At 40.1% G+C, this 206,786-nt stretch overlaps 1 protein-coding gene across 2 annotated transcripts; it reads left to right on the top strand.

Moving 5' to 3' along the window:
* Positions 1-409: 409 nt before the first annotated feature.
* Positions 410-162,100, top strand: LOC126184225 (dehydrogenase/reductase SDR family member 7). Of its 2 annotated transcripts, none has more exons than XM_049926594.1 (8): positions 410-644; positions 22,592-22,777; positions 57,235-57,384; positions 106,136-106,242; positions 117,538-117,777; positions 152,735-152,854; positions 161,178-161,345; positions 161,422-162,100. In XM_049926594.1, exons 2-7 carry the CDS (start codon positions 22,654-22,656, stop codon positions 161,343-161,345), a joined length of 909 nt encoding a protein of 302 aa, XP_049782551.1. In that variant the 5' UTR covers positions 410-644; positions 22,592-22,653; the 3' UTR covers positions 161,422-162,100. The 2 variants fall into 2 exon arrangements, with proteins under 2 accessions (XP_049782551.1, XP_049782550.1); XM_049926593.1 differs by having other exon boundaries at positions 414-644; positions 161,178-161,341.
* The last annotated feature ends 44,686 nt before the right edge of the window (positions 162,101-206,786 follow it).

Below are 206,786 nucleotides of genomic sequence, written 5' to 3'. Positions count from 1 at the left end.
TACATTGTAATACATGTAAAGTGGAATGTTGATATATTGTTTTTGTAATACTGTATATACAAATTGTAATTGTAATGTAAATGTAATGATGACGAGTCCCCAGTACATCAGATCTGTGGTTTGACTTTGTATGTTATGGGATAATAAAAATTCTGATTCTGATGTAAGGTGCATGGATCAAGCGTTTTTAAAAAATAATTTTACTCTAAAGCTACCCAAATAATTTTAAAATCCACCATAATTCCCACTACCCACTAGATGCAAAATTTTCACACCAGAGAGGTGCTCAAAACCACCAGCTTTAGTGGAAAAACCAGTGATTGCCACGTCTTGCCCACATACGTGAGATCTGCGCGGAATGCGGACCCACCGCACTACGTGACGGACGAATGCGGCGGTGCGCTTGTTGGAGCATCGTTGTCAATTCACCAGTCGTTGCAACTCGTAGTGTAAACACTCAGTAGCGTAAACAGTGGCTCCTCTCCAAACCTCAACTGATAAACTGTAATCTCGTATCACGTGTTCTCTGAGGAAATATATTTTCAATATATAACCCGTATTTTAGGGAATGTCATTAATAACTTATTTTAACGTAAGAAACAAGTGCAAAAAGGTTATACATTATCTGCCAAGAAAACGTTAAGGTATATACCACAACCAATTTTATACCAATCATTTAACAAAATGTTACATTTGGCCGCGTATTTGCTATTTGCACTCATTCTCTACAAGACTTTTAAGTTATTGTACGGAAGGTTGTTAGACAAAATATACGTGAGTAGTGTAGTCGAGGAAATATCTTGGGTCCGACGATTACTATGGTTGACAACAGCATTGTAGTAATACCATTAACGATTTGATGGCGTCAACACATTTTGTCGAAGAGTATTAGATAGCCTACGTAACAGTTAATCAGTGTGAGATTCCCAGAGCATAAAAACTTTATTCGTCTGTGATCATACGCCATGTAGGTTTAGTGGAGTGTAATATATGTTTCCTGTACTAATGACATACCCCTGACATTTTAGATGAGCAAGTGACTTCTAGACCTGTGCCCATCATATCGTAATTTTTACAATTCAGTTATGAATTGCTTATTTAGCTGTATATTTGTGCACAGTCCACCATGATATATACTCGCATATATCCAAGGGAAAAAGAAAAGTTGTATTAAGTAAAATTTCATTCAGTTTTTGGCGTTTCGGTATTGGAAATTAAAGTACTACAATGCTTAGTTGACGGTCTGCTGCCATATATTGGATTTCATTTTATCTCATAACTTGTACAGTGTGTCATTGTAGAGCTCCCTAGTTTTTCGACATGCTTTTTGGACCGTTGTTACACATATGATCCCATCAGTTTTTACATTTGGAATGTATGTTCTATGGTAGTTGATCTTAATTCAATGTGGACTCTGAACCATGTTGCAACCTGAAAATATGTATTTGTATGGTCTGTGTTCCTGACAGTAAAGTAGAATTATTCTGCTTGAACAAAATGTGACATCAGTTCCCTTTTGGGTTGATTACATCATATTTTGTAAGATTGTTCACTATCTAGTGTCAAAATTTAGTTGTGTGGTTTTGAGCCCTGCATAATTACTTATCTGCTAAAACGAAAGCCATGTTATGCAATCCAAAATAAGTAACTGTCCCCAGGAATTGAAACATAAATTACAATGATTCTGCAGAACATTAGGAAGTGTTTCTTGGTTAATATCATCATTAAAGTAATAATATTCACTGCTTTGAGAAAAGTAACTGAATACCTGGTTTCTGCTATGATACTACAAATTGCTGTTAGTATTTCAAATAGTGTTGTGAATAGAACCACTCGTACATTCTTACAGTATGTTGAGAATTGTTTCCCTTCATGACAAATACTTTGTCAGTTGCAAAGACTGCCGATGTGGGTCCCCTGTGGCTCTGTATTGACAGTGTCCTGCAAAGTTACTAGATGTATGTGGAACAAGATGTCTGCACAAGCCACACAATTCCTGTAAATTAAGGGCTGGTGGTCTGTGGGTGCACAGCTGATGCCCAAGTGTTTCCCAGATGTATTCAGTTGATTCACATAGCATGAATGTGATGGCCATGTCAACATGAGTTCGCTATCATGTCACTCAAACCATTGTAGCAGTATTCTGGCCGTGTGACTTGCATGTTACCCTGCTGGAAGTTGCCACTGCCGTTGGGGAAGATGTCAAACATGAAGAAGTGTAGGTGGCTGGCAGTAATGTTCTCATAGGCCATAGCTATTATGGTACCTTGATCATTGACCTAGTATAACAATTAATAGGATTGTTCTGACCTTGCAACATATTTCCATTTTGTATCAACATGGGCTCACACATGGATTGTCTGCTGTAAGGTCCCATGTGCAGCAATGTGTGCTGAACGGTGTGCTCCAAAACAATTTTGCCTGCACCAGCATGGTATTGTCATCAGATCTACCACATATCACATGTACTACTTTACAAAGTTGGCAAGCCTCTGACCTTCATGTTCTTTGATGAGCATAAACCTCCAACACCTTGTTGCCTCCGCATGGTTTCATTGTCCTTCAACCACCTTCCATAGATGTTTGCAACAGTAGCACTAAAACAATCAACCAGCTTGTCATTTTTCAAATGGCCATTCACAGGCTCCAGGCCATAACAATCTCCCTTTGTCAAAGTCAATAATGTCAGCATATTTCCCCATTTGCAGCCCGTATCTTTGCTAGAATGATTCCACATTCGTCTCTGCTCTTCTTATATACTTTTTTTTTTGGAAATACGGAAGCGTCCGATCCCGCCCGTCTGCTTTGACCCATGACGTCACAAATATGGCGGAAACAAAAACAAACACACACACTTTCCACAAGAAGCCTAATGACACTAACGGGACAAGCGAGGGAAATGGGGTGTTTTGGGTGGGGGGCAAACTAATTATAAACAAATTTAGAAGCCTTGTGTAGCTACAACGTGTAAGTGAAGACAGCCATGCATGAATACCCGCCCACCTCCCCAGGGGTCGAACCCCTGCAACCCATAGAAGATAAAGATGCTTCAGTAGCTGATTAGTGTTTTTTGTCTTTTAAAAAAAAATCTCACGGGATAGAACGAACAGATCAGAAAGATAAATATAATAAACTAAAACAGAAATTGGAGGAAACAGATAATTAAAATAAGTAATAAGTGTTTTTAAATTAAAAAAAAAAATCTCGCGAGATAGAACGAACAGATCAGAAAAGTAAATAAAATAAGATAAAACAGAACTGGAGACAGCCACACTCAAACCAAACTCCGCGCCGTCATGACGTCACACACGACAACACCCTTACGTCACGGGTCAAAGCCGACGCGTGGGATCGGACGCTTCTGTCAACCCTTTTTTTTTTTTTACAGCATCATGTACCTGCAACACTGCTGGGCAGCATTCAACCTCGTGGTGGGCAGTGATCATAATGTTCTAGCTCATCATTGTATATGTAAATATTCTGGCACATTTTCTTTTTTCTGTGCTATTCAAGTTATGGAAAAGGGGGTGCCAGAAGATAAGTGTTTCTATTGAAATGATTCAAACTGTAGGAACATTAATACAAAATGAACTTTCTAATTTATTTACAGAACAGATGCAGAATTTAAAAAAAAATACCCAAAAATGGAACAATCCTGCAGTTGTTCTACTTTACAAGTTCACATAATAATCACCAAAATAATTTACGATAACATAAAGAAAAAATTTAATTTTAATCCAATAAAGGAACAAGTTTTGTTGGAATTTGATGTCGTACAGTAGACCATTTGCAAAGTGGTAACAAAATTATAGAATGAATTAGAGTATGACTCACCACTTTGCCTGGGATTCACAAGTTTTGAGGTAGCTTTTGACTTGATTTTGACAAAATGGGTAATGATGAAAATCAATTAAATAACACATTGATTTTACTGTATTATTATACACAAGTAATAACATTGGTGTAGGATGCCTTCTGTGCAGAGACTGAGTATAGAACGGCACCAGTGTGCCCAATTGTCCCACACCACACGTTCATGCTGTTGCCTATCCTGGTAACTGCACTGGAGCAAGCGTCACATTGAGCCACTGTTTCTGTTTCTGACCTTCCTTAGAAAAATTTATTTGCTAAGAACTAGCACTGTCATATGTAAACATAACATTTGACATGCTTGCTTTATGCTACCATAATGAATGATACAGCGACCAAGTACATTAACTGTAACTTAAAACCCATGGAAAATGTTGTAAGCACATCTTGAAGTCCATGCTACTGGCAGTGATGGCAGAATGATGCTCGTGGCAGATGTATCATGCAGAACCTTGCCTTTTGCTACTGTACAGTGACAACCAACCTTGTTACATGCTCACCACGTTGGTACCTTACTGCAAGAACTTTCTAGATGTCACCAGATAGTGAAAAATCTTTAACTGAAATGGGAGTCAGGTGAGGAGAGACCATATCATCAAAACAGTTCTTAGCTGTTGTAAAGGAAATTCCAAGACCCATAAACTAAGAAAATAGACATTGTAATGGAATATACCTGAAGCAACACCATTTTGCTCACATTGCATGTACACTTCTTTTTATTTTAGACGCAATCACATCATATGATAACAACCACATCCTGTTTCGGCCACACATTGATTCACGTTCTGTATTAATCTTATTTTTATTATTGGTGCCACAGGAGGCCTGATATTTATGTAGCCAGATTATGATCATTTGAGTTGAAACTGGTTTGTTTTATCACAGCACTTTGTGTTATGACTTTCTCCAAATGTAGAAGTGGAAAAAAACCTGAAATAGTGTGTAAAAACAAAAATAGTTACACATGAGCAATGACATGAAATTAAAAATGAATTGTGACTGATTTCCAGTAAACTTTAGTTGTGTACAAGGGTTGTCCAGAAAGTAATGCACCACATTTTTGTTTAACAATTCTTTACTGAACATAATGAGAATAACACACACAAAAGAATGGTGTTCTATCTATACATCCTATTTTCCCACATAATCTCCATCCAGTTCTAAGGCCTTCCTCCAGCACAAAACAAGGGTGTGTATGCCCTTTCGGTACCAAACCTTGTACTGGTGGCAGAGCCAGTGTTACACTGTGTGAATCACCTTCTCATCGTCCTTAAACTGTCTTCCATGAATGGCATCCTTTAATGACTGAAACAAGTGGAAGTCTGAGGGGGCTAGATCAGGTACGACAACTGTGGATGGTCTCCCCGACCACTGCAAATCGTGGAGCTCCACCAAATCGCCTTCTGATGACCTCACCCTCCTTGCCTAGCAACTAACTGTACTTCTGTCAACAGCAGATGCTCCATAGACTTTGCACGTGTGTTTGTGAATATTCCCCACAATTTCTTTCTATGCAGTGAGACATTCAATGACGGCACGGTGCTTGTAACGTAGATCACCTACAGATGCCATTTTGAAACTGTCCTGCAACTACGCTAACTGTCGGAAGTGACAGAAACTTGGTGCGTTGACTCGTGAGACTTCAAATAATACACATGTAATGTTTCACATTTGTAGCATTGTTTTTGGCTGAGAAAAATATGGGGTGCATTACTTTCTGGGCATCCCTCATGTATTATATGGATGTTCACTTCTAAGACATTTTGTGTTATACTGTGAATTTTATATTAATTCTGGGACACTGATGAATAAATAATTCAGTTTATTGTCATCTTGTGTTACTGATAATATATATGGTATCCTCCATGTACCTGTGGTTATAAAGAATTTCATTTAGGTTTGGATGTTTGAACTTGGGAGCACATATTCTAGATTCCTAATAAATGTTTGAACTAGCGAGGTATGTTGGGATTGGACATCTGTGTTAGGCTCTCTCTTCATAAAATTTTGCTTTCAATTGAAGCAAGTCTATGAGAATGTAGATTCCACTAGTGCCATGATTCTGTAAGTCATATTGATAGGATATTTTTATGCTATGTAATTTGGCATTTTTCCATTGGCTCTGAAAAGTTGGTTTTTAATGCCAAATGATAGATTTTTAGTGCCAAATGAGAGAGGTGTAGCACCATCTGAGGGCAACTCACTGTGCGATTCATTACTGTAATGTTCCTGGTTTTCTGTGTAGTAACTAAGAAGTTTGTTGTTCAAAATTACTTTTACCTCTAGTTTTTTCAGTGCAGTGCTGTTGCTCTCGTCAGCTATAACAACACAAGTAACCTAAATGTCAGAACAAAAGAAGGGTAGAATGCTGGATATAGTTACTGAAATCTGTATTTCCCACATAGTTTTTCCCTTTCTTCATGTTTAACAATTAATTATTTTCTATTATTTTCTATAACTGAAAACTCCCTCCCTCCCTCCCTCCCTGCTGCCACCCCTACTTACTACTCACATACCACTACTAATGAATAACCAGCATAAAATACTCATTGTTGTCAGTATTAGTTTAATATTGGACATCCATACAGACTACTGTTAACAGTTACCATTATGATTGAAATAAAGGGTGTGAATGATAACTGTTTACAACATGCCAAGGTAGTGTAGGGGTAGTCATGACGAAAAATTTGATCTAGGACACTTACAGTGTGTCAAGCTGTAAACAACCTCAAATTAGCCAAAAAAGGAGCTACCTAAACTGCAGAGCATGTGTACCATACTAGATTTTCTATATCCTTATGCTCCCTTGTGTCACCATTGTAGTCTTATATTTCATGAATATTAATTTTTACATGCACAATAGCTTTGCAGTGAGAAGGCCAGACAAACAAAACTATTTGTTACTTTTATACTGTTAAAATTCAGAAAATTTGAGGTAAAATTTACACAAAACATCATTTTTACGTTTTGTAAGGGCAAGAAAAAGGGATTCTTAATATTCAAGGATTATTTTGATTTGATTTTTTGTTGGTCCAGTTTTATCATATAGCACAAATTGTACAATTGATATTGGACAGGTCAAAGATAAGTTACAATAATACATAGTATTAGCAACATAGTATGCAAATTAAAATTAGGTACCTATTACAATTAATTTTGTTACTTATTCAGAAATTCTCTGACAGAATTGAAAAAGTGCTTTATTAGAAATGCCTTTAGTTTAGCTTTAAATATTGGATGAGTAGTATTTTTTATTTCCTCTGGTATCTTATTGTGCAGTATTACACCAATGTTAATTATGCTCCTCTGATAGGTGGTGGTTCTGTGATATTTTTGATGTATATTTCATTCCCTTCTGCTACTAAGTTGTGTACATTTTTTTTTCTGTATCAGTTTGCCAGTTTTCAGGAGGTGGTCCCTAGTGAACATAATAGTTTCATAAATGAATAAACTTGGAACATTTAGAACACCAAGCCCAGTAAAATGGGATTTACAGGACTCCATCTTTTTAAGGCCACAAATTATTCATAAAGCTCTTTTTTGCATTCTAAAAACCTTTACACTCTGAGTTGAGTATCCCCAGAAAAGATCCCATATCGGATTAGTGAGTGGAACTGTGCATAGTATGCCTGCAGTACTGTTGTTTTGCTTGTTGTAGCCTTTAAAATTCTTAGGCCATAGCACACAGATGATAGTTTTCTACACAAGTTATTTATATGTGTGTCCCACTTTAAGTCTTGCTGAACCCAAAGACCCAAGAATTTTGTGACACATTTTCTAGGGGATCATTTTTTAATTGGGCTTGAATAGACATTTGATTAGTTGGAGGAATTAAATGAAAATCGACACACACGGTTTTTTCGGTATTTATAAAGAGTTTGTTTTTTGCGAACCACTCAGAAAGTCTTTTCATAGAACTTTCTGCTGTGGACCGCAAAGTTTCTGGACTGGATCCAGTGAGCAATATGCTGGTGTCATCGGCAAACAGGATAGTTTTTGTGGGACTCATATATTCAACTAAGTCGTCCACAGAAATCAAGAAGAGTAGTGGACCTAAGATTGAGCCCTGTGGTACCATATTTTATTGGTAATTCCCTAGAAAGAAAGGAGTTGTTTCTTATTTTATTTATTTTGTTGAATTCATACTGAAGTGATACTTTCTGCCTGTGGTTTTTTAGGTATGAACACAACCATCTATGTGCTACACCTCTTACTCCTCATCTTTCTAATTTTTCGAGCAGAATGTTATGGTCCAGGATGTCGAAGGCTTTTGATAGATCTAGAAAAATACCTGCAGCTAATCTATGTTGATCAAGGGATATTAAAATGCAGTCTAAGAATTCGAAAATTGCAGTGTGTGTAGATTTAGACTTTCTAGAACCATGTTGTTGTACTGTAAGAGGTGCATATTTATTTGTGAAAGTTAAAAGACTGTCATAGAAGAGTTTTTCTAGAATTTTTGAGAAATTGTTGCTCTTGCCTTCATCTTTACTATGTTGTCAGTGGTAATAGATTACACCCTGTATATGTTGCAACAGCAGGCTCATCTGAATAAAGAAAATAATGTGATTTTTTTTTTACATGTTTGTTCTGTTTAAAATATTGAATAAATAGTGGCACTAATAATTTTGTAATTTTTACTACCCGCTGTTGTGTAAACGCCCTTATCAGATTGTATAACATTGATCTTTGAGGGCCGGAGGGGTGGTGGTGATGTTTATAGTGTTATAATTTGTACATTGGATAAAATTAGATTGAAAATGAGCAGGTGGACAACTCTGTACATAATGTAGAACAATAATTCATGTATTACTACATTCACAAAGAAATTGTACTATAAAATTGGAGTATCTTACTGATGGTAAAACAGTACTGTTCACATTGTAGACAACAGGTATATAATCACAACCTAGGTACAACTTACTCAATGTGACCCCCCTGCCCCCTTCTTTTCCAATTACAGAGCACCATATATCATTTGTTTTGATGTAAGCTATCGCTTTGCCACTACTAATATGTGCAGTACTACAGCAGAAATTCCTTTTGTACATTTCAGGTAGTACTTTCAATTCCAGCTGTATCTTGTTTCTGGTTTGAAACGAGATCATTACTGACTCGAACACGAATTTCAATATGTGCAATTGCTATGCAAGAACAATACCCCCAAGAAAATAGGTGTAAACTGAAAACTAGTAATGCATAACCAGACTATTCATCTCTTGTTGGATTCTCATTGTTATTGGCAATAAGTCATCATAGTCAGTAAGAACTGTACAAATATATAGGGACTACCACACACAGAGAAACTTATAAGTGAATGTCTACATAACTTAAGTTTCAGACTAAGCGCTCGAATTTGGGGGTATAATACATCTATGAAATTGTTCACTTATGGAACTCTCTTCTGACTCAATGTCTGAAATACTTTATCACACAGAATCAGCAGAGGAGTGCAACCAAAAGCATTGTGCATTGTGGTTAGATTTACATACAAAATATGAAGAACCACCTTCAGGAGTTAAGAACAGTATTATTAACTACCATTTAATTTAAAAAAAAAAAATTCTTTCTTAGTGTTACTACAATTTTGATTTTTGAACCATCCTCTTGGTATCTGTGTATATTAAAGCAAAGCACGAAACACTTAGAAGTGCATAAAGCCCAATCAATTGTACACAGGTGGTGTATATTAATACTTGCAAAAGATGAAATAATATTCAAATGTCATGTCATATATCAATATGCTAATCCTATAATTATTACTGCCCCATCTGAACTGCTGAACATATTGTATACGGATACCTGTATGATCCTGTAGATGTTCCATGGTTCAGATGGGCAATAACTATATGGAATGCCATATTGAATGATATGCGAAGACAGTCTGTGAGTCCTTAAAATAGAGAGAAATGCTTTCCTGAAGTGCTGGGTTGCCCGTCTGTTTTTACAGTAGCCTCGTTTTATTTGTCAAGTAATTACTGTTAGAACTTTCTAGGTTTCTCATGGAGATTTAAAAATTCCCTTCAGTTATGATGATATTGATAGATGTTACCTCTGTCAGATGGCACTACCACAAATTATCACCACCATTAATGAAAGATTGGTCACTTTATGTCAGATGCCAGAAAGTGACAGCATTTTGGTGTATAATTATGCTGGTTCTTTCTTTCTTGTATGTTTTTTTTTTGTTTCCCTATGAAATATGCTACCAGAAATAAGTGGAAAGCATGACTTTTTTTTTTGCTGAACTTAAGAATTTAACAGTATACTTGCTTAGGAAGTGGTAATTTTATGTATGTTGTTAGTGACAATTCATAAGGAAATGGTAACCCAAGTTTTCTAAATTTAAACAGCTGGTGATAGTCAGTCACGCAAAATTATCAACAGCTGCCAGCAGGAAGCATTTCAACTCCATTAGTCAGGAAGACAGGAACTTCTACACTCTCTAGCAAGACCGCAAAAAAGCTCAGCGGAAAATTGTTAGCAGAGTTCTGACCGAACTCCATTCGTAACATTATGTTAGAGACATTAGGCAGGATGTAACATTGCTTAGGAGTGGTTTGACTAAGTAGTAAAGCCACTGTAACAGATTCGTTAAGCAAATGTTGTGTAACTGAAGACTGCTGATGGTTCATGAAGAACAGAACCAATTCAGTCATTTCGTATGACAACATGGAGCAGAGTGTCTCCTTATGACATAAATATCCCACCCCCACTAGCCTAGACCACTTGTCAGTAGGATTAATTCTCTGGTTTTGGTATGGTTACATCTTGTGTGTGGGATTGTGTGTGTTTGTATTACACTTGCTGCCTAACAAGATGATCAGCAACCTGTAGCCACAGATAATGAATTCCAGCATTCAGTACTGAAGTCTGCACAGCAGCCAGCATCGATGGGTAGTCCAAAGACGTATCAACACAACTCTGCTCCAGGGCAGAAGCTGCACTAAAACTCAAGTAACACATAAGTCTGAGAGCCCACCCTACTGGTGGGCCAGTTTCAGAATGACGTCAGACATTGCGGTCCACCTGGTAGAACAATGTGAGCAGTGATCTGGAAGGGACTGAGTACTATTGAAAACGGCATGTGAATCAAATCCCCTTGTTGCGGTCCCACCATCTGCAAGCAAGGTTACCAACAGGGTGTGCCTACCTCGCTGTTAGGTGGCAGACCTCTGCACCAGGGTGTCATAGACTTACTCTCTGAGCTGATGGAGTGCCTTTGGCAGCCATGATTCCACTGTTGGATTCAGTGGATTCCTCTCCAGATTACGTAGCCACTAGCCATCCCAGAAGACACGGCAGCGTGTTGTATTCTGAGTAATAAATGTAATAATCTTGAAAACAGTTTTATTGTGTCTAATGATGCCACACGGGCCCTCGGTCTGCAGCTTAACAAAATAGGACGGGTTTCCAGCTCCAGTGGATGACCCCTACAATGCCATGAATTTGTGAAAAATAAAGAAATACTGCAATTAGAATTATAATAGAATGTTGATGGGCCTACTAAACTGTGGGATATTTTGTATCATGTGTAAATGCATAGGTATCATATTTCTAAATTGTAATCTTTTAAATTAGAGTATTTGTCATTAAACTTATGAGCAATCTGTTTCCAAAATGAGCGAGAAAACTTAAATAATTTGTTTTTACAACATATTTTGCATAATAATTGTATATGCACTAGTTGGGTGCATATGCCAAATCCCTAACATCTGCCTTGCCTCAAAGTAATCTGTCTGAAACAAACATACATATGAAACTTGAGTAGATAAACAAAGGAATATTACTTTTAGTTGGTTGGTATGGTATGGTATCTGTTGACTGATGATGCAAATAAAAAGTAGCACAAGTGTGCTTGAGGTAGCCTTAAAGCTTTTACTAGTTGTGAAAAAAATATTTTGCTGTAAAAATGTAATGCTGACAAAAGTTACTTGGAGAAAATTGTTGAGGAAAATTATGTGATGGCTGTCAGTTTTGCAGAAAATTAATTATTTTCTTTAAAATAAGAACTCCTTTTTACTAAGGTAGTGACATAAGAATGGTGTTTTCAGTAGTTTTGTGCTACAACAGTTCTGAGGATGTATACTTTAAAGATATTTTATGTTTATAAACATCTTCAACATGACTCACTTGTAGTTCATATATTCCAAAAGAAACAAGTCTTGTGTTTCTGAATGACACAAATTTGGAATTTTTTTCTGAAATACGTCCATAGCACTCTTTAAATTCCTCCGAATTACAAGCGTTTCACTCTGAATTGTATATTAGTTTTTGTATTTATGTCCTGTTCAGGTCTTGAATAGTTTCATTTGCCTACCTGTCCACCCTTACACTCAGTACCTTATATTAAAAAATTGTATCCAATGCTAGTTTGAATCTGAGTCTCTTGTTTGAACACGAACAAATAGAATATGGTGTGACACAAAATTTGTAAAGGTTGGCAATTAAAGCAAGTTTCTAATGACCACCTTAAAAACAAATTCTGATTCCATTTCAGCTCCTTAAATTACACCCACTACTAAATGCATGGTGTCACTTTTGTTCACAGCTCTAAAATGTCTATCCACATTTTATACAGATACCTGGTATCTGTGAGTTTGACAGTTTTGTTCCTGTCAGTATTCATCTAAATAATAATAATAATAATAGACAATCCACCAAACATAACAGACACGGGACACTTCTGGAGCAACATATGGTCAAACCCGGTACAACATAACAGACATGCACGGTGGATACAAGCAGAAACAGACACATACAAGATGATACCACAAATGCCGGAAGTGATAATTTTGCAACATGAAGTCACCCGAGCAATTAATTCTACGCACAATTGGAAAGCCCCTGGAAAAGATAAAATAGCAAATTTCTAGCTAAAGTAGTTCACCTCAACACATTTACATCTACCTAAATTATTTAACAGTTACATTGCAGACCCATACACAGTCCGTGATACACTTACACAAGGAATAACATATCTGAAACCTAAAGATCAAGCAGACACATCAAACCCAGTAAAATATTGTCCCATAACATGCCTACCAACAATATACAAAATATTAACTTCAGTCATTACACAGAAATTAATGACATACAACACAGAACAAAATTATAAATGAAGAACAAAAAGGCTGCTGCAAAGGAGCACGAGGATGTAAAGAGCAACTGATAATAGATGCAGAGGTAACATATCAAGCTAAAACTAAACAAAGGTCACTACACTGTGCATACATTGATTACCAAAAAGTTTTTGATAGTGTACCCCACTCATGGTTACTACAAATATTGGAAATATACAAAGTAGATCCTAAATTGATACAGTTCCTAAACATAGTAATGAAAAATTGGAAAACCACACTTAATATCCAAACAAATTCAAATAATATCACATCACAACCAATACAGGTTAAGTGTGGAATATACCAAGGAGACTCATTAAGTCCTTTCTGCATCTGCCTTGCTCTGAACCCACTATCCAACATGCTAAATAATGCAACTTATGGATATAATATTACTGGAACATACCAACACAAAATCACACATTTGCTATACATGGATGATCTAAAACTACTGGTAGCAACAAATCAACTACTCAACCTATTACTAAAGATAACAGAAGTATTCAGCAATGATATAAATATGGCTTTTGGAACAGACAAATGTAAGAAAAATAGCATAGTCAAGGGAAAACACACTAAACAGGAAGATTAAATATTGGATAACCACAGCGACAGCATAGAAGCGATGGAAAAAACAGATGCCTATAAATATCTAGGATACAGACAAAAAATAGGAATAGATAATACAAATATTAAAGAAGAACTAAAAGAAAAATATAGACAAAGACTAACAAAAATACTGAAAACAGAATTGACAGCAAGAAACAAGACAATAGCTATAAATACTTATGCTATACCTATATTGACCTACTCATTTGGAGTAGTGAAATGGAGTAACACAGACCTAGAAGCACTCAATACACTTACACGATCACAATGCCACAAATATAGAATACGTCACATACATTCAGCAACAGAAAGATTCACATTAAGCAGAAAGGAAGGAGGAAAGGGATTTATCGACATAAAAAACCTACATTATGGACAGGTAGACAATTTAAGAAAAGTCTTTATAGAATGAGCAGAAACTAGCAAAATACACAAAGCAATCATTCATATAAATACATTGGCTACACCATTGCAATTTCATAACCACTTCTACAACCCTTTAGATCACATAACATCAACAGATATGAAGAAAGTAAATTGGAAAAAGAAAACACTACATGGCAAGCACCCATATCATCTAACACAGCCACACATCGATCAAGACGCATCCAACACATGGCTAAGAAAAGGCGATATACACAGTGCAGTGAGACGGAAGGATTCATGATTGCAATACAGAATCAAACTATAAACAGCAGATATTACAGCAAGCATATTATTAAAGATCCCAATACCACAACAGATAAATGCAGACTTTGCAAACAACAAATAAAAATAGTAGATCACATTACAAGTGGATGTACAATACTTGCAAATACAGAATACACCAGAAGACATGACACTGTAGCAAAAATAATACATCAACAACTTGCCATACAACATAAACTAATAACATGACACGTTCCCACATAAAAGTATGCACCACAAAATGTACTGGAGAATGATGAATACAAATTATACTGAAACAGAACCATTATAACATATAAAACACCACCACATAACAAACCTGACATCATACTCACCAATAAAAAGAAGAAATTAACACAACTAATCGAAATATCCATACCCAATACAACAAATATACAGAAGAAAATGGAGAAAAAATTGAAAAATACATCCACCTGGCTGAGGAAGTCAAGGACATGTGGCATCAGGATAAAGTTGACATTATACCAATTATACTGTCAACTACAGGAGTCATACCATACAATATCCACCAGTACATCAACACAATACAGCTACATCCAAACATATATATACAACTACAGAAATCTGTAATTATTGATACATGTTCAGTTACCCGAAAGTTCCTAAATGCAATGTAACATATACCGTACAGTTAAAAGGGAGTCACGCTTGATCAAGGTCCACTTCACTTTCCATTTTTAACCGGACATAACGTCTGAGAAAGGAAAGAAAATAATAATAATAATGATGATGATGATGATGATGATGATGATGATGATGATGAGCAGCTGTAAAGCTGAAAGTTAACTTGAAATTCACCGCACTTTAATAGGTTTGATCCTCTGAGAGGTGGTATGCCATTGCTTTGACCTTTCAAGTAATTTACCCCCTTTGTCGTACCAGACACAATTTCTTTTTACAAAAAGCTTTGAAACCACCTCATTAGCATTAGAACTAAATGGAAATGCAAATGGGGGACACTAACAGTCTGAGGCCTTATGTGAAACTAGTTAACAAAAAGATGAATAGAATATGCAAGTGAAACTTCTGAAACTTACCCCTCCCCCCTCCTCACCAAAGGTCATTCTCATGCAATTATTTGCTCAGTGGATCTGGTGCAGATACTCAAATTTTATTGCCCAGAATCGTATCCTAATGAGCAACACGTGCCCATCTGGCTGCAGGTTATGCATACGTAACTAGATGAGACATTTATCAATCACAGGCTATGTAATGTCAATTCAAAAGAAGTATTTATAATATTGTTTGCTTGGTGCTCTCTAGCATATAAATGTTTGTTAAAAGAAACCTTGCTATACAACTTGAACTCCATGTAAAATATTTTGCATGCAGCTTATGGTCTACAGTAAGATGTCTCTTAACATTTTTAATATTATGTGTGATGCATAAAGTTAGGTTGGTAGAATAGTTATGACTTTAACAGCACATGACAATATTTTTCTCTTCTTTAGCACACTAATGCCACCCCCCCCCCCTTTTTTTTTAAAAGTATTTTTGACACTAAATTACAATTTCAGTGTGACTGTTTGTCATTATGAGTGTTGTTAAAAAGTAACTTAAATATGATGTGTGTAAAAAATCATTCACTTTTTTTTAAAGTTTACAGAAACAGACAGGTGGATTGATCAAAACATACTTCAGGAGGCAAATATCCCAGTAGAGGCTGTAGAAACCCATGTATAATACACCAACTGCTACTGCTACCTTACATTCCTTGTTAAACAGAGAAATTAGGAAAGAATTAAAGAAAGTTGTAAACAGGCTCGAATTACTCAAACCCTGTATTAAGAGAGAATTTAAAGATATGTTGGAGAAGGAGGGTAATGTTTTATTTATAGTTGGTTCCTGTTTACCTGAGTTCTGAGTGATTTCTATGAATTATATTGACAGTATTTATTTACACAATATATAATCTTGCACAGTGATTATGACCTTTCATATGAGAAGAGTTGGTTTCAGAGCCCCACCAGCCATTCAAATCTAGGTTTTTGTATGAGTTCTCGAAATCAGCTGTACACCTACATACATACGCTGTAAACCACTGTTCGGTGTAGGGCAGAGGGTACCTTGTATCACCACTATTTGTTTAGTTTCATTTCCTGGTCTGCTCGCAAACGAAGCGAGAGAAAAGTGATCGTTTATGTGCCTCTCTATGAGCCCTAATTTTCCTTCACAGCCCTTATGTGAAATGTGCATTGGTGGCAGTAGAATTGTTCTGCAGTCGGTCACAAATGCCAGTTCTCTAAATTTTGTCAATAGTGTTTTGTAAAAAGTTATCTTCCCTCTAGGAATTCCCATTTGGATTCAAATCTCATCTCCATAGAACCCACATGTCGACTGAACCTGCTGGTAACAAATCTAACAGCATGTCTCTGAATTATTTGATTGTCTTCCTTTCATCTAACTTGGTGGGAATCCCAAACACGTGAGCAATACTCAAGAATTGGTCACATACGTGTTCTGTATGCAACCTGCCCCTACTACTGATCTTAGTCCGCCCCCGGTAGCTGAGTGGTCAGCGCAACAGACTGTCAATCCTAAGGGCCAGGGTTCGATTCCCGGCTGGGTCGGAGATTTTCTCCGCTCAGGGACTGGGTGTTGTGTTGTCCTAATCATCATCATTTCAACCCCATCGACGCGCAAGTCGCCGAAGTGGCGTCAAATCGAAAGACTTGCACCAGGCGAGCGGTCTACCCGACGGGAGACCCTCGTCGCACGACATTTCAGTTTTTTACTGATCTTACATACTCATTCCATTTCATATTGCTTTGTAACGTTACATGTAAGTATGCAATAGCTGTGACTGTGTCAAACAGTATGCCACCAGTGTGGTATTAGAACATTACAAGGCTGTTTCTTTTTGTACTCGTCTACATTAATTTACATTTTTCTATGTTTAGAATAAGCTACCATTCATAACACCAAATAGAAATTCTTTGTTCAGTCATCCGATATCCTCCCACAGTCACACAACAGTGACACTTTGTCATACACTACAGCATTCTCAACAGACAGTCGCAGATTGCTGCCCGTTCCATCTGTCTTAACATTTACGAATATAGGGAACAAGAGCAGTCCTATTGCACTACCTTGGGGCACTCCTGATGATGAAGGTGATTGTTGGCATGATTTATTTGAATATGACACAACCAGTTACTTTCCCCAACCTTTTCCTACCGGAACTCATGCTTTGTCGGTAATAGTTTTGTTGACTGAAACTTTCCACATGTAATGCCACGATAAAAGTTATGAATTCTGACATTGGAAAAGATTTTTTTCTCTTAATAAATGGTTATTGTTAAAGTAAAGATGAAAAATTGAAACAGTTTCTCAAAATTTAAAAATATGGAACAGTAGCTACTTTACACATTGTATTAAAGGATTAAAATAACACTTAGTTTTCTGTTTCACCTACCTTTTTGTAGTATCTGAAGACCAGCTATAATTTGTCATTAGTCATTTAAATCAGTTTTTTCATTATATGTTGCTATATGTATTTTATAAGTGTAAGGCACTGTGTAACCATTACATTGAAAAGAAGATAATGGAAAGTAACAATGAAATCATAAAACCAGTTGATGATTTTTTGTATTGAAAGTAGTTTAAGATGATCACCAAATAGACAGCAGAAGAAATAACTGAAAGATTAAACATCACCAGAAGTACTTTTGACAAAGGAAAAAGAATTTTCAGAGCTAAGTTTCTAATGTGTATGGAACAATAACTTTGCAATCAGTGTGTGTTATTAGTTCCCACTTACAGCAGTGAGACATGAAATATTTTGTGTGACATGTTTCAAACCTGAGTCCTGCTTAGTAGACCATGGAGAGATGTGTAATGGAGATTACTGGTGGAGATGCAAAACAGACAAATGGACCAGGGAGAAGGCTGGAGTGAAAATATAATTGTGGAAATGAAATGGAAGTGGGCTGTATATATGTTGAGATGAAATAGTGAAGTCATAGTTGCAACAATTGTTAACTGATGTATTTCAAATATTTCTATGCAATAATTTACAATATGGACATCATTTCCACTGATACATTAAAGATGGTGATTCGATCTGACTGAAGCTTTCACAGCAGCATTTTACAATAGACATAGCTTCAGAGATCTCCTAGTGCAAATCTCTCATCTATTTTTCCTCTTTGAACCCTTTAATGAACATTATAAAGTTCTGTGTACATATACTCCATGGGATGAATCTTAAATATACTTATTTTCACAAAGAACATCTGTCTCCTTTAATAGAGCACAAGTAACTGATTGCAGTACAGTAATGCCATGGACTTGCCCACTGTTGTGGAAATTGCTCTGGTAAAGGATGGTAATGATTAACATGATAATGGTAGTTTCCCATTACTGATTCTCTCACTAGAATAAGCAGCACCTGAAATAAGGTTCTATTCATGTTCAGCAGGGTGACCTAGACAGTATTATAGCCAGCTCTTCATTTTTGAAAATGGCAGCAGTGTTCATCATGTCATGGATTACATTATCAGTTTAATGAACCAGACTACTGTACTGAATGGTCAGTCCCAAAATCACCTGATCAGATGAGAAAGCAACCTTTGTTATATTGAAATGAAGAATGTTGCTGTAAAATTAGGAACAGACAGGCCCACACTGGGTTGCAAGAACAAAAGCCCAAAGAGTAAGTCAAGATAGTAGTGGTGGTAAGTAGTCACAGCCAGAGTTCCTAAATTTGTTCAATGTATCCACATCAAGTACAGCAGTATGGGTATCCAATAGAAGGATCAATGGCATTTTAACATTTCCTGATGAAATGACCTGGTATATGACACTGTCCACCTGCTTGAGTGTATCAGTACAAACAATGGGAAAATCATAGTGATAACATGAAACAGAGAAAAAGGCTGGCCTAAAAATCAAAATTCAGAATACAAGTCTAATTTTTCTCAGATTTAAAAGAAATTTGAGACTCTTTGACAACCAGTATATTGTTTTTCTCCAAATATGTAATGCAGTGGAAATGTGTTAACTAATGAAAATTTGAACCAGACTGGTTTCTGAAACTGAATTTCATGCTTTTTGTGAGCAGTCACTTTTACCATCAGGCTATTTCAGCTAATCTTGAGCTATGACTCAGTTTCATTGCCACTGATATTTGCACTTACTATCTGCATTCAAGCCTGAAACTTAAAAAAAAGGCTCAAATTATTGCCAAATACAGTGTTTCATAAAGACGTATTTCAGCTTTGCACATTAAAAGTTAATCCAAATTGAGTTACTCTGTAACATTAAATACTGTTGGATTTTTCTTCTGCTTCTCACTTGCAGTTGCCACCATGTATTATGCATTGAAGAATAAATATTCAGGAATAATCATATAAATGTAGAACATTTTATTTACTCCAGCAAACCTAATTCAGTTTGCAACGACTTGCTTTCTCAACTGAGAGAGACCTGCATCCAGTCATCCTGATTTAGGTTTTCTGTGGTTTCCCTAAATTGCTTAAAGCCAAAGGGCATGGCAGCTTCCCTTCTCCATTCTTCCCTAATCTGAGCTTGTGCTCCATCTGTAATGACCTCATTGTCCACGGGGCATTAAATACTAATCATCTCCTCCTCCTCCTCCTCCTCAACCGTGAGAGAGTGACACATGTTCAACTGACAGCCAAATATTGGTCTGCAAAGTGGTATGTGAAATCCACAATGGGAGTGGAAGCAAACTGATATATTATCAAGTTCAGTGGCTTTTTTCTCCATGCATGGAGAGTGTTTGAAGATAGTCAGAATCATCAAAAAAGACAACAGATGAAAGTGATCTACTAGCTGGCTTCAGTAGCAGCTGTTCCAGGTACCGTATGCAAATGTGGTAAATGCTGTATAGTACAAATATGTGCTGATATGGGAAAAGTGCCATGAGTATCAGCAGTACAGCCCTTTTTCAGTTTTAATGCTTCCTGGCAGAACATTGTATTTCTTGTGGCCTTCTGATAAATTATATCATCATTCATATACTGGTGACAGCCACATCATCTTGAGATTTGGTGCTCAAGGACTTGTGTGATACTTCAGGTCATGAAATCTTTCACTAAACTCTTCGGTACTCTTGATTATGGGAAATGTTAGTTGCATTTCCTTGTATTTTGTGATCACAAAAAAGAATAATGTTCATGTGTTCTTGTGATATTACACAGACAAGTCACATTAATGTAACCACCGCATATGTTCAATGTCAATGTGCACTAACCACTCAAAGACAGCAAGTGGCAGCATTAGCAGTGTAGGTTATATAAAGCATGTCAGGGGATGCGGAAAACAGTGCAGCCATTGTCCTAATGCAAAAATGGACTGATTTATCTGCTGTCCAAGATGACATGAACATTGGCTTTAGGGTCAAGGGTGGAAGTATTTCCGAAACGACTAATTTTGTAAAATGTTTCCATGCCACCGTGGTTAAAGTATGCTGTGCATGGCAAAGTGCCACTATCCAAAATCGGCACCAAGGCTAGTTTGGTGCACAGAGGGCCATAGATGACAGGTGAATGATGGCTACTACTTTTAGGTTTCCTTCCCTCTACTGAAAAATGCTGATTGCTTGTCTATTCTGCAATCACTTTTCTTTACTGTCATTTTTGAGCTGCTGAGAATTCTTCCAGGTTGTATGGCCATGGTCCATGGAACTCTTCTATCCCTGACATTTCGTCCAAGGCTGTGTTGGACATCTTCAGAGGTAATCCTGGTTGTGCTGAGTCTTGCTGACTGACGGAGTCGGACATCAAAGAGCGGCCTAAATGCCGTGGAAATTGGGAGTGGTATAGATTTCACATGATAGCCTTGGGCGAAACTTCAGGGATAGAAGAGTTCCACGGACCACGGCCATACAACCCGGAAGAATTCTCAGCAGCTGAAACATCCAGTCGTGAAAGCCTTCATTGTATGAATGTCATTTTTGCCCCTCTACATCTTTTGATATGAGGATCTTCATTACAACCTCCTTCAGTGAAACATCATCACAATGTAGAATTTAATGCTTTCACTACTGAGTGTACTATAACAGTTTGCATATCCATGCATGGTCTGGATGCTTCACACGGCAGTGCCTACCATGATGGGCACTATATGGTGCTGAGTGCTGCAGCACCTGCTTCGCTGAATCGCTATCTTCATAAGCTCCTCTGTATTTGAATGCATGGTGTCTGTTCCTTTGAAAGAACAGACACGACACAGATCCCCCAGCTGTGAAACAGAAAATGTAAATTGAAGGGAGATAACTGCCATCAGCTGCAGCAGTAAATTAAGCGGAATCAACGGCGACTTGCGAAAATATGTACCGAACCAGGATTCGAACCCAGGATCTCATGCTTAGTAGGCAGGTGCAGTAGCCACTGTGCCATCTGGGGGACTGTTATCGCAACTGCATGGACTGTTCATGGTACCGAGACCACCACCACCGTCGTCATCCTACTCACTAACATGTAACTGTCTACTATGTGTAAAGATGCTAAAGGCTAGTGAGTACTTTCTTAGGTTACTTCAGTTTCTGTAATTATCACAGAATCGAGGAATCTAGAATGAAAATTGTAATGAAACATATGTATGTGTCATATTTATCCACAGCCTTGATCTGTGAAAAATCAAACTCATTAACATAAAGTGACATAGCTGTTTGAATTTCACATATATAGTGACTACCATGATTTTAGTTCATGTTGCAGATATTTAAAGAGCTGTTGTCATCAATTTTTGTGCAGGGATTACTTTTGTGTATGGATCCAACAGGACAAAACAGCAATTAAAGAGATCAAATCACATTGTTGATTAAGGATGTGCAATGTATTTGGTTTTGGAACAAGATCTGATCTACATTTCTTGCAACAAGATTTTATCACTTAACACTGTTAAATCTGATTATTTATAAACTGTTAAGGAACTTATTAATGTTTGATCAAAAGTTGTCACACTAATGAATGAATTAGTGTTTCACTGTAGTGCTACATAAGCTTGCACACTGCTCATGATATTCATGCATTTTTTGGCAAAACTAAATATCACAATTATGAAAAAACATGTTCTTCTTCTTCATTACTAGGTTGTTCATTTATATACGTTGAGCAATTATTGTATTCATTATTTGGAGTAAAGAACTGCTATAACTCAGTGCATTATCTTCCCAATTGTGTCAAAATGTTGTCGCTTTGTTCATTTTGCCTGCTTACTATTAATTAAAATTATAATTGGATTTGATTGTATTCCATTGCTGTTTTTATTGCCCTAGTTTTAAATACTATGTTTTTGTTTGCATTATCTTCCAGGAGCTGAATAACATAATTGAAAATTAATTACAAGTTCTTCCACATTTCTTCAAGAAATTGTGATGGATTTCCTTATGTTTGTGGGACTGGTGACAGTAGTATATTTTATAGTTTATGTAGCTGCAATTTGCCTTTCAGACTGTGATTTGGAGTTGAAGTGGAATGAAATTTTTGGAAAACCTGTTGGTGAGCTCATAACACCATTATAACTTTTTGATGAAAGAATTTGGTATAATAACAATGTTTATGTATTGAAATAATGCAAGGCAATTTTTGCATTGCTTACAAAGCAACCATCCCAAATATGAATAAATTTTGAAGGTATGTGATTCCAGGCATTAAAGTTGCAGCACAAGGAACACAATGTGCAACAAACACTAAACTGACATGCAATGGATTGCATGATAGGATATGCAAATGATTACTGTTTCAGACCAAGGACAATAAGTAGAAAGGAGTAGCAACACCTGCATTCTGTGCATAAGGAAAAATTGCACTGTAGGTTTCTCATTCAGAAGCCGAGTGTGTATGGTCATAATTTGTGAGAAGACTGCATTATGCCTCGTGTAAGGGGATGAGACTTGTACAAGCACATTTTGGAATTCGACAGCAACAGGCTCATGGCTTATTGAGACTATTGTCTATTGTTCTGCTATATTATTGCAAGTATTTGTTGAGATCCCACAACTGTCATGCAAATTTGGAATTGATGAGTTCAGGTTGGCCTGACTTAATGTTACATAGGATGCCAACAGCCCCATGCAAGTAGTGCCTGAGCAGACAGATATATTGTTTGCTTTGCAGTGCAGGCTCGTGGAGAACAGACATAGTCAGATTGCATTTGTCATTGTCATACAGGTCCAACACGAGGCCTGATGGTATGAGGTGTCATAGGGCAGACATTATGACCACCAGTTTGCATAGCCCCTAGTTTTGACAATGGATATAAAATTTAGTACATGTTAAGACAAATGACTGTGCCCATTGTTACAATCTGCTACAAAATTGGTGTAATAATTTGAGAGTTACATTTAAATTTTGTATTGGCTTCAAAATAGTTACAGAAGCATTTTACAAGTACCAGTGTAATAGTAGCAAATGGTTGCTTGGCTTTTGTCTCTCAGTTCATAGTCAGAGCGCTTGTTAAAACTCATTTGTGTGCAGTTTAGGTAAAATTGGTTCTTCGTGGACGTAAGATGTTAGATACACTCTCTAGTTAAAAAGTGTACACTGATTTTTGATCGATTTTCACTATATCATAACTTTTTACAAAATAATAATTATTTTGCAAATGAACTTGTTCTTCACGTTGCTCTGTTAACTCAGCTGAACTGAATGAACTAACTCCAGTACTAACACACTTGTACTAACTTGGTTGGCTCAGGTGCTGTGATATTATAACAGGTAACAATGACAATTTTCACATGTCTTTATTAATGCAATGGATAAATAAATTTACAGTTAACATTTACAACTCTTTAAGAATACAATTATGCAATTTTGTTCTTAAAAATATAGTGACATGTTTTGTGAAAACAAAAATTTGACACACTCATTTTTCCTATGAAATTTAGCAAAATATCTATTTGAAACAGTCAAGGGGGGGGGGGGGGGGGAGTGTCATGGAAATGGTACACAAGTTGGGGATGCAGTTATTTACAAAAGTCATTTTTCATTGCAGGGAGATCTTCTCATTAAATTTTAATCATCAACTTTCTCCTTTGAATGTGGCAATATTTTTTCCGCACTCATCTATATGAGGAGAAATGATCAGATATCAGTGCTTGCATGGAAAGACTTACATGTTTATTTTTTCTGCATGTTGTGCGAGATTGAAACTGTTGATAAACAGTCTGAAGGTAGTTCAGTGAACTCCCTGCTAAGTTCTTAAGACTGGAGTGCAGAGTAGTCATGTAGATGTAGATGCATTTAGTAGGGGTTGAAATAAGGGCAGCTACAGGGAGACAGTAAAAAAAAAAAGCGTGCTTTTGTCATTTGAAGTTGTGATGTACAATTTACACAAAGTCATCTTGGAATACAGAATTTTAGAGAAAATGGCTTTCAAATTATGAACTAGATTGTAAATGCTAGAATGGGATTCGACTGGTCAATTAAAAAAATTAGTATTTAGTAACCAAAAGAGTGAAATTTATTCAAAGACCAAGTTAATTATGCTGAATAACACAAACAACAGTAACCAAATCGGGGGGTGGGGGGGGGGGTTATTTATGCAAATGAGAGAGGATATTTTGAGGAAGATAATGATTGTATTTAAAATAGTTTAGGTGATGTCAATTATCATAATGTGCAGAAGCAAAATTGGAGGAGGCAGAAAAGTTGAATCCTTAACAGAAAGAAAAATTTGGGGAACAGTTGACTTTTTGATGAAAGCCCAGGAAAAGTAAAGGACTGAGTACAAATTACATTTACAAGTATGCAAAACATTTTTTAAATTAGCCATGTGGTGTACCATTAGCAAAAAGGCTGTAGAAAAGGGATTACAGGAAAAGAGAAGTTGGGGTAAAGCCGAGAGGACCTGTAGTCAGTACAACCCCCCCCCCCCCCCCCCAAATTGTTGTTTACAAAGGGAGGGGAGGATTATCAGTAGTCCTTGGTTCTAGACATATATTTAGAGCTTTTAGAAAGAGAAATAGATCATTTGGAAAATATACAAGGGCACACTGAAATGTAATGCCCCCAAATTTTTTATTCTGTTCTCAATTTCTATTGAGGTATTACATGTCACTTAAATTACTTGGTCAGCTTACCTACTTTGCTGACACAACTTGTAACCCTCTGCTGATAGGAGGCTCCAAATTGTAGTGTGTAAGATAAATATGTATGTGTGTGTGAGAGAGACCCTCAGAAAACTGAAAGCATAAATTTGAAGAGTTCATCCACACATGGAGCACCCTCTCTTTTAGCATGGCAATTCCAGACCACATGAGAGTGCTGTGACATTTGAAACAATCCATGCCTTGGATTCCATGTCATCATTCATACTACATTCAGTTCATCTGATTTTCATCTGTTTCCAAAACCTGAAAGAACACCTTCAAGGACTTCACTTTGATAGTGATGAAGTGGTGCAAGCAGATGTGAGGTTGTGGCTCCGTCAACAATGCCAAACATTCTACAGTGATGGTATCAATAAACTGGTCTGTCATAGTGAGAAGTGTGTTGGTCACCAGGATGAATATGTTGAGGAATAAATACACTGAAGTGCCAAAGAAACTGGTATAGGCACACGTATTCAAATACGGAGATATGTACATAGGCAGAATATGGCACTGTGGTCAGCAACGCCTATATAAGACAAGTGTCTGGCACAGTTGTTAGGTCAGTTACTGCTGCTACAATGGTATGTTATCAAGATTTAAGTGAGTTTGAATGTGGTGTCATAGTCAGTGCACGAGCAAGGGGCACAGCATCTTTGAGGTAGTAATGAAGTGGGGATTTTCCCATACGACTATTTCACTAGTGTACCGTGAATATCAGGAATCTGGTAAAACATCAAATCGCTGACATCGCTATGCCCAGAAAAAGATCCTGCAAGAATGGGACCAACGACGACTCAAGAGAACCATTCAGTGTGACAGAAGAGCAACTCTTTCACAAATTGCTGCAAATTTCAGCGCTGGGCCATCAACAAGTGTCAACGTGCGAACCATTCAATGAAATACCATCGATTTGGCTTTTCAGAGCTGAAGGTCCACTCATGTACCCTTGATGACTGCACAAATCAAAGCTTTATGCCTCGCCTGGGCCCTTCAACACCGACATTGGACTGTTGATGACTGGAAACATGTTGCCCGGTCGGATGAGTCCTATTTCAAATTGTATCAAGTGGATGGATGTGCATGGGTATATAGACAACTTCATGAAACCATGGACCCTGCGTGTCAGCAGGAAACTACTGAAGCTGGTGGAGGCTCTGTAACTGTGTGGGGTATGTGAAGTTGAAATGATATGGGACTCCTGATACATCTAGATATGACTCTGACAGGCCTGTATCCTGGAAGTGGCATTCTAACACTCGGGGATATCAGCTGGATGATGCGATTTTGTTGAAATTTAAATTGATTTGTTAGCTTGTAAACAACTTCGGTGTTTTGTAAGACACTGGCAGTACATACATAATTATTCAAATTGTTCATGTGTATATCATTGCATAGATATTGCATGTCTTGTACCCATCACATAATTAGTTTTCTTACACAGGTTACAGGTACTACAAATCAGGTTGAATGCTGTAAGTTACAATTTTGTTTGTTCACAATCACATTTAAAGTAAAAGGCTGTCAATTTTTTCATTATATAGAATTTTTTTATGTTGTAGAATGCTTTTTCTGTCAACCATGTCTCTGCCACCATTTTAAATTTATTTTCGTTCAATGCCCTTGGATGAAAGAATATTTTTGTCTTTACTTAGGTGAGTCCAAGGAATGTCCAGTAAGTTCCTGTTTCTAGTTTTGTATGAGTGCACATCTGATCTTCTTTCATACATGTGGACATTCTGTTTGGCACTTATAAGTACTGTGAACATGTATAGTCTGAGGACTGTAAGTATTTTGGCTCAACAATGTATTGTCTACAGGAAGTTATGTCGCTTAAACCAAAAATACATCTATTGGCTTTCTTCTGCCAGAGGAAAACTTATTTTGCTCTAGCATTTTCCTCCAAAGTCATATTCCTTTATGCATGTGTGTATGAAAAAATGCATAGTATGCAATGAACACAAGGTCTTTGGTCATGCAATCCTTCAGTTTCCTTAGGACTCTTGCCAACTTACTGCAGAGCTTTTCTGTACGGGCATTCCAGCATAATTTAGTATTGAGGTAAATGCCTAAACAATTTTACAGAATGATTGATCCCATTTTGTCCATTTTTAACAGTTCTTAGGGAAAAGAGGATTTGTTCAGTTTTGTCGTTATTTAATGCCAGCTTGTTTTCTTGGAATCACTGAGCTGCCTCTTCCGTCATGGAGTTGTTAATTTGTTTGACAACATTCACACATTATATGATGTGATAAAAGGTGTGTCATTGGTGTACCTCACAGATTTGTATGGCATTAAGTTTGGTAGGTCATTCACATACAAAATAAATGAGAAAGGTCCCAGCACAGATCCTTGTGGCGCTACGTATTTTACTGAGTAGGTCAGATTTTTTTATTTGAATTTACAGCTACTGTTTGGTTTCTATTTGTCAAATAAACTTTCAGTAGTGCTAGTTCTGTTGTTCTGTATCTTTTAAGTTTCTAAATTAAAATGCTATGTAACCCAGTGTCAAATGCCTTGATTAAATCTACTATAGTAGCTAGGTGTGCTGCCGATTTCAATACCATGTAGTGCTGAGAGAAAAACACCTTGAAGCCGAGTACTGTTAAACACAGGGAGGAGATGTTGTCACTGTGGAGTATTGAGGTGTTGAAGCTGTTGGTTATGGTGGAATCAGGGCCATGGTCTGAATCATGTGAAGAGGAGAGGGCCAGAAGTAGTTCCCATTCACTAAAAGGTTCATTGTATAATTCTGCATGACAAGGTGTAAAACATAAGTGGAGAGCTTCAGCCCGCTGTTTTGAGAGTAGGAAGACTGCTGGATAGGTCATCCACTCTCTCTCAGTTCCACATCTCACTGAAACCTGCTATCTTTCTGGGCCCTTGCCTCCTCTACCTATAAAAGAGAAGAAGAAGAAGAAGAAGAAGAAGAAACATAAGTTCTGGGATAAGGCCCTTCTACCACGTTGGAAGCAGTTGCCATCTGGGCCCACTTGGACTCTGCAGTCACGGTCTGCAATCTCCATATCTCTCCTGACAGAACACCTATATCTGGTGCCCTAACTGTCTTCCTCCTCGTTGGTGATTTTAATGCCCATCAGCACTTGTGAGGCAGTGCTTTTTTTCTAGTCGGGATCTCCTCATAGACCAGTTTTATGTGGACCACAACCTTCCTAATGATGGTTTCCCTACCCATTTTAATGCTGCTGCTGACAGTTTGTCTGCCCTTAATCTTTCACTCACTTCCCATCCCCTTCTTCATTCATTACACTGGTTGCTGTGTGATGACCTCTGTGATAGCGACCACTTCCTGTTGGTTCTCTTGTCCCCTTCCCACCTCCTGATGGTCAGGTTACCCCATACAGTTTTCCATCACACTCATTACTCTCTATATACCTCCTAGGTTGTCAGTTGTATTGATGAACTCATCCATGACATGTCCAATACAATTATTCATGCTGCCAGCATTGCCATCCGCCACTCAACGGACCCATTTCACCGCCGGCCGGTCTTGTGGTGGAGCACGGCCATTGCCATCGCCATGTGTGATCACTTTTGAGCATTGCAACATGTTAAGCAGCACCTGCCCTCTGCCAGTCTTATTACTTTTAAATACCTTCACGCCAAATCTAGTTTCTTAATTGAACAGAGCAAGTGGGTCTGTTGGGAATGTTTTGCCTCCTCCCCAGGTTCTTCTGTCCTTTTGTCATAAGTGTGGGCTGCACACTACACACTCCAAGGTGTCTTCCATCCCAGGCCTTGCCATCCCGGGTGGGTTTTGCATGCATTCGTCGGTTCTTGTGGAACATTTTGCGGCACATTTTGCAATGGCTTCGGTGCCAGCTTCCTATCTGGCAACCTTCCTCCTCCGGAAACAGTGGGCCACAGCTTCCCACTTATGTTTAACCCCTAGCTTCCTATCTGGCTACCTTCCTTCTCCAGAAACAGTGGGCCACAGCTTCCCACTTATGTTTTACCCCTTGTCAGGTAGAAACCTACAATGAACCTTTTAGTGAATAGGAACTTCTTTCTGGTCCTATCCTCTTCCCACAATTCAGCCCCTGGCCCCAAATTTCATACACAACCAATTGCTTCAACACCTCATTCCTCCATGGCGACAACATTTCTTCTGGGTGTTTAACATAATTTGACTCCAAGGTGTTTTCCCCTCTCAATGCAGGGATAGTATTGTGTTTCTTGTCCTTAAGCCCAGTAAGGATTCATCATCCCTCGATACTTACCAGCCAATCAGTGTGACCAATGCCCCTGCAAGTTATTTTAATGGATGGTGTTGGGTCCTCCAATCTCGGGACCTTTTGTTACCTCACAATTGTGGCTTTCAGGAGGGATGATCTCCGATCAGCTGCTTCAGTGGGAAATTGCAGTTTCACAGGCCTCTCCCAGTGCTGCCATCTTGCCACAGTTTTCTTTGGTCTTCAAAGAAGCCTATGACATGGCTTCGCCAGCGACCGATGACCTCAGCAGTTTGGTCCCATAGGAACATACCATCACCACATGGGTTGCCACCATCATGGCTTACTTACACTTCGTGAATGGGGTTTTTGGGGCCCTGTCCCAATTTTTATTTCCATTTCCTGTTCCTGTTATTTGGAGTTTGGGTTGGCACCATTCTCAGCTCTCTGCAGACCCAGGAGAATAGTGTTGCACAGGGTTACATATTAAGTGTCCTTCTTTTCCTCATTGCTATTAAATGACTTGGGGCCACCGTTGGTCACCCCTGCTCTGTATGTTGATGATTTCTGTATCTGGTCTAGTTCACACTCGGTGGCTTGTGTGGAGTGACAGCTTCAGGGTGCCATCTGGTGCACATCCATGTAGACTCTTTCACATGGTTTTCAATTCTCCACCCTTAAATCATGGATGGTCCATTTCTGTTGCCATACTTCCATCCATCCAGATCTGGAACTCTATCTGGACACTAAACACCTGACCATGGTCCACCAGTTCCATTTCTGGGGTCTTCTTTTTGACAACAAGCTTACTTGGTTACCCGATATCCACCTTCTGAAGATTGGCTGTTTCTCTAAACTCAGTGTCCTTTGCTTCCTTGCCTACACCTCCTGGGGTGTAGATTGTTCGAATCTTCTCTGACTTTATTGGGCCTTGTTCTGTCCCATCTGGACTACAGTTACTAAGTTTACGGCTCAGCTGCCCCTTCTACACCACTCGTCTTGGACCCAGTCAACTATTGTGGTATCCATTTGGCCACCAGTGTCTTTAACACTAGTCCTGTCAATAGTCTAATCACTGTCTCCTCTTTCCCTACTCACTCCTCCTGTTGTATTCTTTTCACAGCTCTGTAACGTCTGCTGCATGCCCTTGGGTGAGTTACCAGTTGGACTCAGCCTCGCTTCTCTTCACCATGATTTCCACCTTCCCTCTTTGTCTGTTCTACACATTCTCTCCCGATAACACCCTTTGGTTAGTTCCTTGGACCCAAATTAGGATGGATCTCTCCTGGCGTCTGAAAGCCTCTGTCGCTCTGATGCTGTTCCTTTGTTTGTTCTGCTGATGTTTTGGGGGTTTTGGGATGCTATTGTTTCCTACACTGATGGCTCTAAATCAGGATCATGTGGGATAACTATGGAACTGATGGCCATTTAGCAGGCCCTTTGCTTTATTAAACAGTCCTCCCTCACCCAAGTTTTGTTATGTACGAACTCGATGAGTGACCTTCAGGCTATCGTCTGGTGTTTTTCTCAACACCCTTTGGTCTTTACTGTCCACAGCCTTCTTGCTGATCTTGACCACGCTGCTTGTTCAGTTGATTTCCTTTATGTTACCGGTCATATGGGTATCCTGGATAATGAGCTTGCTGATCATATGGCTGGTGTGACACTTTGGGGCCCACACCCCTGTCTAATAACCTTTTTGCAATTAAGGGGACTCCTTCCATGTGGTGTTCCTTTTTCTTCACTCTCAGCAGGAATCTACCACCCTCTGCTGTCTTCATATCGGCCATACCAGGTTGACCCGTGGCTTTTTACTCTCCCTTTGTAGTTGCAGGGTCTACATCACTGTGTTAGATATTTTGCTGGATTGCGCCCAACTTTTGGCCCTTCACACTAAATATACCCTCCCACACTCTTATTCATTGATTTTAATGAATGACCCTTGCATGGTTACATCTGTTCTTGGTTAACCCCCCCCCCCCCCCCTCCAGTTCAAGTATCTGAATTTCCTTCCAGAACTGGAGTCCTTAGTTCTTTATGTTTTGTCTAGTCTTTTGTACAGTTTTGTTCTCCTTTGTCTTGTGTCTTCTTTCTCTGGTGTCTTCCTTGTTGTGCCACGATCATGGTGTGGTGTGTGGTTTGGACACATTGGTGCCGCCTCCTGTTCTTGCCTCTCTTCCCCCCTTTCTGTTCTTTACTCTTCCTGCTGTCCTGGCAATCTTTCTGCCTCTTTGTTTGTCCTTTTTCCTTTCCCATTGACTGAACTGTGTCGTTGGTGTTGTTCCTCCCTTAGCCACCTTGGATCATGGGACCAATGACCAATGACCAACGACCGATGACCTCGCTGTTTACCAACCATCCATTCTTCCTTAGTTAGCCCAATTTGAATGATTATTCTGTGGGTCATGTGACTACAGTTAATTTGCTCTCACATGAGTGAAAATATTTTTCAAAACATTGTGTTACATACTGTTGCTTCTGATGCCATATCTGATATTGTTTATGAGATATTAAATTGCTTGATACCTGTGTAGATATTATTCCTGATCTTTGACTACTGCAGTCTGCAGACTAAGAAGTTGTCTAGTGAGAAACACCATTTGCAATTGAGAAAAGTCCTGTTAGTGCCTTGCAGTTTAACTTTTACATTGTTCTGCTATAGACATTAATCACTTATTACTCTGTTATTACTTAATTAATTAACAGATTTAATTATTTTGTGGTATAACTAACACTGAACTATGAATACTATTAGCTTTTGCTTCACTTGTGGTTATGTAGGATTTTGTGTTACAGAGGACTTGATATTATGATTTTGGAGAATGTTAATGGGCTTATTGATAGCTAGAGCAAGGAGCACTTCAATTTACACAATGATGACTTCATTTGTATGATTAATATGTAATGATGTTAGCTGCTATTCACTTTCAATGTCTTGATTATTCAGCCTGCCACTAAAACAAATCAAAGTAAAACTTATGGAAAAGATGCAAATGCTACACTAATTAATGATAATTAACTTGAGTATGACTATGGAAGGGAAGCTAAGGTAACCTCCTGGAAATTTGGAAATGTGAAATCAATTTGAGACCCCCTGTTGTTAGCACTCATTACCTGGTGTGAATAAAGAGTTAGTTGTGTTTCATAAGACCTATATTTCGAAATCTGTGCTGAGTATGTCAATAGATCGTTTCCTTCAAAATACTGCATAATGTTTGAACACAGTATGTGTCACAAAATCCTACTGTAAATTGACATCAGTGCATGGGGTCTGTAATTCAACAGACTACTTTTATTTGATTTCTTGTTTATTTGTGTGACATGCAACTTTCCAGTTCTTATATACGGATCTTTTGTTGAGCAAGTTGTATATGATTGCTAAGTATGGAGCTATTATATCAGCAGACTCTGAAAGGAACCTAATTGGTATACAATCTGGACTGAAAGACTTGCCTTTATTAAGTGCTTTAAGCTGCTTTGCTACACCAAGGATATCTACTTCTAAGTTATCCATGTTAGCAGCTGGTCTTGATTCAAATTCTGGAATATTTACTTCAACTTCTTTGATGAGGAAATTTGAGAAAACCATGTTAATTAATTCTGCTTTAGTGGTAGTGTCATTGGTGTAGCTGTCACTGCCAAATGTAGATGTTGGCATGCTGTGGTGAAATGTTGGACGGGGATGGAAACTGTCAGGATGCGCCGTATTAAAACTTGGCCATGATCTTCAAGTGTTTTATTATTCCCAGCTTCAGTGCCACGTTCCTCTCTGTCCCGCGATGCCAAGGATGTCACTTCGCTGTCTGCAAAACAGCTTGGCGTGGAAGAGCTACCTCAGTGACCTCTGCAACATACTGCGGTGTGCTGGCTGTGTACAGTCGCGGTATTTTGAAACCATCAGGATGCTCAGGCAGCCAACTCAACGGCCTTCGTCCTCGAGTGCCGCTCACTGGAATCTGCAGGGCGGCCCACTGCGTGCTTCTTTGCCGTCATGCTTAAGATCAAGGGCGACAACAAGCACCTATGATCCGACAGACAAATCTGCGGCCCTCACCTCGGTATGCATACGGCGTGTGTTGGGAGCCAACAAGACTGCTCGTGGTAGTGAGCAATTGAGTGGCACATCACTGGCTGGCTACGGACCCCGTGTTGGCCTCAGGGGGTCAAACCAGCAACCCGCCGTGGACTGGAATGCTGGTGCCCCATCTGCTGCTTCGTGTAGCTGGTGGTGTGCCATGCCCCACCATCCAGGAGAGCTGCCACACTTGAATCCCCCTCGTTAGAAAAACCGGCACCTATTTATATGTGGCTGTGCACCCCTATTTTGTTAATGCGCTGCCCCAAGTCATGTACTCATAACACCTAAGTTGGGCCAGTGGGCCCATTCTGCCTGTAACTTGCACCATGCAAACCACTGTGTTTACTCTTTTCAGCAGTTCTACGACCCTGTGGCCCCCTTTCTACTTCGCAACTGCTGGTAAGCGTAACTTACTGTCAACAGGCCCGTGCCTGGCTGTAACTTGTGCACCCAGTAATATTGCACCAAATCTAACTTTTTCCTATCTTAAACGGTGGTGCCGCTACGTTGGTATCACTGCCATTGCCATCCTGCAGTGAGAAGTTGATTGTTTTCCGCCGCTGGTGTACTTCACATATGACCAGATTGTCTTTTGTTGTGGAAGCTATTAAAAGCATATTACATTGTAGTCTGAGTTAAATTTCGAGCTTCTCAGTGAAATGTGCACTGTGTTCAATTTTATCTCATAACTTTTCAGAAATGCCACAGATAGGACTGCCAGTATCAACCAAACATTTACCCTCCCACTTTTCCATTTGAATGTAAACTTAGATACTTCTCTTTATCTTGCATTCATTTTTATTACCTCCTTCACACAATAAGTCATCCTCAGTTTCTCTGAAACCCATATTTTGTCCCAGATCTTTCTCTGTGAGTGCATACTTTGCTGTTTGCAATGCACTCACAGACATAACAGATTCCTGCTCACTGTCCTTAGTATTATTCATTTCTTCCCACCAACCTGGATGCATTTTCTCATTGTCATCACATCCATTACTCTATTCTATTAGACATAAATCCTGGGTGCTGGCCAGATGTAGCAGAGACTAGGTCTGAGTCATTCACTTTAGGGGACCAATAAAACTGGCCACCCTTCAGAATTTTAAGTATGGTCATATGCACCATTTGGCAACACGGCAGAATGTGAAATTGTCTGGAGGAAGTGTTTTCACCTTCTCAAGCTATTACAGCACTGTCTGAGCTAGTGGTCTAGAGGTAAACATCATGAAATATAACACAAAGTCGTGAGTTTGAGTCCAAATAATTCTCTTATGTTTTAAACCACATTTCGGCTGTCTGCTGAAGTTATCAGTCTCATGAAACCTCAAAAATAGTTCACTTCACTTTCCAACTCGCCAGTAACAGCATAAAATTGTGGGAACAATTCCACAAAAGAGCTCATGGCTGCATCAAGATCATAACAGTATGTGGTTCTTACCATACCGCACCACCGTCTAGTGTCAACTGCTCACAACCTCACCTCACCCACCGCCTCACGTCAAGAGCTGTCTTAACAGATGACCACATCATTGCACTATGACTGTATTTATCAGCTGACATTTTCTTGTTTTAAGTCATAGTATTTATCTTGCACTTACATATTGGATTTTGCATGCTTGAAAATTACGATCTCTTTCTCAGGGGGGTGTCCATTGCAGCTGGCATTTGTTGCCAACAACTGAGGTACCTTTCAGTCACAGTATGAGAAAAATGACTGACAAGACTGCACCTCATATTGCTACTACTTGATAACACACTCCACTAATGTCACAAAGAAAGCTATGAGTTTGTTTGGGAAGTCATCCCTCACACACTTATTCTTGTGATCTTATGCCCTCAAACATTTACCTTTCCCACTCCTTATTGAGCAACTGTCAAGAATATTCTCATTTGGATGAAAATGCAGTTCCAACATGGTTTGACAACATCTTTAACTCAGAAACAGTAAGTTTTTACTGACATGGAATCAGTGAACTACCTCAGATTTGTCAAATGGTTTAAATAATGTGAAAGAATATACAGGGTGTCCCAGGTCAGGGAGGGATATGATAGGAATGATTATTCAAAGCAAAAGAGTCTAGTAAATATGGGCTCTAAGATGCATACCTTAAGAGCTGTGAGCACCTGCCCAGTGAAAGAGGTTTTCGACAGTAGCGAAGATAAACAAATGCTCATATCTTTTAAGGTTTGTACTTTAGAGCACATGTTTACTGGACATTTTTTTCTACTTTTGGTGCATACTATCACCCCACAAAATAAGGACAGCAAAGAGCTTGCAGTACAAGAGATATGTTCTGCAGTATCGAAGATGAAAGAGTGCTCACAGCTCTTAAGGTGTGCATTATAGAGCCCATGGTTCCTTGACTCCTTTGCTTTGAATGATCATTCCTGTCATATCCCTGAATATTGACCATTCCTCATCAGAGAAGCTGTATTGTTGATAATTTCTGTCTGATGTTTACTTTTGTGTTCAATATAGTAAGGGAAAATGCTGTTAAAATAAATAACACACATGAAATAAAACTTACCACAAGAACCTATATAGGCAAGAATTAGTATGATATTTCGCACTTTGGACTTTGAAGTCATCTATGGTCAATTACTGCCATGTGCCATATTCAAGTAGAATGAAAGTGATGCATTTCATAAATAAAGTTATGTGTTCACAGGTACCAAAAGGTATGTACACTGAAGAGTCAAAGAAACTTGTACACCTGCTTAATATCGTGTAGGACTGCCATGAGCATGCAGAAGCTCCACAACATGACATGGCATGAACTTGACTAATGTCTGAAGTAGTGCTGGAGGGAATTCATACCATGAATCCTGCAGGCCTGTCCTTAAATCCATAAGAGTACGAGGGGATGGAGATCTCTTCTGAACAGCATGTTGCAAGGCATCCCAGATATGCTCAATAATGTTCATGTCTGGGGAGTTTGGTGCCCAACAGAAGTGTTTAAAACTCAGAAGAGTGTTCCTGGAGCCACTCTGTAGCAATTCTGGATGTGTGGGGTATTGCATTGTCCTGCTGGAACTGCCCAAGTCAGGCGGAATGCACAATGGACATGAATGGATACAGGTGATCAGACAGGTTGCCTGCACATGTGTCACCTGTCAGAGTTGTATCTATACATATCAGGTGACCCATATCACTCCAACTGCACATGCCTCACACCATTACAGGGCCTCCACCTGCTTCAACAGTCCCTAGCTGACATGCAGGGTCCATGGATTCATGAGGTTGTCTCCATACCTGTACACAGCCATCCACTCAATACAATTTGAAACGAGACTTGTCTGACCAGGCAACATGTTTACAGTCATCAACAGTCCAACGCCGGTGTTGACCAGCCCAGGTGAGGCGTAAAACTTTGTGTCATGCAGCCATCAAGGGTACACAAGTGGGCCTTCATCTCTCTTAACTCCTATACAACACTCCACCTCTTCCCAACCCTTCACTGGACCAACAAGAGAAGATACGATCCAAACCTTGCCTGAAAGAAAAAGGAACACATTAAAACAAGCATGCCCTAAGCAAGTAGATTTGGAGGCTTGGAATCTCACTCTGAAATGTCGATCTGCCATGTGGATTCTGGAGGATGAGGAGGAGGAGGAGGAGGGGGGGGAGGCAGCAAAAATTTGACTAATCAGTTTATAAAACAAAACAAACACCAAGGAAATAAATTCAATGCGAACAAAACTCTCTGTACTGCCATTATGGAGTAGTAGTAGTAGTAGTAGTAGTATGAAACTTACAAACAATTGGCTCTTTGGAACATGAATTGCAAAACATAAAATGGAGTCAGTGAAACAATGCCCAAAAGTGAAGCAACTACTGTCCTCAAGTGTGGGATCCTCCTATTTCAGAATAACCTAGGCATAAATTCACTTATTGTCAGAGTAGCTCTGCTAATTCACAGCAGGAGGGAACACCTCATCATCAAGACCGTATCCATTTCAGAGCGATCTACGTGATCCTTTGCTAAGGTTAGCCTTCTAATCATTTGTGCCTGTGCACCAGCTTGCACTTCAACGGATGAAGGACCAGCACATTCCTATGAAAGTCTGACAACAGCAAAACATTCAGAAACCATCACATTTTCTTTAATATTTGGTGAAATTAAGATTAAGATAGGAGTGAAGGCCACAGAAAACCATGCCTGTACTGCAAGCTTTGGACTTTTGATGCAAAACCAGAGATGACAAATGATAATGAATTTTATTAGCAACCAACACAGAGGCTAAGAGAAATGGAAATGAACAAACTCATGACCAAAATTATCAGCAATATTTGAACTGCAGTAAAGAAAGTGACTACATCCTAAAAACAGAAAAATCCGAAATTCAGCTGCAAAACCCAACAGCTTATAGAACGAAGGCAAAACACTGATAAAGACACACCCAAATGCAGAGATCTCAACAAAAATGTAAAGAAGGCGATCAGAAGAGATCAGTGAATGCAAAATATTAGACTTACTGAGGAGACCATCAAAATCAATGTGAACATGAGAGTCCCTCACTCCAGTCAGTGAAAAGGCAAGGTTATCATCCACAACCTTTGGAACAGCCAAGGAGAAGTTGATACTGAAAGAGCGAAAATTATATAAGTTGCTGAGGACTTTCATCAGAAGATCTGTAGTCAGGTACTGTCAAACCAAAGCCTACATGATGAATCATGAAGATTTGTCATGAATGTTTGATCAGAAGAACTGGAACCTATCAATAAAAATGAAATAAAAACAGCTCTGAAACAACTCAAGGATTGTAAGGCATCAGGAGAAGATTGGATCACATGTGGGATGCTTGAAAGTGGGGAGAGGCAATGAAAGTTTCCTAATTCTATTACATAAATATCTTGAGGAAGATAAGATTGCTGAGACATTGTTAAATGCAGACGTCATTCTCCTCTTCAAAAAAAGGTGACAACATGAGCACCAAGGATGACAGACCTATAAGTCGTTTATTTATATTTTACATGTTGCTAACAAAAATCCTGATGAATTGCCTGAGTTGAAAATTTGATTTTTACCAGTCAGTCAAACAGGTGGGATTCAGAAAAGAATCAGGACTGTTTACCATATCCAAGCAGTACACACACACTGAGAGAGAAATGTATGTCCCATGTCACATGGCCTTCATACACACCTAAAGGTGTTTGACATGATCAGAACCTGGCAGTTATTGAGGACAATGAACAGAACCTACATTGGCTATAAATATACCAAATTAACGCTCCACATTTACAAGAACGCCACTCTACGTATGAAAATATACTGGATCACTGGAAAAGTTCCTGTGAGAAGCGGCCTCAGTTGAGGAGACACAATCTCACCTAAGTTATTCACCTTTGCTCTGGAGTATGTGTTAAAGTGTCCATGCTGTGGACATAAAGGTATCAACATGGAAAACATGTCAACCAACTCTGTTTTACAGGTGATAACATCCTCTTCAATGATGGCACAAGCAAACTGTCAAAAATCATCTGAGGACACGAAGATGCTTCCTAAGCTGTAGGCTTCAAAACCAAGCTTCAAAAGATCATAATCATGTCCTACCAGAGTTGGCAGTCAGTGTGCATGAGGTGTGCTTGCTTGTGTGAATGAATGGTGTGTGTTTCTCTTTTTCTGAGAAAGATTGTGCCCAAAATCATATATGTAAGTGTCTTTTTAATTGTACCTGTTTGCAACTTAGGGTGTTATCTTTACATTTTGTAGAAATCTGTCTTTTCATACATTGTTACTACATTACTAATTCATGCTCATATAGGCACACTCATGTTACAGATACGTTATGTTTTGTTAAATTAGATTTTTGTCTTAAGGTTGTCATGGTAGGTTGTATTTCATGTATAATAGTACAGTGCATAATGTAATACCGTTTTCCATTCATTAATTGACATGACAGTAAACATCAGAGGGAAATTATTAGCTATACGGGCTGTTCCATGAGGAATAGTCAATATTCAGGTATATGACAGAAACAATCATTCAAAGCAAAAAGCCTAGTAATCCTGGGATCTAAAATGCATATCTTAAGAACTAAGAGCATTACTTCATTTTCAATACAGTAAAATGAATCTTTTCGATTGCAACCTCTTTGCTTTCAATATTTTGGGAGGTGATAGTATGCACCGAAACAAGAAAAAGATGCCCAGTAAACATGGGCATTGAAGTGCAAACCGTTAAGAGATATGAGCAGTTGTTCATTTCCACTACTGTGGACCACATCTCTTCTACCGAACAAGTGCTCATAGCTCTTAAGGTATGCATTTTATAAGCTATATTTACTAGATTATTGTTTCTGTTTTTCATCCTACTGTCTCCTCCCAAAATATGGAAAGCAAAGAGATTACAGCAGAAGAGATTTCTTTCACAGTATCAGACATAAAGGAGAGCTCATAGTTATTGAGGTATGCACATTACACCCCATGAATATTAGACTCTGTGGCAAGCAGATTTATCTCTAAGATTATACATTACTTTACAGAATTCTCTGTCAATATTTAATTTATTTGTGGGGTATGCTTCCAAGCTATTTTTCCCATAGGATCCTGAATTTCTTTTCCACTGTAACCTTTTTCTGTCATTGTTAGCCCGATTTTAGTTCTGTTTCACACCTCAAATTGACAGGTCCTCAATGGGGCAAACTTCAGTTCTCCTGACCATTTCCCCTGTTACCCAGGTTTCTGTTTTCTTGTGGTCTATTATTTCTGCCCCTTGGCCTACCTCTTTTTTTTTTTTCTTCAAATTCTCTGTTTCCATTCTCATTACAATGAAAAATCCTCCTGTTTCCACCTCCCTGATATTTGTTTCTTTAATGTCCTACACCTCTTCTCCTATGATTTTCCCCATTGTAATTGTGGTTCTGCCTTCATGGTGATAAGCACCAAAACCACTCTGATTAAAATTCTCTCTCTCATTTTACTGTGAAGTAACTGCACTGCCAAATTAGTCAATCTGTGAGGAATGCAAAGCTCAGGTATGCCCACTAACAGGACTTTCACAGACCTGCTGTCCTGTGTAAAAATCTACAATTTCTGGAAATTAGTGAACCCAAATCTGCAACCGAACCTCTACTTCTCATTGAGGATCCACACCAATATCTTTCTGTGATGAATACACTAGGATGCAGACCATTGATCTACATCTACGTATATAATCCTCAAGCCACTGTATGGTGCATGGATGAGGGTACCCTGTACCACTACTAGTCACCTCCTTTCCTGTTCCACTCACAAATTGAGCAAGGGAAAAATGACTGTCGATATGCCTGTGTATGAGCCATGATTTCTCATATCTTATCTTCATGGTTCTTACGTGAAATGTATGTTGGCAACAGTAGAATTGTTCTGCTGTCAGTTTCAAATTCTGGATATCTAAATTTTCTCAGTAGTGTTCCTCGAAAAGAACACACCTTCCCTCGAGGGATTTCCATTTGATTTCCCAAAACATCTCCATAATACTTGCATGTTGTTCAAACCTACCAGTAACAAATCTAGCAGCCTGCTTCTGAATTGCTTCGATGCCTTCCTTTAATCTGACAGGGTGCAGATCCCTAACACTTGAGCAGTACTTAAGAATAGGTCACACTAACATCCTATATGTGGTTTTGTTTACAAATGAACCACACTTTCCCAAATTTCTCCCAGTAAACTGGAGTCAACTATTCGCCTTCCCTATCACAGTCCTCACATGCTCATTCCATTTCGTATCACTGTGTAATGTTATGCTCACATATTTAAACAATGTGACCCTGTCAAGAAGAACACTACTAATACCATATTTGAAAACTGTGGGGTTGCCACTCCTCCTCATTTGCATTAACTTACATTCTTTTACATTTAGAGCTAGCTGCCATTCATCAGAGCAACTAGAAATTATGTTCAGTTCATCTTGTATCCTCCTGCAGTCATTAAACTTTGACACATTCCCGTACCACACATCATCAGCAAACAACCACAGATTGCTGCCCACTCTACCCACCAGATCATTTATATGAAATGGAATACAAACAGTTGTAAAAATTTGGTAATGTTTCTTTCTTCTTCATATACCCCTAAGAGAACATTTAAGGTTGCTCAACTTTGTACTCCTCAATGAAGTTTTATTACCACAAGGATAAAACGTCAGTCATCAGCTGCACAAGACAACCTTTATTTGGTTCACCAAAAGGTTCAGTTCATCAAACTAAGGTTTTCTTGTACAGCTGATCACTGACCTTCTATCCTTGCGGAAATATTCTGCAGCTGCTGAACAGCAGCTATGAACAAAACCATGAAGTTTTATTAATTACATGTTAATTACACCTGGAACACTTAAGTGTACAGAGACCTATTTATCAGTTTTAAATGGTTGAAATAAGAATTAGTAGTTCAGTTCATAATTAAATGAATATGTATATTGCTTATTTTAACTTTGGTGTACCCACTGAGATGTTTTTGCATACACGTGGGGGTGGGGGTTACCATCTGGGGGTATGTGTACTCTGGTTTGTATTGTATACGACTGCTTTACTTCACCTAATGAAAGTACTACAGACTGATTTCACTCAGAAGAGTAACTGGATAATTCAGTGAACTAAAACACTGAACAGTGCTTTCTGCGGAATGAACGAATGAATACTTCCTTCAACTGACAAAAAACTAAAGACTAGTTTCACTCAAGAAGAAAGAATGAATAAGTCGGTCAGTAAGCAAAAAACCACTGGATTGTGTCATCTGTTTTCATTCGTTTCCTCCCAGAGACTGGTTTCACACAAAAGAAATGAATGAATAATAATCCAACTGATACATAAAACTACAGCCAAATGATACAAGTGTTTCCATTTGGTTGCTCCCATACATTGATTTCACTCAAAAGAATGAATGAATAATTCAACCAACATGTGAAGCTGCAACCGAATGAGTCGATTGTTTTCCAAAAACTGACTGAATCAATTGTTTGCATTCGGACATTCCCATCCCTAGTGTGTAGTCCCAAATGCCAATGATTATGAACACGGTGCCCAGCAATTGCTGACAAAGTTGCAGTTCAGAATGAGATTTTCACTCTGCAACGGAATGTGTGCTGATATGAAACTTCATGGCAGATTAAAACTGTGTGCTGGACCGAGACTCGAACTCAGGACTTTAGAGTCTCGATCCGGCACTCAGTTTTAATTTGCCAGGAAGTTGCAGTTGGTGTTAGGTTTGTGGGGTGCTCAACTGCGCAGTCATCAGCACCCATACAAAGTCCTAATTTTTACACGGTCCACTGTCATGGATGATGATGATGACGACGACGACGACGACGACGACGACGACGACGACGACGACACCCAGTCCCCAGGCAGAGAAAATCTCCAACACGGCCGTGAATCGAGCCCGGGACCTTGTGATCCAGAGGGCAATGCTGACCACTAGACCACGAGCTGTGGACATTGCAGTAGGTGCCTATCGTTTCTGCTATATCAATTTTGGCTGGGAGATCTGGTACTCACAGTAATAACAGCAAAAAGATCCCAAGTCATAGATGGAAATATCAAAGACTAGTGCAAATATGCACCACTCTCCCCCTATATTCTCTGGCTAATGCCAATACCTAATGGAACTCCTTATATAATTGTGGCCACCAGGTCTGTCTGACTAACACTGTACCAGACCATCTCCACAGGTGTGGTAGAAATATTTGCACAATGTGTAATCACCTCCAACCTAGTAGCTGACACAAATGTCACTTGCCCAAGAAAGGGCATTCTACCACAGCAAAACCTGTCGGAAATTGTCAGCGCTTTTACAGATAAACACTGCTAACGCCTTTCCATAATTTCTCTATGTAACAGCTGGACAAAGCAGTCGTAACTCACAGACACCTACATGCTCACCAGAGGAAACATGTGGCCTCCGTTGTAGATAAATGTTGCTAACAGTTTAAGCACCAAACACACCCCTGCCCATCACCCTTTCCCTGGAGCAATCTGAAACGTGCACACCTCCTCCTCCCACCCAACTATTATGCTTTTATAATTAGTGTGGGTGAATCAATTTTCGGCTAGGTGGCTTCAAACACGGAATGAAGACTCATAACAAAATAAATCCTACAAGTATAAGAGACATTACTATAAGCCTCGTACATTACAGGGCAGTACAGTACATAAGTTTGACTGATCCACGAATTCCAAAGACACATGCTGGACAGCTAGCACACTGACTGATTTGCCACAAAAATTGGTCTGTGCATTAATAATGAGAATCCCTCGAATGTGAGCAGGATTGGTGCAACAGACATCCCCCCCCTCTACACATGACCATGCCTTCTATATCAGTGAAAAAATTTAGCGACTAAATATAATCCTAGGACCACATTGATGGTAGGCAAGCTCTGCCAGATATGTAACTCTTGCAATATTACAGTGTGGCATCACTAGAAGACTCATAAATAGATGCGGGAATAATCATATACAACATTGCCACATGCAAATGAGACTGGGAAATAGACACAGTCTAGAAAAAATAAATAAACTCTTCGTACATACAAAGTCATTGACTTGCAGAGGTCATGATACTATAAAATGCAACTTAAGAGACTGAGCGCTGTATACCAATTAACCAATTCTCCAAAAACAAATTACCAACGTGATTAAAAAATGTGAACAACAAACACACAATGACTGTTGGAAAAGCAAGTTGCACATGCCTGATAACTATGCAGTCAGCACAATATTTATGACGAGATGCTGCTCGTATCTGTCAGCCCTACAGATGTACGAAGCATGAGATCCAACATTGCCATTGTGAGCCTGCAGAAAGTACTGAGAGTACTGAACAAACCACAACTGTGCAACACATCCCTGTATATACGCCTGCCAATTATAGGGAAAGACCATCTCTTTGGCTCCAAGCAACCACAGGAAAAATTGTAGGCAAATTGAGAGAAGGGGGGAATCACCAAGCCATGTGTGGCTATGAGTAATGGTCTTTTCCAACTGTTTTCGTTTGATAACTAGCACCACTTCAGTCTCAATGCAGTAGTGGAAACCGTAGCCAAGGATCATGCATGTGCCGGCGGTAATCTCCAGAGCTTTGCTTGATTAAGCTACCAGCATATCTCCTGTCAAACGAAGCAGACAGCATAGACTGTTAGACTGTCAGAATAAAAAGTTCTAAAATTAATTTATGTTACACATCTGTGATCTGCTGCATACAGTCTTATGAACAAAAGAAAGAAAAAGAAAAACATGATTGTGGTGTGCGTACTGTAAGACCTTCGGTACACACACCATCAGATTATTTGACTTGTCGCTTTAACGAAGTAGGCGAGTGTCAGCAATATGTCTCGTGGTCTTATCGTGGCGTGTTTATCTTCTGCCATTAGGTCAGACGATAGAAATGCCACTTGCACGCTTAGAGTAACAGATTGACAGTGACCAACTTTAAACAGAACTTGATTAATTGTCACACACATTTATTAAAATAATAACAATCATAAACCTTACTTTACTTGATTCTGGATGCTATTTACAATTGACAATCTGAAGTTCCTTTGGTCTTGGTGTGTTAATCTTATTCTCACACATCTGTGATATTTGACAAAGTGTCTATTCATTTATCTTCATGGCTATGTACAGGAATATGATAATCTTATTAGGCACAGACTAAGACTTGACTATAGACTAATGCAGACTGCCTAATTGGAGGTCTGTACACTCGTTATAATACCTCACGCATTCAGGTATCACTGCGCGAGTGTGATCCGCGCGGAGAAAAGGTTCTACGTTAGCAGCAATCTCATTGGCTGCGTTACATATTAATACGCAGATCGGCGGAAGCAGAATTTGGTGTGTCTGTAAGACAGCGCCATTTCGTAGTGCGGATACGGACGAGCGCTGGTGGCTCGTGTTGAACATTATTATTCTATCAGTAATCCATCTCTCAAACATTGGTAGACCCCCAACACCAACCTACCCTGTATACGACAATGCTGTCATTGACAAAATGGAAATCAGGAGCCTAAAGCCCCTACTACATGATGCAAGTAAACTGTACGCCTATGCACCAGCGCCCCAAACATGCATATCTATAACTATAGACTGGTTCACATAGACCTATTACACTATCCACGTGGGGTATACCTGGCCCACATGCACAGTAGACAGTGATAACATGCAAAACGCAAATAGAACTATCTGATCTCTTGTAAATTCATTCATTCAACCATGCGAAACATAAGGGGGACTGTGTGATATATATTGGAACATCATTCATTCAAATTATTTCTGTGACTCAAGGTTCCTATTTAACAAGAAATTGTTTTTTTATCATTATTTATTAAGTAACTGTTATTATCGTATGTAGGTTACTACTGTTCTGAATTAGAGACTTAACAGTTATTTTTATATTATGACACTTGGTTAGACAGGTATATGTATTTATACAGCATTTTGCACATGGAGGACCCACTTGTTTCTGGAGCTATTGCCCTGGCAGTGACAGTAAATCTTTGGGTTAGGGCATAACGATGACAAAAACAAAAAGTCAGATGATGTTGAATTTGACCCTGGCTGAAAAGAAGGTACAAACCCAGGGGATTATATTCACTGCTTATGAAAGAACTGAGGCTCGAAGATCCACGTGAATTTTGGAGCTTCGTGAGGGTGGTCATGGCCTGTTTCGAGCAGTTGCTGTCTATGACAGAAGATGGAATTAGCAAGTGTGACACAGTCATGAGGGAGGCTGTCTCACATTCTCGAAAGTAAGAATTAAATCATATGTTTATACGTTTTCTGATCATACCAGCCTAGATCACGAATAAAATACTTATAAATGCCCTGTTACATTACAGGCTGGTTGTAACATTATGTTTTCTGGCTACTGGGAAATATTTTAAGTGTCTGGCTTTTAGCCACAGAATAGCACAGCCCACCATTTCAAAAGTTGTTGTGGATATATGTACTGCAATTTGCAACACTTTATAGGACAAATACTTAAAGGTGAACTTGTGTTATTTTTCCAAGTTTGGAGTCCATCTGCTTATCTGGGTGGTTATGTGCTTGCCTCCCATGCAGCGGGCCCGGGTTCAATTCCCAGCCGGGTTGGGGATTTTCTTTGCTCGTGGTCTGGGTGTTGTGTTGTCATCATCATCATTTCATCCTCATCACCGGTACGCAAGTCACCCAATGTGGCGTCGATTGAAATAAGACTTGCACTTGGCAGCTGAACTTCCTTGGATGGTGCCTCCCAACCAACAATACCATACACTCATTTCCATTTTTTCCAAGTTTGGAATGCTATATGTGCTACTCAGAGTTGCGCAGCCCTTGTCTGTTGCACAGAGCCTAGCTACATGGACTTTCTCCCCTCTCACTGCCAGTTTCTCTTTTCTGGCTTGTTGAAATAAAGCAAGATATGCAATCAAACCAAACATGAACTTTTGCAAACTAAGGCATTATGATACAAATTGAAAATCACTGTATAAAGTTATATGCATATTACTCAGAAAGAAACTATTACCAACATACCTTATTATGATGCATTGGGTCATACATACACCTTTCCTCGCTGTGTGCCTGAATTAAGATGCTTAACACCTCTTTGCTCAATTTCATTTCTAGAATATGAAGCAATCAATAGAAAAATTGCTTTCACAAACAGCTAGTGTAAAAGAGAGTCGACTGAAAAAAAAAGTTTTTTTTTCTGCATTTATGAAACCTCTTACTGCAGGGGGGGGGGGGGGGGGGAGTGGAAAATCACCAACACGAAAATCTGAAATTAGCCACTAGCTGCCTAAAAATAAGCAAATAACAAGTAGAAAGCACTGTGGTACCCCCTTTTGTGCATGCACGAGTTATCGCTGCCTACTGCACATGCATAGATTGACAGAAATGCAGAACTGCTCTCTATTCTTGCGCGCAGATAATGTGTCTGCTAACTTTTGTAGTTTCACCCATTGTACTGCTAGATGGCTGTCATGCTAGACCAGTACCATTCACGGCAAATCGTCATGTAATACCCACTGAATACTTGTGAGGGCAATGGTGGCTGTATACATACACAGTGAGATTTCATTAAGTTAGTTGTACATGGAGAAAAACATTGAGACAAATATGCAGCAACTTGCATCATGTTTGCCATTGTGGTGAGATTCATTAAAAAAAAGCATTCTAACAACACATGTAGTGTTACATTATGATAAATGTATCACTAGACAGACAGACACACTGTTCTGTGTGAAGAAGAAAAAAAAACTACAATCAACCAATGTGTTATATGAGGTTGCTGACCAGCTTCGTGGGAATGATTCTTTTGTCACTGTAACACTCTCTTTACTGAGCAGGTGACTTCTCCAAAAAACCAATAGCAGAATGCTGAATTGTGACTGGTAGGATGAATCAACATTCTCAAAAACACTATTGAGAACCAACATTTGCAGCCAATAAAATATAAGGGAAAATGGACTTTGTACAGATAAGACATTCCTCTCTCCAGCTCTGGATTCTGTGAGTGGCACATGGTACCATAAGAGATATGTCTTGGCGTGTGTCCTAAAAAAAATTAGGATGATGCATCATTATCAAATGGTCCTCTTTATAAGTGACATGGAGTTTGGACACCCATTAAAAAACACACACAACCGCAACACAGCTGGAGAGATAATGATTTTACCATCCGTAGCTGCAAGGACATAAAAAGCATGTTTCCCAGTCTTGCATCTATAGGAAGTAACAGAATAGGTGAAATGATTTTCAATAATCCGACAGAGTAAATTTGTTTGTACTGTTCTTGAATCTCCATCTGGGTGCATTCGTTTTCAAACCACAATATTTCGACAGCTTTCCTTGCCATCATCTTCAGGTGATACCTGCAGACTGAGCGTCTCCGCTGAATCTCCTCCCCTTTATACTCTGATCGCTCCCCACCCCTTCTCTCGCGTCTTGCTCCCCACCCCTTCCCCCGCGTCTTGCCGCATGTGGCGCTGTGTGGAGGGGTGGTGGGGAGGGGCGGGCTGCTGGATGCGAACTGTGGACCATCAGATGTACTGTGGCCTTCGTCAGGCAAGGAAATCACTTTGGGTAGGCACTGTGCTTTTAGTTGGCTGAATGCTGGGTCCGAGGTTGAACCCAGCATCTGTGTTGATCAGCCCATCAGCTAAACGTATTTCAATCGCCTCCTTCAGAACACAGTCCCAAAAAGATGAGGCCTGCCATAAAACTTCCATTTTCGCGTACTTCATAGTATCTCCAGTATCTGTGTAATGTTCCGCAACCACACATTTTGTAGGCTGCTTCAGTTCAGTGCTGAACTAGCTGCTTGATTCCCTTATGTATCACCGGTTGGTACAAATGAGAAAATTTTTTCTGCAGCCAGTAAGCCACAAGATGGTCAAGAAGTCGATTGTGCAAATTCATTCAGTAGCTGCAGGACATGCTAATATTACATTGCAAATGATCAGTTTTCTCGTCAAACCACACTGCCCACAATATCGGACATTTTTAACCATTTTATGTCCTCTGGCATCATCCCAGTAGCCTGCAAACAGGGATTAATAAAACCATTACCAAAGAAGGAATCTGTCAAACAGCCTTCCAACAGCAGGCCCATTTGCTTTCTACCAGCCTTATCCAAGGCTTTAGAATATATAGTTCACTAACAGCTTGTTACTTATTTCACATCAGATAAACTTTTGGATGAATACCTGTCTGGTTTGCAGCAAAACTACAGCACGATGGCTGGTCTTATAAAAGTTACTGACAAACTGAAACAAGCTATGAACAAACAACAGTTGACTGTTATATGCTTTTTGGATTACACCAAAGTTTTTAAATACTGTTGACTCTGACATTCTATTTGCTAAACTCACAAGTCAAAATCTTTTTTCAAGTGCTATACAGTAGTTATAATAATACCTAACATCTTGCCAACAATGTGTAATGATTGGAAAAAAAATATCACATTGGAAGGATGAAATAGCAGGGTTCCTGCAAGGATCGGTATTGGGCCCATTATTCTTCACATTTCATGTTGATGATTTGTCAACTATTCTCTCCCATTGTGATATCACCTATACACTGATGGCCTTCAGTTATATCTAAGTGCAAGTCCAACAAACCTGTGAACAGCCATCGAGCATATACAGTGTGATTCACTAACTGCAAGTAAAACTAAAGAAACAAGTTCATATAAACATAGGACCACAAATGTTTAGGCATGGAGTTATGGCTAATAAAAGATTTTGCCTGCAATTTAGCAACTTCGCTAATATGAAGCCATAGCAAAACTGTAGAGACAGTTTTGAACATTTATTGTGAATGTATTGCGAAATTGTATGTACACTGTACAACTACCCTAACACTGAGCTTTTTTTCTGATTTAACATGAATTCTTGTGTGCTATGGTATTAATAAAAGCAGATTATCTGACACATTCATACAGTTTCAGTCAATGGTATTATCATCATTTTTACAAAATGAAATTCTCTACAACTTCTGTTGAAAACTTTGTCTGGAATTTAATAAACAAATTGGGCCAAGTAGTTAATAAATTAAAATTTTTACGCAATTACTTCTTTGCTTCTCTGAATGTTCTGGAAAACTACTGCAGATACACGTCTGGGACATGTTTTATTAGATTCAGCAGATCAATAACAACAAAATGAATGGAAATTGTGCTTTACTTTAACCTCGTACAGTTTTGCAATGGCTTCATATTAGCGAAGTTGCTAAATTTCAGGCAAAAACTTTTATTAGCCATAACTCCATAACTAAACATATTTGGGCCTATGTTTATATGAACTTTTTTATTTAGTTTTACTTGTAAAATAACATATTAAAGTGTTTGCATATCTTCGTGAACCACCCTGTATATGCCGATTTACATGCATTATCTGAGTGGGTGCAGAACCTAAGTTTGAACTTAACCTGGCTAAAATGCAAGCAATCTTAGTCATTCACAGAAAACATTTTACCTCTCAGTTCAGAAAATCTCCTTCACCATTAATCCCAAATGGCACAGAAATAGCTTTTTCTTCTTCTACAAAGAATTTGAAAATAATTCTGGACAATCGCTTAGATTGGACTGAACACCCAACTACAGTCTGTAGAAGTAGTAGTAGAAGTTTCAGTGTTACTTCACTCATTACAAAGATATAAAAAAGTAATTCCTGTTGAGCTTAAAAAGAATCTTATAAAGATGGTAAAATTCCCCATACTTGACTATGATGACACTATTCTCCAAGGCTTTCATATGAAAGATCACACCTGGTGAAAGTGGTGATGAATGCTTGTGAATGGTACATTGTGATGTATGCTTTTATATCATTCCAATCTATGAACAATTATCATGGTTAAGTGCTGATAAATATAGAGGCTATCATACTCCATGTTTGCTCTATTGTATTTGCAAACACTGCCCTCCCCCTTACCTGTCTACAACTCTTACACTACTATCTGAACAGCACAGAAGAAATATTCATTCTCAACAAAGTAAAATTATCTCTGTACCATCAAATAACACTGCTGTCATCTCTAAATCATTTTGTGTATCAGAGAAATCAAATTCCTTCCAACCTTCAAAAGACAGCTAATGGCCCACCATCTATCACAATAACCATCTCTCTCATATTTGTGCAGCTCACTCTCATCAGCCCCATCCCCACAGCTTTTCTTTCACCCTTGTTGGAAGAGTTCTGTGTTTATTTTCTATTTTTTCCTAACACCCGTTGTCACTGTCATTTCAAACTTGTCCTCTTTCTTTATTCCTTCCCCTTGTTATAATACTAAACATGAGCTCAAATGTGCTGAACTAATTGGCATCATTCTAAATGCTCTTTACTACTACTACTGGGAATGTTTTGTAATATCTTTGGTATTTGTCATTCCTGGTCGGATGTAAGAGCTGACCTTAAAGCCCTAATCTGCGCAGGCTAAATAAGCAATAAATGTATAATTAAATTCAACTCAGTCTAACTTGCCTATATATTTTATCAGTTTCTTAGCAGAGTTATCAGATCCATAAACTAAGCACTGCTGTATTGTCTCTGTTTATCTCCTTTTTAGTGCCTCAGTTTGTGTGAATGTGTCTGTGTAAATGAATTAAGCTGTTTCTCAGAAAAGTACTTTTTACTCCCTTTTCCCTCTCTAGAGTTTATTCTATTCAAAAATTTTCTTTTGATCCTATCTTGTTCTGATTATGCTTAAAATGAGATTAGAAAACTTCTTTTTTTTTTTTTTTAATTGCTATAAGACAAATTTCAACTAGTATTTTGGTTTATCTGCACTGTTTCATGGTAGTTTATGAATTGTTTCAAAATTCTGTGCATTTTTTATTTAGTTTACAAAATTTGATTAGACATTTGCAGTCACAGATTCAACTACATCCACCAGAGCATTAAGCTGTTTCAGCCCAGATTCAACAGTTTATTTTACTTTGTTATTTACTTTATTAGTTTTGCAACCTGAATACTGTTATTTAGTTGTTCAGAATTTAACTCACTTGCAAGTGGTGAAAGCTTCTTGTCAATTTTGACATTGTTTTCATCAATTTTACTATCTGGTTCATTTTTAAGTCTTCAATTTTGTTATTTTCTACTACCTGATAGCCTAATTTACTCAGTTCATTGTTCACTTTGACTGCCTAATTCAGTGTATAGTTTATTTATCATTTTCATAATCTGTTCAAGCATCAAATTTCCCTCTTCAGACAAACCACTGAAGCATTGTTCATAATGTGAATCCTGCCTCATCCTATACCCTTAAATTGGTTCCTCTTTTCACACTTGTAAGACTTTTCAAGTTAAGAGGTTATTTTCTTCTACCTGATAGCCTAATTTACTCAGTTCATTGTTCACTTTGACTGCCTAATTCAGTGTATAGTTTATTTATCATTTTCATAATCTGTTCAAGCATCAAATTTCCCTCTTCAGATGAACCACTGAAGCATTGTTCATAATGTGAATCCTGCCTCATCCTGTACCCTTAAATTGGTTCCTCTTTTCACACTTGTAAGACTTTTCCAGTTAAGAGTAAAAAAAAAAAAAAAAAAAAAAAAAAAAAATAAAAAATCACACAGAAATTTCTACAGTCAAAAACAACTATGCAATAATAAAAACAATGGGTAGATGGGGGTAAAAGTGTGCATTTTTAATTTTACTAAATATTTAAAGAATTTTCTAGCAATGTTATATCAATTATACACGCAACATCTAGTTTGCAATCTTGGTAACATTGTGTAATATTTTCACTGTTATCCAGTTATTTTTAGAGGAGTACTGAAAGTTCTCCTAAAAATATTTTTGGGTACTTTTACCCCCTGCTGTAGGGTAAGAGTATGCACACCTGAGGGAGAGTACACAGTGCATACTCTTACCCCCAAATGGAGAAAATAAAAAGGATTACAAACAAATGAATGGGAAAATACATTAGGAACTCTTTATTTTTCAACAAATTCATAAATGAAATATCATAATTACCTAAGAGTAAGGTCGAAAAGTCATTTATCGAGGGAAATGCAGTGCTGCAGTATTGGTTATTCTTCCACCAATCAAAAAGTTTTTGTGAAGTGGCCAACGTTTCTTGAGGCAGCCTCTGAAATCCAGTAACTTTGGGTGGTTGCTGTTTTGAGCTCCCAATTTCAGTAAGGCTAAGAGTTTGATGGTAGGGCAGCTCTGTTAATGGCTGTGGAGTTGATGTTCTGGTCAGTTTCTGAGGGGGGAGGGGGGGGGGGGGGGAAGCCGAAATGCCACTATGGAAGACATGATTATGTTAGAAGTGTGTTTGAAAAATCCACTACCCAGTAAAAGAAAACCCACAGGAAAGAAAAATTAATTTAAGTTCTCTAAGATTAATGAGGCATCTAAGGTAAATAAACACTAACAAAAAATTTGCTTGAATATCCTAGAAGAAACTACACAAGTCAAAGTACAGGTTATGGGGTAAAAGTTCACAAACTGTTTCTTAATGGGGTAAAAATATGCCACGCAAGCTTCTACCCCATTAGATCAGTGTACTTTTTCCACATTCCACTATTTTGTTTTCTGGCAATCTACAGGTAGCACACACAACTAAAGTTGTGGAGATCATGGAGGATATTGGAAGCTTATAGCTGCCAGTTCTGGTAACAAGTTTATTTTATTCTTGAATAGATTTAAGTTGACTTAACACTTAATGAAAACTATACAAATTTTACATCACAAATGTTCAACAGTGACTTACTGCATGTTCTTAGGCTGTAAGCATGCTACTGCCATAAGGTCCAGAATAGAACTGAGGATATGATCATGTATCCACTGTCTGGTAGGGGAATGGTGAACATCTGCTTTAGGAACCGGAAAACTTGATGCATACTCTTGCCCCATGTGTACTTTTACCTCCACCCATCGTACTTATCTTTCTGCATTGTGTGTGTTGTTGAAGTCCCAGTCTGATCTGCAATAAATCACTTTGTTCCGGTTTGGTTCCTTAGCCTTATGACTGGCAGCTGGTACCTTTCAGACTAGCCCTGTGATCAGCCTCCTAGCAGAGGCATGGGTTCCACTGTTGTGGGTTCTGTGTCAACAACAGTTGATCGCTTATGCATTATGCATCTGCTGTGCCCCAGAGCACCCAAACTATCATCTCCTCTTTCCAGAGACAGAGATCCACCTCCTGCAATGGTGGCCCAGGTCTGAGGCTATGATTACCATCTGCATCTGGCCCCTTTCTTTCTGAACTCCAGTTTTGCCCTCTACCACCTCATCTCTGGGCCCATGTACAACTCCATGGTGCATCCCCTGCTTACAGCTCTGTCTTGACCAGTCATAAGATCTGAAAGACTTGGCTCATCTTGAAGCCCTCTACTGCCAATTCTTCTCCATTCTTGGCACATTTCAGGGTTCAGGAGTAGTCTATACTGATGGCTCGATAGTTGCTGGTCGCACTGGCTTTGCTTATGTTCATGTGGGATGTCATGAACTCTGCTCCTTGTTGGACTCGTGCTCATGAGCATATCCATTCCTGCACCAGTGAGTCCTTTCTCATCTGTAGTGACTCTTCGAGCAGTTTACAAGCTCTTGACCAATGTTACCCTCACCGTCCCTTGGTCCTGACTATCCAGGATTCCATTTTTGTCCTCGAACAATGTGAACGCTTGGTGTTCTTTGCCTGGACTCCAGGTCACATAGGGATCATGCGGAATGAATTCACTGACAGGCTGGTCAAATTGGCTACTGGGAAGTTACCTCTTGAGATCAGTATTCCACAATTGAACTGTCAATCAGTATTACACTGTCAAGTTCTATGGATTCGTAAAAAGGAAAGGCATACTCTGGCTTTGCCAAACAAACTAAGGGCGATAAAAGAGAGGTCGTCCATGTGGGCCTCTCGCAAGGACTCCATCGTCCTTTGCTGGCTCTGCATCTGCATACTTGACTGACTCAGGGTCATCTCCTCCATTGTGAGGATCTTTTGCACTGTTGCTGTGGTGCCCATTTGACAATGATCCGCATTTTGCTGCCTTACGGTGGACTCTTTAAACTCCCTGACTCACTATGCCTGGTGTTAGCAGATGATCCCTTAGCGGCTGACCCGGTTTTATGGTTTATTCGTGAAAGGAGTCTCTCCTACTTTCTCTAAGGGAGGACACCTAAGTCTTGTCAGCCCATTGAAGGGTTGAAAGGATGCCCTGTTGCCCCCTCTGCCCCAAATAGGCAGCAGGTGTCTGGGCTTGGTGGCCTGCCCCAGCCATCACCTTACCCACTATTTTACTCTTCTTCTCACTTCTCATGTGGTCTGTTTGACTTGATGTTCTTCCTCTGTTTTTCTGTGCTTCTCTCGCTCTGTCTGTGTCGTTAGTCTTTTCTGGATATTGTTGGATGGGGTGCCTCTGCTAAGTGGTGAAGGGTGGCGGGGGGAGGGGCATGGTATGTCCTCCCTCGCACTTTCTGTTTTTGGGGGCCTCTGGCTGCTCTCATGACGGGATTCCTCACCTGCCTTTCTCCCTTTTCTTCTTACTTGTTCCAATCTGTAGCCTTGTTGACCTTTGGTAGACTGTGAACTTTTCTTTCCTTAGGTTTTGTGCACTAGGCCCTTCTTTGGCATGTAATTTTGTTGACTTGCCTGTCCCAGGTTGGAAGACTGGTGACTAGACCTTCAGGTTTTCTTTCCTTGGATTTCACACATTAAGCCCTTCTTTGGCCTGTAGTTTTGCTGAATTGCCTGTTCAGGCAGGAGGTACTGGCAGTCTTGTCATTTTGTCCCTTTTTATCATTTAACCTACCTACCTTACCTACCTACCTTTGTCATCTTGTCTTTTCATTATGCAGGCAGTGTTACTTTTGTTTTTACAGATAAATCTCACTCGTCATTGCAAAGTGACTAACAAAACTATTTTCAAGACACCCTGCTAAGCAGTTCCTACATTTCACCACTGTAGACATTTTCTATGGGACTGAGACTGGGTAATTTAGCGGACGAGTCACAGTGCAGTAGGATACCTGAGTATTCATCGAACTAGGAATGTATAAGGGCAGTCCTGTGAAAATGTCTGTTGTCATATTGGAAGAAGGGATTTTCAACAGTGTACTCATCATGAAGATGCAGAAGAAAGGACAATGTTTGATCACTGACAATGTTGAATTAAATGCCTTGGTTCATGTTTACTTTAACGTGGATGAGTTTGCTCAAGACATGGTACAAAATACACCCCATGGCCTTACCAACTTTACAGACTCAGTCCCAGCCTGGACTACATCATCCACACCCTGTGGGTTAAATGTCTCTTAGGGCCATTGGTTCATTCAGTACCTTGTATCATATCATTAGGGGAAAATTGTGGCTCATTGATTTCCAGTGAGACAATCCATTGAGATGCTATACTTATGGTGTACAGGTATTGATATGTTGCATTTCAGCTGATATTATTTTTAATTCAGATGGCGACAGTGTCACTTCAGCCGTCAGTGTGAAAAAAGAACCTTTGGTATGAATGTTAAGTCACTATGAAATATTTAATCTTGTTTCAGAATTAATAGATTTAGTATTTTATCTGGGTGACCACCTATTACATATTTCTATGTACATAATCACCATACTTTTAATTTTACATCTTGTGTAATGAGATTGAATTTGGACAATATAATGAGCAAAGGTAACCATTACCTACAGTGAATTAATTGAGCTGAGTGTAGTCATATAATCTAAACTATTTTTACTGCATTTGGCTTTTAATGGCATGAGACAACCAATTCAGCACTGTTATTGGGATGTATGTGATGTTACTGTAAATTGACACTTGCCTTGCAAGGCACCCAATAAGATATTCTTTAATACATCATATGTTTGATCTCTTGTGAAGTTCCATGTAAGTGCATTCGGTATTTTTCCATGATCATTACAAAAACCAGAATAGAACCATTCCACTTTGTGTTGCAATGGTCAAACTGTTGGCCTCTTATTTTTAGGAGCCATTTAGCAGAAGGCCTCATCCACTCATTCCAGTTTAGGTTACCATGATCTTTCTTCATCCAAATGTAAAGATGATTACTTTGAAATAGCATGGCTCTTTTGTGCCTTCTGCATTTCTTGAGCTAGTGTTTTATATCATATATTATGAACTAGATTCTAACCTTTGTTGAATTCTTTAATTTACAGGATCTTTAGTTGGGAAAGTCATCTGGGTCACAGGTGCTTCAAGTGGCATTGGGGAATCCCTAGCTGTCATCTTGGCAAAACATAATGTGAAACTTATACTGTCAGCACGAAGAGAGAAGGAACTGGAACGAGTGAAACAGAAGTGCCTTGGTAAGTTACATTGAAAATTAAAAAAAAGGTGACATCAACTCTCAGTAGAAATTGGTAGTCTTATTTACTTCATTCAGTTGGATCTGTGAATCAAGAGTTGAACTTTTTTTTTTATCAGCCTTGTATCTTACTGACAATCATGTAGACTTCTTTCTCAGTTTACAATCAACTGAGGTGCAGGAGGTGACGAGCATATTTGATATCTGCAGCTAAAAGATTAATGTTGTTAGCTGTGAAAGTGTATGAATTCAGTAATGGTGGTGCAAATGGGATTTTCTAGTCGTCACATTAATTTCGTCATCTACATCTACATGGTTACTCTGCAATCCACACGTAAGTGCCTGGCAGAGGGCTCATTGAACCATTTTCATACTGCTTCTCTACCATTCCACTATCGAATGGTGCATGGGGAAAAGGAACACCTAAATCTTTCCGTTTGAGCTCTGATTTCTTGTAATATATTATGATGATCATTTCTCCCTACGTAGGTGGGTGTCAACAAAATATTTTCTCATTCGGAAGAGAAAGTTGGTGACTGAAATTCTGTAAATAGATCTCACCACAAAGAAAACCGCCTTTGTTTCAGTGACTGCCACCCCAACTCGTGTATCATATCAGTGACACTCTCACCCCTATTGTGCGGTAACACGTAACGAGATGCCCTTCTTTGCACTTTTTCGATGTCCTCTGTCAATCCTACCTGGTAAGGATCCAATACCACGCAGCAATATTCCAGCAGAGGACAATAAGTGTAATGTAGGCGGTCTCTTTAGTGGGTTTGTCGCATCTTCTAAGTGTTCTGCCAACAAAGCGCAGTCTTTGTTTCGCCTTCCCCACAATATTATCTATGTGGCCTTTCCAGTTTAAGTTGCACGTAATTGTAATTCCTAGGTATTTAGTCGAATTGACAGCCCTTAGATTTGAGCAATTTATTGTATACCCAAAATTTATCGGATTTCTTTTACTGCCCATGTGCATGACCTCGCACTTTTCTTAGTTTAGTGCCAATTGCCACTTTTTGCACCATACAGGAATTCTCTCTAGATCATTTTGTAATTGGAATTGATCGTCTGATGATTTTCCTAGACAGTAAATTGCAATGTCATCTGCAAACAATCTAAGGGGGCTGCTCAGATTATTGCCTAGATCATTTATATAAATCAGGAACAGCAGAGGGCCTATGACACTACCTGGCGGAATGCCAAATATCACTTCTATTCTACTCGATGATTTACCGTCTAGCACTACGAACAGTGACCCCTCTGAGAGGAAATCACGAATCCAGTCACACAGCTGAGATGATACTCCATATGCACACAATTTAATAGTTGCTTGTGGGGAACAATATCAAAAGCCTTCTGGAAATCTAGGAATATGGAATTGATCTGAGATCCCTTGTCAACAGCACTCATTACTTCATGGGAATAAAGAGTTAACTGTGTTGCACAAGAACGATATTTTCTGTATCCGTGTTGGTTATGTATCAGTAAGTCATTTTCTTCAAGGTGATTCATAATGTTTGAGTAGATTATATGCTCCAAAGTCCTACTGCAAATTGAGGTCAGTGATATGGGTCTGTAATTCAGTGGGTTACTCCTATTTCCTTTCTTGAATATTGGTGTGACCTGTGCTACTTTCCAGTCTTTAGGAACAGACCTTTTGTCAAGTGAACAGTTGTACAGGGTGTTACAAAAAGGTACGGCCAAACTTTCGGGAAACATTCCTCACACACAAAGAAAGAAAATATGTTATGTGGACATGTGTCCGGAAACGCTTACTTTCCATGTTAGAGCTCATTTTATTACTTCACTTCCAATCACATTAATCATGGAATTGAAACACACAGCAACAGAATGTACCAGCGTGACTTCAAACACTTTGTTACAGGAAATGTTCAAAATGTCCTCCGTTAGCGAGGATACATGCATCCACCCTCCGTGGCATGGAATCCCTGATGCGCTGATGCATCCCTGGAGAATGGCGTATTGTATCACAGCCGTCCACAATACGAGCACGAAAAGTCTCTACATTTGGTACCAGGGTTGCGTAGACAAGAGCTTTCAAATGCCCCCGTAAATGAAAGTCAAGAGGGTTGAGGTCAGGAGAGCGTGGAGGCCATGGAATTGGTCCGCCTCTACCAATCCATCGGTCACCGAATCTGTTGTTGAGAAGCGTACGAACACTTCGACTGAAATGTGCAGGAGTTCCATTGTGCATGAACCACATGTTGTGTCGCACTTGTAAAGGCACATGTTCTAGCAGCACAGGTAGAGTATCCCGTATGAAATCATGATAACGTGCTCCATTGAGCATAGGTGGAAGAACATGGGGCCCAATCAAGACATCACCAACAATGCCTGCCCAAACGTTCACAGAAAATCTGTGTTGATGACGTGATTGCACAATTGCATGTGGATTCTCGTCAGCCCACACATGTTGATTGTGAAAATTTACAATTTGATCACGTTGGAATGAAGCCTCATCCATAAAGAGAACATTTGCACTGAAATGAGGATTGACACATTGTTGGATGAACCATTCACAGAGGTGTACCCGTGGAGGCCAATCAGCTGCTGATAGTGCCTGCACACGCTGTACATGGTGCGGAAACAACTGGTTCTCCCGTAGCACTCTCCATACAGTGACATGGTCAACGTTACTTTGTACAGCAGCAACTTCTCTGATGCTGACATTAGGGTTATCATCAACTGCACGAAGAATTGCCTCGTCCATTGCAGGTGTCCTCGTTGTTCTAGGTCTTCCCCAGTCACGAGTCATAGGCTGGAATGTTCCGTGCTTCATAAGACGCCGATCAATTGCTTCGAACGTCTTCCTGTCGGGACACCTTCGTTCTGGAAATCTGTCTCGATACAAACGTACCACGCCATGGCTATTGCCCCGTGCTAATCCATACATCAAATGGGCATCTGCCAACTCTGCATTTGTAAACATTGCACTGACTGCAAAACCACGTTCGTGATGAACACTAACCTGTTGGTGCTACGTACTGATGTGCTTGATGCTAGTACTGTAGAGCAATGAGTCGCATGTCGCCACAAGCACCGAAGTCAACATTACCTTCCTTCAATTGGGCCAACTGTCGGTGAATCGAGGAAGTACAGTACATACTGACGAAACTAAAATGAGCTCTAACATTGAAATTAAGCGTTTCCGGACACATGTCCACATCTTTTCTTTATTTGTGTCTGAGGAATGTTTCCTGAAAGTTTGGCCGTACCTTTTAGTAACACCCTGTATATGATTTCTAAGAAGGCGATATTGTGTCTGCATACTCTGAGAGGAACCTGATTGGTATACCATCTGGACTGGAAAACTTGCCTTTCTTAAGCGATTTGAGTTGTTTCGCAACACCTAAGATATCTACTTTTATGTCACTTATGCTAACAGCTGTTCTGGTTTTGAATTCTTGAATATTTACTTCATCTTCTTTCGTGAAGGAATTACAGAAAACTATATTTAGTAACTTCTGCTATAGTGGCACCATCATCGATAACATTTCCATCGCTATTGCGCAGTGACATTATTGACTGTTTTTTGCCACTGGTGTACTTTACATACGACCAGAATCTCTTTGGGTTTTCTACCATATTTTGAGACAATATTTCATTGTGGAAACTATTAAAAGCACCTCGCATTGACGTCTGCACTAAATTTCGAGTTTCTGTGAAACTTAGCCAGTCTTGGGGATTTTGCGTTCTTCTGAATTTGGCATGCTTTTTTAGTTGCTTCGGCAACAGTGTTCTGACGTGTTTTGCATACCATGGTGGATCAGTCCTGTCTCTTATTAACTTATGCGGTATGTATCTATCTACTGCTGTCGATACTGTATCTTTGAATTTGAGCCATATATGGTCTACACTTACATAATTAGCTTGGAAGGAATGGAGACTCCCTCATAGGAAGGCATCAAGCGAATTTTTATCTGCTGTTTTAAATAGATGTATTTTGCGTTTATTTTTAGGGGTTTTGGATGATATGGTTTTGGGCCTCGCTAGAATGACCTTGTGTTCACTAATCCCTGTATCAGTCATGACGCTCTCTATTAGATCAGGAGTATTTGTGGCCAAGAGGTCAAGTGTGTTTTCGCAGCCATTTGCAATTTGTGTGGGGTCATGAACTAATTGTTCAAAGTAATTTTCAGAGAAAGCATTTATTACAATTTCAGAAGATATTTTCTGTCTACCACCAGCTTTGAACATGTATTTTTGCCAACAAATTAAGGGTAGATTGAAGTCTCCATCAATTATGACTGTATGAATGGGGTACTTATTTGTAATGAGATTCAAGTTTTCTTTGAAGCATTCAGCTATTATATCATCTGAGTAGGGGGGTAATTAGAAGGAGCCAATTATTATTTTGGTGCGGCTGTTGAGTATAACCCTGTACCCATAGTAATTCGCAGGAACTATCTATTTCAACTTCGCTACAAGATAAACTACTACCAACAGACACAAACACACCACCACCTACTTTATTTAATCTATCCTTTCTGAACATGGTTTGCGCCTGTTTAAAAATTTTGGCAGAATTTATCTCCGGCTTTAGCCAGCTTTCTGTTCCTATAATGATTTCAGCTTCAGTGCTTTTCTATCAGCACTTGAAGCTCTGGTACTTTTCCAACACAGCTATGACAATTTACAACTACAGTACCGAGTGTCGTCGTAACTGCCATCTGCGTCACGTCTGCTGTGCAGCGAGCTACGTTAATTTAAGTATTAACTGTATTTTTCTTACTTGTCACTTCTTCTTCCATGTGTTTTTGCTTTTAGGAAGCTTTAATTGTCGAGTGCTAGTAATAGTGTTCCATAGATTTTGTGTTTGTTTTGAATACAGTCAGAGAGAGTCCCTTTAGTCAGCGATAGTGCCAGTAGTGCTTGTGTTTGTTTTTAATACAGTCCAGAGACAGGTAGTGCTATTTTCATTGTTTTCTACAAGAACTGTCTAGTAACCACACTTTAGTCAACTATCAGCCACCTTTAGTGAATTAGCAGTCTAGTTAAAAGTTGATTAACTCTCTACAGTAAATTGATTTCTTAGGATGGATAGGATGTGTGACTGCTGTGTACGGATGCGGGAGGAGCTGGCCACTGTTCACGAATAGCTGAACGTGTTGATGGCCGCTTTCAGCCGTCTTTAGGCTGCTGCCTCGGAATACAGCGGCAATGGGGAGTCTGGTGCATCGCACGGTACACCCCAGGTGTTACATGCTTCACCCACTGTCCATGCTGTCGAGACATCTTCGTGGGTACCGGGTGCGGTTGGGCCACCCTGTCCCCAAGGGGAGTGGTGGGTTCAGCAGCGTTCGCAGCGCACGAGCGGAGGGTCAATGTGGAGGCTGGCCGTGTGGCATCGCCCACTCTGCCTGTGGGTGGACATGTGACCGCTCCTTCAGCAAGGTCCGAGCAGGCACGGGGGAGGGGGGGGGGGGGGGGGGGGTTATTAGTTATTGAGAGCTCCAGCGTTAGGCGGATGATGGAGCCCCTTAGGGAAATAGCGGAAAGGTCCGTGAAGAAGGCCAGTGTTCACTCTGTCTGCTTGCCGGGGGGGTCTCATCCGAGATGTGGAGGAGGCCCTGCCGGCGGCGATAGAGAGCACTGGGTGCACCCAACTGCAAATTGTTGCTCATGTTGGCACCAATGACTCGTGCCATCTGGGTTCAGAGGTCATCCTCGGTTTGTACAGGCAGTTGGTGGAGTTGGTAAAGGCGGAAAGCCTCGCTTGCGGGGTGGAATCTGAGCTAACTATTTGTAGTATCGTTCCCAGAACCGATCGCGGTCCTCTGGTTTGGAGCTGAGTAGAAGGCTTAAACCAGAGGCTCAGACGATTCTGTGGAGATCTGGGGTGCAAATTTCTCGACCTCCACTATCGGATGGAGAAATGTGGGGTCCCCCTGAATAGGTCAGGGGTGCACTACACACAGGAAGCATCTACAAGGGTAGCGGAGTACGTGTGGAGTACACATGTGGGTTCTTTAGGTTAGAGAATTCCCTCCCTAGACCCGACAAGATGCCTCCTGAGACGTGGCAAGGTAGGAGTAGGCAAAATGCAACAGGCAATAACAACATTAATGTGCTAATAGTAAACTGCAGGAGAATCTATAGGAAGGTCCCAGGACTGCTCTCATTAATAAACGGTCACAATGCCCATATAGTACTAGGGACAGAAAGTTGGCTGAAACCAGATGTAAACAGTAATGAAATTCTAAACTCAGATTGGAATGTATACCACAGAGACAGGCTGGACAGTGAAGGGGGAAGCATGTTTATAGCGATAAGAAGTGCAATAGTATTGAAGGAAATTGACGGAGATCTGAAATGTGAAATAATTTGAGTGAAGGTCATGGTTAAAGCAGGCTCAGACATGGTAATTGGATGTCTCTATAGGCCCCCTGGCTCAGCAGCTGTTGTGGCTGAGCACCTGAAGGATAATTTGGAAAATATTTCGAGTAGATTTCCCCACCATGTTATAGTTCTTGGTGGAGATTTTAATTTGCAGGATATAGACTGGGAGACTCAAACGTTCATAACAGGCGGCAGGGACAAAGAATCCAGGGAAATTTTTTTAAGTACTTTATCTGAAAACGACCTTGAGCAGTTAAACAGAGAACCGACTCGTGGCGATAACATATTAGACCTTCTGGTGACAAACAGACCCGAACTATTTGAAAAAGTTAACGCAGAACAGGGAATCAGCGATCATAAAGCGGTTACGGCATCGATGATTTCAGCTGTAAATAGAGATATTAAGAAATGTAGGAAGATTTTTCTGTTTAGCAAAAATGACAAAAAGCAGATTACAGAGTACCTGATGGCTCAACACAAAAGTTTTGTCTCAAGTACAGATAGTGTTGAGGATCAGTGGACAAAGTTCAAAACCATCGACAAGATGTGTTAGATGAGTATGTGCCAAGCAAGATCGTAAGAGATGCAAAAAGCCACCGTGGTACAACCACCGAGTTAGAAAACTGCTACGGACACAAAGGGAACTTCACAGCAAACATAAACATAGCCAACGCCTTGCAGACAAACAAAAATTACGCAAAGCGAAATGTAATGTGAGGAGGGCCGTGCGAGAGGTGTTCAATGAATTAGAAAGTAAAGTTCTATGTACTGACTTGGCAGAAAATCCTAAGAAATTTTGGTCTTATGTCAAAGCGGTAGGTGGATCAAAACAAAATGTCCAGACACTCTGTGACCAAAATGGTACTGAAACAGAGGATAACAGACTAAAGGCCGAAATACTAAATGTCTTTTTCCAAAGCTGTTTCACAGAGGAAGACTGCACTGTAGTTCCTGCTCTAGATTGTCACACAGATGACAAAATGGTAGATATCAAAATAGACGACAGAGGGATAGAGAAACAATTAAAATCGCTCAAAAGAGGAATGGCTGCTGAACCTGATGGGATACCAATTTGTACACAGAGTACGTGAAGGATCTTGCACCCCTTCTTCCAGTGGTGTACCGTAGGTCTCTAGAAGAGCGTAGTGTTCCAAAGGATTGGAAAAGGGCAAAGGGGTTCCCCATTTTCAAGAAGGGACGTCGAACAGATGTGCAGAACTATAGACCTATATCTCTAACGTCGATCAGTTGTAGAATTTTGGAACACGTATTATGTTCGATTATAATGACTTTTCTGGAAACTAGAAATCTACTCTGTAGGAATCAGCATGGGTTTCGAAAAAGACGATTGTGTGAAACCCAACCCGCGCTATTCGTCCACAAGACTCAGAGGGCTGTAGACACGGGTTCCCAGGTAGATGCCGTGTTTCTTGACTTCTCCAAGGCGTTCAATACAGTTCCCCACAGTCGTTTAATGAACAAAGTAAGAGCATATGGACTATCAGACCAATTGTGTGATTGGATTGAAGAGTTCCTAGATAACAGAGCACAGCATGTAATTCTCAATGGAGAGAAGTCTTCCGAAGGAAGAGTGATTTCAGGTGTGCCACAGGGGAGTGCCATAGGACCGTTACTATTCACAATATACATAAATGACCTTGTGGATGACATCGGAAGTTCACTGAGGCTTTTTGCGGATGATGCTATGGTATATCGAGAGGTTTTAACAATGGAAAATTGTACTGAAATGCAGGAGGATCTGCAGCGAATTGACGCATGGTGCAGGGAATGGCAATTGAATCTCAATGTAGACAAGTGTAATGTGCTACGAATACATAGAAAGAAAGATCCCATATCATTTAGCTACAATATAGCAGGTCAGCAACTGGAAGCAGTTAATTCCATAAATTATCTGGGAGTAGGCATTAGGAGTGATTTAAAATGGAATGATCATATAAAGTTGATCGTCGGTAAAGCAGATGCCAGACTGAGTTTCATTGGAAGAATCCTAAGGAAATGCAATCCGAAAACAAAGGAAGTAGGTAACATTATGCTTGTTTGCCCACTGCTTGAATAGTGCTCAGCAGTGTGGGATCCGTACCAGATAGGGTTGATAGAAGAGATAGAGAAGATCCAACGGAGAACTTCGTTACAGTATCATTTAGTAATCGCGAAAGCGTTACGGAGATGATAGAGAAACTCCAGTGGAAGACTCTGCAGGAGAGACGCTCAGTAGCTCGGTACAGGCTTTTGTTGAAGTTTCGAGAACATAACTTCACCGCGGAGTAAAGCAGTATATTGCTCCCTCCTACGTATATCTCGCGAAGAGACCATGAGGATAAAATCAGAGAGATTAGAGCCTACACAGAGGCATACCGACAATCTTTCTTTCCACGAACAATATGAGACTGGAATAGAAGGGAGAACCGATAGAGGTACTCAAGGCACCCTCCGCCACACACCGTCAGGTGGCTTGCGGAGTATGGATGTAGATGTAGACTGTTGCTTGGTTGATTCTCGTCTTTTCTTTGCCCTGTACCCTTTGAGACTGGAGTCCTTTTTGGTCTTTCCCAAGACTGTCTAACCTAAAAAACCGCCCAGTCCACGCCACACAGCTCCTACTACCCATGTAGCCACCTCCTGCGTCTAGTGGACACCTGACCTATTTAGTGGAACCCAAAACCCCACCACCCTATGTGTTATCTTTGTAGTTGCGTTAACCAATTAACTAAATCCTGAACATACAAGTCATGTACATTGAGGTCACTGATTCTTAATATTTGACTAATTGCTTGTGGGTAGCTTTAAGATTGTATCTTTATTTAAATCTTAAAATTGTGTACATGCTGTGAACCCATTATAAGCCATTTCCATTATCCTCCTGGCTATGCCATCAGCAAACAACCAAGTTTTTCTGAGAGTCCCCCAATGTTCCTGGTAAATCTTTTGTATAGGTCAAGGACAGAGGCCAAGCACCAAATCAGGTAAGACACCATATTTATTGTTTCCCTCTTCCATAATTAGTTTTATTCCTGTAATAAAATTTCTTAATCTAGTCCTTTATATTGTGTTGTTATGACATGACTCTTTCGATTCTATAAAATTTTACTTTCCACAGTAAGTTTTATGAACATCACAATCAAAAGCCTTAGCCAAACTGAGTAGTTGTTAAATATTATCATAAGGTAGATGGTTCAATATTCTGTTATAAGTTGTTTTCTAAAAAAAACTTCTCAGAACACCGAAAAGAGGGAGATGGGTCTATAACTAGAGATCACTTGCTCATTTTCACTTTTAAACATTTTTGTTATTACTACATGTATCAGTCTTTCAGGTAATATGTCTTGATTACATTTTACTGGATTAACTCAAGGAGGGTGCTATCAAGTCAGCACAAGATTTTAGTATTTCAGTTGAAATGCTATAATAACCAGTAAATATTAAGTGACCTCGATTAGAGCTGATCAAGATAAAATCAGTATTGAAATCACCACACCTAATTACTTGCAATTCAAAAGATAATATTTTGTTACTCAAAGAATGGTAATGTCACAAATTTTTATATTTATAACTTCCTTTTAAGTACCTCCAAACATATTAATAAATGAGTAGTGGTTACTTTACAATATTTTATCCTAAAATTGCTAATGGATTTATTGACTCAAATGTAGTAACTTGTGTGTCTCTAAAAATATGCACAAAACACTGAGTGTGCAATCCACAGAAGTGCAGCAAAGCTGCCATGAAGTTCACAGTCTCGTACTAAACTCAAGTGAAATTAACAGATTAATAGATAGCAGTGAAATAGATTGACTGTGGCAATTGCCTTGCTTAAACAGCGAGAGGTACTGCCCATATCACACTATGTGGCTTCAGCATTCAGTGAACTCGGCAGACAGCAGAAACCATTGTCAGCCCAAATCAACCCTGGTTCAGTTACTCTAGCAGTCATGTGTTCACTTCCTCCTCACTGGCCACAGAGATACTTTGTGTGTGTGTGTGTGTGTGTGTGTGTGTGTGTGTGTGTGTGTGTGTTAAGAAAAGTGTTCGATTAAGAGTAAAAATTTGAAGTTGATGATTGACAGTATTAAAATCCCATCATTATTATTACTGTGTCATTTCCAAAACTGATTCCGTCACCATTACCTGATTTAATCTGAAGATGTATTATGACCATTCTTTTATGTTTGTGTGTGTGTGTGTGTGTGTGTGTGTGTGTGTGTGTGTGTGTTTTAAGAAAAGTGTTCGATTAAGAGTAAAAATTTGAAGTTGATGATTGACAGTATTAAAATCCCATCATTATTATTACTGTGTCATTTCCAAAACTGATTCCGTCACCATTACCTGATTGAATCTGAAGATGTATTATGACCATTCTTTTATGTTTGTTGTTATTTATCCTGTAAGTTTATTTCAAGACACTCTCCATTCTGTTCAATTGATCTTACAAGTCTTTTGCCATCTCTGTCAGATTTACAATGTCATTTGCAATCATAAGAGATTTTATTTATTCTCACTGAAGTTTAATAACCTTTCCAAATTTGCGCATGACTTCTCTTACTGCTTGCAAAATGTAGAGATTAAATAACTTTGGGGATAGTCTACAACCCTGTCTCACCCCCTTCTCAATTACTGATTTTCTTTCATGTCCTTTGACTGTTATAACTGCCATCTGCCTTTTACTGAAGTTGTAGATAACTTTTCCCTCTCTGTTTTGAATCCTTCCTGCTTTCAAATTGTCTAACAGTATGTTCCAGTCAACACTGTCAAAGGCCATGTCTAAACCTACAAATACTGTAAATGTAGGTTTGCCTTTCTTCAGTCTTCTTTTAAGATAAGTCACACAGTCAGTACTGCCTTGCATGTTCCTGCATTTCTCTGGAACCCAAACTCAATATCCGTGAGACTGGTATCCAGTAGTTTCCCATACTTCTGTAACATATTCATGTCAGTGTTTCACAAGCTTGATTTATTAAATTCATAATTTCTTTGAGACAGGAATTAACTGAAGAGCCAAAAAAACTGGTACACCTGCCTAATATCATGTAGGGCCCCCATGGGCATGGAGAAGTGCTGCAACATGACATGGCATGGACATGACTAATGTATGATTTAGCGCTGGAGGGAATTGACACTATGAATCCTGCAGGGCTGTCCATAAATCCGTAAGAGTATGAGGGGAGAGAGATCTCTTCTGAACAGCATGTTGCAAGGCATCCCAGATATGCTCTATAATGTTCATGTCTGGGGAGTTTGGTGCCCAGCAGAAGTGTTTACAACTAAGAAGAGTAATCCTGGAGCCACTCTGTAGCAATTCTGGACATGTGGAGTATCACATTGTCCTGCTGGAATTGCCCAAGTCAGGTGGAAAGTGCAATGGACATGAATGGATGCAGATGATCAAGCAGGTTGTCTACATATGTGTCACCTGTCAGAGTTGTATCTAGACATATCAGGTGTCCCATATCACTCCAGCTGCACACTTCCCACACCATTGCATAGCTTCCACCTGCTTCAACAGACCCCTGCTGAAATGCAGGGTCAATGGATTCATGAGGTTGTCTCCATATCTGTACATGTCTATCTGCTTGATATAATTTAAAATGAGATTTGTCTGATCAGGCAACATGTTTCCAGTCATCAGCAGTCCAATGTCGGTGTTGACGGGCCAAGATGAGGCATAGAGCTTTGTGTCATGCAGTCATCAAGGGTACACAAGTGGGCCTTCGGCTCTGAAAGCCCATATCGATGATGTTTCTTTGAACGGTTGGCATGCTGCACTTGTTGCTGGCCCAGCATTAAAATCTTCAGCAATTTTCGGAAGATTTGCTCTTCTGTCACGTTAAATGATTCTCTTCATTCATCATTGGTCCCGTGTTTGCAGGATCATTTTCCGATGTCAGAGATTTGATGTTTTACTGGGTTCCTGATATTCATGACTCCAGAAATGGTTGTACAGGAAAATCCCCACTTGATCACTACCACAGAGATGCTGTGGCCCATTGCTGCTGCGCCTGCTATAACACCATGTTCAAACTCACTTAAATCTTGATAACCTGCCATTGTACCAGCAGTAACCGATCTAACAACTACGCCAGACACTTGGTGTCTTATATAGGCATTGCCGACCGCAGTGCCGTATTCTGCCTGTTTACATATCTCTGTATTTGAATATGCATTCCTACACCAGTTTCTTCGGCACTTCAGTGTATTACATTCTTCTTGAGGTCAGAGGTTAATTTACCTCTCTCATATATCCAAGAGATATATCCAAGAGATGAATCACTAAACAGATTCAGAAGGATGTAGGATGCAGTAAGTTCTGGGAGATGAAGAAGCTTGCACAGGATAGGGTAGCAGGGAGAGCTGCATCAAACCAGTCTCAGGACTGAAGACCACAACAACAATAACAACAACATATATCTTACATATCAGATGGAATAATTTAGTCAAAGTACATTTTTCTAAGGATACAAGGGCATCATATGATGGTTTGTAGGGGGGAGGGGGAGCTAGACATGGGAGTATTGAGTATTTTTAATGTTGTGGAAGATGATGGTGACTTGTAAGCAGCCATAACAAAGTTCCAGTTACAACTCTGTTAAAAACTTATGTAATGCTGATGCTTAAATCATTTTCTTGAAAGAAAAACACCTTACTACATTATATTTTTTTCTTTGCCTGAGACCGTGGAGGGGGGGGGGGTGTCTCACCCCACTGCCCTGTTCCCTCCCCCTCTTGGTGGGGGTGGGAGGGGTAAGGAGTATTGGAACATTTTATATCTTGATGTAGAATTCACTGAAAGGTCAGCTCTTTTCTCATGTAATATTGTTACAATTAATGACAATAATGGGCATTGCTGTGACGTGTGTGTGTGTGTGTGTGTGTGTGTGTGTGTGTGTGTGTGTGTGTGTGTGTGTGTGTGTGTGTGTGTGTGGGTGGGTGGGTGGGTGGGTGGGTGGGTGGGTGGGTGGGTGGGTGGGTGGGTGGGTGTGGGAGGGGGGGGTGGATTGTTACTCAGTTCAGCTGTTATTAGTGACTTCACATAAAAATACAAGATGAATGCACTTAACATAGAATGCACAGTACATTAGAAAATGATTGCAAAACAGACACACACATGCTGATGTATGATTTCACATCATACATGGAATCATTTCAAAAAGAGAGCTCAAAAAACATTGTTGAATGGACACTTAAAATTGAACTGTATATTTGTGTGCGTCATTGCTCAGAAATAAACCAGCCAGTGTACATGCAAATATCTTAAGCCAACTGTATTCACACCCATACGGGAAGACAGCTTTGAGAGCCACTAAAAGACATGTGTGTTTTTCATGGTGAATAATGTCATGTGTTCCTCCTGGTGAATAATAATTCCTAACCACTCTGGGCTGCCCAGGTGGACCAGTACCAGCAACACCATTTGTTCTCGGGGTGTAAATCAAATTGATCTTGCACTAAGCGCTCTAGCTAAAGGAGTGCATCCCAAAAAGCCACCAAAGAATATTTATGATGTTGTCTAGCAGTAAGAGATGTTGCTGCAAGTTTTGTGGACAGCTTGGTCCACAGTACAGGGAGACAGTGTGAATGCCGTAGTGTTGTATGGAGGACATCACTCATTGTATTGGCATTCTGATGTGCCTAGCTGAATGACAGTGCACACCTATGGGCCACGAATGTTTTTCTGATTTACAGTGAAACCTCTATATAATGATTTTCAAGGGACCACAAATTCTGAACACTGTATAGAGGAAAACACTATAAAGAGTAAGGCTTCCAGATAATAATTATAGGGCATTACTGAAGATCGAGATACCACTAATCAGCTTTGACAAATGGTGCCATAGATGACATTTTAAATTTTCACAACACTATAATGTGATATTCATTGCAAATGATCAATGTATCAAATGATTAGTGTTTTGTAATTAAAACATAGGGCCCGATAGGTGAATGGGTGAAAGTAAATGGATCAGTTTGTACTGTAAAAAGTTATAACAGACTCTTAAGATATGCCATCATTGACCAAAGCTGACAGGTGGTATCCCCTTCTTCAGTTGACCCAGTTATAGAATATGAGCCAAATTTTGTTTATGATATACTGAACATATTACATAAAAACACAGTAAATGGTACAGATTAAAAAATAATTAATTACAAAAAATTACTTTAATAATTAAATTATAAAACGGAACTTAAATTTGCACAATACTCTAGGAACCTATGCAATCTGAAAATCACATACCTATGATTTTTTAAAATATTCAAGCAAGCATGTTTGTTTTCTATTTCTCCTAGACTCTATGGCAATGATTTCTTGCTCCAAATGAGCAAGTTGAACAACTGTTCTGTCCTCAAGTCTATGGGCCATCATATATCTCCCGAATGTTTCAAAGGCTTCAGCTGCCTTAGTATATGAGGGCACAGGTTCATGATGAAAGCTTTTGTTTGGAAAAAAAAAAAAAACCATTATATCAAAGACACACTCTCACTAGACACACGAACTGTTTGCTGCTCAGCTCACACAACACGCTACGAATCCAAAGCATCGACTGAAATGGCGCCAAAAAGATCGCAAGCAGAATGTGTGTTACATGTCACGTGACCGGCTTCTGCCACTGACATATGAAACACGCTGAGTGCGGGCTTTCCGAGCCGGTGCAAACTGTGAATCCACAGAATGGAAAACGATGCATCTACATCCAGTCACTTAAATGTTATAAAGAGGTAAATAATTGACCAGGGTTCCAAATATATGAGTGTTACATGGAGGAAATTGTAATATAGAGGCAATGCAGTAAAGAGGAAAATTCAACATTGTTTATATGGGCTTTTAGTCGGGGCCGAAAAAAACGGACGTAACATAGAGGAAAACATTATATGGAGGAACGTTATAAAGAGGTTTCACTGTACCTCATATATGTATCAGTCATGTGCAACAGTGTCACAAGGGCACCTTTTAGTACCTATATTCTTGTAATGTCTCGTATTGACCTTATGCTTTCATGTTTCTTGCCAAGTTGGAAATTTCATTTTGCGTACAGTATTTAGCTGACTGACCTAATACTTCTTTAGGTGTTTTCAGTGCTGCTCCCATGTGCTTGCTTCCTGTTCTCCATTCGTAGTGTGAGATATTGTTGGTATTATTCTCCTGTGTAAGCCAAGATTGACTGCCCTTTCATGTGTGTTTGATTTCCTTCACTTGTGCCATTGTTCTGTGAAATGCACATATCCTCCTTGCTCTCCAGAACTGATGGATACCACCACCAGGGAGATCTCAGTAAGATACCTTGTTTAAATTGATACCTAAATCTCAGTTTATGATGTTTTTCAACATTCATATTTAAACATAGACAGAGTCCTTAATTACAGTCTCAAAAACTTTGACCCTGTGGCACAGTACTGGTCTTGTTGTACCATATCTCACGATAACACACTAGGCAGGACTTGGGGACAGCTGACTTACTTGACTGTTTGAACTGAGTGTGATGCTGATATACCTTACATAACTCCTCGACTGTCGGACAGAACAAACACCACTCAGATGTATACAATTCTGAAATAGACTGTACCTCAATGTTCATTTCAGTGTGAATGCACAGATATTGGTTGGGTGGTTGGTTGGTTTGGGGAAGGAGACCAGACAGCGTGGTCATCGGTCTCATCGGATTAGGGAAGGATGGGGAAGGAAGTCGGCCGTGCCCTTTCAGAGGAACCATTCCGGCATTTGCCTGGAGTGATTTAGGGAAATCACGGAACCTAAATCAGGATGGCCGGACGCGGGATTGAACTGTCATCCTTCCGAATGCGAGTCCAGTGTCTAACCACTGCGCCACCTCGCTCAGTCACAGATATTGTTCGAACTCCTACAGGAATGAGGATTTGCAAGTAGAGAGTTCAATGGACGAGGGACACTGCATGCAGTGTGCAATAAGTTGAAAATTTGCAGGTAACATGTAGGGATGGCCAAAGGGGTTAAGGCAACCATTCATGAGAAGCGGTAAACCTACACTCGAGGCCTGGTCTGGCATCAGCTTTTGCTATTGCATTACCACAGTGTCCTGTGCAACTAGCCATCACTATTTCCCACTGATCCTTTCCCTTTCCTTTCATTTAACTAACCTCATTGAGAAATTGTTAGATGAAGTTACTGTGAAGGTATGGGGCATTTTACATGTAGTTCAGCTACTGTGTCCAGCATTGTGCAGGCACCAGTACCCCCTTAGGAAGCCTCAAATCACTGTACACTCTGAACGTTGCTTTGACACTGTGGCAGGTAGTTTATCGGTTTTAGCCAAGAACAAACTAAAGTAAAAGAATTAACAGCAACTTGGAAAGAAGTTTAAGAAAATCGCTGAGCCCTTCAGTGCCTCATTGTGTATCAGGAGCATCAACTCACAAAGCTCTGCAGATACTCAAACAGAAAACCTTACAAAGTAAAAATAGTACACTGATGAGGATTTCAGATTTTCTGGACATCAGCCACTAGTTATAACAGTCTGCACATGAGGGACAGGTTGACTATGTGCTGCTCTCTTTTTTTCCCTGAATGAATCATGACTATATTTACCAAGGTACATTAACTCACTGAACAATTGTCATCAAGAGCATCCACACAGTATGAAAACAGGAGGATGGTGTGGAAGTAATGCAATACACAGTTTTGGTCTGATATTTTTCCACCATACCATAAATTTGATAGGTGTGTGAACAATGTACTGCAATCTTTTTTTAGGGAACTAACAATGAATAAAAAGACCCAAGATTATTTCATACAAGAAAATGCAAGTGCACACACTGCCAATGTGTCAATGACAGTATTAGAGGTTTCCAATGATTGGATATTTCACAAGGATGTGGATTGTTCTGTGGGTTCATGATGTTGGTCACACTCCTCGTTGCATCAGGATTGCCATGAATATTTTTGGGATCCGAGAATGTGAACAGCTGTACTAGACCAATTGTTGACCACATTGGTGATTCTGCACAACAAGTGGCAAAATACAGTGTGTTCCATTTAGCTGATGACCACATGCACAACACAGTAGCTGGTGGGCAGCGAGTGTGCCGTTGCTCGGCATATCAGATGTCACATTGCCTATCTACTACTGCATTTCCAAATTTAAAATATGCGCAAATAAATTTTGTACTCACACATGTCATGCGAGGAGATGCTGGAACTGCCTGCGTGCCATTGTTTTTCGTGCATTTGTGACATCTACTCAAGAAATTATTCATCACATGATGTAATTCTCATTGAGAAATTGAATTAACAAACTTGTGGATATTGTCCTTGAGTTCTTTTAACATGTTCAGATTTGTCATATACACTTTATATCCTTTAGTGCTCCCCACAAATAGAAATCACACAGGGTTAAAACAGGACTTTTAGTGGGCAGACCATTAGGAACCTTTGCTGAATGCTGTTAAAAAAAATGAAGCTTCTTTCTCTTTCACTCAGTTCATTAAAAAATGGTTGCAAAATGTTTTGCACATATCTTTCTGTGTTAAGTGTATCATTAAAAACAATTAGACCTATTTTTCTGTCCCCATTAACTGCGCACCACATTCCTCTTTTATGATCATAAAGGGGTTCCTCATGAAGCAGAGTGGGTCTGTCAGCACTCCAGTGTTGACAGTTTTGGGAATTTGCATACCCATGTAAATAGAACCAAGCCTTGTCTGGAAATAGATCGAGGTAGGGATCCATTTCACTGTCATCCACTTGTTTCAAAATCCATTCGCGAAACCTAACTCTGTGTGTAGGATCACAAGGTTTAACTTCTTGCACTTCTGTTACTTTATAGGGCCTTAGCCCAAATAACTTAACAGATTTTTGTTCAGAGCTGCAAGAAATTTGCATTTGCTGTAAAAGACATCGAAGAGACTATTTAGGGGCATTTTCCAGGTCTCTGTGAGCACTGTACATCATCATTTATGCTTCTTGTCATAAAAACTTCCCATTACACTAAATTTATACACTACTTTGTGAATTGCATCATGACACAGAATTCAAACACCTGGAAACTTCTGCTCAAACAATATCCAAACAATACAAGTGGACTCTGTACACACATACAAATTGTAAACAAACACTTGCTGTGGAATGGAATAATTTGGTCTTGCCATTGTTGTCTTTGCAGACTTTCACTGTTACACTTGAGATTTCACTGTTCGAATGACAGTGGTCGAAAAGGTGTATAGTGCAGCATTAACAGGGAGAGCAGGACCCCTTTGATCAGCCTGTGCAGTCGCAAACACAACCCTGTGCATGGAATCATCAGATAAATGAAATACCCTGTATTAAGTACTTTCTCAGCCACTTTATGATGCAGTAAGAACACCACATTCATAGCTATGTCGAATTTGTATACCATCTCAGTCAGTTGTGGCTCTGGAATACACATATTGTTCTCAATTTAAATCTAATTTTCTCTTTTTAAAAGTCACACCTTGAAAATCTTGCATGCTGTGTCAACTTCTTTCCTATTTGAGGGAAAAAATTTTGAATGCACTAATGGGGTGACAATGTGTCACATGTAGTCTCATATAGTGGTGAAACTATAAATGGAATTATTTTAGACAAAAACACTAAAATTTTTAAGTTCAGGTCAATTGCATGCTCTACAAGTTTATTGTATCGCCACATGGGAAGGAAAAAGCTCTCAATGTACTGAAACACAAAAACTCGCATCAATCTTATTGTAATATTCATAATAGATCTTGAAAAATATGGCCAGCCACCTGCCTGATGGTTGGTCCTTATGTGCGCTCAACGATGAGGTTATCAGCAGCCACCTTCCTCATTGTATTAGTAGAGAAAAGAGTACAGAGTGAAAAGAACTGCACTGCAAGAAATACCAGGGAAATGACAAGGAATGATGGGGGAAACCTATACTGATGTGTAGCAGAGGGGATATAGGTCATCATGCTACCAGTTTTCTGATACATAGATCAGTGAAGGCAAGTGTAATTAGTTTCACAGCAATTACTCATAGGATGTGTTCTTTGAGATTCAGGGCAAAATATTTTAATTTTACGATAATGTGTACCTGTGTCACTAGAGAGAATGCAGATGAAGATGAAAAGGTTGCATTTTATTCCAACCTGGAGAAGGGAATCAGCAAAGTTCAAAGACATGAGGTGAAAATGATACTTAGGCATCTGAATGCAAAACTTTGGGAAGGAAAAGTGTATACAAATGTAGTGGGAAAAGGAAGACTGCATTAAGTCAGTAAAGATAATGGACTTAGGCTGACAAACTTCGCCAATGGGAAAAAGATGATGATAAAAAACATATGGCATCCAAGGAAAGATATTAAGAAGGGCACTTGGGCAATAGTAGATGGAGTTACGTGAAACCAACTAGACCATGTAATTACGAAGGTGGTTTGATAAGTCTGGCAAATTTCCATGAAAGAATGTAACAATTTTGTTGTGTCTTGTTAGTAAGCTTGATTATTCCAAGGATTGTACAAAGGATTTCAATAATGTACATTGTACAGTTCATTGCGAACAGCTCTTTAAATTGGTCAGTGCGTTTACTGTGATCAAAAATGAAGAAAATCAAGTTTCGTGCTGTTATTAAATATTTTCATTTGGTGGGTTGGACACCCAGCACAAATCAAAACTGGATTGTGTGAAGTTCATACAGACTCTGCAACATCATTGAAGACTATTTACTTTTGGATTAACAAATTTAAATGTAGTCAGACTAGCACCGAAGATGGAGCATGCTCTGGCCATCCAGTTGAGATCACCACAAAGGAAAACATATACAGAATCCATGATGTGGCAATGCAAGACTGCCAAATAAAAATTTTTGTATTTGCTGAGACTGTAGGCATCTCAACTGAGTGAGTGCATAATATCCTGCATGGAAAATTTGGTGTGAATAAACTGTGTGTGAGATGCGTGGTGCGATTGCTCAAAGTCTACTGAAAGTGCATGCGGCACACCATTTCAGCATAATGTCTGGTGGTGTGTAATCGCAATCTGCAAGACTTCTTGCATTGATTTGTGAGTGTTGGTGAAACCTGGATCCATAGTTACACACCAGAGACAAAATAGCAGTCAAAACAATGGACAAAGGTTGGTGAAAGTGCACCAAAGAAGGTAAAGACGACTTTGTCACCTGGTAAGATGATGGCCGAGGAATAATCCTCATAGATTACTTGGAAAAAGGCAGAACCATGGCGGGAGCATCTAAACTTGTGTTGGCTCATCGAAGGCAAGTGTTCATCGAAGGCAAGAGTATCATCAGGAGTGCTCCGGGGAAATGTGATATGACCCTTATTATTCTTTGTGTACACTGATAAGCCAAAATATCATGATCACTGCCCACCGCAACATTGGATGCTATCTGTTGCCTTTGCGGGCATGTGACGCAGTAACGAAAGTATGTAAACATAACAGGCACACATGGGGAATCACCCTAGAGATGATATGGACTGCAAATGGGAAAATTCATAGAGATAAACAACTTTGACAAAGGGCAGATTATTACTACTCAGGGCCTATGAACGAGTATCTCAAAGACAATGAAGTTGGTCGAATGTTCACATGCTACTGTTCTGAGCATTTAGAGAAAGAGGTAGAAGGACAGTGAAACTACCACTAGGCACTAAATGGTTGAATGTCCACAACTCTTCACAAAACGTGGGGTTTGGAGGCTTGTCTGCTCTGCAAAGTAGGATAGTGTGAGATCTGTGGCATCTACTGAAAGATTACAATGCTAATGCATGCACAAGTGTTTTGGATCACATCATTCATCGTAAATTGTTGAACATGGAGCTGCACAGTAGATAACCCCTTATATGTTCATATGTTGACCCAATGACATCATCAGTCATGATTGCAGTGGGTATGGGACCATCGGGATTTGACCATCGATCAATGGAAACGAGTCGGCTCTTTGGGTGAACCACACTTGCTACACTAGGTCAATGGTCGTCTCCACAAATGCCATCATCGAGGTGAACAGCAGCCCAAAAAATACAGTGTGCCATAGTTGCAGGGTGGTGGGAGCAGTATTATGCTATGGAAGACATTTTCTTGTGCACTTGCATGGGACCTGCAGTAGTAATCAAAGACACATGACAGCTGTGAACAGCGTGCATCCCTTCATGCTTGATGTCTTCCCCGATGGTGAGGTTGTCTTTCAGCAGTATAATTGTCCATGTCTTGGACCCAGAACTGTGCTATAGTGGTTTGAGGAGCATTATAGTTAACTTGCCGTGATGTCTTGGCAACCAAATTCATCTGTTGTAAAACCTATGGAACCCTTCTAGGTGCCATCATCACCTATGCAAATCAGCAGCCTATTATATATGCGAATTAAGTGACCTGTGCATGGACATCTAATGCCACATATCTCCATAAACCTACCAACAAACTGTCAACCCCCCCGAAGCGCAGAATCAATTACGCATTTTGTCCCAGAGATGTACAAACAAGCTATTAAGCAGGTGGTCATAACATTTTGGCTCGTCAGTGTAATAAATGATTTGGCAGACAGGGTGGGCAGCAGTCTGTGGTTATTTGCTGATAACGCTGTGGTGTACTGTAAGGTGTCAAAGTTGCGTGACTGGAACAGAGTACAAGATGACATAGACAAAATTTGTAGTTGTTATGATGAATGAAAGCTAGCTCTAAATCTAGAAAAATGTAAGTTAATGCAGATGAGTGGGAAAAACAATCCCATAATGTTCAGATACAGCATTAGTAGTGTCTTGCTTGACTCAGCCATGTCATTTAAATATCGGGATGTAACATTGAAAAGTGATATGAAATGTAACGAGCATGTGAGGATTGTCATAGGGAAAAGTGAATGGTCACCTTCAGTTTATTGGGAGAATTGTAAGAAAATGTAGTTCATCTGTAAAGTAGAATGCTAGGAGGATGCTAGTGCAATCTATTCTTGAGCACTTCTTGAGTGTTTGGGTTCTATACCAGGTCAAATTAGAGGAAGATATCAAAGTAATTCAGAGGCAGGCTGCTAGATTTGTTACTGCGAGGGTCGAACAACGCACAAGAGAACCGGCATTTGAAGCTGACTGCAAAATGATTCTATTGTCTGCAACATACATTGTGTGTAAGGACCATGAAGATAAGTTACAATAAATTAGGGTTTGTATGGAAGCATATAGACAGTTGTTTTTTCCCTCATTCTTTTTAAGAATGGAACAGGAAAGGAAATGACTAGTGGTGGTAAAGAGTATCCTGTGGCACACACCGTATGGTAGACTGCGAAGTATCAATGTAGATGTACATGCAGAACCCATACATCAGTGATAACAAAGGCGAAAGTGGGTGAATTGGGTTTTGAATTGTTTCCTCGTCCACCCTATTCTCCAGACTTAGCCCCAAGTGACTTCTTACTGTTCCTTAACTTGAAGCTTTGGGTTGCTGGGAAGAAATTTTCATCAAATGAATAGCTGCAGTCAGTGAGTGTTCTGCAGAGTTCAATAGAATCTATTTTTTCAATGGAATGAAAAAGCTGGAGGATGACTGGACCAAGTTTATAACCCTCGAAGGAGACTATTTTGGGAAGTAAAGTGAGTTGTTTATAAAACAAACTTTTTTCCTTTACCAGACTTATAAAACCACCCTTGTATAGATAAATGACATGCACCAGGAATTGTGAAAGTTAGTAGCTGTAGAGCAGTAGATGGCAATACATATCATTAATTAGTGTGGCTCAGACATAGACAAAAAAAAGACCTTACAAGAAATGAAAACAGTAGGAAAAAGTGAAACACAATATAGAAATAAAATGGAAAAACAGCCAAAGTTGCAAATTTAACTTTTATTTGCTTGGTGACTAGTTTCAGGTCACAACCCATTTTCAGATCATCCTATAGGACAGAAAACCAAAGTTACAATCATGTACAATACAGCTGTTACCAAATTATTAAATATAGCTGTTACCTAATTATTAACTGCACATCAAAAATACAGAATGTATTCTTTCAAGATATATGTACCAGGTAGTCAAAATGGTATTTCTCAAAATATAAGAACCATATCAAGGTAACAACATATATGGATAACAAAGTGCAGATAAACAGTTACACAACATACTCATAACTGGCAGTCTACTGCTCCCACTGCCATAGGGAAACCTCGCAAGGGGGGAAAGATATAGGAAATATCATTTTTATTTATTACAGTGTTCTCCAAGCATCAAAAATACAACAATTAATACAATAACAGGACAAGTAACAATAAAATTAATACTTTAAAAAAATTCTGACATACTAGAAATTTGACAATATAGTGTCTCCTGATTGAAGGAAAGTGGGAAGAATACAAGAAGAAATTAGAAGAGAGTCTTGAGAGATGAAAGAATGAAGAGAAGGGAGGGGACATGGAAACTAAATGGTAGATACTGAAAACAGCCATGAGTGTAGCTGCAGAGGATGCAATGGGGAGAGTAGAATACAAAAGAACATTTAAATGGTTTGATGATAAGTATTCACTAGTAATACAAGAGAGAAATGAAACGAGGCAAAAATGCTCCACAGGAAAACAAGTCTGTGGGTGAAAGAGTATAGAGAGAAGATGAAAAGAGCTGATAAGTTATGTAGGCTGGAAAGAGGGCATTATGAAAGGAGGAAGATAGATAAGTTGGGTGAAATGAGGGATAATGATGAGGTACCCTAGTTCTATGGAGAACTGAAGAGAGCAGGCTCCTGCAAGGGTAAAGAGGAAAACATAATTGGAGATAAAAACAAAGTGTTGGGAAGTGGGAAGAGTAATTTACTGAGTTATTCAATGGAAAGTGGAGGGGGGGAGTGACAAGGAGGAAGCCTTGAATGAGGAAGAGAAGGAACCAGACTTGGAGATAGAAGCTGAGGAGCAACAACTTGAACCACCAGACTTAGAGGAAGTGAAGAATGTAATTAAAATTTAAAGAATAATAAGACGGTAGGAGAAGATAGCATAGAGATCAAATTATTCAAATTTGGGGAAACAGGATGGAGTCAGCTGTTAATGGACTGATAAAGGAAAGATTAACAAAGAAAATATGGATAAAGGAAGAAATGCCTAAGGATTGTAGTATGAGAAAGGCAGAAAGTCAGAGTGCACAATTATTGTGGGATTAATTGCCTGGTTACAATGTAGCACCACATGTGAAGAAAAAATTTGCAGTTTATTTGAACACCAAAACTCTATCTATCTTATTACAATCTTCAAGATGGAACTTGGAAAAGATTGCCAGCCATCTTCCTCATTGTATTAGTTAAGAAAACTGTGGTCAATCCATTGGCCATGGTGCATGAAGAAAATCCACACTCACTGACCTTTATCTCCATGCCTCAAGCTGCTACGATCTATCACAAAGTAATGCTGTGCTTAGGACTGGTCTTTCTGGCTTGTACATTGTCACAGGAGGAGAGCTTCACTGAATAACTAAGATGTCTGAAAATAGTGGTGAAAAGAATGGGTACCCATATCAATAAACTAAGAGTGCAATGGAGTCAAAATCAATCATGCGTGTAGAAGAGGTAGTGACAGAGAAAGGTAAAGAAACATCAGGGGTCTCTTACTGCATTATACTGACCCAATCACCACAAAAATCAACAAACACATATGGAACAAAAGGCAAGAAATGCATTTCAGTGCCACGTAACAAAGATCATCAGTTTGGTTTCTAATGTTACATATGATTTAGAAGTCCATCACCAAGCGTAAACCGTATTATGTGCCAACTTGGAGTGTCGTATAGAGGACAGTCCATTCGAACAGTTGAAAGTTCTGGGAGCACCAGTGATACAGCCAAGCAAATCAGCAGTCACTGAAATTTGTCTGGAATGTAATCAGAAAATGAGATACATCATCACAAGTTTTCAGTGCAATAGGATGTGCAGCTGCGATGAATTTTTTGAAAGATTTGATGATGCCTTCAGTTGCCATTCTCTTTATTTCATGTATGGTTGTACAATTTCGGCCGTAGGCTGTTTTCAAGTATCTAAGATGGAAGCTTTATACATTGGTTACATTAGTGACACTTGTGATTTTGATGTAGGAACAAGTCACACTATAACTTAAATAATTAAATATAATTAAGAACAAAAGCATATTCATGTTAATTAACAAATATCTGTAAAATAATTATAATTTTCCTAGTGTTAAGTACGTTGAAACATGGGCCTTATATATATGAACTTTGCAACAACTGCTCGAAAGTAATGTGCTCCTAAAATAGCATAAAACATCTTGGATATATTTTATGAGCATAAAATGGAGTCAAAGGAGCAACAACATGCATGGCATAATTACTACTAAAAATCATCCGTAAAGTAAGTTTTTATGCGCCTAGTATATCGACAGATATGACTTGTTTCTACATCAAAATCAAAAGTGTCACTAAGTATCCAATGTATACTGCTTCTATTTTAGATACTTGAAAACACCCTAAGGCTGAAATTGTACAATCACACATGAAATAAAGAGAATGGCAGCTGAAGGCATTATGAAATCTTTCAAAAAACATCATCACAAGTGTTGTGGTGAAGGATCCAAGATTCTGGAACAGCATAATTAAGGACTCTGTTAAAAGGAAGGTGACGAGAAACCTTATAAACAAGGCCAGAGGTATCAATTTGAGCAAGACATGGAATACAGCAGCTAATTTATTAAGTGCTCACCTTTCACCTCAAATGCCAGATCTAGAAAACATGAAGATTACTGTTTTACTGAATAAGGACATTGGCATCAAAAGAGATAGCAAATGCCACATGTTGAACTCTGGTATAAGTAAGTGTGTAACACCAACAGTACCTGAAAAACTGGTTCAGATCCAATCAATGAGCATGCATAAGTAATTAAAATTAAGACTGAACATTCACTGACAAGTAGGTCATTAGAAAAATGTAGCATAAAGGAAGGAGATCAGCTGTCCCCATTTTCAGAGATACTATCATGACACTCATCTTAAGTGATTAACAGAAAGCATAGAAACCCTGAATCTGGGTTGGCAGATCGGGATTTGAATTCAGTACTGAGGGTTATGACTACAAGTAATGTGAGCTCAGGTTAGTACTAATGAATAATCAGAGTTGCTTTAATGAGACCATGCAGAACCAGCCAAGTTCAGGTCCAGAAAGTGAGGTAACAGAAGAACTATGATATCAGGATACCACAGGTTCTGGAGTTGGAAATGTCTACTGCACAGGTACTATTGCCATCACTATGTAAGTCAGTTCCTATAAGATGGGAATGGTAGTATATTTGACCACCTCGTCAGTGAGCACACATTTAAATTTGTGCATATTCTTAAGTTTTCCAATAGTTCCATGCTCGCTGGAGAAAGCTTGTATTGTTATTCATCATTATCCATGAATTATTAGCATATTCGTAGTGCAGAGCATAAAAACTGCTTTCATCAGAAACATCTCAGACTATTTAGCCATTACGAGTTACTGCACTGCATGTCAGAGCAAAGTTTCTACAACTGTAGGCAGAGGAATAACATGGGCACATGATCAAGTGATAACAGAGACCTACCTTTTTGATTCTCTGTACTGATAGTCCATCCACACATGTTGTACCTGTTAAATCTTACCTGCTCTTACGTGGTACACAGTTGGGTCTGGCATAACTAATTTTTTCAATAACACAACTCTGGAAGAGGTTCATTCATTGAGAAATAAGTAACATGCTACTCTGATAAAAACATGCTATATTGCTGAGGTCATATGTCCTCCAGTTGGTTTGGTGTACATTAGTACCACGAAAAATGCAGAGATCCGATTTCCACACACCACACCACATTCACAGAGCCTATATGATAGAAGCTAATTCTGTGATTGACAAGAAACACTTTTACATTTAATTCAGTAGTGACTCCCATTTAAGATCACAATAATACTGCTGCTGCTGCCGCCACCACCACCACCACCACCACCACCACCACAAGGGAATTGGAAAATGAAACTCTAGGACAATTCTGAAACTGCTTGATGACAAGATGCACAGTATTTACTGAGATGATAAAAATACTGACCCTCACAGTCACTACCAGAAAATCATCAGTGAAGATATAATACAACACAGAGAAAGTACAGGGTGATTGTAATTAAAGTTATACTTTCAAATCGCTGTAGAAGTATCACCACTGGTTAGAATGACGTCAAATTGCAATGGAATGTTATCGGAGAAGGGGGAAAATGTATGGCAGAAGAAAAATAAATAGTTACAAAATGCAGCAATAGATGGCACTGTAAACATCATAGTTTAATAGTGGTCAACTACAAATGGCAAATGAATCCTACAACAATGCCTAAGGTGTACGTTTGACATTAAACAAACTGTACTACTCAGTGTGCATGGGTGTACAGGTGTGACATTGTTAGTTTCGTAATCCTATCCACCATGGCAAGGTTATATCACATCGGATGGGAAAAATCAGTTTTTAAATGTTCTGAGGCCAAAAACTCCATAAAAAGCAACAATTAAAATAAAATTGAATCATTAATTTCTGTGTGACTGGCACAAAACATGTTCAGTATGCTGTCCATGGTTTTCTGCAACAAGTTGAAATTGAGAAGCAGCATGTTCCCCAACTGATCAAAGTATTTCCAGGGTCACATTCAGAATGTGTTGCACAATGCGTGCTTTCAATGCAGCTAAGTTTGCAATCGGAACACTGAACACAACATAAAGCTAAGTATTGCTAAGTACTGACAAAGCTATTTGTGCATTGTTACACAGTTATTAAATTTAATAGTTTTCAGCGGTGTTTCCTGCTTTTTGTGGTGAAATAACAATTTAATAAACTTTTGGAAAGGTTTACTCACTGTGTGGTGTTTTTTTAAATAGAGTTTTTCTGTGTGTTGAAGTCATTTAGGGAATTTTGTGCTTAAGTTTTCAGCCAACATTTCTTATTGCTTCTAGTGAAATATTTCAGTAAAATTTTCATTCAGTGGTTTAGCTTCGTTGAGTGTTCCAGTGGCTGCTTGAATTTCTGGTTTTAGCTAATAATTTTGTGTAGTTCTGTTGGTACTAGTACTAGTTGTGGTTTAGTAGTATTAATACAAGTAGTTGCTTTCTTAATAGAGAGAGAATTTTGATACCACTATTGTTAGTTCTGTAAATAGTTCTACTGGTGTAACTGAACTTAGGTAACATAGATGTATAGTTTTTTTCAGTAACTGTAAAATTTTACCATGAGTGAGAAGTGTGGGCTCTCTCGTAGGTTTGCGAGTAGTGGGTTATGGTGTGGGATTTGTTCAAAGTATTTTGATTGGGGGGAATGCAGTGCGGAAGCCAGTGGGCATTCTAGCGAGATCCTCTCCTGGGAATGCAGAATTTTGATAGAGGAGCAGGAGCATAAGATTTGTGCCCTTCAGGTTCAGTTACAACACAAAGGAGGAACTAGATAGGTTGAAGAGGGTGAAGGGTGCTGGTGAATGGGAACTGGCAGTTGGTAAGAAGGCAGCTAGAAGGAGGAGGTATTCAGACAGTTAGACTTTGTATATATGCAATAGATTTGACCAACTGTTAGAGATGAGTGGAGAGGAGTCTCTTGTAGCTGTAGATGTAGGGAACATGCAGCATTCCTGAGCAGTTAGGAGGCCTTGGTCAATTGCAAAGTCTAACAGAAAGAAGAAGGTTCTGCTGCTAGGTAGTTTGCACAGTAGAGGTGTGGGCCAGCAGTTGCAGGAAGTGTTGGGGAGTGAGCACCAGGTCACCAGCATTGTGAAGCCTAGTGCAGAGTTGGCCCAGGTGACTGACAGCATAGGGGAGTTATGTAGGAATTTTACGAAAGAGGATCAGGTAGTGATAGTGGGTGGAGCAGGGAACAGTCTTGATAGGAACAGGGAATATTATGTAGGTGGTGACCTGGTAAAGATAGCTATTCAAACCAGTGGCACTAATGTGCATTTCATGCAACTGTTTCAGCATCATGATTGGCCTCATCTTAATGTGGCTATTAGGTGCGTTAATGTGGGGCTGGAGAGGACACTGATGGGAAACGGCATGGGCCCATATTTCAGTGGTGCCAGTTGAGTCTATCAGTAGATCGGATGTCACTAGGCATTGCCTGCACCTCCATAGGCATGGGAAGGGGAGGCTGGCAAAGCTTATAGGTGACTGTGTAGTGGGTGGTGGTGGGATCACTCATGGAAAAATTCCTGTAGTAGTTGGTGTAAGAGCTGCACCATTTTTAGATTGAAGTCACCTGATAGGTATACCTGCTTAAAGGAAATCCCTCTAACTAAAGGCTCACCTTCAGAGGATGTCATGTTTCCAAGTAGGGAAGGAATTAGCATATTTCATCAAAATATATGAGGTATTAAAGATAAAGTTAGTGAATTGCTTACAGATGTTGACTCTGAAATTATTAGTATATTGGAGCACCACTTAAATAATTTGACAATTCAGAGGCTTCCTTTACCAGGTCGGGCAGTGGCCATGTATGTAAAAAACAGTGTTCCATTTGAATCCATAGACATATCGTGGCACTGCACTGAACAGATATTTGAATGTTGTGCAGGTGCAGTTGAATTTAGTCAAACTAAACTTCTAATTGTTGTTGTTATTAATAGGTCCCCTAACTGTGACTTCAGAGCATTTCTGTTCAAGCTAGAGAGGTTTCTTGATTCATTTTATAGGAAGTACAAGAAATTTCTCATGCTCTTTGAGAGTTGCTTTCTATTAGAATGTTCTAAATGGGGTGCTATCAGTAAAAGTCAGCCTGTGTGGCTGACTAGTAGGATAAGGATATCATATAGAACAAAGTGGGAATTATATCAAAATGTTAGAAGTAGTCACAATCAAGCTACAACAGCCCACTACAGACAGTACTGTAAGCTACTTAAAAAGTTATTCGGAAGGAAAAGAGTATGTGGTATGCAAATAGAATAGCTAATTCACATGATAAAATTAAAACCATGTGGTCAGTTGTGAAGGAAGTGTCTGGTGAGCAGCACAAGGTCAATGATATAGAGTCAGTTTGTAATAAAAATATTTCTGTTACTGATAAATCGGATATATGTGCAGTATTCAACAATCATTTTCTGAGCATTGCTAGTGAATTAAATAAAAATTTAGTTTCTACAGGGAATATTATAACTCTCTTGGCAAATTCAGTTCCGAGATTAGTGTCTGAAATACTCCTCTGTGATACAGACAAGGGGGAGATTGAGTCAATAATTAAATCACTGAGGACTAAGAACTCTCAGGAATATGGTGGAGCACCTAGCAGAATATTAAAGTAATGTGCTGCACACGTTAGCCCTGATTTAGCCATTATTGTAATTTTTCCTTTAGGAATGGTCAGTTTCCTGAATGATTAAAGTACTCAGTAGTAAAGCCGCTTTATGAAAAGGGAGAAAGGTGTAATGCAAAAATTTTAGACCTATTTCTATGTCATCAGTGTTAGCTAGTTATTGAAAAGGCTATGTATGTAAGGATAATTGATCGTTTTATGTCACACAATTTGCTATCAAATGTACAGTTCAGCTTTAGAAGTCGTTTAACAACTGAAAATGCTATATTCTCTTTTCTCTTTTGAGTTATTGGATGGGTTAAACAAAAGGTTTCAAATGCTAGGCATATTTTTTGATTTAACTAAGGCATTTGATTGTGTTGATCACAAAATATTGCTCCAGAAGTTGGACTATTACAGAATATGGGGAGTAGCTCACAACTGGTTCACCTCTTACTTTAGCAACAGACAGCAAAAGATCATTATTCACAGTGTTGAGAATGGCTGTGATGTGGGGTGTGAGTGGAGTACAGTCAAGTGGGGGGAGGGGGGGGGGTACGTCAGGGATCAGTGTTGGGCCTACTCCTGTTCCTTATTTATATAAATGATATGCCCTCTACTATTACAGGTAACTCTAAAATATTTCTGTTCACTGATGACACTAGCTTGGTAGTTAAGGATGGTGTGTGCGACATGGGCTCGGTTTCAAATAGTGCAGTTCATGACATAAGTTCATGGCTTGTAGATAATAAACTAATGCTAAATCACAGTAAGACTCAGTTTTTACAGTTTATAACACACAATTCAACAAATTCTTACATTTTAATTTCACAGAAAGGGCATATCATTAGTGAAACTGAATGGTTCAAATTTCTAGGTGTTCAGATAGATAGTAAACTGTCATGTAAAGCCCACATTCAGGATCTCGTTCAAAGACTTAATGCTGCCATTTTTACTATTCAAACGGTACCTGAATTGAGTGATCATTCGACATGAAAATTAGTTTACTTTGCTTATTTTCATTCGCTTATGTCGTGTGGTATTATATTTTGGGGTAACTCTTCCCATTCTAAAAGGATATTTTTGGCTCAGAAACGGTCGGTTCGGTCAATAAGTGGTGTAAGTTGCAAACCTCTTGTCGACCCCTGTTCACAAGTCTGGGTAATTGACATTGGCTTCTCAATATATATTCCTTGTTGTCATTTCTTGTTAACAATATTAGCTTAGTCCCAAGAATATGCAGCTTTCACTCATTTAATACTCAGCAGAAATCAAACCTGCATTTGGATCCACTTCCCTAACTCTTGTGCGGGAAGATGTGCAGTATACTGCTGCCTCCATTTTCAAGAAGCTACCACTAGAATTCAAAAATCTTTGCAGTAATCCATGCGGTTTCAAATCAAAACAGAAGAGTTACCTCATGGGTCACTCCTTGTATTATGTCAAGGAGTTCCTTAAAAAATTAACCTGATTCTTGTTCTATTGTTGATTGCGTTTACTTAAATTTATGGCTTTACTTTTTTCGGTTTCATAAACATTTTATTTTTATCTGTTATTACTTTTATGTTGCAATTTCATGTAATGACACGTTCCATGACCTTGGAGATTTGCTCCACAATTTGGTCCTATGAAACTTTATGCGTAGATACAAAATAAATTAAAAAATAACATTTTTCAGATAACCCAATAGCCAGAAGTCACACAGATTAAGATCAGGGGGTTGGGATGGCCAGGCTGTAGGGAAATGGTGGCTGATAATTCTAGCATTTCCAAAATGGCGCTTCAGCAACTGATTAATTGGATTTGCAGTATGCAGAGGGGCACCATCTTGCATAAAAATGATCCCATCCACACTGTTGGAGAGCTAGTATGACATGATTCTGCAATAGACACTCATAGTGCTTACAAGTGGTGGTACAGGTAACAGGACCAGAAGCACATCTCTCATCAAAAAAATATGACCCTGTGATAAATGATGCCATAAATCCACACCGTAGTGACCTTTTCAGGATGAGTGGTACTGGTAGATTTGCTTGTGGATTTTCCTTTACCTATATTCAACAATTCTGTGTATTGACATATCCTGTCAGATGGAAGTGGGCCTTGTTTGTCCACAAAATCTTCCATGGCTAATCATTGTCCACTTCCATGCGAGCAAGAAATTCTAAAGCAAAGGTCTCTCTTGCTGGCAGGTCAACAGGAAGCAACTCTTGCACATGGGTAATTATGAATGGATAGCAAAGAAGGATGTTTCGTAGGATTTTACGCACTGTGCTCACGTGTATGTCCAATGTTCGGGCAATTCTCCATGCACTACACGTTTACACACCACCACTGATCTCCTCCTGCATTGCTGTGGCCACTGCTTCTATTGACATCAAATCAGTTTGTTTCCTCCTTCTTCCAGGTTGCACAGCAAAAGAACTTGTCTTTTTGAATTTCCGAATCATTTTCACCAGACCCACGGCAGTCATCGGAACAATTTTTCAAACCCTTCAGTGTCCAGAACTTCCACAGAGCACCATGTGCACAGCCATCGTTTTTGTAATACAGGTTTACAAACAGAGTGCGAACCTGCATTGAGACAGTAATGGCGAATATCGCAGACACAAAAGGAGGAAAAGTCGTGTACCTGGTGTGTTTATACCAACTTCAATGGGTCATGCACACAACAGGTGTTTTCATTTACATATTCTGACACATACAGTGCCATCTATTGATCAATTTTCACACTATTTCACTATATTTTTTTCTTCTGCCATATGTTTTCCCCCTTCCCCGATAACATTCCGTTGCAATTTGATGACATTCTGACTAGTGGTGTTATTTCTACTGCATTTTGAAAGTTTAACTTTAATTATAATCACTCTGTACATAGCTAGATAGTAAGCAATCATCTGACTTACTGACAGCAAAGTGAGTAGTGATGTAACAATGTGACATAAGCATTGTTCATTTACACTACCACCATCTAAGTCTGTAAGTATTGTCACAATCAAAATTATAATGTCTCAACACCAAATAAAGTCACTGCCAATGTAACTATTCATATTCTGACATTGTCATCATAAAGTGAACAGTTACAAAGCTTATTGCACCACTGAGGAGGAACTGCCACCCGTTACAGATCCTGCTTTGGCCACCATCTGACACTTTCTGCCTCAAACAATGGTCTGGTGCCCCTGTTTATAACTTTTATGGTGACTGTCATGTCAAACGCCTCACTTCTCTCAATATTTACACATTTTATGTTATTATTTGCTACACTGGTTTCTCCAGTGGCAAATCTGTTGTAACATTGTTTGAAATAATTTTATGATCATGCGAACGCCTTAAAAATATATTTTTCTAGGTGGGACTACTTTTTCTTCTTGGACTTGGCCATTTCACACTCTGGCCAATTCTGATGCTAGTGCTCAGTTAAAACTGAAATAGCTACCAACCCAAATGTCAGATCATGATATGGTTTCCATCTATTAATCTCAAATTAAAGAGACCATACCTTAATGATATGTTCCACTGTCATTCCTTCTCTTAGTATACTGACTTGGCTTTGTAATTTTGGTAGTGAGAAATTAGTTTTGGCAGTGAGATAGCAGATTGCTGCCACATCTCAAGCTGTCTGTCTCTATTGTCCACTTATTCAGAAACCTCACCTTTTTTCATATTGCTCTGTGGAAAACAGGGATTTCAATCAATCCTGTAAAGTCAATACAAGAGCCACATGCTTTGAGATATGTGGTGCTGAGGGAGCTACCTAGGTAAGACCCCATATCACAGAGAAGAATTATAGTATATCAAAATACGGATGGCACTATTCTTCCTATTTGCATTCGTGGGTGAAGTGTGGGAAGAATGATTGTTGGTAAACCTGCATGTGACCTCGGATTTCTTTGAGTTGATCAGTGTTACCATTATGTGAGGCATATGTGGAAACAAGTACTATGTTTCCCAATTCTTTTCAGAATGAACTCTCTTGGAATTTGGCTGTAAAACTCTTCTTGAAGCACAAGTGTCTCTTGCAGTGTCTGCCACTTGAGTTTGTTCACCGTCTCTGTGATGTTCTTGAGCTTCCTAAACCATCCCTTGATGGAACACTTTGCTCTTCTTTGGATCTTCTCTCCCTCTCTTCAGTTAATGCAAGTTTGGTGAGGGTCTCAAGCTGATAAGCAATACTCAGGACCACCCTGTGGCTGTGGGGGTTAGAATAGGCCCGAGGTGTTCCTGCCTGTCGTAAGAGGTGACTAAAAGGAGTCTCCCACTTTTTGACCTATAAGTTCTGGTTCTCTTTAAGGGTTTGACCTCACACTTTCAAAATTCTACAGAAGTGTAGGCCATTTGGGGAAGGATGCCTTATGTGGTGCATCAGATATCCCTCGCGCTGTTAGATTCTCTGCACCTCTTATTGTCATGGCTCTGCGACTCCACTCGCAGTTCAGCTATTTGGGTGAGGACACCTACCAGGCTATGTCCCCTTCTTCCATTCTCTACTGTCCTCTTTTGCCCCCATGACAATATTGGATTTCTCTGCACCCAATATCAAGCACAGTAGCCAGTATGTTGTGGTGGGGCCATCATGTACTCATTTGGTGGTAGCCCCCCGACAACATAGGGATTGCAATGCTGATGCGTGAGCGGCAAACCCTCCACATATGCCAAGGAGAATATGCCTATCATCTTGAGACAACAGGACTCCTGGCAACAGCCATTGTGCCAGGTGGCCTTTGCCATGGCTGTGTGGTGCCTGGGGGAGAGCCCCTGATTGGAGTGGGTGGAATCAGAATGGATGACCCGCAATGAAGCAGAACAAGTCATCTCTTGCTGGTGACCATATGGTGCCAGCAGTCTCTAAGAAGGGAAAGATAGAATGGAATGCTGACAGGTATGGCCCTAAATCATTCCCCTCCCTTGCTACATCATGGGAGGAACGTAGGGATACAGAAAGAAGAGAGCCATATTCACCTCGGTATTTAGTCTGCAGCAGAACAGGTGGGGACTCCTTTCTAGCTACTCTATTTTTTGTTGAACATCTGGAGGATAAGTTTTGGTAAGTGACAGCTGAGTCCAAAATGAAAAATGGGGCAGTCTTGATTCAGACAGCAGCCCTGGCCCTGTCCCGGATGTTGCTTGCCTGTGACCAGCTGAATGATATTCTCGTTTGTGTCACTCCCCATAAAAGCATCAACATGATCCACGGGATTTTTTTCCATTGTGACCTTCTTTTGCAGTCTGATGCTGAGCTCTGCACCAATTTAGAATGATGGGGTGTTCACTTCATCCTGTGCGTCTATAGGGGACCCAAATACAATAGGGTTGCAACCAGTGCCTTCATCTTGGTCTCTGAGGGAGATTCATTGCCCGAAAAGGTCAAGGTGATGGTTTACTGATGTGACGTAAAACCACACATCCCTCCCCCTATGCAGTGTTTTAAGTGCTCGAGATTGAGGCACATGTCTTCCCGCTCCAATTCCAGCATCACATGTTGAGACTTCGGACGTCCACTGCATCCCAGTACTCCATGTGTGCCTCCTCCCACTTGTGTCAACTGTGGAGAGCACCACTCCCCCAGCTCACCAGACTGCACAGTACTCCAAAAGGGGCAGAAAATTGTAGGCTACAAGACCCTGGACCAGCTGACTTATGAAGAGGCTAAACGTAAATTTGAATGGTTGCACTCCACTCACATGACATATACATATGCTGCAGCTATGTCGACATCACCCTCACTTGTCACAGTAGTTCCGCAGACTCAGCCGCATACAGTGGGCTCTCTGGGCCGCCCGCATACTTCTGCCTCCTTGGTGGTTGGGGGCACCTCTTCTTCCGTTGCTCCCAAATCACCTACTTCAGGAGCAACACCTTCCAAACACCTGGGACATTGGTCCCTTCCTCAAAGCCAGAGAGGCCACAGCCTCCTCTGGCTCCTCTCGCATGGAAGAGGTCCCTTGGGACTCCCCCTTCCAACCAAGGTCTCCAATAATGCCACACACACTCGCATTCGGGAGGACGACAGTTCAATCCCGTGTCCGGCCATCCTGATTTAGGTTTTCCTTGATTTCCCTAAATTGCTCCAGGCAAATGCTTGGATGGTTCCTTTGAAAGGGCACGGCTGACTTCCTTCCCCATCCTTCCCTAATCCGATGAGACCGATGATCTCGCTGTTTGGTCTCTTCCCCCAAACGACGGCGACTAATGCCACAGTGGACACTCGCGAGTGGCTGAAGGAGCCATAGGCTGTTTGATGAAGGGCTTCACGGTCTTCCTCCATGCCTGAAGCTACTTTGGAGTAGTTCTCCCGGCGAGCCCCTAAAGAGAAGCAAGAGAGCAAGCAAGCGAAGTAGTCTGCTAAGAAACAGGACCCTTCGGTGGTCCCAACACCACCACTTGCTGCCAGTTCTGCATCCGAGGACAAGTTGAAGATTTTATTGTCCTTTGAAGACCTGGATCTTGTTGGCACCTCACCCAGAATGGCAATTGATACAAATAATCAACTGGTGGCAGTAGGTGATGCTGAGGCATAACCTGCCTCCTTGGTCACGACATGCATTCCACAACTCCAGAGAGCATCAACCTCCAGTGGAACTGTGGCGGCTTTTCCTCCCACCTGGCTGAGGTACGACAACTCTTAAGCGTTACAAAAACTGTATTGAGTGTGACAGGCTGTCAGGTGGAGTTTGTATCATGTCCTTACTGCTGTCTGTAGCGAACCTGTGCCCCTTCAAACACCTTTTGAAGCTGTGGCTGTCAGGGTGAGGTCAACACTGGGAATTACCATCTGTAACATCTACCTCCCTCCAGATGGTGAAGTGCCACCCCATGCACAGGCTGCACTAATTTCCCAACTCCCCCCCCCCCCTCCCCTCCCCTCCCCACCCACTTTTCTACTTCTGGGTGATTTTAATGCCCGTAACCACTTGTGTGGTTGAACTAAGGTTACTGACCGTGGTAAAGACGTCAAGGACCTACTAACTCTACTCGACCAATGCCTCTTAAATACAGGTGCCCACACACATTTCAGTGTGGCGCATGGCACGTATTCGGCCATTGATGTCTCGGTTTGCAGTCCTGGCCTTCTCCCCCCTCCCTCCCCCAACTTCGTCAGCTTAAGGATAAGTGCTGATGGCACCTTAATATTATTCAATGCCTGAGCCACACTGACTGGGGTGCGGATTGTCTTACACTGCTGCAGCTGTACAAAGCTCTCGTACAATCCTGTATTGGTTATGGGAGCCTGGTGTGTGGTTCAGCACTGCCCTCCACACTGCGTCTGCTGGATCCTATCCACAACTGTGGAGTTCGGCACACAACGGGAGCTTTCTGAATGAGGCCAGCAAACATCCTCCTCTTGGAAGCTGGTGTTCCTCCATTGTGGCTCTGGTGGCAACTACTGCTTGGAAATTATGCCACTCACATTCATAGTTCACCTTGTCATCCAAATTATCATCTCCGTTTCCTATCACAGCGATCCATCTCCCACAACGGCAGCCCAGAACTCGGAATCTCCTTGCTGTCTGTGTCTGGTCGCTTCTTACTGAACTTGATGCTTTTCCTCTACCACCTTTCCTGTGGGTTCACTTATGTACACATCCATGGTCCATGCCTGAGCCACAGCCGGACCTATCGCAAGGGTCAAAAGTCTCAGTTCCTCCTGATGCTCTCTGCCGGCAATTTTTCTGTCTTCTCAATGAGTTCCAGGGCTCAGAAATACTCTACTCCAATGGATCAATGGTCGACAGTCTTCTTGGCTACATTTATGCTCACTGTGGACATACTGAACAGCACTCCTTGCCGGATGGCTGCTGTTTTTTCACTGCAGAGTTGGTAGCCATATATTGCGCTCTTGAGCATATGCTCTCCTGTTTCAGTGAGTCCTTCATCATGTGTAGTGACTCCTTAAGCAGCCTACAAGGTCTGAACCAGTGCTTCCCTCAACATCCTTTGGTAATGACTATCCAGGAGTCTGTTTATGCCCTGGGCAACAATGGAAGTTCATGACCTTCATTTGGATCCCAGGACATGTTGGGATACTGGGCAATGAACTTGCTGACAGCCTGGCCAAACATCCTACCAGTAAACCAACTCTGGAGATCGGCCTGCTGGAGACTGATCTCCGATCGGCCTTCCACCATAAAGTGTTCATGATCTGGGGTACCGAATGGCGCATCCTCAGTCCATCTAATAAACTCCGTGTTATCGAGGAGACAACATATGTGTGGCAGTTATCCATGCAAGCCACTCGCAGGGACTCTGTTGTCCTTTGCTGGCTCTGCATTGACCATACTTGGCTAACACGTGGTCACATCCTCTGGCACGAGGAGCCACCTTGGTGTCGCTGTGACTTCCATATGACTGTCATCCACATCTTGTGGACTGCCCAATTTTAGCCACTCTGAAGTGGACTTTTAAACTTCCCAGCACCCTGCCTATGGTGTTGGGGTGACAATACCTCAATGACTGATTTAATTTTATGTTTTATTCAAGAGGAGTTTTTTTCTCATACAGTCTAAGGTTTTATCATACAACCTTAGGGTGGGCGTCTGGCCTTCTCTCCCAGGCCTCCACCCTCTCTCCATTTTACCTCTTTCCCACTCTTTCTTTGCATATTTTTTTTTTTTTTTTTTTTTTTTTTTTTTTTTTTTTTTTTTTTGCCATGGTGTTCATCTTTTCCTTGTGTGTGTTCATCTTGGCTTGTCTTTTAGGCAGGAGATTTTAGTGTGTTGCAGAGTGGCTGGCTCATCCTTTTTTATTCTTGTTATCAGCCAGCCTAGGCCATCTGCTATATGGTTTTAATACCTTCCTCTTCTTTTCCTTTTAGTGTATGTTTTCCCCCTTTTGGCTCGCTTCTTTCATTTTCTCTTTTAGTGTGGTTCCCTGTTAGTTTTGTGCCCTTTTACTTTCCCCACTCCTTTTGGGAAGTGTTTTACCTTGAGACTTGTTTGCATGAGGAAAAAGGTACTGATGACCCTGTAGTTTGGTTCCTTCATACACCCAACCAACCAACCAACCAACCAATGCTCAGGAATCAGTTAAACAAGTGGTCTGTAAGCTACTTATTCCATTAAGATTCTCTCAGTGAATATCAGCGTGGAATCAGCTTTCCATACAATTTATTGTTTGTGGTCACTCAGCTTTAGGTCTCTCCATATGGTTACTCGTCGATATTTTATGGCAGTTAATGTTCCACCAATAGTTTACTTGACCAGTAGTGGATCTCTTTGCCTCTCTATGCACAATATTTTACACTTACTTATGTCCTGGATCAACTGCCAGTCCCTGCACCAATTGTCAACTCTCAGCAGGCCCTTGATTAAATGCTGTGTTGCAAACCACTTTTATGCCTCCAACATTGCCATAATTAAACACTGATACAGCTTCAAAAGCTGCAGTATCTATAATTTTTTTCCACACAAATATGGTATTGGAACACTTTTTTTCAAATCAGGCTGTTTTAAACATGGATTAGGATTTTGTGTCCTACCATATACACATCTCTTCAATAGATGTGTATGTGCTAAGGCACTATATTGTGTTCATAAATTTCTGAAAGAATATTCTTATGCTTGTACTGCTCTCAGTGTAGCCCACTAACAAATAAAATGTTTCCATCCAGCATAACAATGAAACACATGTCAGTATGTACTGTTTAGGAATAGTAATCAGTAAAATGCAGTAAAGTGCAGTAAAATGCGAACTTTTTAGGTTAGGCTTTAGCGTGACTGTTACTGACATTAACTGAAACAACAAGTTCACTGTTACCAGTCACCGTTGTTTCATTTAATGTCAGTAACAGTCACGGTAAAGCCTAACATAAAAACGTTTGCATTTAAAGTTAATCTGCCCAGTCAGGCAATCAAGGCTATTTTCGAGTACAAAAACAGTGCAGAAAAGGTCGCAATGAATGTAAATCCACCTGATGATGGAGGTTTAAACCTTCGAAATGCGTCGTGGAAATAAATAAAACGGTGACTGGTAACAGTGAACTTGTTGTTTCATTTTATGTCAGTAACAGTAACAGTAAAGCCTAGCCAAAAATGTTCGCATTTAAAACAAAAATGATTAAATGATATACCTGTTACATTTATATTATCTCACTGGCTAAAATTTTTAACATAATTTGTGAAAAAATATAATCTGCAATGTTCATTTTTCATTAGAAGAAGCATTTCACTGCATATAATTAGTAAATGGGATGTAACTAGGAACTGAATTCATGACAGTCAATTTGTTTACATGTGCACCGTGGAAGAAAAGAAGCTGTAAATATTCTTGCAGATGTGCCTGTATTTATTTTGCACTTTATTGTAAAGGAAATGTTACTATTAATTGATATCAGAAAAGTAAATTTGCAAGTGACACATGCTGATTGAACGCAAATCCAATTCTGAAGATTAGTGCCTCAAAGACCGTTCATAAATATTCTTACCATTAATCACTTGTTTACTGATATCTAAAACTTAACAACATAGAAAGATAAAAATGCTATTTGTACTTCTCAGAGAAACTTGTGAATATATTAATACCAATAAAATCAACTATTTTTACTAAATAAAATAATAAACAGCATTTAAGACCAGTGGTATATATATTTACCAATGTCAATTAAAGAGTTAAAAGTGCTTTTTTATATTTGCCCCATGATTTAGAACATAAACCATGTAATGGATGTTCAGTTATCAACAGTAAGTGGAAATGGTTTGGCACATTGAACCTCACATGGTTTTGCATGTTTTGAATGTTGTTTCTAATAGCATTCTATAAGGGTGTTAGAAACAAAGCAATTGAAAGTCCATGATGAAATAACATCATCATTATCAAAATGATAGGTTGCTAGTCACCATACAGACGAGATGTTAAGTTGCAGATAGGCACAATTAAAAAGACTACTACACATTTTAGCTTTTGGCTAAAAGGCCTTCTTCTGAAGTAGAAAACACATACACATTCGCACAAGCACAATTCACACACCTGTCCACTATTTCTGCCTGCTGTGGCCAGACTGAGTCCTAAGTGCACCTGATGAGAGAAGCAGTCTGGTGGCGAGGGTAAAGAGATGGTTTGGGGTGGGGAGGGAGGATATAGCAGGGTGGGGTGGTGGAAGGTGTAGTGCTGTTTGTGGGAGCATGCAGCGATGTTGTGGGGACAGGATAGGGCTACTTGGTGCAATTGGGTGGTTGAAAGGGGCCAGGAGCTGAATAGGAGAATAGTAGGAAAGGGGAAGAAGACTGATGAGTGCGCTAGTGGAATAGAAGGCTGTGTTGTGCTGGAGTGGGAGCAGGAAAGGGGATAGGTAAATGGAGGACAGGGACTAGTGAAGGTTGAGGCCAGAACAGTTATGGGTACATGGGATAACATATTGCGGGGAGAGTTACCATCTGCACAGCTAAGAGAAGCTGGTGTCTGTAGGAAGGATCCAGATGACACAGGTTGTGAAGCAGTCATTGAAGTGAAGCACACCAAGTTACGCAATATGTTCAGCAACTCCAGCACAACACAGCCTTCTATTCCACTAGCGCACTCATCAGTCTTCTTCCCCTTTCCTACTATTCTCCTATTCAGCTCCTGGCCCCTTTCAACCACCCAATTGCACCAAGTAGCCCTATCCTGTCCCCACAACATCGCTGCATGCTCCCACAAACAGCACTACACCTTCCACCAGTTTGTCACTGGTCATTCATGCACATAGACAGTGTTTTAGTTGTTGTGCCCACTTAGAAAGTTTTTCAATGGTTGCAGATTAGTTTGTAAATCACATGACTGCTTTTACAGGTAGCCATGCCTTTGATGGGCCAGCAGGAGTTGCCTGTTACTGGACTGGAGTAGGTGGTGGTGGGAAGAGATATGGGACAGGTCTTGCATCTAAGTCTATTACAGATATGTGAGCCATGAGGCAAGGGGTTGGAGACAGGGGTGGAGTAGGGATGGACAAGTATATTGCATAGGTTTTATGGGCTGTTGAGTGCCACTGTGGGAGGGGTGGGAAGGATAGTGGGTAGGATATTCTTCATTTCAGGTCATTACAACAGGTAGCTGAAACTTTGGTGGAGAATGTGATTCATTTGCTCTCTAGTCCTGGGTGGTATGAGCATGCTACTTTGTGGCCAGATTTTGGGTATAGGGGAGGTGCTAGGCAACCAGAGAGACAAGACACAGGAGATCTGTTTCATTAAAAAATTGGGTTGATAATTTTGGTCTTTGAAGACCTCAGTGAAACCCTTGTTATATTTGGAAAGGGAGTGCTCATCACTGTGTACGTAATGATCATGGGTGTCTAGACTGTACGGAAGGGACTCCTTGGCATGGAATAAGTGGCAGATGTCAAAGTGGACGTATTGCTGGTTGTTGGCGGGTTTGATATCTTTAAGCTGGAGGTCATTGAGGAAGGTAGCTTGTTGGGTTGAGATGGACTGGGTGAAACAAATGAGGGAGAAGGTGTTGAGGTTCTGGTGGAATGAGGATAGGGTGTCCTCACTCTGTCCAGGTCACAAAGATGTCATCAATGAATTTGAACCAAGTGAAGTTTTCGGGATTCTGGGTGCTTAGGAAGGACTCCTCTAGATGGCCCATGAATAGGTTGACATAGGAAGGGGCCATGTGAGTGCCCATCAATGTATCGTGGATTTGTTTGTGGGAGATGCCATCAAAGGAGAAGTAATTGTGGCTGAGGATATAGTTGGTAACTGTGAGCAGGAAAGAGATTGTAGGTCTATAGTCAGTCAGACATTGGGAAATGTGTTCAATAGTAGAAAGCCATGGGCATTAAGAATGTTAGTGTACAGGGAGGTGCTATCAATAGAGATGAGTGTGACACCATGTGGTAAAGGAACAGAACTGTGGAGAGTTGATGGAGGAAGTGACTGGTGTCGTTCATATAGGAGGGTAGGTCACAGGTAATAGGCCCAAGGTGTTGCTCCATGAGAGCATAGATTCTCTCAGTAGGGGCACAGCAACCAGCCACAATGCAGTATCCTGGGTGGTTGATTTTATGGACTTTAGGAAGTGCATAGAAGGTAGGAGTGCAGTGAGTGATAGGGGTGAGGAGAGAGATAGAAAATGGGGAGAGATGATGGGATGGGCCCAAGGATTTGAGGGGGTAGTGAAGATCCTGTTGGATTTCTGGAATTGGTTATCTGTGGTAGGATTTGTAGGTTGATGAATCTGACAGCTGGTGGAGTTGCTCCACTAGGTAATCCCTGCAGTTCAAAATGAAAGTGGTGGAGCCTTTGTCAGCAGGTAGGGTTATAAGGTCGGGATCAGTTCTTAAGTGGTGAATTACAGTTCTTTCTGCGAATGTAATGGTGGTGTCCATGTTGAGTGATTTGGGGGATGATAATGAGCCAAGTTTTGAGGTTAAGAAATTCTGAAATGTTAACTGGGGGGATTAGGAGCAGTGGTGGTGGAGGATCATGGATCATTGTTAGATGGAGGAATGAACGGGGTCAGGCAGGGTTCAGTATTAGTTTTGAGTTGAGTCTGATTGGTAGGTTTGGTGGCAAAATGTGTTTCCACTGTAGGGGCCAGGAGAAGGAAAGAAGTTCTTTAACAAGTCCAGCATGACTGACATACAGACTGGAACAAAAGGTAAGGCCTTTGGGAAGGAGTCATACTTCTGTGTGACTAAGGATTTTGGAGAAAATGTTCATGACTGTGTTTTGAGTCATTTTAGATTCTAGGTTCTGTGTATGGTTGAGGGACAAGGTTTCTGGTGGTTTGGTAAATGTAGCAGGTCTGTGAGGCAGCATTTATTGGCTATGAGGGGAAGTGGGGGAGGTTTGGAGCCTCTTTTAGAGGTGCTGGATAATGGCAGTCCAAGGTGGGGGGAGGAGGTGAACAGGTTGGAGAGTTCCATTAAGTTTCAGGTGTGCAGCCACAAGAAATCTCCTTCTTCTTCTAATATTTCGGGTGTAAAACATTCAGCCAAGTTCAGAGTGAGCCGCAAGACTGCCGCTCCAGGTTGGAGAGTTTTTTGAGGTAGCGTTGTGCATGCCACTGTAGTTCCTTAAGAACAAGAGCTTCAATGTGAAAGATGGGACTGCAGAGTAGGGGAATTTTAAAGATGGAGAGGAGATATTGCAGTGAGGTTTGGGCCTGGTTTACATGGTTTTTTAGGACTAAGTTGGTGAGGGCTATGGACTGACAGAGTTAGAATGCTCCACTTTGACAGCTGCCATCTGTTCCATACCAAGAAGTCCCTTCCATACAGCCTAGCCACCTTTGGTCATCACATATGCAGTGACTAGCAGTTCCTCTCCAAATATACCAAGGGTCTCACCGAGACCTTCACAGACTGAAATTACCCACCCGACCTTGTACAGAAACAGATCTCCCTTGCCTTGTCCCTCTATTGACCTACAATCTCCCATTGTCTGGCCATAAAGGAGCACTCCTCTCATAACTCAGTTCCACACAGGACTGGAGCAACTGAATCACATCTTCTGCCATGGTTTTGAATGCCTGTTGTCATGCCCTGAAATGAGGAATATCCTACAAACTGTCCTTCCCACTCCTCCCACATCAGTATTCTCAAGTTCAAAAAACCTATATATTATCCTTGACCATCCCTACCACAACCCCTGCCCCCCCCCCCCCAACTCTTTGCCTCATGGCTCATATCCCTACAATGGAGCTGAATACAAGACATGGCCCATGCTTCCTCCTCCTCCTCCATCACCACATAACCCTTTTATACGTTTACATTTGTCCATTGACCATACTATTTATTTCACTTCTGTTGCATATTATACCCCCAGAAGACATGCTTCATAACAGTACTACATTTGTTAGGTGGCTGCAGAGCATTATGTAATAGGAGTTCACCAATAACTTGGCAGAATGTTTTTTCCCCATTATTTCTGAAATTATTCATTTTATAAATTGAAATACAAACAAACTTGCTACTTCTGCAATTATACAACACAGAATACACCCATCACAGTAAATGACTACCTTTGTCTCTATGGATTAATTTTGCTGGCTACTGGCACTGATTGCAATGCTAATGGCCACACTAGATATTTCTGGTATGGGATGGTCTCTAACTGCACCTACTCAGCGTTTTGAGTCTAACAGAGCTGCTGTTAATATTAATAAGTAGCTTAACCTGTAACTTTGCCATGCAGGCTCAGGAAGTATAAGGGGTGTTCAATAAGTGATACAACACATATTTTTCCCAGCCAGTTTTGGGACATCATGGAATGTTCCCACTTCAGCTCCTATAGTTTCATGAAGTTCCTATAGGTGGTGGCACTATACGTAGCCTTCAAAATGGCGCTTGTAATGGAGAAGCTTCCAAGGAGAGAGCTTTCACTGAGTTTCTTTTGGCAGATAACCAGAGCATCACAGTTATTCGTAAACCCGTATAGAATATCTACAGAGACTTTGCAGTGAATAAAAGTATGGTGAGTCATTGGGCGAGGCATTTGTGATCATCACAACAAGGTCATGCAAACCTGTCTGATGATGTCCTCGATGGTGAGTGTTCATCGGAGGTGAGGGTATCATCTGGAGTGCCCCGGGGAAGTGTGGTAGGTCCGCTGTTGTTTTCTATCTACATAAATGATCTTTTGGATAGGGTGGATAGCAATGTGCGGCTGTTTGCTGATGATGCTGCGGTGTACGGGAAGGTGTCGTTGTTGAGTGACTGTAGGAGGATACAAGACGACGTGGACAGGATTTGTGATTGGTGTAAAGATTGTCAGCTAACTCTAAATATAGATAAATTTAAATTAATGCAGATGAATAGGAAAAAGAATCCTGTAATGTTTGAACACTCTTGCATCAAATGGAGATTATGCTGAAAAATAGGATTTTGTAACTGAAAGAGTGGGGAATAATAAGGTGTATTGGAATCCTGAATAAAACCAACCTGCTTTCAGAAAAAAATGCATTGCATTACTTATTGAATGCCTCTCATAGCACTGTATTGCAGGTTGTGAGCTACATGACTTCATGGTAAATGGCGAAGTTGTCTTCCAGATAACAGTTCCATAAATGCCTACACATGAGGGAAAGTCTGAAAAAATAATGTTACATAATTCATACTTGACTTGCAGATAAAGATCTGCAGTCCTGGTAAACACCGAAATCCCTTCATCGCATTACCACTGCATGCCAGTACAGCAATGAAAACAAAATGGTGAAACTTATTGATAAAATAGAGTATGATGCAGTAATTCATTTTCTGCATTTGAAGTGGAATAACTCTGCAGAAATTCATGCTGAGTTGGTGGAAATGCAGAGCAACAATTCACTTTCATTTGACACAGTGGTTAAGTGGTGCAGACACTTCCAGTCTGTTCAAACAAATCTGAATGATGAGATACAAAGTGACAGACCATTTGTCTGCTATGAGCCAGTAATTGCAAGCAAAGAGAAGTAGAGGCCCTGATGCTCAAAGACTGGCATATCACATTTGAGGTAATAGTGGAAAAAGTGAAAGTCAGTCATGGATCAGTTTTCAGTACCTTGCATGAACATGATGGAGGTTCTTGTTTGGTTCTGCAACTGCTTGTACCCATTCAAAAATTCCATTGAACTAAGTCAGCAGCAAAAATGGTAAAGCTGTGTCAGTCCAATCTAGATAACTTTTTAGTCACCTAATCACCATGGGTCCACAGCTCGTGATCTCGCAGTAGCGTTCTCGCTTCTTCAGCACGGGGTCCCGGGTTCGATTCCCAGCGGGGTCAGGGATTTTCACCTGCCTGAAGATGACTGGGTGTTGTATCATCTTCATCATCATCAACATCATCCATGTGCATTACGGTCAGAGGAAGGCAACGGAAAACCACCTCCTTCAGGACCGTACCTAGTATGGCAGTGCAGACCTCCCGCATCGTTCCTCTGCGCTCTGTCAAGAAGTGTGGGACTTCATTTCCATTTCCAATCACCATGGATAAATGCTGGGTGTTTCACTATGACCCCAAAACAAAGAATCAGTATAAGCACTTGAAACATGTGGATTCACCCCTGCCAAAGAAGGTAGAAGATTCAGCCATAATCGGACAAGGATATGTTGAGTGTTTTTTGGAACTGTCATGGCATGATGCTAACAGATTATGCTTTAAAGGGGCAAACTATCTCAGGAGCATACTACCAAAATCTCTTGACCAGGTTACAAGAGGCAATCAAGACAAAGTGTTGCTACAGGCAGCTCAGGAGAGTGCTTTTACTCCATGAGAATACATCATCTCATTCTGTGCAGGACAGTCTGCTTTCTTGAGCTTCCATGTTTTACCTCACCCCCTATATTCTACTGACATGGTACCCAGAGACTTCTTCCACTTTCTTCTAATGAAGAAACCATTGTGTGGTCGGCTTTTCTAGAATTATGTTAAGGTGATTTTTGAGATGCAGATTTGATCGATTGAGCTCCCCACTAAGCCATCCATCATGGGGAAAAAATGTTGAATGATATATATGTACAGGAGGACTAAATCCATCAACAAGAGGCAATTATTTAAACTTTAATTCTATCCTTCATAGCAGAGACATCACTGGTTCAATTAAGGTAACTTTGATGTACAAACCTGTGATCCAGAGCCTAGAGCAATCATTCTCTCTGCTATTTGTATCCTCTTCTCTGTATGATCTCATAGTGAATATTTGTTTTAAAACCTAGTTTTGTTGCATTAATTTTGTTCTCTTCAGCTACTGCTAGTTTTGGTTAATGGTAAGCAGTTGACCTTATCATGTCCTGTTTCCAGTTCTTTATTTTATGTATTAATTTGCTATTTTTTATTAGTCTATTATCTAGATACAAGAACAGACTAAATGTTGCAGATGAATTGGCTGAATACAGCGTACAATATTTTAAAGTAATTTCAGATGTGTTAGTATAACTAAACATTATCATGTCCTACATACAGTATTTACCAATTTCTGATGAAATCCCACTTCAGAATGTTATGTCCATAATTTAGTATCTGTATTTTGTTCAGTCTATATTGGCCAATGTGAACTGGCTGCTATTGTTGTATTTTTCACATGTATTGATTTTGAGGATTTCTTACTCTGTCCTTGCAAAAACTAATTTTATTGTCTTTGCAATGGAACATAACTGAAATCTAAAAATTATCAGGTAGTGTAGAGGCTTTGTAACGTACTTTAAATAAGTGGTTTACAGAAAGCTAGAAAAGCGTTGTGCAAAATGCCAATATAGATGCACATGTTACAGAGTGGGGAAATCTTAATCCACATGATGTACTGGTTCTCCCTTTTGATGTCACTGCAGTGAACACACATGATGATACTTTCAGTAAGGTTATCCATCACTTTGGTAAGGTATGTAATCTTCCGCTACAGCTAAAATAGTATTCCTTTTTAAACAAACAATGAAATTATACAGTTTTCTCTTCTAATAGAAGACAAAAAATCTTCATCTTTTACTTGGAATTTTTTAATTGTGTTCTGGTGGCAGTCATAGAATCGTGTCTATGGTTTTCAATTACTCATTTATCTCCTTTGTTCTGTGACTTCCGTAAATCACTTCAGGCAAATGCCAGGATGGTTCCTTTGGAAGGGCACGGCTGACTTCCTTCCCCATTCTTCCCTGATCCAATGGGACTGTTGATCTTGCTGTTTGGTCCCATCCACCCTCTCCCCCATCCCCCACAAAAATCAACCAACCAACCAACCTACCTATCTACTCTGTACTGAACTTTGTTTTTAAGAATGAAGTGATTATATTGGAGGTCAATCAATGTGTTCTTTTGGGACAATAGACACAAATATTTTTAAAAAATGATGTGATTTACAAAATGTTAGAACATATGTGCTACATCACGATTCCAGTTCAATTTTGGCCCCATTAACGAAATGTCACACATACATTTATCAAGTGACAACTGAAATACATAATTGTACTTATGCAAGCACTATAAAATGTTGTTATATTATTACATGTACAGATACAGCCAGAATTATGACTTTATTCATAGCTGTTATTTTCTCAGCAGCTGCAATATGGCTAATATTTCAGAATAAAATTCAGTTGTCAGTTGCACAGTTATTTTTACTTTGCTGCACTGGTTTTGACAGATTAATCTGTTATCTTCAGAAGCCTACAAAATTTGGGGTAATATAAATCGCAAGTAAATTGCCATGTGTATTTATGTAAAGTATAAGGAGTGTATTACAGAAATTTAATAATCATGTGTTCCATGGATCAGTTTGCATGATAGACCATAATGATGTGAAATAAGTCATTTTACATTCATATCGCAAATTAATTTGTACATAAGGTTACATTCTGAACATTTGTAAGTTGTTGTTGTTGAGGTTACATTCTAAGGTTAATTATAACCACAGATTAATAATTTACAGTAAATGTATCACATTTATGTGAATATGCTTCTTTCACACTTGATCAACCATCTGTGCTTGAGGTCCTAATACCTTCTGCTGTTGCTACTCAACTTAAAGTATATGTTGTTGTTGTTGTTGTTGTTGTTGTTGTTGTTGTTGTGGTCTTCAGTCCTGAGACTGGTTTGATGCAGCTCTCCATGCTACTCTATCTGTGCAAGCTTCTTCATCTCCCAGTACCTACTGCAACCTACATCCTTCTGAATCTGCTTAGTGTATTCATCTCTTGGTCTCCCTCTACGATTTTTACCCTTCATGCTGCCCTCCAATGCTAAATTTGTGATCCCTTGATGCCTCAGAACATGCCGTACCAACCGGTCCCTTCTTCTTGTCAAGTTGTGCCACAAACTCCTCTTCTCCCCAATTCTATTCAATACCTCCTCATTAGTTATGTGATCTACCCATCTAATCTTCAGCATTCTTCTGTAGCACCACATTTCGAAAGCTTCTATTCTCTTCTTGTCCAAACTATTTATCATCCATGTTTCACTTCCATACATGGCTACACTCCATACAAATACTTTCAGAAACGACTTCCTGACACTTAAATCTATACTCAATGTTAACAAATTTCTCTTCTTCAGAAACAATTTCCTTGCCATAACCAATCTAGATTTTATATCCTCTCTACTTCGACCATCATCAGTTATTTTGCTCCCCAAATAGCAAAACTCCTTTACTACTTAAAGTGTCTCATTTCCTAATCTAATTCCCTCAGCATCACCCGACTTAATTCAACTACATTCCATTATCCTCGTTTTGCTTTTGTTGATGTTCATCTTATATCCTCCTTTCAAGACCCTGTCCATTCCGTTCAACTGCTCTTCCAAGTCCTTTGCTGTCTCTGACAGAATTACAATGTCATCAGCAAACCTCAAAGTTTTTATTTCTTCTCCATGGATTTTAATATCTACTCCAAATTTTTCTTTTGTTTCCTTTACTGCTTGATCAATATACAGATTGAATAACATCGGCGATACGCTACAACACTGTCTCACTCCCTTCCCAACCACTGCTTCCCTTTCCTGCCCCTCAACTCATATAACTGCCATCTGGTTTCTGTACAATTGTGAATAGCCTTTCGCTCCCCGTATTTTACCCCTGCAACCTTCAGAATTTGAAAAAGAGTATTCCAGTCAACATTGTCAAAAGTTTTCTCTAAGTCTACAAATGTTAGAAACATAGGTTTGCCTATCCTTAAGCTATTTTCTTAGATAAGTCATAGGGTCAGTATTGCCTCACATGTTCCAACATTTCTATGGAATCCAAACTGATCTTCCCAGAGGTCGGCTTCTACCAGTTTCTTTCTCTCTGTAAAGAATTCGTGTTAGTATTCAGCAGCAATGGCTTATTAAACTGATAATTCGGTAATTTTCACATCTGTCAACACCTGCTGTCTTTGGGATTGGAATTATTATATTTTTCTTGAAGTCTGAGGGTATTTCGCCTGTCTCATACGTTTTGCTCACCAGATGTTAGAGTTTTGTCGGGACTGGCTCTCCCAAGGCTGTCAGTAGTTCTAATGGAATGTTGTCTACTCCCACGGCCATGTTTCAACTTAGGTCTTTCAGTGCTCTGTCAAACTCTTCACGCAGTATCATATCTCCCATTTCATCTTCATCTACATCCTCTTCCATTTCCATAATATTGTCCTCAAGTACATCGCCCCTGTATACACCTTCTATATACTCTTTCCACCTTTCTGCTTTCCCTTCTTTGCTTAGAACTAGGTTTCCATCTGAGCTCTTGATATTCATGCTAGTGGTTCTCTTTTCTCCAAAGGTCTCTTTAATTTTCCTGGAGGCAGTATCTATCTTACCCCTAGTGAGATACGCCTCTACATCCTTAAATTTGTCCTCTAGCCATCCTTGCTTAGCCTTTTTGCACTTCCTGTCGATCTCATTTTTTAGACGTTTGTATTCCTTTTTGCCTGCTTCATTTACTGCATTTTTATATTTTCTCCTTTCATAAATTAAATTCAATATTTCTTCTGTCACCCAAGGGTTTCTACTAGCCCTTGTTTTTTTACCTACTTGATCCTCTGCTACCTTCACTACTTCGTCCCTCAAAGCTATCCATTGTTCTTCTACTGTATTTCCTTCCCCCATTCCTGTCAGTTGTTCCCTTATGCTCTCCCTGAAACTCTGTACAACCTCTGGTTTAGTCAGTTTATCCAGGTCCCATCTCCTTAAATTCCCACCTTTTTGCAGTTTCTTCAGTTTTAATCTACAGTTCATAACCAATAGATTGTGTTCATAGTCCACATCTGCACCTGAAAATGTCTTGCAATTTAAAACCTGGTTCCTAAATCTCTGTCTTACCATTAAATAATCTATCTGAGACCTTCCAGTATCTCCAGGCTTCTTCCATGTATACAACCTTCTTTTATGATTCTTGAACCAAGTGTTAGCTATGATTAAGTTGTGCTCTGTGCAAAATTCTACCAGTTGGCTTCCTCTTTCATTTCATACTCTCAATCCATATTCACCTACTACGTTTCCTTCTCTTCCTTTTCCTACTGCCGAATTCCAGTCACCCATGACTTAAATTTTCGTCTCCCTTCACTATCCGAATAATTTCTTTTTTTCATCATACATTTCTTCAATTTCTTCGTCATCTGCAGAGCTAGTTGACATTTAAACTTGTACTACTGTGGTAGGCGTGGGCTCCGTATCTATCTTGGCCACAATAATGTGTTCACTATGCTGTTTGTAGTAGTTTACCCGCACTCCTATTTTTTTTTTATCCATTATTAAACCTACTCCTGCATAACCCTATTTGATTTTGTATTTTTAACCCTATATTCACCTGACCAAAAGTCTTGTTCCTCCTGCCACTGAACTTCACTAATTCCCACTATATCTAACTTTAACCTATCCATTTCCCTTTTTAAATTTCCTAACCTACCTGCCCAATCGAGAGATCTGACATTCCACGCTCCGATCCGTAGAACGCCAGTTTTCTTTCTCCTGATAACGACGTCCTCCTGAGTAGTCCCTTCCCAGAGATCTGAATGGGGGACTATTTTACCTCCGGAATATTTTACCCAAGAGGACACCATCATCATTTAACCATACAGTAAAGCTGCATGCCCTCGGGAAAAATTACGGCTGTAGTTTCCCCTTGCTTTCAGCCGTTCATGGTACCAGCACAGCAAGGCCGTTTTGGTTAGTGTTACAAGGCCAGATCAGTCAATCATCCAGACTGTTGCCCATGCAACTACTGAAAAGGCTGCTGCCCCTCTTCAGGAACCACACGTTTGTCTGGCCTCTCAACAGATACCCCTCTGTTGTGGTTGCACCTACGGTACGGCTATCTGTATCACTGAGGCACGCAAGCCTCCCCACCAACGGCAAGGTCCATGGTTCATGGGGGGGGTTAAAGTATATAGCTTTCAAAAATGGGCATCAAGCAAGCCTTGTACAAAGACTTTATAAAAATAAAACCAATAAAAATATTAATCCCTGACACTCTACAAAAATAGCTTTACTGTTAAAAAATACTGTTAAGAAGTACTCTACAGTCTAGGTGACTTTGTATATCATATAGCTAATTTGTTAAAAAAATATGACTTCTCTGCGCCCTTCACCACCAATAATGTAACCAAATACATAATGATAAGCCACCAACAGATGAATTTCTCAAATCTGGTGTATATAAAATTCATTGTAATATATGGCTGAGTTTTTATGTATGACAGACTGGGAGGGCATTGAAGATATGTTTATGTGACCTTCTGCTCAACAAATACAGTGAAAATTTATTTAAGTCGACTTTTGCACAATATCTCAAAATCAAGAAATGCACTCTTCCTTCTCCATCTTTCTTTAACATGGAAACTTTGCTTATAGTTGACAGGACTACAAAATGAACCTTTTGCAAGAGTTTCAAACATATAAATATTCCTTCCGAAAATCAAAATATTTATTTAATGATCAGGTTGCATTGAAAAATGCACTATTTCAACTGTATAGCATCTCTTACAAAATAGTGAAAATTAGCCCATTCTTTGAGGATATTAATGTTAGCAATAATAGCTTATGTGGAACTATATGAAATATCTTTCTAGTTGTACTTTTTGTATGCTTTTTTATGTGTTCCTTGCTGCTAGTACAGCAACTTGACTATGTCTGCTGGCGTAAGCTGTTGCCACATGCCGGTCAGCAAAGAGGTTGCGAGAAGATCGACCATAGGCACGGGAGCAAGCGCATCTATCAGGAGAGAGGCCAAAGACAGACTCGCAGGCAACGCGCCGCCAATGCCCTCTGGACCGCAAGTATTTAGATCGCTGCCGTGGACCGGAGGGTCCAGTCAGTGCCAGTCCGTCACAGACAGTCAGCCCATTCGCAGTCAGTGAGAGTCACAGTTTCTAGCTGAGAGTCAGTCAGTACCTAGTGACCATAGTAGAGTACATAGTGGGACTTGTCCTTCACAAGCAGTGATGCTAATGTGGACTATTATGGAAGAGCTTGTACTATGAAACATGGACTAGCTTGAGATAAGTAGCTTTCTGTCCTAGTAATAAATAAAGAACACTAATAATACATGTGTGCAGTTTGTGTGGTAGAACGAGGATACTGGCCACCAAACAACATCCTCTTCTTGCTTCCTCTGGTACAAGACTCTACAGTGACAATGAGATGACACTAAACTGTTTACGTAAATGTGATACAGTTACAGTACGTTATCCATCTTTGGTTATAATTGTCAAATACAATATGTGGGGACTTTGTAAATTGAAATATCGTCAGTGTCATATAGGTTCACTAGCTCTGCACAGCAGTTGTCAAAATCACATTCATCATTAAAAACAGTCAGAATCATTTATTAATTTTCAGTTTATGCTACAATGAACAAGTTTGTAACAGCTTTCACATGATTTATTTTTCCTACAATAGTCAGCAACTTCATATAATTTTTCAGTGTTAATTAGACAGTGGAAACCCCATGTTGCAATATCAACAAAAGGAGAAGGGTGACACGTTGAACTGCGCATAGGACACACACACACACACACACACACACACACACACAAATGACCGCTATCTCAGGCTGCTCAGGCCAGACTGAAACTGAAAAAATGCCTTGAACTGGAACAATAATTCATTGTGGAGTGGGGAAGGGGGAGGTATAGTAGGGTACGGGTGGGGGAAAAGGAAACAGTGCTGCCTGGCAGAGAGTGCAGGTGCTTGAGGTGGCAGACAAGGCTACCACATGCAGTGTCAGGAGGCTGTGGGGAAGGGAGGGAAGGGAAAAAAGGGAGCAGAATGGAAAGGAGAAGAGAAGGGGAAACAATGAGTGGGTTTATTGGCAGAGGGCTGTGGGGCTGTGCACAATGATTGTGGGGACATGAGTTGTGAGGAGTTGATAGGACAGAGGGGCCAGAAATTGTTGGGAGGAGGGTGTGGGGATAGTAGGTTACCGTAGGTTGAGGCCTGCATGCCCCACCAGGCAGTACTGTTTCCTCTTCCCCCACCCACACCCTGCTAGCCCTCCCCCTTCCTCACTCCACTATGTATTGCTTTTGTAAATTGGATCACTGGTAGAATACCTGTTTGAAAGATATGGGAAGGATTTAGGAAGAATGTTCCTTACTTTTGGGCATGATGTTTGGTAGTTAAAGCTGGTTAAGTCTGGAGTGATAAAGCAAATATAACAATGAAAATAATAAATTATTGATAATATAATATAAATGGATAGATAAAAAAAATTTACTCACCAAGTATGGCAGGGAGAACATACACACAAAAGGATTTAACGTTTACAAGCTTTCGGGTCCAGTGGCTCCACCTCCTGGCCGAAGAGTTGAAGAGGAAGGAAGAGGAGTGAAGGAAAAGGACTGGAAAGGTGTAGGGAAAGTGGTACAATTCAGAAAAGTCACCTAGAGCCCCAGGTCATGGGAGACTTACTGGACAGACTTTCCTTCTCATTCCATGCAGTGTCTCCCCAGACCCAGGGTTCTAGGTGACTTTTCTGAATTGTACCCCTTTCCCTACACCTCTCCAGTCCTTTTCCTTCACCCCTCTTCCTTCCCCTTCAACCCTTCTGCCAGAAGATGGAGCCACTGGCACCAAAAGCTTGTAAAAGTTAAATCCTTTTGTGTGTATATTCCCTTGCCGCCACTCGGTGAGTAGATTTTTTATCTATCCATTTATATTATGTGACCAAGTAAATAATATGGAGTGATGAAAGTATGGCACCTTTTGGAAAGTTTCCTACTGTGCACTGCTTGTAAAATTGAATCCATGTTGTGTGGATGTTACAATTAAACAGCAACCTGTAAATTGCTTTTTTTTTTTTTTTTTTCCCAACTGTTTAGATAGTGAGAGTAGTCAGTAAGTACTCAAAACTGCAAGGGCAGGTTGTGAGTCATGTATGGATAACTCAGTTGATAGAGAACCTTCCTGCAAATGCAAAGACCCTGATCCAAGTCTTGGTCCATCACACAGATCTATACAGTCAGAAAGTTGCAAACCATGAGAAATATCATCCACTAAGTGAACATTTTGTGTGTTTTTTTATGTCAGAGAGATATTAAAAATAAGATACATTCAACAACACTGATTACCATTGATAATACAACAAGTGGACTTGTACAGCTGTATCACAGTCTGATTTTATTATCTACGTAATGGGCCACCTATCAGTATACGCTCTACATGTATTCCATATCTTTAAACTAAATTAAATTTGTTCACTCAGTAAATGTCAGTAAAGCATACTACTCATGACTGAGTTCTTTACCTTTTAAATATCCTTCATGTCTACCTGACATATTTTCTTTCTCTGATGTTGTTTCTCAAAAAAGAAATTTAACTTTTGTTACCCCTTGCCATTGGTGGGGAGTCTTGTGTGCCTCAGCGATACAGATAGCCGTACCGTAGGTGCAACCACAACAGAGGGGTATCTGTTGAGAGGCCAGACAAATGTGTGATTCCTGAAGAGGGGCAGCAGCCTTTTCAGTAGTTGCACGGGCAACAGTCTGGATTATTGACTGATCTGGCCTTGTAACAATAACGAAAACGGCCTTGCTGTGCCGGTACTGCAAACAGCTGAAAGCAAGGAAAACTACAGCCATAATTTTCCCTGAGGGCATGCAACTTTACTGTATGGTTAAATGATGATGGCATCTTCTTCGGTAAAATATTCCGGAGGTAAAATAGTCCCCCATTCGGATCTCCAGGTGGGGACTACTTAGGAGGATGTTGTTATGAGGAGAAAGAAAACTGGTGTTCTACGGTGGAATGTCAGATCCCTTAATTGGGCAGGTAGGTTAGAAAATTTAAAAAGGGAAATGGATGGGTTAAAGTTAGATATAGTGGGAAGTTCGGTGGCAGGAGGAACAAGACTTTTGGTCAGGTGAATACAGGGTTATAAATACAAAATCAAATACGGGTAATGCAGGAGTAGGTTTAATAATGAATAAAAAATAGGAGTGCGGGTAAACTACTACAAACAGCATAGTGAACGCATTATTGTATCCAAGATAGATACAGAGCCCACGCCTACCACAGTAGTACAAATTTATATGACAACTAGCTCCACAGATGACGAAGAGATTCATGAAATGTATGATGAGATAAAAGAAATTATTCAGGTAGTGAAGGGAGACGAAAATTTAATAGTCATGGGTGACTGGAACTCGCTAGTAGGAAAAGGAAGAGAAGGAAACATAGTAGGTGAATATGGAATGGGAGTAAGGAATGGAAGAGGAAGCCGCTTGGTAGAATTTTGCACAGAGCATAACTTAATCATAGCTAACACTCGGTTCAAGAATCATAAAAGAAGGTTGTATACATGGAAGAAGCCTGGAGATACTGGAAGGTCTCAGATAGATTATTTAATGGTAAGACAGAGATTTAGGAACCAGGTTTTAAATTGCAAGACATTTTCAGGTGCAGATGTGGACTATGAACACAATCTATTGGTTATGAACTGTAGATTAAAACTGAAGAAACTGCAAAAAGTTGGGAATTTAAGGAGATGGGACTTGGATAAACTGACTAAACCAGAGGTTGTACAGAGTTTTGGGGAGAGCATAAGGGAACAATTGGCAGGAATGGGGGAAGGAAATACAGTAGAAGAACAATGGATAGCTTTGAGAGATGAAATAGTGAAGGTAGCAGAGGATCAAGTAGGTAAAAAGACGAGGGCTATTAGAAATCCTTGGATAACAGAAGAAATATTGAATTTAATTTATGAAAGGAGAAAATATAAAAATGCAGTAAATGAAGCAGGCAAAAAGGAATACAAACGTCTAAAAAATGAGATCGACAGGAAGTGCAAAAAGGCTAAGCAGGGATGGCTAGAGGACAAATTTAAGGATGTAGAGGCGTATCTCACTAGGGGTAAGATAGATACTGCCTCCAGGAAAATTAAAGAGACCTTTGGAGAAAAGAGAACCACTAGCATGAATATCAAGAGCTCAGATGGAAACCCAGTTCTAAGCAAAGAAGGGAATGCAGAAAGGTGGAAAGAGTATATAGAAGGTGTATACAAGGGCGATGTACTTGAGGACAATATTATAGAAATGGAAGAGGATGTAGATGAAGATGAAATAGGAGAGATGATATTGCGTGAAGAGTTTGACAGAGCACTGAAAGACCTAAGTTGAAACATGGCCGTGGGAGTAGACAACATTCCATTAGAACTACTGACAGCCTTGGGAGAGCCAGTCCCAACAAAACTCTAACATCTGGTGAGCAAGATGTACGAGACAGGCAAAATACCCTCAGACTTCAAGAAAAATATAATAATTCCAATCCCAAAGACAGCAGGTGTTGACAGATGTGAAAATTACCGAACTATCCGTTTAATAATCCATTGCTGCTGAATACTAACACAGATTCTTTACAGACTAATGGAAAAACTGGTAGAAGCCGACCTCTGGGAAGATCAGTTTGGATTCCATAGAAATGTTGGAACATGTGAGGCAATACTGACCCTATGACTTATCTTAGAAAATAGATTAAGGATAGGCAAACCTATGTTTCTAGCATTTGTAGACATAGAGAAAACTTTTGACAATGTTGACTGGAATACTCTTTTTCAAATTCTGAAGGTTGGAGGGGTAAAATACAGGGAGCAAAAGGCTATTTACAATTGTACAGAAACCAGTTGGCAGTTATATGAGTTGAGGGGCAGGAAAGGGAAGCAGTGGTTGGGAAGGGAGTGAGACAGTGTTGTAGCCTATCCCCGATGTTATTCAGTCTGTATATTGATCAAGCAGTAAAGGAAACAAAAGAAAAATTTGGAGTAGATATTAAAATCCATGGAGAAGACATAAAAACTTTGAGGTATGCTGATGACATTGTAATTCTGTCAGAGACAGCAAAGGACTTGGAAGAGCAGTTGAACGGAATGGACAGTGTCTTGAAAGGAGGATATAAGATGAACATCAACAAAAGCAAAACGAGGATAATGGAATGTAGTTGAATTATGTCGGGTGATGCTGAGGGAATTAGATTAGGAAATGAGACACTTTAAGTAGTAAAGGAGTTTTGCTATTTGGGGAGCAAAATAACTGATGATGGTCGAAGTAGAGAGGATATAAAATCTAGATTGGCTATGGCAAGGAAATTGTTTCTGAAGAAGAGAAATTTGTTAACATTGAGTATAGATTTAAGTGTCAGGAAGTCGTTTCTGAAAGTATTTGTATGGAGTGTAGCCATGTATGGAAGTGAAACATGGACGATAAATAGTTTGGACAAGAAGAGAATAGTAGCTTTCGAAATGTGGTGCTACAGAAGAATGCTGAAGATTAGAGGGGTAGATCACATAACTAATGAGGAGGTATTGAATAGAATTGGGGAGAAGAGGAGTTTGTGGCTCAACTTGATAAGAAGAAGGGACCAGTTGGTATGGCATGTTCTGAGGCAACAAGGGATCACAAATTTAGCATTGGAGGGCAGCATGAAGAGTAAAAATCGTAGAGGGAGACCAAGAGATGAATACACTAAGCAGATTCAGAAGGATGTAGGTTGCAGTAGGTACTGGGAGATGAAGAAGCTTGCACAGATAGAGTAGCATGGAGAGCTGCATCAAACCAGTCTCAGGACTGAAGACCACCACAACAACAACAACAACAACAACAACAACAACAACAACCCCTCTTTGCCCTTGTTTTGCTTTTCTAACACTTAATGTACTACTTTGGTTCATTTATTGTTGTAATGCATTGCAGAAAATTTTCACATATTCTTCCATCTTTTTCAGCTGGATATTCTTGTGAACAATGCTGGTAGATCACAGAGAGCAATTTGGGAAGACATTGATTTGGAAGTGGATAAAGCTGTATTTGACATTAATGTATTTTCAATAATCTCCCTGTCACGTATTGCAGTGAAATATTTTCTGAAGAGAGGGGAAGGACACATAGCTGTAACTTCAAGTTCTGCTGGAGTGTTTGGTGTACCATTTTCAGGCTCATACACTGCATCAAAGCATGCTTTACATGTAAGTATTATTGGCCAGTCAGTGTGCTCACATTGTAGCTGGAGTTTTGGGAAATGGCTCTCCATAAAGTAACTGCATAGCATATTGTCAGGCCGCGACTTTAATTTGGTAAGCTATTGTCTTATTATTTTAATTCTGCTTTCACTTTAAGTATATGTTTCTGGAGTGTGCTGGTATAAATTGTTTGGATTTGCATTATGACGTTTGTGTGTTTTAACACTAAAAGAAGTTCACAGCACAAAAATGATGCAGGAGGTTCTTTGAACAGTTCTTTTAATTCTCATAATGTATGCCAATCTTAACCTTAAGCTGCCCAGTATAGTCTCTCATCTGTTCAGTTAACAAAGTTTGGAACAGAACTGTTCCATCTCTCTGTTTCCATCCCTTGTTATGAATGAGCAAGATGGGGCAGTGGTAAGATATTAGTCTTGCATTTGCCAGGACGATGGCCAAGTTACCATCTAAGCACCCATATTTACGTTTTATGTGGTTTCCATAATTTTCTCAAGGCAGATGGCAGGGTAATTCCTTTGAAAAGGTCATGGCTGATAATTTTCACAATTGGGGCCTGGACCCTGTCTGTAAAGGTTGCATTGTCAACAGGATATTAAATCATCATCTTGCTTTCCTCCTTTTCTCAGGCAGTTGCCTATGCAGCAATATTTGTTATACCCGTGCTCTGTCTATGCTGAAGTCGCTATAAATTTGTACAGTGTCTCAGTGTTAACTGAGTCAGTATGGTTTTCTTAATTCATTGAACAGTTGTATCCCATAGTACACTTTGTAAATCAAAGGTTTTGTTAGAATCTTAAATTTACAATGTAATAAATGATCAACGGTAGTTGCAATCTGCACATAATTAAGTACCATAGTGAAACGTCCTGGCATACTTGGTCTGTAGAATACTTGTTTAAATTATGTGAATTATAACACTTTCCCATTTTGACTGCCATTGGATGAGTTGAAATATCTATTTATTTGCCTACATTTTTGTGCAGTTTAGGCCATGTAGTCATTGGCATATAACTGTCTGAAATATGTATCAGGAGAGACCTAGTTAACAACAATTGATTATTTAGTTGAAAGGGTACAAAGAGGTCTTACATAATATAACGTCTGAAATCATCATATAGGAGTTACAGTAAAGCATTCATCAAGTCACATAATGGTAAAAATGTAGGGATCTGGCCTAGTGTGTAATAAAATGAAGCACAAGAAAAAAAGAAATTGTAGTGTTAGGAGTCTTGTAGACTCACATTACGTGTTCTAGGGTTAAAGAGCTGGTATTGGGGGAGTGGGGGGGGTGGAGTGTATCCAGATGCACAGGTTTTGAAGAAGTGATTGAATTCATCATGTTGTACTCATGCCAGTGTGTGGCAAACTCTCCTGGTGGCTACGGTAGACATGTTTGGTGGTCATGCTCACTTACAAGGCTTTGCCAAGTATACAGCAGATCTGGTATATAAAATGACTTCTTTGACAAGTGGGCCTGCCCCTTATAATGCAGGACATGGCTATGGCCATGTAATAATCACTTCTGTGGCGTGGTTTTAATGACTTATAAGTGCTGTGACTTTTCTGGTACAAGTCCTGTTACACAAAACACCACAAGTAATATTCCCTCACTTATACTTTCACTACAAGGCAAACACTTGTAATACTAATCATGTCTTGAGCAAAAGTTTCCCTGTACATATCAGTGTTATTTATGTTTTTTTTTCGAATTTTGACCATAATCATATTACCTAAGCTGTAAATAAAGTGTCAGCTTTCCTTCCAATAAAGAATTACATTATGAACATGATTCCCTGATAAATCCGCAAAATAATTTCAAGGTGAAATACTGTTCACAGCAGAGGATAACGAGGGAAATATGTTTAAAATTAGGAAGACAATTTTCATGGCATTAATTATAAACAACCACCAGTCCAAACCAGACATACTCTTACTGTAACCAGTGGGTTACACAATTCTTCTTTACATAGGTACAAAGTTTTATACAAGGGTCAAAAATATGCTTTCTATGTGCTAAATAATGTAAACAGTCAGAACAAAACAAATTCCTGTTGTGCAGAAATACTTTTACCTATAAATTTTGAACAGCTACGGAAACCATAAATATGACTATGTCCTCATAGTTATGTTGTACTTTTCATCCACATACATTTTCAGATAACACTTTGCCTGACTTTAATCTGACTGTGAAATAGCAACAGAACAACAGAATCTCATATACTATGCAAGTGAAATCATTTATCAATTACAACATCAAATACTAAACATACGTAAATAATTTAGTCAAGAAACAGTTTCAAAACTTACACTGCATTAGTACATGAACTTTCGAGAAGTTTTAAAACTCTACTTGGTAGGGTAGCTTCTTTTCAGCATAAATAATTAGTATAAAATTCCACAATATTACTCAGATTAACTGTGAATAAAACATGCATTAAACATCTTGAGCATTCTGAACAGATATTAATGTAGAACTCCAACTTCATACAGCACAACTCTAAAATAAGAAGTTATGATATGAATAAGGAATTGGACCTGATTGCATGTAATTGAGTAATCTTAATATTCACACACACATGAAAATTCACATGCAGTATTTACAGTCAATAACATGAAAAGGTGATCTATGCATTTACATAACTGGAATGTATTATACTTGAAGGTGGTAAGCTGCAGTGTCAACCTAAAAAATGTCCTTTGTTCCACCATACAGCTGCTTTCCCACAACAGCTCACACTTGGCACATTAGATCAATTTACAACTCTTCTTTCTGGTACTACCCGTATAATCTTGCCATAGAGTTAGCTGTGTCAGTCTTCCATACTTTCAAAAATGATATCATCGAATGCTAATATATGAAACAACTTTTACCAATCTGAGTAGTTCATATGCATACACTAGCCTCCATCCAAATGTGTTTCCTGCATGGTAGCTTTTCTTTGTACATAGAATGCCATTTGATAGGAGATTAGAATATGATGTTATGGGTGGGTCATCAACCATGTCTTGCTCTTGTATCTGATTGAGAGATATTGCAAAAGTGGTAAGGAACTTGAAGAAAGTTTGACATAAGGATGGACCAAGATATTTTGTAGATTGTATGGTTTGTGGAATATCACTTTGGGAGTATTGGGGAGGACTGAGAGTGAGATGTACCTTCAAGCCCTGATGAAGAACATGCTTAAGTTGTTCCAAACTAGGGTGGTATTGGATAGTGAGTCTGGTGCTACTCTGCAGACAGTTCAAGTGGGTAGCCAGAATATAAGGAACGTATGGATATTGCATGGAAGGCCTGTATAGAAACCAGGTTTGGAAGGTAATGCCTCTCTATAAAGGCTTTAATAAGACCTTCAGCATACTGTACAATATTGGAACGATAAAATTTTAGTGATTGGGGAGAAACCACAAAAGGTGTCCCACAGGGTTCAGTTGTGTGGCCACTCCTACTCCTTCAATATGTGAATGGCCTTCCACTTAACATTCAACCAGCAGAATTGGTGCTTTTTGCAAATGATACTTGTGTTATAATAAATATCATTAGACAGAAAGCAAAAGAAGAGCTGGTAGATGGTATTTCGCAATGCATTATAAAGTGGTTCTTAGAAAATGGACTCTCCCGTTTTTTTGGTTTTTTTTTTTTTGGGGGGGGGGGGGGGGGGAGAAAAACACACACCATATTCAGTTCTGTACAACAAATAAGAGTCATACCAGCAACTGATGTAGCACATGAGCAGGAGTCAGTAAATAGGGTAGAATGCTCAATATTTTTGGGTGTTCATATTAATGAAGACTTGAACTGGAAGAAGCATATTACTGAGCTTCTCATAGAGTTAAATTCAGCAACTTTTGCTCTTCATATATTTGCTAGTCTTGCAAACAAACAAATCAACCTCCTGATATATTTTACATATTTTCACTCAATAATAACTTGTGGGATAATTTCTTGGGCTAACTCATCACTTATAAAGAAAATATTGATTGCACAAAAGCAAACAGTAAGAATAATGTGTTGTGTTCACTTACAGGTGTTATGTAGATACCATTTGAAGGAGCTAGACACTTTAATTGCGCCGTCACAGTACACATCTTTGTTAATGAAATTCATCATAAATAAGCCATCACAATTCCAGAAGAACAGTGATGTCTATACCTACAATGCTACAGGGAAAAATGATCTTCATTACCCATTGTTAAAGCTGTCAGAAGCTCAGAAAGGAGTTCAACATGCAACAACAAAAAGTTTTCATTATTTGTCCAGTAACATTAGCAAAGAAATCTAACTTTAATTCATTTCTCCTGGACAACTTCTTCTATTCCACTGACAGGTTTCTGTTTAAAAGCTGATAGCCATGGGGAAAAGCCTAGTTTTTAACTGTTGTTGCAGGAGTAGGACTAAGATGATGATATGTTAATTAATGTTAACACTAATCATTTATACATATCCTGTAAATTGACTCTTTCCACATCATGTCCATAAAAGAATCATTCAAATGATCTATGGAACATGTAACTAACTAAAATAATATAAGGAAAAGATAGAGTGCAGCTTACCATAAAGATGACATGTTAAGGTGCAGACAGGCCCAACTAAAAGACACTTTTACTTTAGCTTTCAGCCACAGCCTTTGTCAGAAAAAGAAACAAACACACACACACACACACACACACACACACACACACACACACACACACACACACAGTCATTGACACAAGCAAGCACACCTCATGTATATGCATGCACATAACTGCCATCTCCTGCAGCTTGGACTGGAGAGCCATCTGTGCGTGAAAAGGGGGGGGGGGGACGCACACACACGTGCACGCACATTGACAAAGGCTGTGACTGAAAGCTAATGTGTAAGTGTCTTTTAGATGTGCATCTCTGCAAAATAACATGTCATCTAAATGGTAAGTAGCAACCTATCTTTTCCTTATGTTGTTGATACTCCAACCTGGAGTTTCCATTGTTTGACTGACTAAAATGTATTACTCGTCATTGCAGATGTGCTGTCCATGTCTAATCGAACTGTATGGGAGAGATTTTTTGGTGTATTAGAGATGTTCACTATCAAAATGTGGGTAATGTTAGAGAGGTTAATGGGCTTTAAGTTTTTGGCTGTATATATTGCATGTGAATTTTCATATGTACACAAAAATTATGAATACCCAATTACATGCAACTTTGGATAGGTTCCTTTTTCACATTCTGATTTCTTTCTTTAATGTTGTAATGTTTGGAGCCATCAGAAATGTGCACGTCAATGTGCAGGAGGGTGCAACACTGGATTGGGAGGAATAGGTGAAGACGATAGGAAAAAAGGTGTTGTGGCTGTGTGAGAATGATGATTGTTTCTCTCTGGGTGCAGTTTATGGAGATCTCATCAATTCACCCGAGCTAGACAGGGTGTTTAGGAACTTCAGTGACTAAGAAGGTTTTGTGTAGGTAGGTATATGAGTATCATGTGGGTGCCCATGACTATGTTGCAGATTTGGTAAAACACCTTACCCTGGAAGGAGAAGTAATTATGGGTAAGAATATATGGTCAAGTGTACAGGGAATGAGGTGGCAAGATTGGAGTCTGCAATACATTGGAAGAGATAGTGTTCAACAGTGGTAAGACCACGAACAAGGGGAATATATGTATGTAGGGTAGTGGCACTAACAGATTGCAAATGATTGTACTTTCTCTGTGGTATAAATTTTAACCATTGTTATTTTGGAAAACAGGTTCTTTTGTAAGAACTTCCCCTTTGGTATATGAAAGCCATAAATCTTAGGAAGCAGACAGAATGTGTTGATCATGGTTTACGGAGATTTTTCACATATCTTGCTCTGTTGTTGTCCTCATCATCTTCAGTCCAAAGACCAGTTTAATGCAACTCTCTGGACTAGTCTCTCCAGTGCAAGCCTCTTCATTTCTGCATAACTACTGCAGTCTATGTACACTTGAAACTGTTTATTGAGTCGGGTCTAGGTTTCCCTCTATAGTTTTTACTCCCACACTTCCCTCCATTATCATCTTGACAAGTCTTTGATGCTTCAGGATATGTTGTATAAATTGAGCCCTTAAGTTGTACCAAAATTCTCTTTTCTCACTAATTTGATTGACTACATTTTCATCAGTTACCCACTTTATACATTTTCATCAGTTACCCACTTTATCCATCAGAACTTCAGCATTCTTCTGTAGCACCACATTTCAAACGCTGCTATTCTCTTCTCATTTGCAATGTTTAGCATTCATGTTTCACTTCTGTTTAAGAGTACACACCAGGCAAATAACTTCAGAAAATATTTTCCAACACTTAAATTTATATTTGATGTAAACTAATTTTTCTTTCTTACAAGTGTTTTTCTTGCTACTGGCAGTCTGAAATTAATATCCTCTCTACTCCATTGTATCTCTCTTTGCTGATAAAATAACTAAAATTATGTATTGCTTTTAGTGTCTCATTTACTAAACCAATTACCTAAGCATTACCTGATTTAATTTGACTGCATTCTATAATGATTGTTTTCCTTTTGTTGATAATCATATTATAAACTCTTTTCAAGACACTACCCTTCCAAGGCCTTTGTTGTCTCTAATAGAATGACAGTGTCACTCACAAAGCTGAAAGTTTTTTATTTCCTCTCCTTGAAATGTAATTCCTTTTTCAAATTTCTCCTCAGTTTTCTTTACTGCATGTGCATTGTGCAGATTGAATAACATCAAGGGCAGATCACAGCCGTGACTCAATACCTTCTAAACTGCTGCTTGCTATTCAGGTCCTTTGATTTTTATAACTTCAGCTTGTTTTCTGAACAGGTAGTAGATAATATTTTACTCCCTTTATATCATGTCTGCTCTGCAGTTGGCACTTGAGTGCTTGGCAGAGGGCTCATCAAACTCCTTTCAGACTGTTACTCTACTGGCCCACACTCAAACAGCATGTGGTGAAAAAGAACACACAAATCTCTGTGTGCGAGCTCTGATTTTTCTTATTTTATTATAATGGTCATTTCTCGTATTTTCATATTCAGACGAGTAATGCGGCGACTGAAATTTCATGAAAAGACCCCACCACAGTGAAACATGTCTTTGTATTAATGATTGCCACCCCAAAAGTTTCGAGAACATACCTTCACCGAAGAGTCAAGCAGTATATTGCTCCCTCCTACGTATATCTCGCGAAGAGACCATGAGGATAAAATCAGAGAGATTAGAGCCCACACAGAGGCATACCGACAATCCTTCTTTCCACGAACAATATGAGACTGGAATAGAAGGGAGAACCGATAGAGGTACTCAAGGTACCCTCCGCCCCACACCATCAGGTGGCTTGCGGAGTATGGATGTAGATGTAGATGTAGAATACGCATATCATATCTGTGACGCTCTCTCTCCTCTAGTTTGTTATAATACAAAACCAGCTGCCCTTCTCTGAACTTTCTTGATTTCCTCCATCACTCGTATCTAGAAAGGATCCGATAGCACACAGCAATACTCCAGAAGAGTACAGGCAAGTGTAGTGCAGGAAGTCCCTTCAGTAAATTTGTTGCATCTTCTAAGTGGAGAACCTTTGCAGAATCTTGTCACAGTCATTTTTCAATTTGTTTTGGCTTTACTAGATGCTAAACAACAGCATCATTTGCAGCAATCTAAGAGAGCTGCTCAGATTATCTTCTAAATTGCTTATATAGATTAGGAATCGTAGAGGGCCTGTAACACTACTTTGGGGAATTCCAGCTGTCACTTCTGTTTCAGTCAATGACTTACCATCAGTTGCTATGAACAGTGAACTTCCAGACAGGAAATCATGGATCAAGTCACACAGTCCATAGTCATGCAGTTTCATTAGAACCTGCTTCTGAGGGATTGTGTCAGAAGCCCTCTGGAAATCTAGAAATATGGACTCAACTTGAGAGCCCCTATTGATAGCACTAATTGCCTTGTGTGAATAAAGAACCAGTTGTGTTTCACAAGAACAATATTTTCTGAACCCATGGTTATTGTGTGTCAATATAGCATTTTCTTTGAGGTATTTGCTAATATTCATACACAGTATATGTTTCAAAATCCTATTGCAAATTGATTTCAGTAATATAGATCTATAATTAAGACAGAACACTTCTATTTTCTATGAGTTATGATCTTTGAACCACTAGTTTTAACTTCATATCAGTTACTACCTGCCTTCCGCATGGAAAACACCTGTCTCACCACTGACTACTAGTTGAGACACATATGGTTACTGTCAACAAGTATGGGCCTGAAGATGATGATGTAACAACATCGAAACTAGTTGCCAATAAAACCAACACCTTAATACAGCTGGAGGAATTACGTCACTTTTTAACATGTTCCAAGTCCTCCGTTTTAATTATGGGTATACAAAGACTTCTATTTCCGTTCTCGTGTATTTGTGTGACCTGTGCAACTTTCCACTTGTTAGGTATGGATCCTTCATTGAGCAAGCCATTGTATACAAGTGCCAAATACAGAGCTGTTTCATGAGCATACTCTTAAAGGAACCTAATTGGTATATAATCTGAGCAGGAAAATATTTCTTTATTATGTGATTTAAGTTGCTTCGCTTACCCTAGCGTATCTACAGTGGTTATTCATTCGTGATTTGAAAATTGGAATATTTAGTGCATCTTCTTTGGTTAAGGAATTTTGGAAAGCTGAGTTTAGTAACTAGTGGTGCTATAACATAATGAAAATATTGATTGTGGCTTGCCGCTAGCTTACTTTAAATATGAACAGAATCTCTTGTGATTTTTTGGCAGATTTAGTCTTACAGTAAACTTGGTGGTACACAGTCCCTGTATCTATTATTATGCTCCCTATTTTCTCAGGATTATTCACTGCTAAGATGCCTAGTATGTTATTGAGACCAGTTACATTTTAAGTAGGCTTCTGTTCTAGCTGCTCTAAATAATTTTTAGAGAAAGCATTTAGTACAATTTCAGATGATGTTTTATGCGTTACATTGACTTTAAACATATATTTTCATCAAAATATTGATGTTAGATTGAAGTCACCAACAACTCCTACTGTATAAGTTGGACACCTATTCTAAATGACACTCTAGTTTTCTTTGAACCTTTTAGCAACTATATCATCTGATGTTCTGTATATTTGGTGCTCTGCAGCTTGTAGAAATTGTAGATAAGTTGGTATTAGTTTATTTTACTGGACGAGTTTTGGGTGCTGCTCATCATCAGCAGTATCTGCAGTAACATACTTCTTATAATACTCTACTTATGGTATACATAGTAGTGTTATATGTGTATGTGATTTTTCATCTCATTATAATGTGACTAGCTATATGCAGAATGCTTTTTTAGCAAATGCCAGTGATAATACCCTACTGCCCATTAAAATTGGTACACCACGAAGATGACATGTTACAGATGAGAAATTTAACCGACAGGAAGAAGATGCTGTGATATGCAAGTGATTAGCTTTTCAGAGCATTCACACAAGGTTGGCGCCGGTGGCGACACCTACAATGTGCTGACACGAGGAAAGTTTCCAACCGATTTCTCATACACAAACAGCAGTTGACCACTGTTGCCTGGTGAAACGTTGTTGTGATGCCTTGTGTAAGGAGGAGAAATGCGTACCATCACGTTTCCAACTTTGATAAAGGTCGGATTATAGCCTACCTTGATTGTGGTTTATCGTATCACGACATTGCTGCTCGCGTTGGTCGAGATCCAATGACTGTTAGCAGGATATGGAATTGGTGGGTTGAGAAGGGTAATACGCAATGCCGTGCTGGATCCCAACGGCCCCGTATCACTAGCAGTCGAGATGACAGGCATCTTATCCGCATGGCTGTAATGGATCGTGCAGCCACGTCTTGATCCCTGGGTGAACAGATGGAAAGTTTTCAAGACAACAACCACCTGCATGAATAGTTCGACGACGTTTGCAGCAGCATGGACCATCAGCTCGGAGACCACGGCTGCGGTTACCCTTGACGCTGCATCACAGACGGGAGCACCTGTGATGGTGTACTCAACGACGAACCTGGGTGCATGAATGGCAAAACATCATTTTTTTGGATGAATCTAGGTTCTGTTTACAGCATCATGATGGACGCATCCGTGTTTGGTGACATCGCGGTGAACACACATTTGAAGCGTATATTCATCATCCCCATACTGGCGTATCACCCGGCGTGATGGTATGGGGTGCCATTGGTTACATGTCTCGGTCACCTCTTGCTCGCATTGACGGCACTTTGAACAGTGGACGTTACATTTCAGATGTGTTACGACCCATGGCTCTACCCTTCATTCAGTCCCTCCGAAACCCTACATTTCAGCAGGATAATGCACGACTGCATTTTGCAGGTCCTGTACAGGCCATTCTGGGTACATACTCCAGATCTCTCACCAACTGAAAACGTCTGGTCAATGGTGGCCGAGCAACTGGCTCATCACAATATGCCAGTCCCTACTGTTGATGAACTGTGGTATCGTGTTGAAGCTGCATGGGCAGCTGTACCTGTACACACCATCCAAGCTCTGTTTGACTCAATGCCCAGGCGTATCAAGGCCGTTATTACGGCCAGAGGTGGTTGTTCTGGGGACTGATTTCTCAGCATCTGTGCACCCAAATTGCGTAAAAATGTAATCACATGTCAGTTCTAGTATAATATATTTGCCCAATGAATACCCGTTTATCATCTGCATTTCTTCTTGGTGTAGCAATTTTAATGGCCAGTAGTGTACTTATAATAATCCGGTAATAGCACAGTTATATAATTTATAAATATACACATATGTAATCAGCATAAGGCATATTTTACAAAATTTACTTTATTATAATTGACTCTCTCCTGTACTTATTTGAAGTTCAACACTGTGAACTATACAGCGTGGTCCATTGATAGTGACCAGGCCAAATATCTCACGAAATAAGCATCAAATGAAAAAACTAAAAAGAACGAAGCTCATCTAGCTTGAAGGGGGACACCAGATGGCGCTATGGTTGGCCCACTAGATGGGGCTGCCATAGGTCAAATAGATATTGATTGTGTTTTTTAAAATAGGAACCCTCATTTTTTATTACATATTCGTATAGTACGTAAAGAAATATGACTGTTTTAATTGGACCACTTTTTTTGCTTTGTGATAGATGGCGCTGTAATAGTCACAAACATATAAGTACATGGTGTCACGTAACATTCCGCCAGTGCGGATGGTATTTGCTTGGTAATACATTACCCATGTTAGAATGGACCGTTTACCAATTGTGGAAAAGGTCGATATCGTGTTGATGTATGGCTATTGTGAGCAAAATGCCCAACGGGCATATGATATGTATGCTGCTCGGTATCCTGGACAACATCATCCAAGTGTCCCAACCATTTGTCAGATAGTTACATTATTTAAGGAAACAGGAAGTGTTCAGCCACATGTGAAACGTCAACCATGACCTGCAACAAATGATGATGCCCAAGTAGGTGTTTTAGCTGCTGTTACAGCCAATCCGCACATCAGTAACAGACAAATTGCGTGAGAATCGGGAATCTCAAAAATGTTAGTGTTGAGAATGCTACATCAACATCGATTGCACCCATACCATATTTCTGTGCACCAGGAATTGCATGGCGATGACTTTGAACGTCGTGTACAGTTCTGCCACTGGGCACGAGATAAATTACGGGATGATGACAGGTTTTTTGCACGCATTCTATTTAGTGACAAAGCGTCATTCACCAACAGCAGTAACGTAAACCGGCATAATATGCACAATTGAGCAACGGAAAATCCACGATGGCTGCGACAAGCGGAACATGAGCGACCTTGGCGGGTTAATGTATGGTGCGGCATTATGGGAGGAAGGATAATTGGCCCTCATTTTATCGATGGCAATCTAAATGGTGTAATGTTCTACCAATGTTACTATAAGATGTTTCACTGTTGACAGAATGGCGATGTCCTTCCAACATGATGGATGTCCGGCGCATAGCTCGCATGCGGTTGAAGCGATATTGAATAGCATATTTCATGACAGGTGGCCTGGTCGTCGAAGCACCGTACCATGGCCCGCACGTTGACCGGATCTGACGTCCCCAGATTTCATTCTGTGGGGAAAGTTGAAGGATATTTGCTATCATGATCCACCAACAACGCCTGACAACATGCGTCAGCACATTGTCAATGCATGTGCGAACATTACGGAAGGCGAACTACTCGATGTTGAGAGGAATGTCATTACGCGTATTGCCAATTGCATTGAGGTTGACGGACATCATTTTGGGCATTTATTGCATAAATGTGGTATTTACAGGTAATCACGCTGTAACAGCATGCATTCTCAGATATTATAAGTTCACAAAGGTACATGTATCACATTGGAACAACCAAAATAAAATGTTCAAAAATACCTACGTTCTGTATTTTAATTTAAAAACCTACCTGTTACCAACTGTTTGTCTAAAATTGTGAGCCATATGTTTGTGACTATTACAGCACCATCTATCACAAAGCGAAAAAAGTGGTCCAACTAAAACATTCATATTTCTTTACGTTCTACACGAATATGTAATAAAAAATAGGGGTTCCTATTTTAAAAAATGCTGTTGATATCCATTTGGCCAATAGCAGTGCCATCTAGGGGGCAGCCGTAGTGCCATCTGGTTTCCCCCTTCAAGCTAGACAAGTTTCGTTCTTTATAGTTTTTTGTTTGACGCGTATTTCATGAGATATTTGGCCCGGTCACAATCAATGGACCACCCTATATATAAAAGGAAACAGTTTAGCAGTGAAAATCTCCAAGCTGGTACACTAGTTAAAACTCTTCTTCACTATATCGAGAGTAATTCAAAATGGTGTAATGAAATTCAGTATGATCATAGATATGTAAATGATACATGAATTTTATTTTAAGAAACCTAAAACTATCTTCTACTTGTAGTGGAATAGCCTACATAAAATATCACCACTACATTTAGAGGACAAGAACCTAAACTTTCTGAATCTCAAAATCAAATGAAATGGACCAGTGCACAAATTCAGTATCTGCTGAAAACAGATATCCACAGACTGTATTCAGTAATACTCAACAGCTCTTGTCATCTGAGAGCACACAAAGAAGCATCACATTTTCAAACCTGCATAGAGCGCCTCATAAAGTATCCATTGACTAAAGAAAACATATCATGTGAATTAAAGGCACTACAAAGAATAACAAAAAATAATGGTTACAACCCCACCATACTAAACAAAATTTATACCAGAAAACTACACACAAATGGAAAGAAAATAAAAGAAAACATTACCTCAACAAGGACAAAGTAAAGCAAAAATACACAGTTCACTATCATACCATAATGGGGAAAATTTTCAAATAAAATGAGACTCGCACTTCAGAAAACCAGTCAAAATATAGGCTTCAGAACACATAACACATTGCAATCACAAATTTCTTGTAACATAGACTAATCCTTTAAATTTGCATGTTACTGTGTTTATAAGTTTGTTTCTGTAGCTGAATGGTCAGGGCAGATGGCAGCCGTGTTGAGGAACCGGGTTCAATTCCTGGTACTGCTAAGCATTTTTCCTTGGTAGGAGGACTGGTATGAGGTGCACTCAGCCTTGAGATGCCAATTGATGAGCTACGTGACCGAGTAGTAGCAGCTCCACTATCTGGAAAGTCTGCAAAACAGACAAGACAGCAGTGTGCTGGCAACATCACCCTCCATACTGCATCTGCATGCCATTGCAAGGCAGAGGATGACATGGCAGCCTGTAGAAATCCCTTGGGCCTTCACAGCCAGACAAGGAGTTTGTTTTATAGGTGTCATTATACAATAACTGTGAGAAATTTACACAGGACAAAATTTCAAAACAAGATTTAAAGAACATCTGAAAAACAACTGGCACGAATATATCTTCATTTAGCACACACGTAAAAAAAGAAAATGACACGCCAGTGGTAAGACAGTGTGCCTATCAATCCTAAAGATTGGTGAAAATGGCAACTTACTAAATATATTAGAAAAATAGAAATTTTCACATATACAGGGTGTTACAAAAATGTATGGCCAAATTTTCAGGAAACATTCCTCACACACAAAGAAAGAAAAGATGTTATGTGGACATGTGTCCGGAAATGCTTACTTTCCATGTTAGAGCTCATTTTATTACTTCCCTTCAAATCACATTAATCATGGAATGGAAACACACAGCAACAGAACGTACCAGCGTGACTTCAAACACTTTGTTATAGGAAATGTTCAAAATGTCCTCCGTTAGCGAGTATACATGCATCCACCCTCCGTCGCATGGAGTCCCTGATGCGCTGATGCAGCCCTGGAGAATGGCATTTTTGTATCACAGCCGAGCACAAAGAGTCTCTACATTTGGTACCGGGGTTGCGTAGACAAGAGCTTTCAAATGCCCCCATAAATGAAAGTCAAGAGAGTTGAGGTCAGGAGAGCGTGGAGGCCATGGAATTGGTCTGCCTCTACCAATCCATCGGTCACCGAATCTGTTGTTGAGAAGCATACGAACACTTCGACTGAAATGTGCAGGAGCTCCATTGTGCATGAACCACATGTTGTGTCGTACTTGTAAAGGCACATGTTCTAGCAGCACAGGTAGAGTATCCCGTATGAAATCATGATAACGTGCTCCATTGAGTGTAGGTGGAAGAACATGGGGCCCAATCAAGACATCACCAACAATGCCTGCCCAAACGTTCACAGAAAATCTGTGTTGATGATGTGATTGCTCAGTTGTGTGCGGATTCTCGTCAGCCCACACATGCTGATTGTGAAAATTTACAATCTGATCACGTTGGAATAAAGCCTCATCCGTAAAGAGAACATTTGCACTGAAATGAGGATTGACACATTGTTGGAGAACCATTCGCAAAGGTGTACCCGTGGAGGCCAATCAGCTGCTGATAGTGCCTGCACACGCTGTACATGGTACGGAAACAACTAGTTCTCCCATAGCACTCTCCATACAGTGACGTGGTCAACGTTACCTTGTACAGCAGCAACTTCTCTGACGCTGACATTAAGGTTATCGTCAACTGCATGAAGAATTGCCTCGTCCATTGCAGGTGTCCTCGTCGTTCTAGGTCTTCCCCAGTCGCAAGTCATAGGCTGGAATGTTCCGTGCTCCCTGAGACGCCGATCAATTGCTTCGAACGTCTTCCTGTCAGGACACCTTCGTTCTGGAAATCTGTCTCGATACAAACGTACCGCGCCACAGCTATTGCCCTGTGCTAATCCATACATCAAATGGGCATCTGCCAACTCTGCATTTGTAAAACTGCACTGACTGCAAAACCACATTCGTGATTAACACTAACCTGTTGATGCTATGTACTGATGTGCTTGATACTAGTACTATAGAGTAATGAGTCGCATGTCAACACAAGCATCGAAGTCAACATTACCTTCCTTCAATTGGGCCAACTGGCGGTGAATCGAGGAAGTACAGTACATACTGATGAAACTAAAATGAGCTCTAACATGGAAATTAAGCGTTTCCGGACACATGTCCACATGACATCTTTTCTTTATTTGTGTGTGAGGAATGTTTCCTGAAAGTTTGGCTGTACCTTTTTGTACCACCCTGTATAACGAAACGTCTTGACATTATTTTAAATGAACAGACAAATCATCAAAATTTTCACCAGTGTTCTTTACCGACAATACATTTCTTTGTTCTACTTACATATAGTATAAAAATTAGCAATTGCATTATAAATGTTTTATGACATATAATAAAAAATAATCATTGAATTGCCAATGACGACTGAATACATTTTTTGAAAAATAAATTATGCTGACTGCATATATGTACATATATAAATAATATAATCATATTATTACACAATTATCATGAAATATCATTATTGTCATGTGCTAAAAAGCATCAAAACTGCATATTTATTTGTGTTGATATATGAAAATCAGGGTGATCTGTTCTTTTGCTGTAACTGAGATTGACAAAGGCTGATTTGTTGCAAAATAAGAATGCCAAATTCAGAACAACGCAAAATCCCCAAGACTGGCTGAGTTTCACGGAAGCTTGAAATTAGTGGGGATATCTATGCTAGGTGCTTTTAATAGTTTCCACAATGAAACATTGTCTCAAAATATGGTTGAAAACCCAAAGAGATTCTGGTGGTACGTAAAGTACACCAGTGGCAAAAAACAATCAATACCGTCACTACGTGACAGCGATGGAAACATTACTGATGATGGTGTCACTAAAGCAAAGTTACTAAATACAGTTTTCTGTAATTCCTTCACGAAAGAAGATGAAGTAAATATTTGAGAATTCAAAACCAGAACAGCTGTTAGCATAAGTGACATAAAAGTAGATATCTTAGGTGTTGCGAAACAAATCACTTAAGAAAGGCAAGTCCAGTCTAGATGGTATACCAATCAGGTTCCTCTCAGAGTGCGTAGACACAATAGCGCCTTTCTTAGCAATCATATACAGGGTGTTTCAAAAATGACTGGTATATTTGAAACGGCAATAAAAACTAAACGAGCAGCGATAGAAATACACCGTTTGTTGCAATATGCTTGGGACAACAGTACATTTTCAGGCGGACAAACTTTCGAAATTACAGTAGTTACAATTTTCAACAACAGATGGCGCTGCAAGTGATGTGAAAGATATAGAAGACAAGGCAGTCTGTGGGTGCGCCATTCTGTACGTCGTCTTTCTGCTGTAAGCGTGTGCTGTTCACAACGTGCAAGTGTGCTGTAGACAACATGGTTTATTCCTTAGAACAGAGGATTTTTCTGTTGTTGGAATTCCACCGCCTAGAACACAGTGTTGTTGCAACAAGACGAAGTTTTCAATGGAGGTTTAATGTAACCAAAGGACCGAAAAGCGATACAATAAAGGATCTGTTTGAAAAATTTCAACGGACTGGGAACGTGACGGATGAACGTGCTGGAAAGGTAGGGCGACCACGTACGGCAACCACAGAGGGCAACGCGCAGCTAGTGCAGCAGGTGATCCAACAGCGGCCTCGGGTTTCCGTTCGCCGTGTTGCAGCTGCGGTCCAAATGACGCCAACGTCCACGTATCGTCTCATGCGCCAGAGTTTACACCTCTATCCATACAAAATTCAAACGCGGCAACCCCTCAGCGCCGCTACCATTGCTGCACGAGAGACATTCGCTAACGATATAGTGCACAGGATTGATGACGGCGATATGCATGTGGGCAGCATTTGGTTTACTGACAAAGCTTATTTTTACCTGGACGGCTTCGTCAATAAACAGAACTGGCGCATATGGGGAACCGAAAAGCCCCATGTTGCAGTCCCATCGTCCCTGCATCCTCAAAAAGTACTGGTCTGGGCCGCCATTTCTTCCAAAGGAATCATTGGCCCATTTTTCAGATCCGAAACGATTACTGCATCACGCTATCTGGACATTCTTCGTGAATTTGTGGCAGTACAAACTGCCTTAGACGACACTGCGAACACCTCGTGGTTTATGCAAGATGGTGCCCGGCCACATCGCACGGCCGACGTCTTTAATTTCCTGAATGAATATTTCGATGATTGTGTGATTGCTTTGGGCTATCCGAAACATACAGGAGGCGGCGTGGATTGGCCTCCCTATTCGCCAGACATGAACCCCTGTGACTTCTTTCTGTGGGGACACTTGAAAGACCAGGTGTACCGCCAGAATCCAGAAACAATTGAACAGCTGAAGCAGTACATCTCATCTGCATGTGAAGCCATTCCGCCAGACACGTTGTCAAAGGTTTCGGGTAATTTCATTCAGAGACTACGCCATATTATTGCTACGCATGGTGGATATGTGGAAAATATCGTACTATAGAGTTTCCCAGACCACAGGGCCATCTGTTGTTGAAAATTGTAACTACTGTAATTTCGAAAGTTTGTCTGCCTGAAAATGTACTGTTGTCCCAAGCATATTGCAACAAACGGTGTATTTCTATCGCTGCTTGTTTAGTTTTTATTGCCGTTTCAAATATACCGGTCATTTTTGAAACACCCTGTACAACCGCTCACTTGACGAAAGGTCTGTTCCTAAAGACTGGAAAGTAGCACAGATCACACCAGTATTCAAGAAAGGAAATAGGAGTAACCCACTGAATTACAGACCCATATCACTGACCTCAATTTGCAGTAGGATTTTGGAGCATATACTCTACTCAAACATTATGAATCACCTTGAAGAAAATGACTTACTGATACATAACCAACACGGATTCAGAAAATATCATTCTTGTGCAACGCAGCTAGCTCTCTATTCCCATGAAGTAATGAGTGCTGTTGACAAGGGATCTCAGATCGATTCCATATTCATAGATTTCCAGAAGGCTTTTGATACCGTTCCTCACAAGCAACTATTAATCAAATTGTGTGCATATGGAGTATCGTCTCTGTTGTGTGACTGGATTCGTGATTTCCTCTCAGAGAGATCACAGGTCATTGTGATAGATGGTAAATCATCAAGTAGAACAGATGTGATATCTGGTGTTCTGCAAGGTAGTGTCATAAGCCCCCTGCTGTTCCTGATTTACATAAATGATCTAGGTGATAATCTGAGCAGCCCCCTTAGATTGTTTGCAGTTGAGGCTGTAATTTACCATCTATGAAAATCGTCAGACGATCAATTCCAATTACAAAATGATCTTAGAGAGAATTTCTGTATGGTGCGAAAAGTGGCAATTGGCACTAAACTAAGAAAAGTGCGAGGTCATCCACATGGGCAGTAAAAGAAATCCGATAAATTTTGGGTATACGATAAATTGCTCAAATCAAAGGGCTGTCAATTCGACGAAATACCTAGGAATTACAATTACTAGCATCTTAAATTGGAAAGACCATGTACATAATATTGTGGGGAAGGCGAAACAAAAACTGCACTTTGTTGGCAGAACACTTGGAAGATGTGACAAACCCACTAAAGAGACAGCCTACATTACACTTGTCCGTTCTCTGCTGGAATATTGCTGCACAGTATGGGATCCTTACCAGGTAGGATTGACAGAGGACATCGAAAAAGTGCAAGGAAGGGCAGCTCGTTTTGTGTTATCACGCAATAGGGGTGAGAGTGTCACTGATATGATACGCAGGTTGGGGTGACAGCCACTAAAACAAAGGTGGTTTTCAGAATGAGATTTTCACTCTGCAGTAGAGTGTGCTCTGATATGAAACTTCTTGGCAGATTGAAACTGTGTGCCGGACCGAGTTCGAGTCTCGGTCCGGCACACAGTTTTAATCTGCCAGGAAGTTTCAAAGGTGGTTTTCTTTGCAGCGAGCTCTATTTACGAAATTTCAATCACCAACTTTCTCTTCTGAATGCAAAAATATTTTGTTGACCCCCACCTACGTAGGGAGAAATGATCATCATACTAAAATAAGAGAAATCAGAGCTCAAACGGAAAGATTTTCCTTTTTCCCATGCACCATTAGAGAGTGGAATGGTAGAGAAGTAATATGAAAATGGTTCAATGAACCCTCTGCCAGGCACTTAAGTGTGGATTGCAGAGTAACCTTGTAGATGTAGATGTAGATGAAGTTGTTCAGAACACTTATACTGATAAAATATAGTTTTGTAAGCATATGAAAATTCTCAAAAATAAAATTGTTAAGGCTTTCGTGGCCACTTGTTGACAAACTGCCTATTGGCTTCTGTCTCAGGTTCTTCGGCCGATGTTCATCTAATGATTTTTCTGACCTTTTGCCAGCACGAGTGGCTGGCATTGTCAAAGCTTCACCCTCCATTGCCGATGGTGAACTGGAGGAGAGCTCGCGGCCGCAGACTATATGTACCTGGCGTGCCAACGTCCGAGGGCTTCTCCGCGGTCATTTCCGGTGCGGTTCTCCTCTTGCTACCTGCGACGGTCGTTCGCTGCAGTACGGGAAGCCAGGATCCGTTTACCTTAAGGCTTTCCTCTTTCTTGTTGAAACTGTTCGTGTGTTTTTGGATTTCTACAGCTTCTCTGAACAAGCGCGTGTGATAGTGCTTCTCTACAGCCAGAACTTCTGTGTCGGCAAATTTTATTACGTGGTCGGTCTCATTCAGTGCGTGCTCTGCCACGGCCGATTTCTCCACCTGCCCCAACCTGCAATGTCGCTTATGCTCTTTGATCCTGGTGTTAATGGATTGTCCAGTCATTCCGACATAAACTTTTCCGCATGTGCAAGGTATACGGTATATTCCCGACATTGCAAGTGGGTCTCTTTTCTCCTTCGCCGATCTAAGACACTCTTTGATCTTCCTTGTCAGCTTGAAAATCGTCTTTACGCTGTGTTTGCGCAATATACGGCCGATTCTGTCTGTCACTCTGGGAATGTATAGCAGAAAGGCCATACCCGACATTTCTTTTTCTGGTTCCTTACTTCGCCGAGTGTTTGGCTCTGTTACACTTCTAATGTAATTTGTGGAGTACCAATTGCTCCTCAGAACAGTTTCCAGGTGTTGCATTTCTCATTTGAGGTGTTGAGGCTCACATATTCGTCCTGCTCTCGTTACGAGCGTACTAATCATGCCTCTTTTCTGGCACAGATTTGTCCTACTCCATCAGAGGCCAGGCCATTTGTGAAAGCAGCCACGTCATATGCCAGTTCTGCTTGAATCATTGCTCCACTTTTATATTGGTATGACTACCAACTAGCTGTCCACAAGGATGAATGGCCATGAGCAAAGTGGGCCACCCTGTGGCACAACATGCTGCTGTACATAACATGCTTGATTTCAACAGCTGCTTCGCAACAAGGCCATCTGGATCCTCCCCTCCACTACCAGCTTTTCTGAAGTGTGCAGATGACAGCTTTGCTTACAACATATTCTTCACTCATTAAATAACTGTGAATAGTTAGCTGCAACAGGCAGAAAACATGCTTTGCTGGTGCTGCCCGTTTTCATGATTTTGGCTGAGATAAACTCACTGCAATATTGTTCTTTGGCATGCCAGCGTATTAGTTGGCACAGAAACAGCTAAGTAAAAATTCTGTGCAATTCACAAGTTTATTTTTATGTAAAAGTTGACTGGAATTTTCCTTTGTATGAGACCATATGTACAAGATTCTGTGCTGATTTGAAATTCTGGATTCACATATTTTACTGTTCACATCACTTCTGCATAATCTTCCATTGATTGTATCATTACCCATTTGTATTGAGATATATTAAGAAATTTTGAACATTCATGTGTGCTGCAATGAACTTGTACTCCTATTGTCAATTGTAGACTTAAACTTATTTGTGCTTTTTTAAAATTTTTGAGACAGACGGGCCTGTCCTCCTTCAAAATGATTGTTCTCTAATTTCATTGTATAATTATGTGAGAAATAGGTTATTTTTGAGACAAACTGCCTATTGGCTTCTGTCTCGGGTTCTTCGGCTGACGTTCATCTAATGATTTTTCTGACGTTTCGCCAGCACGAGTGGCTGGCATTGTCAAAGCTTCACCCTCCATTGCCGGTGGTGAACTGGAGGCGAGCTCGTGGCCACAGACTATATGTACCTGGCGCGCCAACATCCGAGGGCTTCTCCGCGGTCATTTCCGGTGCGGTTCACCTCTTGCAACCTCCAGAATATCCTAGTCCACCCTGTGCCACATCCAATCCCAATCTCATAACAGAGGGATCATTTCCCTGTGGAAGACCTGCCCAATTCACCCACCCAACACTTTGTATTCCAGCCCTGTCACAGGCTTAGCCTACTTCAGCAGAGGCCAGGTCACCTGTGAAAGCAGCCATGTTATATACCAGCTGTGCTGCAATTATTGCACAGCTTTTTGTATTGGTGTTACTACCAACCAGCTGTCCACGAGGATGAATGGCCACCACCAAACTGTGGCCAAGGGCAAAGTGGACCATCCTGTGGCACAACATGCAGCTGTATATAACATGTTTGATTTCAATGGCTGCTTCACAATTTGGGCTATCTGGATCCTCCAGTCCACCACCTGCACAGATGAGAGTTATCATAATAACACATTATTTGCTTCCAAAATCATCCCGGCCTCAACCTATGGTAACCTACTGTGCCCACACCCTCCACCCAACTGTTTCCATCCCCTCTGTCCTGTAACCTCCTCACAGTTTGCCTGTTCTTACCTTCATTGTACAGTGCTCTCTGCCAGTACACCATCAGTCATTTCATCTTCTGTACTCCTTTCCTTTTTGGTCCCTTCCCCCTGCCCTCCTCCACAGCCATATGATGATGTGCTTGGCAGCCCTGTCCTGCCACCTCTAGTCCCTGTGTGCTCTACCAGGCAGCGCTGATTGCTCTTCCCCCAACCATACCCTGCAACCTCTCCCTCTTCTCTGTCGCACTCCAGATTGTTGTGGATGCCTTTCTGTTGCATTCTGGATGGATAAAGTAGAGAGAGAGAGAGAGAGAGAGAGAGAGAGAGAGAGAGAGAGAGTGTGTGTGTGTGTGTGTGTGTGTGTGTGTGGGTAAACCATGGATAGTAACTGGGGCCTCAGGGAGACAATACATTGTTCAACAGGATGGTGTGCTGGCTCATACAAGCTGTTTAGTCCGAAACTGGATCTCGGATAACTTTGACATGTTCTGCTCAATATAGTTCTGGCCCTTGAATACCCCAGATTGGAACCAGCTCAACTACTATGGTTGGAGTATAGTCGAAACAGTTACCAGTAAGATGAGGTACCGTAATATGACATCTCTACGCACCGCTATCAAAGCAGCATTCGCGAATACGGACAATGCTGTTTTAAGGAGTGCATGCGATCGCTTCAGAACAAGATTGGAGGTGCTCAATGCGGCTGAAGAGGATTGCTTTGAGGAATGTTACTCTTGAAAGATACCACTACTTATATGTAAAGAATTTTCATTTTCATTTGTATTTTGTTTTAGTAAATTTGCTTTTGAAGAAAAGTTTCACTTGTCTGGATTTAAGTGTTGCACCCTGTAGACTCATACAGGAAACTGGTGGTGGAGTCTCTGGTGTCGATCACCACATCTGTAAGTAGCATGCCTTAGCTCAGTGCATCAAGTAATATCTGTGATGTGCTGGTGCGGCCAGTGGCATATGTGGCCAGTGCAGTGTACGGATCTGGAGCGAGAGAGGTAACTTAAAGTACCAGTATCTAAAAGCTTAGCACACTTTGGAGATATACTTCACCTGTATCACTAGTGAATTTCACTCTGCAGTTTCGTTTTCAGACACCTCATCATTTCTGAAGTCGTATCTCCTGAACTATGGCAAACAATTGTATAATTTTGCAGGTACATATGATTCAAATAGAGTTTGTAGAAACGATGCAATAAATTAAAAGATCATACTTGGTGCAACAGCTTTACTGCATGAACAGCGAAAATCTAGTAAGCGATAAACTTACTGGCTGTGAAGATAATGCTCTGCAGCAAAATATTCCTCCAAATTTGACAGTAGTAATGGGCAATGCACAGTACCACTCAGTCGTGATGGATAATGCTCCAACAATGCATCGGAGGAAAGTGGCTACTTTTCTGTGGGTACAAAGAAATGTTCTATTGGATAAAGTTGAACCTAGCTTGTGTAAGGGGAAGTTAATGAAGCTTTTAGTACTGTACAAGCCAAAAACTCCACACTACCGGGTCGACAAACTGGCTAAGGATAATGGGCATAGTTTAATGAGGCTTCTCCATATGCTCATTTAAATTTGACTGAGAATATATGGGCCTAGGTGAAAAGTAATGCGGGAAAAAAAAAAATAAAAAATAAATAAATTTACAGTTAGTGAGGTTGAAATGCTGACAGAAGAAGTCATTACAAGTGTGACCTCATAGGACTGGTGTCAAGTAGTGAGCCACACCTGTAGTTGAGAAGGCATGGATTCACGAAGGACTGTGTAGAGTTTTGAGTAATACATTACTTCTCTTGTTGGTGTGTTAACATCTGCTTCTTTTGCCGTGACAGAATGCTGAAACAGTGTATTATTAAACTAGCAGCTGAGGGTGAGACATATCAATAGTAATGAGAAGTCCCATTCTCAGTATAAAAAAATGAATCCTATTCTCAGTATAAAAACAAATGTGCAGCTTTTTCACGTATATTGTTACAAAATCCACAGCAGTTCTTGTTTCACATGCTATTGATGGTCCTTAAAAATTACATTATTTCATTTTTTAAAAATCTGTAGTTTTTTTAATATCATGGTAGGTATGGAAGTTTCACATATTAATCATAGGGCAAAATAATCTCCTCTTTCCATGCTATCATTTGCCAAAATATTGTTTTGATCTCAGACCAGTTATGAGATATGAGGAATTTATGAATATTTCTTTCTGGCTTTTTCACTGTGTATGTGTTCATGGCGGAGACTTTATATACATTCCATTTTCTCGACATTGGATACAGATAGTGATATCCTTCAGTGTTTAAAGAATAATTCAGTATGTTATCTAAATTTTATATGCAGCAACATATGACCTAACACACATCAAATGCAAATTCATAGTGGTCCCTGTTCCTCGCTGCAAATTTTAAGAATTTCGTGCATTAGTTTAGCTAATACCAAAATATGACAATAACTATGACCATTGACAAAATGATAGATAATTGATCATGAGGCTGACTGATGAAGTTATAAGATGTGCTAGACTCAGAGTTTATTACTGTATACTTTCTTTAAAAGCATTTGAGAAAAATTGCAGAGGGCCTAGCTTGCGCAGCTGACAGGTTACACGCTGAGCAGACCTCGCATTATCGGCACCTGTTGTTGTGTTCAGCACACATTGACAACTACACATCCCTCCACTCACTCCCTACTCACCTGGCAAAAGATGCAACTAATTTTAAATGCTCTATAAATACTCTTATGCTCAGATACTGGATGAATATATTCTGGCTGTTTGCATGTTGTGAGCTTTGCTTCTTTTTCCCTGCACCCCCAGCCCCTTTGAGAGGTAGATGGTTCTTACACCCACAGTGGTTCTTTCCAGACAGTAAATGATATGTACACCAAGTTAGGTGGAAATCGATCCAGTGACTTAGGAAAGAAATGTGGAACATACATACACCCACTGTTATAATATGTGTTTAATGCAGATACTGCTGATGATGGACATTGTCCAAAAATAGTCTGGTAAAATAACCTAATACCAACAAGCAGCTAATAATTAATAATTAAAATGAATATTTATTATATCATATGAGTTGTGTGTGTGTGGTGAGGGGGGGGGGGGGGGGGATGTAATGTAGGGGTCAGAAAAAGGAAACAATTGTTAATTTATTCCAGTTGTCAAGTGTAACTTCTGCCCGTACAAACTTATGGCAACTGTCTACTTCAATTTCATTATAAGATAAACTGCTTCTGACAGCAACAAACACACCAGCACCAACTGAATTTAATCTATCTGTTCTTTACATCATTACATCCTTGGTAAAAATTTCATCTGAACTTATATCTGGCTTTAGCCAGCTCTTAGTACCTATGATGATTTCAGCCTCAGTGTTTTTTATTAGTGCTTGGAGCTATAATTCTTTCCCAACACAGCTACGACAATTTACCAACACAGCTATGACAATTTACAACTAAAATCCTAATTGTTTCCTGTGTGTGACCTGTAATTAAGCGAATCCTGAAACCTCTCTATTGTATGGTGCAAGTCAAGGAATCTGCACCCAATATGCTCACAGAACCATCTGAAACTTTCATTCGTTTCTGCACCAAAGATTCTCAGTTGATTCTGCCAATGATGTTGCAAATGGTGGTCTCCACCATCATCTTGTAAGCAGGGCTGGCTGTCTTTACCACTTCAGGTAGCCAATGGAACCCAGAGAGAATGTCTTCCAGTCCAAAAAGGCATATATCATTAGCACTGAAATGATCCACCACTTGCACTTGGCTGCCATTCTTTGCTCTTCGTGGCATCCAGAAAGACCCGTTTCACATCAAAGATGATTCCAATCCCCTGCCCCACCCTCCCCAACTCCTCCCACTGTCACCAGTATACCTAAGTGACTCTACCATGCACATGACATCGGAACTCCCACCTACCAGTAATCGCATCCTCTGTGAATGCCAGGACCTCTCATGCTGAGACGCTTCCACTGAAATAAGGCTATTGACTGCAGCTGGCACAGGATCTTTATCTGCCACACTTTCACAGGATCTTTATCCACCACAGATAGCACCTATTTGTCAGACAAAACTGGGAAGGCCTTTCGATTAGTCCCTGTGGAAAGTCTTTTGCTGCCTGCCACACCTTGAGATAACCTCCCACTTGAGCACAGGTGAAGGGTCAACCACAATGTGGGCAGTAAAAGCACTGACCACAGTAGTGGACCAATTGGAGGACATGTAGGATCTATTGGATGTCCCTGGCATCCCTATGTCCCACACGTCACAGTGGTGTCCATTGCCAACAGTCTTCAGCAGCACGAGCAAAACCAGCACTGCCTGAAACTGCTATCTTCAGAATACTGATGAGAATATTACAGCCAACATGATCCAAATCAACAAATGTTATAAAGTTAGTTTCGTCCTTAAATCTATCAGATAATTTGTAGGATCATTATTGGCTTGGTTGTTCCCCCTGTACCTGGAAACAAAACTGATCTTCCCCAAAGTTGACATATACCAGTCTTTCCATTCTTTTGTAAATAAGTTATGTCATTATTTTGCAGAGAAAGTAATGTACTCAAGAGTGGTTAGCCTTCTCAGCAGAAGTGGAATGCTTAATAAATCACAGTTTGGATTTCAAAAATGCTGTTCTACTGAAACAGCAATATGTAATTTCACTGCCTACATAATACAGTCTTTAAATTGTAAAATGTCACCAGTGGGAATTTTCTGTCACTTGTCCAAGCAGTTGATTGTGTGAACCATAACATTATGTTACAGAAATTACAATTCTATGGTATAAATGGAACAGCATGTGAGGGTGGTTTAAGTCATATCTGCAGAGCAGGAAGCAAAAAGTTTCTTTATATGTTTTAAGTGATTAAGGAAATTTTCCACTTCATCTAACTGGGGTGAAATTACATTAGGTGCCCCACACGGTTTGATCATATGTCCCCTTCTGTTCTTGATATACATGAATGACCTCCCTTCTTATCTGAAACAAGAAGCTAAACTGATGCTGTTTGCTGATGATACAAGCATCATTATTAATCCAGTAAAAGAAACTCCAATAGAAAATGATACAAATAACATCTTGGAAAAGTTTTTAATTGGTTTTCTGCAAATGGGTTTACTCTGAACTTTGAAAAAAAAAACACAGTACATCCAATATTCTACTGCAAGGAGTACAGTTACTTCAATAAATATACCACAACAACAGAAGACAGTAGTCAGGGTAGAGCATACTAAGTTTTTGGGTGTACATATGGATGAGAATCTTAATTGGAAAATTCATATTTTGGATCTCCTAAATTTGGAACACGTGAGGCAATACTGACCCTACGACTTATCTTAGGAAATGGATTAAGGAAAGGCAAACCTACGTTTATAGCATTTGTAGACTTAGAGAAAGCTTTTGACAATGGTGACTGGGATAGGTAATAAAAATCTTAAGCTTCTCTCTCTCTCTCTCTCTCTCTCTCTCTCTCTCTAATGCATTTGGCACATTCCACATCATAATGTTTACTGTGAGATTGATCAATGAAACATGTAACTGACTAACTAACTAACTGACGTGTTAAACTAATTGTTTGGTAATATTAACACATGTCAGCACCTGCCTTCTTTGGAATTGTACTTATTACATTCTTCTTTAAGTCTGCAGATGTGTTTCCTGTCTCACACGTCTTGTGTACCAGGTGGAATAGTTTTGCCATGGTTGGCTGTCACAATGATTTCAATAATTCTCAGTGAATGTTGCCTACTCCAGGGGCCTTGTTTCAACTTTGGTGTATCAGTGCTCTGTCAAAGACTTATTGCAGTATCATATTCTCCATCTCATCTTCGTCTATTTCTATAATATTTTTGTCAGTTTGTTTCTTCTGTGTAGCTCTTGTGCAGCGGCCTTTTAAACACACATTGTGAATGTAAGCCAGTTAAATACCATACATTTTGGTCCAGTTTTCTGTCTCAATCTAATTGGAGTAACTTCTGTAGAAAGTTGTGTTTGAGATGTCTGTCTTTGGCTTATTATGTGAGTTTTTATTTATTTACCTTTTTAGTGTTATCCTTTCAGTTGCATTTCAGTATTTATCTTTGGCTTATTATGTGAGTTTTTATTTATTTACCTTTTTAGTGTTATCCTTTCAGTTGCATTTCAGTATTTATTTCAAAAATTGACATACTGCTATCACTTTCAGTTCAAAATACCCCAATATTTTGCTATATGGAGACCTAAATATAGCTTTTTTAAAAATATGCTGTTTGGCAATAAATAGTGAATACAATATGTTGAAATGATATAATATGGAAAACAGTAACAACAGACCTAACACTTCTGATGGTATATCCAATCACATCTGTTTGATATTAAGTACAATTATGTCAGGTATAACCAAATATATAGAAACTTTGCAACACGTAATGATATGTAAAGGACTGATGGATGACAAAAACAATATATGTCTTTGTTTTGATGACTGCTTTAAAATATATTACACAGGAAGTCCATTTTAAGTGATCATCTATATTTTAAAAATTATAAAGCACTATTGTTAACAAATTCTGAAAATTTCCTGAATTTTTGTCAAAAAATTTGTGTGCTAGAGCAGTTTAAATAAAATGCCAAATTCCTGTAATTAGCATATACCTGTAATTACCATGTTGTTGTTGTGGTCTTCAGTACTGAGACTGGTTTGATGCAGCTCTCCATGCTACTCTATCCTGCGCAAGCTTCTTCATCTCCCAGTACTTACTGCAACCTACATCCTTCTGAATCTGCTTAGTGTATTCATCTCTTGGTCTCCCTCTACGACCTAGCGGGGTGGCGCAGTGGTTAGACACTGGACTCGCATTCGGGAGGACGACGGTTCAATCCCGCGTCCGGCCATCCTGATTTAGGTTTTCCGTGATATCCCTAAATCACTCCAGGCAAATGCCGGGATGGTTCCTCTGAAAGGGCACGGCCGACTTCCTTCCCAATCCTTCCCTAATCCGATGAGACCGATGACCACGCTGTCTGGTCTCCTTCCCCAAACCAACCACCCACCAACCATCTCCCTCTACGATTTTTACCCTTCATGCTGCCCTCCAATGCTAAATTTGTGATCCCTTGATGTCTCAGAACATGCTGTACCAACTGGTCCCTTCTTCTTGTCAAGTTGTGCCACAAACTCCTCTTCTCCCCAATTCTATTCAATACCTCCTCATTAGTTATGTGATCTACCCATCTAATCTTCAGCATTCTTCTGTAGCACCACATTTCGAAACTTCTATTCTCTTCTTGTCCAAACTATTTATCATCCATGATTCACTTCCGTACATGGCTACACTCCATACAAATACTTTCAGGAAAGACTCCGTGGCATTTAAATCTATACTCAATGTTAACAAATTTCTCTTCTTCAGAAACACTTTCCTTGCCATTGCCAGTCTACATTTTATATCCTCTCTACTAAGACCATCATCAGTTATTTTGCTCCCCAAATAGCAAAACTCCTGTACTACGTTAAGGGCTCATTTCCTAATCTAATTCCCTCAGCATCACCCGACTTAATTCAACTACATTCCATTATCGTTGTTTTGCTTTTGTTGATGTTCATCTTATATCCTCCTTTCAAGACACTGTCCATTCCGTTCAACTGCTCTTCCAAGTCCTTTGCTGTCTCTGACAGAATTACAATGTCATCAGCAAACCTCAAAGTTTTTATTTCTTCTCCATGGATTTTAATATCTACTCCGAATTTTTCTTTTGTTTCCTTTACTGCTTGATCAATATACAGATTGAATAACATCGGGGATAGGCTACAACCCTGTATCACTCCCTTCCCAACTGCTGCTTCCCTTTCATGCCCTCTACTGTTACTGCCATCTGGTTTCTGTACAAATTGTAAATAGCCTTTTGCTCCCTGTATTTTACCCCTGCCACCTTTAGAATTTGAAAGAGAGTATTCTAGTCAACATTATCAAAAGCTTTCTCTAAGTCTACAAATGCTAGAAATGTAGGTTTGCCTTTCCTTAATCTATTTTCTAAGATAAGTCATAGGGTCAGTATTGCCTCACGTGTTCCAACATTTCTACGGAATCCAAATTGATCATCCCCGGGATCGGCTTCTACCAGTTTTTCCATTAGTCTGTAAAGAATTCGTGTTAGTATTCTGCAGCTGTGACTTATTAAACTGATAGTTCGATAATTTTCACATCTTTCAACACCTGCTTTCTTTGGGATTGGAATTATTATATTTTTCTTGAAGTCTGAGGTTATTTCGCCTGTCTCATACATCTTGTTCGCCAGATGGTAGAGTTTTGTCAGGACTTGCTCCCCCGAGGCTGTCAGTAGTTCCAATGGAATGTTGTCTACTTCCGGGGCCTTGTTTTGCCTCAGGTCTTTCAGTGCTCTGTCAAACTCTTCATGCAATATCATATCTCCCATTTCATCTTCATCTACATCCTCTTCCATTTCCACAATATTATCCTCAAGTACATCGCCCTTGTATAGACCCTCTATATACTCCTTCCACCTTTCTACTTTCCCTTCTTTACTTAGAACTGTGTTTCAATCTGAGCTCTTGATATTCATACAAGTGGCTCGCTTTTCTTCAAAGGTCTCTTTAATTTTCCTGTAGGCAATATCTATCCTACCCCTAGTGAGATAATCCTCTACATCCTTGCTAGTGAGATAATCCTCTACATCCTTGCATTTGTCCTCCTGCCATCCCTGCTTAGCCATTTTACACTTTCTGTCGATCTCATTTTGAGATGTTTGTATTCCTTTTTGCCTGCTTCATTTACTGCTTTTTTATATTTTCTCCTTTCATCAATTAAATTCAATATTTCTTCTGTTACCCAAGGATTTCTACTAGCCCTCGTCTTTTTACCTACTTGATCTTCTGCTGCCTTCACTACTTCATCTGTCAGAGCTACCCATTCTTCTTCTACTGTATTTCTTTCCCCCATTCCTGCCAATTGTTCCCTTATGCTCTCCCTGAAACTCTGTACAACCTCTGGTTTAGTCAGTTTATCCAGGTCCCATCTCCTTAAATTCCCACCTTTTTGCATTTTTTCAGTTTTAATCTACAGTTCATAACCAATAGATTGTGGTCAGAGTCCACATCTGCCCCTAGAAATGTCTTACAATTTAAAACCTGGTTCCTAAATCTCTGTCTTACCATTAAATAATCTATCTGATACCTTCTAGTATCTCCAGGATTCTTCCATGTATACAGCCTTCTTTTATGATTCTTGAACCAAGTGTTAGCTATGATTAAGTTATGCTCTGTGCAAAATTCTACCAGACGGCTTCCTCTTTCATTTCTTAGCCCCAATCCATATTCACCTACTATGTTTCCTTCCTCCCTTTTCCTACTGTTGAATTCCAGTCACCCATGACTACTAAATTTTCGTCTCCCTTCACTACCTGAATAATTTCTTTTATCTCATCATACATTTCATCAATTTCTTCATCATCTGCAGAGCTAGTTGGCATATAAACTTGTACTAATGTAGTAGGCATGAGCTTCATGTCTATCTTGGCCACAATAATGCGTTCACTATGCTGTTTGTAGTAGCTTACCTGCATTTCATGATTAAACCTACTCCTGCATTACCCCTATTTGATTTTGTATTTATAACCCTGTATTCACCTGACCAAAAGTCTTGTTCCTCCTGCCACCGAACTTCACTAATTCCCACTATATCTAACTTTAACCTATCCATTTCCCTTTTTAAATTTTCTAACCTACCTGTCCGATAAGGGATCTGACATTCCACGCTCCAATCCATAGAACACCAGTTTTCTTTCTCCTGATAATGACGTCCTCTTGAGATAGCGGACTATTTTACCTCCGGAATATTTTACCCAAGAGGACGCCATCATCATTTGTAATTACCATATTTTTACAAAAATAGAGGTAACTGCCATCATCATTGAATCCATCATGTCTGTGACACATTTACAGTTGATCAATGGCAGCATAAAGAACACATTAGTGTAAGGCATATGGGGACATTTCTGTACAAGCAGCTACTTGCAGTTTTAAAATATATTCAGAAAAGTTTCAGTCCCAAAAACAAATAATTGTTATAGGAACACTTATTTTCCACTGTAGATGAACTTATGAATGCTAGTATAAAATAATGAAGTTCAATACCTCAGACACTGCACCAGTTCACACATATGAAGTTTTATGCCTCTGAGTAAGTGTCTGTTTCTTTAATTTTTACCTGGTTTATTCATTTCATGTGAGAGCTTTAACTGTTGGTTTTTATTACAACTCATTTACAAATATGACAGCTTAGAATAATTAGTGTGAACTTGTACACAGCATGGTATTGCAACTTTCTACCTGACATACCTGAAGGCTTCATGTAAAAAAGTATTGAGTAACAAGTGTCTTATATTACCAAATAATGGAAATATGTATCTAACTTTGCCAGCCGCAGTGGTCTAGCGGTTCTAGGCACTCAGTCCGGAACCGCGCGGCCGCTACGGTCGCAGGTTCAAATCCTGCCTCGGGCATGGATGTGTGTGATGTCCTTAGGTTAGTTAGGTTTAAGTAGTTCTAAGTTCTAGGGGACTGATGACCACAGATGTTAAGTCCCATAGTGCTCAGAGCCATTTGAACCATTTTGTATCTAACTTTCTAACTTTAATGTATATAACTCTCCTGTAACTCTTTCCACATCTAAGTGTGTTAATCCACTACAAGAATGAATGAAATAGGTGATGGGCTGAAGCTGTTGCAATAAGGTGTTGCCATAAGAATTCACCAGCTACCAGAAGAGTTTACAGGACACTGGGCAGTAAATATTCATCTTCATCCTGCCCTTTTTGCAGGACATTATTGAAGATTCATTCATTCAGTAATTCATTCAATCATTCATGCATCATGTTCCATAAATCCTGTTGTGAAGCAGAGCCTTCAGGAATGTGGAACAAGTAAGGCTGTAAGTTAACAAGCAGGAGCGGTCACTGCTGGCTCGTCTGTAAAGTGTGCTGACAATGAAATGTGACTAATACTAATCTGCTGAAACTGATAACTATGGTAATCACTTCTAAATCCATACAGTTATAAAACTGTATTTATGAATGTATATACCTCATCCCCTCCTAAATTGCTGGATCAAATTTCAACCAAAACTGGTACACATATCACTTACTTTCTGGAAAGAACCAGTGTGGAGGTAAGAAACATCTACCTGAAAGGGTTGGGGGTGAAAAATAAGTGTAGCTCATGACACACAAATAGCCAGACTATATTCATCCAGTATTTAAGAATAAGAGCACTTAGTGACTTGCAAACCAACTTTACATATAATTTCAAACTTTTACAACACTTTTTCTCACTGATACCCCCCCCCCCCCAACACACACAAAATGATGAAAGGAAAAAAAAAAAGTTTATCCCTTACTGCATTTTCATGTTCATGCAGTAAAAATGCTGAATCATCCATGACATTTTAATTTATCAGTTTTCCAGTTTTCACATATGCCACTGAATGTACCTGCAAGGACATATCATTGTATGACACATAGATCAAGAGATACATTATTGTAAACACTAAGCTCAGAGAAAAACTGTGGCATCCTGCATAATTTATTACGTCCTTATTACTAAACACATGTCACAGACAGTATCTACATATGCCACTCAATATACCTGCAAAATTATATCATTGTATGACACAAAGTTCATTAGCTGTGATGTCCTAAGCATTGACTTACATGAAACCAGGAGTGCAGGGTGAAATTTGCTAGAGGTACATGTGAAATTTGGGTATGAATATACGTGAAACATATGTGACATGTATAAACCCAGGTGAAGCAGTGGGTAGAGAGCTTCTCATAAATCCACCTGTTAACGCACATGTTAACACAACTGCTTCCAGAACTGGGAAGTACACTGGCCCCAGATTGAATCCACCCAGTGGATTAATGATGATGGATCAGTATATGCTGGCCAACCTGGATATGGTTTTTAGGCAGTTTCCCACATCCCACTAGGTGAGTACTGGGCTCGTTCCCATGTTCTGCCTCAGATACGCACTACACAAACATTTAGAACACTTTCTCACACTTGCGCCCAGAATTTACTGTATACACAGTCAGACTGGGTACAGTGCTACTGTCCTGGAGGTGAATAGGAGACTGATGACCTTCACAGTTTGGTCTCCGTAACACTAAATCAGCATCAGCAGAGAGAGAGAGAGAGAGAGAGAGAGAGAGAGAGAGAGAGAACCACCAGCTTCCTATTGGAGTCTGATTGATAAAGTGGTGATGTAGAGAGAAGGGGAGAGAGGAGATAGACAGAGAAAGGATGAGATGGACTAATAGGAAATGGGACAATGCTGGGTCCTCAGCTAGTTAGAAATAAATTAAAAATTTGAAGCACGAGATTGGCTACATAACCTGCACAAAAAGCAATTTAAACTACATTTCTTGGCTAATCACATGGACATAATCCCAGACAACCTTAACATTGTTATTGAGAAATATGTGGATGGTTCCAAGTGGACATTTCTCAAAGGGAAAGTGTTATCAAGGCAAATGAAATGCCTCGATGTTGCCCAATTACAACTAAACCTTTTGAGAAGACATTCCTTGAGCAAAGTATCAGGAAATCAGGAAGCATGGTTTTTTTATGAATGTTTCTTCACTATTCTTTACTCTAACATTGCTCATTTCTTTGAGTGTTTTGTGTACTGATACAGATTTCATGGCCATTTCAAATTTAAACTCTTGTGGTGAGTGTCATTTTCCAGATACATGTAATGTATAGGCTCTTGTGAGAGGGGAAAACAGTTTTCTAAGTCATATATTATGAAACAGATGGGAGTAATTTACAGTTATGAAACTTATCCTAAGATTTCCTCTTATGTTTTGAATTTTTGTGTTCTAGGGATACTTCAACTCCCTCCTGAGTGAGAAGATGGGAATGAACCTACACGTCAGTTTATTATGTCCAGGTCCCACATTCAGCAACTTTCTTTCTGAATGTTTCACTGGCAGGCCAGGTGAGGTGAGTGCCATTATTTAGGATTACATATTTTAATTATTGTATAGCTTCTTCCAGGTGGAGTGTCAGAAATGTTATAAAAAGGATTAATACATAGAAACTCAGTTACGAGAACTTTCTTTGATGTAGCAGTGAACAAAAAACAGATGTGGTAGTGAACAAGTAAATGAGACTGCATCACAGAAAATATATTTAGAACAGAAGGAAGGGAGGATATTAAGTACTGGCAAGATTACTGCAGATAGATTGAGGAAAAAACAATGACTTTGACAATCATTTGGAAGTTTATAACCTAACTAAACCATCACAAATGAGCAAAATCTTATGAAATAGTAACATTTTTGCCAGATGACTCATTGTGGTGCAATATTCACTTTATTCCTGTATCGATCATGACCTGGAGCTATTTGCAGATGGTTCTGTAATACCATGATGTATTAGTCCACAACTAAAAAAAATGCAATTCTTGCACTCAGAACCGTATTATTGAATATCTGATACTGTGAATTGCAGAGTTGCCATGTAGGTGTAGATTAAACTTACTTCAAACACTAGTGCATGACACTTACTAAAATGCCAACATGCCAAATACTATCTTGTCAAAACTGCACCAAATTGTGAACAAAAAACCTTTAGTCTATCTTAGTGCAACAGATCAGTAACAAAGAAAGAACAAGTCACCAGCAGGAAAAGAAAGGAAAGCAGCAAGAGCCATCTGAAGATGGATTTATAATAATTCCGAAACTGGGCATGGTTTGACTTAAATAAACTTTTTAAACCATACTTGGGGCTGGTTACTGCTTAAATGGTAAACCTTATAAATGTGCCAAATATTTGATATTGCCAGCATTAATTGTTGTGTACAGGAACTATGTAAAGTGGAAACATATTGTTTTAGGGATTGAAAACAATGTATATGACTTGGGAACCATTACATTTTTACATTACTATGAGACACATACAGGGTGCTGAAATTACATCTGTCCATGCTTGTAACCTTGTGCATACTATCATTGTGCAGGCAAGTGAAACTGTCCATACATGGTACTGCAACATGAATAGAGTGATAGTTGTAATTTGGCAATGGTTCTGGCACGTTCCAGAGGATAGGTAAGTTCTCACCTCACTGTGTCAATTGAAGGGCTTATTTAAATAGTGGTACAAGTCCACTTTTGTTCATTCTGAGATACAGAGTCCTAAAGTTAAATGAGCACTGAAAAATCTGCAGTTGAGATACCAGATATATTCAAGCATATGGCTTCTTGCTAGAGATGAACCTTGCTTTCTGTTTGTTTGGACCATTAATGTCAGAAACGTTATAGACAAAAATGTGGAGGTAATGGACTTGTACCACTATTGAAATAAGCCCTTAAATTGGCAAGAGGTCTGGTGATCCTGATGGCCAGGGCAGTTGGTATATACCACCAACAGCACATTATGTCACAGCTGTAATATGTGGATGTGCACTGTCCTGCTAAAAAAATGGATGTAAAAAAATAATAATAAAATAAAATAAAATGCAGATCACCTTCCTGTGGAAGAAATGAGAATAGCTTGGGGATAACAGCCTGTGTGATGTGATTTAGCAGGCACAAATCTGGTTACTTTTCCCTACAGACATGCCAAATGTAACTATGAGTTGCCACTGATGGCCACCACACATCATGAAGCCTGGGATGGGACCTGTGGGTGAATGCACTCTGGAATAAGCAGCTCACCAGCTCTATGCCATACACACGTACATCCATCACTCACATATAGACAGAACCTATTCTAATCAGGAAGAGAACAGATCACCATTCCACTCTCCAGTTGACTCTTTCATGACACAAGAGTAGCCATGATTGGCAGTGTCATGGGGTCAGTGACAGCCTGGCCAGATGCACATGTGATCTGAATTGCGCTGCAAACAGATTATTTTCAGTGGTCCTCAGTGACATAGCAGATGCAACATGTGCCCACATTTTGTCCCTGGATGATGTTCAGTTGGCCTCTAATGCTTGCACAGTGCATCTGTTTTCATTTGCGTCTGTACTACATGGCCATCCAAAACCTGATCTGTAGGTGTAAAGTGTTCCACAGACCACTGTTTAGAGCAGTGACACACCACCAATACATTGTGCCCAACATCCAACAGCCCCACTATGCAAGCACGTTCAAATGGCTTAACTTGTTCAATAGTTGTACATATTTGTCAAGAGGGCATTATTGCTCCCTACAGTGAATGTTGCAAACACTGTTCAGCTCTAACATCCGCAGTTACTGCCCACAGAGTCGAAACAGAAGGTGCACAGCCAGGCCTTCTGAGTGCCATCTGATTGCTAATGACAGTAATAAATGAATCACTAACACTGCAACCCCTCAATAAACTAATGGAGTGGCTAGGATTCTTTATTAAAATATATGTCTTGACAATCTCCAATGCAAGTAATCACACTTGATAACTAGTTTTAGTCGCATGTGATGGTCATTGTCAGATCTAAAAATACAATAAATTAATATCTTAATAAGTAACTGTATCTGTAGGTTACATGGGCTGAAAATATTTAAAATGTAAAATTCTTAAAATTTTACCTGATTAATCATGAGTTGTGAAGTCAAAACTCTTTAATAAGTACATAATCAAAGATATAAAACAAAGGTAACAGCACAGTAGTACACTTATTACAAAAATCCATGGCATCTAACATTTTACTAAACCCACTAACAATCTTAGAGACCCATGTATGCTGTGGATCAGTTTGGGAGGAAAGAAGGTGAAACAGGGAGAAGAAAAGTACTGATACTGTATGGTGTTAAAATATACCAAAGAACTGTCTAAAAGGTGTAATACAATTATTTGGTTTAAATAAGAAACAATTTAGATAATGCACCTGACATTAATATCTGAAACATCTTGTTAAAATTTATAATTTAAATGAAAACATTGATTTAAAATACTGTGTGCACTCAACTTTCACCTGAGTGTGTCAGTGTGTTATGCTTGTGTGCACTGGCTCAGTTTGCCTGCAGCCACGCTGCCACTCAGCCACACTCTCAGCGAGTGTGGCAAACTGCCAAGGTGTTCTGCTTAGTGGGGCTGTAGCAAAGCAGAAGAGTTCCTGCAGACTGGGGCACCTGAGTACATCATCAAAATTCCTGAAGTACACTGTACTTTTAAAGTCACAGTGGAGACTGATTATTTTATCTGTTTCTTTCAGGTGATGTCCATATATTTCAAGAGGGCAGGTACTATTATGATAAAAGAGGAACATGAGCATAATTACTATCTTCGTACATTTTTATAGAATATAGAGGAAAGGTATCAAATACAGTAGCACAAGTTTCAAAAAAATGTGAAACTCTTCTTTTTAAGCTAAAACATGATACAGTTAAATCAATTTGTAACTTTAGTGCTGTTGGTTTATATAAAATTAAGTGCAATAACTTTCATAAAAATATATAGACCAGACTGGTAGAAATTTTGACACCCAATTTAAAGAACACTCTGTGCTATAAAATAATAAGACAGCATTTAGAGATGATCTAACTTGAACATTATGGTCAGTAGGAACAATAGAGACTCATCTTCAAATTTTACACACGGTTGTTAAGGAATACCTTTTGAAGTTGTTGTTAGAACATAAAACATATGGACTTTACCTGAAACAACCAGATAAAATACTCAGTCTACAGTGTTACTTCAAGAATTCAGTGTGTTTCAACAAATTTCAGATGGTCCAGTGAGCAGCTACTATCCAGCTTTGCTACAGCCCCATTCAACAGAAAAACATCTTAGCAGCTCAGCATACTTGCTGGCAGCATGGCTGAGGGGTAGTGTGGCTGCAGGCAAACTGAGCCCGCTGTACACAATCATAATACATTTCAGACACGCCGTAGTGCAAGCGGTGTACACTCATTGTTTTAGTTCAACATTTTAATTTATTTATAATTATTTACAAAATTTTAACAAAATGTTTCATGTATTCATGTTAGGTGCAATATCTTAATTGCTTCTTAGTTTTAAATTAATTGTATTACAACAGTTAGACAGTTCTTTGTTAAATTTTAACACTGCACAATATCAGTATTTTCCCTCTCCTTCTCCCAACTTTCTCCCTCCCCTACCCATCATCCATGATACATGGGTCTGTATGGTTAGTGTGTTTAGTAAAGTTCTAGATGCCATGGAATGTTCTCACAAGCATACTATTGTTCTGTTACCTTTGTGTTACAGCTTTTAAAGAATTTTGACTTTTCAGAACTCTTGATTAAACAAATACAGTCTTAGGAATTTCAAATATTGTGAATCTATGTTATCTGCTTATTCAAGTACAATTTTAAATGTTTTCAATAAATATTTTCACAGAAATAGTACTTTATTCATGTTTTAATGTATTTTTATTTTTAGATGATCATTACATGTGATTGAATCTAGTGTGACTATTTGCAATTGAGATTGTGAGAATAAATATTAAAAGAAATTGAAGAGTTGCAGACTCTCTCATGACAATATGTTATCCATTGTGATGATTATTTATTCAGTTTTGATTCTGGGACAAAATATATGACAAATTATGTAACTTATACAATAACATAGAATATTCTTGTGTGAAATATGTAAAATTCACTATGAGGCATTCTGCACTTGTTATTGTAATACTAACTGCTAACTTATCAAATTATATTGGCCACGGTATGAGGAAGTGTATGCCACATGGCAGTATGACACAAGCCACAAGATGAAAGACCTTTATCTAATTTGCACCTTTTTACAAATAAAAGAGCAAAGGCCTTATTTTGCATATTTAAAAAAAATCCATAGGATCATAATTTCATTAACAAGTGGTAGTGTCCTACTGAGTCAAATGCTTTTCAGACGCCAAGAAATATTGTATGTACCCAATTCCTGTTTTCATCATCTCATGAGAAAAGCACTTGGGCTTCACGTCACCAAGGATTTCAGAATTCTTACTGGTTGGTGTGGAGGAGATATTTCTGTTCAAGCTATGCCAATAATTCAGATCTCTGAATATGTTCTAAAATTGCACAACAGACAAAGTCAGCAATAGTGATCAGTAGTTTGTGATTCACTTATACTACCTTTCCTGTAGGCAGATATGACATGTGCTCTATTCCAACCATTGTGCACAGGATTTTGTTTGAGGGATCTACGGTACATTATGTTTAAAGAGTGGCTAACTAAGCTGCAAATCTCTCTTAGGCTCCAGCCTGTTTTTATTTCAGCTCTACACATCTTTACGACCATAGTAGGACTGAAACAATTGTTATTGCTAGTCCCTGCAATAGTGTCTATTTATCATCTAATTTTTCCTGATATGTTGGTAACCTGACTAGTCTCTGTACTAGTGCATGAAAGTATGCTTTCTTGTGCATGGATGGATGACATGATTCATTATGTATCTGGGCATTAGTTGAGGTTGCCCTCCTCCCCCTCCCCCCCCCCCCCCCCCCACACACACACACACAAAACAGCTGTGTTGTCCACCTATATTTTCTGGGTTAGTGTCTACAAAGGTTATTGAATTACAAACTTCATTTTATTTCATGAAGTCAATTCTATGATGGAAACTTTTTAACTGAGCATGTATGATGCCTGTTTGTGATGTATACTGTCTAAGAAGATATGGGTATAATCCACATATCTGTTGTATTACTTCAGTCTACCAGTGGTCTGCTTGAACTGTGTAAAGAAATTTCATTCTAAAGTAGTAATAAATATATCTGCTAGGTTGTTTGATAGGCAACAACTCATTGCCATCCATCTTTCTGCATGTCTGTATCCTCTCTAAAGCTGAAAGAATTAAAAGACTTATGAGTTTAAGCAGATCAGTGATTCTATTAATTTTCGTATATTTTTTCAAGTTATCTTCTGTAATATTGATGGTCTAAGTGACTGGCACATTTGGATAAAGATTAGTAATGTCAAAAGATATAAACATTTGTATAAAGACCGGTAACGTCAAAAGATACAATGCTCTCATTGTTAGAAAATACTTGTTGGCCAATATTAATATCGTAAGGCAATTGGCAAAAATATTGTCATTTCATAAATACAATGTGACTGAGTTCTGAGTTCTAATGAAGTAAAAGGTGGTAGTAAAACTCATCCTTTACTTTAGGTAACCTGGTACATCAACATATACTATCTGATCAAAAGTATGTGGACATCTGAAACTTCCTGGCAGGTTAAAACTGTGTGCTGGACCGAGACTCGAACTCGAGACCTTTGCCTTTCACAGGCAAGTGCTCTACCAGCAGAGCTACCCAAGCACAACTCACGGCCCATCCTCACAGCTTTACTTCTGCCAGTACCTCATCTCATACCATCCAAACTTTACAGAAGCTCTCCTGCAAATCGTTTAGAACTAGCAGTCCTGGAAGATAGGATATTGCAGAAACATGGCTTAGCCACAGCCTGGGGATCTTTCCAGAATGAAGATTTTCACTCTACAGCAGAGTGTGCACTGATATGACACTTCCTGGCAGATTAAAACTGTGTGTGTAGAGCACTTTCCCACGAAAGGCAAAAGTCCGGAGTTCGAGCCTTGGTCCAGTACACACTGCCAGGAAGTTTCATATCAGCAAACACTCCACTGCAGAGTGAAAATTTCATTCATTATGTCGACATCCATGAGGAAAACCATGATACCATGACACCTCCTTCTTAGTACTGCACCTCTTGGCACTACACATGATGGCAGGTAACATTCTACTGGAATTTGCCAAACTCAAATTATTCCATTGGATTTCTACAGAGTTTAGTGTGCTTCATCACTCCAAATCACCCCTTTCCATTCATACACTGTCCATTGGCATCACTCTTTACACCCCCTGAAGTGTTACTTAGCATTGACAACAGAAATGTTTGGTGTATGAGGAGCTGCTCAACTGTTATACTGTGTTTAAGTCCCTACACACATCTTTGTGCTTGCTGAACTTTGGAACTAATGAATGATTCCTTCCACTGATTACAGGCAAATTTTCTTACAGCCATCCTCTGTGATGTTTGGCAATCTCTGTCTGTCAGTTCATGAGGTCTGCCAGGTGTTGGATTAGTTGTGGTTGTTTCTTCACATTTCCACTTTTCAGTCACACCACCAACAGTGGACTTGGAAGGATTGAAATGTCACTGACGGATTTGTTAATCACTTGACATCCAATGACTAGTCCATGTTCGAAGCCACTGAGCTCTCCTTTTGGATCTGTTCTGCTGTTACTGTTTCTCTACTGACAATGCAATGTTCCATGCCTCCTTTTATACTGTTGAGTCCACCTCTCGTAACATCTACTGGTCAATGCCACATTACGTAGGACTGTTCAGATATGTTTGATCAGACGTACCTCTTTACTATACATTGCCTGACAAAAAAACTGAAGCATGCAGAAGGGGAGTTGGAAATAAAATGAAGCTTCGTGGGTTGAGATGGTATGTGATGTTATTTCTATGATTACAGAATCTAGTCAGATTTACCAAGAATTTGGCAGTATGAGCCCATTTATCACTATGCCATTGCACCCCATCTTGCACTGATTCAGTAGGGAAAGGTGTCATAAAACTGTGACATCTGCAACAATCTGACACCTTAGGTTTGCTGTCATCTATACAGTCCTGTTTTGGCTCCATCCTAGTTTCATTTGTTCCCAAAACTTAAGGAACACCTTGTAGGGCTTCACTTTGGTAGTGATGGAGCAGTGCTAGCAGAGGTGAGGTTGTGGCTTTGTCAATGAAGTCAAATGTTCTGGAGATGAAGAATAAAGATGCAGAAAGATGATAACATTTGTTTTATTTAACAAGCTTTAAGAGTTTTTGCATAAATATTTTGGGTGCATTACTTTTCAGCACACCCTAATAAGATATAAATATTATAAAAAAATCATATTTTGTGTAAATTTGTATTAAATAATAAAATGAAATAAAAGTGGTATTTATGTCAAGAATGACAGCAAAGCAAGTGGAGCTATTGCACTTGACTAAGTTTCATCATCCCATCCACTGTTGCCACTCTATTTTCCCCTGACCTTATTTCCACAAAAAACTGATTGCTCTGTCTGTTTTCTTGCTGTACATTTCCCCATTCGTATCCAGTTTAAAGAGTTTGTGTGTCAATGCAATACACACTCCACTTGCTCACACCATAATCTGATAGGCACATGACATACATCACAATTTCAGTCAATTAGGAACTGCAATTTGGTCATGTTACAATGGTGTTGTTACTACTGTTTTCTGGAGAAGTATATAACTTTGTTTATTGTGACTGTAGCATAAGGCATTCTAGTATTCATCATGCATTATACTCAAAATTTTCAAAATGTTTCACAGAAATTCAACAAGACAATAAGCAAGGATGATAAACGTATGACAACAGAACGCTGTGCTCATCTTTGTGCTGTTGCTCTTGCCAATAAACAGCGTGAGGCATGGATGGGTATATTTCCAATCATACCTCTACTCTATCTGTTGTATTTTCCCAATGTGGGGAAGTTGTAAGTATGTGTGCATCAAGTATCAAATTAAGTACATTTCCTTCTATAGCAATATAATCAACTGCTGGTGTTATTTTCAGTGTTTGGAGGCGCCTTGGACCAAAGTGGCTGTTAAAATTGAGAGACAGCAAAGAATCAATTAAAATAGAATAGTGTTGGGGACAAAGTAACTACAGTAGAGAAATATTTTAGGGCCAGTAAACAAGAGAAAAATAATGTAACTAAGTAAAAAGGCATAATTGTATTTTGTGTATTAATCAGGAAGGCAATATATTATGCATTATATTGTCCTTAAAGCAAATAATGGAAGGAGTTAAGGTAACCATTATCTTTTTTGTTTGCCAATTTATTGCGTATTGTTTATTATGACTTGTGTCTACCTCACCGCTCCTTTTTTCAGTATATACCATTTTATTGCAATTAGAGTGTCTGAATATAGTTACAACTGTAAGAGTATTGAAAGGTAATCAAGACTTTTCCCACCCATGAATGGATAAGATATTATGCAGGTACTACTCTCAGATGGAAAAGCTTGTAATGTTGTACAGTTGATGAAAATTTTATAAAGTTAGAAGAAATGTGACAAACCAAAACTTATGGGTTATTTGTAAAGGTCATTGTACAAACACCAATTTGTGTCTTGCAGGCCCATATTTAACATATCATATTTTTCATAAGTCCTACTTTTTATTATATTTACTTCAGTGTCTGTATTGCTGGACATTTAATAAAGATAAATTATGGGTCAGTAACCATTAAGTTCCATGTGTGAAACTCTACACAAGATAATAAATATAGGAGTAACACAAATCCTTTCATAAATTGTGTGGAGACTGGAGCAGAGGTATGTATTTGAGTTTTGTTAATCTTTGCTTTATGTATAAAACCTTGATTTTTGAAAGCAGATTTAGTGTAATGCTATTAATTTTCTTCATCGTAGCTTATTTGATTTTAAATTTTTTTTTAAATTTATATTTTGCCTTTAGAAAAACAAAAACAGTTGTGTTTTACTTTATTTTAGTTCAAAAGTAAGGGCTTGAACAACATTAATATTTACTTAACTGTGTTGATTTGATAACAATACAGCAGAAACTTACATAGTATACTAGATACAAATGGATGGATAAGGTACTTACACTGTAACAAACTGAAACATAAATCGTAAAAATCTTAATGAGGAAGTCAAGCAACAAACTTACGTACAAATCATGCACCACTCTCACAAGGAAAGTGTCCAATCTGACATGTTGAAGCCATGTCTTGAAATTTTTTATATGGGAAGAACGTCAAAATTTTAGCTGCTAAGACTCATTGCAAGTTTAAAAAAAAAAAATGTTAAAATTGCCAAATTCATAGCTCACAGGTGGCTGGAAGAATGTATACACCTGCTGTAGCTGTGTGGCAGACAGTGCACGTGCAACAAGGTTAACAGAAAATCAGTTAGCAGGTAACATGGCACAATGCAATCGTAATTTGTAAAGTGAATTTCAGTTAACATTAATAGTTTCTCTGACACAATTGTTCATAGTTACTATTTGCTTGAATTTGCAACTCATTTAATATCCATAATAATTATCAGTTGCCTTTGTGGTATCATTAAGTGTTAACAATGAAGATAAAAGTGAATTAACTTTCTTTGTGGTTTCATTGTATATGCCAGCTAATAGCACTTGTCTTTGTGCAGGTTACAGAGTTTCATAGCAATGTGGAATCCAGTTAATGTTTTCAACCTTGCAATGATGAAATATGAAGGAAGTGGCATGCAGTGAAAATCATCTATTTCTCTTAAGACCTACATATATGTTATTTATTAGTTAATTTCTTGGACATTCATTCAGATGATGTCAACATTTCATTAGAAAATGTGGAAACATTAGAAGAAGCAGGAAATAGCTGACTGTTCTGTGAACTGTGATTCAAACAATGATTGTTGTGCTAGTTGAAATCCAGAACAAAAACACAGTACTTTTCTAACCCAAAGAAAACATGTATGGTATAGCTTTCAGTATCAAAGAAAGGCTGTAATTTTTTTTGATTAAATGAAGGAGGGAGAAAATACTTAAACAATGTGCAAAGCCAGTTCTGTTTCATAAAATCTGAACATGAACTGCATAAATGGAACAAAGATTTACACAAAGTATGAAATATTTTCCAAAATGAAACTCTCAAAATTGTGAAAGAAAAACTATTCGGAAGATTTAGAACTCCTTGTGAGAGTAAATGCCCCATTATCAAGGGGGTGTATGTGACTGGATCCTCTGAATTGCAAGTGAGACTAACATTACTGTTTTCCATGCATCTTCAACCTAGTTAAACAGTTCAGGAAATCATACGGAAAAAAAGTCAGAAAATTATGAAGTTTATGTCGAGTAAACACGTGAAGATGTGATTCATAGGTAATACTATAAAAAAAAAATCATAGCTGATGTAAAGACAGAACCTCTTGTTATCCACTAAAATGATGTGTATAAAGCCAGTCAGTCAGATTTCATGCAAGGACTGCATGCAAACCACACTTTTATCATTCTGAATGAAAAAAAGACAATGTCACTTGTGCAGTCAACGAATACTATGACACATTCATATACAAAATACCAGTGATAAGTACCTGTGAATTACTGTTTCTTATCTGTGGATTACTGTTTCTGCAGCTTTATACCTGTCTTCAGGAACCTCAAGACAAATTAAGGCCAAAAATTAAAAAAATAAAGTTTAGTAGGAAAAGTTTTGTAATCAGCATAGTAACATCTGGAAAAATGGAAGAAAATAATTTCCAATATTACATCTGAATCATCTTGTTACCAGTTACAGAAAGTAATTGCTTTTGTTAGGCTCTTAGCCTAAACTTAAAACATCACATCTGTCTTTATGAGGATGACGAAAAGATTCTGCCTGTCAATAAAGAAATGTGTCGACACTGTAAAGAATTTTTCAACAGGTTGGTGGACAATATAATTTCTGATAGCTCTTTGTCATTTCAAGTTTATCAGCAGATTAATAGTGGTGTACTTCAATCATTTGTGCAATGTCAGTTTGCATAACCAAGTCTTATGAATTGATCAATTATGCCTAGTACAAAACACAGTATGCAGAACAACAGCCGTGACAATTTCTTACTCCCTCTCAGTTCTCTCTAAATAAAGCTAGTAATTTCTGTGATGTGCCTACATGCATTAATTTTTCTTTTATTGGATGTGCCTAGTGTAAAGAAAATGTTTGTTTGTGCATACAGTAGACACATCACATTTTTGTGGCTACTGGAAATAATCAAGTAATGTTTCATTGTTAGTAAAATAAACATTATTCAAAAATTATCATGAGAATGGTGCTACAGGAATTGTTATAAAATATTTCATGTCAACGTGTTAAAAGTCTCAGTTGCTGGAAGTCGTCTGTAATGTAACATCATTCACTGCCTTGATTTTATTTCATCTGAGAATCATTTTTATAACAATTACATCTGCGACAGTTTAGCTGACAATAAGAACTGCAGTGCTTAAAATATGCACTTGGGCACTTTTGACTTCACACTATGCCATGTGACATGCTCTTGTCACGGATGCATCTGCTTATTCACTGATTCCCACACTATGCAGAAAGGGCTGTACAAACTGCTGTTATAAACTGTTCTTTGTGCAGCAAAATGGGTAACTTTGTCAGTGTATTCTTCCTGTGTGAAAAATTTCTGAAATGCTGGATTGGACTATTCCCTTGTCAGCTGGAACATAAGAGAGGTGTGTGTGTGTGTGTGTGTGTGTGTGTGTGTGTGTGTGTGTGTGTGTGTGTGTGTACACATCTGCTCTCTTGTACAGTGTTTACCATACCTCAAACAGGATTCCCCTATTTGAGTTGAAGTTGGTGTTACAGTGACCAAAAGGTGGAATATTGTAGTCAGGCCTTAAAGAGCTCAGTTAGCAATGACCACATAAAGATTTGATAATTCTTGTGTTTTTCATTCGAGAATTGTAACTGTTAGCATTTCTCAGTCTTCTTTTATGATAACCTCTGGGGATGTTCAGCAACCACCATTTACCGTGAAGATGTTGGCTTAATCTCCCAGGTATAATGGATAGTGAAATATGTAAACCTTTATACTGTATACAGAAACCACATCGAGTGACTGACTGACTGTTTGTCTGGCTGTACAAGATTTCCTCCCAAACCTCTGGATCAATTTCATTTAAATGTTGCATACAAACAGCAAACTTCACGAGTATCAGCACTGTGGGGTTTATGTACTCCAAACAATAGATAGAAGCAGAGAGATGGGCAAACGCGAGTCTCTTCAGCCCCTGCCATGTAGGCTGGACTGCATGACAGGTGTGTTGTGTGGGAATAATATCAGTCTACCATATCAACCTGCTTTGCAGGGCAGCCTACACCTCAAGGACAATAAATGTTATCAAGCCTCTGACATGTAGGTTGCCTGGAACTACAAGATCAACCTGCTTTGCAGGGCAGCCTACACCTCATGAACAATAAATGTTATCAAGCCTCTGACATGTAGGTTGCCTGGAACTACAAGTGTGTTGTGGCAGCAGTCTCACCTGCTTTATCAACCAGTTTTGTAGGGGCTATAAGTCTATATGGGCATAAGAGGGGAAAGTTCAGCATGGATATAGAAAGTGATGGATATGGGTTGAGAAGGTAAGATGGGCTGGACAGAGAGGGGGAGAAAGGGGATGGGCAAGGTGCAGAAGGCAGGTGAAAGATGGAGAGAGGTAGTGGGCAGGTAGATAGGAATATAGTGTGAGAAGACAAGTGAAAGACAGCAGGTTGCAAGGAGGCAGGTTGAAGAGGGTAGAGAGAATTAGAAAGGGAAAAATAGATTAGGAAAGAGATTTACATTTTTTCCAGATTATTTTGATGAAACCACATTTTGATGAAACCACATTGCACACAAATGTGTGCAATATACACAGTGTTAGGGGTATAAGTACATATATTTTTATTGGTGACTGAGGACAGTGTACTGAACATCATTACATCAGTATTTACTTCATTTGGAGACTAATAATTATAGCTGTTAGGAGTAGTATATTTTTAGATTGGTTATTACTTCCAAGTACATACAACAAGAACAAGCCATTAATACCTATATTCCCCTGGGCAGCAGGTCAGGTGTGGAAGTGTGCATGCGTGAACACAAAATGGTTAATTTGTACTGACAGATGTAGCAGTTATGACCATGCAGCATACAGATAGTAAATTATGTTACACGTTTGCAGGAAGGCTGTTTGATACAGAGAAAAAATAACTGACATGCTGATGTGGAGGCATATTAAGGTACCAATGATTACAATATCTGTACTTATACCACCAACACACTGTACGTGACACTTGCATATGTGGGTGAAGCTGCATGTGGAAAGCTAGAATCTTTATCTGTTATACACTCTTAAGACAAAAAAGATGCCACACCAGGAAGGAATTATCTGAATTGGGTGGAAATTGGGGGATGTGACATACATGTACTGACAAACAAATGATTACAATTTCAGAAAAATTGGATAAATTAGTTAAGAGAAAGCGCTCCACTAACTGAGCAAGTTATTAACTTGTTAGTCCACCTCTAGCTTTTATGCAGGCAGTTATTTGGCTTGGTATTGATTGACAGACTTGTTGGATGTCCTCCTGAGTGATATCCTGTCAAATTCTGTACAACTAGTGTGCTAGATTTCGACACCTCAAGCTGGTGAAGCGCTCTGCCCTTAATACTCCATATACTCTCAATTGGGGAGAGATTCAGCGACCTTGCTGGCCAAGGTAGGGTTTGGTGAGCATGAAGACAAGCAGTAGAAACTCTCCCCGTATGTGGGCAGGTATTATCTTGCTGAAATATAAGCCCAGGATGGCTTGCCATGAAGGGTAACAAAAAGGCATATAGAACATCATCGATGTACTGCTATGTTGCAAGGGGCTGCGGATGACAACCAAAGGCCTCCTGCGGTGAAAAGAAATGGCATCTCAGACCACCACTCCTGACTATCTGCATCCTGGTCAAAGTGGGACACTTTGCTAAAACAATTCTACTCCAGTCAATCATATTCCAGCCTGAAGACATGTCTGGAGACACCCCGGACAGTGGTGAGATGCCCACCGTACTTTCACCTGCCATATGGCCCAACAATAAGAACTGATGCTCTGAGTGCCATTTCATTTCGTAGCAGGTTTCCTTTGGTTGTCATCTGCAGCACCCTTACAGTGCAGCAGTACTTCAAGGATATTCTGCACTCTGTTTTATAATGTATAGAAAGTTCTAGTTGAGAACAGAATTATTTAGGAATAAAGGAGATGACTCGCTGAAGGGCAGAATGCTGCGTCATTGATAGGTACTCGAACAAAAGGTCCCAAACTCCTGGATCAATTTCAACTAAATTTCCACAGAAATGGCAGGACTCTCAAGTATCAGCATTGTGGAGTTAATACCCTCCTACCTACAATAGGAGTGCGGATATGGTCAAAAAATGTTTTTTCTGCCCAAGGCATACAGGCTGCCCTGACCAACAGGCGGGTTGTGTGGGAACAGTATTGGCCTGCAAGATCAACCTGCTACATTTCAAGGGCAAGAAACACTTCTCTGGGCCCTGTCATGTAGACATGATAGCCTACACATCATGGGACAAAAAGGGTTTTGAACCTCTTGGCATACAGACTATTCTGCAAGAGAGGCATGTTGTGGGAGTAGTACCGGTCTGTTCTCTTGACATCTTGTGTAAGGGTTATATGTGAAGTTGGCATACTGGGAGGAGGGTGGAGCTGGAGAGAGAGAGAGGGGGGGGGGGGAGGGTAGAATAGGGGGAGGAGGAGATGTGTGAAATATGTGTGTCTAACACATACATGAGCAAAGACCCCCCCCCCCCCCCCCCCACTCCATCTGCCCGACTGCTCCGCACTGTGCAGTGATGTGGGTAACGGGGCGATGTAACCAGCTCCTGCTGTGTAGGTTGACCAGTAAGGTAGATGGGAAGTGTGGGATTAGTAATAGCATACTTCATCATCTGTCAACAATAAGGCTTATCCATGGATACGTGCACTACACCATCACATCCGGTGTCATATGTCTTGTATGGTTATTCTGTGCTGCTCACTCCACAGCAATCCTATGCCTCTGCAAGAGCACAATTATGACCAAAGTAAGAAATATCTAGTTCCATACAGTTATCAATTGCAGGAATAAAGTCCTATACCTGCAACTGAACATGGTTGTGTGTTAGGCAAATGCTGATCAATGTGATTGAGGCTGCCATCTTATCAGGAAAGAGGTAGGTTGGTTGGTTGATATGAGGGAAGGGACCAAACAGCAAGGTTATCGGATTAGGGAAGGATGGGGAAGGAAGTCAGCTGTGCCCTTTCAAAGGAACCACCCCAGCATTTGCCTGAAGTGATTAGGAAAATCACAGAAAACCTAAATCAGGATGGCTGGACACAGGTTTGAACTGTCCTCCTGAAAGCAAGTCCAGTGTGCTAAACACTACTCCACCTCATTCAAAGGGAAAGGGACAAGCTGTTTTCATACCATGAATAGCCCTCATTCCAACTGACATCCCTTTCACATTTCACAGACTTCAACTACCAGTATGACTAGCATTCGCAGCTACAATAAATAAGGCACAGTGACATACGATTCAGTACTTGTAGTTGATTTGTGATGACAAATCAGCCTCCCATCTGTTTTTCACATGGGCAGTTGTATGCTGCATGCTCTAGGTCGAACTCACCATGAAATTTATAAATCTTGGCATCAGGAGGTGTAATGAGGAACATTACTGTAAGTAAATAAAGTTACAGTATTTTGTACTGTGTTTTACTGCCCACATTATTGATTATGTTCCTACATATATCCTATATCTATGGCTATTAAATCTTTCATTACTTTCTAATGTCTGCACCACAGTCTCCACTCCAGTGGCTGTGACACAGAGAAAACACGTAATATGACATTCAGATCAACTACAAATTGGAATTAGGGAGCTCTGCAGGTGGCCTACTCTCTCACCTGCAGAGCAGGCTCAATTGCAACCAACCAAACAAAACAATTCGCGAGTATCAGCACTGTGAGGTTCATAATAATCTCCTGGTTCCAACAGAAGTTGAGATATTGGCAACCCCACCCCCTCTTTCCAGCCTCTGCCATACAGGCTGCCCTGCACAACAAGTCTGCCATACTGGAGTAGTACAGGCATGCCTTACCGACCTGCTGCCTTCTTTACTGACTTGTTTTGCTGGAGCTGTACCTGTACGTGCAGGTAGGTATAACTGAAGGGAAGTTTGAGATGGATAGAGGAGGGAATGAACAGACAGATGGGGCAAGAGTGGTAAGGAGGCAGAGAGTGAGGAGGATGGGGGAGAGGGACAGGTGAAGGAGGACAAGATGCACAGATACAGCAGGACAGAAGGAGATCAGTGGGGATCGGGTGAAGGAGGAGATGAGGTGAGGAGACAGAAGTTTAGGGAGATGGGGCAGGAGGAGAGATGGACATGGGCATATAGGGGGCAGGAGGTGATGGACAGAGAGACGGGCGGGGGGGGGGGGGGGGGGAGGGGCAGAAGGGGATGAGCAAGGCGAGGGGGCAGGAGATGGGCAGAAATGGGGTGAGGTGGAGATGAAAGGAAGAATTGGACAGAGGGGCAATCATGGAGGGCATGGGTCAGAGAGCGACAAGGAGGAGATAGGCAGAGGGAGGAGAAGGGTATTGCCAGAGGGATGGGGGAAGGAGGAGATGGACAGATAGAGGTTGAGATATCATGGTTGATAGAGGATACGGAGGAAGCAGTGGATGCAGAGAGGGGAAGGAGGAAGCAGTGGATGTAGAGAGGGGAAGGAGGAAGCAGTGGATGTAGAGAGGGGAAGGAGGAGATGTATGCAGTTTGTGTGTCAAATGGATATCTGACTGAAGCTGCTGGGAAATGTCTAGGTAGGATATAAAAGTGACCTACATGCTGATGTGATGGATGGTTCATTTGGCCCAACAGTCACTAGTGGACAATCTTCGTGGTACCTGTCACACTTAGTTGTACTAGTCATGTGAGATCTGCTTTTACTAAAATCAGTTTCCCTAGAGATTGTGGGAAATATATAGACCCTACAGTTTTCAGACACATACACTTCCAGTGATTCAAGTAGTCCATTGAACAGTATTTGCACCCAGCCAACCAACAGACCTCATGTGGGTAATCAATCTGTCGTGTCTAACAAAATTAAGGAAGACAGTAATGAAAGAAGAAGGTGTTTTCAAAAAAAAACTTTTCGCCTTCCACCATGCATAGTGTGTTAAAGGGCCAGTGACAGCAGTCAGAGTAAACAAACTGTTAAATTACACATTCTATATAACTGATGACACACACACACACACACACACACACACACACACACACACACACAGAGAGAGAGAGAGAGAGAGAGAGAGAGAGAGAGAGAGAGATGACAAATCAGCCTGCCATGTGTTTCTCACATGGACAGTTGTACACTGCATGCTCTAGGTTGAATTCACCATGAAATTTATAAATCTTTGCATCAGGAGGTGTAATCAGGAACATTAATGCAACTTATCTACAATAATGGCAAGAGTATGTTACCTTTATTATCACTGATAATGTGCAAGTTACCAAAGTACATTGGTGCAGCTTTCATCCACCTTTAAGTTAGTGCTTATATACCAAATCCTAAGCACTGATTTATGTTCACAGATATGATGTACAGTTACCCGGAATTGTTAATCATGTATTGATTAACTTTCCGCTCAGCTTTATTTTCTTAGTATGACAATTCATGTCATGGGATTATATAATCCCATCTTCAGACCTATGTATAGGCCAGAATTCCTCGTGGGTCTCTGATAATTCTGTAGACTCCAATGTAATATGAGTAAATGACAGCTGAGTGGAAATTTCCCCAGTGTAAAAAAATCAAAGTGCAGCTGAAAGGCCCACCATATCAGTCTACATAGATGGAGTGTACAAAATTGTGAGCAGATGTGTGGTATCTCTGACTCAGCTGCCCATAAATTTAGTATTCAAATTTTCTACTCAGTTGATCTGCATGAATTACACCAGCAAACACCCAGTTTTGAGCAGAGAATGCCGAGTATTCATCAAAGAGAAAACTACCAAGGAAATCAGCGTTACTCAGTACATTTCATACTCTGATGGGAAGAAGGCGTTTCAAACCCTTCAGCCCTGTATTTTCGCAAATAATCTGCCTCAGTAACAAAGCAATTTATTGAAAACTTGTCAGCACTCAAATGGTGATGACAACAACAAATACAGGAACCTTACATATTTGTGATACCTAATAAACATTCAAGTTTGCTTCGAATAGAACAAACATTGGTGGTAGAATGTACACTTGACAAGAGTAATGAATTTTCCCAGGTAGCAGACAGGAACAAGTGAAACTGTTGTGCTTTGCAAACCACTGTATTGCACAGTTCACATTGGAGTAATGTTGCATGGCATGAACACCTGGTAGTGTGGCATGGACAGGAAATGGTGAGAGTAAGGTGCAGTGCATACAGAAATGACGCAGATGCACAGCAGCTGTGACATAGGGATTTGGTGTAGGTGTGATGTGAGAAAGGCAGACTGGAGTGGCACATTGAAAGTGATGCAGGACAGTGCTTCTATGAATAGTATCAGAGTATGTCATCTTCACTGAAAGAACTCACCATGTATCATGGTTGTACCTAGAATCCTTACAGAATGTCTCCACATTGTTCCTGTATTATTAGACAAAGCAAAGGATATAGCAGTCAGAGAAAAGCAAAAACCTGGAGGCAGCCTATTTGTCCGTAAGGAAGCTTAATAATAACCGTGAGGTAAGTTGACTAGAAAACAATTTGTTTGTTAAGCAAGCATCTATTTAAAATATGTTCAAAAAGCAAGAATGAAAAAAATCATAATTTTTCATTGTAAAAAAGAAGTACAAAATACATTATGTGCAATTTCATTCTTTTATGGGCACTGTACTACTGGATGTTCATTCAAAGCTATTTAATTTTACTTTCTGAAAAGCTATTCCACAGTTCGATGAATTGTCCATGAAACATCGCAGGTTTTATGACAAAAAATACAACCTGAACACATGCCTACACATTCTGCAGAGAAGTGGGAGGAAATCACTCACCATTCCTACACTCTGTGGAACCTGATTGTTTGTGTCGATAGTGTGGATGGTAAACATATAATAATAAAGGCACCCCCACATTCCAGATCTGTCTTTGTGTCCCACAGAGGATTTTTTTCAGTTGTGTTGTTAGGTGTTGCAGATGCAAATGGCTTATACACTGGTAAGCCAAGACATTATGACCACTGTCTACAGTAATGTTGGATGCTGTCTGGTGGCATTGTGGGCAAGTGCAGGGTAACAAAAGTATGTTATCAGAGCAGACACGGATGGGGAATCACCCTAGCGAAGATATGAACTGAACTGCAGATGGGGAAATCAGGTGAGGTAAATGACTGAGAAAGGGCAGATAATTATTGCACAGAGCCTATGAACAAGTATCTTGAAAATGGCGAAGCTTGTCAAATGTTCATGTGCTACTGTCATGAGCATCTAAGAAAGATGTACAAGGACAGTGGTACTACCAATAGTCACTAAATGGCTGGGCATCCACAACACTTAAATGGTTTTATGTCCATGACTATTCACAGAATGTGGGGTTCGGGGTCTTGTCTGCTCTGTAAAGCACAACAAGTGGGGATCTGCAGCATCTTTGCCAAAAGAGCACAATGCTGGTGCACTCACAAGTGTTTCAGAGCACACAGTTCATCGTACATTGCTGGACATGGAGCTCCATAGCAGACCACCCCTACATATTCATATGTCGACCCAATGACATCATCAGTTACAATTGTAGTGGGCACGGGACAATCAGGATTCGACTGTTGATCAATGAAAATGTGTTAGTCAGTGGTCGTCTCCACAAACACCGTCATTGAGGTGAATGGTGGCTCAAAACATGCAGGCTGGTGGGAGCAGTATTATGCAATGGGAAACATTCTCCTGTGCTTGTAAGGAACCTGTGGTAGTAGTAGAAGACACACTGACAGCTGCAAACTACCTGCATCCCTTAATGCTTGATGTCTTCCCCAACGGCGATGTCATCTTTCAGCAGTATAATTATCCATGTCTCAGATGCAGAATTGTGCTGCAGTGGTTTGAGGAGTATTATAGTTAACTCACGCTGATGTCGTGGTGACCAAATCCAACTGATGTAAATTGTATGGACCTATCAGCATGCAAATCCACAGCTTGTTATTTACGCGAATTACGTGAGCTGTGTGTAGATATGTAATGCTACATATCTCCACCAACATACCAACAAACTGTTGGATCCCTGCTATGCAGAATCAGTGATGTATTTCATTCCAAAGATGGACAAACATGCTATTAAGCCAGTAATTATAATGATCTGGCTCATTACTATATGTAATAGCGGAGATAGTTGAATATAGATGCATCAGCAATGGACAAGCTGTTGAGAACTGTAATTCTGATAGAGCCGTTGCAACTAGGACACCTGAATTTACCAGATCCAACTTTGTTACCACGTGAAATCTCCAAGGTTCCTTTTTATTTCATAGCAGATGAGGCATTCCTCCACTGCAAAAATTTAATGAAACCCCCCTCACAGTTTGACAAATGAGCAAAGAATATTGTCATGTTGTAATACAATCCAGCCCAAATTCAAAAGTAGGGTCATCAGTGAATTATAACGCATAGCACAGAAAGCTTGTTTATTAAGAACACCAACAAATAGACAGAAAAGAACTGCCTCCTGAACAGGGTGTTCTCTTATTATACAAAATCAAATATTTCAGAATATGTGAACTTTGTTGGTGTGGTCTTCAGTCAAGAGACTGGTTTCATGCAGCTATCCATGCTACTCTATCCTGTGCAAGCTGCTTCATCTCCCAGTACCTATTGCAACCTACATCCTTCTGAATCTATTTAGTGTATTCATCTCTTGGTCTCCCTCTATGATTTTTACCCTCCACGCTGCCCCCCCCCCCCCCCCCAGTACTAAATTGGTGATCCCTTGATGCCTTAGAATAAGCCCTACCAACCGATCCCTTCTTCTAGTCAAGTTGTGCCACAAATTTCTCTTTTCTCCAATTCTGTTCAATACTTCCTCATTAGTTATGTGATCTACCCATCTAATCTTCAGCATTCTTCTGTAGCACCACGTTTCGAAAGCTTCTATTCTCTTCTTGCCCAAACTATTTATCGTCCATGTTTCACTTCCATACATGGCTACACTCCATACAAATACTTTCAGAAAAGACTTCCTGACACTTGAATCTATACTCGATGTTAACAAATTTCTCTTCTTCAGAAACACTTTCCTTGCCATTGCCAGTCTGCATTTTATATCCTCTCTACTTCGACCATCATCAGTTATTTTGCTCCCCAAATAGCGAAACTCATTTACTACTTTAAGTGTCTCATTTCCTAATCTAATTCCTGCAGCATCACCCAATTTAATTAGACTACATTCCATTATCGTTGTTTTGCTTTTGTTCATGTTCATCTTATATCCTCCTTTAAAGACACTGTCCATTCCGTTCAGCTGCTCTTCCAGGTCCTTTGCTGTCTCTGACAGAATTACAATGTCATCGACGAACCTCAAAGTTTTTATTTCTTCTCCAGGATTTTAATACCTACTCCGAATTTTTCTTTTGTTTCCTTTACTGCTTGCTCAATATACAGATTGAATAACATCAGGGAGAGGCTACAACCCTTCCTTCCCAACCACTGCTTCCCTTTCATGCCCTCAACTCTTATAACTGTCATCTGCTTTCTGTACAAATTGTAAATAGTCTTTTGCTCCCTGTATTTTACCCATGCCACCTTCAGAATTCGAAAGAGAGTATTCCAGTCAACATTGTCAAAAGCTTTCTCTAAGTCTACAAATGCCAGAAATGTAGGTTTGCCTTTCCTTAATCTATTTTCTAAGATAAGTCATAGGGTCAGTATTGCATCAGGTGTTCCAACATTTCTACGGAATCCAAACTGATCTTCCCCGAGGTTGGCTTCTACCAGTTTTTCCATTCATCTGTAAATACAAAGCTTTGAAAACCTTCTAGAAATTATAAATACTAATTACCAAAGATTTGTTGGTGGCAGAATGTGAACTGACAACCCTCAGCACACCAGCCAACAATAACTGCTACACATCAGTTCATGCAGAACAGTAGAAGTAGAAGTAGAGGTTTATTGTCTCATAACATACAATTTCAAGCCATTGACTTAAAAGTACAGGAGACTCATCAAAACACAAAAACTGGTTTACAATATGTGGCATTACATATCTACACACAGCTCACATAATTCGCGTAAATACACTCCTGGAAATTGAAATAAGAACACCGTGAATTCATTGTCCCAGGAAGGGGAAACTTTATTGACACATTCCTGGGGTCAGATACATCACATGATCACACTGACAGAACCACAGGCACATAGACACAGGCAACAGAGCATGCACAATGTCGGCACTAGTACAGTGTATATCCACCTTTCGCAGCAATGCAGGCTGCTATTCTCCCATGGAGACGATCGTAGAGATGCTGGATGTAGTCCTGTGGAACGGCTTGCCATGCCATTTCCACCTGGCGCCTCAGTTGGACCAGCGTTAGTGCTGGACGTGCAGACCGCGTGAGACGACGCTTCATCCAGTCCCAAACATGCTCAATGGGGGACAGATCCGGAGATCTTGCTGGCCAGGGTAGTTGACTTACACCTTCTAGAGCACGTTGGGTGGCACAGGATACATGCGGACGTGCATTGTCCTGTTGGAACAGCAAGTTCCCTTGCCGGTCTAGGAATGGTAGAACACTGGGTTCGATGAAGGTTTGGATGTACCGTGCACTATTCAGTGTCCCCTCGACGATCACCAGTGGTGTATGGCCAGTGTAGGAGATTGTTCCCCACACCATGATGCCGGGTGTTGGCCCTGTGTGCCTCGGTCGTATGCAGTCCTGATTGTGGCGCTCACCTGCATGGCGCCAAACACGCATACGACCATCATTGGCACCAAGGCAAAAGCGACTCTCATCGCTGAAGACGACACGTCTCCATTCGTCCCTCCATTCACGCCTGGCGCGACACCACTGGAGGCGGGCTGCACGATGTTGGGGCGTGAGCGGAAGACAGCCTAACGGTGTGCGGGACCGTAGCCCAGCTTCATGGAGACGGTTGCGAATGGTCCTCGCCGATATCCCAGGAGCAACAGTGTCCCTAATTTGCTGGGAAGTGGCGGTGCGGTCCCCTACGGCACTGCGTAGGATCCTACGGTCTTGGCGTGCATCCGTGCGTCGCTGTGGTCCGGTCCCAGGTCGACGGGCACGTGCACCTTCCGCCGACCACTGGCGACAACACCGATGTACTGTGGAGACCTCACGCCCCACGTGTTGAGCAATTCGGCGGTACGTCCACCCGGCCTCCCGCATGCCCACTATACGCCCTCGCTCAAAGTCCATCAACTGCACATACGGTTCATGTCCACGCTGTCGCAGCATGCTACCAGTGTTAAAGACTGCGATGGAGCTCCGTATGCCACGGCAAACTGGCTGACACTGACGGCGGCGGTGCACAAATGCTGTGCAGGTAGCGCCATTTGACGGCCAACACCGCGGTTCCTGGTGTGTCCGCTGTGCCGTGCGTGTGATCATTGCTTGTACAGCCCTCTCGCAGTGTCCGGAGCAAGTATGGTGGGTCTGACACACCAGTGTCAATGTGTTCTTTTTTCCATTTCCAGGAGTGTAACAAGCTGTGGATTTGCATGCTGATAGGTCCATACAATTTACATCAGTTGGATTTGGCCACCACGTCATCAGTGTGAGTTAACTATAATAATCCTCAAACCACTGTAGCACAATTCTGCCTCTGAGACATGGATAATTATACTGCTGAAAGATGACATCGCCATTTGGGAAGACATCAAGCATTAAGGGATGCAGGTGGTTTGCAGCTGTCAGTGTGTCTTCTACTACTACCACAGGTTCCTTACAAGCACAAGAGAATGTCTTCCATTGCATAATACTGCTCCCACCAGCCTACATGTTTTGAGCCACCATTCACCTCAATGACGTTGTTTGTGGAGACGACCACTGACTAACACATTTCCATTGATCAATGTACAGGAGACTCATCAAAACACAAAATCTGGTTTACAAGATCCCTTATAGGCCTAATACCAGTAATATAATATTCATTACTGAATAATTACTTAACTAAGCAGTTATTAATTTTTCTTAAAAAGTAACAAACATTTAAGATTAACAGTCCTAAGCACTTGCTCTTTCCTGCTCAAATTTTCAGGTTGTCATTTATGAATTCTTCTACTGAATAGTAACATTTCTGCACTAGTTTCTAATACAAGGATTTTGTGAGTGTTTCTAAATTAATGTTGAGCAATTCTCTTCCTTTCATTGTGTTATAAATTTTCATACCCATATAATGTGGAGTTTGAGCGTAAAGCTTTAAATGGTGGCTGGGCAGCATAAAATTCATTTCTGGTGTTGTAATCATGTTGAAAATGATTTGCTACAAATAAATCAGGGTCACTGAATACAAAGATAATCAGCTTATACATTCTTTGCCCTACATTGTGCGTATTTCTAATGATGGTTTTCTGAAGTTTTAGTATTCGACACATATGGTTTGAGGTAGCCCAAAAATACAATTCCGTACCTTATTACTGACTCAAAGTAACTGTGATATACTACTTTTCTTATGCTCATACTGGTAGCATTGTACAAAATTTTCATTGCGTATGCTAGGCTATTTAATTTATTTGCAAGGTACTGTATGTGTGACCCCCATGATAGATTTTTATCTAGTTGCATTCCTAGGAATTTCTCACAGCAAATCCTGGTTTCTGTGACTGACCTGAATATCATTTAATTTTGCTTGTTTTGTTTTAAATTGCATTAACTGAGTCTTTTCCAAGTTTAATTTTAACTCATTTAAATCAAACCAGGTATCTAAGTTTTCTAGAGTATTTTATACAGTTTGTGTAATTTGATCTGTAATGTTACTTTTAATGATAAAGATGTGTCATCTGCAAATAATACTGTGTGACAATCAATATTAAGTGGCAGATCATTTATGTACAACAAAAACAGAATGGGACCTAAGGCAGAACCTTGGCGTACTCCTTGTGACATGGTTTACCATTTCGAAGTATAAGTTCCTATCTCTGATGTTATAACCACTCTTTGTCTTTGGTTGGTTAGGTAGGATTTAAACCATTCTAATACCGTGCCCCTAATGCCATACTTTTCCAGTTTACATGGTAGCAAAGAGTGATTCACACTATCAAAGGCCTTTGATAGGTCACAAAAAATTCCTGTAGCATGCAGTGAGTTGTCTAGAGACGAGCTAATTTTATCAACAAAATTATTTATAGCAGATATTGTGGTTTTGACGTTTTGAAATCCATACGGATTTTTTGAGATTATTTTAAATTTTTCTATGAAATTTTGAATTTGTATGGTGACTACCTACTCAGATATTTTTGACACTGAGGGAAGAAGAGAGACCGAACGATAGTTTCCCATGTGTTCTTTTGTGCCTTTTTTGAGTAGTGGCTTAACTACTGTACACTTCAGTGTTCCTGGAAAATAACCTTCTTGAAGAGACTGGTTAACTATAGTAGTTAGTGGCTATGCAATTATTTTAGAGACTGTTTTTAACACTTTTGTTGGTATCCCATCCCATCCCATCCTGTTGATGTTTTACTTTTTAGTGACAGTATTACATTTTCTATATCTTTTACTGTAGTTTTTGTAAAGGAACTGAAAAATTCACCGTCAAGTTGCTCACCGTTGAAGAAATTTACCATGTCTGGATACTCTGCTACATTGACATTAGATTTGTTTACATTTATAAAGTATTTATTAAGCAATTCAGAAATTTGAGCAGGATTTACAATAGTTTTATCCTCTATCTTGATTTCAGAAATATCGTGGCGTCTACCTGTGGCACCTGTTTCAACTTTGATCACTATCCAGTATAACTCTGCTATTTGCCAGTTCTTTGGCTGCTTTTACAACTTTTTTAAAAATATTTTTGTAATGTTTTACATAGGTAACAAAATCAGGACTTTTATTATGTTTTAGTTCCCTATGTAGCCATCTTTTTCTTGCACTCGAGATTTTTATTCCTTCAGTAATCCACTTTACTTGATTTCCTACTGTTTTATGATATACAGTAAGGGGGAAAGTTTCATTAAAAACGAGCAGGAATTTTTCCAAAAAAAAAAAAAAAAAGAAAAGAAAAGAATACTACTAATAATTAACTTTGATGCTGGGTACACGTTTTTCGCCATCCGGATTAGATTTCTTGCTCCGTTTACCATCTCTTCTTCACTGCTGTTTCGCAGCGAGTTCGTCTCCACGTGCATGAATACACACTTGCAGTTTTCATTGCGATGTGCCGACGGGAATGCATTTTGTTTCGTTGTCTACATGTTCTTGAGGTGACTATTTAATTGATGTATACCTATCTCTGGGCGGACATCAGGTTTTAAATTTGCTTGCACAGCGCTTACTTGCTGCAGTTTCGCCTTGAAAATGGCAGAGTGGCTCTTGATGAAATATTGACAGTTTTCGAAGATGTCAACAGGCTGCATTCCCGTAAGTAACACTGTACATGTTGGGAGGAACTAAGGTCTTACTAAAGAGCTGCTTTCGACTGTATTGTATTCTTAATCGCTTGTTAGACATTACATATGAAGTCGTGGATTACGGCCCTTCACAAAAAAGGCAAAAAGGTCAGACATGTCGTCTGCGTTCTACATATGAAGCCCTACTACTGTACTGACGTGCAGTGCTTACTTGCTACAGTTTTGCTTTGAAAATGGCAGGATGTGCTACTGTTGAAATATCCGCAGTTGTCAACAGTGTCACCCGGCTGCATTTCTGTAAGTTATTTGAGCTCTTGAGTAAGTTTTCCAATAGTCCCACTTTCTGTGCAGGTGAAAAAATATATATACTATGTCTTGTGATCTGACTCTCACTGGTCGATGCTTGGTGTAATAGCAGTTTTGGTGCTTCTCCTGGGGGTCTAGGGACTGTGTAAGAGCCAACTTTCTTGCTTGTTCGGTCTTAGAGATGAGGTGTTTCATATCTCCTCTAAATCCGGGCCTGCTGCGCACGCGTGAATCTGGCAGCTTGGGCGCGCCAGTAAAATTTTTTCGGGTACCCCATGTCGCTGGTTGCTGCTTACACATCCAACAGCCACATTACTACAGCCAGAAGCGGGAGAAGGTATTACCACAGTCTAATATATTAGACTGTGGTATTACTCATACGCGACTCAACTGCGCGTGTGCATGAGCCCGCTCGTAACTTCTTAAGGGGAGCCGGAGGTGCCTATGCTGCCCATGTTAAAATCGCTAAGTTTGAGGAACATTTATGAATAAACTACCAAATAGAAAAATTTGAATTTTTTTTACATATAGAATGGTTTAGTATTGCAGTTATGACAGAGGGATTTTGGAGTATCTTTTCTAGTTTCCTTCCAATTATTTTTTTTATTAATGACCCAAATTTTTTTACAAATAATTGCTTTATAATTAAACTGAAATGAAACTACTGAACATATTGCCAAATGGCTGTGTTACAATGTAAGGTTGTCCACAAGGAGTGCTGTATAAAAATTTCATCTCTCTAGCTTGAGTGGATTTTGAGAAAATGTTCCTTATATTCGAAAAATTCTAATTTACGGGAAATGGCTATCAAAGTTTCTCAATACATTCCTGCACTATAGGATGGATTATCAGGGTCTTCTTCTTCATATTCCAAAAGCTACCTCTTCTGTCTTCTTTTTTGGCCTGTTGTTCCATCATACTTCATATGCCTTCTCTTCTTTCTGCTCCTCTTATCCTTTCTCTGTCAATATTTCTTAGTACTCGTACAGTGTTCACCCCAGCTGTAAATCCTAATGCCTTCAGAACTTCACACTTCACACTGTTCCCTTGGTTGTAGGTTGCTATTGCATCATAAATGCCAAAGTGCAGTGTTTTTATGCTTACAAACACCCTTTTATGAATCACTTTCCAAATCAAATTGTTTACGCTCTCATTAGGATTCTGCGTCTTTCCGTGTAGACATTTGTGTAACAATTCTGACTGTGCTAAGTCATGAAAAATTGGTTTTATTGTTCCCTCCTGATTCTTGTACATAGTGCATATTACCCGCTTTACACAAGAAGTATAATACTACCAACAACAGGCGCAACACTGAACTAATTCAAAACTGTAAACAGCAAAGAGACGATGTTCCGCGCTCTTATTCATTGTAGTATCGCAACTTGGTATTAGTGTTAATTTTCTTTTCCCTACGTTATTCCTCTTCTTATATACACGGTTACTAAAACGTGGTATCGTAACAAGAACAAAAGTGTACGACAATATTAAATGGAGCAAGATGTTCGAAATTCTGAGGAAAATAGGAGTTAGCTGTAAGGAAATACAGGTAATATTTGTCACAGAAAACAATATAGCCAACCCTTGCACACTCGCTGTATGCGTAACAGACCGAGAAAATCCCAAGAAGTTCGCCAGGAAGTCACGAGAGGGTGTTAGATGCATTCAGCGGCCGCCCATTTCCTCTGCAGGCGTGGGGGAAAATGGTAATAACTCCACTTCTAGGGCGAGTAGAACAATAATTCAAAGTTTACATTAAAGAGGAATGTTCCAATTAATTTTCGGTAGCAAAAAAAAAAAATCGTAGTTTTTTGGATTTGACCACCTCCGGCTCCCCTTAAATGAATCTAACATAAACAGTTGTGACGTCACGCTCATCGGAGGCAATTTGTTGTTATGAAGCATTGCATAGTCTTCCTAAGGCCTTTGACACATTTTGCTGATGGCAGACGCTTGTACGTGTACTGTATTATTTTTATATGGCGCATTTCCTTTGCAATTTGTTTTATTTTCATTTTTTTCTCTCGTTCATGTTTTAATGCTGCAGTATTATTCTGCACTAGCGGGATACAGTAATATCCTTTGTTAGAGTATCGGTTCTTACCAGTCAAAAGTACAAAAATTTAACTGAAAACTAAAACAACGCAAAATTCCCGGATTTCTAAAAAATTCCCGGGTTTTTTCCGGTTTTCTCCCGGTTGTCGCGAGTCGTATACACCCTGCTATTCGTCTATGGGTAGTAGGCAGTTGGCATATCGCAATTTTAAGTTCCCTCTACTAGACTCAATTGGAAAACTTTTCCATGATCAGAGGTCACCACTCAGGGTGCTCCACGCTTCAAAATTATGTCTTCCAAAATGGACCTTGCAATTTCCATAGCTTTGGCGGTTGATACAGTGTAGTGGTACAGTAAGAGTGTAGGAATCAAGGTAGTCAGTGCAGAGTATTATCCATTGAGTCCCATTTGTCAACTTTGGAATCAACCCTTCCAGGATGTTCCCAATCTGGTGGAATGCCACTGCTGCGCACTGTATCCAGCTGTTTTCTAACAAAGGATTGCTTGAAAGGCAGTCAGTATTTCGTGTTTGCATCCACTTTTGTACATCACTTTGACATCATACTCCTGAATCTTCAGTGCTCATCTTGTCAGTGGAATTGGTACCAGGTGCCACAGAGCTAATTGTGGCACGCCCAAATTGCGTGTGTAGAAGGAGGTAGGTCTCCACACCACGTGCCTCAAATATTTCGCCTGAGCGGGCCATAGGAAAGGAGAAAATGCTCTAGAATGTTTTTCGGTAGCACTATAAACCTTATTCAGTACTCTGTTCGTCGTTAACGGCGTAGCGTAATGGTCAAGCGAAGCTGGCACGGTAGCTCAGCGTGTTCGGTCAGAGGGTTAGCTGCCGTTTGTAATTAAAGAAAAAAAAAAACACTACTGAGTCAACGGCTCAATACTGAACTTGAACGGGTGCCATGGGACATCCGCACCGAGAGAGAGAGAGAGAGAGAGAGAGAGAGAGAGAGAGAGAGAGAAAGCACATTGCTTACGAAACAGGCGACCTGAGATCAATCCCAGGTGCTTCCTAATTGTTTTTTCTGTTTTTCTCATTGTTATTTTACTTCGTTTCTTCAGATTGTTCAACTATTTACCGTAGAATTTAAATACATTCCAAGTTTTCGAATCACATATAAAACAATCATTCGTAAATGACGTACAAATGGTTAGAAAATAAAATAGTATTCTTATGATGTATATGACGCTAACAGACGTTACACCCTAGCTGACCGCTGGGATCGAAGGCGTCGCGTCAGCTATCAGACGGTATTGGATTTCTCACGAGTGTCGCGACTGTATGTATTAGACTGCTTCTATTGTCAGTTCGCAACGATTCGTGGAGCTGAGAGTATCGTCGCGCCAAAATCAAACATGGTAACCCAACAAAAAGTGACTGATAATCTCGAAACGTTTGATGAAGATTTCAAAGCAAACTTTAACAGTGCTCTTTCCTACGCTTTTTCAATTTATAAATTAAAAGGGATGATCACTGACAATCCCCCTATGTCCTTCAGTCCTACAGTAATATCCATAGGTGAAGCAATTTCAGAGGCAGTTATCGACGTTATGAATACGCATTTCATCGAGCACGACTAAGATCCGATACTATGCACAGAGCCTGATGAAGAAAATTTTTATGAAGAGGTACGTAGAACATCTCTCCCTCCCTCTCTCCCCCCCCTCCCCTCTCTCTCTCTCTCTCTCTCTCTCACACACACACACACAAACACACACACACACACACACACACTTATTATATGCAGTCTCTCTTTATTGTCACAGGCGACTTCAAGTACAGATGAGGATTATACTTCCGAAGATTTCTCCACGAGTTCCTCACGTACATCAGCAACATTGGCTGACAAGAAGAAGGTTCTGGAATTTTCTGATGCTCATCCGAAATGGAAATTTGCACCATTGCAGTCTAGATTCCCAATCCTGAAGCAAAGGGATTATCTTAAAATTTGGAGGAAAGAAGTACACCAAGGTGGCACCAGACTTGAAAAGTTGTCCTTAATTGACTCGGAAACACGGTAAAAATTTCAAGATGCACGACGCTGCTATGAACAGGTGACGACTAGAACCCTACAGCAATGGGCAATGACCGCTGCATTCCCGTATTTGTCGGAGAGTTTTCACTTCCGTGCTTCTAATACTTGGGCAAAATCTTTCAAGAAAAAATATTCGATAAGGCAGCGAAAAATCACGAAATTCGTCAGCAAAAATGATGTCGCAACTTTGGACTAAACAGTGGCAGCAGCAGAGAAGTTTCGTATGCAGATGAGACATTTAATGCCACATTTCAACATCGATTACATAATAAACACCGACCAGACCGGATGCCAGTATGAGTCAACGTACAGTCTTAGACATAAAAACTGACCGCCGGCCGGCCGTCACAGAGACTAAGTCCGAGTCGTTCACTTAAGGTGGCCAACAAAACTGACTGCCCCTGACAACTGCGGCCATCTGCACAATCTGGCAACACTGTAAGATGCAGAAGTGTTACGAGGAAGTGTTGTCTACTTCCGAGTTAATATGGCTGGAGTGAGCCCGTGGTCTTGCGGTAATCGTTGTGCATTCTAAATTTAAGAGTCGCATGTTCGCGTCCAACTGTTTTTTTTTTTTTTAACCACATTTCGGTCTAAAGTTATGAGTCTGATTGAACATCGAAGACAATTCGCTTAACATTCTACCCACCCGCAATAACAAGTATTCCAGAAACAATTGCGCAGGACAGCTCGTGGCTGCGTCGCGATCAGAACAGCTTATGCTTGAGCGTTTCCTCGCGCTGCAGCGGCTACCGGCCACCGGCCAGACGCCACCCGCCGCCTGAAATCCGGCACCGCCCATGTGAAGGCGGCGCCACGCTGTCAGTGTATGTATCAATGCAATTTTCGCATTTGAAGTTCTAGTTATCATCTTGCAGTTAAGCATTGGATTTTGCAAACTTGAAAATCATGAACTACAGTTAAGGGGGTGAATGTAGAGGAGGCAGCTAGAAAGATTTGAACTGTGCGTGGAGCGAGTGTTTTTGGGAAAAATACGCCAGAAAAAGATATTCTTGTTTCAACAAAGATCGTTCTGGCATGAATGATTTTCCACGTTAAGGAAATCTCGACTACTGATATATGTGACATTTTACCATCATGCGACATTTGCATTCAACAGGCAAAGTTCAGAAGTCTGGTGTAGGAGTATTGCATGCTCTAATTCGAAACAACAAAAATCAACGGAGTGACTATTATTGGACGTCATCAGGTCGCTCATTGAGCATTCCTTTGCAGTATTGTTACTGGTGACGTGTTATGATGCCTTTATCGTTAACTTCCTAAGAAGAAATGAAAGGCTGAGCCCCACCAAATGACGTAGACTAGAGCAAAGAGTAGTGTGAACATAATGTTTTACATTTGATAGCTCCATAAGTGTGTTTTGGACTACGAATTCTGCCCCAAGGGGTGTGTGCAACACAGCTGGAATTTGTTGTCAACAACTGAGACACCTTTCGGTCGCAGTGTAAGAAAGTCGAGCAACAGAACTACATCGTCTGTGCTACTGCATGATAACTCACTCTGTTGATCTGAGAAACAAAACTATCCAGGAGATTGATAGGAAAGTCGTCTCTCAGGCACTTGTATTGGTAGGGAAGTCCTCTCTCAAGCACTTGTCCCTCTCGTCATATATTCGTAAAATATTACCTTTAGCGCTCTTGATCGTTCAACCGCCAATGCAATTCATTTCTAGACGAAAATACTCTTTAAACTACTATGGTTTAATGACATCGTTAAAAGAAGTAGGTTTCTACGGGCGTAGAATTTGTAAACAACTGTTGCAATGTCAGATTGTTGTAGATATCGTGAAAGAAAATTGAGCTGCTGATTAATTTCTCTTTGATGATTACTGTTGCGTTTAGTAAACTAATGGAAAACGCAAATAAAATATTCACTTTACTAAGAGAAATGAAGGTCAGCTTACTACAGAAACATCACGACGGCAGTCTATCTTAATAAAGCATTAAATTCCAAAATGGTTCAAAGGTCTCTGAGCACTATGGGACTTAACTTCTGAAGTCATCAGTCCCCTAGAACTTAGAACTAGTTAAACCTAACTAACCTAAAGACATCACACACATCCATGCACGAGGCAGGATTCGAACCTGCAACCGTAGTGGTCGCGTGGTTCCAGACTGTAGCGAAGCATTAAGTGTCTGTAAGACGATTTATCGTACTTTAACACGAAATAGTAGGATGTTACCTACTTTTGACTTCGAAAACATATGTATTTACTTCATTTCCTGTATAATTCGCAAGTACACTCCTGGAAATGGAAAAAAGAACACATTGACACCGGTGTGTCAGACCCACCATACTTGCTCCGGACACTGCGAGAGGGCTGTACAAGCAATGATCACACGCACGGCACAGCGGACACACCAGGAACCGCGGTGTTGGCCGTCGAATGGCGCTAGCTGCGCAGCATTTATGCACCGCCGCCGTCAGTGTCAGCCAGTTTGCCGTGGCATACGGAGCTTCATCGCAGTCTTTAACACTGGTAGCATGCCGCGACAGCGTGGACGTGAACCGTATGTGCAGTTGACGGACTTTGAGCGAGGGCGTATAGTGGGCATGCGGGAGGCCGGGTGGACGTACCGCCGAATTGCTCAACACGTGGGGCGTGAGGTCTCCACAGTACATCGATGTTGTCGCCAGTGGTCGGCGGAAGGTGCACGTGCCCGTCGACCTGGGACCGGACCGCAGCGATGCACGGATGCACGCCAAGACCGTAGGATCCTACGCAGTGCCGTAGGGGACCGCACCGCCACTTCCCAGCAAATTAGGGACACTGTTGCTCCTGGGGTATCGGCGAGGACCATTCGCAACCGTCTCCATGAAGCTGGGCTACGGTCCCGCACACCGTTAGGCCGTCTTCCGCTCACGCCCCAACATCGTGCAGCCCGCCTCCAGTGGTGTCGCGACAGGCGTGGATGGAGGGACGAATGGAGACGTGTCGTCTTCAGCGATGAGAGTCGCTTCTGCCTTGGTGCCAATGATGGTCGTATGCGTGTTTGGCGCCGTGCAGGTGAGCGCCACAATCAGGACTGCATACGACCGAGGCACACAGGGCCAACACCCGGCATCATGGTGTGGGGAGCGATCTCCTACACTGGCCGTACACCACTGGTGATCGTCGAGGGGACACTGAATAGTGCACGGTACATCCAAACCGTCATCGAACCCATCGTTCTACCATTCCTAGACCGGCAAGGGAACTTGCTGTTCCAACAGGACAATGCACGTCCGCATGTATCCCGTGCCACCCAACGTGCTCTAGAAGGTGTAAGTCAACTACCCTGGCCAGCAAGATCTCCGGATCTGTCCCCCATTGAGCATGTTTGGGACTGGATGAAGCGTCGTCTCACGCGGTCTGCACGTCCAGCACGAACGCTGGTCCAACTGAGGCGCCAGGTGGAAATGGCATGGCAAGCCGTTCCACAGGACTACATCCAGCATCTCTACGATCGTCTCCATGGGAGAATAGCAGCCTGCATTGCTGCGAAAGGTGGATATACACTGTACTAGTGCCGACATTGTGCATGCTCTGTTGCCTGTGTCTATGTGCCTGTGGTTCTATCAGTGTGATCATGTGATGTATCTGACCCCAGGAATGTGTCAATAAAGATTCCCCTTCCTGGGACAATGAATTCACGGTGTTCTTATTTCCATTTTCAGGAGTGTATTATGAAAATGTGGCATTTCTTAGATAAAATTATGTATTCACAACAACAAAAAATATGTCGGCAGAAAACAAAAGTGGCATTATGTAATTGGCAGTACCGTAAGAGTTTCGCTCTGACAGTAAGGGTTACTGAAAGTACCAAGACGAATTTTGCTCGAGCGCTGTCTTACGATTTCCTTATTGAGTTTGTATCTGCCTGCTTGTAGCTCTACTACGAAAGAATAAAAAATCTGACTTTCAGCGAGTCTAGAAAGGCGAACGACAGCAGCTTGCACCTGATAGCCAAACATGTTACCTGAGAAATGGTATTTTCCTATAGTGAGAAGACATCGTTTTGTGGTTGAATTGTTGGCAAATATCAGTCAGACGTGTGCCGTTGGTCTAAGTGTTTCGATGTGATGAATTTCTACCAATGATTTTTCTACAGGTTTTTTCTGTCCCAAATAGAGAATTGAAGTCTCCCTTTAGTATTTTCCCGTAATCTTGGTGAATTTTGCTCATAGTATTTTCGAGTGTGTTCCAGAATTTTTCGACATTTTTGGTGTTTTTCTTATTTTCAATGTTGGTGGGGACATGTGCATTGATGAGTGTTTATTTTTTTACTGGGGCTCTGATGAGCATAGTCATAAGTCGATTGTTGACGGTTGTGATTTCTTTGACAGAACTGATGATAGATCTGTGTTCGAGAAATGCCATGGCCAAGATTGGTACGCCTTTCGCGACCATTTGTTGCATTTTGCTCTTGAAGATGCAATGGTTTCCGTAATGCGAAGTTTCATTGTCAGTCAGTCGTGATTCTTGAAGAGCAATGATGAGAATTTTTTGTCGGTCGATTTATTATGTGAGATTATTTAGTTTTCATATTTGGATCAATGTACAGATGTTTTGTTATAAAAAAAAAGTTCTTATGTGTGTGAAATCTTATGGGACTTAACTGCTAAGGTCATCAGTCCCTAAGCTTACACACTACGTAACCTAAATTATCCTAAGGACAAACACACACACACACACACACACACACACACACACACACACTCAATGATTCCAGTGAGGGTGACAACTACTGTGTGTTGAACAACACATGCACCAGTCAATTCCTCAGTTGGCGTCGAGTGGATGAGATTTGTCAATTACCTTGCATTGCAAGAATTTTAAGGAGGAGACTGAAAGTAAATGGACTTGTATCTAAACAGCTGCGACAAAGCAAAGCTTGACCGACTATCAGATAATTGTCCACATGGGTTTTGTGGACGAGTATACTTTTAGTAACCAACCCACCCACGATCGTTACGTAAGATTTCTCGAAGGCGTAGGGGCATTGATTTCATTAAGTCGTCGACAGTGTAGCGTGATGGTTTACTTCCCACCACACGTTTTCTATATTCGTCCAAAGGTCGCTTGCATTTGTAGGTCCACATGGCAATGACCTTGTTACCTCTGCCCACATATTCTCTATCTGGTTGATGTACGGTGATCGTGGAACAAACGGCAACAGCTTTATCCTCTCTTGGCCCTGAAACCAATCTCGCACTGCTCTGCTATGATGGATGGGGCTCTGCTCCTATAAATAAACTGTTATCTCGTTCGTTCATATATTTATATTTAAATAACATATTAGTAATAAGCACATTGTATTATTATTTTCCACAGTGTTTAAGAATTCAGGCCCTGTCATAAATAAGTGATCTAGATTCAACCGTCCAATTAAGAATGTGGTTTACTAGTCTATCAAATGATGAGAGTCGTATTCGGATATCCAAATTAAGCCTGACTGGCTGAATCCGATTAGAACGATCTGGTATCGAAATGAAATTACAGAAATCGGATAATTTGAACGCCTGTATTGCAACAATGCTGCGCACATAAATTCCTATGATGGAGTAACAGGTAGCAACTGCCCAATAAAAAGTGATAAATATGTCTACTAGCAGCAATGTAACGTAATTATAACCCATATTTATGTGATGGAAATACTGAGTCGAACAATGCACATCTATTTCAGTGGTGGGAAGATGCACCATATCGGATTTTCTGATGACATAATGACAATAATAATAATAATAATAATAATAATAACTGGCTGAGGAAGTCAAGGACATGTGGCATCAGGATAAAGTTGACATTATACCAATTATACTATCAACTACAGGAGTCATACCACACAATATCCACCAGTACATCAATGCAATACAGCTACATCCAAACTTATACATACAACTACAGAAATCCGTAATTATTGATACATGTTCAATCACCCAAAAGTTCCTAAATGCAATATAACATATACCGTACAGTTAAAAGGTAGTCACACTTGTTCATGGTCCGCGTCACTTTCCATTTTTGACCAGACATAATGTCTGAGAAAAGAAAGAAATAATAATAATAGTAATAATAATAATAATAATAATAATAATAATAATAATAATCATCCCATGGGGCCGATTGGGGAAACCCTCCCCCATACGGGTGGTACCGAGGAAATCTAATACTTGGGGTGAACCAAATACTAACACAATCCTTAACAGCTACTCAATCCGTTGAACCCAAAATCCAAGCACGTCTGAGTGAAAATAACCGCTACTCTGGTCTGTTAGCTCAATGAGCTCTTCTGAAAATATTTGCTTCCAAAGGCTTCAACACCCTCTGGTCCTGTCCGGTCCTGGTATCACCCAGGCCAAACCAACGAAACACAAGCAAACATGAGCTGTGCAAGCAAAGTCAGCTTTACCCCAGGTGTACACAACCCGGCTGTCGACAGGCAGCAGTTGGATTTTTGGATTCTGGGGAGTCCAGGTTAGCACGGCAGACAATATCGAAGATCTCTGGTAAATTTCCCTTCAAGCAGAAAACATGCATTTGAAAACTAAACATCGGTACATTGATCCAAGCACGAAAACTAAGGAAATCTCACAAAAGAAATCGACCAACAAAAAATTCTCATCCTTGCTCTTCATGAACCACGACTAACTGACAGTGAAACCTTGCATTACGGAAACCATTGCATCTTCAAGAGCAAAATACAACAAAAGGTAGCGAAAGGCGTACCAATATTCGGCATTGCTTTTCTCGAACAGAGATCTATCATCAACTCTGTCAAAGAAATCACACCCACCAACAATAGACTTATGACTATGCTCATTCAGAGCCCCAGTAAAAAATATACACTCATCAATGCACATGCCCCACCAACATCGAAAATAAGAAAAACACCAATTCTACTAATTCGTGTTGAAATAGGCTCAATCGTCTTACAGACACATAATGCTTTATTAAGATAGATTGTCGTCATGATGTTTCTGAAGTAAGCTGAATTGACGGTTGATCGATCTAAAGTGGGAAAGGTAAAATTTTACGAATATATGACGAGAGGCACAAGTGCTTGAGAGAGGACTTCCCTATCAATACAAGTGCATGAGAGACGACTTTCCTATCAATCTCCTGGATAGTTTTGTTTCTCAGATTAACAGAGTGAGTTATCATGCAGTAGCACAGATGATGTAGTTTTGTTGCTCGACTTTCTTACACTGCGACCGAAAGGTGTCTCAGTTGTTGACAACAAATTCCAGCTGTGTTGCACACACCCCTTGGGGCAGAATTCGTAGTCCAAAACACACTTATGGAGCTATCAAATGTAAAATATTATGTTCACACTACTCTTTGCTCTAGTCTACGTCATTTGGTGGGGCTCAGCCTTTCATTTCTTCTTAGGAAGTTAACGATAAAGGCATCATTCATGCCAGAACGATCTTTGTTAAAACAAGAATATCTTTTTCTGGCGTATTTTTCCCAAAAGCACTCGCTCCAAACACAGTTCAAATCTTTCTAGCTGCCTCCTCTGCATTCACCCCTCTGTTATACCAAAAGTAAACGTTGTGTTGCAGATGTTACACCTTTTTCCATTTTCGACTCAATTTTACAATGCTTAACTGTAGTTAATGATTTTCAAGTATGCAAAATCCAATGCTTAGCTGCAAGATGATAACTAGAACTTCAAATTCGAGAATGACAGTTGATACATACACTGACAGCGTGGCGCCGCCTTCACATGGGCGGCGCCGGATATCAGGCGGCGGGTGGCGTCTGGCCGGTGGCCGGTAGCCATTGCAGTGCAAGGAAACGCTCAAGCGTAAGCTGTTCTGATCGCGACGCAGCCACGAGCTGTCCTGCGGAATTGTTTCTGGAGTACTTGTTATTGCGGGTGGGTAGAATGTTAAGCGAATTGTCTTCGATGTTCAATCAGACTCATAACTTCAGACGGAAATGTGGTTAAAAAAAAAAAAAACAGTTGGACGCGAACATGCGACTCTTAAATTTAGAATGCACAACGATTACCGCAAGACCACGGGCTCACTCCAGCCATATCAACTCGGAAGTAGACAACACTTCCTCGTAACACTTCCGCATCTTACAGTGTTGCCAGATTGTGCAGATGGCAGTTGTCGGGGACGGTCAGTTGTATTGGCCACCTTAAGTGAACGACTCGGACTTAGTCTCTGTGGCGGCCGGCCGGCGGTCAGTTTTTATGTCTAAGACTGTACAACAGGTCTCTGGATGTCAAAGGTGCAAAGACTGTTATGGTGAAGAAACTCAATGTATCGAAGACCACCCACTCTTACACAGCACAGTACAGTTTAACCGCTTCAGGGAAACTTTTACCCCTTTTGTTTTTATGTTTGCAAGAGCCTGCTAATGAATTCGGTCCCCCGGGTTGCCGCCACTGTCAAAAAATTAGAAGACGAGTACGAAAATGTTGTTGTTACTTGTTCCCTGTCAGGGAAACTAACAAAAGAGAAGATGCTTGGAAACAACATTGAAGCCATTCGTTGCAGACAACAAATTTCTTCTGTTGTCGGATTCTTGGAGCGTCCAAACAGATTCAGCATTGTATGATGAGACTTTTACGAATGAGCTAGGCGAGGCAATGTGTACCATGAATGTCATCCCACCAAAATGTACACCGCTGGTTCAACCATATGATGTATACTTCTACCGCCAAGTCAAAATTCTTATTAAAAGACTACAAAGTGCCCCTGAGTTGCTCCAACAACAGCGAGAAATATCATCAAGAGAAGATGCAATTAAAATACATTCAATCGTGCAGCATATATTCAGTGCTCCTATTTTCGCCCCTATCATCCAGTACGCTTGATTTGCATCCAAACTGACAGCGGACAAACCGCCGTTTCAAAACATGAATGAAGAGTCCTTTCCAATGACGCATGTTTCGGCAACTGCTCAAACAATGCCTTCATAAAATGTGCCTGGTGTGAAACGTACATGTTTCACATGTTTCTATGACAGATGTCACCAACAAAATTGCAAACCTTCTACTATAATAATGAATAAAAAGTAGCGCACGTAATCACAAGAATCTTTGGAAAGTTTATTTTCATTAACACTTTCGTCAACTATATAATTATACCGTTTGAATGTGTTTAATTTCAACTGTAAACAGTTGAACAATTGGAAGAAGCAAAATAAAAGAGCGCTGCATAAGGTATACAGGGTGGTCCATTAATAGTGACCGGACCAAATATCTCACGAATTAAGCATCAGACGAAAAAACTACAAAGAACGAAACTCGTCTAGCTTGAAGATGGAAACCAGATGGCGCTATGGTTGGCCCGCTAGATGGAGCTGCCATAGGTCAAACGGATATCAACAACTTTTTTTTAAAAATAGGAACCCCCATTTTTATTACATATTCGTGTAGTATGTAAAGAAATATGAATGTTTTATTTGGACCACTTTTTTCGCTTTGTGATAGGTGGCGCTGTAATAGTCACAAACGTATAAGCACGTGGTATGACGTAACATTCCGCCAGGGCGGACGGTATTTGCTTCGTGATACATTACCCGTGTTAAAATGGACCGTTTACCAATTGCGGAAAAGATCGATATCGGTTGATGTATGGCTATTGTGATCAAAATGCCCAACGGGCGTGTGCTATGTATGCTGCTCGGTATCCTGGACGACATCATCCAAGTGTCCGGATAGTTACGTTATTTAAGGAAACAGGAAGTGTTCAGCCACATGTGAAACGTCAACCACGACCTGTAACAAATGATGATGCCCAAGTAGGTGTTTTAGCTGCTGTCGCGGCTAATCCGCACATCAGTAGCACAGTCCGCCGCTCGTGGTCTCGCGGTAGCGTTCTCGCTTCCCGAGCACGGGGTCCCGGGTTCGATTCCCGGCGGGGTCAGGGATTTTCACCTGCCTCGAGATGACTGGGTGTTTGTGTTGTCCTCATCATTTCATCATCATCCAGGAAAGAGGCGAAATTGGACTGAGGAAAAGATTGGGTAATTGTACGGGCGCTGATAACCACGCAGTTGAGCGCCCCACAAATCAAACATCGTCATCACACATCAGTAGCAGACAAATTGCACGAGAATCGGGAATCTCAAAAACGTCGGTGTTGAGAATGCTACACCAACATCGATTGCACCCATACCATATTTCCATGCACCAGGAATTGCATGGCGACGACTTTGAACGTCGTGTACAGTTCTGCCATGGGCACAAGAGAAATTACGGGACGATGACAGATTTTTTCACGCGTTCTATTTAGCGACGTAGTGTCATTCACCGACAGCGGTAACGTAAACCGGCATAATATGCACTATTGGGCGACGGAAAATCCACGATGGCTGCGACAAGTGGAACATCAGCAACCTTGGCGGGTTAATGTATGGTGCGGCATTATGGGAGGAAGGATAATTGTCCCCCATATTATCAATGGCAATCTAAGTGGTGCAATGTATGCTGATTTCCTACGTAATGTTCTACTGATGTTACTACAAGATGGTTCACTGCATGGCAGAATGGCGATGTGCTTCCAACATGATGGATGTCCAGCACATAGCTCGCGTGTGGTTGAAGCGGTATTGAATAGCATATTTCATGACAGGTTGATTGGTCGTCAAAGCACCATACCATGGTCCGCACCTTGACCGGATCTGACGTCCCCATATTTCATTCTGTGGGGAAAGTTGAAGGATATTTCCTATCATGATCCACCGACAACGCCTGACAACATGCGTCAGCGCATTGTCAATGCATGTGCGAACATTACGGAAGGCGAACTACTCGCTGTTGAAAGGAATGTCGTTACACGTATTGCCAAATGCATTGAGGTTGACGGACATCATTTTGAGCATTTATTGCATTAATGTGTTATTTACAGGTAATCACGCTGTAACAGCATGCGTTCTCAGAAATGATAAGTTCACAAAGGTACATGTATCACATTGGAACAACCGAAATAAAATGTTCAAACGTACCTATGTTCCGTATTTTAATTTAAAAAACCTACCTGTTACCAACTGTTTGTCTAAAATTGTGAGCCATATGTTTGTGACTATTACAGAGCCATCTATCACAAAGCGAAAAAAGTGGTCCAACTAAAACATTCATATTTCTTTACGTACTACACGAATATGTAATAAAAAATAGGGTTCCTATTTAAAAAAAAAAAACGCAATTGATATCCGTTTGACCTATGGCAGCGCTATCTTGTGGGCCAACCATAGCGCCATCTGGTTTCCCCCTTCAAGCTAGACAAGTTTCGTTCTTTGTAGTTTTTTCGTTTGACGCTTATTTCGTGAGATATTTGGATCGGTCACGATCAATGGAACACCCTGTATAGTGCTACCGGAAAAACTTTCGAGAGCATGTCCCGATTGGCGACCTCCTCTTGTAAATTTTTCACGAATCCCATGTGACCAGAGGTTGGAGTGCCGCGGAAATACTTGAGGACAGCTAGCCGTAGATGAACTGTAATGAGGAGCAGTCATATCTGCCTCATTATGTCTTAGTTCCTTTTATACAATGTTCTTTCTTTTTATTAACTGGAATTCTTCTTTGGTTAGTTTTCCACCTTAAAGGTATGGTTTTCAGCAATGTTGTGCCTTCCCCTGTTCAGCAGCAATGGCATTCAATGCATCAATGACTGAGACATCTTTGCAGCTGTTTCCTGACAAAGGGTTCCTTGAAAGACAGTCAACATCTTTGTGTTTGCATCTGCTTTTATTTACCACTATGACATCATATTCCTGAATCTTCAATGCCCATCTTGCCAGTCAACTCAACGGCTCCTTCAGGCTAATCGGAGAGTGTAGATAATTGTGGTCCATCACACTGGTGAATAGTTTGCCAAGTAAATGACGCTAGAACTTGTTGTTGGCCCAAACAACTTCAAAGCACTCTTTCTCTATTGTAGAGTATTTGCAAAGCATAAGTTGTCATCAAAGAGCACCTTCCTGATTTTGCTTTAGAACTGCACCTAACCGATAACCACTACCATCAAGTTGGAGTTCTGTCTTGGAATTCTTGTCATATAGTGCTATGACATGACAGGATATAAGCGCCTCCTTAACGATAAGGAAAGATCTTTCTTGTATTTAGTTCCAGGAGTCTTTAGCACTTCCCTGCAGCAGATCTTTGCAAGGGATGTGCCTTGGTATAGACGTTCTTTACAAATCACATGTAGTACGAGCAGATTCTGAAAAAAACATCTCATATCATGAATGTGCTGAGGAGTCACTAAATCTTTTACTGATTTTATTTCTCTTGATTGCAATGAAACCCATCACCATTAACTAGGTGCCCCAAGATTTTTATTTCTTTGATGGCAAAGGAACACTTTTTTGGATTCAGGCAAAGGCCTGCAGTCGGAACACTCTTCAAGACATTTGTCAGGTTACTTAGATGTTTTTCAAATATCTTCACGAAAACTGTAATGTCATCCAGACAAAAAAGGCAAGTTGTCCATTCAAGGGGTTGAAGCACGTTGTCTATCATATGCTCGAAGATGGTTTGAGTGATACATAGTCCAAGCAGCATAACTTCGAACTCATAGAGGCTATCTGGTGTTATGAAGGTATAATGTGATTAAAATAACTTTGTGACCGACATATTGGTGGGACTGGGGAGGGGGACAGCAGTGTTGCCCGTATGCAGTCAGCCATGCTTCAGAAGGCACTGCACGTACCTACGAAGTAGGGAACACTGTGAGCATGTGGTGCTCTAGAAAGAATTTGCTGCCAGCATTCATCTCATTGAAATGTCAACGACAAAGTAATTTTAACTGGAGGATAGTCTTTTATCAGTCAATCTCGAGTTGCCACTAGCTTGTCTACAGGTCCATAGTTGAGAAATACTTTGCTCCTTTGGGAGGGTGTCACATGCAGCAATGGATCAACATATTTTTTCATGATTTTGTTCAGTCGTTGGAAGTCACAGAAAACTTATGTGCTGTCCTCCTCATTCGCAAGGGCCATAGGAAAGGACCAAGGACGCTCTGAAGGTTAAATTATGATATCCTGGCTTCATCTTCTGCACTTCTTCCAACTATAAACAGTTCATCTGGCGACATCCTTTACAAGTACTGGCTAAATAGAATGATCCTGCGTTTACATTTTGTTTTATTATGGGCTTGCACTGTCTTTTCTTCACTCTGGATTTGAAACGATACAAAAATGGGCTAAGAAAAACTAACACTTGCTGACATTGTTCCTGAGTCAGGCCAGACACTATTGGCAGTTCAATAGTAGCTTCCTCCATTGCATGTCTGTAGTGGTAGCAAAGCATGATTCGCCTTCAGTGGCAGTAAGCTGCCTTTTCTGGACTTGTTTGGCTTTTCGTATACACACAAAATTACGGATGAGTTGTGGCTCCTCCTCACAATTAGAGATCCAACATTGTCCTTGACCACCTGCAATGCTTATGATCATCTTTTGTGAGCCTGAGTAGCATTTAAGCTGCCTACAAAACCTTCACAGTTTCACTGAGCATTTATATTGGCAACTGGATGTCGCTTCATTCATGACAGTGGTATAACGATGTCTTCAGCAGCAAACAACTGCTTTGAGCAATCTTTGTTGTGGGTGCTTGTTGGAATAGCGTTGTCAGTTAGGAGATCTGATCTTCAGTTTATGCCTGCTTGTGATATGTGCAAGAAGTCCCATCCACGAATAACATTACGACTACATTCTGCTAAAATGACAAATTTGAAGGACTGTATTCTGTCAATGCAATATTCTTGCAGTACATAATCCTGTTGGCTGGGTGTATTTCCCATTTGTGACCTTGGGCACAATTGCTTTTGTAACATGGAACATAATCTTCGTTATTTTATGGCAATAAGCATTCGACATTACACAAAAAGATGCCCCTGATTCGAATAGTGCCTCAACAAGTTGGCTGTTTATGATGCTCTTGATGAGTAACTGTCTTCCATGGAGGATTTTCTTTCGTGGCAGCCTCACCTCCATAGATGGTCACCTCGCTTTTCCTGAAATTAGTGGCTAGGTGAGCAAAAAGTATGTTTGTATTGTGATGTGGAACAGTGAGGGCTTGTTGGGGAGTGCCTTTATCCAGGGTATGGTGATGGGTCAACTACAGACATCTGCATTTGACTGTCATGCATGTGATTATTATGGCTGTTGTCATCTTGCAGCATAATAGTTATCAGACTCTCTCCTTCTTTCTTGGAAACAGCATACAATGCGTCTAGGGCATCAACAGTGGAAATATGGTGGTGTGTCATCCTCCATTCTCCAAATGCCTATTCTTCTGTGGGGCATTATACTTGGCAGAGCAGTTGGTTGTACCTACATTGGTCGGATCCTGGGTTATTGTTTGACAGCTGCAGGATAAGTGCAAGTTGACCAAGACCATTCTTCATGGCTTGTTCAACTAGTGGTGGACATTGATACTAAAGATCAATACACACCTTCTTCAACATTATGTATTACCTCTTGATGAATAGGGTGGACATTTCTGGCTGCTTATCTGTTGTGTACTTGGTCCAATATTTCTGGCTGCCATAAACAGCTGTACCTTTTCCTTTTTCCCTGGCGCACGTCGGAGATGAGTTCATAGTGGTCTTCCTGATCTACCATATGGACCACATTCGTAAGTTGATGATATCTCTTTTGCTAGGCTCTTTCCTATTGCATTTCCTCAATACACTGGCACCATTTGATGAATTCCTCTGTTGTAGTGACATCCTATACCAGAAGAGCTTAGTATATGTTTTCTGCAACTCCCTTCATCATGTGTGAGATTGTGTTGGACCTGTCGTATTTGGATTCACAATGTGGCATAGTGCCAGAAAATTCTATATGTAATAATGTGTCATATCCCCATGACATAGGTCTGTTTCTTCAATTGTTCTTCTTCTAAGCAGACTTGCTGTTGATTGTCACAGAAGTTTTTCTTCTGTTCACCCTGGAATTTATCAGTTATCTAGCTTCTCCACATTATTCTTGAACCACTGCTGGGCCATGCCGTCAAAGTAAAACTACACACTTGACAAATCCCTTGCGTATTTAGCAACTCAGTCACATATTTGTTGGTGACCGGTTTAGAGCTGGCACCCTGCAGTACACCAGCCATTGATGCTATCTGCTACTCCACACTGCATCCAGCACAGTTCACCTCAATATTTAATACGAGATCATCAAGGGGGATGAGAATCAGTGGGATGAACATTTGGTATGTTGACAGCTAAATTCAGAGCATTAAATATGCCATTGTGTTGCAAACCTTCCTAAGTTGAAGTTATCATTCATACAATGTGCATGCTACACAAAACTGTGATGGAACATTCTCAAGACCTCAATTTGGCCATACCACAGTAGGAAGCCAAATGAATAATAAATGCAAGAACAATGGCCAAACCCACAGTATATTAGAGAATAATAGCATTCACAAAACACTGAGCAGAACCAGTCAATTGTGATATGTTAACTTTTATTTCTATGATGTAACATGAACAGTGTTATTTTACAAATGAATAACAGTGACACTTTTGATTGTGATAAGCATTTTTTAACCATGTGAAACTACATTATACCTTTAGTTAGGTCTGTATCTTACCAACCACAGTCGTGTGCTAGATATTACACACTTCAGGTTTGTGATCTGTCAGCCCTTGTGGCACCACATCTGACCCATGCAAAAGGGTGCTGTCCAACTGAGGAGCTGTTCGAATAGGTGTGACCAAGAAGGAAAGGGCAGTTTGGGGCATCCTGTTCCAAAAGTTTGCTACTTAACTTTAAATGGTGGCCCAATATCAGCTAGGCTCTCCAATGCTAACTTAAAATGCTTATTTTGAATTTCTGTTTTTGTTGAGGCATCACTGCCTAAACATCTGGAAGCAGACTTTGAAGAAAAGTCACCTACTGTCGAGTTTTTGTTTCTGTAACTATGTCTTTTCCTGAAAATACCTGCATGTTTCTTTGTGCTTTCCTCTTCTTGTTAACGTTGCTTTGGGCAACTACAGGCGCTATAGGTAATATATACAAATGATGTGGTAGAGAGTAGAATCCTGACAACGAAGAACAGGAATCTTCAGTGAACAGTTCATGATCTCCTGCATCACCTGAAAAACTTCTTCAGCTGTTGATTTTTCATTGGCATGATTGGCCTTTGTAGGTCATGATCTTAAAATCCTGTCCAAGAATTGAAGGTGTGATATCAAGTTATACTCTAACTTGTTAAGCTCCACAACCTGAAGGAAGAAATGCAGCTTTTTTATATTTGATGTAATCATTTACAAGATTATCAATAATAATGAGATTTATTGTGTAACTGGTAGTCTATCCTGTTTAGTTCTCCATTGATATTCTGATATTCTTTGTCCTGAATGCTGTTGGAATGGTACTGTCTCATTTGGGCTGTAGTTAGCGTTAACCCTAGCATTACCAAGGTAATTTTTGTTACTTGTAATACCAGAAAGAAAGTGGCAATGTAATTTGTCATAAAACAAGTTTGTTTACTTCTGATACCGCTGAGAGCACTTAGAACTTATTGGATATTATTTTTGTATACTGGATAATAAAAAATTAAATTATAATAGGAACAAAATCAACAAATCATAAAATTCTGTTTGTCTATTTTTTCCAGTAATGTTCATAATCGTGGTTTCCTCTAAAAAGCAACTATTTAATTTCAGTCCACTCAATGACGCACATAGAATTTACTGTCTCATTCTAAAACACATTTTTCAAGCAACACAGATATGTTTGTGGAACTGAGAGCAGGTAACAGCTGATTTTCCCAACTTGTTGTCTTGATCTTTTTAGATGCATCTTCTTGACAGCATGGCTGGCACTGTCCATGTGTTCCTGGCTATGCTGGTGATAGTGACGGTTCCATAGTGCAGCCAAGCTTCTGTTGTGTGATGCTTCCCATTGGCATTATTACTGGCTTCAGAAGACTGTGCAAATTTTGAGCCTATTTATCTACATGAGGCCTTACAAGTTCAAGACTAAGTTAATTAGAAAAACTCTTCTGTGATTTACCAAATTCTTTTTCCAATTTGGAAAGTTAAGAAAGAAGATTGAATACACATTTTTTGCTGTTAGATCAATGTGTGTGTAGAAAAGGGACATAAACCATCTTCTTGTTCTTTCTTCATACTGTAGTGCCTTGCCTTCATACTGTAGTGCCTGGTCTATGGTGTCAACGCCTCCCTCTGTAGAGTTATAAAAAACGACTAATGTTAAGTCTTTTTTTGAGTCTTCACTAATCACCCCTTCTGAGTGATAAGTTGAAAGCATCAAGAGCAATCACTTTGGTTCCTCACGGACTAGAGTTGATGTGTGTCAGTTACGTCAGAGAAGCGGATCTCTAGTTCCTGCTAGAGATGGGGGATCCGCTCCTGAACTGATTCATAGAGTTGAATCTTTCAAAGGAGCGAACAATCAGTGATTCAGAAAAAAAGAACGGTAGCTCCAAACGTTTCCCACGGCAGAGAGAGAGAGAGAGAGAGAGAGAGAGAGAGAGAGACGGAGCATATCAGCGGCGCCTCTGCTGGTCAGAGCACAGTGCACGCCACACAACTCACACAGCCGGCGCCGGCCTCTGCCCTGCTTCTACCTTGGCTGCCTGCATTGTGCAGTGCCCCATTGGATTTTGTGTTTCACATATGCCGTGCCTTCTCTGTGCGTCCTCTGCCGCGTGCAGTGTCTGGCGCAGCTTAACTTAGCATCGCACTCTGTCGGCGATCGTTTCAGTCGCACGTCCTGCCCTCTGGGCAGTTGATGCGAGCAACAGGACAGAGAGCCTCCTAGCGGAGAACATAAGAACTACTTGCAACAACCTGCTCGCAAGAGAACGGATGATTTGTCTCGGAGCGGGTGACTGGTGGCCATTCACCGCTCCCCCCACCCTCAGAACTCGCCCACTCAACGCTCACCCCACCGTTCTCGACTCTAGCCAGAGCGTTGAGTAAAGCAATTCAGGTGTCACTCTGGTCTCTCCGGTCTTAGCTCATGCAGTAATACAGCTCGCGGCTCGACCTACTCGACTCAGCGCCTCTGCATCGGAGTTCGTCTCTACTGGATATTGTTCTTCGTAGTAATACCGCTATGTATATTACATTATTATGTTATGTATACATAATTTGTTTTTATTTTATTTTTATTTGTTTAAACTGATCAGATTAGGTTCCTTACGACTCCTCTTACTATAGGATTTTTATTATGGACACTCGAATTTACGCTTTAATTACGAGCGAACCGACAAACGTATCGCAAAATGTGATACACCAATATTTTCCTTTTTTTGTTCTGTGTAAGGCTATATGCAGCACTTTAGTCTTACAGTCAAATTTATATATATATTTTTTTCTTATTCTGGTACGGATTTTGCGATTTTAGGCGTCTTCGGAAGGAAACGTTCACTTTAAAAATATATGGCTTGCGATGTATTTGTACGAGGTTAATGAAATTTTAATACATTATAGCCGAATAAATTGTTAATGTAAATCTCAAGTTACAACATTTTCCGATCGCCCAAAAAAACCACGATAGTGCAAAATAAAGCAATAATCAAAAACTTTGTCATATCGTGGAAATTTCAATAAACAATACAAAATTCTTACTCATTATCTGTGTTACTTCAAAATAGGATCAAATAAGATCAAAATACAGGTATAATACTGGAATAAACCAAGTTTAATGGGCAATGTGCCTTCCATTTATTTTCTATTGTGAATGAGTGGTGAGTCATGAAAAAGAGCTAGTTCATTTCAGGGAGTGAACAGTTCTGATCCGATCTCTGAAAAGAACAGTTTTGCCCATCTCTAGTTCCTGCTGCTACTAAGGCGAGTACACCGTTCGTTTATTACATTTTTACGAGCTTCAAACAGGAGGAGTGCAGTAATGGATAGGAACTGTGATTGTTGTGTACAGATGCGAGCTGAGCTGGCGACCCTTCACTCACAGCTTCAGGCTGCGTTGGCTTACGTCACACAGCTTGAGGCTGCTGCCAAGGGGCGTCACTGTGGGGGATCGGATGCGGTGATGCGCGGGACGTTGAGCATGTCCCACGTGACGTTCCCGGGTACTGCCTGCACTGAGGTTGACCCCTCACCCGTGGTCGAGTGGGAGATCATTCCAAAGTCTGGCAGGCAGAGAAAAACTTTCCGTGGGGCCGAGCATAGGGCCTCTCCGGTTCGTTTGACGAACAGGTTTCGGGCGTTATCTGTGGCTGACGATGTCTCTGAGCTGGATGCAGTCATACACCCCATTCCAAAGGAAGCTTCTCGGCCCGTAAGCCCTGGGCATTCACAGAGGGTGGGTTTTCTGGTAGTTGGGAGCTCCAACATTAGGCGCGTAATGGAGCCCCTTAGGAACATGGCTGCCAAGGAGGGGAAGGAAGCCAGTGTGCACTCTGTGTGCATTCCGGGGGGTATCATTCCGGATGTGGAAAGGGTGCTTCCGGATGCCATGAAGAGTACAGGATGCAGCCAATTGCAGGTGGTCGCTCATGTCGGTACCAGTGACGTGTGTCGCTTTGGATCGAAGCAGATTCTGTCTAGTTTCGGGCGGCTAGCGGAAATGGTAAAGACTGCCAGTCTTGCTCCAAGATTAAGGTGGAGCTCACCGTCTGCAGCATCGTCGATAGAACTGACTGTGGTCCTTTGGTGCAGTGCCGAGTGGAGGGTCGGAATCAGAGGCTCAGGTGGTTCTGTGACGGTGTAGGCTGCAGATTCCTTGACTTGTGCCATCGGGTGGTGGGTTTCCGGGTTCTGCTTAATAGGAGTCCACTACACACAGGAGGCAGCTACACGGGTAGTGGGGGGCTGTGTGGAAGGGACTGGGCGGTTTTTTTTTTTTTTTTTTACGTTCGAGGGTCTCAGAGAACCACAGAAGGGGCGTCCGTCAGAAAGTGAGCAGGTAAAACACAGTAAGGCTAGGCGCAAATTGAGACGCGTATAGCGCGTGTGGCGCGACGAAGCGCAGCGCGCGTTTTTGTAACATCATAGGTTCTAATGCTACCGCGCAAATTGCGACGCGACTGGGACGCGACACGCGCCTGCGCCAGGTCGCGCGGCGTTGTGGTTGAGGCACAGTTTCTCGCGACGCGTGTCGCGCGTGCCTTGCTAGCACCGTGGGAAATTTGAGGCGGGGAGCGGAAAAGTAGCCCGGCCATATGCTCACATCGGAACGGCGCGTATGAGGAGTGGTACTATTGGCCTTACGATAAATTTTGCCTTACTGTGTACTAAATTTTATGGCCTTTGGGTAGTGTTACGTTTTTCGCCATATAAACGCTCCATCTTTCTTCGTTAATAAATTATACTTTTTTGTTATTTATATCTGTATAGTTTTGTTTTGTTTTTCTTCTGTCAAGAAAAATGCATATTTCAGTAACTGATGAGCCATTGGCCGCTGGAATTGTATGATATGCCTCCGCGATGTTTTTAGATCGCAAGAAAGGACAGAGGGTAGTGAATAAGGAAGCAAGGAATATTATAAAATCATGTGATTAAGAATCAAGGTAGGAAAGTAAAACAAGGTTATCTTCTCGCTGCCTAATATGCTGGTGTATCTGTACGATCTGTTACAAAAATTTAGAAAGAGATAATCTCCACAGGTGTGATCCCTTTGTGCTCCTGGTAAAAAGCGTCCAAGATCTGAAGTATAGAAGTCTCACTGTGATTACTCTGATATGGATGTAATAATGTAATTCGACACACAAAAAATGGCTCTGAGCACTATGCGACTTCTGAGGTCATCAGTCGCCTAGAACTTAGAACTAATTAAACCTAACTAACCTAAGGACAATACACACATCCATCCCCGAGGCAGGATTCGAACCTGCGACCGTAGCGGTCGCTCGGCTGCAGACTGTCACGCCTAGAACCGCACGGCCACTCCGGCCGGCAATTCGACACACAGTACTACATGAATCTGAACATTACATTTCCACTGCATGCTAGAAACAGTCGAAAAGCAGTCACAAATAACAATGTTTTAATTGGTTCGCCGTGATGAGAAAAAGCATTTCAATTGTTGCATGGACATTATCAGCATTAATAAACTAATTATACAACAGGCTACACAAATGAAGAAAATGGTCGGTATTATTACGAAAGTAGGAATATCCTAAAAGAGTGTTATGATTAGATATATTTAATTTGTTGAAATGTACTGCTGACAAAAGCAGATCTACTTTCATGACAATGTTTTTCGAACTCCAACTCACAAGGCACAAATGGCTAGCTTGTGCATTCCTGTCACGCGCATTATCCTCCGCTGTTGACAATACACTGACCATTGTGTTGTGCGACATATAAGTTATTTATTTTTCTCAATAACAACTATTTTATTCGCGATCTCACATTGTCAGTTTGGCAACCCGTAGGTGAGTCACCAGTATCTGGGAAGTGCCTATCATTCCGCCTGAATGATCGCTCATCGTTATATTAATACTGCTCAGATCAAGAGAAGGAATAAAATCATTTGGTAAGTTTCCATTCCAGTCGCTCAGTGTTAAAAATACGATGGGTTACGTGGATTCCACCAAAATTCCAACGAAATTGGCAATCTATTTTTGTGAGAGTTGTTAATATTTCCTCATTCGAAGAAGCATCACCGTTTGTGAGTAATGGCCACATTTCTCTTGATGAATGGTTTAATTGTACTTACTTTGTCACAGTGTAATTTGCCAAACTCATCTCACAGCAGCTACTGAGACAGAACTCCGAAACGGAGTGCCTCATTAAACAAGTAATTGGCAATCAAGGAGCTCAATAGCTTACGAAAAACCTCATAGTGTCGGTTTGCAGTAACATAAAAGGAGAAATTTCATGTTTATTTTCATACTAGGAAGCTCTTGTTTCGCTAGCTGTCGATAACTTAAAAAATTACAGTCACTGGAGTGAAATAAATAAAAAGGGAAATATAAGTACTGATATATCGCCATAGATAAGAAAGTTCCGTGTGTTTAAGAATTGACAAAACACTCTCCTCCTTGTGTGCTATTATTCGCCAAACTTTCGTTTCGATGTCTCGAGCGGTTTAGGAGATATGAGAGATGTTGCGAGTGTTTCATTCTCGCGGGCGTGAGATCGGTAGTGAGCGCGCTACATGTTATCCATTTTCTCGACATCGTAGGCAGATAGAGACCTCCTCCCAAATCTAAACAAAAATTCAGCATGTTAGCTAAATTTCATACGCAGCAACATATGGTGTAATACGCACCAAACGCAAAATCATAGCGACCCCGAATTTTCGTTGCACACTTTTTGAGTTTTGCGTAGTGTCTTACTAAAATGTGTACATCACAATAATAATGGTTATTAGCGAGTTGATGGACACTTCTTCACGAAGCTGACATATAACGCTACAAGTAAGGCAAAAATCATATATTTCCAGTTAATAGTGTCTGTAAAATCGTTTGAGAAAGATAAGATTA

The sequence above is a fragment of the Schistocerca cancellata genome, chromosome 4 (assembly GCF_023864275.1).
Source record: "Schistocerca cancellata isolate TAMUIC-IGC-003103 chromosome 4, iqSchCanc2.1, whole genome shotgun sequence".
NCBI lineage: Eukaryota > Metazoa > Arthropoda > Insecta > Orthoptera > Acrididae > Schistocerca > Schistocerca cancellata.
The sequence above is the reverse complement of the archived record's forward strand: the minus strand, read 5'-3'. Positions and strand labels throughout refer to the sequence as shown.

Coding starts and splice junctions, on each gene's coding strand:
- LOC126184225 (XM_049926593.1), top strand. CDS start 22,654: ATGGATTTCCTTATGTTTGTGGGACTGGTGACAGTAGTATATTTTATA. Junction 22,778..57,234: donor AATTTTTGGAAAACCTGTTG/GTGAGCTCATAA, acceptor TTTAATTTACAG/GATCTTTAGTTGGGAAAGTC. Junction 117,778..152,734: donor CATCAAAGCATGCTTTACAT/GTAAGTATTATT, acceptor TTTGTGTTCTAG/GGATACTTCAACTCCCTCCT.